Source organism: Cheilinus undulatus, linkage group 2 (genome assembly GCF_018320785.1).
Source record: "Cheilinus undulatus linkage group 2, ASM1832078v1, whole genome shotgun sequence".
Taxonomy (NCBI): domain Eukaryota; kingdom Metazoa; phylum Chordata; class Actinopteri; order Labriformes; family Labridae; genus Cheilinus; species Cheilinus undulatus.
This window is the reverse complement of record NC_054866.1, coordinates 2,496,363-2,731,413: the sequence shown is the minus strand read 5'-3', so window position 1 is coordinate 2,731,413 and position 235,051 is coordinate 2,496,363. Positions and strand designations below refer to the sequence as shown.

At 40.6% G+C, this 235,051-nt stretch overlaps 2 protein-coding genes across 2 annotated transcripts; one reads left to right on the top strand and one right to left on the bottom strand.

Annotated features, from left to right (window-relative positions):
* The first annotated feature begins 40,045 nt into the window (after window positions 1–40,045).
* On the top strand, window positions 40,046–217,221 carry veph1 (ventricular zone expressed PH domain-containing 1). The gene is made up of 14 exons (XM_041812953.1): window positions 40,046–40,183; window positions 40,943–41,161; window positions 49,572–49,746; window positions 118,614–118,777; window positions 119,908–120,117; window positions 145,294–145,514; window positions 147,873–148,070; window positions 148,713–149,089; window positions 159,123–159,262; window positions 161,459–161,593; window positions 179,079–179,196; window positions 206,435–206,571; window positions 216,738–216,791; window positions 217,039–217,221. Exons 1-14 carry the CDS (start codon window positions 40,046–40,048, stop codon window positions 217,219–217,221), a joined length of 2,469 nt encoding a protein of 822 aa, XP_041668887.1.
* Window positions 66,845–90,222, bottom strand: ptx3a (pentraxin 3, long a). The gene is made up of 4 exons (XM_041812966.1): window positions 89,910–90,222; window positions 80,787–80,946; window positions 80,116–80,570; window positions 66,845–70,003 (listed from the first exon to the last, which is right to left on the bottom strand). Exons 1-4 carry the CDS (start codon window positions 90,046–90,048, stop codon window positions 69,339–69,341), a joined length of 1,419 nt encoding a protein of 472 aa, XP_041668900.1. The 5' UTR covers window positions 90,049–90,222; the 3' UTR covers window positions 66,845–69,338.
* Window positions 217,222–235,051: the final 17,830 nt, after the last annotated feature.

Genomic DNA, 235,051 nt, shown 5'->3' with positions numbered 1-235,051 from the left:
CAGAGGGTTTGTGGCTTTGCGTTAACTTATTCGACATCCTCACACTTTACTGTATATTTACTCCCATCAAAGGAAAAAATACTGATTAGCTTGCTCTTTCTGTTGACGTCCATCGCCGGTGGTCCCACTGTCAAGTCAGCCTCAATGATATGACAACATCCTGGGGACTTTCAAAATAAAAGCCCGAGAGACTACTTTAGTATTAATAGAAAATGTACTGGCATCAGGACTATGTCCCGTAATAGAGGTCGATTCAATTTACTGAATTTATATTTAGAACTCACACATAGGCTTTAATGACACCCTCCATCCAGACAAATAATGAGGATTTTAGAAAACACCTTTTTTTTCTTTTTTAAGACAAGCTAGTTTGTATTTCCGGTGTATTGCCCTGCTGTTGAGTAATACTTAGAAATCAATCCCACTGTAATCAACAGATGCATAATTGTGACTGGACGGGAATAATGTTGTTTTTTTATTGTTGTTGTTTATTGTTTTTATACCACTTCCTTTCTTTCAATTTGGCAAAATATCTAATACAGAACTGTAAGATGTACATATTGCTTATTAAATATTAATTTGATTATAATTTTAGCCAATATTAAATGCACGGATTGAATGGCTCAACAATTACCTGCCTTTCAAATTTTTAAAACTTCAGATTTAAGAGCATATTTATCCTTATAAATCATATAACAAAGAAAAATCTCTTTATTAAGAGATTTTCAAATGTATCTTCCAAATTAGAGACCCAGTGTTTTTTTTTTTCTTCTCTTGTTCCCTCCTCTTTTTGTCATTTTATCCTTTATTATTTAAGTAATTTTCCCGTTTTTTTTTTTTTTTATTATTATTATCCCTTGCATGTAGTTGCCACATACTTCGTATACTTGAACCTGATCCCTCTGAATAGCCTGCACACTGTATCAGGTGTTGCAAAGCATGGGAACATTTCCCCAGAAATGTCCCCACCTAGGCCTACTGGTCATGGGATCATCTATGATCATAACCAGTACAGCTACAGCCCCTGTAGAGACAGCAGAGGCTGCTCATGTTACACAAAACACCTGTTTTAATGTAACCCACCACAACCAGTATTCACACAGTCTTAATAATGGCAAGTTATGGCAGAGATGGTTTGGGTGGATGAGACCCTACAATTTTGTTTAATTCAGATGGTGCTAAAAGGCTTTAATATGAAGAAAATGGTCAGCCCTGTGTTATTAAACCTCTCTGTATGATCTGTATACTCCAACCTCTTCATATGTGCAGATCTGTGTCGTGAACATCTGCATGTGTAAATATTTATGATATGGTAAATTTGTGTTAAGATGCTCATTTAAGAGCTGGTTAACTGATGGGTATTTTGATATTTAAATTCCAGATTGTTTAAAAAATGCTTTTAGCTGAATGGGGGCAACTCATTGGTATTTGCCAGGGGCCTACTTTACTAAAATCATCCCTGTTCATAACAGCCTTAATCTACAATAACCTGATCCAGACACTCCAATGTACCAGAAAATAAGAGGTTTTGGCCCGCTCTACGTAAAAATGGGCACAACTGAGGTTTGTCTGAGTCTATATCCCCTTAAAGCCTGATGTATCATATTTGATACATACGTTTATGATACCTCTATCTAATCAGTATGATCGATAAATTACAAAAAAAAAAAGTTCTGAATACAATCTGATAAATGATAAAAATGCCCTCAAGTGGATTATCAGTTACCAAAAACACCTAATGAATCAAATCAGATACAAAAAATATATATGTTAAATTTTATGGAAATTTAAAATTTGGGGGGGATTTCAGTAGAAAGTGAAATAAACATTTCAGTTCCAAATATTGAGAATTTTCTGAATATAATTTGTATTTTCAGGCTTTAAAGGGAGATTTTATAGTTTTACATTGTGCAGTTGCTCTCTGGAGCGTTTTGTTTTCCCGTCATCTAAACTTTTTTGTCCATCTTTGCATCTAGTTTTTTTTTTTTTTTTTTTTTTTTATCAACAAGTGATTTTAAGCTAATGGCTACCTGTTTCCATCTTCATCTTTTAGCTTTGTTTGCTGAAGTTCACATTGCTCAAGTTAACTTTGCTACCTTTAGTGATAGTAATTACATAGCTAGTTTAGCCATATTAGCTTTATTAGCTGAATGATGTAGCTAATATGGCTAACATGGCTAATATTGGTGCTAAATGACAATTAGGGAGGGCCCTAGGGGAGGGTCTCTGTGATTTTCAGGGGTCCGGCCAGTCCTGTTGTCAGGCCTGTCTCCTTGTGTCCTGCTGCATTCTAGATAACAGGGGTAGATCTCACTGGTAATGACTCAAAATGTCCTGTAGTTTCAAGGAAAATACAAATACTACTGCAATAATAGGCCAAAATGTTCATTTCATTTTTGTGTATTTGAAAATCCGGCCCCCAGAATTTCTCCTGAGACTAAATCTGGCCTCTGTGCAAATGTACTTGATGAGCCCTGCTTCACAGCCTAGACTAGAGCAGGTGCAGCATCCAGGCAGCAGCGCCTCTGCTGAGGAGCCTGATGCTGCTCTGACACCTGTTCCTGCTGATACTCTCCCCGAACAAGATACCAACAAGATTTCACAACAATAAGGTTATTCTAAATAAATGACCAGACTGTCAGTTAAAGGATCATTGACAGTATTTTTGCTTAAAGAACAACGGATTAGGGAGAGCATCTGTACTTTTTCTCCACTTAAAGCAGGGATGTCAAACTCAATCACAGCAGGGGCCAAATTCTGAATGTGGGTCTAACCTGAGGGCCTAACTGGGTCAACATTTCCCATAAACTCAATTACCCAATTATAGGGGAAAAACGTAACATTGATGATAAATCATTTTGAGATAAAAAAAAAAGTCAAAAATTAAAACCACAATTTTTAACAATTAAAAGTACTAAATGAAATTCAAAATCATGAGTTAAAAGGTTAAAATATGAGATGAAATTCAAAATCGAGAGTTAAAAAGGTTAGAATATGAGATGAAATTCAAAATCACGAGTTATAAAAGCAAAATATGAGTTAAAATTTAAAAAAACTTAAATTTTTAAATCATAAAGGTCAATAATTGGGAATAAAAGTTATATTTCAGAGTTGAGAGGTCAAGATTTATGAAAAAAATTCTAATTCAAGAGTATTGGAGGTGAAATAAGAGATAAAATACAAAATTATGAGTTTTGAAGGAAAAATGTAAGATACAGTTCTAAATCATAAAATTTTAAATACGAGATAACGTCAAAAATATTGAGTTATAAAGGTCCAAAGATGAGATAAAAAATTAAGATTTTAAATAGAAAAGGTTAATATTTGGCATTAAAATCCAAATTCATAAATTTAAAATTTCAAAATATTACTTAAAAATTTGAATTTTAAATCCAAATGTTCAAAATATCATATACAAAGTCTAAACCATAACTTAAAGTCATAATTGTGAGATGCAAATTAGAAAACAGGAAATGAAAACACAAATGTATTTTCCCACTTTCAATAAAATTATTGTAACTCTTTACTCTGTCGAATTCTTATGACTGAACAAGGATCCTTTTAATCATCAAGGTTTAGTTTACTTTGTTATACTGGAGGAAATCTGCAGACCTCAGACTGGTGGGCCAGTAATAACAAAAATATGATCTGATCTGGTGGGCCGGGTTTAACTGCACCACAGGCCAGATTTGGCCCCTGGGCCTTGAGTTTGACACCCCTGATTTAAAGCACTGGAAAAATAAATAAATAAATAAATAAATAAATAAATAAATACACCTTTTCATGAACTACTCAGCACTGAATATAAAATGAAATAAAAATTAGTCCGTTAAATAACAATAAACTAGAGTTTTATATGGGGAATGATAAAATATCACGTTTTTCTATCTGTGCGTGCATTCACGCTCACGCTCACGCGCACGTCATTTGTTGTCATGGAAACGGCCCAGCCGGGTATATATAGTGCGCTGAACCTTCTAGTCTCCCTTTTGCATTTGAACTTTTTTGAGAGAGTTGACCTGCAAACACGAGCTGAGCGAACTTTTCAAAGCGAACAAGAAAGCTTCAGGAAAACTTGGATCCGACCTCTTCAAGCCTTCAGGGTCTTTTATTTTCAGTGGAAAGACGAGTCTGTAAAATGGTCATGGACAGACACCTGCTGCGGCTGCTAGCAGAGGAGCAAGGTAAGACAACATTAAAATGAGCTTCATTTATCTAGACTAGACTAGAATAACCTAGTCTGTCTGCTTTCATTCTTACCCGCTTTATAGACTTTATCAGTAGGTCTACAGGAATAAATCAAACTTAGACTGTGAGCTAGCTTCATTGGGACTGTTTGGAGAAAATAGCCCACCGACTTGTAAATATCCGTTTTTCACTGGACGATTTTTTCCATTTAATTTTGTTATTTTCAAAGATTTGTATTTTTTCTATATCCCGGGAAAAAGTGGAGGGAAATAACAGTTACTATTGTGATTTGAGAGCATTTTTAATTTGGTTTGGGTTAAATTTTTTCAAATATGTTCAGTGAGAGCTAGCTTAAAAGCGACTGCCTCTGATGACGTCAGCCCTGACAGGGAATCCCCGGGACGCTGGGGGAAATCCCCGCCCACTACGCAGGCGCTGCTGCTTCGCGTTTCCGTAGCAACCATTGCTCCAATATTGGGGAAGGTTTGTCATTATACCGTGGGCGACGCCATTTTGAACTGTTTGTGATCCTGCATGCTTTCAGTGAGTCAGCATCAGGCCAGAATCCGTCCATGCGTGGGCGGGTGGGCGACAGGTGATGCGTACAGCAGGGGTGTCAAACTCACTCACAGCAGGGGCCAGATTCTGGATTTAGGTCTAACCTGAGGGCCTAACTGGGTCAACATTTAACCATAACGGTCAACCTCATTTTCACCAGTAATAAAATATGAAAACAGCACTGATGATAAATCATTTGGAAATTCAAAAAAGTAAAAATGATGAGTTTAAAGGCTCAAATCTGAGATAAAAAAAATCCAATTTATTAGTTCAAAACATCAGAGGACAATATTAAAAATAGAAAAATAATGTTTTTAAAAAGTAAATATACAAGGAGAAAGTTGAAATCATTTGTTTGAAAAGTCTAAATATGAGATCAAATTTGAAATAATGTGTTTAAAAGTCAAAATATGACTTAAAATTTTTAAATTGTGTGTCTTATTTCAAAATGTGGGATTAAAAAGCCAGAATACATATATTATTCTTGCACATACTTCTCTCAAATACATGCATTCTTCTCTGTCGTACATTTATTTGAGAGAAGAATGTATGGATGTGAAAGGTCCAGAATGAATGATGTCTTGCACAGCCCCTCATAAGAATCAAGTTCATGAGCCAGAGAGTGAAACAATATTAATTTCCTATGACTGTTCTTTTATGTTCAACCTGTTCACAAAGGGCCCAGTAAATGTAGAATATATAGGTGAGTGCTTAACAAATGTATTAGACCACCTGTCATATTTGTCTCAGAGACCATCCAGCATCATGAAGTGCTTTAATGCGGACTCTTTCATTTTCAGTCAGCTCTCTACATTTTACCATTTTGAACAGGAATGAGGAATTTCAAACTGAATTCACCTTTTTATACCCAAATTTGAGCTGGCTCACTGGGCTTCTCTGAGAAGTCAGAAATTAATCAAGCATAACATTCAAGCACTAAAACTCATTTTTCTTTTCAGGAATGCAAATGAATAACTATAATTTGACATATTAATCAAGAAATAATAATGTGCTTTACTATTTTTTCAGTTTTTTTTAAATCAGTAAATTTGAAAATTCATGGATTTTTTTTGGATATTTTAGCATTAAAAATATCATTTGGGTTAAAGAGCTTTTACATATTGGTGTATTAACAATTGCAGAAACATAAAAAATGATTTTGGTAATGCTGTTAATTTAGGGCAGCTGTGGAATAAACCTTACTTTGGGTGGTGGGCTAATAAATTTGTTCAGCACTGTATGTTCTCATTTTTTCCAAAATAAAAGAAATGCACAATATCTGAAACCAGCTTAACTGTTTGTATGGATCAGTAGTGTAATACAGCGATAGAAAATGTAATTTTCACTTTTATTATTGTTTATTTACTTGGAATCATTAAATGTTTGAATTAAGAGTTAGTCTTCATATTTTCAAACACTTTGGCTTGGCCTCTTTCAGATGATGCACATGTCTTTCTGGAACTTCCTCCTGGAGATGGCGCCCCGGGGGTTATCGTCATCCCCGATGATGATGGCGCCCTGGAGGTCATCATCATCCCCGATGATGATGACGCCCCGGAAGTCATCATCATCCCTGATGAAGACATAGGTGAGTATGAAGGTGAGTATAATGTTCCTTTTCCAGGGTTTCCTCCGATCTCCGACGATGAGTCTGACGATGAGATCCAGAACGTCGTGAACTTTGATGGTGAGGAGGATGAGGAGGAAGAAGATGTCCAATGGCCGTGGCTGTGGCAGGAGGATGAAGACGACGAATCGACCGACAACAGCAGTGACTGGAGTGATTTGGTTGTGCCAGAGGAAGCAGACTCTGGGTATGAGTCGATGTCTGAGGATGAGGAGGAGGACGAAGAGGGAGAAGATGAAGAGGATGACGCCCGAGCTCTCTCTCCTCTAGAGCAGCACTTCCCACCAGAGAATTTCTGGCAGGGCTGGCACCAACTGTCTCCTCTTGTCCCTGCTGGACCTCCTGCTGGACTTTCTGTCTCCTCTGGACCTTCTGTCCCTGAGGAGACTGCTCCATCCACGTCAGGCCAGGGCGTGAAGAGGACCAGGGAGGAGAGCACTGATGCAGAAGAGAGTGCAAAGAGGCAGAGGATGGATGGAGACATGGACGACGAGCAGCCTTCCACCTCTGGAGTCACCTCTTCTGTACAGAGCAGGCACTGGCACTGGAAGCCTGCATGTGACGACAGTGACTCGGATTAAAACCGACGACCTGTCTGATGGGACAGTTTGGTTAAGTCCAAAGACTTTATGTCCAGCAGGCACCAGGGGTCACCTTTACCTTCTATTATTTATTATGTAATGATTATGTGTTTATTTATTATTTATTTATTATGTAAATATTTATTTATTTATTATCAATTTATTATTTATTTATTATCTATTATTTCCAATTAATTTCTTATTTGTCAATGAATTTATTTATCATTTATTTATTCATTTAGCCATTCATATATTCTAGTTTTATACCATTTATGTCCAGTAAGTGTTACTGACGACAACGGTAAGTCGGTCAAAAGAGGTAAGGCTATGACTACTAAAACTTTAAGAATCAAATGAAAACATAATTTGCCCTAAGAAAATTCAATTTTTACTCATTTAAGATATTTGAAATGAAATTTTAATTCTCATTTTGTCGTATTTGGTTTATTTTTAACAGAGTAGATGTTTGACCAAGGAATTTAAAACAATTGAAATTAAATTCACTTGCCTTAAATTTGATTTAATAATTCAGCTGTTGGAATGTCTTACTTACTATGTTGTATCTTTTTGTTTTTTACATGCAGACACGAGAAGAAAGGTGTTTACCCTGGACCAGAAGGATGGATGACTACAGGACCAGCTGGAGAGTGGTTGTCGCCTTTTTTCCCCAGATGTCCCAGTAAGTAATCCCCTCAGTCAGTGTTCAGTAAAAGTTACATAAAATAAGCAAAAGCTGTTGTAAATATTTGGATTTTGTTTTGTTATAACATTCCTAGAAGGAAGATTTAACATCAAATCTCTCAACTCTAAGGTGTATACATTTTGTTCAAACTTGTCTTTCTGTCTTACAGTGCTGGAGCCTTCTGTGTTTTTGGTGTTTGCGGAGCAGCTGACTGTAAACATGAACCAACAGACTGAGCCTCCATCATCACCTCCAGCGCCACCCTCTTCAGCCAGCAGCCCAGTGACGAGGAGTGATGTTCAGTTTGGGATGCTCTTCAGACACCATCAAGGAATCTTTGATGTCAGCCATTCACAGAAGAGACAGAGAGCTCAGAAACTAGCTCCGAAGATCCAGAAGTATCTAGTTCGCATCTGGAATTTGTGTCAATGCTGGAAAGGCCGTCCAACTGTGGGCCGTTTTTGACAATTACAGGCCTGTCTCTGGACCGTTTGGATCTTCATTCTTTCCCTATACCTGTAAAATATGTGGCCTTTTTATTAAATGATTTAACTTAAACATGTGTCACATAGTTTTCCAAATGCATGCTTTCCTGTCTTGGGAGCAACAGGCCTGGTTGGGGTCAAGTCATGCTAGTGGGTCGGCTTGGGAGTAGGATGTGGGAATACCGGCCGACGGCCTGTATAGGTCCGGTATACGGCGTTCTTGTGCTTCTACTCACTGGGCTTTGAATTCCCTACTGACTGTAAATACAAGCAGGGAGAGTAGATTCTCTTTAAAAGAAGAAAAAATATAAAGAGTAGCCCATGCCCACAGGTGGAGAAATATTCACAGTCACTTACCCAAAGAAATGGACGAGAGAGAAGAGAAGATGAAGGGATCCAACTCACAGGAAAGCAAGAAAGACAGAAGAGGGGAGATAAAACAAACTGAAAGCTGAGGCAGCAGGCTTTGGAGAAGTTAGCCTGCTAGAACTGCTAAAAAGGAACTGGGGGACGTAGGCAACTTCATGGTAGAACGTTAATCAATGGAGCACTGAAAATAGTTTGCAAATCATCAGGAGCCAAGAGCACCAAGTGTAGCATAGAACAGTTATAGCTACACCTGATGAGGTGAGTGCTGCCAAGTAACACTCACGCTGTAACTTCTACCAAACTATTGTCAGAAGAATGAAATAACACAAACAGAAAGATTAGAAGTCATTGTTTCTTTATTGAGCCAAAAAGACATACCTCAAATAAAATGGAATGATGCTGTCAGATAAACAATAAGGTGTTTCTCTGAGGGGTTAACTTGCCCCTCATGCCTGCCCTGCTCTGCTGTCTTAAATTATGGAGTCTTTTCAATCAAATAAGCAACCCACACTTTTACTTCCTGAATATTATATCATGCAACTGACCTTTAATGTATAGGCCGGTGTTCCCTAGTGTATTCAAACAGAAGATTATGAGCCTACTGAGGAAGAAAAGTTCCTGCAACCCTCTGAAAGAATCCACACCTGCAGGGAGGAAGCAAAGTTTTTCTACCTGACATCTCGTTTTTAGAGGATATTGTGTTTTATTTACTCAAACAGAGCTTGTCTGCTAATTTTTTTTACCATCAGACTGTCTAATCCAGGTTTAGAGTCTGATCATAGATGGTTCTGTCTTTCTTCCTCATGCCTTTATTGATAAATCTGTTGAAGCGTGCTGCCATTACGCTTCTTACTTTATTTATTTTTTTTAACCATTGTTGTGCGGTCTCTGTTCACAAGACCTTAAGTCAGTCTGACTTCTTAAATTTTGACCTGCTCCATTATATGTGTAACATTTACAACCAGGCATCACTCAAACAGGGCTCAAGTCCAGCTGGTGCACTCGGTCCATGAACAGCAAGTTAAAACCTTCAAAATAAAGAACCTTCTGGGAATGGCGGTTGAGGGGTGTGCTCCAATAGGAAAGACTGGAGCCAAAGGAGTAAGTTATAATGAGCCCAAAGAGATGTCAGAGCAAGGGGGCAGGAGTGTGGCTAGAATAGGAAGCACTCAGAACAAGAGAAGAAGCATACCAGTACCACTGGGGTTTAAAAGAATTGGAACCGCCAAATAAGGTGTCATCAGGGTATATGATGTTTTCAGTGAGAGCGTGGATGAGGGCCTCTTTGCAGTATTTCAAATGCCAAAAATAATGGTCAGCATACAGAGTTTTGCCAAGCCTTTAAAATGCTCCAATTGCAAAGAGGATCACCCTGTTTCGTTCAGAGCGTTTCCACAGTCTACTGAAGGAGAGCAGGTTCAGAAAGTAAAACAGGATCATAAAATAACAAATGCAAAAGATCAGATTATAAACTCCCCTCAGAGAGATCAGCAAGGGCGGTAACAGTGTGACTGTGGAATCATCAAGTGAGCCAGATACTCCAGGAATACCACGTCCATGGGGAAATACTACACTGAGGATGTTCAGTCAACAAAGTCACAGTCAACCGGCTGCAAGGTGGCACAGGGGTTAGCACTGTTTCCACACAAGAAGGTTCCTGGTTTAAGGAAGCAAATGAAGATTTTGACTCAGAGCTGTTAATAGATACTGTCACAGCGGCAGAAGAAGAGGATGAGGACAGTGCATACAGATGTAGGACTGGGACCATCACTGGAGCACAAACAAGCATTTTATCTACTTCAAAAAGCTCAACCAAACCACTGATAAAAGACAAACACAAGCAATGTGGTTATGGGGGAAGACAGATCAACCAAGCAGAAATTTTACCCTGTGGACTGCAATGGCCCACCCATCCTAGGCAACAAGGCATGAAAAACCCTGGGACTTATCAAAGGGATGTATGCAGTGACAGCCTCCAGCAAGGAAGTTCGTACACCTCACCCAGCCAACAGACATATTGGGTGAATACTCTGATGTTTTCAAAGGCACTAGTAAATTCCAGGGGCCATGCAGCTTCAGAATAGACCCCAGCATAACAGCAGTAGTTGACCCACCAAGGAGAGTACCATTTGCTCTCAGGGATCGTCTGAAGGCAGAATTAGACATCATGGAAAAGGACGGTATAATGCGCAGAGTCCCAGAGCAAACCCAGTGCACACATAATATTTGAAAAGTCAAAGACAAACAAGCTGCATGTATGCTTGGACCTATAGCCACTGAAGAAAGCAACAATGAGGCTATATCAGCCCTTTCCCACACTTGATGATGGAACACACAAACTGGCAGGAGCCAAATACTTCAGCATATTGGATGCAAGACCTGGCTATTGAGCCATCCTCTAAAAGGGCGAGACACAAGCTCAGAAAAGATATACTACAGTGTATACATGCTGGACACTTTGGGGTGGAGAAGAGCAAACACAGGGCAAGAGACATAATGTTTTGGCCAGATATGAGCCAACAGATAGAAAAGGTAGTTGCAAAGTGTGACACATGCCAAACACACCCAAGCTCTAACCAAAAGGAGCCCATGCTCTTGCAGGCAGTTCCAGGGAACCCGTGGGACTTTGTAGCAACATACTTAATCTCCTGGAACTCAGAACTACATTGTTATCTGTGACTAACCAGCAGGTACTTTGAAATTGAATGTCTGGACAACATCACTGCAGCTACTGTGGTCAATAAAATGAAAGGTATTCTAAAGAAGGTCACAAGTGACAACAAGCCATGCTACATCACTTCAAGGCCACTCCTGTTGACGGACTAAATTCACCAGCCCAGATCCTTATGAGCCGCATAAGGATCTGGGCTGCCCACAGCCCACAACAACACAAGCTGGGACTTGATCCCCCCAGCTGGGTCACCTGGGCGAGGGGGTATGATGTTGAAAGACCTGAAACCCCTGATGATCCCAGGAACATCACTGAAGATGAATCCCAGCACATCATAGCGATGTACAGTGCTTAACACATTTATTAGACCACCCTAATCCTAACCAAAGTAAGGTTTATGCCACAGCTGCCCTAAATTAACAGCATTGGTAATTACCAAAATCATTTTTTATGTTTCTGCAATTGTCAATACACCAATATGTAGAAGCTTTTTTAATGATATTTTTAATGCTAAAATAGAATTATTATTGTTATCCATGAATTTTCAAATTTACTGATTTACAATAAAACTGAAAAAATAGTAAAGCACATTACTATTTCTTGATTAATATGTCAAATTATAGTTATTTACTTGCATTCCTAAAGAGAGAAATGAGTTTTAGTGGTTGAGTGTTATGCTTGATTCATTTCTGACTTCTCAGAGAAGCCCAGTGAGCCGGCTCAAATTTGGGTGAATTCAGGTTGAAATCCCTCACTTCTGTTCAAAATGGTAAAACGTGGTGAGCTGACTGAAAATGAAAGAGTCCGCATTAAAGCACTTCATGATGAAGGATGGTCTTTGAGACAAATATGACAGGTGGTCTAATAAATTTGTTAAGCACTGTATCTTAAAACCTTTCTTCTGGAGCAGCCAGTGACGTCTGGGAAAGGCCAGATGACAACCAAGAATAGTTTGGTGAGTACTGGTGAGTCAGTTGACAGCACGGAAAGACAGCCCCCGGTTCAAGTTGGGCTAGCACCCAAGCTTGTATCCCTGCAAGGGAGAAACCATAACAGGCTACAAGTGACTTCTCTGAAATAAACCCCCAGGGTATCCCGAGAGGGGCAAGAACGAGATCTCCAAGCGGATGGACCCAGGGGTTAAAACCCATGCAAATGGTCAGACAGTCCTTGACATGGATTAGCTAGGTCTCCAGAGGCTTTTTGCTGCTGGGATGCAAGCTGGGACTTGATCACCCTGGCTGGGTCACCTGGGCGAGGGAGTATGATGTTGAAAGACCCAAAACCCCCCTTGACCCCAGGAACATCACTGAAGATGCATCCCAGCGCATCATAGCGATGTATCTTGAAACCAAGATGCTGACATCTCAACGTCGTGGGGGGCCTTGCTTTGAGCTTTGTTTTCTTCTCTCTCTCTGCACATCAGTCCAGTGTTTGCATGATAAATACAATCAAGGTAATGTATAGACAATGTTGACCAAACAAAAACTTTACATGGTCGTCGCATTGGTAAATCAACCCTCAAGATATCTATTTTTGGAAGTCAATGCCATCTGTGATCAATGAAGTGCATGCAGTGTGCGCTAGCTCTCCCTTTCTGTCTCTCCTGGCACTTGCAGCCAATACCTGCAGAAACTCCAATCATGTCTGTCCTGTATATCCACCCCTTATTCTGCAACCTCTCTTGTCAAAAGTCAGCTTCTACTGTCCTTTAGTTTGTGAATTTATGGTAAAACTCGGTAAAGCTCCTGCGCTGGTTCTGACTAGAATCATGAAACACAGGATGCGATGTTAAACTGTCTGTTGTGCCAATAGGTGGTATGCACTTACCTAAGGGTTTCCTTGATGTTAAGAGTGACTGGGAGTCTCTCTGGTGGTTCCTCCTGGTGGTTCCCGGATGTTAAGAGCATCACTGGAGGTGCATCTCAGATAAGGACGGATGTAAATTAGTGGCCTTTTAAACACTAGACACCCTCGTCAAAGGCGGCCAGCTACAGGGTGATCAAACCTGAGCTTGTGGCCCATGCCTAATCATGAGATGCACAGATGTTGTTCGTGGGGGGTTCTGCTCTGGGTTCTCAAGTGAGGAAGGGGGTGGTGGTGTTAGTGAGTGGGTCCTCTTGCTGTTGTTGGAGCCCAGCACCGGTCCTTCCGCTTGAGCCATATCCACTGGCTACTCCTTTCGGCTGCTTCACACAGATCCAATGATCTGCCGCAGAGCCTGTCCATAGCTTCCCAGGTCCTTCAGCAGCCTGATGGTGGAAGTAGCGATGAATCCTCTGCATCCCACTTTGACTGGATAGACTTCTGTCTTCCATCCTCATTGTTCTGCGTTGGCTGCTAGTTCTGTGTACCGCAGTTTTTTTTCTCTCATAGGCCTCTTCCACTGAGTCCTCCCATGGTACTGTGAGTTCTATGATGCACTCAGACTTGAGTGAAGGGGACCAGAAGACCATGTCTGGCCTAAGGGTGGTGGATGCAATCTCAGGTGGAAAGACTGACTGTTGGCCAATGTCCACAAGCATCCTCCAGTCACGGGCCATGGTTAGTTTTCCAGTTTCTGGCTTGGTGGCTTGGTGTTTGGGCTTTTCCTGTCCCTCCCTGACAAAAGCTGGCACCTTGACGGTATTGTTTGCTCTCAGGGGTAGGGAGTTGGCTGTACTCCTCCTGATCTCAAGTGCTGCTGCCAGGCTCTTGAGGACCTGGTTGTGCCTCCAGATGTAGCGGCCTTGTGTGAGGCTGGTCTTGCAACCAGTCATGATGTGCTTGAGAGATGCTGGACTTGGGCAGAGAGCGCAGGTTGGATCTTCACCACACCACTGGTGGAGGTTCTTTGGTGATGGGTGGCTCTGACGATAAAGCTGATGTTGACTGCCTCAATTTCCCAAAGCTCCCTCCAGCTGAGGTTCCTCTTCTGCAGGCCTTGCCACTGCATCCACTGCTCCTGCTTAGCAAGCGGGACAGCCTTTGCACTTCTTGCAGTTTCCTCTTGCCGGTGTACTTCCTCCACCACCAGCTTCCTCCTCTCTGATGCTGAGGCCTTATGCTAAGTTGGTTTGCTCACCGCCAGGCCAAAGCCTCCTCTTCCCAGCTGTACATGCCCCACGATGTCTTTGTGCTTCAGGGCTGCTGTAGCTTGCTGCACTGTGTTGAATGGTGTCCATTTCTGCCCTGTTACCAGGGGCGGTGCAGCATTACTGATGGTCTGATCTCTGGAGTCCTTTAATGTCATCTGGAGTCTGACTTTGGAGCACTTGTGCTCTTCAGTTAGGCTTGCGAGAGGTAGTTCAAGGACTCCTCTGCTGTAAAGGCTGATGTTGGAAAGACATCGTGGGACTCCGAGCAATTTCTTCATGTATGAAGTCATGGTTCGCTCCATCTTCTCCACTGTTGTTATTGGGACCTCGTAGATGGTGAGTGGCCACATTATCTGGGGGAGGAATCACCAGAGCTTGAGTTTCCCAGGCAGGAGGGTCTTGTTGATCAGATCGCAGGTGAAAACAAGTAGCCTAAAGACAATGTATATTTTAAGGTGATATAATAAAATAAAATAAAGCCTACTGATGATAACACAAAAAGAAACATAGTGAGATAAAGAAACAATGGATGAGCTGCTGTCTGTGAGGGAATGTGAGGGGTGCAGGGGTGTGTTTGTGGGGGGATGAGGGGGCAAGACCACTGGTTTATGCTAGTTTAATTCTGAGGTAAAAACCCCAATAAAACAGAGCTAAAAATGTGGGATTAATGTTATGATAAAAATAACTCTTAAAAAGTCAAATAGACATTAAAAATATTATCTTTACTATTGCCACAAGGAATATGATCACTGAAAGCAATGATCATTTTTATGAGTTTTTTCAGATATTTTTTGCTGAAAGACAGTCCTGTGGTAGTTTTTGGTTGCTATCCTTGATGATGACTGAATTACAACTAAGAATGGCCTCTTTTATATTCAACTAACTCAGGCTAAATTGCATTTGCACAGACTCTGTATGTGTTATTGTAATACTAAGGTGGTGGGTTTGTGCGTGTGTGTGTGTGTGTGGGGGTGGGGGGGGTATTTGGGGGCCTCATATCAGGGTCTGCTTAGGGCCTCACTTTGGCCAGGGGCAGCCCTGGCTACGTGGCTTATGCTGGACTCTTAGAGTCCTAAAGGCCATGGAAATTCATTGTATAGCCTAGTCAATTTCATCCCTATAGTAGCCTATAGACCACATTTTTTAATGAAAATGTTTGGGCCTGTAATTTTGTACCCTGGGCATGCCCATAATGGGAGGAAAAAGAGTGAAAAAAAGATGTTCAATTCAAAACAATTCAAATGTATACGACACATCTGACAATTAAAAGCAAAAAAAAAAAATATTGTGTTGGATGTACACATTTAAAGTGTTACATTTAATTTAAAAATGTAGTTAATTGGTAATTAAATTTGCTTTTTTTAGAATCACTTTTTTACCTGCTTTGTTGCCTTTTCACTGCTTTGCCATTGGCTATTTTTGCATCATTTTGCCACTTTTTACCCATTTTTGATATTTTTTGCACTTTTTTGCCTCTTTAACACAATTTTTTGCCAATCTTTAACTCCTTTAAACCACTGTTCTTGCCTGTCTTAACCCTCCTTTATCCACCTTTGCCTCTTTTTGTCTATTTTTGCCACTTTTAACCCATTTTTGATATACTTTTTGCCCCTTTACTCCTTTTATACTACTGTTTTGCCACATGTTAACCCCTTTACATCTATTTTCCTGCAAGTTTTTGTCCCTTTGTGCCACTCCACAACCCCATTGGATGCTTTTCGCCTGTTTTTGCCACTCTAAATCCCTTTTCACCACTTTATCTGGCCATTTTTGCCAGTTTTAAAACATTTTTAAATATCTACTAATAAAGGCTGACAAGTGAATGTCAAGTGAAGTTATTCTAAAACTATTTGAATATTAATTGCTTTTGGGGTGGATTTAAGAGCTGCAAACATTTCAAGCCAAAAGATACTCTTATTTATATCTTTTGTTTTACCACTTAAACACTTTTTTGTTAATACACCTTGAGTCAATTAAACTTACCCTTAATTGTTAGATTACTGAGTGACCAACAATCTTCCTCCAGTCAGTGTCATTACTGGGTAGAACTAAAAGTGACTATGCAAATGGTGGGTAACAAAAGTGGGTAGGTAAGGTGGGCAGCTATGAGAGTTGTATCTATTTATGACATGGATGGCAGTATTATTTTATTTTTTTAATTATTATTACTTTTTTCAACCTTACCATATGACATTGTAATTATTTTTATTCATTTTTTGTTAATGTGACACAAAAAGATGGCAAACTGTATGTATTCTTTGTTGACCCTTTAAAAATCAATAAAATTCTGGTAAAAAAAAAAAAAATATATATATATATATATATGTATATATATATATATATATATATATATATATATATATATATACACTATTATGACCACATTGTCTTTTCCTGCTTTTCTTATGGTCTTCTGGGGCCAGACAGGAAGATTTGGGGGGCCTGATTTGGCCCCCGGGCCAACAGTTGATGATCAGTGCTCTAATGTTTCAGATGTAGTTATGTCATGAGTTCCAGACTTTGTGAATAAAGTTGAATAATAATAATAAAAAAATCTGAAGTACTGGCAAATTAAGGCACTTATGTTCTGAAATAGACAGCATCCCGTTATATGATCTAAAAACTACAGAACTGTTGAATCTGACTAAATTTAAAATAGCTGCCCAAATGAAAACCCATATAGACAAAATATTCAGGTACAGGTTTATGTAGTTCAAACCCATATAGAAACTGCCTTGTGACATGGAGCAGATTAATCTGACCCCAGAGGTCAAAATAAAGTCGTAGTAATTACTCCTTTATTGCATGGTCATTGAAGGCAGCTCTTTTTGTGCACCTGTTGCGTCGCGTGACAATGGCCGCACGATGGCGCGCTCTCCATAGGTGTCTGTGGATGAATAAGGCTTTCTCTGGAGGGGAACTTGAAGCTGTTCAGGGGTAATATGTGTTGCTATGTACCGCTTCTTGACCGCCGTTTGGAGGTACTGAACGAAGCTCCGTGTTCGACGTCCGGACGTCCTCGTCCTGCACAGAGCAGGTAAGCTGTTCGACGCTGTGGTGCTGTCAGGAATGAATCAGCCTCTTTTCTTCTTGTTGCATGGTTTGTCTGTTATTGGAGACAGGAACGCGTTGCGCGGGCTCGGTGCATGCTTGCCACTCACATTCCGTGATGTCGGGAAAGTTGACCGGATGATGGGAAAGCTTTGCTCAGAGCACCAAGGTTCCTCTGCCTTTCCCAAACGTGCGTCAGAAACGTTTTCATTTAAGGATGTTGATGAGAACTCTCCGGAGGGCTGGCAGGTGCGCTGTGGAGATGTAAAGGTGGGGTATCGGTGCTGTTAACCACGGGGTTAAACTGCACACTTGTAGTGCATTAGCAGACTGAACAGTTCGATTTAAAGCATGAATGAGTTAACCTGCAGAGGGAGGATTCAGCAGAGTCACATGATACATGTTAGGGGTTAATTATGAAGTTTAGTTGGAAACAAATGCACTTACACCTGAGTTACCCTAAAGACCCCCGCCCCCACCTCCTCTCTGTCGGTGTGTCGCTGCAAATACAGTGGAATGTGCTCTCAGAGCTTGAAAGGCAAGTTCAGTGGCATTACTCACACGTAGCCTTCTCATTTCTCCTCTCAGTCCTCTAAGTTCAATCGACTGTTGCTTCCCCCCTTTATTTGTGTGTGAATCAGAGAGGGAGGGGCCTGAGGGCGACACTCCTCAAGGTCACAGACAGACAGATGCTCATGCCCCACGGAGGAAGGATGATATAATCCTGATTGGACATGAACTTAAACCCTTATTATTAAATAAATCCTCCACAGTGTGAAAGAAATGTGTTTGGCGTGTACAGACGTGTTGTCATCTTTAAGAAGCCGACTAAATCCCTCATGTCCTTTATTTTTCCATTTGTCATCTCCCCTGTAAGATCTGACATTTTCTCAGTTGAAGCTGACAGCTGATTGCAGTAGAGGCCAACAGATTATTAGCTTGGACGATTATTTAGGCCAGTATCAGAGATTTGGTCCATTATCTAAACTAGAATGCATTAAAAGAATAAAAAGAGAGAACACTCCAAAAACTCAAAATGGTACTAGAGACTCCACAAAAAACTTGGCATGCACTGTGCATACTGACTTTGGCATATATATATATATATATATATATATATATATATATATATATATATATACTCACTATGGTCTTGGTGAATACTTGATTCTGATTGGCTCTGGAAATTCCGTTGGAGTAAATGAACTTCTGATATACGGACACCTTTTGAACTTCTCAAGTAGTCCTGGTCAGAAAATCTTGTCACTGTTCCAAATTAATGCGCAGCAGCCGTTAGCCGTTACTCCGTTAGGAGTGACCATAGCAACCTGAAACAGTCATATTTTCTGAGCAGGGAGTACAGTGCTGCCAGTCTAAGAAGCCTGTGGACCGGCATCAACCATCACTTTACTGACATAAATACAATGACAGACTCCAGGTTTAAGACCTGTAACCTAAGACGGTCTTATCTTTTCTATCCAACGTTGTTGACATAAACAGGAATATGTATGTATGCTCTCAGTTGTAATGAGAGGTTCTGTTCTGCGTTTACTCATGTAAAAGAGCAGCGACAGTAGCCGCTGATGTGCGCTGGATATATGTGACAAAATGCGCATTTGCTGTGTGTCTATTGACGTGTGTCAATAAAGTTTTCTCCCTCTCAGAGAGAGGGCGCGAGATCCAGTTAGAGCGGAGCTGAAACCGGCATGATAATATCTGATAAATATTGACGTGTCTGACGGAGAATCAGCACCTGCAGGGCGTGGACAGCTCTGTTCACGTCTGTGACCTCGTAGTGCTGAAGGAGGAATTATTCTGTGTATTCAAACAGCTGGTCTGCTAAAACTAAGATTTTTATCAGATGACTGTCCATGTTAACGTACAGGTTTATAGTCTGATCATTCATTGATAAATCCGTTCAGAAAGTGGCTGAGTGGACTATTTTTTTTGTTCCATTGTGACTTGGTATCTATGGCCCGCCTATTTACTGGAGTAGTGAATAACGTTACATTTCCTAAGAACGTTATGGGATAGGAACGACTATTCCAGTTATTAGTCCAGCCCTCAGGCGTTGCCAGGGGAATGAAATTGTTGATTTAGTAAAACTTTACGTTTTGATCACAAAACATATAAAATTGTAAATTAGTAGTTTTAATAATTGTTTTCGTTGGCAAGTGACCATGGTGTAAGCGGGTTAATGCCCTTCGAGGTGTCCAGTTATCAGGGATTAATGGACTTTGCGGAGGCAGTAGAATGAGCTGACTACTTTTGCTTGTATTGCAAATGTGATATCATTTGCTTTGTTTATGGGCATTATCATTTTTATGTCACTCATTTTGATTAAGAAAAACATACATAAAATACAAGAAGGAGGATTTTTGTCAACCATTATAACACAATTAACACTTGAATGTGTGCATAATGTGCATAAAATCTCTGCTGCTTCAAAAAGTTGATTTATTAAACTGATATTTTGACACATTACAAGTTAAAGAAATATTGCAACTTCTGCGATTTGAAAATTGGAGCTGGCCATGTTGCGATTTAATCTAATTTGTGATTATGCTTAATTACCCAGCCCTACTCTACAGTCTGACCTAATGTCCTGCCTACATCGCTATGACTGACTTGATGTCACACAGCTACCAGCCAATCAGCTCTGAGGGCTGAGTGTCACTGACACAGGGAGGGTGCGGCATGTTTGAAAGCACATGGAACATTACTTCACTTTCCCACATCCAAAATGACAAGAGTTGATTTTATTTCACATAGTAACCTCTGGGAGGAAGTGAGGGAGGTAAAGAGAGCGCCAATAGCTGCGTTTACATGGACACTTCTAATCGGGTGAAACCCTCAACCTGATTAGAAATGCTGCATGTAAACACCTAAATCAACCTGATCAAGCCCCATCCGATTAAAAATCTAATTGGTTGCAGAGGGGTGGTCTACTCCTTTCCATGACCCGATCAGAGGGAAAATTCTTCCATGTAATCACCTTCATCCGGTTGATCTGACATGTTCTTTCTGCGCATGCTCTTTGTCTTGACTTAACTGCGTTGTGACGTGTTGTCGGGAGCCGTTCTCGCCAGCAGAAACGGGTCACTAGACTCAAACGCCAGTAGTGGAGAAGCCAAGACTCAGGGGATGTCGGCCTCAGCAACCATAAAGCAACCATAAATCATGTGACACACAGGTCACATGGTTTCTGGTTGCTAGTGGTGACCGTTGACTCAGTGGCCGCTATTCCGATTAAAAACGGGCACATATAAACACCCGATCGGATAGATCACACACAATGTAAACGCTTGACCCAAAACATTTAATCGGGTTGATTTCAATCAGATTGGAATAAAAGTGTCCATGTAAACATGGCTAATGTGTTCTACATGGGGAGGAAAAAGAGAGAAACTTGATTTGATCCTCTGTTCTAATTTAGCTCATTTATCTTAAGAGTAAAAAATAAATGCTTCAACTATAAATCACTTCACTCTTGCACATGTCGCCTCATAAACATTGTGGTTTTTGGACTCTTAGCATTTTGTTAAAGGTATGAAGGAAACACTGGTAGAGGTGCGTGCTCTGCTCGCTGCGACTGCGCCTGCAAGCGCTTAAGTAATGTGTGGGTTTTTTTTTTTTTTTTAAGATATATTTTTTTGCTTTTGTTGATAGAGGAGGACAGTGGATAGAATCGGAAACGGGGATGAGAGAGCGGGGTGAGACATGTGGGAAAGGGCCACAGGCTGGATTCGAACCCGGGCCGCCCACGTACATGGAGCAAACCTTAAACCACTAGGCCACCTACACCCCAAGTATTGTGTTTTTTTATGTAAGCAACGTATCCACGCTCTCTATGTAGCTACATTAGCTTTAGGTATGTTTGCTAAAGCTCACATTGTTAAAGCTAATCTGAGCTACACTGGCTTATGTAGTAATGTTAATTATGTAGCCAGCATTGCTATGCTAGCTTTAGCTAAATCTAACAAAGATAAAGCAAGCCACAAAATGGATCTGTACGTAATTTAAATCCAGATTAGACACCAGGCCTTCTTCTCATTCATTTTTAAAATGTTTAGTGTGTAATCTTTGCAGTGATGTTATTTCATTAATGTAAATGCAAATCTAAAATATTGTACCAGCAAATCAGGGCACTTCCTTTGTGAAAGAGACGGTGTCTCAGATGAGTGTCTGTCAAAGATTTAAAGTCTGCAGCCAGACTGTCTTGAGTGTTTGTTCTTTTGCAATGCGATCTAAGGGCTGACTGATTTTTTAAGGCTGTCACCAAGACTGGTTATTAGTGGTTCAAACATGTCTAATATTGGTGAAAATCCATTATTGTTCATCCCTCAGTTTAAGGTAACTGTTTTCCATGGCTTCATTTCCTCATACTGAAGGCACTAATATGATTTTCATCAGCACATTCTTGTCAACAACTTCATATTTGGACATCTTTCATGATATATGCACATAGCAGGAGAAGGCGTGAATTAATCGTACTATTAATCTCCTTCTTCAGCCCATTTACTCTCCAGGAAGCAGGAAATCGTGATAACCTGAAGGATGCTGGATATGAGAAGATTTCTAAACTTAGTAACAAATTAAACATGGAGTGAATCTTTGAGAGCGTCTCACTATTAAGAAGATTTTATGCACAGATTTTTCCCCTTTAATCCTCCACTCTTGGGTCAGACCTGCTGAATCCAGAAGACTTCAGGGAGAGGGTCGGAGTTTGGGCTGCAGAGGCAGCGGGGAGCGATGAATAATGAATGGTTTAGAAAATGTGTGTGAATGCTGGTTGGTGGAGAGTGGGGGTATAATGCACTACTCCGAGCAGCACTTCTCTCTGCTGTGGAAATCCTCTCAGCAGTAAGAAGTCTGGCGGCTCAGGAGAGCCAAACTTTGTAGCTTTGGGTCTGATTTGCTGCCATTTGACACAGTTATGCCTGCAGAGACTCATTCACACACATACATCCTCACGTATGAAGTCAAACACACAGTAAAGTCAATTTGAATCAGTCTGGAGAACTTCCACTCAAAGGGGATTTTCTTTTGGTGATATTTTTGCCCGTCTGGGACTCAAATTAGTTTCATTCCAATGAATCCAGCATGCAGGTCCCAAAGGATGTTTTGTGTGACCGGTCTGGATTAAAGCTGAGTGTCTGAATGGTGTACAGCAGCAGAAGAACTGCTGCATTTTACTGCTTAATGTATGGCTGCTACCCATCACAAATCAGCTACAGAAGTAGAAAATAAAAGGCCTGATTCCTGGTCACTTTATTAGGTATACCCACATTAAAATCTAGCATGTGGAGCAGTCAGCCTGTGTGGAAAAGTAGCCCCCTCTCTATTATGAAACAAAAGTAGAATGAGCACGTCTTGGGGTCATCCCCATTCAGGGTTTGGCCCTGATGAACCTCAGCTTCCTGCTAGAGGGGAGGGCCTCAGAATGTCCAGGGTGAGAGGAGTCAGCTGCATTTCAAACTCAGCGTCCTGGAGGTGTACAGGTCACGGAGAGGTAGACAATTACAGCCAGTCACCCTCTCTGCAGAGCAAATGATACAGCAGCCTGTTTCTGTCCTTGGCCGTGGCTGCAGTGTAACAGATAATGTGCTGAAGTCACATGTTCTATCTGTTTTCAAGGTTATCAAAATCCCTGCAGAACTTTCAGGACAATATCCAAAATAGTAAGCATAAATATGAAAAACCGCCCTTTTAAAGCAATATTTGGTACACCTCAGAAACACAGTCTGTGGTGATCAGTTGACTAAGTAGTATTTACATCTCTATTAGCATGACCAAGAGAGTCCCCTCTACTTCTCAGTGGCTTCAGGATGGAATATTTTAGAAAAGATAAGAGAGGAGCTGACAGGCAAGTCAGAGATAATTTATTTTAATACACACTGCATGGACAGAAGTACCTGGCCACACCTGTTAATTACTGATTTCAGTTGTTTCAATCAGACCCATTACAACAGGTGTCTAAAATCAAGCACCTCACCATGCAGTCTCCTTTTACAAACATCTGTGATCCTAAATGGGTCGTTCTGAAGAGCTCAGTGACCTTTAAGTGTGGTACTGTGGTGGATGCCACCTTTGCAATAAGACAGTTGTTGGAATTTCATCCCTGCTTGATATTCAACAGTCATCTGTGATATTAGAAAGTGGAAGCATTTAGGAACGACAGCATCCAAGCCATGAAGCAGAAAACCACATAAAATCACAGAGCAGAGTCAACGGCTGCTAGATTCATAGTGCGTAAAAGTCTCAAATGCTCCAGGTTATACCCTACTACCTTGCCCTAACCCTAACCACGTAGTGGCTTACAAAATGTGGCGTTATTACATAATGAATTGAAACTTTATTACATTATTAAATAATGTGGCGTTATTACATAATGTGGCTCTACAGGCTGTTTTTCAGGGTTAGGGCTAGGCCCCGTATCTCCAGTGAAGGCTGGTCGTAATGCTCCAGCAGACCAAGACATTCTGGACAATGCTATGTGTCCAACTGTGTGGCAACAGTTTGGGGAAAGTCCTTTTCTATTCCCTGATGGTGTAATGGTACTTTGTCCTATGTGTACTTCAACTCCTCGTGGATTTTATAAACAGACTGAGCAAATATTATGACTTTTTTCTAGCAGCTTTTCCTCCATTCATTCATTCGACCTTTATTTAATCTCGAGATGCAATTGAGAGCATGCTCAAGAGTACATTAAAACAATATATGCAAGACAATAAATAAGCAAAGAGAAAGAAACTCAGATGCAGATAGACAGATATTTGAGAATAAGTGGAGCACAGTTTAAAAACAGTGACAAACATGCACATAGTAGTTCCTTATCATGTTTTAAAAACTGTCTTATGTTAATAACTGAACTTAGTTTTAGTGTTTGCTGTACAGTATTCCAGCTGTGGGCTGCACAAAAGCTGAAAGATATTTCTTCAATTTTAGTGTTTACTCTTGGAACTTCAAGCATTATCCAGTCACTTGTAGAGTTTGATGATGGCTAGTGGACACGTTCAGTAAAGAGGTGAGGTGTAACGGCAGATGTCCAGACAGAGCTTTATAAATAAACAGTAACCAACGCCTGTCTCTCTAACTGATAATGAGGCCCAGCCCTCTCTGTCACAGAGGATATGTAGTGGTGAGCTGAGTAACTGTCACCAGTAATGAATCTTAGGGCAGAATGATACACTGAGTCTAGTGGTTTCAGCGAGCTAGCTGTAGCATGCCTGTAGATCACATCTCCATATTCTTAAACTGACTAGAAAGTGGCTTCAATAACTTTTCAACAGGAAACAGGAAAATCAGTTCTGTGTCTGTATAAATATCCTAATTTCTGTCTTAATTTTGTAACAAGTGAACTGATGTGAGATTTGAATGAGAATTGTTGATCCTGCCAGATACCGAGATATTTACACTGAGTCTTCCTATATTGTGACCTTCCAGAGTTGTAATGTGTTAAGTACTGTCAGCAGGATCTCTGGATCGAGTGAAAAGCATGCATTTAGTTTTATCTGGGTTCAAAATTAATTTCAGATTGAAGAGTGCAGTTTGCAGTTCATGGAGCTCTTGTTGCAGTGTGTCAGTGGCCAGTTGTGCAGTGTTAGCGAAGCAGTAAAGAACTGTGTCATCAGTGTGAAGGTGACTATTACAGTGATAAAACAGATGTAATGTCATTGATATAGAGAGTACAGGGCCCAAGACTGAACCTTGAGGGACCCCTTTGATAGAAGTGAATATGGAGAGCAAACATTTCTCATACTCACACACTGTTGCCTGTTTGACAGGTAGTCATGAAACCATTTTAAAGACATGTCGTGTTTTTTACTTCATTTATATTTGTACTCTTTTTATTTTGATATGTAAGTCTTGCTTCTCCATACTTCATGGGAAGGGAGATTGGCAGGGAAAATAATCATGATAAAGTTAATAACGAGAGGGAGTACTGATAGATATTTCTTCCTGTGTGATGACTGATAAATATATCACAAAGTCAAGTAGAAAAAATGTAAACAGTTAATGTTTTAAAACTTTCACTCTTTAATAAAAATATAGGATTAAGTGATTTACATACAAACAAATACAATAAGGAATGCCTGATTCCTCACCCAACAATCCATGCACAAGGTTAAAAAATATGTCATAAATAAACGACTAGTAAAGAAACAGACACTGCCCAACACAGGAAACGCTATCATGAATCCATAATCAGGACGCTATCTTCTATTTTGATGAGTCTTGAATTTTGCTGCCACATTTGAATTGGAGGGACAGAATTTGGTGGAAACAACATAAAAGTCAGCCAGACCACCAGAAACCACTGTTCAAAGTAGGGCTGAACGATTTGGGAAAATCGAATCAAGATTTTTTCCACCAATAATGCAATTGCGATTTGTTATGCATTTATTTGTTTAGTTCCTCATCTTGTGTATTTTCCGAAACACACAAGCAATGAATCATTCTGTATTATAACCAACACAATATAGAGTAAGCAATGGCTGAACATTTGTGAAAAATGATCTAATTGTGATAATTTGACTTGTATTGCAAATTGAAGATGAATTTTAGTGTTGAAGGGAGGGAGACGATTTTTATTTAATTCTCATGTTTAATAAGAAAAATGTTCAAAAATGAATTAAGTAGGATTTTTTTAGTAGACTATTCTAAAAAATGACACATGAATGATTGCATGATATGTAATTCATAACATCTCTTAAACTGACACTTTTTCAAAAAATTTCATGTAAAAGAAGTATTGCAACTTTTGTGATTTGAAAATTGCAGCAGACTATATTGCGATTTAATGTGATTTGTGATTAATTGCCCAGCCCTATTAGAAAATATGTCATAAGTAAAGGACTTGTAAAGAAACAAACACTGCCCAACACAAGAAACACAATCATGAATCCATAATCAGGAAACTGAGGAGCTGAGGTTATTGAAGGCTGAAGAGATCTTCTATTTTGATGAGTCTTCATTTTTGATGCCATATTCGGTAAGAATTTGGTGCAAACAACATAAAAGTCTGCCAGACCATCAGCAACCCCCATTAATGGTCAGTTAAATCTCCTTTTTTCCCCGTCCTGATGCTTCACTTAAAACCATAGTACATCATCTCCACCATGCCTAAATGCACTGGCTGCTGCCATGTGATTGGCTGATTAGATATTTGCATTAATGAGCAGTTTAGAGATCACTGTGTGAGTTTCTTTGCTTGTTCTGTGTTGTTCTATCTGTAAACAAGTCTGCATGTTTCCAGCTCTGTCTGTCTTTATCATTAGTGACTTCAGTGTCTTTACTCCTGCTTTTTACTCCACTTCCTGTCTTACTGTAACTCCCAATCGGTGCAGCACAGCTGCATAACTGCAGGGCATAAATAATGAAGAGGTTCCCCTTTATTCCCTCACACACAAACATATATGAAACAGTTCACTCCTTCAGTACGCTGATAAGTTAAACCTTGGGGGTCTATCCTTCAAAACGTCTTCACTGAGCTCTCTGCAGCAGCGTGGACCTATTTCTAAAGTCTGCAGGGATTCTCTTCTCTGTGACTTATTCGTCTTACTTATTCATGAAATTCATGGCATCTCTTACATAACCAATTGGCCCAGTTATAGAAAATATTATTAACTTATCCAGCTTTTTATCAAGGCATTAGTACAGACAACAGATTTCTACCAGGGCTATCACAGATCATTAGAACCAAAGCATGCTGGGAATATGAAGACTGTGTGATGTAGAGAAGCTTGGCAGGTTTTATTTAAAGTGTGAGAACGACTGATGAAACTATCATTAGGACTAGCTTTTTTTCTGAATGGATTTCTAGGGCTGTTAAAAAGTCATGGGCATATTGTTTAAGCTCATGTTGACCCTTTTTATCAGATTTGTAGATGAAGTTAATCAATACTTGTTGTTTTTGGGTGGTGTGTTAGTCTAACTTTTTGTAAGCTTCCTGCTGGGTGAACTGGTGGCTGGATGGAGCACATTATGCTGCACAGTACAATAATTAATTTCATTTTTAGCATGTCGATATCTGTTTAAAAGCACATGGAAATCTACTTCACAGCCCTAGACCCTGTCTGATAGTAGTTATGTTTTATTATTTCTCACATCACATCTTGGAGGAATGTAGGGAAGAAGGAGAAAAAGAGGGTGCATATGCACTGTTGTGCACAGAAGGAGAGGAAAAACAGAAAGAAAACTTAATTTGATCTTCAGTGCTAATGCATAAAGACGTATTAAAGCCACCGTGAAGAAACAACATAAGGAGGATGTTAGTTTTCCATTAAAAAAGCTTGAGTTTATAAAGTTAAACCTCACCCACTGCATGGAATGAAATCATATTAGATAAAAACTTTTTCCTGCCATTGAGAGTCTAATAAGATTGACCTTTTTAAAGATATTAAGCAGTAAAGAAGTTGTAGAGACTTAGCCAATGACTTGAGTTAAGGCTGCCCATAAGGGGAGATAAAGGGGAGAGCTATCTGAGGCCCAGCCAAACTAGGGGTCCATGGAGGTCAGCAAAATCATGATCCATTGTCAAGTTAAGTTGTGATAACCATATCTTATTTTTAACCTGACTAATAACCACTTCTATTGAAGCAAAAAATAAATAAATAAAAAAAATAATGATAAAAAATTATATATATATGTACAGTGCTTAACAAATTTATCAGACCACCTGTCATATTTGTCTCAGAGACCATCCAGCATCATGAAGTGCTTTAATGCGGACTCTTTCATTTTCAGTCAGCTCTCCACCTTTTACCATTTTGAACAGGAATGAGGAATTTCAAACTGAATTTACCTAAATTTGAGCCGGCTCACTGGGCTTCTCTGAGAAGTCAGAAATGAATCAAGCATAACATTCAACTACTAAAACTCATTTATCTGTTCAGGAATGCAAGTAAATAACTATAATTTGACATATTAATCAAGAAATATTAATGTGCTTTACTATTTTTTCAGTTTTTTTGTAAATCAGTAAATTTGAAAATTCATGGATAAGAATAATAATTCTATTTTAGCATTAAAAATATCATTTGGGTTAAGGAGCACTATATATATATATATATATATATATATATATATATATATATATATATATATATATATATAAAATTTCATTTATTTATGCTAACAGACTTCATAGATAAGCCATACGGTACACATGGTGAAATATGGGAAAAAGGGGTGTAAAGGGGGGAAAAAATTGGCAAAAATAAGTGGTGAAAAGTGGTTAAAGAGTGGCAAAAAATTACTTTAAAGTGGAAAAAGATGTTTAAGGAGGCAACAAAACAGAATAAGCAGCAATTTTGGGCTAAGAAAGAAAAAAGTGGCAAAAATGGGTGGTAAAAGTGGTGACAGGCAGTTAAAAGTGGAAAAATTGGTTTTAAAGTGGCAAAAAGGCCGTTAAAATGGAGAAAAGCGGTTGAATGTGGCTTAAAGTTAAAAAATGGGCAGTTATAAGGGTGGAAAGCAGTTAAAAAGTGGCAAAAAATGGGCGGTTAAAATGGTGAAATGTTGTTAAAAACATGGCAAAAATGTGTTAAGAGTGGCAATATAGGGTTTAATGTAGAACAAATGTGGCAAAACGGTGATGAATAGGGGTTTAAAGAGACCAGAATAAATCATTTAAACATCAGAAGCTAATGATAGCTTCACACAGTTTCATAATGAGGCAACTGTTAGCCTGGACGCTAGCACCAAATGCTACTGATCCAAAGCACATGTATTCACACTGTTAATAAATCACCACTGGGGAGGCCCTTTTATTGTTTTTTGTTTAGTTTTGATTTTTTAAGAGCAACTCCAAAAGCTTTTCATGACAGAAAAGATGTTTTCATTCTTTTCCCAGTCTTCCCAGCATGGGTTTGGGATCGTTGCAGGTGAGGTTTTACCGGTGTAATGGCAGTAGCTGTTAGCTTGGATGTAGCTGTAGAAAAGCAGCAGTTCAATCGAAACTGGACCACATTTCTCTTTACAACAAGAGCATAGAACCTCACCAAAAGCTTGTCATGGCAGAGAAGATGTTTATGCACGTCTCCTGACCGCCGTAGGCATCAGTTTTATTCACGAGAAGCTCCGCCATTAACAATCTACAGCAGCGGTAGCCAGCTCAAGAAGAGCACGTGCACAACATCATTTTATGTTGTCGCTCTGATTGGCCCATCATGAATGTGACAGACAAAACATTCCTCCAATCACCTTCCAAGAATTTTTGAAAAAGTCCTGCCCTTCCCAAACCTTTTCTGTTGGAGTTTTCCCAGAATGTGAAATATATTCATGCAATCTAGACACAAAACGGTCCGTCTGGTGTGTCAGGTTAATGCTCTGTCTAAAGCGCTGTGGCTATCTTGTTTGGGGAAGTGGGCGGAGCTACTCCGCTCCCCTGTCCAGCATTACAACAGGCATCCCATTTCGTTGTGGTCAGCCATAAACTAGGTTGTAACCTAGTCTGGTTCATTTTTACGTGTTACAGCAGGAAACAGACGTCTCTAAATGGAACTACTCAGTTTAAAATGAAAGTTTGGGAGGGTCTAACAATATCAAACAAATGAAAATCGCCCAATCCTAGTGTGACACACATGGATTTAAGACCTTAGTGTCCCACTCATTAGACAATCGGATTCACACAAGCCGATCAATGCTGAGACCTGGGTGCCACTGACACAGGAAGTGCATACCATCACTTCCTGTTTTCCAGCTGCACCTATCTGTCCCCAATACCAACTCTTAGTCTGAGTTTCAGCGGTCTGAACCTGTTTACATGCATTTTAAAGCTCTACCAAAGAAAATATTTCATCTTCATAACGTAGTTTGAACATCAAAGGATGAAAACTCATCCGGTACCAAACCCTGCAGCTCCAGCAGTCCTGAACTGTCACCAGCTGGGGAGATTTATCTTTGTCCTAATGGTGTGAGATGAAGAAACTTCAAACACTTTTTTGAATAGCAGCTTTCCAAATGAGTGGAGCCTGCCACTACTCCAACCCCCCTCCTCCTCCTCCTTTTTGCCCTGCTCTCAAATCCACATAATAATTATGTGCATAAATAAAGACTGAAAGAGAGAGGACGCAAGAAACCGACTGGGAACTTCTGTTGAGAGCAGCAAAAAGAGAGAAAGAAGAATAAGAGGAGGAATATTTCATTCATGTCTGTCTCTGTGTGTGAGACTCAGAGCAGACCTTTTCCTGTAGTCCCTTTCCTTGTCTTCCTTTCAGCCTCTGTAAAGTATTTGTGTGGTGTCTTGGAGGCTGAGCAGGTGCACATTACAGAGAAGGATAGGGCCGAGTGAGCAGGGGGGGGGTGGTCTGTCTTATAGGTCATACAAAAGAGCCAGTGTTTCCTCTCTCTCTCAGAGCGCTGAGTGAAGACAGTAATAGCAGTGGTGGAGGAAAAAGAGTGAGGCCCTTCGGTCACATTGTCCTCACATAGCCCCCCCCCCCAGCAGCGTGCACACCCCTGTCACCCCTCACCCAGTGGCCCACTCACACAGATCTCCTGCAGCATGTGGGTGCCTGCTGGAGCTTAACATGCAGCTGATTGTCACACAAATATTAATGTCAAAATAGAAGTATGAAGAAAATATCAACATGAAAAAGAAAGTATGTGCGTGTTAGGGCTGGGCAATATACTCGGTTTTTAAGATGCACCAGTTTATTTTATAAAACTGGCCAGAAGATAGAGGAGGCAACCACTCACACCATCAACCAGTAACATTTGTCCGTGCTCTATGCAGACGATGGAGTCCATCCTGCTACCATGGATGCAACCCCTGTTCCAAAAAAATTGGGATTTGCAAATCTCTTAATCCATATTTTATTCACAATAGAACTGAAACAACATATCAGATGTTGAAACTGAAACATTTCACTATGTCATGAAAAATATGAACTCATTTGAATTTGATGGCAGCAGCACATCTCAAAAAAGTAGGGACAGGGCCATGTTTACCATTGTTTAGCATCCCTGCTTCTTTTAACAACAGTCTGTAAACGTCTGGGAGGTGAGAACACCAATTGCTGGAGTTTTAGAAGGGGAATGTTGTCCCATTCTTGTCTGCTGTAGGATTCTAGTTTCTGGGTCTTCTTTGCTGGAGTTTACTCCTTAGATGCACCAAATCTTTTCTGTTGGTGAAAGGTCTAGATGCAGGCAGACCATTTCAGGGCCCGACTCTTCTCCTGTGAAGCCATGCTGTTGTGATGGATGTGGTGTGGTTTAGCATCGTTTTGCTGAAATGATGATGACAGTCCCTTTACTGATGTGTATGCTGCCCATAGACACTAATGCAACCCCATACCATCAGAGATACAGGCTTTAGAACTGAGCCAGGAGAACAAGCTGGATGCTCTTTCTTCTCTTCAGTCCACAGGACACAGTATCTATAGTTTCCTAAAAAGATTTCAAATTTTGATTCATCTGACCACAGAACAGTTATCCTTGTAGCTTCAGTCCATTTTAAATGAGCTTTGGCTCTAAGAAGACAGCGACGTCTGAGTCCTGTTCTCATATGGCTTCTTCTTTCCATGATCCGTTCTTTCCATGACTTCAGCCGTTTATTCGGCGGGAACAGCTCTTCCTCTTCCATGCTGTAGCTTGTTTGGGACAGTGACACACCTCCGCCTGCAACTGCACGTAGCAACACGAGGCAGTGACGCGGATGTTGTGTAACTTGTTTTCGTTCAGGGCGAGTTGCGCTGTCGTACCAATATGGTTCCCGGCATAATCTTTTCTGGAAATTGACAGTATTTAGGAAATGTTACGATTAACTAATCGTAAAATTTAATACCGCAATTAATCGTGAAAACGGGTAATCGTGCCATCCCTAGTTGAAATATTTCTTTTGAGTGTTTTAAATATGGATGTCTTCAAAGAGGGTAAGAAATAGTTTGAGTTCAATAATGCAGCTCTTTTTAATTCAGTCTGTTGTAAACAGTGCTTAAAGTACTTTTAAAATAATCTAAATGCTTTTATTATATATAATTAAATATTAAATATGATTATTGTAATTGTAGCGATGAGAGCATAGTGTAGTAAAATAAAAATGTGGTAGACTGTTAAAATGAAAGGTTTGATTTGAAGAGCATTAAAATGTACAGTTTGAGTCAGAGTTAGACAAGACATACTCTTTGGAAGCATTGATAGCCTTTTAAATACTTGGTTCAGACGTTTTTGACTAGACCTGAATGCGTTGCAGTTATGGCTTTCAGTTTTTTAAAGGACATATTATCCACCCATGTATTGTTTTTTTCCAAAATTTAAAAAAGTGTCAAATCCCATCTCATCTCGTGTCTTGTGGGCCCAAATCTTGTCTCGTCTCATGAGATACGTGTCTCATCACACTCCTGCCAAGCACCTTTCCACATGCAGCTATTGCCAACATGCCTTCTTTCCACATTTTCAGCTTCAGATTTTTTGTCTCTTTCCAGAACCCTAGTATTAACTGTACAACTGTTTAACTCTGAGGAGACATAACTGTGGTGATCTGGGTAAATAACATTCTCAACAATGCTCCATAAGAGCCAAAACACAATTCCAAAATGGGAAACCATTCGGCATTTCCACAAAGCATGGATATAGGAGCCACATTCTGTTTTACACTTTCAACACAAACCTTCTTTGAGCAATCCCATGCTATTTAATCTTACAGGAGTGTAATAATACATGTTAAATGTCAGATATTGAATGAATTTGGCCCTGGATTCTCTTGTGAATATCCCAGGATATTCAAAGTCTTAACAGTTTCACACTGAGGAACAGTTTTCTGAAATTGACCCATTTTAGACACACTTTTTAGTAGGGCTGAACAATTTACAAAAATAATCTAATTGTGATTATTTTTTTTACGAAATATTGTGATTTTGATTTAATATGGGATTATTTTTGGACTAATCCATCAATAAGACCATGTGTATTGAAAACAATGAAAGTATTTCCAAAGCATTTAATCCATAGTAGCATGAATCTGAATATGAGGGTACAACAAGCTTTAAGCTATAAGGGAGGTGGCTGGGGTGGGGGAGGTGAGGCTAGCTACCAGCTGATCGCAGCTGAGGTATGACTTTCCTTAAGTAATGCTAGGCTTCAGTAGTTTTAGATAGAATGAACTCACTATTTTTGCTTGTATTGCAAATGTGATGCCATTTGCTTTGTTTAGGGGCATTATCGTTTTTATGTCACTCATTTTAACTAAGAAAAACATACATAAAACAATAAAAGGAGGATTTTTGTCAACAATTGTAAAAAAAATTGACACTTGAATGTTTCTATAATGTGCATAAAATCTCTGCCGCTGCAAAAAATTGATTTAACAAAGTTGTATTTTAAAGAAATATTGCAACTTCTGTGATTTGAAAATTGCAGCATGCCATGTTGCGATTTAATCTAGCTAATCTTCAATCAATTGCCCAGCCCTACTTTTTTAGCAGATTGGTGAACCTGCTCATCTGCACTCCTGCACTTTGCCTCGCTAAAATTATCTTTTATACTCGATCATGCTTCCAGCATGCTGCCTATTTAACCTAATTAGTTGCAAAATGCTCTTTTTCCATTGTTGCCATTTACTTTTCCAGCCTTCTATTGCCCCGTCCCTGCTTTTTTAAGATGTGTTGTTGTCATAAAATTCAAAATGAGCTATTGTTTTTCATGAAATGGTAAAATGTGTAAGTTTTAACATCTCATGTGTTGTTTATGTTCTATTGTGAATACAGTTTGGGTTTATAAGATGTGACAATGATCTGTTTCTTTTATATTTACATTTTGCACCGTGCCCCAACTTTTTTGGAAAAGTTGTATGGTTGTATGTAAAAAAAAAATAGTTTAGGTCCTGATTTTAACAATTGGTTCATGTCCATTTAAAAAATGACAAAAGATCATTTAGATTCAGTACTAAGTTTATAATTCTGGTCAGTGTGCCAACCATGTGCTTTTTCTTTAGAATAGACTTTTTGCCCAGCCCTAGTGTGAGTCTGTGTTTAAAGGCCACATTCCTGAGCTTGCTGAGCCGTAGCTGGGTGATTAATAGTAACTAGCTGATTGTTTAAGAAGTGACATTCCTCAGGCCCGTTTTTCGCTCTGCTCTTACACGCAGACGGAGGCTCAGTGACACAGTCAGAGCAGTAAACGAACATCAGCTCGTCAGTAAAGAGAGAAGAGGAGATGTGTGTGTCACTGCATGCTCAGGTGTGTTACTGTGCGAAGCGTTCAGGCAGAATAAAGGCAGCTCAGTATGAGAGTTGTCTGCAGGTTTCACAGGGAATTCAGGACAGAGAAACATGATCCACCTCAGCTTCTCAGAGTCTGTCAGCCCGTCTGACTCTCTCTCTCTCTCTCTCTCCGAGTGTGAATGCGTCCAACTGTCACTCCTCTCCTCCTCCTGATCATTCTTTTTCTCTCTGTTGTCTGTCTTTGTTTCTTTACATCCCTTTATCTACCCTCTGAGTGTCTGCAGCTCTCTGACTGCCTCTACATGGACTCCAGGATCTTTGATCATATCCGTGATCTGGTGTTCACATCGCACAGAGAAACACGCTTATTCAAGATAAATGCCACAGATGAATCATATCGGAAAAACAGACATTAAACTTGGTTTTTGTTCCTTGATTTAAATTGAAATCTTTTTCAGTAAAAATAAATTATTCCAGCTTTTCGACGGTGACTCTTACAAGGATGAGGAAAACAGGAGAGAGAAAGGAGGAGCGACACATTTCTATAAAACTTTATCTATAAATTTGTTTCTTGTTTCTGTGTTATTCAAACGTCATCATTCGTCAGTCAGTCAGTCTACATGACCAGCCCAGTGAGTTTAACCCTCTGAGGTCTGAGGGTATGTCCTTGATTTTTACATCATATTTTAATTCACCTTTATAAGGCTGAGGAACGCGGCATAGCTGGTGTATGTGGAACTTACCGGTAATTGATTGGAAGTTCTCTGTCTTCAGCTGTGACTGGCTCTCAAATGGCAGCACGCACCTGCAGCTAAAGTAACCAATCAGAAGCATGTCTATGCTGTAATGAGCACAGGGATGAGGTGCTGTTGATGGCAGGAATACACTTGCTTAGGATGTGCCTCTTGTAATGGAGGCAGCATGTCATGGCAGCAGCATCATCTGCAGCCTGAACATGCAAGTAAAGTCCTCAGTTCTGTGATTACTGATGATCTGACAGACTGCTGTGAATTAATCTTAGAAACCTGGAAACGTACAGTTTGGGTTTGCAATAAACACAGAAGTGGCAGCACGGCATGCTTCAGGTCACATGACTAGCACTGCATGCCATGTGTTGTGACTTTTACAAAAGTACAATAGTGATTGCGAAATAGTACATACTCAGCCCACAAGTTGCTCAGCCTACCTCATCTGGTCACTTGTCGGTTGGACTGCTGAGTCTTTAGAACCAGTCTGACACTCTAAAAGCTTTATTTACCACTGAATCTTGTGTGCGTGAGGCATTATTTTTATCTAAAAAGTTGGCTGCATCCATCATATGAATCGGTGGTTCTCAACCTTGAGGTCGGATCCCCTTTGAGGTTGTGAGACACTGAAAGGGGGTCTCCAGATGCCCGTAATAAAACTAAGAACATTTTTTACATTACACTGTCACCACTTAACACCAATTTTGCCACATTTTTTACTCCCTTCATCATTTATTCCCACCAATTTTAAAACATTTTTGCCATTTAACACCTATTTTGGTCAGTTTTGAACTCTTCCACCACTTTTTTCTGCCTGTTTTGCCACTTTTAGACCAATTCTTGCCACTGAAGCTTGATGTTGCCTCTGTTTACCAATTATTGCCTCTATTAAACCCTTTTTACGCCCATTTTTTCCCATTTTAACCACATTTCACCATTTGAAATGCCCAATTTTCTCAGTTAGCCCTTTTTCTGCAAGTTTATTTAAATTTTCCATCCCATTTCACCAAATTTCCACCCATTTTTGCCAATTTATAGCACTTAACTCATTTTTACCAACATTTATGCCCATTTTTGCAATTTTAATCAGTTTTTGCCATTTTTATCTATTTTTTGCCATTTCTAACCCATTTCTGCTACTTTTGAAATCCGACTTCACCACCCTTTCCTCCATTTTTTGCTATTATTAACCCATTTAGCTATTCTTAAACCATTTTCTTTTTTTTTTTTTTTTTTTTTGACAAAAAGGAATTACAATTTTCCAAAAGCTTTTTACACACAAGCTAAAAAGCTATTAGTTTATTTTCTGAGCAGTAATTTTTCAGGTAAAATATAAAATATGGGTATCACAGCTTAACTTTAAGATGGACCACGGTTCTGCTGACCTCCATGGTCTCCCATTATGGACAGCCTTGTCTGCACATGACTGTTCTGAATTGTGCGTGGCTGTTCAACTACCTTCAGGTACAGTGGGGGTCCCTGTCTCTTGCACCTTTATTTTGGGGGTCACGGGCTGAATAAGTTGAGAACCACTGATATAAATTGATGCAATGAATGCACAACATAAAGCACCAACACCGACTTGCAGTTAAAAAACAACTAAACACCCCTCTTAATTAATTGCAACCAACTGCTATGCTGCTCAGTACAGGCTGAACCAAATAACATTACAAACCAAACCAGCAGGGGATAGTGCCATTTTTAGCTGCTTTTCTCCCTCATTTGGTCACAACCCTAAATTCAAAGATCATGATGACATACCATTTAGCAGGTAGACCTTCTGCAGGGCTGGTTTGGCTGTAAACATTCCTGGTGTGGTGCTCTATCGTCAATCACAATGTAGATCCAGCCCCACGTTATCAAGTACTTTTGAAACATCTTATTTACAAACTCTGTAACTTTTAATAGAGGGAGATTTACTGCACAGCAGTTGGATTAGCCTACATTACATTGGCAAGGTGTGCTGAATAAAAGACTATGGTTATGTAATATTGGTGACTGATCGCCCTCCAGCAATGCATATAAATATCTCTGATTGTTGCGTCATTCGACCAGGATAAACGGTGTTTGTGTCTGAGAGATTGATTGCCTCTCTCTGTGTTTATAGTTTTGTTTTTTGGTCCCAACAGCCTGGCTCAGACCAATAAGAATTCCTGATGTGGTATCCCGGCAATGGGCGTGTTTCCATGGCAGTCACCGGCTTGGCAGGAAAGATAACGGTCTCCCAAGTGCTCCGCTTTGAGCCGTACTTTGGTCTAGCTTGGGCCGGCTCCAGAGTGGCTTCAGAGGAGCGCTGCGAGGACGAGTTGACGTCTGATTGTAGAGAGAAAAGAGCAGACAATGACACAGATACATACGCTTAGCCATTCATCCTCTAAAGGAGGCGGCAGACGAGCTGGCGGCTGCTGTGGGGAGTGTCACAGGCACAGGAACGTGCACATGTGGATTTTAATTTAAAAACAGACAGTTTGAAGGTAGTGGGGACAGTTCTACATAGATATAACTGGTGCCCCTCATAGAGTCTCTGCTTTAATGTTTGATTGAGCTTCACAGAAACATCAATAATGATTAACATGGGCGTTTGTATTCCCACAACTCAGACTCCATTCATAACACTTACTGTCACTCTCATTGAACCACAGGATTAACTGCAGCTATTAGGAGCCATTAACTCTACTGTTATTTATACTTTATTTAGACACTTTCTGGATCCAGTCCAAAAACTACAGGATTGTTCAAGTAAATATTGCCTTTGACTTTTAAAAGGCACAGGTCACAAGTTAAATTTGAACCCATTTGGATGTAGAAAACACACTGGCTGAGTGATCAGTGTCACTGAGGCTGCACAGATTAAGCAAACACTGCAGACTAGAGCCACATTCCCATGCATGCATGTGGGAGTGGGCGGCTGTTTGTTTGTAGGTCTGTACGTTTGTTAGAGATGTGTCATTCATTACCAAAATGTTGTGTAGTTCACATCAGCACATATTAACCAAGTCTCACTGGTACTGTAGAGAGGTAAACAGTAGAGGAGAAAGTGTAGAAATATTTACGAGGATGAGGACAGAGACGGAGAAGTGGGAACAGAGTCAGAAATTCAACTTCATTCACTATTGATAAGAAAACAAATGTGAATATGTTAAATGTGCTCAAAATTAATGACAAATGTTGAAATGTTATGGAAGTTTGACAGGCCACTTCTCCTTGTCAGTGTTTGTCCAAATTTTCACATTTAGTTTCAAAACTGTTTTTCATAAGTACCATGCCATACATAGCTAAAGCCAACTCAGCAGCTATTATCTATACATCTGGCCTGAGGCCTAGCTGACCTGTGGGGGTGTGCTGAGAGAGTGACTTTGGAGCGAAGGAACGCATCTCTCACAGCAGAGAGCTCGCTCCCCCGCCCATTCAGAAAACGCTCCTCTGCACATGCGCGTTTTTGTATCAGGAGGTAAACACTAAGGGTAAACAGAGCAGCGTGGCAAGTTAACGGCTAGTTATCTGCGTTCACAGACGGACTACGAGAGACAGTGCTGGGTCTGTCATCTTGCAGGGTTCAGCTTTAAAAAGGAAGAGGTCGAACTCACACAGTATTCGTTAAAATATGCCACAGGATGACTTCGAGATAACGGCAGCAGTGACACAACACGCCGCTAAAGACATGAGCCCAGTGTTGCTGAAAAGCCAGGATTTAAAACTTTCATAAAGACACTTAACCCAGAATACGTGATCTACCTGGGCGCAAGCATTTTGCTGAAAACTCCCTGCCAGAGTCGTACATGCCAGAGAGAAGACGGCCCAGCAGCGGACAAACATGATCCACTTCTCCACAACTACGGAGGCTTATCTCTGTCTAACAGCTCAAAACACCGACAACGCGGAGTTAAAATGTTCCTGCCTCCAAACGAGCTTTACCCCCCCCGTCACACAGGATAGTTTCTAAAATGATCTCTGACAACGCTCCCATGAACTTGTCAGAAAATGGTCCAGCGTTCATCAGCACAGATAACAGGACTAATATAATCACAGGTCTGAGTGCCCAGTCCTCAGCTTGGACTCTGATAAATGTATTTGCACTACTGTCTCTACTGGTCATGTTACTAACCAACGCTGAATAATGGTCACTCCTCTGATTAGTTTGACTTACATTTACTTTTTCCTGTAGCTTTTTTTTTTGTGTGTGTCAGAGTTTCATGAATTTGTCTTAAGGCCATTATAAACCCCTTTGATAAACCTCATGAGTCTATTTCTGGCTCATGATGGATTTCCTCCGTCTCTACAGCTCTGTTATGTTTTAAAAGTGTGATTTTGTCTACTAAATAATGATGCCAGGTATTCTCTCCAGGTGATCTAATTCTCTCTCTGTCTATCTCTCCGTTAGGACTCCACCGTAGAAAGTCTGCCTTCTCCAGAATATGCCTTGTCTCCATGGTAACAGGCCACCGGCAGACCCAGAAAAGCTGTGGGCCAAACTCGTCCTCAGTCGTCCAACTAAGCTGATCCTGGACTGTACAGAAGAGGATTGGGACCATTATTAAAACAATTCATGTTTCTTAACAAATATGGTCTTTCCTCTGCTTCTACTAGTGGATATTTTAACTTTTATTAGAGTTCAAAGGACCAAAGATACCTTAAATAATGCCTGAAAGGTGATTTAATATGGGTTACCTTTTTAGTCAACAGTTACAACACAGAGGACTCTGAAAAATCTCTAAATGGTCCCCTAACAAGAGGTTTTCAGAAAGTTTGTTTTCATAGTTCCTGATGTCAGGGATGAATTTATGTTCCGATAAGGGATCTCAAACCAGTCTGGTCTGAAGGGAGTCCCAAACCAGGACAAGGATGCACCAACTGTTCAGCCGAGTGCTGGGCCAGAGGGATCTGTCCAGGGCAGGGGATCTGTTTTCTCTGGAGGACACCGAGATCAAAGACTGCCTGTCCCAGGCTCTGGACCAGATCAAGACCATCTCCTGCTCACCGGTAGGTAGACGTGTCTAGACTGGAAGAATCAGCACACATCGGCCATGTTTAGGTTTTAGACTAACAATGCATTTTGTGTATTTGATTACCAAGTGACCACAAATTATGTTGTCATTAACATGCTTTTAAAGGACATGGCGGTTCATCTAGCCATCCTTTTTCTATATTTCTTATTCCAATGGGGTTGGGGGGGGGGCAGGATGAGTTGTTGACACCACAACTCTAACTTTTTTTTCATTTGTGGATAATGGCTCTCACCATGGTTGGCTGGAGTCCCAATGCCAAAGAAATGTCTTTTTAACCCTGACTTTGTTCATCGTCTGTTCTTGACAGACCTGGGTGTGGCTAGTGAAACTGAACTCAGCTTAAAAAATGTGGTCAGTCACAGTCATTTCACAATTTATCAAGGAGGGCCAATGCCTTTTCACACACATTTAGGGAGTACTGGTTGGCTTTTCCACCTTAATACTTAAAAACATCATTTTAAAAACTGCATTTCATATTTACTTGTTATCTTTGTCTAATATTTGAAAATGTTTGATGATCTGAAACATTTCAGTATGCTAAATATGCAAAAAAAAAAAAAATAGGACATAAGTCACTCTAAATGCATTGTACAAATGTAGTAATATATTCTGTTTATCCAAATGTGACAGTGCTGCTTAATTATTCATCTTTATTTGCATAATGTATGTATTTGTCCTTGGTATGTCATTGTTAGCATAATTTTGCATCCTCTTACTGTCCACTCTCTGACAGGACTATCTGACCAATGACAATGACCAGGCAGTGGTGGAAATTTGCATCACGCGGATCACCACGGCCATAAGGGAGACAGGCTCCATCGAGCAGCACAGCAGGGCGCTGGTGGGGCTGTGGGAGTCGTGTCTGGAGCATAACCTTACACCTCAGGGTGAAAACACAGAGGACACGCCGCACGCCAAGATCGCCTCAGACATCACCAGCTGTATCCTGCAGGTACATGCACACTCACACCCTGTTATGTTCTGTATTTATATCCATTTAGACATTCAGATGCCAAGTTAACTACACTATAATATGCATATTCACACTGTGCATTTAGAATACATCTTCAGTGACGACCTGCAGTCAGAGCTCTTATTGAAGCCAAAGGTAAATGGCCTTGAACTTATTTAGCACTCCTGCCACTCTAAGTGCTTTTTCTAGGATTATTCCTATCCAATCTCTCCATATTCACTCACTGATGGTGGACGCTTTGTGAAGTGGCTGTTAGTAACTAATCCCAGTGAAACACATTTACACACCCAGAGCAGGGATGAGCCGGATGTCTGAGGTAAGAGGAGACCTTGTTGTTAAATGTGTCAATAGAATGAAGTCCCTTTAGTTTGGAAACAGCTCCAGCTGTGCGGAAAGCACATTTACACTCACATGGACATGTGTCAGACTGCCTGCTGCCTGTCTCCATCTTTTACCAGGCTGCATAATATAAGATTAAAGACTAAAATGATTAAGCACTGGCTAGAGACAAGCATTAGTATGAAAAAGAAAAATACGTTCTGACACATCTTTGTCAGCCTCAAAACTCTTCTACCACAGGTGAAAAGAAGGAAAAACATTTGGATTTTTCCGATGTGTGCTTGCTGGGAACAGGACTTTGGAAGATTTAACCATGGCCTGAAAACATTTTGGCTGCCCTTTTGCATGGCAAAATTACATTGTAGGTGTGAAAGCTTCCATTGACTCGCTACAGGCTTGAACAAAATATACATATGAATTAATAACATTTAAAAAAGATGGGAATGTAAAATATTATTGATACAATATTGGTAACAGCATGTTCTTAAAAAGGGAATTTTAAGTATCAGCATATACGAACATTTTTGCCTGTTTCCCATCAATTACCTAGACCACTGACTCCCAACTGGGGGGACGGGACCCAGAGTGGGTCCTGATGCCATTTTCAGTGGGTCGCTAAAGTGTGCCTGGAAAAAATATGAGGTAATAAACCTATGATGTGCTTTTATTTTGAAAGACAGTGTCTCAGCCGCTTTGTTCTCATTACATCTTTTATTCAATTCCTAATCCATGCTGCATCATTTCTCCTTAAAAAAACTTAAATATGTTTACAAAATGTAGGAACTTTGGGTTGTATTTTGCCATTAAAGGGTACATATTTTACCCATATTTTATTTTTTAGGATTTTTGTATGTCTAAAAACCCCTCTGTTTCAGCCCTGCTCAGAACGAGCTGTTTCTGTGTCTGTGGCTTTAAATGTTAATGAGCTGTCTGACTCCGCCCCTCTCAGGAAATGGATGTGGCTTCATGGATGTGGGTGGTAGAGGAGGGTGAAACTTTCTTCTAAGAGGGGAGGGAACACCAACAACTCCCCAGATGAGGTCATGAGGGGAAAATCAGAGAACAGCTTGTTTCAGCACACATTTTCTGAAAGGTGGAGAAAGAGAGAGGGGGAGGAAATGGATTTTTCTGATTCTTGGGGGGATTGTGGACAGGCCAGGGGCACATATTTTTGTTTTTAAAAAAAGCCTGAAAGGGATTTTTGCATAATATGTCCCTTTTAAGGATGTGGTGGAGGGTCCTGGGCGCCAGACCGAACAACCAATGACCTAGACCAGGGGTCTCAAACTCAATCACAGCAGAGGCCAGATTCTGGATTCAGGACTATCCTGAGGGCCTAACAGGGTCTCCTTTTTAACCATAAACTGTCAACCCTGCTTCACCCAGTGATAAAATATGAAAAAAAAAATCTCAGCACTGATGATAAACAATTTTGACATTTAAAAAGTTATAAAGATCAGTTTAAAGGCTCACAATCTGAGAAAAGTAAATTTATCAGTTCAAAAAGGTCAAACATGAAATTTAAATTTAAAAATAATGTTTTTTTTTAATGGCAAATATATTAGAAAGAAGTTAAAATCGTGAGTTTGAAAGGTCAAAATATGACATAAAAATTTGTCATCATGAAATTAAAAGTCAAAGTATGATTCAAATTTTTAAATTGTGAGTCTAAAAGGTCAGACTATGGGATTATGAAGTCAAAGTTTGGAGTTGAAAATATGAGGTAAAATACAAAATAATTGGTTGAAAAGGTCAAAATATCACTTAAAAATTAGAATTACGAATCTTATACCTCAAAATATTATATAAGAAGTCAAAATTATAAGTTGAAATGCTCAAAGTTTGAAATTAAAATTCAAAATCCTAAGTTTGAGTCCTGATTGTGAAATGCCAAGTTGACAATATGAAATTAAAACACACATTAATTTATTTTCCCACATTTCTGACTTCTTATCTAAATATTTTTACTCCTTACTTTTTCAGATTACAGTTCACATTTTTATACTTGAGGAAATCTGCAGGCCTCAGACTGATGGGACAGTTACAACAGAAATATGAGATCATCTTGCGGGCCGGATTTAACTGTTCCATGGGCCAGATTTGGCCCCTGGGCCTCGAGTTTGACACCTGTGATTTAGACTATGGCACTCTGCCATAGACTGATTTGCCCCACCGTTACATTCTTACTGGACTGCTTGGCAGTGAACCCGTGCACCTATGCACATGTGCTGCACAGACAGCAAACAGCTCTGGAGTAGCCTCTGAGGCACTCTCTGCACTGTTTGAGTGTAAGCCTTATCGAGCCAAAGCTTTGGTAAAACAACACTTTTCCAGCACTTGTTCTTCTCCACCTTGTAGAGTCTGCATATCCATATGGAGTTGTGTGCTCCCACTGTGTCTCTCTCTGTGTTTTAAGGACTTAAGTTTCAGTTATGAGCTTCATTAGACATCAACATCGGCTAAAATCAATTCAGTCAGGAACACTCTAGTCACACATTTTACCATTTTATTGCAAAATGGATTCACAGTTTTACCTTCAAAAGCAATCCATAGTAGCATGAATCTGAATATGAGGGTGCAATAAAGGAGGAGGCTGGGGTGGAGGAGGTTAAACTCTGCCAGCAGCAGCAGCAGTGTGGTGCATCAGCATTTATGCACGTAGGGATTAGTGAGAAGTACATCATATTGAAATACATCACTGTGTTGAGAGAATGAGCTGTGATTGGCTGTGGGAGCTGGGAGGGAAAAAATTGGGATCAGCTGGCCGTCAGCTGATCACGTCTGGACATATGACCATCATGTCCTGCATTAACTAATGCTGAGCTTAATTTTCTAAAGACAGATATATTGGATATCCTGCATCCCTAGAAAAACAGCTTCTTGTCAGCAAACCCCTTGAGAATGAAAAATAAAATCCACTACAATAATACCAACGTACCTGTCAGCAGGTGCACTCTGCTCTTAAAGGGAATGGGGACTGGCTGTCTGGTTTGAGTGATGTTAGACTGAAAAACACACCTATGTATAATCGAGGCCCATAATCCATCCTCTCAGGTCTGGGTTTGTGCTTGGATTTGCACAGTCTAGCTTGTTAAATGTAGACGACACGCTCCAAATCACTTTCCACCATGCTCTCTGAACGGCACGCTTTACGCCGTCAAAATAGAGCTCAGTATGTTTTTCTAAGTATATCAGTTTAATTCAAAACTTAACACTGCAGAGAAAATGCAAATCATGAGCTGCAAATGTTCTGCTCTTTAAAATAGCAAACATCAGGTTGAAAGGTACTCTGGGTATTTTTAAATGAAAGTCAGAAAAACTGTGGATACAGAGGCATAAATCTACAATCCATCATATCCAAAGGTGGATTTATGCTTTTAAGAGCAAATATAGTTACATAATCAGAAGTGGAGGGTCTTTTAAATGTAAATTTAAATCTTGGCTTCTTCTCCCATCAGACCTCCAGTGCTAAAAGGCTTAAAAGCAGAGGGACTCTCTCTCTCTCTCTCTCTCTTTCCATTTCCTCTGGGAGCAGGAATGTGCTTAATACCAGCGTAATGAGACTGATTCTTGATGAAAGGCACACAGACGTAGAGGTGAGGCTAAAACTTCTGACAGCTCTGACGGCGGCTCCCAGCTCTGATGTCCTGACTCCCGCAGCACTTCTCTCTCTTCGCTCTGTCGCTGTTTCCTTCTCTGATCTGTTTCTCTCCTGATTTTATTCCACCTCTTTCCCCCTTCTCAAACGTTCTCTTACCTTGTCTTTACCCCCGACTATCTTTATCCCCTCTCTGATCTCGTCTGTTCTCTTTGTTTTGCTGTCATTTGGCATCTACGGCTGCACAGGCACTCTTTTTACCCTGTGACTGAAACTCCCACCGAGAGGACAGAAGTTAGCTACACACTGTAGGGAGAATTATTTTTATTTGCACACTTACACATGCGCCTGCAGATTTCTGGCTCATGACAGGATCTTCAGTGTTTTTAGGCGGCTGTTTGATCGAGCTGAGCCTCTTCTTGTCCCATGAAATGATCCATAAATCAATACGTCCTCATGAGGAACCTCACGAGGGTACAATTGATTAAAATAACGAGTCTAAATAGTTTGATGGATCATCCTGATTAGAAAATAATCCTACTGTTTGTAAAGATGTTGTCTGCGCTGCCATCATGTGGTTGAATGAAGGCGGGACGACAAAGAAGACAGGTCGCCTCTCTTATACTTTGATAGTGCATGTGTGATTGAAAGGCATTATGGGTAATCTGAAGAATAAATGCTTTCATTTACATAGCAGCTTTAGAGGCAAAAGTTTACAAAGGGCTTTGTCTTCATGCAAAAGTAACAAAAAAATCCTGATTTCTTATGTTTTTTGTGTGTTTGTCACACTTTAACTTTTCAGATCATTGAAGTTTTAATTGTAGAAGAAGGTAAATCTTGTAAATAAGAAAAAACAGTTTTTAAATGATGATTTTACTTATTCAGTATTCAGTATTCTAGTGCTCTTTAGCTTGAGGTCATGGACAGATGGCTGACATTGTCCTTCAGGATTTTCTGGTAGAGAGCAGAATTCCATCAATCACAGCTGGAGGTCTAGGTCGTAAAGCAGAAAAGCAGCATCACTCTGCCACCACCATGTTTGACTGTTGGCATGATGTTCTTTCTATCAAATGCTGTGTTAGTTTTACTCCAGATGGAACGGGGCACACAACTTCCAGAAAGTCACACTTTTCTCTGGTCAGTCCACAGAATATTTCTCCACAAGTCTTGGGGATCATCAGGATGTTTTCAGTCAAATGTGAGATGAGCCTTTGTGTTCCTTTTTTTGTCAGCAGTGGTTTTGGCCTCAGAACTCTCCCATGATGCTATTTTCACCCAGTCTCTCTCTTATTGAATCATGAACTCCGACCTTAGTGGTTCTGGGTTCTTCTGGGACCTCCTGAATGAGTCGTTGATGCACTCTTGGAGTCATTTTGGTAGGCTGTTCACTCCTGGGAAGGTTCACCACTGTTACAAGTTTTCTCAATTTGTGGCTAATGGCTCTCATTCTGGATGGCTGGAGTCCCAAAGCCTTAGGAATTTCTTTGTAACCCTTTCCAGACTGATAGATGTCAGTGACCTTGTTTCTCATCTGTTATTCTTTAGATGATGGCACCATGATATTTTTGAGATCTTTTAGCCTACTTCATTTTGTCAGACAGATTCTATTTATGGGATTTCTGGATTCAACAGGCGTGGCAGTAATCAGGTCTGGGTGATAAAGTCAGCTTTTTAAAAGCTGGTACAGCACTGTAATTAACCTAGCTATCAGATGATCTATCCGATGAACCACAGTAAGAACTGGAATGACATCAGAACACATCAGTATGAGCTGGGACCAGAGATGTAAAATAATGTTCCAAACAAAAGAGATGAAACAACAGAATGTGAACAAAAATCATAGCAATAGAGCAGATAGATGACCTCACTAACTATTATTAGTGCCCTGTTGCATGTGTCTTTAGGTTTACGCTTGTGCAGAGCGGTGATCATCAACTGGCGGTCCGGGGGCCACATCAGGCCCGCCACAGCTTCCCATCCAGTCCCCAGAAGATTTTTAAAATCAGTAAATGTGCAAAGGAAAAATATGTTGTGATAGGGTATGTTGTTACAAAAAATCCCAATAGGCTTTAATGTTAGCTTATAGTTTGATCCATTTTACAGAAATCCACCTGTCAGCCATTATTAGTGATGATGCATGATAAAGACATACTCATGAATTTGTTCTTGATTAATGCAGCTGTTTTTTAGACCTATGGTCTAGAGAAAAAAAAAAAAAACAGATTTTCCCTTTAATTGATTTTATACATCAAGGTTTATACATAAGGCTAAATGATTTTGAAAAAAAATGTAATTATAATTATTTTGACTCATTACAAATTCAGTTTGAAATGAAAAAGATATCATTTATGTCATTCTCATTTTAGATAAGATAAACATACAAAAACTAGGGAAAGAAGGATTTTTGCTAATTATTCTGGCAGAATTGACCCTTAAATGTTTGCATGATTGTAGAGAGAAGCATCTGCTGCAGGAAAAGAATGTTTTAAACAGTTTTTAAAAGAATATTTCCAGCCAAATTCATATTGCACCTTTTGCAATTTGAACATTGTTGTAGGGTATGTTGTGAATTATTCTATATAAACTGCCCAGTCTTATTTTAATACCCTGTGATTTAGAGATGGAGGGTGGTGCAACCCCAATCACAGACAGTCTGGTTCTGGAAGTGTAGATCTGAGTATTTCAAACATTCCCTAACTGGAATCTTCAGATTAAAAAGTCTAGAGACAACATGACTTTCTCTTTTCCCATGTATTGGAAGAACACCCCCCTGGGGACTGTTTTTTGGTGCTTACCACTCTTGGCTCTCTGTTTCCCCCATCTGTTTCACACTCTCCACCACATGTCCTCAGGTTCCAGCAGACCTGGTCCAGGCCTGTCCTCTTGAGGGTGCTAGTGCCATTCAAATCCTCCACTCCTCCTCCTCCCTCTCTGACATGTTCACAAGGACAAATGTTTGCATGGCCTAGTCACAAAACAACAAGCATCCGCTTTCCTTCAAACTTTAATCAACAAGATAATGTCAGCTCTTTGAAGGAACAGTCCGTTGAGTTTTTGCACTAAAATGTTTGATTCAAAAGGACTAAACCTGTGTTCTGTGTATACAGTATTACCTCAACTATTTCACAGTTTCCAAAACCAGAGAAATCCTTATGATTTTAGCTCTAACTCTTCAGTGTCTTCTCCTGGCAGTCAGTTATTGAGACAGAGCCTCAATGATCATTGTTCTCAGGTAACTCAAGGAAGCATGGACTGCTACAAGAAGCTTCTATGTTATTATATCTCACTGATGTTTAATACTATTAGTGTAGCCCTTAGACGTCCCTTTAAACGACTACACACATTTATACCTAGGGGACATTTTCTGCACCTGCTTTAAATGCTAAAATTCATGATTTATATTGTTTTTTTAAACATTTTTTTTCTGTTATCACTTCCAGCTCTGATCATGACATAGCAAATCTTTGGTCATTATCATGATTGTATGTGTTTTTAACACTTTAAATGCCAGTTTGTTCAGTTTTCAATTCAGCAGAATGAGATATTTCCCATATGAAATATGCGAAGTTTTTTTTAAAATTATTATCAAAGGTGGTCATCAGTCATCAGTTACCACCAACATCGAGTTTGGTGCATGATTATTTTTTGTGCAGTGTCCAGACATTAGTGGAAATTATGCAAAAGATGGACCCCAGGGAAACATTTTGACCCCTACTTTATATGGTTTTATTCATAATTAGGTTTTGTTTTTTTAATTGATTGATTTATATTTTGTATTCACCTCCAGTTCTAATCATGACCAAGTTTGAAATACATGTTTCTCTAGTTTTTTTTTTACTTCCTGTTTGCAAAAATTTTGGCATTAAATGGCTAAAGGCTGGTTAAATGGGTAAAAAGTGGCAAAAATGGGAAAAATGGAAATAAAATCAGGATGAAAGAGTCAAAAAATGGGAAAAAGGTGGCAAAAAGAAGTGACAAAAGTCGCCTTGAAGCAGTAAAAATTGATTGAAAATTTTTAAAAATTGAAAATTTGCAAAAAAAAAAAAAAAATGCAAATAAGGGCAATTGAAAAATACAGACAAATTTAAAAGTTGACAATTAAAGCCAACTATTTAAGCGCGGGAAACAAACTGATTAGTGTGACTAGAAATAAATAATTTCTAAGATCAAAGTTTTCCTTTTTTAAGGTTGTCTGGGGGAATAATATTTCAAATTAAGACATAAAAGAGCCACAAATCATTACAAAAGAGCCACACGCTGGGTATCACTGCATTAGACGGTATGTTAGTAAGCATAAGAGCAGGACAGTTCTTTGTCTTGATGTCAACTAATGGACTGTAGAGAGCTGTATCTCCATTAGACAGAACCCTGCTAAGTTTCTTTGACATTAACTTTGGTGTTTCCTTATTAAAAGTTACTCATTGAGCCTCCTCTCTTCCTCTGTCCCATCAGAACTACAGCTGTCCATCGGTCATGGTGCTGGCGGTCCCGGTAGCGGTGCGCTTCCTGCAGAGAGGAAACAGGGAGCTGAGCAGGAACATGTCCAGTTATCTCTCTCTGGCTACGATCGCAAAGGCTGACCTGCTGGCTGAACACACAGAGGCCATAACTCACAGCGTACTGGGAGGTATGACACACATCTAAACACAAAAATCAACAATGCTCTGCGTTCTGAGCTATTATTATAAAGCGTGTTTACATGGCCTTCAGCATCCTGGGTTTGATCAGGTTTTGTCGTAACCAATATTGTTGTGGCGCATTCAGATATAAATCAATTTTGGAAGCCAGAATGAGTCCTCATCCTGATTTTGAGAAGCTTGAAAACAGAGTGTAAAAAGGATACTGTGGCAGGTATACACCATACCTGGTTTTCTTTTTTCACATACTACCTGGACAGGTGTGACCTCAGCTAAAGACAAGCATGAGCTAAAATCAAGGGCGGTGGCAGCTAGGGATGAGTTTTCCAGTAAGGCGTGATGTAGCGGTCATTATTCAAGTGACATGTCTTTGCTCACATGTAGTTTCATGCTTCAGTATTTTAACTCAGCGTTGAATGAGTATGCAACTTTTCTGGATTTGTCTACCTGAACATACCTGGTAAGAAATATTAAGAACTTAAAGAAAACAAACGGTGCGATGAGGTTAAACCTCTGCAGCCACGGCTCTGGATTTATTAGCAACACGATTGATGTCAGCTACGGTAGCTCCTAAGAGAACAGACATTAGCCCTGAAAGCACCCGTTAGCATGGTCATTGAGATGACACCAGGGTAGAGAAGATTAGCTTAGCATGCTAATAACTAAACTGATGACTGGAGATATGCTGACAGTAAGAGAAAGGCTTGGGTTGTTGACAGATCTGCCAGATGTTTCTTGAGCTGTTTTTTCTCAGTGTGTTTGAGTTAACAGCGGTACCTGAATAAAATCTGGACTGTCTTGTTCATATTTTAGGAGCTCTGTGCTTTCTTTATATTTATTGGTTTAATAACCCTCAGACTAGCTCTGAACAATGTTGGAAAAAACTGACATTGCAGTAGTTTTTTAAATTTTGTTATATATAATGCAATTTTTATTAATAAGAAATTAAATTAGACCAGATAATTGAAGTACCTTTGATGCATGCTAGTTAAATTTTCTTGCATTTAAAATATTTCACACCGTGCAGCCCTACGACAGAAACTCTGACATGAATACATGTTGTGGAGGAGATAAAGAATAGGTGGAGGTGACTCATTTCTGCATAAATTTTGGAAAATATAAAAGAATTTATAACTATGTTTAGCTGGTGTGACCACTTAACAAAAGCTCAGTGTTCTCTCACACTCCAGTGCTCACTTTAAGCAGTTAAAAAAAAACTGGCGCTACATTGATTTCCACCCCTGGTGATTGCTCGACTCACCCCTCTCACCCTGTGGAGACAGGCACCCTTGAAGTGTTGTCATCACTGGAAGCAATCTGCTTGTGGGCAGGAACCCCCCCATAACAACTTTCTTCTTCTGCAGGTTCTTGAAGGTTGAACTTTGCCTCAAGTTTGCATGTGGACTCTGCAGAAACAGAGCTGTAAAGGGAGAAAACAACAGATAGGCCATGCAAAAAGTGACCAATATCCATGCTATGTGGAAGCAGTGTGAATCAGGAGAGCTCTTGTGCCATTTTGTTAAAGACAACACCATGTGACAGGTGTCCTACCTGTCCTCAGGGGAGATCTGCTACAGGAGGTAACCTGGGAACAGATTCAGCATGTAAAAGAGCAACACTGGATTACTGCTGTACAGCTGATTTAACAGTCATCATTATTGCCTTGGTTCTCAACCTTTTCAGCACGTGATCCACAAAATGGAGGTGCTAGAGACCATGGACCCCAAGTGTACCTTCATTTTTGTTTTTAACTTGCCTATGATAGTGAAGCACATTGTGTTGCCTTGTGTATGAAATGTGCTATAGAAATAAAGTTTGACTTGACTTGACTTGAAGGTGGTTGAATACAGCCATGCACATTCAAGAATAGTCATATGCAGACAAGGGGAGAAAAAGGGGAGAGCTTTCTGGGCCCTGGTCAAACTAGGGGCCCTTGGAGTCAGCAGAATCATGATCCACTGAAAAGTTAAGCTGTGATAACCATGTTTCATATTTAACCTGAATAATAACCGCTGATCAAATAAACAAGCATCTGTTCTATTCATTGTATGTAGTAAATGGCCTTCTTAAAAAAAGAAATAAATACATTTTAAAAATCCCTTTCCTTAAAAACAGATTAAAATGGGATAAAAATTGCTAAAATGGGTTGATAATGGCAAAAAATGGTGGAGAAGGTGGGAAAATAGGATTCAAAAAGAAGCAGAAATGGGTTAGAAGTGGCAAAAATTAACCAAAATATGAACTAAATATGGAAAAAAAAGGATAAAGTGGCAAAAAAGGGCATAATTAATGGTAAAAAAAAAAGTGGCTGAAATGGCCCTAAAGCAGCAAAAATGTGTGGAAATTTGGTGAAATACGATGAAAAATTGAAGTAAACTGGCATTAAGGGTCAACTGAGACAGAGGAAAAGGCAGAAATTTGCAGAAATGGGTTAATCTGGCAAAATGGGCATATCAGATAGTGAAGTGTGATGAAAATGGGCAAAAAGTGTCAAAATAATTAATAGTAGCAATAGTAGGTCAACAGAGGCAAGGTAGAAATTGGCAAGAATGGGGTTAGAAGTGGTAAAAACAGGCAGAAAAAAATTGGTGGAAAGGGTTTAAAATGGACAAAAGTTGGTTTTAATTGGCAAAAACGGGTTAAAATTTAATGTAAACTGGCAACGGTGTAATTTTAAAAATATTCATTCTTTTTCAGGGCATCTGAAGATCCCCTCTCACTGTCTCAGGAACCAAGACAAGGTGCTACTGGTAGTGATGCACGATAAGTATTTTTTAAAAACCGATACATTAACCGATAATTTCCTACTCCTGATGGCCGATAACCGATAATAACCAATATATTTTCAGTTTTTGATTTAACAGAAGAAGTTTATTTGATGTGTTTATGCACATCTAGGGGTAGGAAGGGGTTAATGTGTAGTGAGCAAAGATATTTATAACTAATTTTAACTAATATCACTCGTGTATTTCAAAAATCAAAGAACTATTCTGACTTTATAACTGTTATTATAGTTAACTTCTTTTAGTTAAACATTTGTGAACCAAGTACAGCAGACACAAAAGAAACAGGTTTCCCCCCATAAAACCAAATGATAACAGGCTGTTATGCTTAACAAAGAGAGATATTTGGGGTCGGTGTTTTTTTTTCTCTTTTTTGCTGCTTAAGCCAGAATTAAAGAAAGCTGATGTTTGACATAAAGATTAAAAATATGCACTGACATAAGTAATATCAGAGATAGGTTAAGAATGTAACGTTCACCATGGTCTGTGGCTAAACTTCTGTTCCTAACGTCGATCAGACTGAATGAAACCACGTCATACAGAGCAGGCAGGTATACGTCTATGAAAGTAGCGATGGATCAGGAGACTGTCAGACTGATTTTATTATAACGTTGCACCTTCTGGCTCTGACAAACGTTCTGCAGTTTTCAATGCCTGCTTACAATCAGCGCTCTGCCTGGTATTAGCCGTTGACTCTGTCCTAATGACCCTGGCTGAGGCTAGTGGCTGCTGCCGCTTCGTTTTAATGTCGTTAGGATGATGACTCTTAAGTGACTTATAAGATCAATCCAGGACTTCTTTCTACTCTTTGCGACCTTTGCAGGGCAGATTCTACACGCACGGTCGTGTTATCCTCCCCGTAAATACTGAATAACACCACCATGTTGTTAGCATTTTAGTACAGGGGCTGCTTCCTCTTCTTCTCTGGTGCTTAACAGCGGGTCATGTACTGCGGCGTCACCTGCTGTTTCGGAATGTGTAGTCTCGTGAGAAAGAAAAACACCAGCACTGCCGTGCTGACAAAAATATATATCTGTTAACGGGGCTAGTCATCATAATATCAGACTTATCAGAATGATGTAATAATTTCCTGTTATCGGCCCGATAATTATCGGGATGATAGTTATTGTGCACCCCTAGCTACTGGCAGCAGGAGTAAAGTCTTGTCAGATTGGCCTTGAGTAACTGAGCATCCACCTGGAGTGTCATGTCAGTTTTTCTGTGACAGCAGCAGCATCACCAGCAGACTGAACGTACATGCAGACTCCTCATGCAGGAGCAGACAAACTAATGCAGCATGCCCCTCGCTCAGTTCTGACTGCTGATGGCATCAGCGAGCATTTTTATGTCGTAAAAACATGAAAACTCAAAGTTGTGGTTTACATCCAGCCAAGACATGACCTTTACGTTTCTGCTCACCAGCCACTGTGGCAAGTGGTTTTGCTGAGTCAGTAGTCATTTAGCATTTCCACTATCCTCAGTGTTGTTGTTTGAAAATTAGTGTTAGTTGAGTCTGGTCCACCAGGAAATGGATCTGCCAGAAAATATACTGACCTCAGTCCACAATAAGCTGCAGTGGTCTCATGTTTTTTTTCTCACATTTCAAAATTGCAGCAGTTTGTGTTGTAAGATATAAATATCACAGGAGCCTGTCCAAATAAGCTGCAGCAATCAGAAGCTGGGAGACTTGCATTTTTATAGAGATATATCTCTATATCCATGTAAACACCATGTCCTAACTATTATGAAACCCCAGATAAGCCTAGTAACAGGGATATCTAAGCCCATACAAATGTGTCTGCATGCTTTCAGCTGTGAGCCTTAAATGATTCTCCTCTTTAAAACAGTTTGTGTTAGTAAAGTGTGTTTCTGGGACGTGGAAACTTTATAATTACCTCGGACTCTTAATGGATTCACTTTAAGCACTCAAGTTTGTTCTTTAAAGCTTCTCTCCTTTAAATCCAGAGCTGTGCGCTGCACTTCTCTGCCTTTGCGTTTCTGCTGCCCCACTTACTGTAGATACAGATCTTTTTACTCACCTGGGGAAATGTGCGTGTGTGGGCGTGTGACTCCCAGCTCTGTTTGAAAAAAGAGCATTTAAGGGTTTCTCTAACAAGGTCATATACGTGAGTATTTATTCAGGTGTTCATGGCCGGCTCATGGGTTTGGCTTAGAGAAAGTAGTGCGCTCTTACTGTGAGCAGACTGACAGGATGAGCTGGTTGATGAAAGTCTTATCCTGTCATGAGCTTCTGTCAATAATGATATTGTCTAAGGATATTAGTGGTGATAAATAAGAGTGCCCTGCAGCATGGAGAAGCAAACACTAAGGTGAGGAAAGGGCTCCTTCTCCATCCTGTCAACACATTTCTACTCCATGCTGCAGCTGATGTAACTTTTCTGCTTATGTCACAGAAATTTTGCTGACCACAGATTTCATGCAACCCTATGAGGAATTAAATGTAAGTTGTTTTCCCAAGGAAGTGCTCATATCCTCTGAAAGTAGAGCAGATGTGCTCTGGAGATCCTCCAGGAGGGAAACGCTGAACCGTCCTCAGGCTTTAATCTGATCAGGACTTTCAACAACTTCCTATCTGAACTGTTAACATCAAAATCAGGAACACGGCGGACCTCTGGTCGGAGGTTCAGACAGGTTCTTCCTGGAACATTTTCCTGCCTTTTAACCCTTTCTCCACATCACCGACTCTCTTTGACTCATCAGAGTCTGAAAGGTCAGAGTCAGCACTGACTGTCTGATGGAGATCTGTTCAGGCCTGAGGGTGGATTCAAATTAAGGGGGGTCACCCTGAAATCAAAGTTCTCTGTGGGAGATATGAACACTGCCATATCATATCACTGAAGAGTACTGGTCACCGAGAAAAGCTCTAAAGGCAGTTTCTCTTTAAATACTTATTCTATCCATGCAGAATGGTCTAATTTCATCCCCTTAGCAGCATAGAGGATGTGGAAGTAGGCCCAGCGTTGCTGGTGTCTAAAAACAATAAAAAAAACCAAACCCATCGGACTAATGCTGGCTGTACACCAGAGGACTTTGCTAAAACTCTTTAAAGACTCTAAAAAGACTGACATCTCAGACCCTCTCACATCTAAAGACAAAGATTTTGCAAAGACTGGTGGTCACAAACTACAAGACTAGAATGATTCCTTTTGGGATTATATCCCATCATGCATCTGTTGGAAATTCACAACAATTTATGAGCAGAGAACCAGATGTAGATAGAGATGAATATCCCATCTGAGTTAATACCTCTTATAATCAGATGTTTTAAATAATTTACATCGAGCAGAAACGGTAGGAAAGTTAAAGTCTGAAGCAACTTTGCATGTTACTGCAACAACTGAGGAACTATCCTGGAAACACGTCAGAATAAAAACACCATATGAAAACGGGAGTTGTCTCACCAAGGAAACAAACTGATTGTGCTTTTATTTTGAAAATCCCAGTGGCAGTTTACCGTACCTGTCTGACTGCAGCTCAGAAATGTTTTTCACTCTCTTTTCACATTCAGTGGCTCTAGATTGATCTATGCTCATGTTCATTGTTTGAAAAATGAAGTGAATTAATGTGCTTACGCACAACACCCGCTTCCATTGGTCGTGGATGATGGTCTTCGACTTTGAAATCGGAGGAAAAGTCATTAGGTGTAAGACCGCCTTAAGATGGACTCCATCGTCCACACAAAGCACAAATCTTAAACTGAGAGGTTGGTGTGGTTGCTTTTTCCTCGTTCTTCTTTCACATCACCATCTGCTGGCACGCAAAAATGTTATATGTCATAAAAATGATATGAATACTGGTTATCTCTGAGTCAGATGTTATTTCAGTACTCATAGTGAAGTTAAAGTTTATGAATAATGCTTCAAAAAGCATGTTTACTTTTTTTTTTTAGCAAATTAAACCAAAGTCCAGTTGATTGGTTGATCCATGGGTGTAATTAGAGTATATAGAGTTTTTCTTTGGTTACCTACAGGTCTAGTATCTACACGTGCAGGTCCACATCACACACAGATGCACACACACACTAACCACGTGGTGCTAATCACCTCTCTAGCAGTGAGGTACCCACCACAGAGCACATTTTCTGCTCAGCACATGAAACAGCTTAGCACTGTTGAAATATTTTACAGTTGAAGTTTAGCCAAGTGTGGGACTCAGTGGGTCAAACAGTTTGAAGACATTTTACACCTCTGGTTCATAAAACTGAGTGAATATGGAGATGGCATGTGAGTTAGGGTTAGTGGGGTCCCCACATGTTACTGAGGAGGCCATCAGTGATATTCTAATGAACGTTTCAGTGTTTTTCGGTGGTGGCCTAGTACTGACTGGAGGTGGGGATTTAGAAATGATAGCCTACCATGTCATATTTTAGACACTTCCATGTGAGAAATAGACAGTGTTGGGTAACATACTTTTAAAATTAGCTTGTTTGATTACTGCTTTACCTACTGAGAACACTAAAGAGTACCAAATATTTAAAAAATTTGCCTTACTGTCATTGTAAAGCCGAATTCACTGCCCACAATCTGTAAACTGGGCAGAGGAATATAGAATTACACAAACGCTGTTACTGGAACGGCTGCACTGCTGATTCAATGAAAACAATACATCAGGAGCTTTTGAAGTTATCTTTCACCATGATGCTGATCTTGTCCCTTTTGTCTGAAAATTTAATTCAAGGATAATTCTGGGCTGCACAGCAAGAAGGTCCCTGGTTCGCTTCCTGGTCAGGACCTTTCTGTGCAGAGTTTGCATGTTCTCCCTGTGCATGCGTGGGTTCTCTCCAGGTAATCCAGCTTCCTCCCACCACCAGAGACCTGCTTGTTGGGTTAACTGGTGACTCTAAATTGGCCGTAGGTGTGAATGTGAGCATCCCTGGTTGTCTGTCTCTACATGTCAGCCCAGCGATTGACTGGAAACTGGTCCAGGGTGTACCCTGCCTATTGCCCAATGACAGCTGGGATAGGCTTCAACCCTCCATGTTCCCCAACAGGATAAGCGGTGTAGAAAATAGATAGATGGATTAATTCTGATATGCCATTCCTCTTTGCCATTTCACTAGCTCAGTAAGTTAGCTACATGCATGCACTGGCACAGCTGGATTTATCTTTTGCTGGCATGCAGCTACATGTTGACTGGAAGGAGAGAAACAGAAACAGTGCAGACATTTCATGGAGCTTCTATTTCTTTTTCTCTTTTTTGTGCCCACAGAAGAGAAATAAATTAGGGGTTATTTCCTTAAGTAATGGATTATTTTTATGATAATGTAACTAATAACGGATTACTTGAATCATAAAACTGACGAATTACGTACTTGTTACAACAAAAAGTAATCTGAGTACTCGTGGAAATTTTTGTAACGTGTTACCTGTAACACTTGAAGTAGAGATGAATAGTGTTAACAGTAAGGGTAGATAAAGGATGATGTTTGGGATCCCAGTCATTCTGCCCTTGCTGTTAAACTTTAAACCTGTAGATACACTATACTGCCAAAAGTATTCACTCACCTGCCTTGACTCGCATATGAACTTAAGTGACATCCCATTCTTAATCCATAGGGTTTAATATGACGTCAGTCCACCCTTTGCAGCTATAACAGCTTCTACTCTTCTGGGAAGGCTTTCCACAAGGGTTAGGAGTGTGTTTATGGGAATTTTTGACCATTCTTCCAGAAGCACATTTGTGTGGTCACACACTGATGTTGGACGAGAAGGCCTGGCTCTCAGTCTCCACTTGAATTCATCCCAAAGGTGTTCTATGGGGTTGAGGTCAGGACTCTGTGCAGGCCAGTCAAGTTGATCCACACCAAACTCTCTCATCCATGTCTTTATGGACCTTGCTTTGTGCACTGGTGCACAGTCATGTTGGAACAGGAAGGGGCCATCCCCAAACTGTTCCCACAAAGTTGGGAGCATGGAATTGTCCAAAATCTCTTGGTATGCTGAAGCATTCAGAGTTCCTTTCACTGGAACTAAGGGGCCAAGCCCAGCTCCTGAAAAACAAGCCCACACCATAATCCCCCCTCCACCAAACTTCACACTTGGCACAATGCAGTCAGACAAGTACCGTTCTCCTGGCAACCGCCAAACCCAGACTCATCCATCAGATTGCCAAAAAGAGAAGCGTGATTCGTCACTCCAGAGAACGCGTCTCCACTGCTCTAGAGTCCAGTGGCGGCGTGATTTACACCACTGCATCCAACGCTTAGCATTGCACTTGGTGATGTATGGCTTAGCTGCAGCTGCTCGGCCATAGAAACCCATCCATGAAGCTCTCTATGCAATGTTGTTGAGCTAATCTGAAGGCCACATGAAGTTTGGAGGTCTGTAGCCATTGAGTCTGCAGAAAGTTGGCGACCTCTGCGCACTATGTGCCTCAGCATCCACTGACCCCGCTCCGTCATTTTACGTGGCCTACCACTTGGTGGCTGAGTTGCTGTCGTTCCCAATCACCTCCACTCCGTTATAATCCCACTGACAGTTGACTGTGGAATATTTAGGAGTGAGGAAATTTCACCACTGGACTTGTTGCACAGGTGGCATCCTATCACAGTACCACACTGGAATTCACTGAGCTCCTGAGAGCGAGCCATTCTTCCACAAATGTTTGTAGAAACAGTCTGCATGCCTAGGTGCTTGATTTTATACACCTGTGGTCATGGAAGTGATTGGAACACCTGATTTCAATTATTTGGATGAGTGAGTGAATACCTTTGGTAATAGAGTGTATGTCTTGTCACTTCGTTCACCATTGTTGTCAACTAAACCATGTTTGTAGCTACCTCCTCTTTCTCCTTAGATGATGCTGATTGGTTTGGTCCATTTCTGACCAGGAACAAGCATTTCAGCTTGAAGCTTTGCAGGATAAATACACATGATCACAGAGAGCTGGCTCCCCATCTGCTCTGCAAGGTGATAGCTTGTGTGCACCAATAACACATTAAAAGTTGCCCCCATCCTCTCTGTGCTCCATGCTGGCCTTTTATTGCTCTGATTGGGACATGATCCGTACACCTGACGCTGTCAAAACTGGGCCCTTAATGTGTTTTTCTGTCACACCGACACTTGAAAGACCACACACACACGGTCCGAATCAAAAATCTCCCTGATATTTGGTTTCAACAGTTTAACAACGCTCCCAAAATCAACAAGTAATACGAGACTGTGAGACCATGTTTTAGTCCAGAACACTATAAAATCCAGTGATGTCAGATCAAGTGTGAAAAAGGGAGAAGTGGAGAAAAGATTGGAGAGATAGAGCAGATAATGTACTCAAGTTTCCAGTGGCTGTGATCCAGCTAGACCGGGAGATGAACTGATGGTGTGTCTTATAACACAAACACATATTTATGAGAGAGGATGAAAGTGAAGAGGGCGTCCCTCAGGGCTTTATTTTAGCATCTTCAGGTTCATGTTTCCTGGGGTAATTTTTAGTGCAGCCTTGGCACTTTCAAATTTCTGCCCCCCGCTGTCAGCCACCGCTGAGGCTCATCTTCTGAACATTTGAACCTCTTGCTGCCTTTTTAACGAGCCTTCCCTCCCCTCAGAAACTTCAACATAAACACAACATAAACACACACACACATGAAACCTGCAATAACACATGAGCTCCCTTTTTTCCCAGCAGCCCCTCTGTTCAGGAAGTGAGCTGACGTAATGGGGTTTGGGGGTTGTTGACAGTGGGGGTGTGATGTTTTAGTTACACAAGCTATGGATGGACTGTGTTTGTGTTTATATTTCGGGCATGTTGCTCAAGCTTTTCATTGAAGAACATGTCTCCATGTGAACATATAGCATGGTTTTATTTCATTGTTTACCCATTTAATCATGTAATCTAGTAATTTTTCATTGATGCTGTTTTTTTGATGTATTATATTATAGTGGTCTTTAGTCATGACTTAAAGCCAGGAGACAGCTTCAAAGTTCTTATTCTGTCAAATGCATTGTTTGTTACCATTTTGCATTAGGAAATCTATGCAGGACTGCATGTACACAATGACTCCCTGAGTCCATTGTTTCCCAGTGGCAGCTTTTACACGCTTCAGGAGTTCAGGTTTAGCTGCTTTCTTTGTGTGAGGTACCCAGTTAAGGCTGAAGCTAGAGGATGCCAGAGGATGTTAAGAATAGGGATGGCACGATTACCTGTTTTCACGACTAACTGCGGTATTAAACTTTAAGATTAGTTAATCGTAACATTTCCTAAATACCGTCAATGTCCAGAAAAGTTTATGCCGGGAACCATATTGCTACACCAGTGCAACTCACCCAGAATGAAAACAAAGTTACACAACATCTATCTGCGTGTCACCGCCTTCTGTTGCTTCATGCAGTTGCAGGTGTAGGTGTGTCACTGTCCCAAACAAGCTACAGCATGGAAGAGGAAGAGCTGTTCCCTCATATAAACGGTTGAAGTCAGCCGTGTGGGATTTTTTTCCATACAAAAAAAATGACCAGGGTGTCATTGTAGAAGATGGCCAGCCTAAATGTAAAACATGCCACGAAAAAGTTGCTGTGAAATACTTCAGCACCTGCAGGATAACTCCCCGGTGTTGTACGCCAAAGTAAAGGTAAATAGAAACTGGGTTAAGTCATGTCAGTATTAGGGATGGGGATCGAAACCCGGGTCCATAAGGACCCAGTTCTGTGTTTATGAAAGACCCAAAATCAATATCATTTTAGCTTATCGATACTGCTGTTGAGTCTCCCAGGCTCTGTGACGTAACGTCATTTTAAGAGAAGACTGGTGTGAAAACATACATCAGTTCTTTCAAGGGGAACATAAACTAAGTGTCATGCATCACATTAAAATAAGAATGTACCTTAAACTGTCAGCTTGAGGAAAAAAGACGCTGCCTGTGAGTTGCGTGCCTGGGAGTAACAGGCTTACATCACTCTCTTCAGCTGCTTCAGGACAGTTTTCTTCTTCAGCTGCTCAGATAAATGCTGAAAAGTGCTCCAAAGCTTTGAGACTGTCCTGTTTGTTAACAATATTAATCCAGTGTAGAAATCTAAGGTGGAATCTGCAGAATTGAAGTTAATTAGCAAACTTTACGAGCTGAAGACGGAAAATATAATACGTTCAGGTAACCTCAGTAAATTAGACAATTGTATTATATATGTTACGATGTGTTCAAATGCCACATAAAAATGGGAAAATTTAGTTTTTGAGGAGAACCTTTAATAAATACAGTTGTGAGTATGAAGAATGTGTTTATATTTGAGGGATATAAAATAGATGTGACTGAATTATAGCTTTTTAACTCAAACACTACTCAGCTAAGACCACTGGAGTGGTCCATCCGAATGGGATTATTATCATTTACTTTACATTGTTGATATATAATTTTGTTATGAGAGCATCCTAGGATGGAAATACATTAAAATACAAGACCTTTGAGGGGTGTTCATGTGATTTTACTTATTCATGGTAGTGTAAAATCAATGAATGCAAAAATAATCGTGATAACTGTAAAATCGCAATTATTTCTCTGATGATAATCATACCAAGAAAATCTGTAATCGTGACATCCCTAGTTAAGAACTCGGTAGAATCAGCAGAGCGCTGGCGAGGGCCGAAGGATTTGCAAAATAATGTAACTGGGATTTCTTTAATACAATATTGCAATTGCGATTTAACATGCAATTATTTTTAGGTTCCTCATCGTATATATTGTTCAACAAACACAAGCAACAAACCATGTTATAATACCGAGCACAGTATTAGATGAATTAAACTAGGTGGAAATGGTTTTGAAAGAAATATCTAATAACGATTTTGGCTCATTTAGCAAATTTGAGATTAAAAATGTAGGATTTTTGTAAACAATATTAAAAAAAGACACTTGAATGTTTGCATTATGTGGAGAGCATAAAATCTCTGCTGCTGCTGCAAAAATCTATCAAACTTGTATTTTGACACATTTCAGGTCAGAAAAATATTGCACTGTCTGCGATTTGAAAATTGTAGCAGGTGATGACACTCTTATCTCACAAGACAAGATGAGATGAGATTTCACACATTTTGTTTACTTTCATAAATACATATGAATAGAAAAACTGTCTTTATTCAAGTGAAAGACATAAAATGTCCATTTTGAAATGCTATTACTATTACTATAATTACTATAAGTAATCCTCCTGCACTGAATACCACTGCAAATGTGTAGGCTACTGTAGTTTGCAGTGTAGTAGTCCTCGAGAACAGTGTTGGTCTTGAGACCAGTCTCAAGACCACATTTTGAATGTCTTGGTCTCAAGAGCATTTTTACTTTGCCTTGTCTCTGGATTTTCCATCAAGACCAGTTAAGAGCAGCACTGATCTGCTTTTCTTCGACTTCATTAATGTGATAATAAGGAGTAGCACTCGCTGAAACAACAAATAGCTACAACTGCAAAAACAGTTGACATCAGTCCATCTTATTTCTAGTTAGAAATACCCCTGAACTCTTACTTTAGGCCTCGTTTACCTGACAGATCTAAATAAACGTCTCATTTTCAGAGAATTAAAATAATCCCAGGCTTATCCATGGCTTTTAAATACATACAATGATTTATTGTTTACAAGAAGTTAGTCGAACAAATTTGTTAAGATTTGAGATTTTTGCTAACCTGGCAGGCCAAATGGATTTGTTTCAGACATCCATCTGGAAAACCTCTCATAGACAGCGTTTAGGAAAGGTTGGAGCCTTTGATAAAAAACTCGGAGTGTGATTGGATGAACGTTCTGTCTGTCACATCTTTATAGGCCAATCAGAGCAACAAAACATATGACGTAGCCGCTATCGAGCTATGCCCCTACAGAGGACTAAACTCCATAGAGAGCTGCATAATGCGCCCCATGGCGACTGTAGACATGTCAGTACTCAACTTTTGTCGTTTTTGAAAAGAAAACATTTCACTGCTGTTCTTCGTTCTTCTTTTAACAAAGTAATGTCGTCAAGTTCTGATAAAATTGCTGCTTTAGCAGCATCCACGCTAATGTCTTCTTCCACCATAATTGCACCGGCCTCTTGTTGCTGGTTGCTTATGTTGCAACTCTGCTGCACCTGAAAGTACCGCCCCTTGTTGCTGATTGGTCCTGTCACTTTCTAACTGGGCCCAAATGGTTCAGACGGGAGCTTTGTAAGATGGATTCTCCAGTGAGAAACACGGAAATGGGCGAATCCATCTGCTATGCAAGGTTAGATTTTTGCTTGTTATGCTTTGAAAGAGTTGCTGACTCTTGTTTTTATCTGTCAAATTTATTAACAAGAAAACTAGAATTAAAGAGACAATGCTCTTTAACTGTTCAACCTTGTCATGGTTTTTTTAAATTGATTTTTATGGTCTTGGTCTCGTTTCAGTCTCAGTCTTGACTCAGTCTCTACCCCCAGAAGTCTTGGTCTTGTCTTGGTCTTGGATAGTGTGGTCTTTAGTGCAACCCTTCTAGTTTGTGTTTTCTAGCCATGACTTAAACATGCATGCACTAGATATTAAATACTACATATGTTTTTAGTGTGTACCATCCTCATTACTTCACTAGCTATTGCTATAGTTCCAATGAAAATAATCGCAGATTAGATTAAATTGTAGACGGGAATTCTTGTGACTTCTTAGTCTTAAGAGATCTCGTGCCATGAAATCTCATGTACAATTTAATCTAGTTCAAGAGTCAAGGTTCAAGGTTCTTTATTAGTACCCAAAAGGGTAAATTTGTTATGCAGACAGGAGTACAGTGTCCAAAAGACAAAAAAAACCCCGACAACAACAATGGTTCACAATACAAGACACAATCCACAAAATACATTAAAAGCAGACATTAATATGCCAAAACAAACATTGAAGATTAAAACCAAGTCGTGATAAAGTGCTCTAGACGACATCCATTCTAAAATGATACTCTAAAAGTGCTCAAGTGCTTATGAAGGCTCTCTAAAATAATGCAAATTCCTTTCTAGTTAAAGTGCATCGTCTCGTGCTTACTTGGTTAAGAAGTGCCATAGCTGCTGGTACAAAAGTGTTCCTGTAGCATTTTGTTCTCCCTTTAGTAGCAACAAAGCGACAACCTGAGCGAAGAAGTTGGAACTCTGAATTTAAAGGGTGAGAGCAGTCATGGAGAACAGAGCTGGCTTTACGCTGCAGCTGTGAGGAATACAGATCTGATAGGTTCAGTTGTTGCTCACCTATTAGCTTGCTTGCCCACTTTACGATCTGGTTAAGAGCATTTTTCTTTTTAAAAGACAAGTTACCAAGTTTGCGATTAATTGCCCAGCCCTATGTTGTAGACTTTTACACAGCATGCACCTTAGCAGTCGTTGACCCTACTCTTTGATTTCACGTGGTCTTCCACTTCCAGGCTGAGTTGCTGTTGTTCCTAAACGCTTTCACTTTCTAGGGACATCACTTACAATTGACTGAGGAATATTTAACAGGAATGAAATTTAACAAACCATCTTATAACAAAGGTGGCATCCATCACAGTACCACGCTTGAAGTCACGGAGCTCTTCAGAACGACCCGTTCAGGAACACAAGTGTTTGTAAATAAAGACTGCATGGGTAGGAGCTTTATTTTATACACCTGTGGCAACAGGTCTGATTAAAACACCTGACTCCAGCTCCTGCCCGGCTACATTAACTTCACTGCTATATACAGTAAAGCATGCTATCTCAATCTCAATGCTGACAGACTCAGCCAAAACTAACAAAAACAGACCTAAACCGAAGCATTTTTACAAAGCACAAGCTAAACTAAAAAGTATCTGCATTAAAAATCATCAAAACTGTTTGGAAATTAAAAACAAAACAGAATTGAGCAGGCAGCAGGATTCAGAGGGGTTTTATAGCCTGCTACAGTTAGAACCAGCAGGACTCAGACATGATCAGATATCACACAGTGGTACCCGAACATTCAACATATGGCACTGCTTTGGCCCCATCGGGATTTCAGAGCCCAGACTTCCTCCTTCTTAAAGTAAAACCTGATCCTAAGTTAACAGTGAAGTCAGCAATGTGCCATCTGTCAACTTTTATGTCTTTCCTGGCTCCCCTGCTATGAAACATGTGTACCTACTGTACGCTGTTTTGTAACATTAAAAGTGAGAAAGCTCTTGGCCAGGTGTGGTGGATGGGAGCGAGCGTGGAAGGTGGCGTTTCCATTTCGTAACAGGTCATGGTTACAGACACAGCTGGAGACCGAGCAGTGGACGCTGAAGGAGGAATCTGTTCTGTGTCACTGACGGGGCCGTAGCAGGATGTGCTGCAGTAAACTGAAAGCATGTGTTAGCAGCAGCAACCTGAAGAGTGTTTGTCTGCAGTTTATTACGTGATTAAAGTGTCAAAGTGATGAGGAAGAAGCAGCATAGATGTCAGACTCCCAGCCTGCAGGAACACTCTTCCTTCAACTGAGCATGGGGCAATGAGGTTTTTATTTAAAAAAAATAATGGTTATCATTATGAAGTTTGTACAAAAAAAATTGAATTATGATGATGACTACAAAAATATTCTGTCATTTGCATTAATATTTCAGAAAATAAGAGAAAAATGTCATTTGCTTAATAATGTGGAAAGCGGTGTACAATGAACTAAGGCAAAATGGAAAACTGTTCTGTGGTCAGATTAATCAACATTTGAAATTCTTTTTGGGAACTATGGGCACCGTATCCTGTGGACTAAAGAGGAGAGGACCCATCCAGCTTGTTTTGGGCACACAGTTCAAAAACCAGCATCTCTGACGGTATGGGGTTGCATTAGTGCCTGTGGCGTGGGCAGCTCTAACATCTGGAAAGGAACTATCAATGCTGGAAAGTAGAGAGAGGTTTTAGAGCCACATACGCTCCCATCCAGACAAGACAATGCTAAACCACAAACCACATCCATCACAACAGCATGGCTTCACGGGAGAAGAGTCCAGGCCCTGAACTGGCCTGTCTGCAGTCCAGACTTTTCACCAATAGAAAACATTTGGCCCAACAGAAAACAAAAAATCTGTTGAGAAGTTCCAGGACTTTCAGGCAGCTAGAATCCTACATCAGACAAGAATGGGGCAACATTCCTCTCCCAAAGCTCCAGTAACTGGTCTCCCCACTTCCCAGATGTTTACAGACTGTTGTTAAGAGAAGAGGGGATGCTGCAGCATGATAGACATGGCCCTGTCCCACCTTTTTTGAGATATGTTGATGCCATCAAATTCAAAACGAGCTAATGTTTTACATGATATGGTAAAAACATCTCAGTTTGAACCTCTGATAATGTTGTTTATATTCTATAGTGAATAAACCACCAATCACAGACACAGACAATGCAACATCTGGAACTTGAAAATGTTTATTCATACCTCACTCTCCTTTCATCCACTCATGTTAAGCAAAATATATTTATATACAAAATACATTCACTTTCACTTTTTCACAAGAAAAAAATAATTGAATTTACAGTTATACAAGACAGCTTAGCTCATAAAAGATGAGATTATGTAAACATTATCCTCAGTTTCTTTCATCACAAACAACACAATTAAACCTCACGTTACAAATAAAACTGTTTTACTCTTATTACTCTATTTAGTATAAAAAGAAGACACATAATTACCCTACATTAAGAAACCTACAAACGAGAACTAACAAAGTAGTACAGGAATTACAGATGTAAACACTTTCATGAGTACAAGTTTGGAAAGATAACTGCTTTTAAAAGCTTTCACAAATTCAGGGAATTAAAATAAAGAAAAAAACATCATGTAGTGAGGAGATATTTCTGTACTTGAATGTTAATGTGACGATGAAAACAAGTCCAGCAAGTTAAGGGCACAAAGGTGTTTTATATGTTATGGAGAGCTGCAGGGGTGATGGTGGAAAGAACGCTGATGGTTCCATCAACAGAAAGACAACAGGCAAGTCTATGGCAACGTACTGGCTTTGTTCATGAAGATAATCTTCACAACTAAACACAACATCAGAACTTTTATGTGTGAATTTGATTGGTGGAAGGAGCTAATACTGGGTTATAGAGTAAGTACACCACAGTCGACTGACTCCAGCATCGCTAAACTCCAACTTTGACCTCTTCTTCAGAAGGAGTCTTGGGCAGTAAATTGATATGAAAACCTCACCTGCAATGCAATGAGCAGCACATGCATCATTTCCGTGGCTCTCTAACCTTCGATTCATGGATAGCACGGTCAAGTTGTCTTGATTTGAGTCGTGCAACTCAAAATTTGTGCATGAATCATCTGGAAATTGCATAGTGTAAGCCCAGCTTTACTTAGCTATGTTTTTAGCTAATGATGAGAGCGGGGGAAAGACATGCGGTAAAGGGCCCCAGGCCGGATTCGAACCTGGGGCGTCCACGTACGTGGAGCGCGTTAAACCACTAGGCCACCTGCACCCCATTACTAAGCTAATGTTTGCAACCACCTTCTGTAAGACATGAAAAAATCTGTGTTTACTTTTACTTTTTTCCAAGTATCTTGACAACTTCTCAAAGATTACATAGACCAGATGGATGGGTCAGTTTTTTCCTTGATGGATGCTTTAAGGTTAGGGTTAGGGTAAGCCTCTAAAAATGAGATCAGTCCATTTACCGTATCCAGCCACAAGGGGGCAATTGAGATATTTTTGCTGGGGACTGGGGCTGTTATGTTCTGCTAATGTGAAACATGTGTGTCCTGATTGGTGAGAAATAAACATGCAAGGTTTTTAGTATTGATTCTAGTATTGACATCTGAATTTGAAAGAAAAGCACAGTTTTAATCAAGAATGAACTCAAAAGTATGTGTAATTTGCCAGTAATGGCCAATCTGGGCATTTTCTTAATCTCAGTTTTTTTAGACATCCAAATATCTGTGTAGGATCTCAGTTATCCAGGTCATGGTTATCCAATGCAGATCAAGTGGCAACTGGACCGGTTACAACTATTTGAAGACGTTTCACCTTTCTCCGAAAGGCTTCTTCAGCTATGAAATGACTGGGTAAGGGTCAGAATAGCCTAGGCTTCCCATTGCCATGCAGAGGAGCTGTGTGGTCATCTGACAGCCATTGATCAGCGTTTTATACATCCAAATATTTTTTCCTCTTTATATTTCTGAATGCGATCATGTTCTGGGGGCTGGTTGGGAAGATGTGGGGGCCTGATGTGGCCTGCCAGGTGATGATTACTGCCATAGACTTTGAGGCGCTGGAACAGTAGGCACTAAAATGCAAATTCGTTTCTCGATTTTTGGACTCATTCCTGCAGCACTCTATTTTGATGGCAGATTATTTACTCATTAGCATGGTACCTTTGTTTTTAGTTGATCTTTGAGTCTATAAAGGTTTTAAGTAATTTTCAGAGAGCTGAATTGCAGGATTTTCTCATTTACCAGTCCTTGACCTCTCGTTTTCATCTCCTGCATGGCCATCTGATGATCCCACATCACGTTCATGTTCACAATAAACTCTTTGTCTTCCTCAGAGTCTAATTAAATCTTTGGTAAATGCTGCATGCAGCACATTTCCTCCTACAATACAAGGCACGTCATTGTGATGTGTGTTGTGTGTCCTCAGATTTTAAAGGGTATGCTACAGAAATAAACTCCCCTGTTCTTGCAGCTTTCGCATGTTTGAACATTTTCAGTCAAGTCCATTGCAGCATCATTGTTCGTGACTATATGGAAGATGGAAATTGAAAAGAACACAGAATATAACTACATGGACCAAGAGTGTGATGAGACTAGCAGTTTTCCATTCTGAGTATGGTTAAGATGTTGCTGTTATGACGATGATGATTCTGATGATGATGCTGACTATTTCCACCACAGCGAGCCTGCTAGTTGATAAACTGAGCTCCTCCATGTGGCACCATCTCCGTTACTCCCCACGCCACCACATTCCCTCTCTTTGCACAGCCCTGCCCCTCCTGCAGAGCCAGCTGGGAAATCTCCTCCTCCGACAGCACCCTGTCCCACATGTTCACCCCCGTCATCTTCCCTGCGAACGCCAGCTTGTGGTCGAACCCTCCCTCGAACCCTGGCATCCCACTCCCCATGTTTGAAGGCACGGGGCAGCAGCCGTTCCTCTCCTGACCAAGCTGCAGCGAGCCTCCGTCGGGTAAGACGTGTCCTTCTGCAACCCCAGGGGTGGACGCCACCTTTTTCCCGCCTGCCCACAGGGACGCCAGGCCCTGCTTGGAGGACCAAGCTCCACACAGGTGCATCCACTCCGATGAACCTTCTGGGTTCACCACACCCCGAGCCTCCACCAGGTGAGCCTCTCCTCCAATGGTGAAGAGCGCTGACGATTGTGCGAGCAGAAGCTGGATCTCATAAGGGTTGCGGCGGTTTCCGTAAGAGAAAAGTACGGTTTTGTTGGAGACGGCGGTTGGTTTCACCCACATGCAGGCGGTGAAGGAGGAGAGGGAGAGAGGGACCTCTGGTAGGACGGCTGTGTAGATTCGACGGGAACGCATGGGGAAGAGCAGAGCCGTCTCACAACCTAGAGAACAAGAAGATTGGATTTAACGTTAACGCCAGGTTTGGATCTGTGAAATAGACTTTATTTTTCATCATAGATATAAAATTAGGAGATTCCTCTAAAAATGTTAGACACAGAACCTTAAAGCTCCTGTGATTGGTTTTAAATGTAATGTTTCTTTAAGAGCAAGAAAACTAAAATAAAACATCATTTAGAAGACTATTTCTGTTGTGATTTATATACGCATTAAATGGATAAAAAGTATTTGTTCACACCTGATATTTATTAAATTCAGGTGTTTCCATCAGACCTGTTACCACAGTTGTATGAAATAAAGTCTCTATTTAGAAGCATCTGTGATCCTAAACGGGTCGTTCTGAAGAGCTCAGTTACTTCAAGCGATGTACTGTGATGGATGTCACCTTTGCAATAAGTCGGTTTGTTAAATTCTATCCCTGCTGGATATTCCACTGTCAACTGTAAGTGATACAATTAGAAAATAAAGAGTTTAGGAACAACAGCAACTCAGCCAGGAAGCAGACCATGTAAAATCCCAGAGCAGGGTCAATGACCGCTAAGGTCCTTTACCCTTTACCTACTGAGTCTAAAAAGGGCAATTTGGACATTTTTTTTTATTATGGCTGTAAAATAGTCAGGAAATGCCCTAAGTCTGAGAGCTTTGGTCCCTTTTCCCAGGAGTATAGTACGTGAACTTGACTTTTCAACATCTGGTTAATGATTATTGCACATTATATGAAATGTCAGCAGTTGAAAAGAAGAACAACACAAAACTAGATTTGTTTTTCATGGCTTTTATGGGAAGAAATGTTGTTATTGCTCATGAAGTTTTGATTTGACATTTGAAATGTGAACCTATACATGTTTAGAACAATCACCAGTCATTTTTTGAATCTAGGACTCTGGGTGTGGAAAACACAGTGCAAAAGATAACTATATACATAGGCCACAATTAGTGCAAATAAAGGTGGAAAAATGCATTCTTAACATTCTCAAGTTACATATTGTTATTGCACATGACAGACACGCACAAATGTCACTATCTAACGCTAAAAACACCACTCTCGCTCACTCTCCTTTTACTCTCCTCCGTCACTCTCCTTTTCTCACTCGTCTTCTGCCAAAGCTGCCGTTTTTGCGGTGCTGTTTGACATTACCCTAATATATATACTACACATCATATATTACTGGAAAGCACAGATTCTCAGCTCTCTGTCAGCGTTGGAATTTTTTAGATTGAGCAAACTTTCGAGGAGTTACAGTGTTGAGAATCCGTGTAGCGGTCTCACGATATTTCAGGTGTTTTGTTATGAATGCCTACGCTATATGCTTGCACCATAATGAACCATACATGTGTGCATGCCCACAGTTCTCAGCTTTCCAACTTTGTTGGAATTTTTCTGATCGGACGAACTTTGACAGAGTTACGGTAATAATACTCTGGACATACAAAACCCAGCGCCGGCGCTGGGTCAGTAGGTAAAGGGTTAAAAGTCCCTAACGCTCTGCTGACTCCACATCTGAAAAGTTCTGAACTTCCACTGGCAGTAATGTAAACACTAAAACTGTGCAGTGGAAGCTTCATGAATGGTTTTCCATGGCTGAGCAGCTGCATGCAAGCCTCACAACACCAAGTCCATTACTAAGCGTCAGATGGAGCGGTGTAAAGCACACTAACACTGGACGGTGGAGTGATGAATCCAAAGTCTGGGTTTGGCGGATGCCAGGAGAACGTTACCGGCTTGACTGCATTGTACCAACTGTGAAGTTTGGTGGAGGAGCGATAATGGTATGGGCTAGACCCCTTATCTCCAGTGAAGGTCAATCTTAACACTTAAGCATGTCAAGACTTTTTAGGACAATGCTATGCTTCCAACTGTGTAGCATCAGTTTGGGGAAGGCCCTTTTCTATTCCACCATGACTGTGCCCCAGTGCACAAAAGCAAGGACTATAAAGACATGGCATGAGTTTGGTGTGGAAGGACTTGACTGGCCTGCACAGACCCTTGACCTGAACTCATTCAAGCACCTTTGGGATGATCTGGAACAGAGATTGTGAGCCATGGCTTGTTTCTCGTCCGACATCAGTGCCTGACCTCGTAAATGCTCTACAGAGAGAAACACTCCAAAATCTTGTGGAAAGCCTTCCAAGAAGAGTGGAGGCTGTTATAGCTGCAAATCAGCTATCATCATATTAAATTACATGGATTTGAATGATTGTTAAGTCCCTGTTGGTGTAATGGGCAGGTGGCTGAATACTTTTGTCCATAGAGTGTTTTTCCTCAAGGCTCAAGGGGATGATGTATTGTATTGTACCTTACTATAATGCATTGTATTGCATTTGTGTTATCTCGTATCGTAACATACCATACCGTACTATACTATGCTTACTGTATCTTATCTTATGGTCGTTAATATCGTTGTGGTATAAAACAGGAAGTTAAAACAGAAAGGACCTTAAATGTAACCCTGTAAGACTCCATAGGCAATCAACAGAAATTTAAAGTCAGACAAATCCTCAGCCACTATATTCTTTAATGTCAGAGTCCATCAGGCATTACCATGTTGGAGAAATACTCATGGATGGGTAGGTTGGTCTCATGCTAGCAGAATTCATTCATACAGTTCATGTTGTTGGTTGCTAGTTGGTGGCAGTATTAGTAATGGACATCTAGTTGAAATAAACACAGTCAAGGTTCAGCGGTCGGTCAGGTGATGAGATCATAAATCTGAGGACGTTTTTTCCGGCCCCACCAACGTGCAAACATAACACCCTATCTGGGTCAAATGGTCCATTGGCTCGTTCTGCTTCATTTGAGTGTTTTCTCTCCTGTTCTCTGTTTTTAATCATTCAGATACGCTGAATCACTCCCTTTCAAACCATCCTGCATTATGTGATAATAAAACTATCTCATATGTGAGTCTTTATGCACCGTCCACTTCATTATGCACATTAATCACACAAACTCCATAAGGCCTTTCATGCCTCTTATTTGGAGGGTTGCACTTGGGTCTCTGGAACGAAGCATGGATGTCTGTGTTGTAATTCTGTCCAGTAGGTATCGGATGTGTCAGTGCTAACGGTGGGCAGTAAACTGGTAAACTTTCTGTGGTGTGTTTAAAATTTTGACTCACTTGTTTTAAGTCCATGTCAAGTCCAGGAGTGATGTATTGTTCATGAATGAGCTGATACAAAGAGCTGGCTCATTTATGAATGCATCTGCACTTACTGTATTTTCAGGATGCATGTATTTTGAAAAGTAATTTCATGCTTCCATTACTTAAAAAAACTGAGCATAATTGGAGTAAAGCACTACCACCAATATCAGTCATAGGTCATCACAGATCATTGCTAAATTTAGCAGGTCAAATGAAGCCAAACTGGTACCTAAATGAGGAAGCTAAAAGTGCAGAGTCTTCTTGGTGAGTTGAGCCAAATGACCCAGATCACTGAAAGGAGACAAAATTCCCATCGCTAGGCTGAGGTGTTAACAAAGTCAGGCATGCAACTGCAAACAAAGCAGCCGCTAAAAGTCTCTAATACCGCTTTTGAAGCTAGGTTAAATCAACGATAAACATGCTGATTCCATCAGTGCTTGTATTGTGAATATCCCCAACAGGAAATGCGGTATAGTCAATATTAGCTTGACACATCTCAGCATTACGGAGGTGAAACTTAAACTGCAGGAGCACTGACAAAAAAATGAACACAGAGACTTTTTGGATCATTTTTCTGGGATCATAAGCTCAGACATGAGTTTAGTGTAGCATCATTGGTTTGCCTTAGGTTGAGGAGGCGGTCTGTAGCACCTGAATATAAATGTGTTATCCATCTTTGTTTTGCAATATAATACCATTACCATAAGTAGCAGGAAAAACACCATTATATGATATGTAGGCCATTTGGCTCAGGCCTAGTCAGTACCAGAGTTTGATACTCACCCCTTCGCATCAGACAGGCAACTTTTTTCCAGTCTTCCACTGGCCAGTGTTTGAATTATCACCTCAGTTTTCTGCTCTTTCTAGTGGTGTAAAGGTAATCCAATATGGATTGGTTAACTGATCTTAACGTCAAAGGTCCGAATGCATCGGTCCGTAGAGACCTGGGTTGGTAAAAATGAGGTATGAATCAGCCTTTGGACCGGTTTCAACGTTAGAGATCCGTTCACTGAGGCTCTGCTGCTTGTTTTAATAGCCCGTTCTGCCACGCTTTGTTCCAATGTCTTTAATCTCGCACAACCTTTTACTCTAGTTTAACTTCAAATGAGTTACGTTAGCTGTAGGTGCTCACTATGTAGCTGGATGTGTTGCACCGGTCACTGCCAAAACGTCTCTCAGTTACAGTTCTGCACCTCAGGAATCAAGTCATGTAGACTTAATATGAAGGAAGGATAACTTTTGAAATGTCTGCCCGTCTGTACGCTTTGGAGAAAAGCGATTCATGGGGTTTACAACCACAACGTGTTTAACAGACTGACTGATTTGGTGACATAATCAACATGTCTGAGCCCACTGATTAATATCAAGCAGAGAGGACTTCACCAAGCAAGAGATCAGCTGATCTCCAGTTCATTAATGAACATGTACCAGTAAAAACTCATTTTATTATTTACCTCCCAAATGTCAAAGTAAGACACCTGGAAAAATGTGTGACAAAGACTTTCTTAAACATAATTTCAGAATGTTTGCACAGCAGGGATTTAGTCTCTTAGTCCCAAAATAAACTTAGATTATTACGAAATTATCTTGTTTTCCCTTTTTTTCTTATTTCTGTTAAAGCAAAAAGTTATTTTGATTCCATAATCAGTTTGCAGGAATTTGACCAAATCGAATCAGATCAGATCTGACCGAATCATCCTGTAATTTTATTAGGGCTGGGCAATTCATTGCAAATTAGATTAAATTTAATATGGCCTGCTGCAATTTTCAAATAGCTCAAGTTGCAATATTTCTTTAACTTGAAAAGTATATAATACCAGTTTCATACTGTTTTTATGCACATAATGCAAACATTCATGTTTTTTTTAGAAAAAACATTCCTCCTTTACTAATGTGTATGTTTTTCTTATTTAAAATGGAATTGGCATAAAAATGATTATCCCCTCAATATAGCAATTGGTACAAAATTTGCAATATGAGCCAAAATAATCCCACTTAGATATCTCTTTAAATAGTTTTCCCTGGTATGTTAAATCTAATATTGTGTACATTATAATTTAGAAATATTTATTGCTTGTATTTATTGAAAAATGTAGTTAATTTAGTTGAGGAAACTAAAGATAATTGCATATTAAATTGCAATCGCTATACTGGGGGAAAAAAATTGCAATTCGATTATTTTTTGCAAATCGTTCAGCTCTAATCCTAATGAATCGGCAGGGAATGGAATCATAGCCTGTGAATAGAGATTTAAATCGAATCGTCTGGAGAAGGAGAGATTCACACCTGCAGCTCCACTAGGATGAAACAAAATCATAACAAAGTTGTAAAGCTGCAACATTTGAATGGTTGGGTCTGAATTTGGCATTAAGAACATGAAGTCTGCCAGACTACATCAACGATAGCAGGGTCAGAGTCTAAAAGTCTGATACTCGATCAGAACTTCAGCACAGCGCCTTGACCATGTCTACATGCCTAAATGTATCGTTAGCTGCCGTGTGATTGGCTGATTAAATATTAGCATTAATGAGCAGCTAAAGAAGAATACCTAACAAGGTTTCCAGTAGGTAAAGGTGTTTCCTACAGAGCTTTGTTGGAGGTAGACAGCAGCTCATGTTTGTGTTTGGAGTCTTTTAATTCAAAATGAGGGAAGCATTGACTTATCTTCAAGCCTTGGACCCTTTTTTCTCCCTCTTTTCTCTCTCTTGGACTTAGTTACACCCCCGTCCCCTGTGCAGTCCTCTTGTTAGCCACTCCATCTTGACTAAAATCAGAAATCCCAAATATTGACGTTACATTTGTCTCAGGTTTCTGCCACTCAGAAAATCACGCTGAAAAAAAGAGCTGACTGTGTGTGCGTCTGTGTTTGCTCATGATGGTTTCCATGTGGTCCTGCTTTCCCAGGGTGCTTTGGTGTGGTTTTTGTGGTGGCCTGCTAATGATTAAACCTTCCTGAGCTCTTTATGTAGGCCACTTTACATTACTGTTCTGAGGAGGTGGGTATGCGCTGGATGAGTAATGTAACGTATCCTGTTTGTTAACCATCTTAATCTGAATGAGTTCCAGGAGATTAATTTGTCTTCCTGACACATGTGGGATTAAACTTTGTTGTTCTTTTACTCACTCGTAGTCACTTTATCTCCAGAGTTACATTATAATTAGTCACCGTTCAGTCCAAGGATGAAGAGTAACCCACATTAGTGGCTTCGTAAACTTATACCACATGCTGCTGAAACTGAGCACTGAAACTCTGTGTCTGGCTCTGTCTAATCTCAACTCTTACTGCATGCAGAGTGCTCTGTAAGAAAGGCCCCGTATGGGGGCTTGAAGTCCTTCAAAATGTTGGAATATTAATGGTGTCTTTACAAAGATGGTATCTTTAATAAGTTATAGATAACATGGACTGATATCAGGCAGTAACCAGTCATCATTTTTCACTCCTCATCATCTTCAGTGTTTATTTTGACTTTTTTTCCTTGAATAAACATCCATCTATAGACTGCTACTACCAAACTTACTTTTAATTGTTCATAGCATAATATCGATATAATATTTTAAATATATGCACATTTTTAAAAGCAGTTCTGTTTAAGTACAAAAACTTCAGCAGCTGTAAGGTACTGGAGGATTGATGACAAGTTGAACTGAAATGTGATGGGGCCACTCTGCAAAATGCTTTGCTAGCTCAGTCTTGTTCTTACTAAGATTTCAGCTGAGAATCATTAATTTATCGTGGACAAATTGAGCTCCTAAAGAATTGAATTTCTCATATTTTATCTCATATAGTTCCACATGTTCTGCTTACATGTGCAGCTGATTGAGGAGACAAGAGTGTGCAAAAGTTATTTAAAAAGAAATATGTAGTTATTTCAGAAATTCACAGCATAAATATCAATATTCTGCTTTGAACAAATATTTGTTGGCATTTAAAGACTTCCATTTTACATTTATCTGCTTGCATCATCCTGTAATTTAGCCGTCTGCGACTTGATGAGCTGAATCGCAGGCAGCATCGTTAGGCGGTTTGATGCCAGTCTCATTCAGACGGCTGTGACCATCGCAGTCTCGTTACAGATCTTAAGGTTGAGCTGGCTTTTCAAAAACGTGTATGACCCCTGCTTTTAAAGTCTAGACAAGCCTAAGGCAGTTTGACCAGGTAGGTGATCACCACCTCATGCTCAAGATACAGTCATGTGTGTAATGTTTAGCCTGGTAGCATTTAGCAGAGCAATCTAGGTAAATGGAACCTAATATTTGTAAGTATATCTCTCTAAATTAGTGTGTAATTACCTGAATATGCAAAAAAATACCTTTATTAAATTAGAATAAGCCTTTTATTCCCTCTTGGGGAGGGTCCGCTCCATGAACTCCGCCATCTTGGCTTTTTGCATCTTGTATGTTTCTACAATACTACAGGTGGGAGAAGGTAGATATCAAGTTTGTTCTGCTAAATGCTACACACTGTACCTTCTTTAAGGCAGTGGTTCCCAGTGTTTTTCTTTGAAGCCCTCCCTACATGAAAGGCTGAGCACCCCACCCCCCAAATAATCCAATAAATAAAACAGTGACACATCATTACTGATTTTGTTTCATTGCTAGAAACCCAAAGAAAAGAGGCCTTTACTTTTTCATACAAAAACCCCTCAGTTTACGTTGTTTCCCAAGTGTTTTTTTCAGAACTTTAGTTACTGTGTGCAAGATTTTTGGCACCCTCCCTGTAGGGGGCCCCGGATCCCAGACTAGGAATGATTTAAGCTGTCTAATAAATATGACATCCATAATTACTATAGCCAATTTAAAAGCACCATCTTATTTCCTATTAAGATAATCATTGTCAGGTAGATCCCTATAGAACGATTCTGTATTAGAACAATAAATGCATGTATTACTGAGTGGTAAAATGGGATGTGTGGAGACGTGTTAAAGTGTTATGATGTGCTGAGATTAAGGTGTGGAGTTCTTCTGTTGTAAGGTGTTCTGAGTTCAGATTAGGATTTTTCCTGGCGTTGTTATCGGCAAAGAAGTGCTTTAAATGTCTTATTCACTTGCTGTACTGTTATTTAAATGGGAAAAGACTTTATTTTAGTGTTTGCCTGGGGTCTCCAGATTACTCAAACCACCCCTGGTGGTGTTTAACTGCTGAGATTTTGACCTACATTTGTATTTGACTCACCAGAATGTGTTTGTAATAAATGCTGAACAAACAGGAATAATTGGATCAAGATGACCGTTACCGCGCTGACCCTGTGCCTGCTAACTTCTTCTTCTTCTCCATGTTTAACCGGACTGAGCCTCGGCTGAGATTAATGTTCGTAAATGCAGGAAAAGGATGTGCTGCTGCTTGTAGAGGACAAAACGCCCGGAGACAGACAGAGGAAGTGTTGAGAAGGAACGCTGGCAGAGAGATGAGCTGTAGAGAAGCTGACAGGGGGGGGGGTCTCATTTATTAAACTGAAGCTAGGACCACCCCAAACAAGTCTGTAAGATACATCAGTATGTTTTTAAACAAGATACTGGGTAAGAGGAGAGCATTTTTATCAGATATGTTATGGTATAATTTGTGATGATGTTGACTTGGGGAAAAATAGAAGATAAGAACTACTTACACTAATATGCTAATTGGTCACAAAGTAATCCTTTTACAGTGTTTAATTTAGAAGCATTTATACCAACTCAACCCTGCTCAACCAAGGGGCCAAATTGCTGAAAAATACCTTTGCAAAGGCCTCAATCTGAGCGGTAAAAAGTGGCAAAAACGGCTTGAGCAGCATAGAAATAAAATCAAGTTGAAGATGGCAATAATGGACAAAAAGCAGCAAAAGTGGGTGAAAAGGGGGACAACTGGGGAGAAAAAGTGGGAAAAGATGGATGAGGACAAAAAGAGTTACAGGTGGAAAAAAATGGTCCTAAAGTGGCAAAAACAAGACAAAAAATGAGTAAAAAGTGACTAAAATGAGTTAAAAGCAGTCAAGAGTGGCAAAAATGGGAAAAAATAGGAACCAAGTGGTATTTAATGGCAAAAGGGTGCTTAAATGGGCAAAAAAATGTGAAAAGTGCAAACATAGGATAAAAGTGGATAAAAGAAGTGGCAAAAATGGCCAAAAATAGGAAACTAGTAATATTTAATGGCAGAGTGCAGCTTAAATGTGAAAAAAGTGGCAACAAATGGTGAAAAGCTGCAAAAATTGGAAAAATTGGTAAAAAAAAAAAAAGTTGAAAAAGTGGCAAAAATTTGAAAAAAGTGGCATAAATGGGGAAAAAGTTGGAAAAAAGTGATATTCAATGACAAAAAATAACTTAAATTGGTGAAAAGTGGTAAAAAAATGGGGAAAAAGTGGTGTTTAATGGTAAAAAGGAGCTTTAATGGGTGAAAAATGGCAAGAAAATGGTAAAAAGGGGCAAAAAGTTTCACTTTTTCAAGGTTTTCTGGGGAAAAATATTTAAAATTAAGACATAAACAAGCCACAAATATTCACGAAAGAGCCACATGTTGAGTATCACTAATTTATGCTGTTAATATAAATGACAGTGAAATTTTTGGAAAATTGGGTGGGAACAGGTGACAAGAAAGTATAGTTGCTAATTTTGACAGTTTTCCAAATAAAAATCAAGAAATTTCCCTCCACTGGGTGCCCAGGTCTGCTGTTTTAGTTGAGGTGGGATCAGACAGGTTTTAGTGTGATTTCATTTTTACAAAGTTTATCATTCTGGTGACGATCCTAAGTTTTTTATTTCCAGACAGAAATATCCAGGCATGCATTAGGCTGAAGGATTTGATGTTAATTTTGGCCCCTACAGCCCAGCTCTACCAGCAGCCTGACCTGAATGTGTCAAAGTAAAAACAAATTGAAGGTTGAAGGTTGTTTGGGCGCCGCTGTAGAAAGGTGAAGACAAATACAGACAGGGACAGGTAAAGACAGACGCAGAGATCGCTCCTGATAAGATGGATTTCTCACCTGCGGGGAGGAATCTCTGCCTCGATGACCTCATCACCTCCTCCTGCTGCGCCTTGGTCTGCTGCAGCGCGGCCAGCACCGCGTCTAAAGTCACATCTCGTGACGTCACGTCTTGCTCTTGATTCCCAGCTGCTCCCACCTCTGGAAACAGGGAGCCGATCTTTGAATTGACGCCCGTCCCAGCTCCGGGGTGGCTGAAGCAGCCGATCTCCAGCTTGGCGAGTCGGGAGGCTTGGCTGCGTGTTGCGGTGAGGATTTGCTGGAGCGTCCCCTCAAGGTGGAAGGAATTCCCGACGGAATTCACCGCAGCAGCAGCAGCAGCAGCAGGGGAAGTGTGGTCTTTGATTCGGAGACGCTCCAAGGTTTCTTTGAGGCGGCCCTCCAGGTGCAAGGCCATCCGTCTCCCTGCTGACTCCACAGCAACCCCGCATGAGCCGCCGTACTGAGCTACAAACCTGAAGAGAGGAGCGATTAAGACCTGGTCTGATGCTCTTCAGCAACCACAGAGGAACATCATCCACTTCAAACTATTGTCTAAGGATGGGACAGGATCTTTACCAGCACTGTTTTTAACTCAGAGAATATTCTGGTAAAGCCTAAATGTTCCATCTCTGATGTAGCTATGCTGGGAAGCATGATTGCTTTGACCTCTGACCTTTTGCCAAACCAACCTGAGCATTTCATTGCGCAACGAGCCCATCTCCACCTTGATGATGTCGTCTGCGTACTGAAGCAGCATGTTCTCCCTCATCTGGCTGTTCTCCAGCATGGAGAACATTTTGTCCCATTTGGTCAGTTCTGGAGAGCTGCAGGGAGCCGAGGTTGGTGTGGCTGGAGAAGACGTGCAAGAGATTGGAGAAAAGAAAGAAAAATTAGGATTTTAAATTGAATTATAAGTAATTTCTGCTTCATGCATGAAGAGATCAGCATCCGTAAATAAGCCACTCTCTTTGTTGGCTGGCTGATCAGAGCAGATCTCTGCTCCTATACTGTCTGAAGCTCTGCAGTCATATAGAGCTTCTTCACTGCACTGACTCCTGAGCAGGTTTATGCAGCATTGCTCCTCATCCTGTGTCACATTCTCATACTTGACTCTGATAACCTGCTCGTCAGAGGACTAAGGATTAAAACGGTGAATTACTCCTTCAGTCTAGTTCTTTACCAGATGCTCGGGCTTCAGAGAGGGCGAGCAGGAAGCAGAGCAGAGGTGGAAATGCTCTGATCTCTCTGGTTTTATAGGAAACCTTAAGGCTGTTTTGGTGAAGAGAAAAGCAGAAAGAGTAAATTATGTCAGAGTCTGCAGAGAGAAAAGCCTGGGATGCTGTAAGAAGAGGAGGCCAAGTTGTAAGAGCAGAGGTAAGAGCATGAGAAGACAACCGAGCGTATTCCCACGGCGGCCATGTTCCTGAACCTAAATACTGTTATCATGTCTGACTGCTATATTTCAGGTTGTCATATGAATTTATTTTTTTATTTTATCACTCCCTGGATAGAAAACTTCCAAAGACAGCGGGCGCTGATAATCCAGAGAGAAGTTAGACCAGATTTCATGGTAAAAGATAAGTCTGATAACCTCTAAGTTACCAGCAGATGAAAGTTAATGTACTACTACTCTTCCTGGTAATAATTAGATATGAATTTTTGTCGTGAGCATATTTACCGAAATATCTCAGATTTCTTAGTGAGACTAGTGATGACTTCTTGAACTTCTGAATTGTTTATCCTGGATTCTGGGTGCTGTGTTCTCCTAAGATTCCTAATATCACCTAAGAGCTTTCATGCCCATATAAGGGCATGAGACTGCAGGGCAGTGTGCAAACACATTGAAGAGAAAAACAGGATGAGTAAAATACATCAGAAGGCACACAGGATGGAGAAAAGAAGTAAAGAAGTGTCAGTAGTGTCCAAATTCAGATAAAAACACACTGCAGTAGAATTAAGTAATTTAACTCCAGTAGTGTAAATGTTATACACACCACTGACAGATAAAGATATCAGACAGAGCTGTCCTCAGAAACAACACACCTCCTTCTGTGATAAGGAAATGGTGAATTAAAGGGCACATATGATGGAAAAATCACTTTTTCAGGCTTTTCTAACAAAAATATGTGCCTCTGGCCCGTCCACAATCCCCCCAAATAATCAGAACACCCCCCACCCCCACCTTTCAGAAATGTGTGCTGAAACAAGCCATTCTCAGATTTTCCCCTCATGATGTCATGTGGGAAGTTAGCCCCCAGATTTGGTTGGCCCTCCCTGCTTGGCCCTCTTCTCTCAACCCTCTCCTGATCTGATCAGGTGAGCCGTATCCATGTCCTGAGAGGGGCGGAGTCAGGGGTGGAGTCAGACAGGTCATAGACACAGAAAAAGTTTGTTCTGAGTAGGGCTGATACAGAGGGGGTTTTTAGACATGCAAAAATCCAGTACTGGAGATTTTTTTCAGCAACAAACTTCACAGGCATGTTTTAGGGACCTCTGAGAGCAATATAAACGTGTCCTAAAAGGGTAAAATCTGTGACCTTTAAGTAGTAGCAGCAGTTTTCAGAACTCTGTTTCATGAAGACGGCCTCTCATATTTAAAAATAAAAACTGACGTTTTATTTTCATAAATTTTCCATAATCAATGAGAAATGCTCTTTAAAGTACACCTTGCCATCCAAGCTGGAAGCGGTCCAAGAATGCACATGTGCTGTTGGATCCAGGGATGCTAATGAGGTTACTTCCAGCGTGAATGTGGAAGTGCACTTTTAAGTACATTTCTCCCTCATTACAAAAACAGAATGTTAGTTTTCTGTTTAGTAAATACGCATTATGAGGGGATGATTTTTATTGAACGATTTTAAACAAGAAGTAGTATTGAGAAGGACATCGCAATGGTGGGTGGAGCTAAGCAGTGCTGGGCTAAACTGGATGGAAATGCAGAGTTTGGAGGTTTCAATGAAACGGGGTTAAGATTGGGCGTTTAAACTCGCAACCTATGGCCGCCTCCATGACAGGAATGTCCCATTACGAATATTTTTAGTCTTTATAAACTTCAAGAATTATTTGGGCTATTGTGAAATAAACCACAGGAAAGGTTGCTTTTAAATAAATTAAGACATGTCAGTGCAAAAATTGTATCTTTACATGAAGGTACATCGTTCAGACACTGTGTGTGATGGTAGTTTTTTTTTTTTTATTATTCTGAAGTACTGTTTAGTACAAAAATGTCAAAAACATGCTATGTTTATTTAGATATTTATATATATTTACATTTTACATTCAGGTCAAACATTGCACTACCAGATTAAAAGTTGGCCATATTTTACTCCTGCATTTGTTCATAGTAATAATTTCAGAGTGCTAAATTGGTAAAAACTCTAGAAAATATATTTTTAAAATGAAGTTACTGTGTCACCCTTCATTTTTTTTAATTAAAAGTGAATATTACTGTCCATAAAGGTGCTTTTTAGTGTTTTTGGAGTTAAGAACAAATCACAGGGATGGAAACTTTGAAACCGGTTCTCTGATAAATGACCTGAAATATAACAATGATAATATTTAATAAATAATAACAGTAATAAAGTGTGTCATCACAGGAATGTGGCCAGCGTGGGAATTTAGTCCACTGGCTTAAAAACCATTTCACTTTTCCATCATCGGCAGCTTGAAGGAGGAGGAATAAAAAAGAACAGGAAATTTTCTTTTAGACTGAAAGGGAGGAAGAGGAAGAGCTGCAGAGAGATAAAGAGGGTCCAGAGAAACACAAAGACGTAGGAGTTTCAGACGCCCTGTCCTGACTAAGGCCTGAGCCTCTCAGAGTCTGTTTAGACCTGCACACGTCCTCTACAGGAGCATTAGCACAGAGCTGCACGGCTGTTTTGGCTGCCCAGGGTTCATGCACTCGGCTCAAACACACGTCTGCCACATGGATTCTGATGGATGTGGCGGTAAGAAGGGTGTAAGGCGACCTCTTACGGCATTAGTGTGGATTCTTGACCCTCTGTGGGAGTTACCTGAGGGGGCTTGTTACAGCAGCTCTGCTACTGCATGCATATTATGACGGGGTTTGCTGCTTGTTTTTGAGGATAAACAGCATGTATAATGTTCTGCAAATGTAAGAATTATGTCCTATCATTTTTAAAGGATATAAATAATTTATTTTGTAACTTTAAAGTACTGGGGCAGGACAATATATACAATTTTTAAGACATATGGCTATAGTTTCATATGGCCTGATGTGGTAAAAGGATATTGTTTATATTCATTTGTTGATGCTGATTTTAAAAAGTAGAGGCTAGAACTTAATGCTTGGGGAGCCCAGCCAGACTGGGGGCCAACAAAATCATGGTTGATTGTAAAGTTAAGCTGTGGTATTTTATATTTAACCTGAAGTAAACCACTCTTTTCAAAGGAAAAAATGTCATTAATTTGTGTAGTAAGCAGCCCCCTTAAAAATGTAAATCTTTTGTTATAGGCAGAATTAGAATATGTTAAAAACAGCTAAAATGGGTTAATAATGGCAAAAAATGATGGGAAGGTGGTGAAATTGGATTTTAAAAGTAGCAGAAATGGGGGGTTACTGATTACCTGGGCCCACAGTAGGGAGGGTCCTTGAGAAGCCTACAATGAAATGTGTGTCTTTTTCATTTTTTCTTAGTAATTATTGTCATTATTGAATCAAAAGCGACTAAATGAATTGGTCAACAGACTAAAGTGTAAATCAAATGGAGTAAAATACGATGCCCCTCCTTTAAAAATGTCCAAATGTGCTGCAAAATAATGCAAGTAAATTTAATTTTAACCGTATTAAAAGTATTGCTCATGGATGGGGAAATTATGAATCAAAAATACATTAAAATGCAAAAATATTCGTAAATATTTGTAAACATTTGTTGATTGGCTAGCCAGTTAAGGGGGGGTCCTGTGTAATATTCCTTCGAGTGGCCCTAAATCCCAAGCTACGCCCCTGGTAATGTGTAGGCACACATTGGCAAATCAGCAGGCCTAGGCACCCTGTTTGTGAAGCCCTGATTTAGGGGATGGTTGTACTTTTTAGTAAATAAGACTGCTGGTGGATTGAAGTGGCTCCTTAATTCAAGGCAGCAGGTGATTCAAATGAGGTTAAATATAAATAAGCCATGGAAATTATGTGTGGGCTGTTACCTGCATTAGAGGCAGACATGTGAGTTTCAGTTGCTGACTGAAGACATAATGCTATTGACATGGAAAGGGTTTCCTACGTGCAGTCAGCTTGGGCCCATTTCTAACATCTACCCCCTACCTCTTCATTCTGAGTGCTTCCATGCTGCTTAAAACCGAGTGACAAAGGCAGTGGTGAGATCTTCCCCTATAATTGGTACCTTTCTCGTTTCTTAAATGTCATCTCTAGCGTTTAAGGTAAACAGAAACAACAAAAACAGCAGACATATGAGTGATTTTTCAAAATGCTTGTTGGACTCAAAGGGACCATGATGTACTGGAAAAACCTGAAAGGATGACATAGATTGCTGTCATACATTTCAAGTCTTATTTATGAAGAAACTGACTTTTTACACTTGGTGAGCAGACATCTTGCCAGGGCACTTTCTGAGATTTCCCATAGCTGTCAGTTTGGAGTGCACCTCTGGAAAATCTCCATTTGAAGGGTCAAATAGTTAAAGCACTTCACTCTACCTCCATTCAACAAGAATCAGGAATGTCGTCCTAATGCTGGACGTTAATGCCAGGTATAAGCCACTCCTCTGACGTCAGGTTCCTTCCCTCCTTCCTCACACACCTGGAGACAAACTCAGAAAGAGTTTATGACTCTTCTCAAATGTCCAGCACAGTGATTTTAAACTTTACTGTTTTACCCTCTCCTTCATACTGCCACCTCTCTTCTCGTTGGCAGGCCCTAACAGCTTTTTTCTCCTTTTATAGCTGGAATTCATGTGCTGGTATTTTACAGTTCCTCGTTATTTGCTCAGGTTCTTACTTTCTGCCCTCAGTGTGTTTAAATCACTTCACTAACTGCCCAGAGCGAACCTGTTGGTGTTGTAATTACACCTCCTGCCAGCTTTGGAACAACAAACAAAAGCAGAGTGCTGCCACATGTGCTCACACTCCCTCTTTCATGTTCTTTCCAGAACAGCTGACGGAGACTTTAATGATGTGCGGTGATCGGTGGCCAGTCATTCATGCTGTAATACGCGTTGGTTCTGGTTGGCAGATGAAAAAGCCCTCTGATTTTCTGCCTCAGCATATTCTTTGATTCTGCTCGTCTCTTGCACGAACGCTGTGACTGCCAACAGTCTGTGTACTGTTTACACTGAGCTACTTGGAGCTCTTCTGCCTCTCTGTCATTCATGTAACCAGCCCTTTTGAACGCGTTAGATGTAAAAAAATGATCTAAAACATTAATCAAACATAGGTATTAGGGACCTCATAGCTAAGATTTTGTCACAGGAGCACAGGAGTGTTATGTTTCAGCTCTTTCCTCCTGAGCTGTCATGATCAGGGGAGGAAAAAGACTCACGCCAAAGTACAGTTACTCTGGTTAAAATTTACTTCAGTATAAGAACAAGTACAGGTCTATAAATGTACTCAAGTAAAAGTTTGGTTTTGTATTATTTATGCAAAAATGCATGTTGGCTCTTAACCCTTTAAAGCACAATAAAGACAACTATCTCTCCAGGACAACCTGGGCTATTATAATGTTTGCTGCAAGGACGTCAGATGATCACATCAACAGTTACATGACCACAACGACAAAATTAAAGAACAAAACGGAAATCTCATTGAACTTTTTGCAAATCACAACAAATCCACAACGAGTCTGAAGTACCACCTCCGGGCAAAACGCATCTTTGCTAATGTTAGCAAAGACGCTAACAACAACAACACGGGGTCAAGCCATGATAGCTAATGTTGCTAATGTTAACAAAGATGCTTACAACGATGCGGAATCGAGCCATAACGCTGAGCTGCACCGGCACAGTCCAGCAGACCTGGATTTGTCCCCAAAACGACAACATCTAAGCTAACTATTGCGGTCGCCAATGGGTCGCCAGAGACCGCAGACCATCGACATCATTGACGACAAGGGGCTTCAAGACATCATCCAGGTCTCCTCTGATGACCCGTACCACTGAACACCTACAAGAACTACAGTCACAAGAATCCCTGAACTGTATGACAGCTAAAAAGGCAGCTGAAGTGGAGCAGCTAGCCTGAGCTACATTTATTAGACTGAGGAGAGACCACTGGACATCAGTCAGCTACTTCAGCTACCTCGGGGTAACAGCACACCTGATCATTCACTTTACAGCACAAGTTATTTTCTACCTGATGTGTTTGTCTGCTGGGCTCTACTGCTGTTTATGAATATTATTGCTCAGTGAATTAAGACGTTCTGATTTACAAACCACAAATAAGTTGAACAACTCTAGTTTGTTTAATATTTCTTCATTTAAACACCATACTGCTACTAATTTATCTCAAACAAAAAATACAAGTAAATGGTAGTATTTAAATTCATTTATAGAAAATAATAATAACTAGAAAAGCACTCAGAGAGCACAGACCTCTGCTATAAGCCCTATCTCCCAATAGTAAAGAATCCTTAAAAAAATCCAGGATCCATCTCCATGTGCCCCCCACCACAGCATTTGCCGATTACTCCCTCCTTGGTGGAGTGGAAACAGGGTGAGGCAAACAGTGGCTTCGCTATGGGTGGACTGTCGTGGTGGAAGAATTGCCTGCTAGTGCCAACAGACGCACTGACAGTCACACCCATGGTCTCACCGGACGACTGGAAGTCATGTCAGAGGGTGAATATTCCTCTGTTCCTCCCAGCATTGTGAGTATTCTCGCTACAATTCGCTGTCTTTCTCTCTGTTACGCTCCGACTCGTCTCCTCGACCGGGGGTGCGTCTTTCAAACTCTGTAAACTCCAAAACTTTAAATAGAAACACACCCAAAAATGCTGCTGGGATTGAAGTTACTCATGTCCGCCATCTCCTGGTGTAAAGTGGTAACAGCGTAGACCTCTGCCATTAGCTCTATCTCCCAATAGTAAAGAATCCTTTAAAAAACTCCTGGATCCAGACAGTGATCCTGATCAGTCCCAAAATCTAATCAGTTCTTCCTTATGCCATTCCTGACATTTCCTGAAGATTTCCTGAAAATCCTTCCATAACTTTTTGAGTTATGTTGCTAACTAACAAACAAACTAACAAACCCACACGATCACATAACCTCCTTGTGTGAGGTAATGATACATTTTTTTAGTAAAAAGCACTTTTAAAGTGCTATACATAAAGTTAAAATAATGAAAATAAACACTTGATAATGAGAACATTTAAAAATCTAAAAATTACTGAAACTAGAGAAATGCTGTGATTGTGATGTGATTAACTTGATTGATTTTTTAAATCGATTGACAGCACTAGTTTATTTCTCATAAAACTAGTTTGAGGAGTGCCAATGATCAAATGGCCACATCTTCCAATATTTTCAGATTTCCACATGTTAGACATCTTTGGAAATCTTAGAAACCACACTTTCTACACTTTCAGTATTTGTAAAACACTCAAAACTCCCCTGGGGAGACTTGTTCCTGTTTTTCCATGGCTGGACACATATATGTCAAAACTTTAACAATCTCCTACGCAGCCTCTATTATTTATTATTTTTGATCAGAAAAGGAGCAGAAGAAGCTGCATGTGCTGTAAAAAAACAGAAGTACCACCTAAATACCCAAATACCTGTGGACCTCTGTGCTAAAATACTGTTGGTAATTTGCCTTGGAATTTGTACAAGACTAAAATACAGATGTCCTGTGTGATCATTAGAAATGACCAGAGGGCCCTAGGTAATACTAGTCCTGTGTGAATGAGGTGTTAGATTTCTCTAGTTTCCTGCCCTTGCTATGTATGTAATGGTAATGGAACAGCTAAAACTCAGATTTTCTTCAGGATCACTGAGGTACCTCCCTGCCTGCAGCTGTTCTAGGCGGATTTTTATCAGTCGTGAATATCAGCAGAAATGTTAAAATCTGCCAGTACAGGTAATTCCCTTTTTAAGCTAATTTCTGTTTTATACTGATGTGATGCTGATAATCTTGTGCATCCCTACTTGCTATGGATACTCAGTAAAAGTTCAGTTATTCTGGATTAAACTTAGGTAGAAGTAAAACAAAAAGTACAGGTGCGTAAAAAGTTTATCAGTTAACAATTGCAATTAACTGAGATAAAAGATAATGATTTATCACATGATTTATTGTCCCTTTTTCACACATTTTGATTAAGTTACAGCATCCTCCTGCAGCCACAGTGATGTAACTCCACCACTGCTCCTAAATGTCACATTTCACTTTAAAAAACACTCACAGGTATCTCAGTGGACAAGTCAGAAGTCATCTGAACCTTAATTTTTCAAACATTTACCTTTTTACTGTCCCCTTCCTTCCCTTTTAATCCATTACAAGTTATTTTTTTTACCATAGTCAACTTCATTTTACATTCGTCTAACACTGTATCCAAACAGGAAGTGACAGGAGAAAAATCCAAATTTAAATTTTGATTACAGCAGATGTGATTTTTCCTGATTAACCACAGAAATTTTCAGATTAACTGATATAAAAATTTTAATGCTTTAACAGCCCTACTTCCCACCCTTTGCTATTTTGTGATGACTCTTCCTCCCTAAAGCATGAAGACTTCGGGATGAATGAAAATGTCCTGAGCTCACCTCTTTCCTCTAATCCTACAAGAGCTCAGCCAAAGAATTGAATTAAACGAGAGAATCAGATAAATCACATGGTGAGCACTTACGTTCTGGCGTGTCGCTCTCTGTGATTTCATTGTAGAAGGGGTCAGCGTAGTTGACCTCGATATCATCCTCGTACGCCAGCAGCAGACACACGCACGCCGACAGCACGCACGCCGCCCGGGGGAGCCTCCAAAGAAACATGCTGCAGAGAGAGTGAGGACAGATGTCTGGTTCAGGTCTGCTGAGGTCTACCTGCTGGGCTCTGTGGGGCTGGAGTAGAGCAGAGAGCTGTGGTGATGAGTGTTTGGTCCTTCCTTGCTGCTGACTGTCTGTCTGTGTACAGGGCTGCAGGTCCACCACTCTCTTTTTCAAGCCCTCACTCTCCTTTACAGGATTGTCCCTCCTCCCTAATGACTACCCACCCCCCTCTCTCTCACTCTCCCTTCCTTCCCTCTCTCTTTCGCTCTTGTTAAATGCTGAGCAATCCTTTGGCAGGAAGCCCAGCAGAGTAGAGTAGTCCAGCCAGAGAGAGGGGCTGCTTGAGCTCAATTGAATTACCACACAGAACTTTCCATTGGTTTACTGTACTCATCCATAAACCTGCACATCACAGCTCTTAGCACAGGGTAAATCTGATTTATTAAAACTGTAGTGTTAGTTTTATACTTGTCACACATTTTTCTATAAGTTGTGATCACTCTCCACTCTAAAGGAGTTTTAGGAACTCTCATTATGCTAACATGCACAGTTATGTAGAGCTGTAGCTACAGCTGGACTGAAACATTCAGTTCTACTGCCTTTAGGGATGGAGAATAATCCATGTAACATTCGTTCATTTAATATTTAATTGATAAATAAATGAAAAATGCCTCATTGTTCACTTTTCTGTTTTAAAAACAGCTGTAAGCAGTCAATTTGATTAGTATCTAGTTTTCATTTCCTGGTGCAAAATCAAATAGACATCCTGAGAATCACATGCCCATCGCTGAGGGGTTCATGCTTCCTGTAATGATATACGGCAGGGGTTTTCAAACATTTATGTCTAATCTTTAAATCACTTTTTTCCATTTCTTCTCCATTTTACCCCATTCTTGCCTTATTTCAGCTTTTTGCCCATTTAAGCTTTCATCATTAAATATCCTTCTTTTCCCTCCAAGTTTTTTTGCTCATTTTTGTCATGTCTTTTTGCTACTTTTATCCCATTTTTGTCCTTTTTTTAACCATTTTTGCAACTTTTTGCCCATTTAAGCTACTTTTTTGCCATTAAATACCACTTGTTTCCTTTTTTCCCCAATTTTTGCCTCTTCTTTTTGCCATTTATTCTCATTTTGCCCTTTTCCACAATTTTTTATGCCACTTTTTGCCCATTTAAACTACCTTTTGCCATTACATACCACTTGTTTCCTCTTTTTTTGCCCATTTTTGCCACTCTTGACTGCTTTTTCTGATTTTAGTCACTTTCCTCTCATTTTTTGTCACTTCTCACCCATTTCTGCTACTTTCTGACCATTTTTCCACTTTTTTCTTTCCATTTTTGCCTCTTTTTACCCATTTTTAGCTGCTTCTTGACCATTTTTGCCACGTTTAACCTATTTTTATTGCTACTTCAAGCTGTTTTTGCCACTTTTCACCACTTAGATTGTGGCTTTTGCAATTTTGTTTTTCAACAATTTTGCTCTTTGGTTGACGGTTGAGTAACACTGCTCTATAGCATAGTCCCTATTGTAACTATAAGTTTATCTATTTTGCTCCATTCACAGCAGAGGTTAGCAAAGCAAATCACCCTTTTTCAGGTTTATGGTTCTGTGCCTCCCCTGAAGCTCTGTGGCGCCCCCCAGGGGAGGCCCGCCTCACACTTTGAAAACCACTGATATAGGGGGACACAGCCGGCGACACCGGGTTGGGGCGCACTCACACTAGGCAATCTGTACTGTGCCTGGGTGCGTTTGAGCCTAAAAGTCCAGTACATTTGGCCAGCATGCTTCCCTGGCTCCAGCAAGGACAAGGTGGACCAAAGCACGAATACAAATGAAGGAGCAGGAACGTGACTTAACTTGGTGCCGGTGTTTGTGTTCTGTATATCATTCCAGGAAGCGTGAACTCCTCAGCAATGGGCATCTGATTCACGGGATGCTTTTCTGAGCACGACACCGGCACCAGGTTACGCAATCAAAATTGAAATCATATTAACTGCTTACACCCGTTTTTTCATATTACATTATTATTATACATTAAATTATTCTCTAAACTCAACAGTAATAGCAAAAGTCAAAAAGACACATTGTTTGTTTATTTGATTTCGTTTCAGAAATGAAAACAAGAAAATGAAATGTTTATCATTTCTGAAACAAATCAATTATAAATCAAATATGAACCAAATGAACAAATGATCAAAAATGAACGAATGATATGTGGATTGAGAATCAATCAAGTTTAAATTTCAATGACAATCTTAGCCTCCCACAGTTATGAAAACAAGATAATTTAAGGTTAAAAAGTCTGTGTGTGTGTCATGCTGTGTTGCTGAGAGAGCTAAACAATGTATGAAAAAGGCCTATCAACATCAGTCCTTTTGAACCTGGTTTTCAGGAGTCCACCCAGGAGAGTTTATGACATGGTTGTGGCTAGGGCTGGGGGATATATTGAGTATTTTCGATCAGTATGTAATATAAGACATTCTCTATTACAACGGTTTAGTTAAAATAATACTATACATTTCTTTCATGTGGCCACCAGCTTGTCTTCTTCTCTTTTTTCTCGCTCATTCTCAACATCAGCAGTGCTATACAGCGAGGAAGACAATATGGATGCAGAGAAAGACGGGGGCCACTCAGGAGAGGTGGAGCGAGTCGGCTAAAATAAAAACTCTGGCTCAGTTATTTGGAGATGGCTCAGGTTCAAAGTTTCAGCCGTAGAGCAGCACAGTGTTTCGAACGCGACAAATCTCTTCCACCATTTACAACAAAGTGCAGAGTGAAGCTTGTTGAAACGCCATGCTGCAACCCAGAACCATCTGCATCGAGACAGCATCAGTAAGTGGTGCAGTGCCATATGATGAAAAAAAGCCTTGTCAAACTGCAAATGTGACTCACTTTGCACCGACACGTGGTCCAGCAGGACCTGTGAGCCATATATGAGTGTGACAGGTTATTTCATGGGAGCTAAAAAGTACTTGTTCCTAACCTACAAGTTTAAGAAAACCTTTTTTTACAGCGTTATTCAGTGTTGGTTTGGATGACACAGATTAGCCAGGTGAGCCTAGCTGTTATTGCTTCCTGCTAAGTAGCCTGGTGTTGTATGTCAATAAAGACTGGTGTTGCTGCGGTGTTTTACCTTCTTACACCATGTATGACTCACATCTAACCCCTCATCTTCTGCAATCAGAAAAAACCCAAAATAATCCAGTATTTCTGCTTTTAGCCTGCTGACTAGTGTTAATTTTGACAGCTATTTTTAACTTTAGTCTCAGTCTTAGTCTTTAGATTATGTCTGTTAGTTTTAGTCTTTTTAGTCATTTATAGTTTTAGTCGAGTTCTTGTCAATAAAAACTCAAAAACATTTTAGTCCAGTTTATTCCATAAAAAATCCTCAAATTTGAGTCTTTACTTTTAGCCCAAGCATTTATTCTCTTGCCTGAATCTGGTACCAGGTCATGGTAGTGTGTTTTTACAGCTGAGAGGCAGAATAGCTCCAGATATATTGTGTTTTGACAGATTTACCCACAGTGGAGAAATATCATGGATTTTGAGTGTTAGACAAAAAATAAATTACATTATAGTCTAGTCTCAGTCATCTTGATAAAAACTGAACTTACTTTTAGTCAGTTTTATTCATCACAGATCTGTCTTTGGCTACTCTTAGCCTTGTTTTTTAATGTAAAAAAAGCCTATCGACAGACATTTTTAGTCACAGTTTTAGTCAACAAAATCAACACTGCTGCTGGCAGTAGATAAACACGATGATCCATGTTCCCAGTCTGAGTACTAGCTTGTTTTGGTCTGAGGAGTGAGACATGCTCTAGGGCTGCATTTTGCAGTTTTACAACTGCTGCCACCTGCTGGCTTTTTTCCCAGCTGCACCATGGAGGACTTGTGTGAAGACCTGACCATTCAGCAGAGACCTGATCCTGAGGCCACCAAACCGGAAACCCTCAACGCCCTGGCTGCGACTAGAAATTCTGTCCATAAAAGTTATTAACAGAGCTGGTGATAAAGGGCAGCCCTGGCGGAGTCCAGCAACGAGTCCGACTTACTTCCGGCAATGCGGACCAAGCTCTGGCACCGGTTGTACAGGGACCGAAAAGCCCTTATCAGGGGGTCCAGCACCCCATACTCCCAGAGCACCTTCCACAGGATTCCTCGCGGGACACAGTCAAATGCCTTCTCCAGGTCCACAAAACACATATAGACTGGTTTGGCAAAATCCCATGCACCCTTCAGGACCCTACCGAGAGTGTAGAGCTGGTCCACTGTTCCACGACCAGGATGAAAACCACATTGCTTCTCCTGAATCTGAGGATCGACTATCTGATGGACCCTCCCCTCCAGGACCCCTGAATAGACCTTACCGGGGAGGCTGAGAAGTGTGATCCCCCTATAACTTGAACACACCCTTCGGTCCCCCTTCTTAAAGAGGGGAACCACCACCCCAGTCTGCCAGTCCAGGGGCACTGTCCACGCGATGTTGCAAGGGCGTGTCAGCCAAGACAACCCTACAACATCCAGAGCCTTGAGGAACTCCTGGTGGATCTCATCCGCCCCCGGGCCCTGCCACCGAGGAGCTTTTTGACCACCTCTGCGACCTCAGCCCCAGAGATAGAAGAGCCTACACCCGAGCCCCCAGACTCTGCTTCCTCATTGGAAGGCGTGTCGGTGGGATTAAGGAGGTCTTCGAAGTATTACTTCCACCGATCCACAATGTCCCGAGTCGAGGTCAACAGCACGCCATCCCCACCATACATGGTGTTGACAGCGCACTGCTTCCCCCTCCTGAGACGACGGATGGTGGTCCAGAATCTTTTTAAAGCCGTACGAAAGTGGTTCTCCATGGCCTCTCTGAACTCCTCCCACATCCAAGTTTTTTGCATTAGCAACCTCTGAAGCTGCAAACCACTTGGCCTGCTGGTACCTGTCTGCTGCCTCTGGAGTCCCACAGGCCAAGAAGGCCTGATAAGACTCCTTCTTCAGCTTGACCGCTGATGTCAACCAGCGGGTTGGGGGGTTACCGCCACAACAGGCACCGACCACCGCAGCTCCTATCAGCCACCTCGACAATAGAGGCATGGAACACGGCCCACTCGGAGTCGGTGTCCCCCGCCCCCTCCCTCCCCCTCCCCTGGGAGCAAGGAACCTGTCACAGGTAAAACTGATTCTGAGATAAAGGGAAGATTTTTTCTCTTTTTTTTTTCTGTTACCATGATGACCAATGGGTGTAACTTTGGTCGACTAAGTTTTTCTTTGGCTGACTACAGCTATAGTGTAAATACATTTTAGTAGTAATAAATGGACCTTTTCTAACTCCATGTAAACTTGCTGACACTGACAGTAAAGCCGAGCTACATCACTTCTATTCATGTTAAACTCAAAGCGGGCACACCCAGAATATTAAGTAACACAGAGCTGGTAAGTCACAAGTTCAAGCATGACATGTGTGCGCTGTGACATGTTTACAGTTTGTGTAATGATTTTATCTCATCCCTTTGTTTTCTCCCCTCTAAAATGGGCTCATTCCTGCTCTGTCTTGACTTTTTTCCTGTGATATTTTCCTCTTTTGTAAATAAGCTCAAGGCCTCAATATTAATATGACTTAGAAGAGATCATTCTCAGAGGACACCTTTAATGTACAGATGTAATGAAGCGGGATAATCCTTCTATATCCACACTAATCCTTTAAAGCCTAATGAAGGCTTAAGCTCTTATTAGAACCTTCACTTTACCCCCTAACAATAGAAGTTTTACATTAAAGCTCAGGGGGAATGTCACTCCGAGAAGTGAGGAAATGTTCAAAAAAATCTGTAAAATTTCCCTCCTTGTGAAAACATTTGGCTCTCACTAGAGTAGAAATGTAGAAGCCGTGTTTGAGGCGGTGAGTAATGCGTCGTTGGAGGTAGCCTGCATGTCGTAATCAGATATAACTGCAGCTCCTGCGACTCTCAGAGAGAGAGGAGAGGGGGAGGAGGAAGCAGGGAACATAAACTTTTCTGATTTCTGCCCCATACAGAGACAGTGGATGTGGGGGAAGTTTGAATGGAACCCAGACATCGGGGCTCTCTAAATGGCTTTATTGTTCTCTGTTTGTTTATTTGTTCGTCAGCCTCACCATGTGTGTTTGTGCGCGTCTGGCCTCTCTATGCCGTCAGTGTTTGCATGTATACGTTTGCGTGTTGTGTGATGGTATCTCTACGTGGGTGGAAATAATAGCTTCCTCATGAGATTTCAGGGTTTCCCCTCCCTCCATCTCTCCATCTGCCAGTGTCTCTCTTTCATTGTGTGTTTTCTCTCTCAAATACCTACTGAAACACACACTTGTTCTTTTGTTATCTGTGTCATTCAGACAGCTACAGACAGCTACAGAGAGAGAGAGAGAGAGAGAGAACAGGCTGTGGGAGAAGAAAGAGAAGTGCAGGATATTGCTCTACAGCAGCACAATTCAGTGCTGCAGCGATGAGTGCTAGAAATCAGGAAATGTATTTTCATTTAAACACTTCAGGTTTCATCGTCTCAATAAGGACAGGATTTATGAAGTTCCTTTAGTTTAAGGTTGCCAGATTTTTCCTTTTGCACTTTCAACTGCAATTGAATTTGAAATGCGCTAATTAAAGTTTAACTGGCTGATTTTCAGAGAACTGGTTGGTTTTAAGAAAAAAAGGAAAATTCTCAGATATTTGGATTTCCATTCAAAAAGAAACAAAGGAAAATTCAGGGAAATTTCATGGCAAATTTCCCATCAAATATCCCCGAATGTACAAATAAAGTCTCCAAAACCTACAGAAAATTTGTAAAAATTTCCAAACACACTATCCTGAACATCCACATAAATTTCTATGTAATTTTGGAACATTAAAAAAAAAAATGACAGCCAAAATTTCCAATCAAATATTCCAAAATATAGAAATTACTTTCCCCAATTCTACAGTAAATCCATGAAACATATGGAAAATTTCCAAACAAACCTCCACTTAGTTTCCATACAACCTCCCCTAAACATCCACATAAATAAACTAAGATTTCTATTAAAATCTGGGAAAATTTCAAGCAAATTACAGCCAAAATTTCCAATCAAATATTTGAAAATTTATACAAATGAATTTCCAAAAATCTGCAATAAATCTCCCCAAAATCCATGAAAATTCTGGAAAATGTCCAAAAACCTCCCACTTAACATCCATAAAAGTTTCCTGATATTTCTATAAAAATTCAGGTAAATTTCATGACAAATTATTTCCAACATTTGCAATCAGATATCCCAAAATATACAAATAAATTCCCAAAAATAGAAATATTATTTCTCCCCTAAATTCTTGGAAAATTGCGTAAAATTTCCAAACAACCTCCTCTAAACATCCACATTTATTAACTTATATTTCCATGAAAATTCAGGGAAATTTCATGGCAAACTACACCCAAAATTTCAAATCAAATAATTCAAAACTTGCAAGAATGATCCAAAAATCTACAAACAAACTTTCCACAAAATCCATAGAAATTATGGAAAATTTCCAAACAACCTCCCCTAAACATCCACATAAATAACCTTATATTTCTATGAAAATTTGGGAAAATTTCAAAGCAAATTACAGCCAAAATTTCCAATCAAATATTCCAAAATATACGAATGAATTTCCCAAAATCTGCAATAAATTTCCCCAGAATCCATGAAAATTACGGAAAGTTTCCAAACAAACTGCCCTAAACATCCTTACAATATGCTTACATTTCCATGACACTTCAAGAAAATTTCAAAGCAAATTACCCCTTAAATTTAAAAGACAATATCCTATAATTTACAAATAAATTTCCCAGATTTCCATGAAAGTACCAGTGCAACTTCAGATTTAACTCTCTAAAATATACAAACATATCACCAAAAATGTTCCTGAAAGTTTAAGAACATTTTCCATCAAATTCTCCCAACATTCTGAACAAATAACATAAACTTCCTAAGAAATTCTGGACAGCTATTACAAATAAGAAAGCAGAATTTGGCACTGTGCTGCAGGAAAGCCAACATGCAGTGTCTTCTTATGTGCACGCAGGGTTGTCACCATTTTGTTAGATAAGAGATAAATGACTACTCAGTAACAACATTTGAATTTCATACATGTACTGAAATCCAATCTCTATACTTAACGATAATCCTTACGGTACTTTTGGTACACTAGATTATTACCACATGAGAAAATCTATGAACAAAACCAGAGCAACATGGCATCATTTAATCTAGATTGCTTTGTTGTTGTGACCATGGGAAGCTAAAATTGTAACTAAAACTCAATTAATTACCCAGCATCCTCTTCATCCCCTCTAGTCATGACTAGATTCATACTTTATAAAAGCAGTATAACCACACAGCTTCTTTCTTCTCAGGCCACAGTTTAAATGTTCATAAAACATTAAAGAAAGGACACTGAAGGACACCCATGTGTCCCCTAATTTAAAACACAGACACAGGCAATAAAAGCCCATAAAAACATGAGTAACAGGACAGCCCAGAATCTTTCTATTGATAACACATTTGAGTCTGTTGATGAAAAAGCAGCTGAGCTGACATCCCTGGAATTTTGGCATACAAAAATGTATGTGAGAAATATTGCAGCACTCAAAGAAAAACAACTTTTATCAAATAAGATTGTAGTTTTATAGAATATGAGACATGCAATCATGTTTGACTTTGGTCTGCTTAACCTTGAATATGGGTCAGGGGAAATGGGGACGACGCATTTTTACTGGCCAAGAAAGACTCAACTGTACTAGTGCTTTCCAATAAGAGTTTTAAAAAAGTCATTAAAATAGAAAACTGTGCTGAGAACAGTGTTGCATAAGTAGGGTGCTAAAGATTCATCACAGGTCTGATGTGCCACAACCTGGGGCTGGAGAAGAGGGGGCGGCCTCTTGTCTGGTCAGATTTCTGTCATTAAAACGACTCGAAACTGTAGTTTAAAACTTTAATTGTAGCAGCCAACTTAAAACATGCCAGCTTTAAAATGAAACCTTTCCTGTGCACATGCTGTAAAGTAATGCTTTCACATTTGGCTCAGGTGGAGAACCATCAGACATGTTTCACTGCGACCCGCTGAAGAAATCCCTTCACCATGTCAGTCATACATGCCTGTGTTTTGGCTGGTGTGGATGCTTTCATTGGCTTATTCTGGTGAAATAATTTTCCGCATTGTTTCTTATATTTCCTTACACTCTGCAGTTTAAGAATCAGATGCACCGCTACCTTAAAGGGCTCCAGAACTTCACGTATTTAGGATTCATCAGAGACATTGAATGCCTCCACTGTCTGTTATACTAACATGAATCATTCTATCAGCTGGTTCTGCTTAAAGCTCAATACAGTGGATGGGTCATCGGCACAGCAGGAGGAACTTTACATTGCAACACTAAGTCCAAAAAGGACATGGGAAAGAAAACAGCAAAGGAAACTGATTGATCATCAGTGACATAAAGTAGGTTCATACGGTTGTGAAAGCTTAAACAATCATATACAGCATACTGTGGATCTTTGAAATCTTAACCAAATGTTTTAGACTGTGACATCAGAGAAATACTTCATTTAGAAGCCACAGTAAATGCTGTAAATAGCTTATTTTACCTTCACTTTGGTGACACCATGTCATATCCTCCTTTTAGGTACAATCTCAGGGGTAAAACTGTGAAGGAAGAAGTGAGGTCATGGTCTGGAGAAGAAAAACAGAACTTTTAAAAAAACTTAAAATAGATCCGTTCAGAAAGTGTGCTGAGCGGACTAGTTTTTGTTCCATTGTGACTTAATATCTATGGCCCGTCCTATTTACTGGAGTACTAAATAACGTTTACATTCCCTAAGAACGTTATGGGATTGGAATAACTTCTCCAGTTATTAAACAAGCCTTAAGGTGTTGCTAGGGAAAAGGAGTTCTGATCACAAACGTATGAAATGATAAATTAGTGGTTTTATTCATTCTATTATTTGGCAAGTGACCATGGTATAAGCAGGTTAACGCAAAACAAGGTGTCCAGTTATCAGGGATTAATGGACTTCTTGGAGGCAACCATCTCCTGCTGCACATCCAACAATTCAGGCCTCCACGTAATTAGGCCTGTGCTTAAAAAAATCAATATAGCAATATATCGTCACGCACATCTTACTTATACACGTATCAACAGAGGTTTTTAACAGACCCGAAACAGCTGTAATCCCTGTGATGGCAGTTTTCACATATACATCTCTTAAATATGGCAGCTGATGGCAGCAGTTGTAGAGCTGCACCATGCTGACTCAGCGCACGTCTCACTCAATCAAAACAAGTTGGCATTCAGACTGGGAACATGGATGGTATTTATCTACATCTGACAGACTTAAAGCAAAGAAACTTGACTATTTTAGGTTTCTTCAAACAGCAGAAAGTCAGGAACTGGATATGTCATGAAAGCTGTAACAAGGTAAAACACTGCAGCAATACCAGTCTTCATAGACACAAGACACGAGGCTAATTAGCAGTTAGCAACAACAGCTAGTCTCACCAGACTAACCTGGGACATGCAAACCATCACTGAATGTTGCTGTAAACTTTAAGTTTCCCTCAACTTCAGATCAAGAGATCAAACGCAGCACTTTGTGGTTTATTTGTTAAGACATGAGTCGAACAGCGGCGCTGAAACTGGCTGCAGTCAGTGTCAGTAATGTTTTATAAACCCCCATTCATTATTCGACAGAATTACCAATGCTGATAATGGCTTTGTTTTTTATGTGAAATAACTTAAAGTTATCTTAAATCTGTTGTAATTTTTTTGCACTAGGAGGCATTTTTTTCCAAATCAAAGCTATTTCAATTAAAACCATCTTTACAGATCCAACTCCATAAACACTGGAACCCTCCTTTGATATCACCTCAACAACTCTCTTAGCCATTGAACTTGTCAGTCCGTGTGTAGTTTCTGTCTGTACTTCCTTTGAGGATGCCAAAATTGCCTCCCGGAGCTGCTGATATGGGATAAACTGCTCTCTGCCCACCCTCATAGAGCCTCCTTTTAAAGATGCTCCAAAGGTTCTCAGTAGGTTTTAGGTCAGGGGAGGATGGTGGCCACACCATGATTTTTCCCTCCTTTATGCCTATTGTAGCCGAGGCCTCAGTGGAATTTTTTGCAGCATGGGATGTTGGATTGCCTTGCATGAAAATGATTTTAATCCAGAAGGCATGGTTCTTCTTTTTATACCATGGCAGGAAATGGGCAGTTAGGAACTCCACATATGTTGCTGAGGTAATTTTGACACCTTCAGGCACCTTAAAGGGGCCTACTAACTCACTTCCTATGATTTCAGTCCAAAACATCACTACACCACCTTCATGTTGATGTCTGCAACACCACATGGTGGCCATCCACAAACCATGCAGAGCTCCATCCATCTGGACCATCCAGTGTAGCACAGCGTTCACCAGTGAATACAGCTATTAGAAAATTTGTCTTCTTATATCTCTGGAGCTCACTGCAAAGGTTTCTGCATGTGAGAATTGGTTAGGGGTGGCTGAAATGCAGCTTTACGCACATCAGCAAGCCTCTGGAGGATCCTGCATCCAGGGGTTCTTGGGACTCCAGAGGCACCAGCAGCTTCAAATACCTGTTTGCTACTCACCAGTGGATTTTTCACATTGATGATGGTTTAGCTGCTCCAAGACTGCACTAAAGGCCCAGGTGTAAAATCCAGGCACACCCCTGCTGTTAGCATAGTCAATGGAGAAGTCCAGTAAATGAAAAGGAGGCACTTGCCAGCAAGCACGGTGGTGTCAATAAACCAGTTTCTCTTGCTGCTGGTGTACTGGGATCTAACTTAGTCCAGTTAGATACACCTATTGAACTCTGACCTTAGCTCAACATACAGTCATGGACGAAAATGTTGGCACCCCTGGAATTTTTCCAGAAAATACATCATTTCTCTCAGAAATTGTTGCAATCAACAAATGTTTTGGTATACATGTGTTTATTGCCTTTGTGTGCATTGGAACGACACAAAATTCCAAAGGAAAAAGACAACATTGACATAATTTTACACAAAACTCAAAAAATGGGCCAGACAAAATTGTTGGCACCCTCAACTAAATATTTGGTTGCACACCCTTGGGAAATAATAACTGAAACCAATCTCTTCCTATAACCATCAACAAGCTACTTACACCTCTCAACTGGATTTTTGGACCACTGTTCTTTTGCAAACTGCTCCAGGTCTCTCAGATTTAAAGGGTGCCTTCTTGCAACAGCAGTTTTGAGATCTCTCCATAGGTATTCAATGGGATTTAGATCCAGACTCATTGCTGGCCACTTCAGAACTCTCCAGCTTTGTCTCCAACCATTTCTTGGTGCTTTTTGAGGTATGTTTGGGGTCATTGTCCTGCTGGAACACCCATGACCTCTGACACAGACCCAACTTTCTGACACTAGGCCCTACAAAATCTTTTGATAGTCTCCAGATTTCATGATTCCTTGCACACAGTCAAGGCACCCAGTGCCAGAGGCAGCAAAACAACCCCAAAACATCCTTGAAGCTCCACCATGTTTGACTGTAGGTACTGTGTTCTTTTCTTTGTAGGCCTCATTCTGTTTTCTGTAAACAGTAGAATGACGTGCTTTTCCAAAAAGCTCTACCTTAGTCTCATCTGTCCACAAAATGTTCTCCCAGAAGGATTGAGGCTTACTCAGGTACATTTTTGCAAACTCCAGTCTTGGCTTTTTTTTTTCTTGATTATATTACACACAGTGGACAAAGGAATTTCTAGATCTCTGGAGATGGTCTTTAACCTTGAGATTGTTTGTATTTTTCCACAGTTTTGCTTCTCAAGTCCTCAGACAGTTCTTGGCTCTTCTTTCTCTTCTCCATGCTTGGTGTGACACACACAGACACACAACACAAAGGTTGAGTCAACTTTTAGACATTCTAACTGGCTTCAGGTGTGATTTCTAGATTGCCAGCACCTGTTACTGCCACAGGTGAGTTTAAATGAGCATCACATGCAGGAAATAAAATGATTTACCCACAGTTTTAAAAGGGTACCAACAATTTTGTCTGGCCCATTTTTTGAGTTTTGTGTGAAATTATGTCAATTTTGGCTTTTTTCTTCGAGTTTTTTCTATTGCTCTAATGCACATAAAGGCAATAAACATGTGTATACCAAAAACATTTATAACTGCAACAATTTCGGGGAGAAATGGTGTATTTTCTGGAAAAATTCCAGGGGTGCCAACATTTTCATCCATGACTATAGCTGTGCATGAGTTTAATCTATTAAATGCTTATGGAGAGGCTCAGATCTGGTATGGATTGTCTGAAATAAAATATTTGACTTCAGCAGAGTGCTGTTATTCTTTAATCTTTTTCATGTAACCACAAGGATGGCCTCCTCTAAACTGGAATAAATAGTTTCTGATGTTAAAACATTAACTAAACATAACAGCATGTATTAGAAAATGTTTGAGTTATTTTTGGATGGATCTAACTGAAGTCCTGCTTTCTGTTCAAGTGTGACTTATTATTTTGACTTTACACCAAGAGATATCACATGACAGCAGACATGCACATGTGTCTTTACGGCTCTGGCTGCTCCTCATATCTCAGCTGTTAGTGATAGAATGGCTGAGTAATTGTATGTTTGGGACTCATCATTGTCTGGATACGACTGGAGACAAAGAGGAGGTGGACATCACGTTTTTCACACATGAACAGTGAATGTGTAGGTCGGGTTACATATCTAGGTGAAAGGACAGACTGCTCTTATAGTTTAAACTCTGCAGGAGAGACTGTGTGATTCAGGCTATGTAAATGGAGCTGGAGCTATAAAGTTTTGTGGTGCACATATAGAATGCTAACGGTGGCCAGGCGGTGTCAAATAAATGCAGATACACGATGCTTTGCAAAAGAGAAAAATGCAATCCCATTAACAGGGAAGACGTATAGCTGAAATTATAGCTAGCTGTAAGTGCAAACTGTAATGACCCTGGGTCATATGTTTGTAGTGTTTGTTGTACATGCAGCTTTGCCTCCTCTCCTCAGAGTATGAGTTGTGGGTGTGGCTGTCAGTTGCTACTTTCACACTGCCTCTCTTTTCCGTGTCTCTTACGCCTTCGTTCTGCAATGCCGTTCTGTATGAAAGTGACCGTTCCCCAATGGAGGGTCGATCTCGCCCAACCTCTAATCCGGATCGAGAGGTAGTATAAGAGCCGTAACAGACTTTTCCACAAGTGTGAAAGGACATCATGGCATTCCGCAAGGGCGAGTGTGTGCTGCTGTCTCCATAAACATGAGATTTAAAAACCAGCGCGGTTTAATGGAGCGGTATTTCATTGGAGAAAACAACAGGGGGATAAAACAAAGAATAATGTGGATTAACTGGAGAGACTGCGAGGTTAGAGAGCTGATCACTCTGTACAGGAGAGGAGAGAGCAGACACATCGATGCTCACAGCAGCGTCTGAAAAGTTGCATGATGTGTTCAAGTGAGCTCGGTACTCTGAAGTTTCCGACCTCCGATGTAAATAGTGTGCGGTGACACTGCTTAAAGTCGGACCGTCAACTCAGAAACATGGAGGAAAAAAAGTCTATCGGATCTAATCAATTAAAATGAATGTTCATGTTATTTTCTTTGTATTTCATTTAGAAAATACTACGTTTTGAACCAAGAAATCCAGGGTTTCGAGTTTCATTGAAAGCAGCAGCTCGGGCAGCGGCTGCCATCTGATTATGGGATGCCGGGGTGTGTGTGTAATCTCGGACGTGCACGGCTCTGTTACACCTTTGTGTGAATTGCTCGTTGCGGAACAGAGATGGGCATTCCTTTTCGCCTTTATTGTGGAATCTCTGTGTAAAAACGGCTAGTGAGTGTGGCTGTCTCAGTGAATGTGTCTGTGTTAGATCTGAGTGAGTGAGTGTGATTAGGTCCTGGTGCTGAGGCTGATGGGCTGCTGCAGAGGTTGCTGCAGGTCCTGGTGCTGAGGCTGATGGGCTGCTGCAATCTCTGCATTGCTGCCACCTGAGAGACTTCAGCAAGTCTACAAATACCTGCTGCTGCAGCCTGCTCTTCCTCTCTACTCCAGCCACTGCCAACAAAGCAACTTGTGATTTGTAGCTTTCTGTATTGTGTACACTCGTGACCAGTTTATAAGTATCTAGGCAGTAGTAGCAAACTTTACTGTGTGACCTTTGAGTTTCTGGTACCCAGCCATAGCGATACTGGCTTTAAATGCTAAAGGAAGAGCTTTTTGTTTCATTCTGAGTTTTATACTTAAGGGTTTAGTTGCTTAAAATGGTGTAGCAGCCAGCTTTTGGTTAAACTTAAATTGTGTGCTGCTTAGAGTGTGTTAACCCTTTGCATCAACTGAGATTTGAAAACCCCAGTTTGGTAGTTAGGTTTGGGTAATTAGAAATTCTGTGTTATTGGGGAAAACCTTTTGCTGTATATTGTTGAGCTGTGTTAGCCAATAAACCTGTGTTTAACTTTTGAGAAATTCATGCTGGCTTTCTTGGGAGTGGATGGAGTCTGGGGCAACTTCATGTTGTGTCTAGGTTCCCCTAGACTGGGGACATAACAAAATACCAGTAACAATTTTGCAAAATGCCCTATAAATGGCATTTTTGTGGCAAATACCTGAAAAACTTCATCATGTCTCCGTATGAAATCAAGAATAAAAACAATAGTAAAGGCTTTTCATGATGGGAAAGATGTTTGGCTATTCTGCTGACCTGCTTCGGCATAGGTTTGCGATCGGTATGAGTGGGTTTGTCGTTGTATCCAATAATTGCTGCCACTGCAGCAGTAAGCTTGGATGTAGCTTTAGGGAAGTGTCAGTTTAATCAGAACTGGACCATATTTCTTATTAAAACAAGAGCATAGAGCCACACTGAAAACCACAGAGAAGAGGTTTTTGCAAGTCTACAGCAACCTACAGTCTGCAGCAGCAGTAGCCTGCAGGTCAGAAGAAGCACTTGTGCACAACATAATTTTGTCTTGTAGCTCTGATTGGATCCTCATGAATGTGACAGACAGAACGTTCCTCCAGTCACCTTCTGAGAATTTTCTGGAAAGTCCTGCCCTTCCCAAACCTTTTCTGTGGGAGCTTTCCCAGATGAATGTGAAATATATCCATGCAGCAGAGACATAAACAGTCTATCTGGCTTGTCAGGTTAAGAAATACCTGCAACAAAAATAATATCCCGAATATGAATGCAACTACATGCAAGATGAAAACAAAAAGACATTGCATGAATGCAAAAAGCCACATCATAACTGCAAATACCTGTACTGAAAATACAAATACCTGCATAATGAATGCAAAAAGGGCTGCATGGCAGCGCAGGGGTTAGCGTTGTTGCCTCATAGCAAGAAGGTTCCTGGTCTGCTTCCCGGTCAGGGCCTTTCTGTGCAGAGTTTGCATGTTCTCCTCGTGCATGTGTGGGTTCTCACCGGGTTCTCTGGCTTCCTGCACCACCAAAGACATGCTCGTTAGGTTGGTTGATCACTTCAGATTGGCTGTAGGTGTGAATGTGAGCGCGCCTGGTTGTCTGTCTCTATGTGTCAGCCCTGTGATTGACTGGCAACCAGTCCAGGGTGTACCCCTCCTCTCGCTCCATGATGGCTGGGATAGGCTCCAGGCTCCCCTGCGACTTCCAATGGGATAAGCGGAACAGAAAATGGATGAATAGACGGATGAATGCATAAAGTCAAAATAGGAAAGCAATGCAAAGCAAAGCAATATTAATCCAAAGACTCGCTTAAGGTATGCAAATAATTGCAAAACAAACAATATCCCCACAAGAGTGCAAATACCTGCAATACAAATATTCAAAACATGACACTAACTTCACACAACAGGAGAGCAAAAAGCCAGTAAGAGGAATGCAATTACCTACATCACAGATAGCATCCCCAGCACAAATGCAACTACAAGAAAGACAAAAAGCCATGACACAAATGCAGAAAACCATAACATGAATGCAGAAACCCCCAGAGACCAAAAAGCCACAACATGAATGCAAATACTGCACAAATTCATACACCCACAACCTGAAAGCAAATACCTGCAAAAATGCTGCAGAAGTTAGCTGCTAAGGAGGTTATTTGCAAAGTGTGTTGGATATGCTGCTGTCATGATGTTTGTTTTATAATTTAGATATAAAATGTTTGAATGCGTGAAACATTTTGAGCCATGTGTGACAAGAACCTCTGCTTTCTGTCTCTCCACTCTGACATCAGGAGAACATCCAGAAAGCTGAGCAGCCACCCGTCATACGGTCCTAAATACTTCGAATTATTTACACTGTGTTGAAGGGAGGCTGTGGGGGGTGGGGGTTGGCTAATGCAACAAAAATCTACAGAATCCCAGAGATATGGGCTCTCTGGGAGAGGTCTCGCTCCTGCCTGTCACATTTGGATTTCTCTCCGCCTTCGCCCACCTGAGGTTTTTCCAGCAGCTTGATATACGACTCAGCAGACACTCTGCACATGCACAGAGTGATGGCTGTAGAAAACACATTCAGGTCGTAAAGCTGTACAACATCCCTTTGGACACCATTTGTGCTGATCTCTGCATTTTTGTCCTGTACCATAAGCCCCCTTGCATAAGAGTTCTGTGTTTAGGAGTTTATTTTGGCAACTTGTGTCGGTCGTACATATGAATGGAATGTTCCTGTCTTGGTCCAAAATAGTTTAATTTATTTAAACATGGTTATAGGGAAAATTAAAATTATTCAGTCTGCAAAACTCCTCTGTAGATTTAAGCATTCATAGAGAATTGGAAATAGAGTTCATCTTAGCGTTGGTGTCTCTTCAAAGATGCTCTCTGGCTAGCCAGGCAGCCTGCCAAAGCTTTGAGGAAACACTGATAAACCCTAAAACAAGGATGAACCAAGTCTAAGGAGGAGGCTGGGATAGAGAGGGCATAGATTTTCAAATATTCAATCATTAATTTATTGAACATCATAGATATATAAATGTTATCTCATTCGTTGTGATTTTCCACTACTGCCAAACTGAGGCTGTAGGGCATCAGAAACTATTAACCGACTTTAAATAGCAGCAGAAGAAGAAAGCTGTGATATGCTGTGACACAGCTGAATAAAAAAGAAACTTACTTAAGAAATGATCCATGTTATGGATAATTTTTCATGTAAATACTCAGTTAACCGATCTCTTTAACTTGTTTTTTTAAGGGTGAGAGATCATTTCTTAAGTTAAATTTAAAACAAAGCAATGCTAAGTGTGTAAGCCTGTTTATAAGACTGTCAAATATTTGTTAGCATTAAGCTAAAAATACTTGGATAAACATCCTGGTCCATCTTGTAGAATAATTGATTTTTCAAATAACAGCAGGAGCTTTTAATGAGTTCATTTCCATGAAATGCACATCCTTAGTAACTTTGCGAAGCAGATGGATTCACCTGTTTCCGTGTTTCTCACTGGTGAATCCATCTTGCAAAGCTCCCATCTGAACCGTTTGGGCCCGGTCAGAACGTGACAGGACTGTGATGTACTATCAACTGAATAAACCTTGTGGGGCTGAGCTGTTCACAAACAAGCTTGTCGTATGAACAGCTCTTTTTTATGTGAGCCACGGTGGCTAGCTCCCATTTGAGAGCCAGTTTCCTTACCTTACCTCTATCCTTTGTAGTATTTTATTTACTTTTAAAAAGTCCAACTGATGCCAAATGGAGAGCCGTTGGGAGCCAATCAGCTTTACTGAGCTGAGCCAAATGATCTGAATCCCTGAACCGAGAGGCACTTCCTATCACAATGAGGAAGACTAGCTGGACTTTAGCTGAGGAAACACGGTGAGATTAGAGTTTAATGTGCTAAAGCCAAGTGTTGTGTGACACTCGTCCAGGTTGGAGACAGAAGCTTTTTAATTCTTGCCTGCTGCCAGTTCTCTGTGAGCTTTTTAAAGGTTTTTAAAATTTGTATGCCTGAATATTTCACAACCTCCAGGCCACTAAAGTCGCTCAAGTATTAAGAATGTTAACATCTTTGCACTTGTGATACTTGGCATAGTTGTAAACAACTTGAAACATGGCCTTTTTTGGTAGAGTTTCTCTTTGACATCACTTTAGATGGAAATGATCTGCCTTCCATTCTCTCTGCTGGTCTGGAGCTCCATTATTTTGGTACATATTCAGATATCTCAGCTTCTGCACAGCACTGGATGTGATTTGCTTTTTGTTTTATCATCTTGCAAAGAAATGTTTGTTACTTGTGTTTATGGCCAAATTCACCAAACTGTATTTGAATGACCCCTCTCTTGCAGGCTTTAGATTCGATTGTTGGCCAGTTTACTGAGATTTATGCCAAAGTGCTGGCTTCATTAAAATAAAATACACCACCAAATATCAGTGATAGTTAAGTAGATAATCAAAAGCCTTCACTAGGCCAGTGTTTGGGTGAAAAGCTTTTACGCTGATGACTGTGTAGTCAATTTTAAAAGTGTGACTTTGAATTGGAAGTCCTAGAGCACTGATCATCAACTGGTGGCCCGGGGGCCACATCAGGCCTCCCAAAGCTTCCTGTCCGGCCCCTGATGGAGCATTAAATTCAGAAAAGGAGGAAAAGAAGATTTTAAGAGTATCCTTCTGCTTTAAATTTCTGCAGCTGTTAAATCCATCCCACAAACAATTAACACTGAATTAGTTTTAGAATGACTAACTGATCTGTTTTTACGGAAATTTACTGTCAAAATTAGTCCATATTTTAAAAATGGTTAAGATTGGCAGAAGTGTTGCAATTGGCAGAAAAAAGTTGTGAAAAGAGGTTAAAATTTAAAAAAAAAAAAAAAAGGTAAGGAGGAACAAAAGGGGAAAAAGGTATCAAAAACTGGTTACAAATGACAAAAAATTGTGCAAGAAAGTAATGAAAAGGGGTTAAAAAGTGGCAACAATTGATAATAGAGTGGCATAAAGGGGATAAAACATGCAGAAAAAAGTGGTTTAAAGGGGGTTAAAATCTGGGTTAATTAGGCAAAAAGGGGCCAAAAGTATCAACAATTGGTTTAAACTGGGAAAAATGGTTTTAAAGTTGCAAAAACTGTGGAAAAAGATGTAAGAAAAAGGTTTAACAAGTGGCAAAAATAGAAGAAAAGTGGCAAAAATGGATAAAAGAGTGGCACAAAGGAGATAAATCATGCAGGAAAAGTGGTTTAAAAGGGGTTAAAATCATGCAAAAATTGGGTTAAAGGGGCAAAAAGTATAAAAAAGGGGTTAAAAGTGTCAAAATGAGTTAATATTGGTGCTAAATGACAATTAGGCAGGGCCCATTCTCTGTGATTTTCAGGGGTCTGGCCAGTCCTGTTGTCAGGCCTGTCTCCTTGTGTCCTTCTGCATTGTAGATAGTAGGGATAGATCTCACTGGTGATGAATACAAATCTTCTGTAGTTTAAAAGACAATACAAATACTACTGCAATAATATTTAAATCAGACCAATATGTTAATTTAATTTTTGTGTATTTGGAAATCTGGCCCCCAGAGTTTCTGCTGAGACTCAATCTGGCCCTTGTGCAGATGTCCTTGATGACCCCTGTCCTAGAGTGACTGTTTAGGGCCGCTCTTGTTGAAGCAGAGTAAGTGATACTTCTGTTTTATGGCTTTCTCTTTACTCTTAAGGCTTTTATAAGAGCAGTGCCTACAGCATACTCATGCTCTGAAAATCATTTTCCCCTGGACTCTCAGTATTATTGTCTGTTTTAGTGGCTTTAGGAGAAGTATTCACACAGACATTTTAATATAGAAGAGAAAAAATATTGTTAAACAATAAGAATTCTGGTAAGAATGGCTGTCACCAGTGTTTCTATGTTCATCATTTTGTTTAGTTTCTCGCCTTTGGATTCAAATGTGACATTTGGGACACAGCTCAGCGATAAACAGCCATCATGTTCTCTCGCCCTGCCTCTTCACAGAAAACTAACAATAGTTTGACAGATCAGTTCTCACATTCCTTGGAAAACAGAGAAACCTTTCAAAAATGTCGCCTTTGCAGACAAGAAAGACTAAAGGTCATCAAGGAAAATGTACGGAGATTTCTGATTCAGGATGACGTTGGTGGAAAGATGGCATTAAGATCACATCCTAGACATGCACGCGCATTCATCACGTGTTAGTGGATTCACAAGTATCAGTCAAAGTATAAACACAGGGATTCCTGTGGCCAATAAGAGCCTAGGCAGACTCTTAAATGAGGCCCTCTTCCTTGTATGAGGCCCACTTCTTAAGCAGAGAGAGCCAGGTTAAGCTGGCACTGTGTGCTTATTGATTGAATTCAAACATCGTCTCAAAAATAAATAAAGCATTAATTTATTGACGTGTGACCCCTATGAAAAGCTTATGTGTGGTAAAAACGGAGTGTTTACTTCTTTCAGAATATTTATCAGCCAAACATCAGGCTGTTTAGTGGGGGAAAAAGTCCCCAAAAGTGAGGCCTCCCCCAGATGACGAGGCCATGCGATCTGTGATCGGGCTTGTTAACAAATGATCCAAACCAGGCTCACAGCCAGCCCGGTATTCAGACCTTCGTGCAGTTCCTCCACTTACGTTTTGAAAAAATACTAAAATCAGGCTAAAATCAGATCGCTGTGTTGGTCAGGTTGAGCCCGGTTCAGCATTTTGATCAACCTCGGTCTGTACCGCTCCTAGCTGACACCTTCACAACGCACATGGCAGCTCCTGAAGGTCTGGTCCAAGCCACCAGGTCCTGGGGGCCCAGTTTGCTGTGATCAGGTCTTGGAAAGCGTGCCAGGTGCTGTAGAAATGTAGCTACTACTCCTGTATCCAGCAGCTGACCCTTCCCACCCCCCTTTTCCTGAGCACCTCAGCATTAGAGACACGGTCTTGCCAACACTACCCAAAGATGTGCCTAAGAGAAGTTCTCTCTGGCCATCCACAACATCTAGGTCTCTCCTGTAGGTTCTCAGCGTAAAGTTAGACCAGGAGGACTGAGGACCAGAAGACTATGACTTTTGTCTGCATGCTCAGATGAAGTAGGCACCACACTGCCTTGCTCAGCGAACCAATAGCCCTACGTGTGGGGCCAAGGCTGCTGTTAATTTCATCCTTGTGGTCAACGGATCGATGGATTATGCTGCCAAGCTAGGTGAACTGCTCTGCAACTTCCATGCTCCCACCATTCACAGTCACAGATTCAGCGGCACCATCCAAGGCATCCCCGGATGCCTGGATCCAGGCATCCCCGGATGCCTGGATCTTTGTTTTGGCCCAACATTTGAGCCTCCTCGCTCAGCAAGTAAAGAGTCCCAACGAGGACATCTACAGTCTCCTCAAGGATCACAACATCATCACCAGAGTCCAGATCAGTGATCTGTATTCCCCTGTTAATACCAGTATCTAGTTCATACAGGTGTTGTAATGGAGGGGCTAAGACACACCCCTGCCTCACCCCAAAATCAAATCAGACGTTGAGCCACCATACTTCACAGCACTCTCTGTACCAGAATCAGCTGGACCATCCAGTGTGGGATATCCTCCAGAGGACATCACTACTCATAGTCTAACACCCTCCATTGGTCAACATAGGCTGCTGTGTTGGGGGGCTGTAAATACCCCTCTGGGCCAGACCAGACCAGAAAATGGCTTTGGTAAAACCTGATAGACTGTGCCACTTATCCATAGCATGGGTCGAATTTAACATCCACTCGGACAACGACCCATAGATGGTGTTTGGAAAGGGAAGGAAGTTTGAAAACAACCGAGACAGTGATTGGACAAATGTTGTGTCCATCACACGTTTTATGGGACAGTCAGAAAAACAAAGAAGGTGTAGAGTTCCTTCCTTACCAGCAAGAAAAACCTTTCATTGCAGTTCTTACCACTATAGCTACATCCACGCTAATCTTGCCACTGGATACCATTGTTCCAACCAGATCCCGCCTCTTTCTCCTTAAATGACTCTGATTGGTCTGACAGTCTTCAGTGTTAGCTCTTGTTTGGCTCAGATTTCTATATTTTGTCAAACTGAGATTTTTTATTTAAATAGGGGACACATTGTTATTATGAAGAAGGGCTTTCATTTTGGACCTGTGGCAGTAATATGCATCAGGGGGTCTTTAAGACCATCCAAACCCCCCTGGCTACATGCTTGAAGGCAGTACATTCAGTCCAGCCAGGCTGTGCATGTTCTGCCTGTGCTTTAATGTGTGAATGTGCTGTAACAGGTTAGCTCTATAAATCCTAATCTATGTGTTTCGGTACCAACTCGTGGTCTTCTGCCTTTTAACATTCCTCTGAACAGATCAGTAAAAGTACAAGCTCAGCTTTATGGTCACTGCCGGCTCTTTCTCTCTGTGCTTGTGCTGAATCTGTCTCTTTTATGGTGATTTGTGTCGTTAAGTGTAGAGATGGGTGTGTTCCCGGGATGTTTTATAGTGTGATCTATGGGTAAAGGGAACAGAAGGGATGGAGCAGGAGCCACTGACTCTTCTTCTCCTCCTCTGCCCTTGCACTGAGCCGTTCTGTACATTCAGTTCCCGTGGTCGATCAGTTAAAGTTGTGTCACAGAATCAAGCCTGTGACTAAAGGGATGTATAGATGTGGATCACCTGTAGCTTCTTTTTAAAGTTTATACTGTAAGGTTTTATGAAATATCTTAACCCTCTAGTATGAAACATGGAGAAGATGTTCTAGAAAATGGCAGTGTAGCCACTCTACTAGACATGAATATTTAAATTTTGATTAAGGATAAAAAAGTGAAAGATTCATGCTGTTAGCTGGATGCTGATTGTTAGTGGAATGTCCCTTTAGACAGGAATGTTGGCAGTTTGATCTGTGATTGAATGCTTTGACCCAAACAAAATATATCAGCTTCATTCAACAGATTTTTTTTTTTTGCAACAACAGTTGGAATATTTCTTTAACTTGAATTGTGTCAAAATACCAGGTTTATATTTCTTTTGCAGCAGAGATTTTATGCACATTAAGCAAACATCAAAGTTTTTTTAGAATACAAAATCCTGCAATACTTAGGGATGTTTTTTTCTCAAACAAAATGAGATTAATCTAAAAATTATCAGTGTCTTCAATAAAGCAATTAAATTCCCCAGCCCACCCGCTTATCCTGTTTGGGGGGGCTGGAGCCCATCCCAGCTGTCATTGGGTGAGAGGCAGGGTACACCCTTGACTGGTCGCCAGTCAATCACAGGGCTGACATGTAGAAACAGACAACCAGGCATGCTCACACTCACACCTATGGCCAATCTGAGAGTGATCAGTTAACCTAACAACCACGTCTTTGGATGTGGAAGGAAGCCGGATACCCGGAGAGAACCCACGCATGCACGGGGAGAACATGCAAACTCCTCACAGTAAGGACCTGACCAGGAAGTGAACAAGTAGCCTTCCTGCTCTGAGGCAACAGCGCTAACCCCTGCACCGCCGTGCAGCCCTTAATGCAAAAATGCCCCCCCCAATTTTTGTTTCATGACAATATATTCAAATTTTCTAAGCAAAGTCCCCAAAATATCGTCCCAATAACTCAAGGAAGTTACTCAAACTTCAGTGGACACTCTGAAGCAGAATATTTACTCTGCTGTAGGAAAGCCTACATGTAACGTCAGCATATGCACATGCATGAGGAGGTTAAACAGTGTATTTCACAGAATACGCTCTTCAAAGCAGTCTCCTAGCTCCAAAGTCCTGGTTTCAGACCACGATGGTGTAGAAGCCCAGCACTCATTTAAAGGGGATATATTATGCAAAAATCACTTTTTCAGGCTTTTCTAACAGAAATATGTGCCCCTGGTCTGTCTACAATCCCCTCAAGTACCAGAACCCCCCTTCCTTTTTCCACTTTTTAGTAAATTTGTGCTGAAACAAGTCGTTCTCAGATTTTCTCCTCATGATGTCATGTGGGGAGTTAGCACCGCCTCCAGGTTCAGTTGGCCCTCCCCGCTTGGAAGAAAGCTCCGCCCTCCTCTCCTGATCTTCCTCTCTGCTGCCAGCTGAGAGGAGGATCAGGAGAGCTATACCCATTATGCCAGTATGGGTCAGGGGCGGAGTCAGACAGCTCATTAACATTTAAAGCCACAGACACAGAAACAGCTCATTCTGAGCAGGGCTGAAACAATACTGGAGTGTTTTTTTTTTTAGCAACAGACTTCCCAGGCATGTTTTGGGGACCACTGAGACCAAAATAAACTTGTCTTAAAAAGGTAAAATGTGTGGCCTTAAATTAATCAATCTAAAAGTCAGCATCATAAAATAGAGCTCTTCAACTGCTGGAGTTACTAATCGACACCATGGGAAAAACTGCTTCACATTGGCAATATGGACTTAACATTTATTTTCAAATGCAAAATAAAAAGAAAAGACAAAATAAATGTTGATATAGCCAATATATACAGTCTTTAAATTTATTGGACCACCTGTCATTAAAATGAGAAAACAAATATTTTAGAAATCTTTCAAAAACTTTTTTGAAACTAAAAATGTTATTATTATTTATTTGGCAAATAACAAACTGAAACAACTAAATATTCCTTTTTCACACATAATAACCAAAAAATGTCATATTTTGTATGGCCTCCTTTGGCCTTGATAACAGCTGTCATTCTTGCTGCCATTGTTTTTATGGACTTTTCCACACTCTCTTTTGTTATCGAGCTCCAGATAGTTTCTAGCTGTTGATGTTTGCAGGCCTCAATAATGGCTTCTTAGCAGCTATTCTTCCCTTTAAGCCTTGTTCCCTCAGTCGTCTGCTTATGGTGGAGACTTTCTCAGACTCTGATCTAGAAGCATTCATCTCTGCCTGAAGATCAGCAGTGCTCTTCCTTCTGTCTCTAGTACTTCAGATCTTGAGGTGTCTGACATCTGCTCCAGTTAACTTTGGTTTCCTGCCTCTTCCTTGGAGCATTTTGTAAGAACCAGTCTGGGCAACTGACTCCAAAGCAGACTTGACCACACTGTGAGAACACTTTAAGTCTTTCCATATTTGTCTCAGAGACCATCCAGCATCATGAAGGGCTTTAATGCAGACTCTTTCATTTTCAGTCAACTCTCCACGTTTTACCATTTTGAACAGGAATGAGGAATTTCAGACTAAATTCACCCAAGTTTGAGCCGGCTCACTGGGCTTCTCTGAGAAGTCAGAAATGAATCAAGCATAACATTCAAGCACTAAAACTCATTTTTCTGTTCAGGAATGACAGTAAATAACTATAATTTGACATATTAATCAAGAAATATTAATGTGCTTTACTGTTTTTTCAGTTTTTTGTAAATCAGTAAATGTGAAAATTCATGGATAACAATAATAATTATATTTTAGCATTAAAAATATCATTTGGGTTAAAGAGCTTCTACATATTGGTGTATTAACCATTGCAGAAACATAAAAATGATTTTGGTAATTACCAATGCTGTTAATGTAGGGCAGCTGTGATATATACCTTACTTTAGGTGGTGGTTTAATAAATGTATTAAGCACTGGATAAATATGCTTTATGTGCTCATAAGTGAATTAACAGATACAAGCTTTCCCCTCAGTAGTAAAAATGTTGACCAAAGTTTAAAATGTACTCTGGTTTCTGGTTCATCAAAGGACACATCAGTCAGTGTTTAAAATCCTGAAATGTCATCAGTAATGAAGCTAACATTTGAGAACAACAGCCTTTGTTCAGAAATATGAATATTGCTCAAAGATGTTCATACGTGAGTCAAAGGCTGTTGGGTAATACCATGGCTTCTGTCGTGCTGCGTGCTGATTTTCTGATACGTCTAGTCATGCTCCAGTAATGACTTTCTTTTTACGTGCTTCTGCATATTTGCTGGAATATGGACGACAAATGGAGGAAATTTGACTTCATGGACACAGATGTTGTGTCATGAGGGGGGATTTCTGAGGAACTGAACATCAAATATGCACCATCTTACCAAACACCACAAGCAACTTCAAAAGGAAATTCCAGATTCAAACAGCGTGTTTTGGTGCCAGAAAGTCTTTTTTAATGATAAGGGAGCTACTGAGAAACAGTGTTAACTAGAACACATACAGTACAGATGATCTGCTGCAGATGAACAGAAAAGCTTTCTGCTGGTTGGAACTGCTCTGATGTGTTCAGGATTTATTAGTCATCACTCACATTTTTCAGCCAGAACGATGTTTCTGTTTGTCAGACTGGGATTCTGTTAGCGTTCATGTTACTGAAAACCACAGGAGATCAACAGTGTGGTCTGATTCTGTGTTTTTGTGTTTGATATGTCCTGATTAGTGTAGCATTAAAAGAAAGATGGAGTGCATATTTAACCTTCACTCATGGTTGACTTAACTGTGGTTGACAACAAAGTAGAAACACATGTACAGTGCCGTGAAAAAGTATTTGCTCCCTTTCTGATTCCTGAGGTTTTTTTTTTGCATATTTATCACATTTAAATGTTTCAAATCATCAAACCAATTTTTATATTTCACAAAGACAACCCAAGTAAGTAGAAAATGCAGTTTCTGAATGATTATCTAATTTTTTAAGGGGGGAAAAATCCAAACCTGTCTGGCCCTGTGTGAAAAGTAATCGCCCCCTGAACCTAATAACTGGTTGTGCCTCCCTTAGCAGCAAAAACTGAAATCAAGCATTTGTGATAACTGGAGATGAGTCTTTCTCATCACTGTGGAGGAAATTTGGCCCACTCTTCTTTGCAGAATTGTTATAACTCAGCCATATTGGAGGGTTTTCTGCCTGTTTAAGGTCACACCACAAGCAACTCAAATGGATTTTGACGTGGCCACTTCAAAACATTCATTTTTGTTTTTCTTGAGCCATTCAGAGGAGGACTTGCTGGTATATTTCAGGTCATTGTCCTGCTGCATAACCCAAGAGCATTTGAGCTTGAGGGCATGAACTGATGAACTGACTGTCGGACATTCACCTTCAGGATTTTCTGGTAGACAGCAGAATTCATGGTTCCATCAATCACAGCAAGTGGTCCAGGTCCTGAAGCAGCAAAGCAGCCCCAGACCATCACACTGCCACCACCATGTTTGACTGTTGGAATGAAGTTCTTTTTATCAAATGCTGTGTTATTTTAACGCCAGATGTAACGGGCCGCACACCTTCCAGAAAGTTCAGCTTTTATCTGGTCAGTCCACAGAATATTTCTCCAAAAGTCTCGGGGATCATCAGGATGTTTCTTGGCAAATGTGAGACGAGCCTTTGTGCTCTTTTTTGTCAGCAGTGGTTTTGGCCTTGGAACTCTCCCATGATGCCATTGTTCCCCATGAGTCCCATGGTTGAGTCATGAACTCTGACCTAAACTGACACCAGTGAGGCCTGCAGGTCTTGGGATGTCATTCTGGGTTCTTTTGTGACTGCTAGGATGAGTTGTTGTTGCGCTGACCTCTCCTGGGAAGGTTCTTTAAAACATGTTAGGCTGTTTTTTCCAACAGTTTTGGTTAGTGAAATGGATTCACAATTTAGCAATGATTTAAGCTTTTTTTCCTGAAGATTAATTCTATAAGCATGATCATTAGTTTCTAAAATGTTGGTATTTTTTGTGACCCCAATGCTCAGAGACGTCTCCATCTCTTTATCCATCAGGTAACCACATGCTGTTACGAGTGTTGCCCTCCGTCTACCCCAGACAACCCGACATCATCCACTGTCATCTGGGCAGTCTGACTGCGATGATCCCACAGCTGGACTCCCCGGAGCAACAACACCTGATCAGACTCATTCAGATGGTGGCAGAGCAGCATCCACTCGTGAGTGTGCGGTTTTTCTAAAGCCAGTTCATCTCACTTTTACTACGGCACCTTTGCCAACAGCCTTTCTGCAAATAACATGCATCATACTTGTGAAAACTTTATGTTGGCTCTGGTTTTGTCAGCCTTGAATAACTGTCAATAAATCACAGGCTAGCATCACTTAACAGAAGTAGCCACCCGGCTGTTTTTATGTTATTATTTCACTTCCTAATGAAGTTGTGGTGCTGTTTTAGTTTGAGAGGTTTTATTAAAACAGCTTCATGTTTATAGCTCGAGCTTTATATTTAACTTGGCCTTGTTTTAAAGTGAAGTATGTGTGCTTGTACCATTGAGTCAGGATTAATAGGAACATTTACCATTCAACAGGGCCGTATCGTGTAATGAGCTCATTTGGAAATGTCAAAAATACCACTGGAACGTAGTTAGAAGTGAAGAAATAGAGCGGTGAATGTGGAGTAAACATTTCTCAGTAGGAATTCCCTTAATCCTTCATACTGTGGAGCTGAGCTCCTGATGTTTAACATGAGGGGAAAGTACCACATACCAGCAAACAGCACATGGTGCTGAAACATGGATCGTCTCACTCACATGTGAAGCTCTGGGGAGATGAAAGCAGCCATCTGGAGTTATTCTGATCTCAACCCCCCGCACCGATGCTCTAAATATTTCTATTGTGATTGTAGCTTCACTCATCGCAAAGCTTACCAAAGAACAGACTTCCAAAACTCGCTTACTGGAAGAGATGGAGGGCTGGAAAGACAGAGAATGTCTCAGATATGAGAGTCTGAAATTACATAACGTTAATTGATGAATGTGATTACTCAGACTCATTAAGGAGCAGCAGGAGGGATGGAGATGTTTGCCATCGATTGTCTGATCCAGTCTCGTGCAGTCCAGATAATGAGGAGGAACTGTTCATTCACTCAGTGTCCAGACGGTCCTACAGTTAAGCTTTTGTTTATTATTAGTCAGCAGCCCCTTCATCCCGCTCCAAGGTTGCTCCTCTCACCTCTAGCCTTCATTAAAGACACATCAAGCCTCCCAGAGTGCTGACAGGTTTACTGCTGTCATCAGCAATAATGAATAACACCTCCTTCTTCTCTCTGTGCTTCTTCTCACCTCTTAAGATGCTGAGCCCCCAGGTGCCTGTACTCGTCAGTTACCTAGGAGACCAATCCCTGACCGAGGCCCTGCTGGGCGCTCTCGTGGACGTGTCACAGGCCAGTCCTTCCTCCCTGGTCAGCTTTTTGCCAACGCTAAGGATTGTGGGACAGCAGTGCCCTGCTCTTTTGGGTCATGTGGCCAAAATCCATGGTGCCGTGGGTATCATCAGTGAGGTATGAATGCATGCACAGGTTCAGACTCATGGAGAGGTTGTAGAGTAACGGCTGCATGATGACCTCATTTTCTTTTCGGTGTGCATGTTTGCTGGTCAGAGCTTTTAGACTGTCTGCAGGTCCCACACCTGAAGATCCTGGCCTGTTTTTACCACAAGCTGCACACATCTCCAAAACAGAGAGGACAATGAAATTAGAGAGTCAAATTTGCCTTGTTTTAACAGATATTTGCTGCATAACATATTACATACCGGTGCATTAGTGAGTCATATTTAAAAGCCGCTTGTCATCACCATCCTAGGGTGGCAGTGCAGTTTCATAGCATATGAATTACTGTTACTGACAAATTTAGCTTCTGCAGCCTTGAATTTCAGCATATGGAGGAGACAGGAATGTTTACAGACTGAAGTTTCCATGTAAAAAGGAAAACAAAGGGAAGATGTCTAAATAAGCTTCCATTTCCCTTTTCACATTTATCTGCTTGCAACATCGTGCAGTCAGCTATCTGTGAATTGTCAAAATCAGAGGAATTATCATCAGACAGCTTGGTTCAGAGCTGCACTGTATTTCCAAAAGTATTCACTCAGCCATCCAAATAATTGAAATCAGGTGTTCCAATCACTTCCATGTCCACAGGTGTATAAAATCAAGCACCTAGGCATGCAGACTGTTTCTACAAACATTTGTGAAAGAATGGCTCGCTCTCAGGAGCTCAGTGAATTCCAGCGTGGTACTGTGATAGGATGACACCTGTGCAACAAGTCCAGTGGTGAAATTTCCTCACTCCTAAATATTCCACAGTCAACTGTCAGTGGTATTATAACAAAGTGGAAGTGACAGCAACTCAGCCACCAAGTGGTAGGACACGTAAAATGACAGAGCGGGGTCAGCGGATGCTGAGCCGCAGAGTGAGCAGAGGTCCCCAACTTTCTGCAGAGTCAATGGCTACAGACCTCCAAACTTCATGTGGCCTTCAGATTAGCTCAAGAACAGTGCGTAGAGAGCTTGATGGAATGGGTTTCTATGGCTGAGCAGCTGCATCCAAGCCATACATCACCAAGTGCAATGCAAAGCGTGGGATGCAGTGGTGTAAAGCACGCCGCCACTGGACTCTAGAGCAGTGGAGACGCGTTCTCTGGAGTGACGAATCGCACCTCTCCATCTGGCAATCTGATGGACCAGTCTGGGTTTGGAGGTTGCCAGGAGAACGGTACTTGTCTGACTGCATTGTGCCAAGTGTAAAGTTTGGTGGAGGGGAGATTATGGTGTGGGCTTGTTTTTCAGGAGCTGGGCTTGGGCCCTTAGTTCCAGTGAAAGGAACTCTGAATGCTTCAGCATACCAAGAGATTTTGGACAATTCCATGCTCCCAACTTTGTGGGAACAGTTTGGGGATGGCCCCTTCCTGTTCCAACATGACTGTGCACCAGTGCACAAAGCAAGGTCCATAAAGACATGGATGAGAGAGTTTGGTGTGGATCAACTTGACTGGCCTGCACAGAGTCCTGACCTCAACCCCATAGAACACCTTTGGGATGAATTCAAGTGGAGACTGAGAGCCAGGCCTTCTCGTTCAACATCAGTGTGTGACCTCACAAATACGCTTCTGGAAGAATGGTCAAAAATTCCCATAAACACACTTCCTGTGGAAAGCCTTCCCAGAAGAGTTGAAGCTGTTATAGCAGCAAAGGGTGGACCGACGTCATATTAAACCCTATGGATTAAGAATGGGATGTCACTTAAGTTCATATGTGAGTCAATGCAGGGCTTCAGGTGAAGGTGTCTGGGTTTCCAGAGGAAATATGGCATTGTTTGAGTTAGATGTTTGATTCTCCTCTCTGAATTTGGTGCAGCTTTTATCTATACACTGAAAAATGAGAGTAAAACTTGCCTTATAAGAATTAAACGAAAAGTTCTGATCCCAGCCAGGGAAGAAGAGTCTTAGTAATTTTTTTCTTCTATGGATTTAAAAAGATGTTTTTTTTAAATAGTCACATATGCTGTTTGTATTGTTGATGCCAAGCTAGCCAAAGCTTTAATTTAACGGTTCAGACACGAGGAAGGTTCGTTCTTATCGGGCGTGTTACCTTAAAAGGAAAACTATTTTTTGAAGGAAGTCAATTCAGTTCTTACAGCGTTCAAGTGAAGAAAATCTGAAGAGAGGAAAGAAAAACCTTTTAAACATGCAGAAAAAGACATTTAACAGTTAAGTAATATTGACAAAGAAGTAAAACATGCTTGTCAGAGCTTTATGTCTTTCTCTGTTAGGATCAGACACGCTAAACAAGGGATGAGAGATTATTTAACTAAGGGAGGGAATCAGCTGGACTCCAACTGGATTTTACCTGCCAGTGTTTAGACTCACACTTAAGTGAGCACAGGACAGGACGGGCCGATCCAGGGCCTTTTATTTGCCTTATTGTGTGCACTTAGAGTTGGTGGAGCAGGTATTCATTTCTTTAAGTTTCATTAAAAAGCACTACTCTACTCATTAGTGACAGATTTCCAGTGTAATTGTAACGTCAGGGCATGCTGAGTTTGTCCCCTGAGTCTCATCCTGGCAGACTCCTGGGTTAAACACTTGGCTGCCCTGCAGGATCGGCTGCTCATTAACCTCTGATGGATTTCTTAGACAGCGTTTTAGTCGTTAGCTGACTGTGATTGGAACTCTCAACAAAAGCACTTGAGCTGTTGATTGCAAGTTAGTTAGAGCGCCACTGGAGCGATTTTCAGAGAGTGTTTCTGCTGACTGATGGAGTGGAGAGGGAAGGGGGATGAAGGCAGGTGCACACAAATACAGACAGTTATTAACCCTTAGAGCTCACGCTCCGCAGGCATGCCCCTTTGTAAATTGCTGGGTAGCTTTTGAACCGTAAGTTGTAGGTACTGACTTGTTTTTTCCTATGTACACTCTCTGTTGTGCCTTTCTAATCAGGTCTTCATACATTCTTGGCTCTTACAGAGCATTTCCTACTGAGCCTGGAACTTGGTTGACTATCCCAGGTATCTGAGGATGGAGTATTCGTATACAACAAGAAGTGACAAGTTTATAAAAACACTGATAACTTTCGAACTATAAGTCATAGACACTTACTCTTTATTCCTCTAAAAGCTGGCCATTTTGCTGTTCGTTTGTTGCCATTGATGTCTCTGTAGCCCTAAAGGATGCTGTTGTAGCAAGGCCAGAACCTCAGTTAGTTTTTCAGGGTCTTTGGAGATTAAATCCACAGCGTTACATCCGATAATAAGCGTCTTTTCATCCATTTTTTATCCATTTTTGATCATGTTCTTTGGCTTTCTTCAGTGTGCAGTGCCATGTTTGTTGACACTGTGGGAGTTGTAGTCAACAGTTGTGTCTCTACTGCTTGGAGGAATGGCAAAAATGAATCTAACTGCAACAAAGCGCATGGACTTTTTCTATGTGTATATGAAGATATCTTGAAAACCTTTAGTCACAAAATGTTTATTTTTCACAGCTTTGTCCCCAAGAGATTAGAGAACAAGTCTCTGCAAAGATAAGGCTTAGTCACTATTTTTAACTTTGTGTCATCAATAAAAATCTTGAAAAAGAGATCTTTGAGATTTTTAATCTCAATGGGACTTACCTGGCTAAATAAAGGTTAAATAAAATAAATAAAATAAAAAATCTGAGTTTCAAGTTCCGATTTTTTTTTCTTTTGCCTTTTGAGTCCTATAACTTTTTTAAAATTCAAGTGACATTACTGTAGTAGATATATCCTTAAAGCCCAGGTTGTCCTGAAAAAAAAGGATGTATAGAGCTTGACTGTGCACCGCAGGGTTGATGTTTTATAAGCTTTCTAAGACAAAAAGTCCGGACGAGACATGATGGTGAAAAATAGCTGTGAGCTCTAATGGTTAAGGTCTGTCTCATCAGCAGCCTGATTCTCTCTGAGTTAGAATAAATGCACACATAATTTACAGATACACTGACATCATAGCTCCAGAAATAGTAAACCTGATGGTTTATTAAACGCATTGTTTCACACAGAAATATCTAAACACCTCCTAGACATGAAAGTTGGCATGGTCAGTTTTGCTGTACAGACATTGAAATGCCAGATTTGGGTGATTTTCCATCCAACCATCACCAACCTCTGCTGACTACTTTAATCTTCCTCAGGCATGACTGATGTAACTTTTTTTTTTTTTTTTAAAGATTTGTTTTTGGGCCTTTTCATGCCTTTATTAGATAGAGGAGGACAGTGGATAGACTTGGAAACAGGGACGGGAGTGGGGGAGAGACATGCGGCAAAGGGCCTCAGGCCGGATTCGAATCCGGGCTGCTCGCATACATGGAGCGCGCCTTAACCACTTGACTACCGGCGTGCCCCTTCCTACCATTTTGTTATAAAACTCATCAAATATGATTGTCTTTTTCACTACTTGTCATTATCGTAGTTTCTCTCATTGGTGAAAGGCAGCAGGGATTTGCCTGTTTGGCTGTTTTGTGTTGAGGTTTTGTGTGCCTCTTTACGGGGTTTATACCCATTGACTAGTGACCAAGAACTTAAAGAGCACCAGGACATCGTGGATGAAGGCGTATGAAAGTGTGAGATAATTGTATGGACTTGTATTGAGCAGACTTAGTAATGCACGATCGCCTACACATAACTGTGTAATGATGAAGTCACACTGAAGGTCATAGTGTGAGCTGAGTGACGAAGGTGACAGCAGGGCATGATGGGAGCTCCTATTTTCTTCTGGGACCATTTAAGGAGGTTTAACCACATTTAGGGGAATTAGGGAATGGGAAAAATATGGCATGACTGTCTTTAGATGATACATGCTTCAGGTGCACATCCACAAATACACACAGTCCATCCATACAGCCAGATGATGGAGATGGAAACCATAATAAAGCTTCTAACCGCTCCAGGGCAACCTTCCTGCCATAGGACCTGGCAACGCAGCGTCAGAGAAGACACAAATACACAGAAAGGCTCACACACGCAGCTGCTCAGACCTCAGCGTCCTGTCTTTCTTCACATTGGAATCATTTGGAAAATAACCCAAGTTTTTCTGGGAATTGCCTCCACAGAGGCCTCCTGGTGATGGCAGTGGAGAGTTCCTCCTGTGGGTCCGTGTTTGTGCCCTACACACTCATGATCTTTTGCACTTGATTGTAGGAGGATTGCACAACTCTCTCTCTCTCTCTCTCTCTCCGGCTTCTTTTACCTCTCAGAGGGACCGTCTTATATCATGTTCCTGGACTTATGGCATGTTCGGCCCGTATATATCATCAGATTAATCAGAGAACTCTGAGAGGAATGAACCCCTGCAAACTGTGATGAGGTCCAAATAAACAGTAATAAATCCTCGTTTTCAGAGAATGATACGTTGTATTTCATGTTAATGCTGTTTCAGGAAATCATTCTGACAGATACGAGTTTGTTTTGGTCTGACTCTTCTCTACTTTAGTCTTTTATTATTACCTTCATGCTTTTCTGTAGTAATTATTACAAAACATCAGTAATTTCTCTGATATCATGGTGTTGTAACAACAAATGATTCATCATTGGTTCAAAATCATTGGCACTTTTATCATAAGGCAATAAAAGCCAATTATCTGGGGTCTCATCCTCCAAAGGACCTGAAGTTATACTCATGTGTTCATCAAATACATCAACTACAGTTATAGAAATAGTTACAGCTGTTCAGATCTGGATTTTTAGTGTAAATAATGGACCAATAGTGATTAAAATAGTTCCAAAATAAAGTTTAATCACTCAAAAAGTTCCCAGGGAGAACCTTTGACCTCAGCTGAAGATCCAACCTTTCAGAAACCCCCAAATGTCTTCATCTCAAGTAAAGAACAGTTCTTTCTGAGTATTTCTCCTTTGTGCCAGCGCTGTGAGACCATGCGTGTTGTAAACTTGGTGTTTCATAATAAGTAGGGGTGGGAATCACTAGTGGCCTGACGATACAATATCATCATGGTACTTGAGTAACAATTTGATTTTATTGTGATTTTAAACATTTTGCAACACAGTGAGTATTGCGATACCATATATTGTGATATATCTTTACCTTTTTTTCAGCTGTTTAGTTGATTTAGCATTAGTCTTGCTTATGTTTGTTGTATTTCTGCAGTATTTTATTTTTATGTAGCACTTCTTGCAGACCTCTTGTGTCATGTCCACCTTATTCGTGCTCTGCTTGCATTCCTAATGTCCTTCCCCTGGTGCTGCCATGTTTGTTTTACTAACCTTCTCCTTATCAATGACCGTCACCTCTGCCGACCTTACTGGATAAACAATTGTCCAAACAATTTATTTTATTTTTCCATTATCATAGACTTCAGTAGGGCTGATGCCTAAGTCGATTGGTCGATTGATTGGTCCATGACCTCATTTTTCAACCAAAATCCAATTGGTCGAACAATCGCACGTGCTACTTTAATTGGAAGAATCCATTTTTTTTGCAGGGGTTAGAAGGGAGATGTCATGTGTTTTTATTCTTTCAGTTATCTAGTGTTACAAAATATAATTTACAAAAACAAAAAAACAACTATGAATATAACTATTCAAATATAATCTACTCATGCCTTTAAGGGTAATTAATCACAGGTTAAATGCCCAGAAAGGCAAAACAACGTCACTAGGACCCTCCCACCAAAGCCCATGAAGCACGTTGTTGAAAAAGTCAGCGTTGTGGCAACATTTTGTTAAAAAGGATTATTATTTAATTACAACATAAGGTGGTTATAACACAAAAATATTAAGATTTTCAAGTTCATTTTGGGTTCATTTTGAATTTTAATTACCACCTAAATGCAGTGACTACATTGTCAGTGATAAGTTTAATGTAGAAATAACATGGAGGTTTTTTTCTTTTTTGGTCCGTCCCATGACCAGTTGATTAATTGATGATCTGGTGCAGTTTTGGTCGAGCAAGTTTTTCTTTGGTTGACTACAGCCCTAGACTTCAGTTCATATTAGTAATTAATGTGAAAAAAATTTGATACTTGGTGGACAAGACAATACGATATATCACCAAACATCGCATAACCATGCTGTATCGATTTTTCTCCCCACCCCTGATGATTAGATGTTATGAAATATTTGTTCCCAGGCCAGTTTTTTTCTCTGAGAAAATAGGAGACAAAAAAAGTCCTTAAATGCCTGAGGCAGGGGTGTTAAACTCAACCACAGCAGGGGCCAAATTTTGAACTTGGGTCTACCCTGAGGGCCTAACAGGGTCAATATTTAACTATAAAATATCAACCTTATCTTCACCAGAAATGAATTAATCATGAGTTTCAAATATCAAAATATGAAATAAAATTAAAAATAATGCATTTTTAAGATAAAAATTAGATAAAAGTTAAAGTTTGAAGTTGAAAAAGGTCAAAACATGAGCTAAAAGTCAAAATCATGGCTTTAAAAGGTCTAAATAAGATTTAAATTTATTAATTTAAAAGGTAAAAATATGAGATAAAAAGTCAAACAGGAAGCTAATGAAGAGAGGCCAGCAGAGGCCAGCAGATTAACCAGTATTCCTTGCTACCATTACACCATGAAGACAAAAGAACACTCCGAGCCACTTAAAGAAAATGTTATTGAAACGTATAAATCAGGGGATGGATACAAAAACATTCTCACAAGTCTGAACATCCCCGAAGTTCAGTTAAATCCATCATGAAGAAATTAAGGAGTATGTCACATGTGTAAATCTGCCGTGATCAGACCGTCCTCACAAACTGAGTGGGCGTACAAGAAGGAGACTAGAGAGAGAGGCCACCAAGACACGTATGACTACTCTGAAGGAGTTCCAAGCTTCAGCAGCTGAGATGGTGAGACTCTGCAGACAACAACTGTTGGCCGGGTTCTTCACCAGTCAGAGCTTTATGGGAGAGTGGCAAAGAGAAAGACACTGTTGAAGAAAACTCAGATGACTCGGTGTGTGGGAGACGCCATGGCCAAGAGGAAGAGAGTTCTTTGGTCTGATGAGACAGATAAGGAGCCTTGTTGCCATCAGACAGGATGCCAACCACTGCACATCACCACTCTGAAGCGCGGTGGTGGCAGCATCATGCTGTGGGGATGCTTCACAGCAGCCTGTAAAGTCCTGGAGGACAATCATATCAAGTCTGCAAGAGAAGTATGGCTTGAGAGAATATTAACTTTCCAGCAAGACAATGAGCTGAAGCATACAGAGAAAGCTTCACAGAAATAGTTTAAAGACAGCAAGAGGAATGTTCTGGTGGCTCTACTAAATTCTGACATAAAGGGGGTGAATATGCAGTCATTTATTTGGCATTACATTTTTATGTAAATGAAATTACTTTGTATAAATCTGTTTACAGTTCAACCTTAAAGAGACTTTTTTTGTAAATTCGTCAAAAAAGCCAAATCATATTAACCATAACTGATTTACAGTTGCAAGAAAAAGTATGTGAACCCTTTGGGATTTCTTGGATTTCTGCATAAATTGGTCATCAAATGTGTTCTGATCTTCATCTAAGTCACAACAACAGACAAACACAGTCTGTTTAAACTAATACTGCACAAAAAATGATATGTTTTCATGTTTTTATTGAACAAAACATGTAAACGTTCACAGTGCAGGGTTGAAAAAGTATGTGAACCTTTGGATTTAATAACTGGTTGACCCTCCTATGGCAGCAATAACCTCAACCAAACGTTTCCTGTAGTTGCAGATCAGAATCAGGAGGAGTTTTGGACCATTCCTCTTTACAAACATGTTTCAGTTCAGCAATATTATTGGGATGTCTGGTGTGAATCGCTCTCTTGAGGTCATGCCACAGCATCTCAGTCGGGTTGAGGTCAGGACTCTGACTGGTCCACTCCAGAAGGCGTATTTTCTTCTGTTGAAGCCGTTCTGTTGTTGATTTACTTCTATGCTTTGGGTCGTTGTCCTGTTGCATCACCCATCCTCTGTTGAGCTTCAGATGGTGGACAGATGGTCTTAAGTTTTCCTGCAGAATATCTTGATAAACTTGGGAATTCATTTTTCCGTCAATGACAGCAATCCATCCAGGCCCTGAGGCAGCAAAGCAGCCCCAAACCATGATGGCCCCTCCACCATATTTCACAGTTGGGATGAGGTTTTGATGTTGGTGTGCTGTGCCTTTTTTTCTCCACACATAGCGTTGTGTGTTCCTTCCAAACAACTCAATTTTGGTTTCATCTGTCCACAGAATATTTTGCCAGTAGTGCTGTGGAACATCCAGGTGCTCTTTTGCAAACTTCAAACGTGCAGCAATGTGTTTTTTGGACAGCAGTGGCTTCCTCCGTGGTGTCCTCCCATGAACTCCATTCTTGTTTAATGTTTTACTTATTGTGGATTTGTCAACACAAATGTTGGCATGTGCCAGAGATTTCTGTAAGTCTTTAGCTGATACTCTAGGATTCTTCTTCACCTCATTGAGCATTCTGCACTGTGCTCTTGCAGTCATCTTTACAGGACGACCACGCCTAGGGAGAGTAGCAACAGTGCTGAACTTTCTCCATTTGTAGACAGTCTGTCTTACCGTGGACACATGAACATCAAGGCTTTTAGAGATACTTTTGTAACCCTTTCCAGCTTCATGCAAGTCAACAATTCTTGATCGTAGGTCTTCTGAGAGCTCTTTTGTGCCAGGCATGGTTCACATCAGGCAATGCTTCTTGAGAACAGCAAACTCAAAACTGGTGTGTGTTTTTTATAGGGCAGGGCGGCTTTAACCAACATATCCAATCTCATCACATTGATTGGACTCCAGGTTGGCTGACTCCTGGCTCCAATTAGCTCTTGGAGAAGTCATTAGCCAAGGGGTTCACATACTTTTTCCACCCTGCACTGTGAACGTTTACATGTTTTTTCCATAAAAACATGAAAACATATCATTTTTTTGTGCGGTATTAGTTTAAACAGACTGTGTTTGTCTATTGTTGTGACTTAGATGAAGATCAGAACACATTTATAACCAATTTATGGAGAAATCCAAGAAATCCCAAAGGGTTCACATACTTTTTCTTGCAACTGTAGAAAATCAATAAAAGGGTAAAACATTCAAAGAATACTTTCGATTACTTGAATACTTTTCAGTCACTTTTTTTTTTTTTTATCGTTCATTTTTGAGCACGTGTGCATCTTTTGAATGAGACTTTCACAGAAAGGAACACAGTGTTGTATAGGCACACTATTTCACTATCATATCAGTTAATTTGTCTCAGAAAATGTTCTGGAAAACTCCTGGAAATGATAGAAAAGTGAAAGGCTGCAGGGTTTCAAAGCTGTTAACATCGTGCATCATCCTCAAACTGTTCCTGAACGAGGGGGTCGGGCCTCCCTCAAGGGGTCACAGCAGATCATTATTTCGCAAAATACTGGATCGATTTTTCCCTCTTCAGGTCTACAAAGTCTTCAAAATAACACTTGGACGATTTCTCAAAGCTTATAAAACTAATAAAATTTAAAAAAGGTCCCAAAGTTAAATTTTCTATGTTTTAAAGCAGAACAAGCCAAAAAAGTTTAAACAGCTGGCATAGAGGCAGAACAGGATGTTCTAATGTGTGATATAAAAAGTATATGAGCCATGAATGAGGACCAACTGTTACACTTCATTTTATGTGACTGCTGTCTGTAGATTAGTAAATGTACAGGATGAGGTACATTTCTTTATGGATGGACAGAATCCTGGTAGAAACTACCAGTAGCAAGAGCAAGGAACTTCTTGCTCTAGTTTGACCATGTTGTGAATCTGTGTAATGTTATTCTGCTAATGCAGGGGTGTCAAACTCAATCACAGCAGGGGCCGGATTCTGGATTCAGGACTAACCTGAGGGCCTAACAGGGTCACATTTTTAACCATAAACTGTCAACCTCGTTTCACCAGCAATAAAATATGAAAAAAAAACTTAGCACTGATGATAAATGATTTTGACATTTAAAAAGTTCAAAGGCTCACAATCTGAGAAAAGTAAATTTATTAGTTCAAAAAGGTCAAAACATAAAATTGAAATTGAAAAATACTGTTTTTTAAAGGCAAATATATAAGAAAGAAAATCAAAATCATGAGTTTAAAAGGTCAATATGCAAAACAAAATTTGTAATCATGAAATTAAAAGTCAAAATATGATTCAAAATTTTAAATTGTGAGTCTAAAAGGTCAAACTATGGGATTATGAAGTCAGTGTGGAGTCGAAAATATGAGATAAAATACATAATAATTGGGTAAAAAGGTCAAAATATCACTTAAAAACTAGAATTATGAATCTTAAAGCTTAAAATATTATATGAGAAGTCAAAATTATGAGTTGAAATGCTCAAAGTATGAAATAAAAAGTCAGTCCTAAGTTTGAGTCCTGATTGTGAGATGCTAAATTGAAAATGTGAAATTAAAAAACACATTAATTTATTTTCCCACGTTCCTGACTTTTCATCTAAATATTTTTACTCCTTACATTTTCAGATTTTGTGATTTAACAAGGCTATCTTAAATCATCAGGATAAGTTCACATTTTTACTCTGGAGGAAATCTGCAGACGTCAGACTGATGGGCCAGTTAGAACAGAAATATGAGATCATCTTGCGGGCCGGATTTAACTGTTTCAAGGGTCAGATTTGGCCCCCGGGCCTTGAGTTCAACACCTGTGTGCTAATGTGTGTGTATGTGTAATAACTAGATCAGCGATCCTCAAATAGCGGCCTGCGGGCCACTTCCAGCCCACCAGCAGGTGTCATTAGGCCCGCGAGACATTTGGGGAAAAAGATGGAAATTAAAAAAAATTATTAATTTTTGATTTTTACCCTCTTAGGTGTTTAAAATACACATGTTCACTAATTTATCATGATCTTTCTATGACTATAGCAAGGAAAGGTCATAATACTATGCAATAAATGAGCTAGATATGGTATGTTGAACTCTTTTTAGAGCAGGGAGGAACATCGTAAAAAGACACATGGCAGACTGCTTCATCACCTCAACTCTGCAAATATGCTTTCCAAAAAGAGGCTGATACAGACTGCATGATTTTAAGACTGAAGGAAAAGGATTTATTGTCTAATCTAATACTGATTATTTTGTTAAAGATGAATTTAACCACTGTGCACAGCTGCAGACTCTCATTGAGCCCAGCCCTTCTCGCACCTCTGATAGGTTTTCTGCATCTCAAGCCTTATTAAATGTCAGAGGTTTTTGCCTTTTAAAACCAAACTTCTCTCCCTGTGTGGGATTAAAACAGCTGCTCTCAGGATAGCAAATACTTTCCCTGCGTAACAGTCCATCGGCCACAAACGCAGAGATCGTATCTCACTTTGGTGATTCAGTTCAATGTCAGCCTGATTTAATCACTAATTAAAAAAATGTGTAATGCTAAACTAACACCAACTAAATTTATCTACATATGATTTAATTTTGTGTCAACAAGAAATGCAGCTATGGTCTTGATCATTAACGTTTAAACGGGACATAGTTTATAAATCCTACGTGTGTTTAACTCCAGGTCTCGTCAAAAATGGTAAAAATTCCTCTCATAACAATAAAACAAATAGTTTATAACTGAAAATGTATTCCTAACCTGGACACACGCTGTCCTATGACATGAGAGATAAGCACTTGGTCTTGGTGCAGCGCTCACACACGTATTTACGTACGGAGCTGCACCACTTCATGGCGCGTGCAGAGATGTCTGGGGGACGCAGAGAGAATATATATATATATATTTATCATCATTTTGGCTGATAGGGTCTAATCAGATTATTCTAGCAGCTTAAAGAATTCATATTTGACAGTTAAAAGTGAGAAAAATTATTGATTATTGATACTGAAAGACCCAACATAAATTCAAAATGAGCTCAACACTAAACAACATTTAGCAAAGTTTCAGTGGCAAAGAAGAAGTTCTTTTAACAGGCAGAAAGCCTGGGCCGAACCAGACTCATGTTGAACTGCCATCTGCTGCAGCTGTGCCAGGGTAAGAAAGGAGAGAGTAATTAGCAAAGAGAAGGAAGACATAAATGGGGAAGAGAGAAAGGGGAAGTGCAGACAGGTAGAAGAGAAAGATGCAGAAAAGAAAAGCTATAAGAGGAAGGTGCAGAAAGAGAGAAGATGAAGGTGCAGAAAGAGAGAGGATGAAGGTGCAGAAAGAGAGAGGATGAAGGTGCAGAAAGAGAGAGGATGAAGGTGCAGAAAGAGAGAGGATGAAGGTGCAGAAAGAGAGAAGATGAAGGTGCAGAAAGAGAGAGGATGAAGGTGCAGAAAGAGAGAAGATGAAGGTGCAGAAAGAAAGAGGATGAAGGTGCAGAAAGAGAGAAGATGAAGGTGCAGAAAGAGAGAAGATGATGGTGCAAAAGAGAGAAGATGAAGGTGCAGAAAGAGAGAGGATGATGGTGCAGAAAGAGAGAAGATGAAGGTGCAGAAAGAGAGAAGATGAAGGTGCAGAAAGAGAGAAGATGATGGTGAAGAAAGAGAGAAGATGAAGGTGCAGAAAGAGAGAGGATGAAGGTGTAGAAAGAGAGAAGATGATGGTGCAGAAAGAGAGAGGATGAAGGTGCAGAAAGAGAGAAGATGAAGGTGCAGAAAGAGAGAGGATGATGGTGCAGAAAGAGAGAAGATGAAGGTGCAGAAAGAAAGAGGACGAAGGTGCAGAAAGAGAGAAGATGAAGGTGCAGAGAGAAAAAGGATGAAGGTGCAGAAAGAAAGTGGATGAAGGTGCAGAAAGAGAGAAGATGATGGTGCAAAAGAGAGAAGATGAAGGTGCAGAAAGAGAGAAGATGAAGGTGCAGAAAAAGAGAAATGAAGGTGCAGAAAGAGAGAAGATGAAGGTGCAGAAAGAAAGAGGATGAAGGTGCAGAAAGAGAGAAGATGAAGGTGCAGAAAGAAAGAGGATGAAGGTGCAGAAAGAGAGTGGATGAAGGTGCAGAAAGAGAAAGGATGAAGGTGCTGAAAGAGAGAAGATGAAGCTGTAGAAAGAGAGAAGATGAAGGTGCAGAAAGAGAGTGGATGAAGGTGCAGAAAGAGAGAAGATGAAGGTGCAGAAAGAAAGAAGATGAAGGTGCAGAAAGAGAGAATATGAAGGTGCAGAAAGAGAGAAGATGAAGGTGCAGAAAGAGAGAGGATTAAGGTGCAGAAAGAGAGAAGATGATGGTGCAGAAAGAGAGAAGATGAAGGTGCAGAAAGAGAGAGGATTAAGGTGCAGAAAGAGAGAAGATGAAGGTGCAGAAAGAAAGAAGATGAAGGTGCAGAAAGAGAGAAGATGAAGGTGCAGAAAGAGAGAGGATTAAGGTGCAGAAAGAGAGAAGATGAAGGTGAAGAAAGACAGAAGATGAAGGTGCAGAAAGAGAGAAGATGAAGGTGCAGAAAGAAAGAGGATGAAGGTGCAGAAAGAGAGAAGATGAAGGTGCAGAAAGAGAGAAGATGAAGGTGCAGAAAGAGAGAGGATGAAGGTGCAGAAAGAGAGAAGATGAAGGTGCAGAAAGAAAGAGGATGAAGGTGCAGAAAGAGAGAAGATGAAGGTGCAGAAAGAGAGAAGATGAAGGTGCAGAAAGAGAGAAGATGAAGGTGCAGAAAGAAAGAGGATGAAGGTGCAGAAAGAGAGAAGATGAAGGTGCAGAAAGAGAGAAGATGAAGGTGCAGAAAGAGAGAAGATGAAGGTGCAGAAAGAAAGAGGATGAAGGTGCAGAAAGAGAGAAGATGAAGGTGCAGAAAGAAAGAGGATGAAGGTGCAGAAAGAGAGAAGATGAAGGTGCAGAAAGAGAGAAGATGAAGGTGCAGAAAGAAAGAGGATGAAGGTGCAGAAAGAGAGAAGATGAAGGTGCAGAAAGAGAGAGGATGAAGGTGCAGAAAGAGAGAAGATGAAGGTGCAGAAAGAGAGAAGATGAAGGTGCAGAAAGAGAGAGGATGAAGGTGCAGAAAGAAAGAGGATGAAGGTGTAGAAAGAGAGAAGATGAAGGTGCAGAAAGAGAGAAGATGAAGGTGCAGAAAGAGAGAGGATGAAGGTGCAGAAAGAGAGAAGATGAAGGTGCAGAAAGAGAGAGGATGAAGGTGCAGAAAGAGAGAAGATGAAGGTGCAGAAAGAGAGAAGATGAAGGTGCAGAAAGAGAGATGATGAAGGTGCAGAAAGAGAGAAGATGAAGGTGCAGAAAGAGAGAGGATGAAGGTGCAGAAAGAGAGAAGATGAAGGTGCAGAAAGAGAGAAGATGAAGGTGCAGAAAGAGAGAGGATGAAGGTGCAGAAAGAAAGAGGATGAAGGTGCAGAAAGAGAGAAGATGAAGGTGCAGAAAGAGAGAAGATGAAGGTGCAGAAAGAGAGAAGATGAAGGTGCAGAAAGAAAGAGGATGAAGGTGCAGAAAGAGAGAAGATGAAGGTGCAGAAAGAGAGAAGATGAAGGTGCAGAAAGAGAGAAGATGATGGTGCAAAAGAGAGAAGATGAAGGTGCAGAAAGAGAGAGGATGATGGTGCAGAAAGAGAGAATATGAAGGTGCAGAAAGAGAGAAGATGAAGGTGCAGAAAGAGAGAAGATGATGGTGAAGAAAGAGAGAAGATGAAGGTGCAGAAAGAGAGAGGATGAAGGTGTAGAAAGACAGAAGATGATGGTGCAGAAAGAGAGAGGATGATGGTGCAGAAAGAGAGAAGATGAAGGTGCAGAAAGAAAGAGGACGAAGGTGCAGAAAGAGAGAAGATGAAGGTGCAGAGAGAAAAAGGATGAAGGTGCAGAAAGAAAGTGGATGAAGGTGCAGAAAGAGAGAAGATGATGGTGCAAAAGAGAGAAGATGAAGGTGCAGAAAGAGAGAAGATGAAGGTGCAGAAAAAGAGAAATGAAGGTGCAGAAAGAGAGAAGATGAAGGTGCAGAAAGAGAGAGGATGAAGGTGCAGAAAGAGAGAAGATGAAGGTGCAGAAAGAGAGAAGATGAAGGTGCAGAAAGAAAGAGGACGAAGGTGCAGAAAGAGAGAAGATGAAGGTGCAGAAAGAAAGAGGATGAAGGTGCAGAAAGAGAGTGGATGAAGGTGCAGAAAGAGAGAGGATGAAGGTGCAGAAAGAGAGAAGATGAAGCTGTAGAAAGAGAGAAGATGAAGGTGCAGAAAGAGAGTGGATGAAGGTGCAGAAAGAGAGAGGATGAAGGTGCTGAAAGAGAGAAGATGAAGCTGTAGAAAGAGAGAAGATGAAGGTGCAGAAAGAGAGAAGATGAAGGTGCAGAAAGAAAGAAGATGAAGGTGCAGAAAGAGAGAATATGAAGGTGCAGAAAGAGAGAAGATGAAGGTGCAGAAAGAGAGAGGATTAAGGTGCAGAAAGAGAGAAGATGATGGTGCAGAAAGAGAGAAGATGAAGGTGCAGAAAGAGAGAGGATTAAGGTGCAGAAAGAGAGAAGATGAAGGTGCAGAAAGAAAGAAGATGAAGGTGCAGAAAGAGAGAAGATGAAGGTGCAGAAAGAGAGAAGATGAAGGTGCAGAAAGAGAGAGGATTAAGGTGCAGAAAGAGAGAAGATGATGGTGCAGAAAGAGAGAAGATGATGGTGCAGAAAGAGAGAAGATGAAGGTGCAGAAAGAGAGAAGATGAAGGTGAAGAAAGACAGAAGATGAAGGTGCAGAAAGAGAGAAGATGAAGGTGCAGAAAGAGAGAAGATGAAGGTGCAGAAAGAGAGAGGATGAAGGTGCAGAAAGAGAGAAGATGAAGGTGCAGAAAGAGAGAAGATGAAGGTGAAGAAAGACAGAAGATGAAGGTGCAGAAAGAGAGAAGATGAAGGTGCAGAAAGAGAGAAGATGAAGGTGCAGAAAGAAAGTGGATGAAGGTGCAGAAAGAGAGAGGATGAAGGTGCAGAAAGAGAGAAGATGAAGCTGTAGAAAGAGAGAAGATGAAGGTGCAGAAAGAGAGAAGATGAAGGTGCAGAAAGAGAGAAGATGAAGGTGCAGAAAGCTACAGCCAACACATGTTGGAAACAGAGCTGTGCTTTCTCACTGTCAGCAATCGAGAGGCATTCACCAGTATGAACAATAAGCAGAAGCTTTTGCATCTGCTGGGTGAAGTGCTACAGTGTGCAGATGCTGCAGCACATTATGTGAGCTGATGTGACTAAAGAAGAGCCTAAAGCACCATTTCACCATGACCAGGACCCACTGCACATCTGTCGAATTACCACACCTTTCAATTAAAATAAAAACCCAGACATTTGACACCAATAATATTACTTTGTCCTGTTCTTATCGTTAAGGAAAGCCTTAGAGATTGGAGGAGTTTCACACAGATTCCCATAAGAATGAATGGATTGATGGTTGAATCGGCTGCATAACAATATTTGAAAGACTAACGCCATCCATGGTTTTACATACAGTTTTAAAGAAGAACAAATAATATGAAGCCAAGCTAGTTTTTGACGTCCTTTTTAAAGATGTCAGCACTTCCTGTCTTTGTTAACATGCATTTGTGACTTACAGGGTTTAAACCATCTCTCCCTTAAGTCATATTAAGATTAATACACACACACATATAGTTGTTGTCACACAAAATTAATACTCCCTATGAAAGAGCCCACACACGTTACAGTACACGGTGGTTTCTCCATGGGGCTTGTTAGGGAGCGAGCTGTGAGCCAGGCCGCTGCTCCAAAGGAAGATGAGATCAGAGATCTGATCTGCAATCAGGGGAAACTAAACGACTGAGGAACAAGAGAAGAAGAAAAACCAGCAGGTCAGAGAGGTGTTCTGGACTGTTACTGGAGCGAGGAGGTGTTTTCCTTTCTCCTTTTCTTTTATTTGTGAGTCATTCAATATTTAGTTGGAGTTTTTCAGCCGTTATCTCCTGAACACAAACATGTGCTACTGCCAGAGGAGGTTGGCTTCTACAGTTCCTGTCAGGAAGATAATCAAGCGCTGGCAATGAGGGAGCCAAGTTTGATGTTTGTGTACTGGAGGCACAAAGACTGGATCCCTTTCTCTGGATCCATATCTGACCTGTCAGAGATATGATCCATCATGAAAATGTATGATTTCAGACATATGGAGCCAGTCTCTTTTTTCTACAACTTTTACAAAGCCTCTTATTCTTGTCCTAATTTTCCTGTTTTTTTTCTGATGGGTTCAACAATTCAGGTCAAGGCCAAATTATTTTCTGCACAATTAAACATGTAAATGGTCTTCATATTAACACGCAGCCTTTTAACTTCAATATGTTGCATTCTAGCTTGATAACTGTAACAGCTGCAAATTCTCAGCCTATAATGTTTAAAGGTGTTGTCTCATGTCCAAAAGCAAAACAGTTTGAGCTTTAAAAAACACTTTTAGAACACATTTACTGAAGATCAAGGTCTTTTGTACCAGTGGTTCTCAACTGGTCCAGCCTCAGGACCCACCAGTCTGTCTTACGTCAGATCGTGACCCGACTTTCCAAAGGTTTTTCTACAAAGCATGTTTGGGTCATGATTGGACCAAACTGACACATGTTATTCCCTCTTTCTCCATCATTCTGTGTCAGAAAATGACATTATCATGGGAAAAGTAGCCAATTATTGCAAGAAGAGGAGATAGACCAGTTGAAATGTTGATCAAACATTTAAGTTCACCCAATTTCACAATAAAACAGGATAAAATAAAAGGTACCGATGCATGTCCATTAAGGACTTGAGGATTTTTGCCACCATCTTTTTATTCAGACACCTAGTCACGGCCCACTGAAAACTGCTCTGCGACCCCTTTTGGGTCCCGACCCACCAGTTGAGAACCACTGTTTTATACCATGTAATGTACATGAAAAAAGAATAAAACAGTCTAACAGATGATATGGTACAACCTCAATTCCAGAAAAGTTGGGTTGCTGTTTAAAGATGTAAATAGAAACAGAAGTCAGTGATTGTCAAATCTCATAACTCATATTTTATTCACAGTAGAACATTAACGTCATGTCAGATGTAGGAACTAAATTTGATGGCAGCAACACTTCTCAAACATAGGGACAGGCCATGTTTTCCGTCGTGTAGCATCTCGTCTTTAACAACAGTCTGTAAACGTCTGGGATGTGAGGAAACCTGTCGCTCTGTTCTGGTGGAGACATGTTGTCCCATTCAACAGGAAAACAGGAAATCTGTCACTGTTGAGAGATCCAGATCCCTTGGCTCAGCTCAGTGGAGCTGGTTGTTAAGCTCAGTGTTAATTTTGGCAGCTATTTTTCATTTTAGTCACATTTTAGTCAATTCTACTCTTTGTAGTTTTAGCCTAGCCTTAGTCCATAAAAATTTGTCACATTTTAGTCTTTATTTTAAGTTCAAGCAGTTATTCTCTTGCCTAAATCTGGTACCAAATCATGGTAGAGTGTTCTCTACACTACAGCTGAGAGGCAGAATAGCTACAGATGCATTATATTGTGACAGATTTACCCACAGTGGAGAAATACGGTGGACTTCGAATGTCTGGTGATAATTACATTACATTTTTGTCTAGTTTTAGTCATCTTGACGAAAACTAAACTTACTTTCAGTCAGTTTTAGTCACCAAAGATCTATTTTTGGCCAGTCTTAGTCTGGTCTTTCTCATGGCTGTCCATGAACATTTTTTGTCATAGTTTTAGCCGACAAAATTAACACTGATGTGGCTCCTAAACTGCTCTTCATTTGGTTCCAGTTTGGCTTTTAAAATGAAGATTAAATGATGACAAGAATGGAGGAAAGGAAACTGGCACTCAAACAGGAGCTAGCTACAATGGCTAACATAAAAGAGTCATTTCATACATCAGGCACCAGATTTCAGCAAGAGAATAAAAGCTTGGACTAAAAGTTAAGAACTGAACTAAAACTAGACTAAAATGTTCTTGAGTTTTCGTCAACTAAAACTAGACTAAAATAGAAAGCGTGACCAAAAGACTAAAATGAAAAATCGCTGTCAAAAGTAACACTGTCAGCCAGCCTCATAGCTCAGTTCTAGACTCTTGTCTAGTACCTTGTCTGGTTGGACGGCACTAGGAGGTCTGCAGGACTGAGTAAATTGTGATATTGATCGCCTCCACACCAAGTAGATCGACTGATATGTGGAAAATCACTGTTTTGTGTAATATAGGGATCAATGAATGTGGACATCTTCTGATGATTGCTGTGTATGGGTCCATTTAGAGCTGTAAAGTACTAACTTTCCTTTAAGTACAAATGTTTCTTTTCATACTCATTCTTAATGGCTGTCCCACTTCCTTTAGCTGCATCCACGCTGATCTCTTCATCAGCTGCCACTGTGCACAGGCTCGCAGTAAAACCAAATGACTCCCATAGCCATTGCCTCGTTCTGCTCAAATGATGCTGATTGGTCCAGCCATTCTCCGACGAGTGTTTCTAGCTTGAAGCTTTGCAAGATGGATCCACCAGAAGACTGACATGAATATCTTGATAATCTTTGCAAAGCTCGAAATCTAATCAGCTCATCCTTGGGATGATGTGTTCATGCAAAGTTTGTGCGTGTGCAAAATCCCTGAAATCCCTCAAAGCTCTCTGTTATATTCAGACAGACTAAGTACATACAGTCAGACTAATGGACAGACAACCCAGCAGCATCGTATTTCTCATCCTGTCTATCGCTGTTATGGTGATACTGGTTAACAGAGAGTTAAACCCCAAAAATGACACAAAATTCAAAATGCCTTCCACATTCCTCATAAAGAATAAGATTTACACTAAGGAGTTGAGGAAATCACCATGCTATTTTATATCCCATACAGCCATTGGATGTATTTCTAAACTATTTTTACAAAATTGTATTTAAAAACAGCTCATTTTTGGTGGCAGGACTCAGGCATGTCAACACTTACTCTCAGTATTGGACCTTAAAATCCTCTAAATACCTGTTTGACATGTGGTTACATTGCTGAGTCAGGACCTGTCTTTCCTGGTAGTTGTAGCCTCCTCATATAAATGAAACATTCACAGGCATGTTTGGAGGTGAAACATGCTCAAACTGTGCAGCAAATGCATTCTTCTGTCCAGGTTATGAGGCGGGCTGAGGCTCTGTAAGCACAGGGCAGTTCTGTAGGTCTTACTGTCCCATCAATCAGACTGTCTTTCAGTCAGAGGAGGATGTGAACATCTTCTCTGCGGTTATCAGTCCGTGCAGAAACAGGTTTGACAGGATAGAGGCTTTTAACAAAATTATCTTAATAAGCAAATGAATGTTCTTTGGCTATAGAGCAGAAGTCCATCAGGTGCCATTCCTGTCAGCTAAGAACAGAAAACTCTTTCTACGGTTCAACAAAATGAACCAATACAAGAGTGGAAAATGTTACCTGGTCTGATACGACTCAGTTTCTGCTGCCACATTCAAATATTAGGGTCAGAAATTGGGTTGAACAACATGACAGTCATTAACAACGCCCTGATGCATGTCTACAAGCTGAAATATACTGGTTAATTCCATGTGATTGGCTGATTAGATAGTTATGTTAGATAGGTAACAGTTGAACAGGTACACTATGTTGCCAAAAGTATTCCTTCACCTGCCTTGACTCACATATGAACTTAAAGTGGGGGTATTATGCCTTTTTTCAAGGCTTTACACCATCTCTCTGATACACACATAGTAGCTTCACATGGTTTACAGCTCAAAACACTCCTCATGTTTCTCACACTGGCGTTCTGAAAACCCGTCCTGAGTAAATTATGGTGAATGTTGATATGTGTTAGACCCAGAGTCTGACCCTAAAGGTTTGGAGAGAGAGGGGGAAGAAAACCAGCAGCAGAGCAGGACGTTATCTGTTTGGTAAGTGTTTAACTACTGTGTTGCTCAATGCTAAATGCTAAAAGGCCTTGTGGGGGCGGTCTGTTCCGCTTTGCCAGCAGCACGGGCGGACCACGAACCAGTCAGGAGATCCTATTGTGATGACCTCATTAGTTTGCTCCATCTCAGAGAGATTTTCAATGAACCGTTTCCATCAGTTTACACGCTAATTCTAAGATTACTGCCGCATATGTTTATCTTGCGGTTTGAAAATTTGCATACGTGAAATATGGACACCAAACATTGTGACTTTATATTTATGTTTTAAAAACTGGAAAAGTATAATACCCCCTCTTTAAGTGACATCCCATTCTTAATCCATAGGGTTTAATATGACGTCGGTCCACCCTTTGCAGCTATAACAGCTTCAACTCTTCTGGGAAGGCTTTCCACAAGGTTTAGGAGTGTGCTGATGGGAATTTTTGACCATCCTTCAGAAGCACATTTGTGAGGTCACACACTGATGTTGGACGAGAAGGCCTGTCTCTCAGTCTCCGCTCTAATTCCTCCCAAAGGTGTTCTATGGGGTTGAGGTCAGGACTCTGTGCAGGCCAGTCAAGTTGATCCACACCAAACTCTCTCATCCATGTCTTTATGGACCTTGCTTTGTGCACTGGTGCACAGTCATGTTGGAGCAGAAAGGGGCCATCCCCAAACTGTTCCCACAAAGTTGGGAGCATGGAATTGTCCACAATCTCTTGGTATGCTGAAGCATTCAGAGTTCCTTTGACTGGAACTAAGGGGCCAAGCCCAGCTCCTGAAAAACAAGCCCACACCATAATCCCCCCTCCACCAAACTTTACACTTGGCACAATGCAGTCAGACAAGTACTGTTCTCCTGGCAACCACCAAACCCAGACTGGTCCATCAGATTGCCAGATGGAGAAGAGTGATTCGTCACTCAAGAGAACACGTCTCCACTGCTCTAGAGTCCAGTGGTGGCGTGCTTTACACCACTGCATCCAACGCTTTGCATTGCACTTGGTGATGTATGGCTTGGATGCAGCTGCTCAGCCATGGAATCCCATCCATGAAGCTCTCTACCACTGTTCTTGAGCTAATCTGAAGGCCACATGAAGTTTGGAGGTCACTCTGCACCTCAGCTTCCGCTGACCCCACTCCATCATTTTACGTGGCCTACCACCTGGTGGCTGAGTTGCTGTTGTTCCCAATGGCTTCCACTTTGTTATAATACCACTGACAGTTGACTGTGGAATATTTAGGAGTGAGGAAATTTCACCACTGGACTTGTTGGACAGGTGGCATCCTATCACAGTACCACACTGGAATTCACTGAGCTCCTGAGAGCGAGCCATTCTTCCACAAATGTTTGTAGAAACAGTCTGCATGCCTAGGTACTTCGAGATGCTCCATAAGACAGAACTGGTGCTATTTTCAGCTATTTGGAGTACTCTCCTGAACAACCACAGCATCAGAAATACCAACATCAGATAGGAATTTATCCGTACAGTCAGTAAGTTTACTGCATTTAGAAAAAGTAGAGTCTTAATGAAACTAGACTAAAAAACATGCATGTAAACATGTTAGTCCCAGGGAAATTTTACTGACTTTTTCAGCCTATGCATTTATCATAAATCTAGGCTGGTTTCTACACCTTATATAATTAAAGACCATTGTTTCTCGCTGGAGAATCCATCTTGCAAAGCTCTCGTCTGAACCGTTTGGGGCCGGTTAGAAAGTGACAGGACCAATCAGTGTCGAGGGGCAGTACTTCTGGGCGCAGCGGAGTCGTGACATAAGCAAGCAGCAACAAGAGCTGGTGCAGTTATGGAGGAAGAGATTAGCATGGATGCTGCTAAAGCACCGGTTTATCAGAACTTGATGACATTTCTTTGTTAAAAAAGGAACAAAGAACAGCAGTGAGTTTTCTTTTCAAAAATGGCAAAAGTAGTGTACTGCTCCGTAGTGGCGCACCTTGATGACATCCCTGGTTTGTTGCTCTGGTTGGCCTGTAAAAATGTGACAGACAGTATGTTCATCCAATTGCCCTCCAAGTTTTTTTTTCAAAGGCTCTGCCCTTTCCCTAATGCTGTCTATGGAAGGTTTTCCAGATGGATGTGTGAAACAAATCCATCTGGCATGTCAGGTTACATTTAAGCTACATGATTTGCGGCGGGCATGCTAAGGTGGCTAACATTAGGAGCTAGCTCTGCCAGCCTTCATTCCTCTTAGCCAGGGACGTCAGACTCAATCACAGCAGGGGACAGGTTCTAGATTTAGGTCTAACCTGAGAACTTGCGTTTTCAACAGAAATAAAATATATCAAAATAAAAAACTTAGCACGATGATAAATCATTTTGAAAATAAATGCCTGAATGATACATTTTAAGTCTGAAAATCTGATTTAAAATATTCAAACTCATTAGTTTAAAAGGTCAAAACATGAAATTAAGATTGGAAGATATTTTTTAAAGGCAAATATATGAGAAATGAAGTCAAAATCATGATTTTCAAGTTTTGAAATATGAGAAAAAAAATTAAAATCATTAATTTAAAGGTAAAAATAAAAGCAAAATTTTAAATTGTGAGTCTAAAGTTCAAACTATGAGAACAAAAAAAGTTTGAATTGGAAAGGTCAAAACATGAGAAATATTGAAAATAATTAAAAAAGGTAAAAAATATTGTTTATAATTTTAAATTGTGAATCTAAAGTGTCAAATATATAATAAAGAAAGTCTAAATCATGAGTTTTAAATGTCAAAATATGAGATTGAAAAGAAAGGCTAGTAGTTAGAAAGTTCAAAAGAAGATAAAATTCAAAATAATATGGTAAGAGGTCAAAATAACTTAAAATGTAAGATTGTGAATCCAAAATGTCAAATTAATAGATAAAACAAAAACTATGAGCTGAAAAGGATGAAATAAAAAAGAAAAATCAAAATTTTGAGTCAATTTATTTCGATGCAAAACCTAAAATCTTTTTCTTTTCCAAAATTCCTGACTTTTTATCTTTTCAATTTGATGTTTTCCAATTTTTATGACTTAATGAGGATATAAGGTTCAGTTTAATTTTTTATACTGGAGGAAATCTGCAGACCTGATAGTGCTGGCCAAGTTATAATGACGGTATGATGTGAACTTGCAGGCCAGTTATAGCTGAGCCACCGGCTGGATTTGGGCCCAGGCCTTCAGTTTGACACCCTCACTCTGAGCAGATTAATCTGGTGCCTTTATGTGTTGATTCTTCACTGATGAGCGGTTATGCGAAGCATGCAATACAGGTCCACCTGGAACCTGCCAACTTTCCTCCATTCCCAATGATTCCAACCAATGTTCTTCACTTCCTGTCCTCCATCTGACCTTTGTGTGTCACTGGGATCAGATGATTGCAAACTTCACCTTGTCTGCATTTGTTTCATTATTTTTTTGTCTTATAGATAGACCAGCATGGACCAGATCCATCCCCTCTAGTCTCATCCTCTTCCTCATCTCTGCCTCTGTTCTCCAGGCTCGTGCTCACAGCTCCTTGGTCTACCTGGTGTCCCTCCTGGGCAGCATGGAGCACAGCTTCCACCACACTCTGCTGCTGGAGATCCGAGCTCTGACCGACCGATACCCGTCCGTGCTGGGAGGCTGCGGCAAAGACCTGTACAGGATGAGCAACTCGTTCACCGCTATCGCCAGACTGCTGGGGAGGAGACTGGAGGAGAGCGCAGAGACTCACTGCAGGTTTGAAGAGATGCATTTACACCGAGATAAACTTGAAAACTGGTGAAAACTGGTGAAATTACAGCTTCTTCAAATGTCTAGCTCTTATTTTCTAAACTTGTTGCTTAAAAAGACCAAGCCAGTCCTGCTTAAAATTCCCAAATCAGTATTTAACAGTTTTGGTATCAACTCTGGACTTATCCTTCCAATCAGATCCATCCAACCACACACAGCTGTGATTAAACCATTTCCTAAATGTTTTGAAATTCAGACTGCTGATGAAGTATCAGTTTCAGTTTAATAAAATATGTCAGCACTGATCCTGCTCCAAACAGGCTGTGAGCCTAAAAACCTGCTGATCTGATCTCTGTGTAACAGAGAGCAGCCAGGAGTTTTGAAACATGTTTCAGCTCACGCATTTAACTTACTTCTGATGCTAAAAGGTTTGTTATTTGGGTCCTTAACTACTTCATTCATACAGTACTGTGAAAAAGTGTTTGCCCTCTGTAGCGCCACATTATGTAATAACGCTGCATTATGTAATAATGTAATAAATTTTCAATTCACTATGTAATAACGCCACATTTTGTAAGCCGCTAAGCGGTAGGGTTAGGGCAAGGTAGTAAGGTATACCCTGGAGCCCACCTTAAGTCCTAGGGTTAAGGTCAGGTGTTTAGTCTAGAGCCCTGAAGGGGGGTTAGGTTTAGGCATAAGCCACTAAGCGGTTAGAGTTAGGGCAAGGTAGTTGGGTAGGGCATACCTTGGAGCCCACACTAAGGCCTATGGTTAGGGTTATTACATAATGTGGTTCTACACCCCCTCTTGATTTCTTACTTTGTTGCATATTTATCACACTTACATGTTTCAGACCATCAAACACATTTAGACAGAGCAGGATAGCCAGAGTAAATAAATGCTATTTTAAAATGATGATTTCATTTATCAAGGAAAAAAAACATCCCAACCTACCTGGCCCTATGTGAAAAGGTTATTACCTCCTTGTAAAATCATGACTTAACTGTGATTAACCACAAGTTTTGGAAAGCTGAGTTTAGTTTTATTAGCCACACCAAGACCTGATTACTACCAGACCGACTGAATCAAGAAATCGTGGCAAGAAAGTAGCAAGAAATGGGCAAACAGTGGTGAAAATTTGTTTGATATGAAAACAAATGTGGCATATGCCACGCCTGTTGTATAATAGGCAGCCATAGGGATAAAAAGGGGTTAAAAAGTGGCATGAATAAATAATCAGAACCAGATAATGGTTGACTCTTTTCAGCTCAGAATGAAGTAACTTATAGCCAGGATGGAGAGGGCCCATTCTCTGGGTTTGTCAGGGGCTCAGACTGGTCTGTGGGCATGCCTGATGATAAATGCATGAAAATTTTCAAGAAAAATTCCCCAAAACTTCAAAACAAAATTCCCAAATTGCTGTGAAACACCCCCAAATTTTCCCCAAATATCTGTGAGACTTCCAGAAATTTTTATTGCAAATCTCCCCAAAATTTCAAGCAAGTTACTTAAATTCAACTGAAATTCTGTACAATTATTCAAAAGATTATCGAGAAAGAAATAATCACTATGTTGTAAGAAAACCAAAATGTAATGTCCTCATATGTACATGCAGGGTTTAAGAGGTTAGCATGTTAAAAATGAATAAAAAAAGCAAGCCCAGGTTAATAGGCATGTGCCCGGCTCTGTTATTAGTGAATGGAAGCCATAGAAAGTGTTTCATAAAGCAGCACAGATTGTGAGTGTGTGAGTTTGGTTTGCCTTGGTGTGTTAATGTGAAAATATGACTTGGTTTCATCTGGCTTCAGCGTGGGCCGCTGACATGCTCAGCTCTCTCTGAAATAAGAACAGCATGTGCCGGATCAGAGGCTTCCGGACACTTTGCTTGGGGTCTAGTGGAGGAAAGATTGAGGGAACGAGGGATCCAGAGAGGCAGGGTGTTTTGTTAGTGCGAGAGAAAGGTGAGGAGAGAAGAAATGCTTTAACAGTCCAGTTTGAAGTTCTCTGTCAGCAACAAGTGGACTGTTTAATGAAGTTATAAAGGCCACTTAAGAAGAAATCAAGAAAAAGAGTGAGAGAGAGCACTGAAGGGAATAATTAGTCTGGGGGAGCGATCAAAAGAGAGGAACAGACAGAGGAAACAAAGCAGTAGAGAGAGGGGAGAAGGTGAACTGCGGCCAACAAACAGGGTTAAGAGGGGGCACATGGTGGAGAGAAGCAGAAACAGAGCCAGGCATTGTGGAGAAGTGAGAATTACCGGAAATCTAGCCAAAGAAAGAGGGAGGGAGTGAGGCCTCGGTCCAGCTTCATCTCACGTGCCCGTCACCTGTGACCCCACCCCCTGCCCCTCTCTGTGATTCACAGGCCAGACGAGGTGCCACCCTGTGCGGGAGGAGGGAGGTCAGAGCAGCACATGCAGGTGAAGATCCAGGCCTTTGATGGGAAACTGGGGGAGGGGGATGGGGGAGCGGAGGAGGTGGTGGGAGACTCTCCGCCACCTCAGAGGCGCTACAGCTTGAGCCAGGCCGTCAGAGAGGAGAGGCGAGAGATGAGATTCAACAGGTGGGTTTGTGTATAGTGGTGCTCAGGTACCTGAGTCCTCATTTCAGTCCTCAGTGTGATGCTACAACAGTCAGAGGCTGGATTGGATTTTACTTTGGCTTCACATTTGTCTCTTTGCCTCATCTTTATCAGAGCAAACTTCACCTTACTTCAGGAGTTCACTGCTGCTGCAGTGGGTCCTTTGGTTCTTCTTCGCTGCTCTAAAACGGTAGCTTGTGCATGCAGTGTTTTCCAGCAGCGAAGAAGAATTGATTTCTGGTTTACAGGGCAAATATTAAGCATGGCTAAACAAAGCAAAATATAAAGCTGAACCAGTTAAACCAAACAATATCAGACTGGTGCATAAACTCGTGTACTCGCTGATACCAATACCTGCATTTTAAGCAGTATCAGAAATATTTCTGATACCGGGATCAGAACAACTCGACCTGAAACACTCTAAAACCAGCTGTCTTGGACTTGCCAAATTAAATCACAAAGCAGCAGCATCAGGCGGCCTGATTTGAGCTGCGACAGCGCAGTTCAGTGACCTTCTAAACTAGTCGTTATGTTGCAAATCTTTGATCCGAACTTGGCTTCAGGAGAGGAGTCCTGAGGATCATTTTTGCACCACTTTGACTGTATTCTTCTTCTTTGGTCTAGGTCAAAGAGCCTCGCCCTCCACGCTGTGCGCTCCCGCTCCATTAACTCAGAGATAGGAGATGATGGGGAGGGTCTGGACCAAAACCCTGACACCATCTTCTCAAACACATTAGTGAATTTGCTGTCTGAAGACCAGGAAGCTGCACCCACACAGAGGAAACCGACAGATGATGGCTCCATGCCCGTCACCGCTGCTTTAGACCGTGGGGTCAAAGAGGCTGGTAGAGGCCAAAACAAAGACAAGAGCAGGGAGACGGAGGAGGCGGAGGAATCAGACAGACTTTTCACCCATTTAAGAGACAATATGGAGACCATCAGGGAGTTCTGCAAAGACATGGTGCAGCAGATCCCCATACCAGAGCACTGTGTGATAGAAGGTAAGAGAACATGATGAACAGCTTTGTTAGGAAATGTTTTCTTTGAGAAAATCACCCCAAACAACTGGTGGCAGTGTTATTTGTTCATGTAGTTTTTGGAGAATTAAAGGGAGGTACACAGAGACAGGAGGAGGGCTTTAATGAGTTTGTAATCTGACAAGGTGGCTGAGGCTGATTGATGATATGGTATGAATACATCTCCTTTTGCCCTCTCTCCTTTTATTTCCCCCATTATCCCACATACACACTCATTTACAGAGGTGTAGCTTTACTCAGCAGTCAGCAGGTATGATTTGTGTCCTATGAGCCTCAATGGGACAGAGACAAATGCCTCCATGGGGAATGATGACATTTTAATAATGCATGTACGGATCAGTGATTTTAATCCTGTTTAGAGGTCATATAAACAGGATTTTGTCTGCCATTGGTGCAAGATTTGGGCCTGGAGACAGTTCCATGCCCTCTAATGTTTTAATCCAGTCTGGACTGATTGCAGTTGTGTGTTTACCTTTGAGACTGCTTTTGTACTTCTTGAGGGCCTCGAGTACAGAAGACTATTAGGACTCCAGGCTGGCAATAATAATCCATCCCTTAGCATGCCCATCCAGGACAATCATGTCAATGCAATATCAAGGCGAGCTTTGAGGGATTTCCTTCGAACTGCAGAAATGTCCACTCTGACTCAAGGATGAACAGAAAAGATTTAACAAGTCATGTTAATCGGTTGCCTGCAAATCCAGTATCTTCATCATGGGCGTTTGGCTTAATCATAGTGATGGATGGGCTGCATGGCAGCGCAGGGGTTAGCGCTGTTGCCTCACAGCAAGGAGGTTCCTGGTTTGCTTCCCAGTCAGGACCTTTCTGTGTGGAGTTTGCATGTTCTCACCATGCATGCGTGGCCTCCCTCCTGGTACTCCAGCGACCTCCCACCAACAAAGACATGCTCGTTAGGTTAATTGGTGACTCTAAATTGGCAGTAGGTGTGAGTGTAAGAGTGCCTGGTTGTCTGTCTCTATGTGTCAGTGCTGTGATTGTCCAGTCCAGGGTGTACCCCACCTCTCACCCAATGACAGCTGGGATAGGCTGTAGGCCCTCGTGACCCCCAATGGGACAAGCGATATAGAAAATAAATGGATTTGAAGGATGTTTTTCATGGTGTTAGGCTTCATGTTCTTCCTATTATTGCAACCATGATACCTCAAGAATGCTTTGAGGAAATTCTCAAGCTCCTTGAGCCTCATGTTAATAACCCTTGCTTGTGAACAAGATGTATGTAGAGTATTTGTTGTAATTTTTCACGAACACTGGGTCTCATGTTATTCCTATGCTTGTGAATGTGATATCTCATGAACATTTTGAAGGATTATTTTAGTGTTAATGGGCCTCCTGTTCAAATTGAGCTCATAAATGTTATATCAAGCATGTCAGACTTTCTTTATGATCTCTGGCCCTGATGTTCATTCTTGCTTTTGAATGAGATAACTGTTGATTGAGGGATTTTCTTCACATTCTGCACAAATGTCCAATCTGACTCAAGGATGAGCTGATCAGATTATGTAAGTTAAAATCTCAGGTGTGCTCCCATTGTATGGGGGTGAATTTTTTTGTACCACAATGGTTTAGATTTCATTTAGGAAAAACCTCACTGTGGACTGATTGGCTGGTCTCACTTAATTGACAGATAGCAGACAGGCAGAAGCTACGTTTCTGTCAACCAGAATGCTAGCTAGCTAGCTGACAGGAAGTCGAGCTTGGTGAGCAGGCTGTTAGGTTGAGCCAAAGTTCAGTTGAGACCGCAATTTCTATATGGAAGTCGCTGCAGATTGGCTTCAAGAGCTGTTTGAGTCTGCCTATTGTAAGATGGCTGACGTCACACAGGGTTTGTCCAATTTTTTCTACAGTCTATTGGGGCTTTTCCTCTACGGCTGTGCTTAGCCAAACCAAGCCATGCTGATTTGCATTTCTGTCACTAGTTTTGGCCGCGCCGCGCTGTGCCGCGCCGTGCTCAAAGCAGGCCAGCCCCACCTTCTGCGCTGACGTCGAAGCACTTGACAGGGTCTGATTTCCTGCCTCTGCTCCAGCTGTCCATAACTCTGTTACAGTGGTGTCAGCATTCACTGTATGACTTACATATTTATCACACAAGACCAAACTCCAGATTTTTGTGCATACCATGGTCTGATAGTTGCACACAGCTGGAATTCCCACACTGACGAGTGTGATCAGGAAGGACCAGGCGCAGATCCAGGAATACATCTTTATCTGCACCTACTAATAACAAAAGTTTGACCCTTTCCCCCTCTTAAAGACAAATTAATTCTAGACTTAAAAAAAAGCTGGAGATGTTTGAAACATTTAGCCCATGACAGAGTCTGTCTTTAATTTATTCTGGCACTAGTAAAGCATGCCATTCTCATTGCCCAATCCAAAAATATGATTGTGTTCATTTTCTGCTCTTTAGCGACCCACAAATCAATAATCAGGAGACTGTTCTTTAACTAATATGCAGGAAAATTCTCTCCTTTCAATGATAAGCGTGAATAATTGTATGTTTACTGATCCCAGATAGAGAGAGAGAGAGAGAGGTAGAGAGAGAAAGTAAAAAGAGCCGCTTGCAGCGCTGTCAGTCTACAGTTTGATTTTTGCTTTAAAACGATGTAAAGTCAATCAGATCAGACGGCGTGTAGAGGAGGGTTCAAACAACTGCGTCATCAGCTGTAGACGCACCCTCAAACGGGTAGCTTGGTTGGGGTGGAAAAGCAAACCCCCTGCTGCGCTGGGCTGCTGTGCCAAGTCAAGCCGAGCCACGCCATGTAGTGGAAAAGCCCCATATGGTGCTATCCTTCTTGTTGAATTTGAGGTGGTTCAGGCATCTGATCAGGATGCCTCCTGGGCGCCTTCCTGTGGAGGTCTTCCAGGCACATCCTGCTGGGAAGAGACCCCAAGGCAGACCCAGAACTCGCTGGGGGAATTATATATCCCATCTGGTCTGGGAGCACCTTGGAATCCCCCATGAGGAGCTGGAAAATATTGGGGGGACAGGGATGTCTGGGTTGACATCGCCTGCTGCCATCGTGACTGGACTCCGGATAAGTAGAAGCAGAAGGATGGAAGTTCTATATCATCGGTCACAATCACTGACTATGTGTTCATCCCTTGATTTCTTAAGAAAGCGTTGAGGGAATTTCTGCATATGTGCCACAGATTTCCTCTCTGACTTAAGGTTGAGGTGAATAATGTTGGAGTTAAGAGGTCAAGGTAAAGAACCATAGAAGTCCTTTTTCTGCACCGCTGCATGTTCACTCACAAAAACACACTGATATAAAAAAGAAAATTAAAACTGGAGAGGATTATTCCTGCTAGGTTTGGCTTCATTTACCATCACCATGGTTTTTATTACACGCCTCTAAATCACAAATATATTTAGCCTGATGTTTGATCTTTGTGGTTGAAAACATAAAAGTGAACATCTCTTATCAGCTTGTTAGAACCATGTGGAAAACGTCAGACTGACTTTTGACTGATATTACCCATAAGCCATGAAAGATGTTCCCTATATAGTCAGCAGAGCTGTGGTTTGACTTACATTAAGCATGATCAATCGTTGGATTTTTGAAAATGGGATTCTGAGCATTACCAGACCGATCCTTTAAACACAGCTGTCGGCTCCAGTGAACCTTCTTTAATCCAGAGTGAAGGACTGTATTCGAGCCAAACTCCATGGGGCGGATGTCACGGCACTAATTTGTTATAATGGAAAGATTAATCAATGTAAAGAGAGGGAAAATTGTTTTGAGGTGGATAGGGTCGTTATATTCAGTTACATCAATACAACATGGTCGGTTTAAGCTGAACCAGATGAATGTTATGTGTACTTGTGCATTGTGCATGAAGTAAATATATATAATATACAACACTGATGTGAAGTTATGTGTGTGTGTGTGCATGCATTTATTTCTATAGGGACTGGAAACTGGGGGTAAAGCAGGTTATATGAAAAATATGATGAAATAGAAACCTCTTATTTCTTATTGAATCCACTTTCTAAACCATTTTTACAGTTTTTATCCTATACACACTCTCCAGTCACTTTATTAGGTACACCTGTTCAACTGTTCATTCATGCAGATATCTAACAAGCCAATCACATGACAGCAACCAATGCTTTAGGGATGCAGGCGTGGTCCAGATGATGTGCTGAAGTTCAAACCAAGTATCAAAATGGGGGAAAGGGGGTTTAAGGGACTTTGAATGTGTTATGGTTGCTAGTGCCAGACAGTATTTCACAAACTGCTGATCTACTGAGATTTTCACACCATCAGGACCGTCTCTGTGGTTTACAGACAATGGTGAGAAAAAGAGAAAACATCCAGTGAACAGAAGTTATTCCAGGGATTTAACTGTAAGAAAATCACACTGAAACACTGAAACGGGTGCCTGTAAAGTATTAGTGAAAGTCTTTTAAACAACACTGTAACTTTAGCTCCCATTTCTCTGATCTTTGCTGAGATGTTTCTACACCTTGACTAGAATCCACCTGTGGTAAATAAAATTGGTTGGGCATAATTTGTAAAGGCACACACCTCTCTGTAGAAGAACTCACAGCTGACAATGATACCGGAGCAAAAACCAAGCCATGAGGTCAAAGGAACTGCAGAGCTCAAAGACAGGATTACTGACAGGCACGGATCCGGGGAAGGATACAAAAACATGTCTGCTGCACTGAAGGTTCCCAAGAGCACAATGACCTGCATGGTTTGCAAATGGAAGAAATTTGGCTGAACCAGGACTCTTCAAGAGCCGTCAAAACTGAGTGATCAGGGAAGAAAGGCTGTAGTAAGAGAGGCGACCAAGAACCTGATGGTCACTCTGACTGAGCTCCAGAGATCCTGTGTGGAGATGGGACAAAGTTCCAGAAGGACACCCGTCACTGCAGCCCTCCACTGATCTGAGCTTTATGGAGGAGTGGCTATGGAAGCCTCAAGGGGAGTTTTAGGATGGACCAACAGACCTTCAAAAGCTGAAGTCTTTTTCTCTATTCATCATGATCACTCCTTACACTTTAATGGTTGAAGTTGTACTTCTGAACTACATTTAAGTATTGGTATCAGGTTCATTTGTAAGTAACGGCATACTGGATAACAGTAAAAACCATTATCATGCATCACACTGATTAGCTAACTCACAGAAGACACAGGATACAGCTGCGACTCTCAGTTAAATTTCTGTGTTCAGCTTTGATTATTTTTGTATTCATTTAGGCAACAGCAGAAAAACTGATCTGAAACAGGTAGGATGTTGTACAAGTGATGAGTGTTGTCAGGGCTCTCCTGCCTTGGAGTGGGCAATCATTTTCTACTCCAATCCACACTGTGGACATCTTTGACTTGAACTGTCCTGTATTGTTGATTCTGAGGTGGTTTTGCTGAGCCTTGCCATGCCAACGGCCCACTCTGGGAACCACTGCAGTAGACTAACATAGCACAGAAGACCACACCAGTTGCCACTGCTGTCAGCTAAAGACAGCCAACTGAAGCTACATTTCTTACAGACTCACCAAATAGAAGACTGGAAAAATGTTGATGACTCATTTTCTGCAGTCATGTTCAACCATCAGGGTCAGAAGTTAGTGTAAATGACATCCACACCTCTCCACCAGCAGCTATGGTCCATTCTGAGTAACTTTAATCACCTTATCCCCATTCTGATGCTCTATTTGAACTTCAGCACCTCTTGTCTACATATCTTAATGCACTGTTTGCTGTCCTGTGATTGGGTGATTAGAGATTTGCATTAGTGAGCAGATGAATTAGTGTGCCTATTGAAGTGGGCGTGTCTTATGTTTTTATTTTCTTCTTATTTCCTCCACTGTTATCAAGACTTCACTGTTGTTTTTATCAGATTCTGTCTTAATATTTCCTACATTGAATCAGATTAATTTGATTTAGTCTAATGTAAATCATGCAGCTGAACTGAGCTAGCGCAAACATAAAATATCCTGGAGGTCATATGAAAATGTTTCCTGCATATCTTCCAGATTTATAGATATAAAATGTGTTTGGTGGGGCAGCAAAATCAGTGGAAATGTACACACCTGCAACGTATGAGCAGAGCTTCACACGCAAAAATCCAACACATCATGTCACACTTAGAGACACACACACACCTACAGACAGAAATATGCTGTTAGTGGTCTGTATTCCTCTGCTAGGACCATCTGCAGCAGTGAGCTGCACCTTTGGGGACTGGGCTTCATTACTTTAACTTATAAAGAACAGACACACCACACCTACGCCTGCCTACACACACACACACACTCTCAGCCACACTTAGCACCGATCTCAGCATGAGGTGATGATATTTTGATCGACAGAGGAGGATGTTATCGCACCGCCTTTGGCCTTAATGTCATTTTAACTGAGAGGCAGCCAGGAGTCAAAGGCACGCACGTATGCACACGCTGAAACCAGGAAACAGGAAAGAAATAACAAACTCCTCCTTTGGTAAAAGGATCAAATCCAGGAATGACTGTAAATACACACTGGTCACACATGCCTCTTCCTCTAATTGGTGCTTTGTATTTTCTCTGTCTGTATTAAGTCTTTAATGAGAGTCAACCCCAAGGCACTTAGTCTATGATGTCACAGGTTGTCTCATCTGGATGATGTCATCAGGCCTTGGCCGGCCTAACCATCTGCTGCTGGCGTTCCCTCTCAGGGGACGGTGAGAATGAACAGTAGAGCGTGTTTACACATGTGACCGAGGAGGGGCGGGGCATCTGCTGAGCTGACGGTGAATGGATTGATCTCCAGCCCTCGCTTCTGGAGTCCACGGGCCACGTTACAGAGTCATCACACAGTCTGGGCCTCATTTTGCCAAGAAGAGACGTGTCTAAAAACCCTCCTACACAGTTTTAAGAAGATTCCAAGCTTTTATTTTCTGTTATTTGTTTTAGACTGGAAAAAATCTAAGAACACTCCAGAGCACAGACGGAGCAAAGGGGTGGCTTATGGGGCTTTAGCCCCAAATGTTTTCTTACAAGCTCTGAGTCTTTCAGTTTTCTTTGGAGTGCTGTGATAGATAAATCCAAAAAGGATTAAGAAATAAACATGGAAATCTGTCCATTCAAGCCAAGCTTAGTAAAAAATGTTTCCGTTCATTAAGAATTTGAGAATACTGTGGAATAAGAAATACTTTAACCCTCGCAGCGGTTTTGTTGTGTAAAAGAAGTGCCGCCAGTTATCAAAACTTAACCCATTAAAGCCTGAAAACACAAATTATAGTCAGGACATTCTAAATTTTTGGAACTGAAATGTTTATTTTTCTACTGAAATCAAAAAAAAAAAAAAAAAAATCAAAATTTCCATAAAATTCAACATATATATTTTTTGTATCTCATTTGATTCATTTGGTGTTTTTGGTAACTGATAATCCACTTGAGGGCATTTTTATCATTTATCAGTTTGTATTCAGAAGTTTTTTAGTAATTCATTGATCGTGTTGATTAGATAGAGGTATCATAAAAGTATGTATCAAGTATGATACAACAGGCTTTAAGGGGTTAAATAACTTTTGAACCATTAATTTTAGGCTTTTACTCTTCCTTCCTCCTGAAGCTAACTGTCGTGCCGTTCTAATGACGCTAGCCGTGCCTTTGAATCCCTTACAGAAGCTTTTCTAGCACCTCAGGAACTTGCATGACTTCAGGGAACATAAAGATCAAATTCACACTTGGGCTGAATGGTTTGGGGAAATAGTTGCATTTTTCTGTACTGCAATTGCAATTTTATTTTTTATTACCTCCGCCAAGGAGGTTATGTGATTGGGTGGGTTTGTTAGTTTGTTTGTTTGTTAGCAACATTACTCAAAAAGTCGTGGACAGATTTTGATGAAATTTTCAGGAAATGTCAGAAATGGCATAAGGAAGAACTGATTAGATTTTGGGACTGAGCCGGGTCACGGCCTGGATCCAGGATTTTTTTAAGGATTCTGTGCTATTGGGAGATAGGGCTAATGGCGGAGGTCTGTGCTGTTACCACTTTACACCAGGAGATGCCGGACATGAGTAACTTCAATCCCAGCAGCATTTTGGGTGTGTTTCTATTCAAAGTTTTGGAGTTTATAGAATTTGAAAGACGCACGCCCGGTCGAGGAGACGAGTCAGAACGTAACAGAGAGAAAGACAGGGAATTGTAGCGAGAATACTCACAATGCTGGGAGGAATAGAGGAATATTCACCTTCTGCCATGACTTTCAGTCATCCAGTGAGACCATGGGTGAGACTGTCAGTGCATCTGTTGGCACCAGCAGGAAATGCTTTTGCCTTGACAGTCCACCCATAGCGAAGCTAATGCTATGCCTCATCGTGTGTCTCCCCCCCTGGGGGGCACATGGAGACGGATCCAGGAATTTTTTTAAGGATTCTGTACTATTGGGAGATAAGTCTAATGGTGGAGGTCTGTGGTCTCCGAGTGCTTTTCTAGTTGTTTCGTGATTTTTTTTTTTGTGCTATTATTTATTAAGTTCCTCATCTTATGAAATTTTTAACAAACACAGGCAATAAATCATTCTTTATTATAAAAACAAAATAAAAATAGGTAGATGATACAGAGGCTAAGTGATTTTGAAAAAAATTAACTGATATTTTTATGCTATATTGCTAATTTGACATAAATTGTGTTGAAGAGAATGATCATTTTTATGCCATTCTCATTTTGATGAAGAAAAACATTTACAAAGTCAATGAAAGTAGAATTTTTGTAAACTCTTCTAAAGAGAATTGCACTTTAATGTTTGCTTAGAGCTAAATATCTCTGCAAAAAATATATATATATATATTAAAATGGGATTTGAACACATCGCAAGTTAAAGAAATATTGCATCTTCTGCAGTTTCAAAAACTGAGCCAATATTGAACGTCATTTTATCATTTTTTTTCTGCCTTTAGCTTTGAATGCTGACCACCTAATGTGGTTTTAATGTAAGACAATGAGGGATTTTTTACCTCAAAGATGTCCAGAGGGAGTATCCAACACTACATAAAAAATCCTTATGCAATCAAATCAGTTTTTGTTGCTAATCTTTGAACCATCCAAGACTAAATCACCACATAAGCCCCGTCTCTCTGCTATATATTGTGTTTTTGTTTTCGTATAACAAATGATGAAGAACTCAAGTAATTAAACTGGCATTTAAAGGGTTAAAATCCTGATTTAATGTATGGTAGTTTTGAGCAACTTCAAAGTTGTTAAAGAGATTTCTGAAAAAATAGCACAAAAAATACTGATGTATGATTGCAGTTTTTTGTGCGTGTACATTTTTGACTCGAAAGTGTCCAGAAGGAGCAAAATGCATCAGTACAGTATAAGTGACATGTAACAGTGAAACTCAGTAGACTTCAAAAAATTTTATTTGAAAGAAAAGTTCCAGCAAAAGTTTATGCCACAAGCTGTAACACGGCCAAAATGTTCACCAAAAAAAAAAAAAAAAAATGTTGAGAAAAATGTACAAAAGTGCCAGAGGGGGGCATAAGGGTTAAAGAGTTTGTGTGACAGAATTATTTTTTTTGTAAAATCTTGTTTATTCCTGTGAGGGAAAGGAAGAGGCCTCTAATACTGCACGCTAGTGCCTGAGTCAGATCAGAAACCGCTGTGCTCTAACTACATTAATTGTATATCGCTCTTCTAACTTGCCTGACATGATTTCTGTTTTACTTGAGAAACAGTTTGTACACTTTAAGGATGATTTTCATGAGAAGTAAAGAATTCTGCTGCTTTTTTCTTATTGGCTGAGAAGTGGTGGTTTTTGGGAAAGGCGGCATTTCTTTATGATTAGAGATTCAGTGTCCTCGAATGCTGTGAATCATTCTGTAAACAAGTTTTTAAGGTTACACAAGTCCATATGTGTGAGAATCAGAGACAACCAGAGAGAGAGAGAGAGCGTAAAGTGACTCAGATCCTGATTATGTTTGTGGTTTCTTCGGAGCATCTGTTAAGGAGACAGTAAACATTTCATGATTTTCTCTGTTTAACAGATTCAAACCGAGGCTGTGTGGCCAAGCTGTCCTTCTCCTGTCCTCTGAAAGGCCACTACTGTCTCTACACCAAGTCCTGCTTCAACCTGACGAGTCGACAGCCTCACCTCTGGATACACATCATGCTGCTGCATTTACAGGTGAAGCTCCTGAGTCTGAACAGTTATTTTAGCCTCCATCAGTGTTAAACCGGGTGTTTCACGTGGACTGTAAACTCCTATTTCTTCATCTAAAAGTGATAAAAATCAGGATACCAGTATTACTGATTGTATTGATTTGTTATTGATATTTGCCATCATAATGCACATTATGCAGGACTACATCTGGTCAAAGTGAGGCCTAAAGCAGACTCTGGTATGAGGCCCCTACACTGAGGGAGCTCTACAGAGTTTTATTATAAAAGTACACCGACAATAAAACATTCAATCAACACATTTTATGAAATTTCACTGGGTCCTGACTAATATTATTGTGAACAAATCTCTGCTGTCTCAAACACATATGGTAAAATTCACAAGAAGGTAACATTAAATGATAATCCTGTAATCTGAATTTGTTTTACTCTAACAATATGCTTACAGTTCAGGTAATCTGCTGCTGCATTGTTCAGCTCCTCACTGTCTCTGCTTCATCTCTTTCTCCATCAATGAGAACAACAGCACTTACAACACCAACAAACAGAAAAATGTGTTTTTCTAGAATTTAACCTTGAAGGAGACAGGGAATTATGACGATTCATACTCATATTGAATATTTTCTGGCCTACATGCCTCAAGAAGATCACTCTGATGCCTACCTGCATCCTGCATACCGTCTATCATCTGCAGCAGGTGACATCCTCGCCATCATGTCAGCAGTTGCTACTCATGCTCTGTGCACAGAGGGTCATGCATGATGTGAGGAACTGGCATTTAGCTCTAATTTATATTATGCCACAAAAAGTTGAGTCCAAAGCCTTTGAGAGGCAAACTGAAGTTTAGTTTAGCACGGCTTTTGTATGCCTGGCAAACACATACCTCTTTCTCTCCCTTTTTCTCATTGCACTGGTGCGTCAAGATGAAATAGCCTTGTAGAAAAAAACAGTTTTCCCATAGCATGTGTGACATATATGTCACACTGTTCAGCCTTGAATAATATATTTGGGTTCTTAGCCAGACAAAGTGAGGGATTCCCTGGTCTAGAGCAGTAAAAGCACACTGAAATCCTGTCTAAGTGTTTACATACAACCAAAAGTATATTTGTTGGAAAAAGACACTTAAAGACCATGCTTAAAGAGGAAATATTTCCACAGGAATACAGAAAGGTTCAGGGCCACTAAAACGGCACATTATGTAAGGTTGCTGTGACCTTTGAACTTAAATCTTACTAGTTCATCCTCAAATCCAAGTGTCATTTTTTAACAAAATCCCTAAACCTTTTCTTGAAATAATGTACTCAGAAAATTTACAGTCACCATGACCTTTGACCCTGAAAAAGGAAGTGATTTATCCTCATATCAGAGTCAACATATGTGCAAAGTTTGAGGAAAATCCCACACAGTCTCCTTAAGATATCACATTTAGGAGAAAGGCCCAGACGGGCGTACGGACATACAGATAGACAGGCTGATGAACATTTTACCTCTGGTTGGGACTTCTTCAGCATTGAGGCAAAAAACTAAAACTTCAGTGTTTTATCCCAACAGGGAGTGAGAATAAATAGGATTTCTTTTCCAAAGCTAATGATGTGAGCTTACTAAGAGTGGATGCTGAAATCCCACTCTAATATTTGAACTGTACTATTGAGGTAAATCCTGGAGAGAACAAGTGATTGGCTCTCTTCAGATGGGGCTGGGAATCAGTCAATCAGTCACTCAATCTTTATTTATATAGCACCAATTCATAACCAAAGTTATCTCAAGCCTCTTCACAGAGAGGGCAGGTCTACAGAGAGGGCAGGTCTAGACTGCACTCTTTGATGTGGCCTACTATAATAAAGACCAGCACTAATCACCATGAGCTCAGCTCTAGCAACACTTGGCCTTGTTTCAGTGGTGAGGAAAACCTTCGATGGGCAGGAACCTGGAGCAGAACCAGATTCATGACAGCCATCTGCAGATTCCTCTGACATCTCTCTGTTAGTGCTGGACCGTAGGATCCTGTTTGTGCATCTATTTCAGCCTATGTGTGTGCAGTATGTCTCAATAAAGAGGAACCAGACTGAATTTCTCCTCCAGGATTAACAAGGTATAGAAATGTAAGACAGAAAAGGAGGCCTTCTTTTTTCCTGTAATGCCATATCATTATCTGCTTTGTGTTGAAATTTATCCGTGCTGTTTTTTCTTCTTCTCTGCCCAGAGTAAGTCCAGTGTCCCCCTGAGATCCCGGGACGAGGGTGTCCAGAGACTCATCTCTCTCTGGGAGAAGACTCAGCTGAAAGGAGCTCACAGCTTCCCCATGGCTATGACTCAGCACACAACCCCGCACAGGAAGGTAGTCCACCACGCCGTGTTTGTGTGTGTTTGGGTTGGTGTGTGTGCTGCCTGTTCAAAGCTATCAGCCTCCAGCTCAGCGGATGATGTCATCGGTCATTAAAAACAACAGAAAGAAACTTCAGGAAGTGTCAGAGTTCAGCATACACGTTGTTTACCTCTGGAGTGTACTAAATGGACAGTTGAGTATACAGCCCCTCTGCTCACCCTGACTCTTCATCTCTATCATCTCTGTTTACGTGTGTGTTTGTGAGACGGAGCGGTTGACGGTTTCTGCGTTCCTGTTGGAGCCTGGATGTGGTTGGTGATCCCCCTGCACCCCCCCCCCCCATCATGTGACATGCTAAGTGGTCACTGGGAAACACTTAGACCCACAAAGAAAATACAGCTGTCGTTTGTCTTCCTCTACTTGTGTGTTGCAACAGCTATGAGATGGAGCAGCTATGGTTTCCATATGGAGCCTGCACATGCTCAAAGACGCACATTCATAAACACAAAAACACACGTGCACTCACAGATGTACTCAGGACTGGAGGGCTCATGGTGTGGGATTCCTTAGTGTTCATAAACAATTTGACCTTATGCTTTTTTATAGTCTTCCTTAAATCTATTAAATCTTTCATTTATCTGATCTGTCACCAGCTAAAAAACGTTCATACCTTTCTAAACTTCTCCAATTATAAAGGAGTAGTTCAATTTTTTTTAAAGATTTTTATGCCTTTATTAGAGAAATAGGACAGTGAGGAGCCTGAAAGAGGGATGAGAGAGTGGGGAATGACAGGAGGCAAAAGAGCCACAGGGGCACAACCTAACCACTGGGCCAGAGATCATCAGGCCCTCCACACCTTCACATCCCGCTCTGGAACATTGTCAAACTCAGAACATGTGCAGAGGAAAAAATGTGGTATTTCAGGTACCTTTTTTACTTCTTCTTTAAATAAACTCCCTACAGGTATTAAAAAAAAAAAAAAAAACAAAAAAAAAACAATTGAGACGGAAACAGTTTAATCAGAAATGACTTTATGTTTCATCTATTTTTCAGTAATCTACCTGTCAGCCATTATTAGAAAATATGATGCACGTTACACATATAATTCGCAGTCCATTCATGATTAGAAACTGCCAGTTCCTTTGTTAAGTGTTTGCTTAAGGTGTTCTGGGAATGCAATATTCCTGCTTTGGTTTTTCACATGTCACTGCATGGCAGATTAGCAGCAAACCCAGTGATGGAAACATGACAGCCACAGAAATGTTCAGCTAAAATATCTCAATCGCCCCCTTGTGGCTGGTTGTGATATAGGGACTGATCTCATCCTAAGAGCCTAAATATTACATCAGTTCAAAAGAAAATTTAATTGTTTAAACAGAAACATGTTAATTAGACAAATTTCTAAAATCCTTTAGTTTTATTCAAAGTGCCTGTGCAGGAAAAAGCTGGCCCTCAAACAAATGCAGTTGATGACCCCCGTTCTAGGCTATCTGTGCCAAGCAGATGTAACGGTATCAAAATCTCACAGTATGGTATTTTTTGTGGTCTAAAAAAAATCTCAGAACAACAGAAAAAGACTTGGAAAAAAATGACATTGGCATTTATTAAAGAGATAATGAACACTAACTTTTTTTCAACTGCACGCTGAGGTACCTGACTGAACTATGATAAAACACATCAGTGTTGGTGCTATAGCTGAAATTTGCGCCAAACTGATAAAAATCTGGATTTTATGGCTTTTAATTAGCTCAAACGGACATCTGCCTTGAAAAATCTTTTCTGGAAAGGTGGGGCTTATGTTACGTAGAAACCGACCATCTTTCTACGTCACAAACTCTATATAAAAGGTAGAGCGTTACCGCCTCTAACTGACCATTCAGAGACCACTCCCATCCTCTCCTGCCTGCACTGTCTCAGCTCTGAGAGCTCTGGCTATAGTAATGCCGCTGCTGGAGCCAATGGACCGAACAGGTAGTGGCCAGAACCACCACGGTCCACCATGACACTATAGCCTGCTCAGGGGACTCTAGAGGGGAAAACTCCACCCCTTTAAAAGATCGCTATGAGGCAGTAGTGCTGTGGGACTCTGTCTGTGTCTCTCTCTGACAAGGGCATATCACTGTCACTCCCGCCTCAACTGGAAAACCCCGTCCTTTTCCCCTCCCTGCTCTTGGAACTAAACTGTTCACTTTCTGTGCATTTTTTGAGGTGGGCGGAGTTAGCTCTGAGCCGGGGGTTCACCTACACTTTAAACAACAATTGCACTTTAGATACAACAATATGTGGAAAAAAGTGCCGTAAGGTCTAAAGTCTTAAAAAAACTGAACTTTTGAAAGATCTATTAACAATTACAGGATAAAGGAAATAGGATGGAGTATTGGATATGGAAGACCTTAAAGTTCTTTTTTATCAAATGCTGTTATTTTTACTCCAGATGTAACGGGCCACACACCTTCCAGAAAGTTCAACTTTTGTCTCGTCAGTCCACAGAATATTTCTCCAAAAGTCCTGGGGATCATCAGGATGTTTCTTAACAAATCTGACACAAGCTTTTGTGTTCTTTTTTTGTCAGCAGTGGTTTTGGCGTTGGAACTCTCCCATGACGCCATTTTTTCCCAGTGTCCTTCCTTATGGATGAGTCGTGAACTCTGACCTTAACTGAGGCCAGTGAGGCCTGCAGGTCTTTGGATGTGGTTCTGGGTTCTTTTGTGACCTCCTGGATGGTTGGCCGACCACTCCTTGGAAGGTTCACCACTGTTCCCAGTTTTCTCCATTTGTGGATAATGGCTCTGACCGTGGTTCGCTGGAGTCCCAGAGCCTTGGAAATGTCTTTGTAGCCTTTTCCAGACTGATAGATTTCAATCACTTTGTTTCTCATTTGTTCTTGAGTTTCTCTGGATCGTTACACGATGTGTTTCTTTCTGAGATCTTGTCGCCTACTTCACTTTATCTGACAGCTTCTATTTAAGGGATTTTTTGATTCAACAAATCTGGCGGTAATCAGGTGGTGGTGTGGCCAGTGATATTTAACTCAACTTTCCAAGAACTGTGGTTAATCACAGTTAACTCATGATTTAACAACGGGGGGCAATTACTTTTTCACACAGGGCCAGATAGGTTTGGATTTTCCCCCCTTATAAAATTAAATAATCATTCAGACACTGCATTTTCTGTTGTCTTTGTGGAATATAGAAATTGGTTTGATGATCCAAAACATGTAAGTGTGATAAATATGCAAAAACATCAGGAATCAGAAAGGGGGCAGATACTTTTTCACAGCTCTATAAATGTATGTTTTTATCAAATCATACTCCATTTGATTTCATCCAATTAATCTGTTTGTAGCATATATTTAACATCCACTTCTGGTGCTAAAAATAGAATTAAATCTTCATTTATTGGTGTCATTTAGAGCAGCAGTACATCTTCTTTAGAACTTGTGAAGAATTTCAAAGTATTGTAATTGTCTTACAGATTATTTTAATTTGGGCGTTACTGATTCCCTTTTCAAGTCTGTGCCTTCTGTGTTTGCAGACTGCCCTGCAGTCCCATGCCCTTATATGGGCGTAAAAGGGATGTTTCTTAATGCTAATTAGGATAAATCTACACATGAATCTAGCTTATGAGGACATGGCATTCATCAACTTTAAGATGACAGGCAATTTAAGAACCTGTCATGAATCCCACATAGATTTCTCTAAGAAACTTACACAACTTATTGTAACAACCTTGCTATTAAACTAAATACCTTGCATCAGCATCTCCCCTTCTCTTAATAGTAGCATTATTTAGTTTACATGCAGGTTCTCCACCATGGTGTCTGCAGAGGAAATTTATCTAAACTTGCAAGGAGATGCTCTGTGAGTCATTTGCAGCAATGCACAGGAAGGCTATAGCTGTGGTTTTGAATGAGAGCCTCCACACAGAAGAGTTTACATTCTGTGCATTAAATGTAGAATATTTGGTGTTATATAAAGGCTCAGTTTTAATATTCCCAACCCTAAATCTGAGCCAGCCAACCGGCCAAATTCACTTTCTGAATTATCAGCGTTTAACATCTCTACTGGCTTTTAAATGAGTTCAGGCTCCTTGTTTCATGGAGCACCATCAGCCACAGAGGAAGTTAACAGGAGAGAGAAAAGAGGTCAGCCTTTCTCCGTACATATAACTTCCTTCCTCCTCATTAGACCTACAGCTTCACTCCTGTCCCTGTCAGCCAATCAGAAACACGTGTATTACTGGACAGAGAGATCCTTAAAGGAGCTACGACGTATATGAGACAGTAGAGATTATCAATTATGTCTGCGCAGGAGATTTAACAGGAGGCTTACAGAACTTTATGAGGCTGCAGAGAGGTGAGGGGGATTCATGTAGAGCTTCTGACAACTCAGCTTAGTAGTTTAACGACAAAGAGGTAATAGAAAGCTGATGTGAGTGAGGAGAGGAGGGATGTAAAGAGCTTAAGAACTGAGCCAAGTGAGGGAATGAATAATATGGATGTCAGATTCTCTAGAGAGACGGCTGAGAGACGAAAAGCAGCAACAATGAGAGGCTAATGGGTTTAAAGCAGAGATTGTAACAAAAAAGAGTTTCAGGGAGGAGAAAATGAACAGATTATAATAATAATTTGCTCAGAGGATGTGCCATAAAAGTAGACAAGGAAGAGGAAAGACATGGCAGTGGATATGAATAGAAGCCTGAGAAAGGAGGTACCCAACAAGTCTTGTTGACCTTTCTGTCTTTCTTTATTAAAGGGGGAAAGGTTTTGTTTTTACAACTCTGGTGGGGATAAAGTTTGTGGATGGAAAGCTAAGGCTAAGATTAGATCAAGACTGAGGGTAGGAAAAGACAAAAAGACATGGGCAGAAGCGCAAACTGCTCCCTCCCGATATGCTTGTTTGGAGGACTTACGTTGTCATGGGGAAGTGGATTCAAGCCTGCGGGGTTGTTTATGCCTCGCATTCACATCTGTTCTGGGCATCTATAAGCAACAAGGGCGGCTTATGGGGCTTGTCCACTTTGGCTTTTGGTCGTGCCGATCCAAACCAAGCAGTGCTGATTTACTTTTCCATCAGCAGTTTGGCTGTGCCCAGAATGGTCCTCTTCTGGAGCAGCAAGCACTTCTACAGGAAAATTCTCTCTTTTTGATGATTAGCATGAATTATTGTTTGTTTATTGATTACTGAAAGAGAGAAAGAGTCAATGGGAGTCAGTCTGAGCCTAGAAACAGTTTGATTTTTGCTTTAAAGTGATGTAAAGACAGATCAGACAGTAACATTCAGCTTTAACTCCTGTCTTTCCTTCTTTGTCTTGTCAGTTTTTGTCATGTCATAAAGAAACGTCAATCCAGTACTGAAATTGCACCCGTGACTCTCAGCAGGTGCAGTGTTAGTGGCTGCGGATGAGACCTGTGAGGGCTCAAACTGCCATGTCATCAGCTTTAGATGCTCCCTCACATGGGTAGCTCGGTTGTGGTGCAAATCCCCTGCCTTGCTTGGCTACCATGTTGAGCCAAACCAAGTAGAGCCAAACTTTGCTAAGCAGATGGAAACGCCCATTTCCTTGTTTTTCACTGGCAAATCCATCCTTCAAAGCTCCCGTCTGAACCGTTTGGGCCCGGTTAGAAAGTGACAGGACCAATCAGCGTTGAGGGGCAGTACTTTCGGGTGCGGCGGAGTCGTGACGTAAACAAGCAGCAACAAGAGATCGGTGCAATTTTGGTGGAAGTGATTAACGTGGATGCTGCTAAAGCGCCAGTTTTATTAGAACTTGACGACATTTCTTTGTTTAAAGAAGAACAAAGAACAGCAGTGAGTTATTTTCTTTTCAAAAATGACAAAAGTCGTGTACTGACATGTCTACAGTCACCATGGTTCGCTTTATGCTGGTCTCTATGGAGTTTATTCCTCAGTAGTGGCTACGACGTCATGTGTTTTGTTGCTCTGATTGGCCCATAAAGATGTGACAGACAGAACGTTTACCCAATCACCCTCCAAGTTTTTTTTCAAAGGCTCTGCCTTATCCCAAGAGGTTTCTCAGATGGATGTGTGAAACACATCTTGTAAGTTTTGAAACACATCCATCTGGCGTGTCAGGTTAAGTAGAGCCAGGAAGCTCAATGTAATGGAAAAGTACCATTACTGATATCCTTTTAGAAATCCTGATCATTTGGCTCAGTCCTAAGAGTGATTAACCTTGCAATCTTCAATTCCATGTCTGTCATTCTAAAAAAAATTGTGCCCAGTCTAAGAATGGACCTGACCAATCAGTGTCCTCATATAGGTCATTTCCACCAAGCGGTCAGGTTCAGTTCAGTACGGCATGGTTCACATCTTTTTACATTTCCATATAGCAAAAGTTGGAAAGGGGTTCCCAAAAAATGACCCATACTGTCCTCCTTTTTGTCACCCCTCCGTAGGGGCACCAATCTTACCTATCTGTCCTGAAAAGGTGGAGCTACACACAACAATAGGGGACTGCACTGACGTCACGTCAGCGCACGACACGACTGCTTGGCTCTGGGCTGCAAAACACGGAAGACGTGGAAACGCTAACTATTTTGGTGTTCAGCGTACCGAACCATACCAAACTGTACTCATTCAAACTGGACCACCTGGTGGAAGTGTGGCTTTCGGGAATGAAGGCAGCTTCAGACGCTATAAGCTGATATGCAATGGCAACCAGTGTAGCATTTTTCATCAGAACTGGACCTCTTCTTTATTACAAGAAGAGTAAAAAACAGTACTTGACGCTCTTCTCCTGACCAGCTTTGGCAGGAGTTTGATTCACCTGCTGGCTCCAGTAGAACCTAGCAGTGATGGCTACTGTGGCGAGTTCCCTCCAGAGCTGGACATGCCCACTCGTGTGCACCCTGGTCGCCCTGCAATGATTGAGACAGGACTTTCGTCCAATCACTCTCTGATATATTTCCAAAGGTTCTGCCCTTCCAGATCACTTTCAGTGTTCTGCTGCTGTTTGGCTCATTGGCTCCCAAACAGCTTTTCATGCTCACTCACGTAGAGTGCAGTCACATCGGTATCTGGAAGCATAAAATGGATGTTGATGGAAGGTATCAGTGACCCTTTAGTCATGTTTACAGCCTTCATCCGTCTCTCCTCCACTCCCACTTCCAACACTCCCACTTATCCACCACTCACCTCTCGTGTGTCTTATCCTCCCCTCTCTGCTCCTCTGCCTGCCTCCACCTCCTTCTGTCTTTTTTTCTGTTTCTACTGAAGTCAGCTCTGGAGACATCCAAGAACTTATTTAGATTCTCACTCCTTTTACTGCTTTTTCATCATCCTATATACTTTCATTTTCACTCCAAAGACAATAAAAATGTAAGTATGAAAAAAATAAACTCTTTAAAGTTTAATCAGATCAGAGGCATTATACGATGATGATGCTATTGATGATGAAGATGATGATAAACTACAGTTAAACTAGAACTAACTCTGCCTGACTGACAGATCTAGCTAATGTGGTCTGATCTCTCTGGATTGTCAGTATTGGTTGTCTGTATTTGCGTCTCTAATTAGGATATAATGTATTAAAAACAGTGGTCAGGATCTTTGTATTTACAACCACAAGTCCAAAAAAGTTGGAACACTGTGTAAAATGTAAAAACCAGAAGTCAATGATTGTTAAATCTCTTGAACCATATTATATTCACAATAGAATATAAATAACATATTTATTAATTTTACCACTTAATGAAAAGTATGAGCTTGTTTTAAAGTTGATGGCAGCAACACATCTCATAAAAGTAGGGATGGGGTAACAAAAGGCTGGAAAAGTAAGTGGCACTAACATCTGGAGGAATATTTTGCACCTAATCAGGTTATTGGCAACAAGACAGTAACATGACTGGGTATGAAATAAGTATTTTAGAGAGGCAGAGTCTCTCAGAAGTAAACATGGGCAGATGTTCTCCAATCTGTGAAAACTGCATCAAAAAATTGTGGAATGATTTCAGAAAAAATGTTCCTTAGTGTAAAATTGTGAAGACTTTGAATATTCCTCCATCTAAAGTCCATAATATCATAAAAGATTCAGAGAATCTGCAGAAATCTCTTAACCTGACATGTCAGATGGATATATTTTACACATCCATCTGGGAAAGCTTCAGTAGGAAACGTTTGAGAAAAGGCAGAGGCTTTTAAAAAAAAACTTGGTGTGTAATTGGATGAACATTCTGTCTGTCACATCTTTATGGGCCAATCAGAGCAACAAAACACATGATGAAGCAGCTATCGAGCTGCGCGTGCGCAGGAGTAACGCGAAACATGTTGACTACAGACATTTAAGTACTCGACTTTTGTCATTTTTGAAAAGAAAACAACTCACTGCTGTTCTTTGTTCTTCTTTAAACAGAGAAATGTCAAGTTCTGATAAAACTTACGCTTTAGCAGCATCCACGCTAAGCTCTTCCGCCATAACCGCACCAGCTCTTGTTGCTGCTTGTTTACGTCACGACTCTGCCGTGCCTGAAAGTACTGCCCCTCATCGCTGACTGGTTCTGTCACTTTCTAACCAGGCCCAAATGGTTCAGATGGGATCTTTGAAAGATGGATTCAACAGTGAAAAACAAGGAAACGGACATATCCATCTGCTTTGCAAGGTTAGAAATCTCTGTGATCAAGGGACAAGGCTGAAGGGGCTCTCAGGGGCCACTGCAGTAAAAACAGGCTTGATTCTGTACTGAAATCACTGCATGGGCTCAGGAAAAACTTCCAGAAATCATCGTCCGTCAACACAGTTGGCCGTGCCATCCACAAATGCAAGTTAAGGCTGGAGCATGGAGAGAAGAAACCGTATGTGAACAGGATCCAGAAACCACCATCTTCTCTGGGCCAAAGTTCAAATTAAATAGACTGAGGCAAAATGGAAAATTGCTCTGTGGTCAGATAAATCAAAATTTGTAATTCTATTAGGAAACCACAGACCCCTTGTTCTCCTGGCTCAGTTCTAAAGCCTGTATCTCTGATGGTACGGGGTTGCATTAGTGCCCATGGCATGGGCAGCCTACACATCTGGAAAGGAACTATCAATGCTGGAAAGTAGACAGAGGCTTGTGAGAGACATATGCTCCCATCCAGACAATGTCTCTTTCAGAGAAGGCCTTGCTAACAATGCTAAACCACATACCACATCCATCACAACAGCATGGCTTCCCAGTAGAGGAGTCTGGGTCCTGAACTGGCCTGCCAGGAGTCCAGACCTTTCACCAGTAGGAAACATGTTGAGCATCATGGAAGGAAAAATCCAGCAAGAATCCTACTTCAGACAAGAATGGGACAACATTCCTCTTCCAAAACTCCAGCAAGAGGTCGCCTCACTTCCCAGATGTTTACAGACAGAAGAGGGGATGCTAGATAAGGGGAAAACATGGCCTTGTTCCTTTTTTGAGATGCCATTAAATACAAATGAGGTAATAGTTTTCATGAAATGGTAAAATTTCTGAGATTCTAAAGTACTGCATTATGTTTCAATTTACATTTTACACAGTGTCCCAACTTTTTTTGGAATGGGGTTGTATATGAGAAAAGACCTGGAGAGTAAAAGCAGGACATGATAAAAATATTTAACCTGCTACAGGAACACGGCGTTAGTGTGATCTCTTACTCTGGTCCTGTTTGAAACACTGATGGCTGAAAGTAAAATTCTACTGGTAGAGGGGCACTGCTGCATGATGATGACAGTTTTCATGTTTCTAAATTCAAAGGGAAATCTTTAAATAATTATTTATCAGGAAGTGTAGTCTGCCTGAAGTCAGCTGTTGTGCAAACACAAGTTTACATCAGATAACAGAGATAAGGGGAGGTAGAGGTGCAGACAGACAGAGGGGTCACACTGAAGGGGTAAAGGAGGTTAAATGAGGACAGCTGGATTTTATTCAGTCTTACATCCAGACATGGTTCCTTCATCCCTATACTGAATCCACCTCTGGTTCTGATAAAACTTTGGGTCATGTTTTTCCTACATTAGCTTGTTGCCTGGCAGCGTTTTGTCATTGTAAACACAACAACATCTATTAAAAGCTCAGTGAAATATATAGAAGTAGCTCGGTATTTGGGCCTGTCAGCTGTGTGTTAGAGAGTGTGGATTGAGGCAAAGATAGAGGCTAAACAACTCTACACATTAACGGCTGTTTGTTGGTAGTTTGTGCCTGCTGTGTTGGGTAGATCCTGAACTGGTTGGAATGAAAAGGATCATAATTTTAAATGGTGTAAGTGTTACGCACACTGAATTATGGCAATGTGGTTCCATAAAAAATGGTTTTCTTTGTTTAGGCTACATCCTTGGTAACTGCAAACATAACAGAACGACAGCCTTGTTTGGGAACCGGCATCTAGTGCTTTTATACAGACTGTCTAATACAACTGAGCTTCTTTCTGCTAAACCTAAGTTTACAGTTACGTGTAACTCCAGAAACAATATACCTTTGCTAAATGTCTCCAAACTGAACAAAGTGCAAATACCAGACATGAAATGTACAGCTTATTCTTGACAAAATACGTTTCTGTTAACCAGTAATGAATGTGACATCTTGCAAACATTGTACATATTAACAACCTTAACAGATACAGCGCTTAACAAATATATCAGACCACCTGTCATATCTGTCTCAGAGACCATCCAGCATCATGAAGTGCTTTAATGCGGACTCTTTCATTTTCAGTCAGCTCTCCACATTTTACGATGTTGAACAGGAATGAGGAATTTCAAACTGAATTCACCCAAATTCAAGCCGGCTCACTGGGCTTCTCTGAGAAATCAGAAATGAATCAAGCATAACATTCAACCACTAAAACTCATTTTTCTGTTCAGGAATGACAGTAAATAACTATAATCTGACATATTAATCAAGAAATAATAATGTGCTTTACTATTTTTCCAGTTTTTTTGTAAATCAGTAAATTTGAAAATTCATGGATAACAACAATAATTATATTTAAGCATTAAAAATATCATTTGGGTTAAAGAGCTTCTACATATTGGTGTATTAACCATTGCAGAAACATAAAAATGATTTTGGTAATTACCAATGCTGTTAATTTAGGGCAGCTGTGGCAGAAACCTTACTTTGGTTAGGGTTAGGGTGGCCTAATACATTTGTTAAGCTCTGTATGTCTGTTAACAGATGCTCAACACAGCTACACATACTAACATTAGCTTTGGATGCTAGTGCTAGTTGGCATCCTTGTTTTATGACAAAAACAACAGTCAAACTTACTTCCCACATGTAGATAAACTTAATATAAATGTCTACGGTGCTTGTGCACTTCTCTCTCACCTGCAAACATAACAGAAAGAGCGTCCTGTTTGAGAACCAGCATCTAGTGCTTCTTTGCAGACTGTCTAAAGCAGGGGTGTCAAACTCAATCACAGCAGGGGCCAGATTCTGGATTTAGGTCTAACCTGAGGGTCTAAGAGGGTCACCTTTCTAACCATAAACTGTCAACCTCATTTCACCACTGAGAAAATATGAAAAAAAACTTGAAATGAAATGACACTGAGAAATGAATTTGACATTTAAAAAGTTAAAAAGATCAGTTTAAAGGCTCATGATCTGAGAAAAGAAAATATGTTAGTTTAAAGAGGTCAAAACATGACATGGAAATTGAAAAATTATGATATGATAACAGGAACTGATGCATAACAATCCTGGGCATTGTCCTACTGATGTAAATAACCAGGGTGCTACATATGATATGACAGACCCATCAGGTGTGTAAAGAACCATAATAATGAGAAGATAAAAACACAGACAACCTTAGTTGGGGCTGTTAGACTTTTAACAGGTTTAACTTTAATCTTAACTTGAGTGTATGCAAGCCTTGAAATATTTAAAGTCGATCAATCAATTTAGCAAAGCACCTAGCCATGCAGTCAAATCTTTATGATCCTAAATGGGTCGTTCTGAAGAGCTTCAAGTGCTACTGTGACGGATGCCACCTTTGCAATAAGATAGTTGGTGAAATTTCATCCCTCAACTGCCATGTCTCAGCTATAAGTGTTAGTTTTAGAAAGTGGAAGAGTTTAGGAACAACAGCAGCTCAGCTACAAAGCAGAAGACCATGTAAAATCACAGCGCGAGTTAACGACTGCTAAGGTACGTGGTCTGGAAAGTCGGCAACATTGAAGAGTTCAGAACCTCCTGGAATTAATATAAACACTAAACTTTGCTCCAGGGAATATGTTTCCAAGGTTGAGCAGCTCAATCAAGTCCAGTGCCAAGCGTCAGATGGAGTGGTGTAAAGCACACTGACACTGGACCGTGGAGCGGTGGAAACATGTTCTGTGGAGTGACCAACCACAGTTCTCTGATTGGCAGTCAGATGGGTGAGTCTGGGTTTGGCGGAAAAACAGCTACCTGACTGCATTGTCCCTTATCTCCAGTGAAGGCCAATCTTAGTCCTTCAGCATACCAAGACATTTTAGACAATGCTTTACTTCCAACTGTGTGGCAACAGTTTGGGGAAGGCCTTTTTCTACTCCAACATGACTGTGCCCCAGTGGACAAAGCAAGGACTATGAAGACATAGTCAACACTGAGCCTCTTTGGGATGAACTGGAATGGAGATTGAGCACCAGGCCTTCTGGTCCAACATCAGTGCCTGCCCTCATAAAGACTCTGCAGAATGCACAGGCAGAGATGCTCAGAAACAATCCAACATCGAGTGGAAACTTCAAAGAAGAGTGGAGGCTATTATAGCTGCAAAAGGCGGACCAACTCCACATTAAAGTATGTGTATTTGAATGCAGTGTCACCATTACACCAACCCAGGTGGCTGAGTACTTTTGTCCATGTAGTGTACCTTTTCTTCCTTCTTTTTTCTGTATTTTAAGCCTCTGGTTCTCGTAACCTCTGTTTCTCCTTGTCCCAACATTTCCCCTGTTAGACCGCTTGGCCCCCTGAATCCATCAGAATATTAATGTTCATGTAAACCCACAGATGGTCCGACTTTCTCAGCCACACATGGTCCTGGTTTATCCGTATCCGCAGGCAAACCCCTTTGACCTCAATTATTGAAGTTCTAACAACACCAGTTAAACTCTGATGTATGGATGAGTCTAAATGCAGCTCTTTGATCGGTGTGTGCTTGGACATGGCTGGTACTGCGGGTGTGTCACACAAACACAGCCTTCACATGTCTATCCTCCTCCACTGACATCAAGAACCGGGGGGGGGGGGTGGGGGGGTGGCCAAAATGTCAAACACACTAGCAGCTCAACCATCACGGCTACCTGTTTTTCTTCTGCCTCATCAAACCGGCTCCCTCTGGGCGTTTCATGTGGGTCTAACTTAGAGAGAACTACATCTCCAGTTCTTAAATGGATCATCAGGAAATATGAAGGGAGTGCAGCGGGGTCAGAGGGCAGAGAAATGATGAAGCAGAGTTTTCTGCTCAGCTGGTGGTCGGGATATTTCAACTGTGAATTCATTATAGAGAGATTAGGTTAAACTGCATAAATACACACATGCACATACACTCAAAGAGGGGAAAACGCCGTCTTTGTCACGGAGACTGATGACAGTAATCCATCATCTCTTTACATGGGCCTTTTTTCCTCCAAACCAGATAAATATGTATTATCTCATGGGGGCTTATGTGTCACTGAAGTGTGTTTGTGTATATTAACAGTGAAGTATAACTCCAACCATGTGCAGGGGGTCGTCAAGGGTTTGGAAATGAGGGCCTTGGTATAGCCTGTGCTTAAAAACACACGGACTGCATCTACATGGACTTCAGTTTGATCACATTCTGGATAAAGAAGAGAAACCTGGTCATTCATGCGCTTGTAAAGTAGATCTGCAATGATTGCAAGAATTAGAGCTGATACAGATATGCAGAATCATCATTCAGCCAGTGTTTTTTAACAAATCTTTTGATTCAACTCTTCTAGTGTGAATAAAAAGTATTCACCCCCTTAGATGTTCTACCCTTTTATTGATTTTATGAATCAATCATGGTCAATATATTTTGGCCTTTTTGAAATAAAAAAATACAAAAAACTTTTTCATGTCTAAGTGAAAACAGATTTCTACAATGTCAATTAAATAAAATTATGTGATGTAAAATAAGTGCATAAATATTAACTCCCTTTAAAATAACTAACCTAGTTATACAGAGGTGCAGCTGATAGGTGCTAGTAGTCTCATAGTTAGTGAATGGAGATCACGTGAGTGCAGTGAATGTGTCTCAGTGATTGTAGTATAAAGACACCTGTGTCTAGAAGTCCCAGTCACTGGTTAAACAGTATTCCTGGCTACCATTACACCGTGAAGACAAAAGAACACTCCAAGGAACTCAGAGAAAAGGTCATTGAAAAGTAGAAGTCAAGGGATGGATACAAAAACATTTCCAAGTCTCTGAACATCCCCCAGAGTTCAGTTAAATCCATCATGAAGAAATGGAGGAATATGTCACATGTGTAAATCTGCCTAGATCAGACCGTCCTCACAAACTGAGTGAGCGAGCAAGAAGGAGACTAGTGAGAGAGGACACCAAGACACGTATGACTACTCTGAAGGAGCTCCAAGCTTCAGCAGCTGAGATGGAGAGACTCTGCAGACAACAACTGTTGGCCGGGTTCTTCACCAGTCAGAGCTTTATGGGAGAGTGGCAAAGAGGAAGACACTGTTGAAGAAAACTCAGATTCAGTCTGGACTAGAGTTCACCTAAAGGCATGTTGGAGACTCCATGGTAAAGAGGAAAAAAGTTCTTTGGTCTGCTGAGACCAGAACGGAGCTTTTTGGCTATTGGACAAGACTCCAAACACTTCACATCACCCCAAAATCACCATCCCCACTGTGAAGCATGGTGGTGGCAGCATCATGCTGTGGGGATGCTTCTCAGCAGCCTGGAAAATCATGGAGGACAATCTTATTCAGTCTGCAAGAGAACTACACTTGGGAGAAGATTTGTTTTTAGTAAGACAATGAGCCGAAGCATACAGAGAAAGCTTCACAGAAATGGTTTAAAGACAACGAGTCAAAGCCCAGACCTCATTCAAATAGAGAATTTGTGGCTGGACTTGAAGAGGGCTGTTCATGCCTGATCCCTGTACAACCTGACAGACCGGAAGTCTCAACCGGAAGTCCGCACATCTAAGTTTAAGGTTAGGCATTAAAACCCGAGTGGTTAGGTTCAGGGTAAGGCAGTGGGGAAGGTGATATATTTGAGATCCAGCACCAAGAGTTAGGCTTAGGCACGAAAAAGACTGACAAACGCTGGCAACTGAGTACAACACGAAGAAGAAACTTCCGCTTGGGACCTCTCAGTTCAAGCCTGACTGAGACCTATCCACACAGTGCTCTAAATACTGACTTGGAGGGGGTGAATATTTATGCAGTCACATATTTTGCTTTCACTTTGGATTAAAGAGTTTAAAAGGATGAATTATGCCGACCATGATTGATTTATAAAATCCGTTAAAGGGTAAAACATCCTAGAGGGGGAATTTTTTTTTTTTTTTTTAGCAGTGTATTTCAACATTTTCTCTCACATTTGATCATAAAACCAGATCAGAGTTTTTCCAGCAGTCACTTTTTCTACACTGTAAAAATTCACTTATTTGATTTACCAGCTACATATACCAGATACCAACATGAAATTGATTAGACACAACAAATAAACACTGATAACTGATATCTGTTCACGCCACATTCCAGTTTTCTGATTCATACTGCATCTTAGCTCAGAATCCTGTGATGCGTTCTGCAGGCTTTGCACTATTACATGCAAACATCATGTTGCAGATACCTTGTTTCCTTCTCATTTAAAAAAGAAGAGAGCTACAGCAAACACCAAAGCTACGGCTGCAGTGGGTGTCATCTGGGGATGCACCAATACCAAGCAGGAGTACATTTGGTTACTCACCAATACTGAGTAGAAGTATGAGTACTTTATAATACCATCACTGTGCTTCAGATTATTTAAGAAGTTTGTTTTATCCATCAGACGTTCACTTCTCCTGTGGATGATTTATTGGTGCATGGGTTTCATTGTCCTCTACCTCTGTCATCCTCATGTACAGTAAAATATTCATCTGTTTCAGTTTTGTTATGTTGCAGCCTGATGATACAGTTGTTGAAGTGCATTTTCTCTTGTGTATCTACAGTCAGTACCCCATCATGACAAAGTTAATAAAACCCTGAAATTTCACAATGACGTAAGTATTCAGACTCTTTATTCAGTTCTTAGTTGAAGCAACTTTGGCAGCAATTTCAGCCTCGAGTCTTTTTAAATATTACACAACAAGTTTTGCACCCCTGGATTTGGGGATTTTCCACCATTCTTCTTTGCAAATCCTCTCAAGCTCAGCCAGGTTGGATGGAGACCATCAGTGGACATCGAATTTCAGGCCTCTCCAGTTTGACAGGGTTCAAGTCAGGGATCCCTAGCACATTCACAGTGTCGTCCCTGAGCCTCTCCTGTGTTCCTCAGCTGTGGTCTTAGGGTCATTGTCATGTAGGAAGGTGAACCTTCGGCCCAGTCTGAGATTCTGAGTGCTGCAGAACAGGTTTTCATTGAGGATATCTCTGGACTTTGCTCCATTCAGCTTTCCCTCAACCCTGGTCAATCTTCCCAGTCCCTGCTGTGGAAAAACACCCCCACAGCATGATGCTGCCACCACCATGCTTCACCGTTGGGATGGTATCCAGCAATTTGTAAGCAGTACCTGGTTTTCTCCACACGTAACATAAAGAACTGAGGCCAGAAAGTTCAATCTTGTTTTCCTCAGACCAGAGAATCTTGTTTCTCACAGTCTGAGAGTCCTTCAGGTGCTTTTATCTAAACTCCCAGAAAGATTTCATGTGTTTTGCACTGAAGATAGTCTTCCGTCTTGCCACTCTGCTGTAAAGCACAGATCAGTGGAGGGCTGCAGTGATGGTTGTCCTTCTGGAACTCTGTTCCATCTCCAGGATCTCTGGAGCTCAGATATGGCCCCTGGTTGTGCAGAATTTAAGGGTCTGAGTGATTTCTGAATGTACTGGAACTTCAGCTTGGACAGTTGAAAGGACATGTTTCTTACTGGATACTGGTGCTAAATGAATCCTAACATCAGTAAATTCCTCGTGGTGAAGTGCGTAGGTGTCCTCGCGGGCTGCTACATAGTTGTCAGTGTTTTTGTCTTCGTCATAAGCTCCTCTGTGAGTGCAGAGTCACTGACATTCATGTTGAGCAGGCTATTTCTATTCAGTTACTTTCTGTTATTGTAATGTCTCCCAAATAAACTTAAAACCTAATCATCAAATAAAAAATATTCTGGCCAGATGTCATTACCAAAACCTCCACCACCCACTGCTATGATGGCATAGCAGTCACTTTTGGAAGTGGTGACCAACGCCATACGTGGGGTGGAGCCAAACTGCTAGGCCATCTGTGCTTGTAATTATTTATAAATAATAACTAGAAAATGCTAACTAGAAAGTTTCAGCATCACTGGACAGTTGATAAGTTTCTGCTGTCTTCCCTTCTGTCTTCAGGACCTGGACAGTCTCCAGGTTCAGCTGGAGGAGGTCCGTTTCTTTGACCTGTTTGGATACAGCGAAGAAGAAGGAAGTTGGCTCTGCTTCATGTGTAACAACCCTGAGAAAGCCACAGGTACACACACACACACACACACACACACATAAGCACAATCTCTGTCTCTCTAGAGCCAAAGCATACATTACAACAGAGCTCAGCTGTTGCTCCATTAGGCAGTGCAAATAAAGTGACGTCTGTGGGCGAGTTCAGGCTGACAACCTGAGCAGAGCTGGTTTCACCTCTGACATGCATCATCATCCAATCATCTGACAGACTTCCTCCATGTTTGTGGTCTGTTAAGCTGCAAAGGTTCTGGTCTCTTCCTCTGCTCTGCCTTCACAGCTCCATCCTGTATCAGCCCTGCGTTCATGCTGTCATCTCCACTAACACAGACTCAGATTAAGACACAGATTTACTAACAGGAGGTGTCTGTCAGAGCTCTTCTACTGTCCTGCCTATTTATCCATAGGAGCATGTCTGACTGCACTGAGATAAAATAATCAGGAGGGAAAGTAGTTTTAAATTCTTGTTGATGCTGAAACTTCATTATTCCCATGGTTCAAAGAAGAATGTTTTAAAGCAGGGGTGTCAAAGTCAAGGCCAAATCCGGCCCGTGGTACAGTTCTAGCTACCCGGCCCTCCAGTATAACAGTGTAAACTTAACCATAATGATTGAAAATATCCTTGCTAAGTCATAAGAATTAGAAAGAGTAAAGCGTTAGAATGTTTTGACCATTTAGATTCAACATTTTAATGTTTAAGTAATATTTTGGTGTTTTAAACTCATGAATTAGAATTTTATCTTACATTTTGACATTTTCAACTCCTAACTTTGAATTTTAATCCCAAATATAACCCTTTTTAATTTAAAATTGTACATTTTTATCTCACCCTTAGACCTATAACTCAGTATTTTTAATTGTATCTCATATATGACATTAAAAACTCTTAATTTTGAATTTTATCTAATATTTCACCTTTTAAACTTTTGCTTTATATTTATAACTTTAATCCCAAATATTGACCTTTTCGATTCAAATTGTTACGTTTATTTATCCCATATTTGACCTTTTAAAGAAATTTTTTTCTTAAATTTTATTTAGAATATTGACCTTTAAACTCAAGATTTTTTAAAAGTTTACCTCATATTCTGACCTTAATTCATGATTTTATAACTTTATATCATATTTTGACATTTAAAACTCATAATTGTGAATTTTATCTCATATTTTTGACCTTTGAAATCATGATTTTGAATTCTGTTTAGTGCTTTAACTGTTAAAAATCATGCTTTTAACTTGATTTTTTTTAATCACAAAATCATTTACCACCAATCTTACATTTTTCCCCTATAATTCTTCAGCGGTGAAGATAAAGTTGACAGTTTAAGGGAAATTTTGACCCAGTTAGGCCCTCAGGTTAGACCCAAACTCAGAATTCAGCCCCTGATGTGATTGAGTTTGACATCCCTGTTTTAAAGCATCCAAGTTTAGATTTTCTTTTTATTCAATAAGTTCTTATTCTTCTTTATTTCTTCTTATTTCTTATTTATTTATTTATTTATTTTACCAAATAACAGATTTTAAAGTCCCACAGACCATAGAAATTAGCGTGACAATGTGCTGTAGTCAAGACCGCCCATAAGGGGGATAAAGGGGAGAGTTTTCTGGGGCCCAGCCAAATGTGGCCCAGCCATTTTTCATTTTTTTAAGCTCTTTAAGACTTGAAAGAGCCACATGTGGCTCTAAAGCCACGGGTTGAGAACTACTGATATAAAGCATCATAACAGAGATCAGAAAAAGAAAAAGAACTTTGTCTTCCCTTGCACAGAGCCAGGCAGCTGCACTCTGATCAAAACCTTTTTTAAAATTTTTTTAATCTGAGTGTGCGTGGCTTTAGCTCATTTAACAGACACGCCCTCACCATCCTGGAGCAGATTTTACTGCCTCATTTTTCATGATTTTGAAGGTTAATTTAATAAACTTAGAGATGTTTTTCATTGGCCTGGTGGTTCATAACACAGTGGCCTGTGATACAACAAACCTAAACACAGATTTATCGTCATTTAACAGGGTCTTTGAGATCAGTTTTTAATAGTCCAGTTCAGGGCTGGATAATTAATCACAAATTCGATTAAATCTCAATATTGCCTGCTGCAACTTTCAAATCACAAAAGGTGCAATATTTCTTTAACCTGAAATTTGTGTCAAAATACCACTTTAAAACTTTTTTTTTTTTTGCAGCAGAGACATTATGCAATACATATGCAATCATTCTGGTGGCATATATTAGAATAGTGTACATAAAAACATCAGATTTTTGTTCATTTTTGTGTGTTTTTCTTATTAAATGTGAGAATTATATTAAAATCATCATTCCCTTTACACAACAGTTCATATCCAATTTTCAAAATGAGTCATCACAATCATGATTTACATCACAATGAGATTTCAAAATTTCCCAGCCCTAGTTTAAGCTAATATTGTGTTGGTTATAGTGTAGAATTAATTATTGCTTCTTTTTGTTGGAAAATACATGAAATGAGGAACTTAAGAAATGATCGCATATTAAATCACAATTGTAATATTGGGTAATAAAAAAAAAAAAAATCACAATTAGGTTATTTTCCCAAATCGTTCAGCCCTAGTCCAGTTTTAGTCAGTCTAAGACAGGGGTGTCAAACTCAGTCACAGCAGGGGCCAGATTCTGGATTCAGGTCTAACCTGAGAGCTTAACCATAACCATACCCATAACACCATTTAACCATAACTGTCAACCTCATTCTCAGCAGTAATAAAACATGAACAAAAACAGCACTGATGATAAATCATTTGGAATGCAAAAAGTACAAATAATAAGTTTAAAGGCTCAAATCTGAGATAAAACTTTCAACTTGATTGTTTACATGATCAGAACACACTATTAAAAATAGAAAAATAATGTTTTTAAAGAGCAAATATATGAGGAGAAAGTTGAAATCATACGTTTGAAAGGTCAAAATATGAGACCAAATTTGAAATCATGAGTTTAAAAGTCAAAATATGACTTAAGATTTTTAATTGTGAGTCAAAATATGGAATTAAAAGCCAAAATTAGGTGTTGAAAATGTCAACATATGAGCTAGAATTCAAAATGATGACTCAAATTTAGTCTAAAAGGTCAAAATATGATATAAAAAGTAAAAATCATTCATTTAAAATATGAAAATATGAGAAAAAAATGAAATCATGAGTTTAAAAGTCAAAATATGGGATTAAAAAGCCAAAGTTAGGAGTTGAGAAGGTCAAAATATGACTTAAAATTTAAAATCAGGAATCTAAAAGATAAAAATGTGACATATAAAGTCCAAATTATGAGCTGAAAAGGTCACAGTATGAAATAAAAAAAGTCAGAATCATAAGTTTAAGTCGTAATCTTGGGATGTAAAATTGAAAATATGAAATAAAAACAGAATAATTTCTTTCCCCACATTCTTGACTTTTTATGAAATCTTTCTTACTCGACTTACTTGATTTTTATGACTTAACAAAGATATTTTAAATAATTAAGTTGAAGTTAACATTATTATACTGGAGGAAATCTGCAGACCTCATACTGCTGGGCCAGTTATAATATAAATATGATATGATCTTGTGGGCCAGACTTAATCAATCCACGGGCCGGATTTGTCCCCGGACCTTGAGTTTGACACCCCTGGTCTAACACAATATTTGACCTTTTCTACCTGCATGTGAACCTTTACAGGTCTAGTTTTGATTTTTCTTTTTAAAGCAGCAGCTTTAATCATAAAAACTCCATCTTCTCTATTGAAAAACCTTCAGGATATTTCATAAATTATCAGAAAGGGCTAACGTAACATTTGTGGCCTAAAAGGAATGACAAATTTAATCATGGTGGAGTAAATTCACCAGGAAAGAAAATATGCTGCTTTTTAACAAACATCCAAGTCAACACTTGGCCCAACAGACCCCTCTGAGTCTTTCCCTGAACAGAGCGCTGAAAAACAAAAGTGTCATTTTTAAGATGTTTTTCACTTTTTCGGTCCTTTCAACAGCTTATCTTTGGCACCGCTGTGGTTCCCTGGGGTCTGATGGTACTACCAACGCAGAGCTGTGCAGCATGTTTCCACTCAGAAAGCCTTCAAGGGGAATAATCTTTCCCAGAACAGAGGAGTAAAACTGAGCAATGAGCCGCACTGATTTAAAAGCTGCCAGTCTGATTTTAGTGTGGTTATGAAGGGTCACTGAAACCAGTCAGTCTCTGCCCTGATGACTCAGGTCTGATTAGTTTACGTTGGACCAGAAACCTCTCTGTCCTGATGAAGTCAGACTTTGAATTTAGACCAAAACCTTTAGATCACGTTTAGATTAATGTGTGGGTGTGGTTTTTTTTCTGTCTTTCTACTCCACACACTGAGGACTTGAATGTGTTCAACATGTCAAATTAAAAAAGAGTTTAAACGTTTAAGAATAGTTGTAGGCCTATCAATATAAACGAAATAGTCACGCTGAGATTAAGGTCTTAAAGTAACTCTGTAAGATTATTTTGCACAATGATCAAGTTAAAAATATTCAAACATTTCTTTTTTTAAACCCTTCCTTTAGCTTTAATTATTCACTTCTCAATCTGAAGCATCTTTTCTGTTTCCTTTACTAAGACAACTTCCTGCACTTCCTTATTTTCTTTCAAAATAAAAGCAGGTTTTTTATCTGAACAGCTTATGACTGAACAAATAAATGCATAAAAAAATAAGTTTGTTTATATTTGTTTAAATTAGCTGGGTTGCTTAAACAGAGAAAACACCTAAACCTGAACTCCTGCTAAGTGTGAAAGCTGTCACATTAACGGGGAATCACTGAAAATCAGTGAGTCATTTTGTACATGCTCTCCTGATTTTGCACTGGCCAGACCCTCAACAGTATGCCCCTCTAAACCTGTCTATCCTGTGAGCTGATGGAGCTCCTTCTCCACCCACCTCTGTTGCCCTCTATGTTTTTGAACAGAGGAGTCTTTTCATTTACAAGACACGGTTAAAACCTACTATATGGCTGACCAGCATTATCTGGCCTGGCTGAATTGTGTGTTCTGACAGAGTGATTAGTTTTTGGAGTGTGTAATTGTGCTGACCCTAATGTCTATGGGTCGAAAATTAAAGGACCCTTAAAGTTTAAACCATAAAGCCCTGTCAGCAGGAAACCAGTAATCTGACACACCACATCGACTGAATATTTCAGTCATCTGGGAAAGCTCCCATAGAAAGCGTTTGGGAGAGGCAGGACTTTTTAGAAAATATTCAGAAAGGGATTGGAGATACGTTCTGCCCGTCACATTCATGACGGGCCATCAGGGTGGCAAATGACGTAGTGTGCCTGCACTACTCTTTGTAGGCCACCGCTGTCTTAGATTGCTAATGGCGGAGCTTCATGTGAAAATGGTCATGGTCATTCGGGAGACTTGCAAAAACAACTTCTGTACCAAGATAAGACAAGCAAAAAAAAACATCTTTTCTTTCACAGAAAGCTTTCAGTGTCACTCTCTGCCCTTGTTTTAATAAAGAGATGTTGTCCAGTTCTCATCAAACTGCCGCTGTGGCTAAGTCTGAGCTAATCACTCCACTAGCAGCCATTGTACACAAGCATTCACACATAGTAACTATTCATGCTGAAGCAGGTCGGCAGAAGAGTGAAAACTCCTTTTACAACAGGAAATGATTTATGGTTGTTTATTTCTTTATTTCATACAGAATCAGGTCCAGCTCTAGTAAAGTGGGCGCAGTGCTAAAGCTACATCAGAGGTATTTACTAGAGCCCACCTGATTGATCGGCAGGCCGATTATTCGGGTGGATTATAGCGTATCACAGATTAATCAACATCTGCCAATATGTAGCAGATATATTATTTTTTTGCTGTCTAGCAACTCTTTTTCAAAAAAGGGACTAGTGGCAAATCAAGCAACTTTTTCTGGTGTTATTGGAGAGTTTTGGAGACTCTGACGTGAAAGCACGTATCGTGCCGCGTGTGTCAGCTCCGGTTCCTGATGGTGCGGCTTTCCCACAGGGAGCGAATTTTCAGCGTGTCAGCCACATCTACCTGCTCTCAAAGCCCTGTCCTTCTTCATAAGTTTTACCTCAATAAACCCCCCCTAAAAGCAACTTGATTCAGTGTACAGAGGAAGTGTGTAGGGTACTTTTCAAAATAAAAGCATTCAAAACATCGTCTAAGTTGCATCTTTGTGAAATAAACAAAGATAAATGCAACTGTTAATTCACATGTTCACATTTGTGTTCATGTACAGTATATATCCTGTGTATATCAATGTTTCTATTTCATATATCGGCCAAAACATCGGATATCGGCCAATATATTGGATTTCGGCTTTTTTTAGCCCCAAATATCGGTATCGGCCCCAAAAATCCCATATCGGTCGGGCTCTAGTATTTACAGCAGTGGAGGCAGCCATTTCTGATGGCTTTCAGTACAACGAAACCCCACCCATAGCGCAACTCTGAAAGTGGAGTCAGTCAGTCAGTCAGTCACTCAGACAGTCAGTCAGTCAGTCACTCAGACAGTCAGTCAGTCAGTCACTCAGTCAGTCACTCAGACAGTCAGTCAGTCAGTCACTCAGACAGTCAGTCAGTCAGTCACTCAGACAGTCAGTCAGTCAGTCACTCAGTCAGTCACTCAGACAGTCAGTCAGTCAGTCACTCAGACAGTCAGTCAGTCAGTCACTCAGTCAGTCACTCAGACAGTCAGTCAGTCAGTCACTCAGACAGTCAGTCAGTCAGTCACTCAGTCAGTCACTCAGACAGTCAGTCAGTCAGACACTCAGTCAGTCACTCAGTCAGTGACTCAGTCAGTCACTCAGACAGTCAGTCAGTCAGTCACTCAGTCAGTCACTCAGACAGTCAGTCAGTCAGACACTCAGTCAGTCACTCAGTCAGTGACTCAGTCAGTCACTCAGACAGTCAGTCAGTCAGTCACTCAGTCAGTCACTCAGTCAGTCAGTCACTCAGTCAGTCACTCAGTCAGTGACTCAGTCAGTCACTCAGACAGTCAGTCAGTCAGACACTCAGTCAGTCACTCAGTCAGTGACTCAGTCAGTCACTCAGACAGTCAGTCAGTCAGTCACTCAGTCAGTCAGTCAGACAGCCAGTCAGTCAGTCAGTCAGTCAGTCACATACAAACCCATGTGAAGAGCTGGCCTTCCAAAATAAATAGAATGAAAAATGAAATCAAATTCTGTAAATAATAATCTCCAATAATCTATCTTGCACCGTTGTAGCTACAGTTGAAAGGACATGTATTATACATGGTATTTTTGCGCTACTTCTGTCAGCATCACTAGCCACGCTTCATAACAATGCAGTGCATTGTAGGTAGTCTGTTGCCAGGCTACTTGGAGTGTTACATTCATGGTCTGAAATACTGTGGGAATTTATGAAAACTTGTGAAACAGGTTGCCCTCCGCATCTCTGGTGTGACCTCAGGCTGGGCCACTTGGGGGTTGGTTCTGGGCCGCATGTAGCCCCCGGGCCGCTAGCTGAATAGGCCTGCCTTAATGTGTAGGTTCAAAACAGTACTTAAGTACTACAAGCTTTCATTTTTACCTAGTAAAGGAGAAATTATGTTATAAAGTGCAGCCTTCAGGCCTCGTGCTGGAGTCCCCAGACTGCTTTGGATGTGGCTTCCGTCTGCTGGAACCTCGCGCTGGAGTATGTCGGCCCTTTGAAACAGGTTTTCTCTCCTCACTTTGCTCTGACAAAGAAAAAAAGCCCCAAAGAGGACAGAGAGAGCCTGAGTGATGATGCTGTAACTTTAAAGACTCTTTAAATTGATGAGTGACAGTTTAGCCTCAGGAGAGTGTCGATGACTGAGGCTGGGAAACAACAGACTGTAAATCTGCCTTTATCTCTCTGTCAGTCTCACATGGAGGCAGTTATTAGTTATACAAGAGGAGTAAGGAGAGGCCGGTCTGTGGCAGATGTTGTGTTTATGATGAAATATGGAGGGGAAAAGGTAAAAACGTGAGGGACTGGCTCCTGAGCCTGTGCTTTGAAACCTGAGGAGTGTTGTGTCACTAATAAGCAGCTGTAAACATCTGTCTCATTCGGCACGCTGTGTTCAGGCTCTGCTGTGTTCAGGCTCTGCTGTTTGATGGCGGCGTGCGAGGAGCCAGCAGGTATTTCCCTGAGAGTTAGAGAGCGGGGCAGGAAGTTGTTTCCTGGGTGAAGGAAACAGGCAGACGGGCGGCCGTTAAAGTTTAGTGTGTGCATGTGTGACCGTGTTTATTTATGTTTCAGTGTTTTGGAGGGAGAAAAGTTCACATTAGGGACAGTGACCTCATGAGTATCCATCAGGTTTGGTTTAATCCTGACGAGAATCAAAAGAAGCTGAAGAAACCAAACATTTTTGATATTAAAACATCACTGTCAATGCACATTTGTTTTTTGAAAATTTTGATGGTATTCCTGACTGTAAAGATGACTCTGGGATAGGGTTGGGTTCAATTTCTGATGCCAGTGATTTATCGAATAAATAATCCAACACTTCATTTTTACCCCCCCCAAAACTGCAATTATGATTTGATATTAGATTATTCTTTTAAGCTCCTCATCCTGTTTTTTTTTCTCAACAAACTTAAGCAAGAATCATCATATTATAACCAACACAGTATTAGGTAATAGGACTGAGGCTGATCGATTTTGAAAATATTTGATTCTGACTTAAATGGCAAATCTGATTTTGTCTCATTGAAGGAAAAGATCATTTTATGTCATTCTCGTTTTTGATAATAAGAACAAAAATAAAAGGAAAGTGGGATTTTTTTGCAAACTATTCTAGAAAAACTTGACACTTGAATGTTTGCCTCATACCCCTGCTGCAAAAAAATGCATTAAAGTGGTATTTAGACACATTGTATGTTACAGAAAAAGTGCATCTGCAGTTTGAAAATTGCATAAGAATCTAAAACAATTGAGTCTAAATTTCAATTAAATACCCAGCCCTACAGCTGTTACTGTAGGGCTTCTACTTTAGGTTAAGTCACACCCTATAATTAACAGCCTGTTATAGCACATTAAAGAAAGATCAAATAACACTGCATAAGCCAAAAGTAGCTACTCAGTACTCAGGACTTTGAGTAACCTGTAAATCACTTTCTTTTTACACGATTCATAGACCAGCAGCCTGTTGCACAGCTATGTGTAAGTTCTTTTTTAAGTTATGGTGTAAAGTCCACACTAAACCCTACTCTGAAGCTACTTAAGTTCTAACTTAAGCTGTGTCATTGTTCAGAGACGTAAGGTTGATCTTAACTAGTAGAGATTTACGTCCAAACTAACTAAAATATTGTCGCAGATATGACGTATTCTCTTACTTTAACCAATCACTGCAAAGCATTTTTTAACCCCGTGTTTGCTACGGATGCTAATGGCTAAAAATAATGTTTGCTAACTGCCGTTAATCATCAAACAGCATCCAGTGTGGATGAAAAATATGACAAGGCATTTTGCCTATGTGAGTACTGTGACGCCTACAGCCTAAACCTAGAGCCAGTATAAAATAACACTGATATCGAGCGGTGAAATCGCTAATGACATGAGATAACATAACAGTGGATGGCGGAAATGATCTCCGCTCATGGAAAACAAAAGTTACTGATCATGGAAAACGCAGTGCTGACTCCAAATTTCCAACAAAATCTTCAACTCCTCGTCACCCTTCGGGTTATCACATCTTTTGGAGCTATCACTATGAATGTATTCTACGGAGGACTTTACACCTGGTAGGGGGTAAGTGTAAGATTTAAGTTATAACTTAAGCCTACTTTGATACTATCACAGCTGGTGCAGCACCTTAAATGTTAGGAGAGCATAAACTCCACCGTAAGTAAGAACTTACATTCAAACTAGGCTACATTTAATTTTTGTAACCTTTTTGCTCATTTTTGTGTCTTTTAACCCATTTTGCCACTGCATATACCTTTACCACCACTGTTTTGCCGTTTATTTGCCACTTTCAACCCAATTTTTAGCAGTTTTCAACCCTTTTTGTCTCTTTTTGGAATTATTTTATTGTTTTTCCCTCAAAGTAATTTCAGTTTCTTCCTTTTTATTTTCTAGCATCCTGATGTTTGTGCACACCATGGCTGAGCTCTTGGGTCTAACATTACTTTCTTAAAAATCCTGTTTGATAAAAAGGGACTCACATTTTGAAAAAAAAAAATGCAATGTTAACTCATTGAGTGCCATTGATGTATTTATACGTCAGAGTGTTTTTTCAGTGGCTAGCACAGGGGGGCGCTCTCACACTCCCTGTGAGTAATTTTGGGGCTTCTGGGATACGTAGTCTGAATACGGAAGATGGTAGATCAAAGCCACAGAGATCAGAGCAGGAAGTGGAGACGCCGGGACGGAGGTAATCTAAGCTAAAAGTTGTAAAATATTCAGTATCGGCACAAAACCCCCCCCCCAAAAAACTGAGGGAACAAGTGGCCAGTTTTCAGCGGGCACTGGAAGAAACTTTAAACTTTTGTGTGAAAAGTCGGTAACTCACTGAAACCAACAGCAAATCCAGGGATCAGTGCGTTCATTCATCTGCCTCGGCCGGCCAAGAAGCTAAAGAATGCCGCCAGGTCTCCCGCGTGTGTCGGAGAGAAAAGCCATCTGCTTGCCAGCTTGATAGATACAGCGACGACGCTTCAGAGACGGGCTTTTCTGACCCAGACTCTGAGGTAGGGCTACCGAGTGAGCGGAGCAGATCTTGTTCTCCGTCACAGAGCGATTAAGGTAAGTTAACGTTAGGAACCCACTGATTATTCACACAAATTTATGGAAAGAAACCATCACTCATGCTCCTGTGATTTCAGAAGCAGACTTGAGAGAAGAGCAAGCCCCATGCAGCTCTGCAACACCGTCTGTTGGCAGAAAAAGAGGTAAGAACAAAAAAGTCTATATTATAGATCATATGTAATCTATATAACATAATATATAGTACTTTTATAATTTACAGGCAGTGCAAGGGGACATGCAAGCAGGAGAGGATGTGGGCGTATCGGGGGTCCCGTGGAGGCCGTCCAGTTGTATTGTGCTGTATTTTGTATTTATTTTATTTATTTTACAATAAAATAACATTTGTAATACAATTCTCAGATGTCTTTAATGTCATTGAAGGCAAAATTCTAACATTCAAATCACTGTTTTGCTTGACACTCTCTTTCACAAAAATGCAGTTTTGTCTCAGCTTTCTAGAAAAAGTGGTCTTTTTGGTGAGACTAGCCTCTATTCAACTTCAGATAAATCAAGAACAGAACAAGCTGCAAACAAACATTTTATCCATGATGAAATAGAGAGTTTCTTCTTTCATTTGAGCTGTTCTGTGTTTTCAGAGTCATAGTACAAAACATGCTGTGGGTCTTGAAAGATGACTCAAATGGCCAAAAACACTTGCACAAGCCACTTTCCATTTTATAAAAGGGCTGGCACTCAATGAGTTAAACACAAAAATAAATAAAATTCATCTATGTTGTTTTGGTAAGAGTGGTTATTATTCAACTAAAAAAAGTGTCGCTTAACTTTACTATGGACCATGATTTTGCTGATCCCCCATGGGCCCTCAACTTGGCTGGACCCCAGAAAGCTCTCCCCTTTATCCCCCCTTATGGACAGCCTTGATTGGTTGCCACAAGACTGGAATCATGCCACACCCCTACAGTTGTTGGTGGAGGAAAAATTGGGCCTAAAATCAGACTTAAAAATCCTCTGGTGTGCTGTCAGCTCAGGAAAATAATCTGGGTGGCCAAAATGGTTCCTTTCCCTACAGTACTAGAGTGCATGGAAGGGTCAGGTATCCAGTGTTTGACAAGAGGATTTAGTCCCTATGGTTGCTGGAAGCTGAGCAAGAAGTGGATGTGATCTATGTTAGAGACGTTTAAAGCAGAATCCCATAAACATAAAAATACATGAGATATGTAGAATGACCAAAGGCATCTATGCACATAGCAAATATAAACCAGGCTGAGTTTATAGGAAATGTAAAGCCTGTCTATACTTGTGATCTCCTGGGATAAAGTGTTCCAAATATTTCATTTTAACTTGAATATTATTTTGCAGTTTAATGAATAATCCTCGTCCATTCAAGTGGATTTGATCTTCATTTGGCCTGTCTGTGCTGAAGCTGTCATTAAACTGTGTTCACAGCTTTTCTCTTTCTAATTCTCCCATGTTGTTGTCTTGTCATCACTCATTTCATCAAACATACAAACACTCACGTGCACAGAAGTAGACACACACAAACACAGCAGGCTGGCTGATTCACCGAGTACAAAAGGCGAATGGAGCCATTCTTCCAGCTCTGCTGCTCCGAACAAACCGGTAATCAGCAGCTGAATGAACGGATGATTACATCTCAGATCCATGCCAACCTTTGACAACACAGGATCATCTCTAAAAGGATCAGAACAACTTTCCACTCGGGTTGTAAATGTTTTCTAAAACGTACACGTCCTTATGGCCTCGGCTGGTTGAACAGCTCGTCTGACACCTTCCTCTCTCAGGAGTCAAACAGACTTTTAGATCTGAGATCTCTGCCTCCTCTTTACATCAGTCGAAAATGTTGTACACTCAGTGTCCACTTCATTAGGTACACTGCTCCAACTCCTCACTGATGTAGAAAATCTAATCAGCTGATCACATTTAGCATTTAGGCGTGCAGGCATGGGCAAGACGATGTGCTGAAGTTCAAACCGAGGGACTTTGAACGTGCCATGATTGCTGGTGCCAGACAGGCTGGGCTGAATACTTCACAGACTGCTGATCCACTGGGATTTTCACACCATCACAACCATCTAAAGGGTTTACAGAGAATGGAGAGAAGAAGAGGAAACATCCAGAGAGAGGCAGTTCTCTAGGCTGTAAGGCCAAAGCAGAGAAGGTCAGAGGAGAGTGACCAGACGGCTTTGAGCCGACAGAAAGGCATCAATAACGCAAATTTCCACCTGTTACAGCAGAGTTATGCAGGAGAGCGTCTCTGAATGCCAACTGTGAGAAAATCACATTGAAGTAACCACTGTAAATGAATGCGAGTTCAGCAGCCAACTTATATTCTGTTGATCTGAAACATGAAGGTGAGCAGCACCACTCCATGATCAGAACATCATGAGCTTGATTTCATTTCTCAGTGTGCAAAGGCCTTGAAGAAAGCCTTTTACCTGTTTACTACGCTAAATTACAGCACAAGGGGGTGACGTTCACTTAGTCACCCTGCTGGTCTTAATGTGACTATGCAAGAGCAAAACCATAGACTGTAGAAAGAATTGGACAACGCCTGTGTGAGCTCAGCCATCTGCTTACAATAGGCGGACTCAAACAGCTTTTGAAGCCAATCGGCAGTGGTTTGGCTTCAAACAGCCCACTCACTAAGCTCGACTTCCTGTCAGCTAGCTAGATAGCATTTTGGTTGACAGAAATGAAGCTTCTGCCTGTCGAGCTATCTGTCAATCAAATGAGATGTGTCAATCAGTGCGCAGCGAGGTTTTTCCTAAATATAATCTAAACAAGGGGTCATCAAGTACATCTGCACAAGGGCCAGAATTATTCTTGACAGAGTTTCTGGGGGCCAGACTTCCAAATAAAGAAAAATTAAATCTATATTTTTTTCTGATTATCATATTATTTTATTAGTATTTGTATTTTGTTTCAAATCACAGGACATTTTTAGGCATTACCAGTGAGATATACATCCCAATATATAATGTTGTAGACCACAAGGAGACAGGCATGCCCACAGAGTTGACTGGGCTCCTGAAAATCACAGAGAATTGGCCCGCAGCAGTTATGAATTAGCACCAATATAAACTCATGTTTAACACTTTTCACTACTTCACTGCTTTATTCTGCCATTTCTGCAACATTTTGTGTCACTTTTAACCCATTTTTGCTATTTTATCACTCTTTAACCCACTTTTCTGCAGTCTCACTACTCTGCCATTGGCTAATTTTTACCGTTTTGTCACTTTTAACCAATTTTTGGCACTTTTTGCGATTTTATCACCCTTTAACCCACTTTCCTGCCTTTTTACTACTTTGCCATTGGCTATTTTTGCACCATTTTGCCACTTTTAACCCATTTTTGATACTTTTGACCATTTTTATCTCTATAACCCAACTTTTTGCCATTCTTTAACTCCTTTAAACTACTTTTCTTTCCTGTCTTATCCCTCCTTTATCAATTTTTGCCCCTTTTTGTCTATATTTGCCACTTTTCATTACTTTTGTCACCATCTTTGCCACTTTCACCCATTTTTGATTTACTTTTTATCCTTTAATACTAATGGTTTACCACATTTTAACCTCTTCTCACCACTTTTCCTGCAAGTTTTTGTCCTTTTGTGCACAACCCACAACCCATTGGAGATCGTCGCCCATTTTTGCCACTCTCTAACCCCTTTTCACCACTTTATCTGGCCATTTTTGCCAGTTTTAACACATTTTTTTGATATTTACTAATAATGGCTGACAAGTGAATTTCAGTAAAAACAGATCAAATGTGAAGTCATTCTAGATATTTCAATACTAATTGCTTTTGGGGTGGATTTCACAGCTGCAGTTATTTAAAGCCAAAAGATACTCTTAAAACCACAACATCTTCTTTTCCTGCTTTTCTGAATCTAATGGTCTTCTTGGGGCCAGTCAGGAAGCTTTCAGGGGCCTGATTTGGCCCTCGGGCCGGCAGTTGATGATCAGTGATCTAAACGATTGTGGTACAAAAAATTTTCACCCCTGAGGCGCGTTTGATTTTTTTGAACCAGGCTGTAAACCAGTTTATTTCTACTGTAAAAACAGCTTTTGAACATGTGTTGAGTACAGGACTTCTGGTGTTCCTGCAGCCAGCCTCAAGCGGACACTCACAGTATTGTATTTTTTTTTGCACTTATGCATCGGCTTCATTTTTGAGGACTGGAGGTTGCAGCTTGAGCAAAACATGCTGAAGACTCAGACTGAGCTGTTGTCCGGCATAAATCACTCCGTGGCTGTGGTTACACCTCACATGTATGCTTAAACACAGCAATTAAACCTGTGATGACAGTCACTCCATGGCAGAAATTTTAACGGTGACAGTACTGATACTGGTTTACCACCTAACACTATTTGTGACAGGAAATTCTCCAAATATGGACGTACAATTCATCTTCCCGAACAGCCATTATACAGTCATCAGTGTTGGAGACATGACCCTCCTTTAACCTTCACACCAGAGAGCTGACATATTTGTGTCGGCCTTGAACCTCCTGAACCTTCGCTATCACTGCTGGTCATCAGTCAGCTGTCAGCGATCAGCTGCATAAGTCACAGGAGAAGAGCGCTCACTGCAGAACCTTTATACAGTACAGATACTGTATGTCCACATGGTTGATCTTATCCTGGGTGCATATATTTTAGACTCAGAATCACATCTAAACTCTTACAGATTCAAGGCTGCAGCAATCAAGGTCTTACACTGAAATGTCACTAAAGAGACATAATAATGTTTTTTTTTTTACCTGACAGTGTAAAAACTTCAGAAAAAAGGAAAAAAAATCTTATGCAACGTGAACAAATTTACAGGAAATTAGCCCTTCAAGTCTGCATGTTCCCACCAAACAATGACACAAACTCTGCAGGTTCAAATGGCTCGTGTAGATGAAATGTTTTATGACTCAAACGGTTTGCAAAGATGTGAAACACATGAAAACATCTTTCACCAAACTGAAAATGTGCATAAAACAAGCCAACTATATCTGGTCAGAGCCAGAAAACAAACAACTTCATCTCCTGGAAACCTCCTTAGATGTCCAACTGAAAGCTCTCCAGCTCATTCAGGATTTTCAGCCAGATCATAGTAAGTGATTTCTGTGATTCACCTCCTCTCTGAATTATATAAAACAACTGGACTTTAGACCCAGAGCCATTTGGAGCTGTTGGTTTTTAGGTGACCCACTTTTTGTTTTCATCATGAATGCAGCACATCAGACTTCACATATTTGTTCTGTGCATGCATGCTGTTCGCATTACCAGCTGCAACCAGCCAACTTTTTTTTCTTTTTAATGTGTTATATTGTGTTACCATAATAAAAACTTGCTGACTTGGCCTAAGAGCGGTGCTGTGATTACTTCAGAGGTTACACACACACACACTAGCACGTAGCTGCTCGTGTTTTTATACTGAAGGAGAAATAGAGGAAGGTGAAGGCTTTTCCATTGTGAAGGCCAAAGTGGAGTTACTGCAGCTCCATGATGCTTTATGATATACTGCTGCCTTTAACTACTGGAATGTCTTTGAAGGAGGAGTAATGAACGGAGTTGTGTTGGTGCTCTGTGTGTGAACATGCAGGTTCAACTCTGAGCTTTCTTCCTGGAGGTTTCTGGCTTTGTTCAGTTTTAACTTGAATGCACTGAACACTCCTTTGGCTCTATTTTGACTACTAGTTAGACACAATCCAGGCACAAAGCCAGGCACAGAGAGGTTGGCCTGATTATACATTAGGGATACATGACAGTGTTGGTATGGAATCAGTGTCTGCAGAAAACAGCTTCAAATGTAAATCATGAGGCAGATATTAACATTTCTGCCCATATTTACACCCTATATACTCTTTATATACATCAGCCATACACTTCAGCAGTAAGGATGTGCATTTCAAAGAAAACAAAGGTCCCCAAGCAGCACTGAAGGGCCCTAGCATCCTTAGGGTATGTTGCATGATGAACAGAGTGTTACAGAGATATTTCAGGGGTTTTGAAGTTGGGTTGTATGAGGTACTTGGTTATAGTAGTGGCATTAGCCTCCAGTGATTTCTGTGAAATTTGCTCCTATGGTTATACCTACACTACCAGGTAAAATGAAATCGCTCATATTATCTTTTTTACAACTTGGTGTGGTGTTACTATCCCTGTAGAAGCCTGCAGACCCACACAGCTGATCAGAGGATCAGTGCACAGAGGTGGAAGGAGACAAAATGACAAAAGCTGCATCACAAATTAGTGCCTGACACAGAGGGGTTTTTCTGGGAGAAATGAAATGCTTTATATGTTTTCAACACAGTGTACAGGCAAGCCAACATATTTTCTGGACCCGTTTTTACATAAAACTTGTTAAACTATGCTAATAAAATGATCCCATCTACAGCCATTATGCCCCGGATCTCTCTGAGCTCGTAATAACCACAGGAGCAACTTTCACTGAAGTCACTGGAGGCTAATGCCACTGCTATAACCAAGTATCTCATACCACCCAACTTCAAAAGTCCTGAAATATCACTTTAATAATGACTGATTAGTTTTCTCTAGAATGTAATTTTAAATTTAGCCTCTTAATTTTGCTCTAAAACTGCACACGATTGTTGCATTTAACTTCCAAATGTCACTGTTTTTATCCTGTAAGCCTATTTTAATTGAGCTGGTTCATTCAAAGTTGTCTGAAATTAATGCATGCTGCTCCAATTATTGATCTAAAGCTGTAAAATATACAATTACATCTCAAAACCACCACTGCTCCTCTGATACTTCAGCTTACTTTAAAAAAACACACACAATTCAGTCAAGAACACTCGTCATACATTTAACCATTTTATTGTAAAATGGATATACCGTTTTACTTGGCAGAGAAAGCTCTGCTCTTGAGACGCTCTCTGGGTTAGTCAGCCAGAATGCTTTGACTTTCCAGGGAGTCCGTGGCTAGATGCATTTATGACAGTGTGCATTAAACAGTAAAATTAGTTCAAAAGCATCAATCCATAGTAGCATGAATCTGAATATGAGGTAGCAACAAGCTTTATGCTATAAAGGAGGAGGCTGGGATGGAGGAGGTTATGCTCTGCCGGCAGCAGTGATGTGGTGCATCTGCATTAATGCAAGCAGGGACTAGTGAGAAGTAGGTCATACTTAAATACACCGCTGTGTTGAGAGGAAGAGCTGTGATTGGCTGTTGGAGATGGGATCAGCTGGGCATCAGCTGATCATGGCTGTGTGTATGACTGCCCTAGCTAGGCTTCATTTATGAATTTATTTCTGACTGGGGATGAGAGGCAGACATGGCTCAACTATGGGCGCTCTGATGACTGCTGACATTCCACGCCGAGTCCGCTCCGCTCACAGTACGCTGGAGTATTTTCAGGCCTTAAGACGTACCTGGTGAATAACATACTTCATTTATTTAATCATGTTCTGTTTAGTGCTGTTAATTAAGTAAAAAAATTAATCAAGTTAATCACATCACAGCATTCCTTTAGTTTTAGTAATTTTTAGATTTTAAACGTTCTTGTTATTAAATGTTCATTGTCATTATTGTAACTTTATGTGCAGCACTTTGAAAGTAAAAAAAAAAGTTTTTATTATTAGTATTATCTATAACTTAACATTTAAAATACTATCATTTACTTGTATTTTTGTTTGAGATAAATTAGTACCAGTTTGGTGTTTAAATAACGAAATATTAAACAAACTAGAGTTGTTAAACTTATTTATGGTTTGTAAATTAAAGTGTGTTAATTCACTGATCAATAATATTTATAAACTGCAGTAGAGTCCAGCAGACAAACACATCAGGTAGAAAATAAGTTGTGCTGTAAAGTGAATGATCAGGTGTGCCGTTACCCCGAGGTAGCTGAAGTAGCTGACTGATGTCCAGTGGTCTCTCCTCAGTCTAATGAATGTTGTTAGTGTCTTTGCTAACATTAGCAACATTAGCTATCATGGCTTGATCCTGTGTCGTTGTTAGCGTCATTGTTAACATTAGCAACATTAGCTACCATGGCTTGATCCTGTGTTGTTGTTAGCGTCTTAGCTAACATTAGCAACATTAGCTATCAAAGCTTGATCCCGTGTTGTTTTTAGCATCTTTGTTAACATTAGCAACATTAGCTGTCAAAGCTTGATCCCGTGTTGTTGTTAGCGTCTTAGCTAACATTAGCAACATTAGCTATCATAGCTTGATCGTGTGTTCTTGTTAGCATCTTTGCTATCATTAGCAACATTAGCTATCATGGCTTGATCCTGTGTTGTTGTTAGCGTCATTGTTAACATTAGCAACATTAGCTGTCTAAGCTTGATCCTGTGTTGTTGTTAGCGTCTTTGCTAACATTAGCAACATTAGCTATCTAAGCTTGATCCTGTGTTGTTGTTAGCGTCTTTGTTAACATTAGCAACATTAGCTATCTAAGCTTGATCCTGTGTTGTTGTTAGCGTCTTTGCTAACATTAGCAACATTAGCTATCATAGCTTGATCCTGTGTTAATGTTAGCGTCTTTGCTAACATTAGCAACATTAGCTATCATAGCTTGATCCTGTGTTAATGTTAGCGTCTTTGCTAACATTAGCAACATTAGCTATCATAGCTTGATCCTGTGTTCTTGTTAGCGTCTTTGCTAACATTAGCAACATTAGCTATCATAGCTTGATCCTGTGTTCTTGTTAGTGTCTTTGTTAACATTAGCAACATTAGCTATCATAGCTTGATCCTGTGTCGTTGTTAGTGTCTTTGCTAACATTAGCAACATTAGCTATCATAGCTTGATCCTGTGTTCTTGTTAGCGTCTTTGCTAACATTAGCAACATTAGCTATCATAGCTTGATCCTGTGTTCTTGTTAGCGTCTTTGTTAACATTAGCAACATTAGCTATCATAGCTTGATCCTGTGTTCTTGTTAGCGTCTTTGCTAACATTAGCAACATTAGCTATCATGGCTTGATCCTGTGTTGTTGTTAGCATCTTTGCTATCATTAGCAACATTAGCTATCATAGCTTGATCCTGTGTTCTTGTTAGCGTCTTTGCTAACATTAGCAACATTAGCTATCATAGCTTGATCCTGTGTTCTTGTTAGCGTCTTTGCTAACATTAGCAACATTAGCTATCATAGCTTGATCCTGTGTTCTTGTTAGCGTCTTTGCTAACATTAGCAACATTAGCTATCATAGCTTGATCCTGTGTTCTTGTTAGCGTCTTTGCTAACATTAGCAAAGATGCGTTTTGCGCTGAGGTGGTACTTCAGACTCGTGCTTGGGTGTAAAGACAGTCATCACCACAGTATGTACACACAACTTTCATCCAGACTTCCATCAGGCAGCTTTTCAAGTCTAAATTTGCTGTGAAGCAGACCTGGGTCTATCTCCTCACTCATCACTGCTGGCTGTGCTTGACCCGCCTTTAACCTTTTCACCCCAATGACGTAAACATCCGTGCTGGAGGACTACGGGAGGAAGTTGTGGTCAAACTTAGTCATATGATAAAATTGTGTTATAATTTTTCTAAAGGTTAAGCTTTCCAGATTAATCATAAGTGTTAACACATTGATATTAACAGGCCTAGTTTTGTTCTAAAGTGACTCATGCCAGGCTCCTGCCGGTTCCAAAAACATCATTGTTAATAAAAATACCCATCTGAGAGGAGGAGGATCTTAGGATACACAGGAACAACTAAGAGGGAGAGAGCAGGGGAGGAAATTGGCTGGTCCTTATTTTAGTGTTAAATTGCATCACTTTACTGCCTGTTGCACTAGTGCTGGCCTTTGGCAGTTACTATTTGTCATGTGGCTGATGTGTATGAGCAATTCTGCACCAAATTTTAATTATTTCTTTAATTACATGCATGCAGATGGGACAGGGTTTAAATTTTGTGTGCAGTTAGCCTCTTTGCATGTGCTCTGTGGATTAGATGCTATCCTTTTAGCATTTGCACTAAAGACGTGCATAAAGCTGTGCTATTGCATTGCATTATATATCATTGCATTAAAATGTTAATCATAGATAATTATCATAATAATAGTGGCTTTTGACTGGCTTTTTCTTAGTTGTTTTTGTAATGGCAGTTAATAAACAGATGTGCCTCTGCAGCTGTCCGGTGACATTACTGTATTAAATGTGAAGTGTGTAAAAATAGAAAATATTAGCGACATCTAACAGTCAGATTCTAGATTGAATGCTTACATTTGGTGGTAATTGTGGATTTTTTTTTTTAAAGCATAATTTGTTTTTTGGCCCCCCTGTGGTACAGTAGAAACATGCAAGATGCAAAAATCGAATCCATCGATGCACTGGTGCATCACTATTTAATACACATACTGCATACAGTGTGTGTTGTAGTGGCAAACAGGACAAGGACAACCTTCCAATGAAATGGAAAGACAGCAAGATGCAGTAAGATTTAATTCTTAACCATGAGTAAGTACTTTTAAGAAGCAGGGCTGCATTGTAGGGGTTCAATAGATGAGGCTAAGTTAACTGTAGGTCAATCAGGAGAGACTAAATACGAGTTTAATGATCATTTATTTTACAGATTTAAAGAAAGAGCAGTGTGCAAAGACTTTGGCGATTAGCCTCCATCGTGATGACTTCAGGGGTAGCGAGGTAAACGGCAGGAAAAGGATACCTCCCTATGGAGTCTGGACACTGGTGGTGGTGTTTATGAGGGATGCAGGATCAGATGAGGAATAGGATTCTGAAATGCTGGACCAGGACCAATGAGGTGGCTTGGAGGAGGAGACTGAGGAATGCAGATGAAATGAGCAGGAGACCTGTGAGGATCTGGACTAGATGCTGAGTAACTGAATGGAGGTGGCTGGGGTGGAGGAGGGTTGCACTGAATGACGGGTGACTTTGAAAGTGAGAATGACAGATTTAACATTTCACAGGTGCATGATGGTTGGTCAGATGAGGTTGTGGCAGAACCTGATTAGCTAAGGACTTCAGAGAGTGAACGCCCTTGATCAGCTGATCACCAGAGGGGGAAGAGAGAAAGAATGGAGAAGGGAGAGATATGAGAAACAGAGTAGAAACCACTCCTCCTGCTTAAGCTCCATATAAACATTAGACTGAGCAAGCTTAAAGCATGGGCAGTAAACCTTTCTACAAATAGAGAGCTTATGAAGATGCTCCATTTTTCTAATTCTGATTAATGTTTTTTCAGCGCTGGGCATGTTAGAAGAAGCAGATTCTGTCTCAGACATTTCTGCTTCAGACATTCCTTCACTCAAATAGAGAAAAGAACAGCTGACATATAACAGAGAGGTTGGGTAACTTGTTTACTACCACATGTTTTCCTTAACAAGGATGACTGAGTGGACTGTCAGTGCTGTTTTAAAGCTATAATTTGCTGTCAGGATACATTTCACTGTTCTCACAAACTACATACATCAGAGCAGACACATTTGTACACAAATACACTCAGGTTCATAAAAATCAAACAAACAGATGGATGAAAACACAGAGCTTCTTATGGTTGAACAGGAGGGACAGCTTCCTTTGATTGGACTTTTCTCAGTATTAAGATCCCCTCACTGGATGTTTGACATATCTTTGGATGGACTGGCCATAAGTTAAGTTTCAAGCTAAAAAGCCTTAGCAGCAGAGTTTCTGATCTACTCCTGAATGACTTTATCAGGAGTTTAAGTTCCTAACTGGCTCCACTGATGGTGAACAATGATAACAGCTGCCTGTCAAGCTAATATGTAGTTCATGTCCTGGGGCTGGGCATGCCTACTGCACCATTTTATTTAGACTGGCCTGTAATATCTCTATCATCCATCCATTTTCCACACCCTGTAACATATGTGACTGACAAAACCTTTTGTCCAACCTACCTAAGTTAAAACAGAAGGCAATGATTGTCAGATCTCATAAAACCATATTTTACTCACAGTAAAATGAGTGAATAAAATAACGGGTTTATGAGATCTGACAATCACTGCTTTTTTGTTTTATTTATATTTTACTCAGCTTCCCAAGTTTTTTGGAAATGGGGTTGTATTTTTAAAGTCTTTGCCCACATGTGAGACTGCAGCCCACTTCTGGGTTCCAAGTCCTGACCCCCTAGATCAGTGGTTCTTAACCTTGGCACTAAGACACCAAGAGGGGTCTCCAGATTCCCTAAAAAAACTAAGAATACTTTTTTAATTCCATTGTTGCCACTCTACACCAATTTTGCCAAATTTTAACCAGTTTTCATTATTTTTTTCCCACAAATTTTAACACATTTTTGCCATTTAAGATCTATTTTTGCCATTTTAAACCATTTCCACCATTTTTTTCTGCCTGTTTTTGCCTCTTCTAAACCAGTTCTTGCCACATAAGCCAAACGTTGCCTCTGTTGACCCATTTTTGCCACTATTAACCCGATTTTACCACTTTTATGCCCATTTTTTCCCATTTTAACCACATTTCACAGTCTGATATGCCCAGTTTTGCCACTTTGTTCAATTTCAGCCAATGTCTGCCTAATTTTTTCTTTCTCAGTCAGCACTATTTTGCCAGTTTACAAAGATTGTTTTCCCATTTCACCAGATTTACACCCATTTTTGCCATTTTTAAGGCTCTTCAGCCTCTTTTTAATTTTACCACTATTTATGCCCATTTTTACCATTGTAACCCATTTTTGCCTTTTTCGGTTATTTTTTGCCATTCTTATATAATTTATACCATTTCTAACCCATTTCTGTTCCTTCAAAATAAGATTTCACCCCCTTTTCACAATTTTGCCATTATTTACAAATTTTTAACGCATTTTAAGTCTTTTTTTTTTACAAAATAGATTCACATTTTTAGGAAGGCTATAGACTACACAAATGATTTGCAAAAGAGATTTGTTTCCTTGATAAGAGTTGCTATTTTTTAAAGTTAAGTATAAAATGTGGCCATCATGGTATCCATATTTTATGATATGAATGGTTTAAAGCAGCAGTGCTGGACAGTTATCACTGTCAGCTCTATCAGGCAGCAATTGAACATCAAATTTCACAATCCTTAAATGCCCATCAGATGTTCCAAAATCAGAGTATCTTTGTCCTCCTGCTACTAAAATGTAATTTTCTTTACCATAGTCAAACAGGCGATCATCTCCTGTGGCGTTCTAATGACCTTTACGTTTGTCCTGCTTGGCGTCAGCCTCCTCCGTGAATCATCCTCTCTGCGTGCCCACACATCCACACACTCTCTGATCAGTCTGCACTAATCTCCTCCCTGCTTTACTCATCGTCACTAGTACAAAGAGCGTCTCTGTTCCAGCTCCTGATGTTCTGGTAAACTGGCACCAGATCGGACCCAGGAGAACTCCGAGAGAACACCGTCACACTTCTTTCACAATCGGTGATTGAAAATTCATCTGGGAACGCTCAGATCTATTTTCATGGTGCCGGTCAGAACAAAACAGGGGAAATATCAAATACACCACTTTATACAGAACTAATGTTCTTCATGCTTGATAGAGACACACTCATATTAACCTGGTACCTGATTTCATCCTGTCTGGGACGCTGATGTGTGTGAGACTCAGCACTGTAGGAGTTCTTTATCTGATCGTACACCTATGAGTAACACTAATGACCTGTTTAGATTTGACCTTACTCATTATGATGAAAGCACTGGTGCTGACTGGAAGTGGAAACTTTAGGTTGGTTTATGCTTGTCTACTGTGACCTAGCATTAAAACAGCTTTAGGCAGGCCTGTATGGGAACTTTTTTCCAATCGCACTGAAGCTGCAGAGGTTAAAAGTCTTGTAGCAAAGGACAAGAAGCCTTTAGTTAACATAAAATGTCTGTTAGAGCTCTAAAATCAACTGATAATTGAACAATCGGCTGCAAAGAGAGGACTGATCATTGTTAGAGGCTGTCCCAGGAAGCTGCAGAAAAACAGCAGCTGCAACATGACGGCTGTAAAGTTGCATAAAAGACCTTGAAAAGTGAAAATAAATCTGTATTTAGATTTTTCTACGACAGACCTGTGTTATGAACCCCTAAATCAAAATTTAGTCAAATAAAACATCTCTTAGTTTATAAAATTCAGCTTCAAAATCATGAAAAAGAAGCAGATGGTGTGGGCCTGTCTGCTGACTGAGCTGAAGCCACGCCCACTCAGGAGAAATACAATCCTCTCAATTTAAAACAATGCTCCAGTCTGATTTGAGGAAAGCACTGACGCCATTATCCTGCCTCTTGACCTTATGTTGACCTTATGTTGACCTTAGAAGAAGAGACAAAGTCCGTTTCTGGCTCAAATCTCTATTTATGATGCTTTAAATGATTCATAGACCACTGTGGCTGATAGATGTGGTAAATTTACCTCACAGCGAACAGAAAAACAGCATTTAACTGACTGTTAACTTTCAATAAAGGCTGCTCTGTGATTTTAGATTGTTAGAGGGGCGGGGTCATTCCCTACTGTGGGCTAGTGACATCATGAGCCCACATATTGGCCCCGCCCACATTAAACCCAGCCAGGAAAGAGGTGAAAAACTTTCTAACAGTCTAAATCCAGAATTCAGTCACATGTAGATTTCAGAGTTTTCACATGTTTACAGCAACCAGATTCCAACATTTCTAGAGTGTTAAGACACAAATTATGGATTTGACTTTACAGGGTCTTTAAGAGGTCTCCATTAATATTCTCAGCTCTCTCCCTCATGCCTGCATCTCCTCCCCCTTCTCTCTATGATCCAGTATATCCTATTCAGGCTGATATCTAGCACCACAGCTTGTCACATTTCAGAGAAAAAAGCTATCTGCTATTTAAATATCAGCATTTTAGTGCATTATCTAAAAACATTATAGAACAATTAATAAACACAGTATTGAACATTGGAACTAAAAAATATGACGATTCATCTGAAAATCTCTAAAGAGCTCTGCAGGGAGAGAGTGGGAAAGGAAGTTAGTGTGCTCCAGTGAGTGCTACCAAGGTTGCAACACTTTTAAAAGTCTTTCTGAGCAACATTGTCAGGTTAATCCTCTTATTTTGACTTTATGCAAAGTTATCTTTAGATCATAGGTTCCCAACCTGGGGTCCAGGACCCCTCAGGAGGGGCAGCAACGATCCTAGGGGGGTGTGAGGCTTTGTCTTCTTTGTCTGCAAATATTGACTAAAACCATGATAAAGCAGTTATTAAGTAGTTTATACAAAGGTTTTTATTATTAGAAAAGCATGCGTAGGCCTTTTTAGGGTTTTATCGGTAAAACAAGTAAAATCTGTGTTGATTTTTGGCAGCAATGAGCCACTTTTTCTTTTCTCTTGGGTCCTGGGGGGGTTCTTAGGTACGTGGGGGGGACTGCTTTAGATAGTCTTTATTTTTCAGGTGTTGAAGCAGTAATCAGAATTATCTGTTTGATTTATCTCTAACTACAAAGTTTGAAAAATGTTTAAAAATCACAAATTCAAGCAGAACTGAAATCTTCTATTTTTTTTTTTTAATTAACAGTGAATAATTTTGTTAACCTTGCAAAGCAGATGTATTCGCCTGTTTCTGTGTTTGTCACTGGCAAATACATCTGGGCCTGATTAGAAAGTGACAGGACCAATCAGCGACGAGGGGCAGTACTTTCAGGTGCGGCGGAGTCGTGACGTAAACAAGCAGCGACTAGAGGCTGGTGCAGTTATGGCAGAGGAGATTAGCGTGGAAGCTGCTAAAGCGCGGTGTCAAACTCAAGGCCCGGAGGTCAAATCCAGCCCATGGTACAGTTGTGTCCGGCCTGCAAGATCTTAAGATCTTTCTATTATAACTGGCCCACCAGATCAGATTATATTTTCATTATAACTGGCCCACTAGAATAAGGTCTGCAGATTTCCTCCAGTATATAAAAGGAAACTTGAAATTTGTTTTCATTTGACATTTTCAATTTTGCATCTCACAATTATGACTTTAAGTTGTGGAAATCACTTTTTATTTCATATTTTAATCTTTTAAGCGTTTTGGATTCACAATTTTAAATTCCAAATCATATTTTGACCTTTTAAACTCCTGATTTTAAAATTTAAGTCACATTTTGACCTTTCAAATTTATGACTGATATTTATCTCATATTTTGACCATTAAAAATCATGTTATCAACTTCTATCTCATATATTTGCCTTTTAAAAACATCATTTTGACTTTTAATTTCATGTTTTGAACCTCATACATATAAATTTTTCAATCTCAGAATCATTTATCTTATTATCTTATTTACCTTATGATTCATTTCTGGTGAAAATGAGGTTCACATTATGGTTAAACTCTGACCCTGTTAGGCCCTCAGGTTAGACCCACATTCAGAATCCGGCCCCTGCTGCGATTGAGTCTGACTCCCCTGCTATAGGTCACATGACTAACTAACATTGGCTTACATCCATTTTCATGGCGTCTTAAACAGCTAGGTTAGGGTTGTTTTTAGTGGATAGTTGCTGTTAAACATTTGGAGATGAATATATTTGGTATCACTGTGAAACACAGTTTTCTCTCTCTTTCTAACAGGGATGAAGAGTTTTATTTTTCATTCTAATCCCCCGTTTGTCTCTCTGTGATTGTATGTCTGTCCAGTTGTAAACCAGGAGGGACAGCCTCTGATCGAGGGGAAGCTGAAGGAGAAGCAGGTCCGCTGGAAGTTCATCAAGCGCTGGAAAACCCGTTACTTCACCCTGGCAGGGAACCAGCTGCTCTTCCGCAGAGGCAAATCAGTACGTGGTTAATGAAGATGAAGCCTCCTCACCCACAGTCATACTCACTCTGTCCCAGGCTTCTCCTTTAGAAGATCCTCATTAATACTCTTTGTTCCCACTCATTTAAATCATGACGCAACTGCATGAAACAGTGGAAATCTCATCTAGCGATAAGAGAAACTCCCCCTCAGGAGTGTCCCGGTGATTTATGTGAGGGAAACCGCGGCCCTGGTAAGGACACTTGTGGGACCCCCGGGGCCAAAGCATGATGCTGCAACCACATGAGTCACTTTGACACACTCAAACTCAAAGCAGACAGCATTAAGCACAAGTAGCACACACACGAGAGGAGATGCTGTCTCTAACAGTTTGTGTTAGTAAAGACAGAGTTCTCCTGTGGTTGTAACAACACAGATTTTCCTCTAACATACCCAAGTTAAGCAATGATTTCCTGTAAGGTTGAACAAAATCAGACAATAAGTCAGCACAGAAAAGTTTATTTGATTGAGAACACAAATAAGTCATTTCCACAGAGCGGCCCAGTTCAGTTCATTACGGCATGAATTCTCAAAGAAAGCAAGCGAACAACACAGATTACATCGCCAAATATCTCCAGCTTTGTAAATGTACTCAATGTTGAATTTTTAGGGAAAACATAGATACGCATTTATATAATTATTATAATATAATAATAAGTTATTATATTATTATAAGGTAGAAATATGCAAGGATTTATGCATATTTACATGAGGTAGATAAGAGGTGAGGCTTTAAAGGGGATATATTTCCCTTTTTAAGACAAGCTTATATTGTTCTCAGAGGTCCTCAAAACATGCCTGTGAAGTCTGATGCTAAAAAACTCCAGTATTGGATTTTTTGCATGCCTAAAAACCCCTCTGTTTCAGCCCTGCTCAGAATGAGCTGGTTCTGTATATGTGGCTTTAAATGTTACTGAGCTGTCTGACTCCGCCCCTGACCACGCCCCTCACAGGAAAAGGGTGTGGCTTAATGAATGTGGTTCTCCTGACCTTAGTTCAGGAGAGGAGGGCGAAGTTTTCTTCCAAGTGGGTAGGGCCAACCAAACCTGGGGGTGGGGCTAACTCCCCACATGACATCATGAGGGGAAACTCTGAGAAAGGCTCGTTTCAGCACACATTTTTTGAAAGCTGGAGGAAGGGGGCTGGGGGTGGGGGTGTTTTTTGGTACTTGAGGGGATTGTGGACAGGTCAGGGGCACATGTTTTTGTTAGAAAACCCTGAAAAAGTAATTCTTGCAAAATATGTCCCCTTTAATATTAACCTGACACACCAGATGGATGTGTTTCACACATCCATCTGGGAAAGCTTCAATAGGAAATGTTTGAGAAAAGGCAGAGGCTTTGAATGTTCTGTCTGTCACATCTTTACGGCCAATCAGAGCAACAAAACACGTGACATAGCCGCTATCAAGCTGTGCATGCGCAGCTACTGAGGAATAACGGGAAACATGGCGACTATAGTCATGTAAGTACTCCACTTTTGTCGTGTTTGAAAAGAAAACCACTCACTGCTGTTCTTTGTTCTTCTTTTAACAAAGAAATGTCGTCAAGTTCTGATAAAACTGGCGCTTTAGCAGCATCCACGCTAATGTCTTCTTCCATAACTGCACCAGCTCTTGCTGCTGCTTGTTTACGTCAGGACTCTGCCACGCCTGAAAGTACTGCCCCTCGTCGATGATTGGTCCTGTCACTTTCTAACTGGGCCCAAACAGTTCAGATGGGAGCTTTGCAAGATGGATTCACCAGTGGAAAACAAGGAATCGGGCGTATCCATGTGCTTTGCAAGGTTACTTTAATATACAGTGAGCTTTCTTACAGTATTTGAGATACAGTAAAGCAGTAAGAGAGAGTAAGTGCCTGGTGTTTTACATGAAGCAGCGCTAAGTTGCTTGTTAAAAGAAAGTTCTATTTTTCACACTTTGTGACTGTTGAGTGGTCATTTTATATTTCGCAGTACAAAATCAAAAGCCAAACGTTGTAATATCAGACACCTTTAGATAAATCGACTAGTAGAAAAAGTTTACAGACAGGCTTACCTCTTTATGATGAACATGAGAGAAGTTTATCCATATGTGAAGGCATTTTTCATTATTAATCACTGGTTTAGGAGATGGGATGAAAAATGCTCCTGGGTCATGGTGTGGAAGTCTTGAGCACGTCATTTAACCACGATAAAGCAGTTAAATTAAGGTCACAAGTTCACCTCCACACACTGAAAAGATTTAACGTGGCTGAAAGTTTGTCCAACCAGAAGTAGCCCAGCAGCGGAGCAGGCTCTCTGATTGGTGGGTCAGCAGCTGCTCAGAGAGCCAACAAAGGGTCAATAGCTTAGAACAGGTCCAGTTTAATTTTCCAGCCCATGAAGAAAAAGACCTTCAGATGATGGGGATTAGATTTACTTTATAGACATGTCACCACATCTGATTGTGTCTGTGCTTATTTCCATCTACAAGAGTGGAATAATTAATGATAATTAGGGGAACCTTCACAGCCAGCAGTAGATTACCCTCTGGATCTTTGGACTGGGTCAGGTTTATACAATCAGCTCAGGGAGAGTATGGAAACAGTGTCGATGTAGAGCCGAGCTCTCATGTTTTTCCTTTCCTCCAAACAATAGTCTTTGTGTTTGTATCCAGATGGTAATGGATCCCTCTTTTTTTTACCTCACCACAAACTGGAAAGGTTGTGCGTCTTTGTTCTCGGAGCTCAGTCTGTCTCTGCCAGCATGTTTTGGAGGTCGTCGGTGTGTTGTGAAAGAACGTTTCCCAAATGGAGAGGGAGATTTAGAACCTTTAGAAGCGTGGTTTCCTCCACACTGAATGATAGAGCAGCTTTGACTCTCTGAGGGTTGGAAAGATGCCCTAAATCCACACAAAGCTCAGCCTTGTACTTCTCTACCAGCTCTCAGGTTGTTGCATTCATGTCCAGGAAAACAGATCAAGTATTTTTATTAGAAGCTTGTGTATTTGCTCTACTTGGGAGGGTATTGTTAGAGTTTGGCTCTTTTAATCAAAAATGTAAAGACCTTATCTGTAACATTACGGTTGAATCTATTCTGATGGTCCACTCCTGGGCTGTCTGTGTTTTCTCCTCACCAGTTTCATGCCATGCATCAGTGGAAAGTTAGTATTCCTGTTATTTTGACCTGAAGGACTGCACAGCAGCAGCTAATATTATGTATCTGCATGCTACAGGACACTTTGTGAGGGTTTTTTGTTTGTTTGTTTTCTCCCCAAGGCAGGCCTATTGCAGGTTTTATTTTTAATTCAAATACTACTACTGACATAGAGAAGAGGCAAAATCTATCTTGTGCTGTTTGTACCTAACCGTGCCTCTGCTTTGACAGATTATACACACAGAATTATCCTTTTCTGACCAAAATATTCCAACAGAAATGTTCCTCTGAGTCACCACCATCAAAATCCAGTCAAAGATTAACTCAGAACACACTACTTATGTAAAAATCCATGGACTGATTTCAATCTTAAAATCAGAGAAACTTGTAGACTCACTCCAGCAGAGCTCTGGAAGTATCTAACTTCCTGTAGACTAGTGATACTCAACGTGTAGCTCTCGAGCCATATGTGGTTCTTTTGTGATTATCTGTGGCTCTTTCTGTCTTATTTTTAAATATGATTCCCCCAGGACACCATAAAGAATATTTTTGTCTGTATATGTCCATGTCTGTCTTTGCAATTTTATGCCAATTTTTCCCCTTTTGTTGCCACTTTCAATCAATTTTACTGCTTCAAGCCCACTTTTGCCACTTTCATTTTGTTTTTGCTATTTTTCACTGGTTTTTGCCTCTTGCTTTTCGCAATTTTTCCTCTTTTTTGTGATTTTTTGCCACTTTTCATCCATATTTAAGCTTCCTTTTGCTATTAAATGCCACTTTTCCCCCATGTTTGCCACTCTTTGCCGCTTTTTTGCCATTTGGCCCAACTTTTTTGCTGCTTTTGCCTGTTTGAGTCACTTTTCATTCATTTTTTTGCCCTGTTTTGGCTGTTTTTTGACCATTTTTGCCACCTGTAACTTATTTTTATTTTCCACCACTCAGGGTGCACTCACACTAGGCCATCTGAACCATATTCTAACCATGCTGCAGCCCATTTCACCCCCTCCCCTGTCTCCCCTTTGGCCTGCACTCACACTGCTCAACGCATCCAGGCCTGAGCACGGATACGTCACGCGCCGACGTCATCACACGAAGCGTCCACCGTTGATGAATTTGTACGTGTTGATGACTCAGTATACATAAATGTTGTCTTTTAGGCTGTAAAATATCAACAGATTTATACGCTATCTGATCTGACACCTGGGTTATTTCAGCTGACCTGAGGTCAGCAGCTACGTTAACTATACAGAGCACAGTGAGGAGAGAGAGAGAGAGAGAAAAAGCGGTTCATAGTGGAGAATTATTGCTCACGGTGTACAATCTGGAGCCTGATCAGAGTTCCAAGCGCTCCTGCTGAATGAAACCCAGACTTTTTAACTCATATGAGCCCCTACAGCTGCTCTTGCTCTTTCCTCTGGATTTCCTTTACAAGCCATGAACTGAGCCTTTTCTCTGCGTTTGGATGCCTTTCAGTGCTGCACCAAACAAGCTCTCGTGTCACAGGACAGCCTGTGTCCAGAGCAGGATTAAATGTTCAGGTAAAAGATTTTTTTAATGGTGATGAGAGCAATTTTAACCATCTGATGAGAGCTGGAGGGGAATGCGCCTCAGGATTAATCCATCCAATGTTCCATCCAAACGTCAGCGATCAAGATCCCAATTTAACTTCTTGTTGACATGAAATAGAATTAGAGGTAAGTTAGTTCAGTGGATGATAGTTTGGCATTATAATTTTATAATAAGAGAGGGTAAATCAGCCGTGTGATTAACCCCGACACACACTTGTCCTCGTAACTGGCACTCTCCTTTATGCACGGAGGATGAAAGGTGTGTGTTATCCTGTAAGCTGCTGTTTCTGACTTTATTAAGGAAAGAAGCTTTATTTCACAGACCAAAAATCCTCTCACAGTGGTTAAAGCCTGGATTGCTCGAAACTGGTCAGAAATGTGGACTGGACTGGGATCCGTTAGAGCGAGGTCATAGTAAAGCTGTGTGAAGTTAAATTCTTCAGCTCTGATAAACTCCTTGTAACTTGTTGAAATTCAGTGAGACAAAATAGAATTTCTCTCTGCCTTTCTAGAAAACATCCTGCTGTCTCTAGCATGCAGCTGCTGTGCTCTCTGTGCTCTGAAGCGGGTCCCGCTGTTGTTACTTCATGTTACGTCACATTCCTGCACTTGTGCCCCTTCATTTGCCTCTGTGCCGTGCCTAGGCCCATCTCATCCTTCCGTGCCGGGGCTGTGAAGCGCGCCATGCCGAAGCACGGAACGACTGCACTCATACCGGCCAAACGTACCAGACTTTAGGCTGAAACGGGCCCAGGCACGGTAGGGATGGCCTAGTGTGAGTGCACCCTTAGATTGCGGCTCTTGCAAAGGTATTTTTCAACAGTTTGGCTCATTTTTTGTTAAAAGCACTCAGGGAGTTTTAGCTGGTTGTTCTTTGAGAGGGACATCAAAGATGCTTAATTGAATAGAAGTTGAATGTTTCCTTAATAACTTTGCAGATTAACATCCAGCTTAAAAATATTTTTTTAAAACTCACCACTGATTAATGAGTAACAGATGAATGTTCAGCTCTGATTATTCCTCTAAATGCTTTATTTTCTTCTAAGAAACAGGCCAAAAGTGATGCTGGATTAAAGGCGTTTTATCTTGGTATCAGGTCATCAGAATCAAAGCAGAAATACAAGAGAAGAATAAGAAGATGAAAAATGAATCTCACTGTTTGTTCAAACTGCACCTATGGAGGTGAAGCTATCCATTAATATTGTTCTGCTCCCCTGAACGACGCCCTGTTTTCTGTTATATTATGTAAAGGCAGTTTTATTTGTTTACTGTTTCGCTGATCAGATCTTCTGAATGATCTTTTCCTCCCTCCAAGGCAGCCGTTAGTTTCCATTGTTTCACTCTTGAAATCCTTGAAATGGGAGTCTCTTAGGTAATTCTGTATGTGTGTTTGGATTTTTTCAATACAGTTTGTATTCAGCCAACTAACCCACCAACTGACTGCGGGGTCTGAGCCCCACTAGTGACACGCTAAAGGTGAAAAATACAGTTTTTTTACACAATTTTATTATGTTGCAGCCTGATGCTACAGCTGTTTAAGTTCCTTTTTCCCCTTATCAGTATCCCATAATGCAAGAGTAAAAACAGAATTTAAGAAAACTTTGCAAATCTTTTTAAAATTAAAAAACGAAAATATCACATTGACATAAGTATTCAGATCCTTTGCACACACTATAAATTTAGCCAGGTTCCTCCAATATCTGGACCATTGCTGCAATTTTTCAACACCTTGATTGGAGTCCACCTGTGGTTAATTTAACTGATTGGACATGCACCAATCAGTTTAAGGCATGCATCTCTCTACAGAAGGCCTCACAGCTGACAATGATATCAGAGCACAAACCATGAGGTCAAAGGAACTGCCTGCAGAGTTCAGAGTCAGGGTTGTTATCAGGCACAGATCTGGGGAAGGCTATGGAAAATGCTGCACTGAAGGTTCACAAGAGCACAGTGGCATCCATGATTCTCAAATGGAAGAAGGTTGGCTCAACCAGGACAACTCCAAGAGCTGGTCGCCAAGCCAAACTGAACAATAGGGTGGAGATGGCCATTCTGCCATAAAGCCCTCCACTGATCTGGGCTTTATGACAGAATGGCTGGACAGAAGCCTCTCCTCAGTGTAAATCACAGGACAGCACCTGAAGGGCTCTCAGATTGTGGGAAACAGGATTCTCTGTTCTGATGAAACCAAGATTGAACTGTTTGACCACAATTCTAAACGTTATGTCTGGAAGAAAACCAGGCACCGCTCATTGCCTGCCAAACACCACCCCAACTGTGAAGCATGGTGGTGGCAGCATCATGCTGTGGGAGTGTTTTTCAGCAGCAGGGACAGGGGAACTGGTCAGGGTTTGAGTGGAGCACAAAGAATCCTGTAGTACAGAGATATCCTAAGTGAAAACCTGTTCAGCAGGACCTCAGGCTGGGCTGAAGGGTCAACTTCAAACATGGCAATGACCCTAAGCACACAGCAGAGACAACACAGGAGTGGATTAGGAATGACTGTGGGAATTTCCTAGAGTGGCCCAGCCAGAATCCTGACTAAAACATCTCTGGAGAGACCATAAATTAGCTGTACACTGGCAGTCCCAATCTAATCTGGCTGAGTTTGACAGGATTTGCAAAGAAGAATGGCAGAAAATCCCCCAATCCAGGTGTGCAAAGCTTGTTGTGTCATATTCAAAAAGACTCAAGGCTGAAATTGCTGCCAAAGGTGCTTCAACTAAGTCCTGAGTAAAGGGTCAGAATCATTTTTTACTAAACGGCTAGAATCAGCCACATGTCCAGCCGAATCAGAGTAGAAATTTCTGACTCAGCAGAGCAATGTGGGGGGTGAATCTTTAAAATGTCTTCTGTGATTGGACACTTTCAGCAAACACTCTTACGAACCACAGACAGGATGTGGACGCCAGTCAGGAGTCCTGCAGCTAGCGCTGGTTTTGTGGCTTTGACCACGTTGCTAACTACAGGCTAAAAAGACATGGCTGTGGATCAATTCCCACACAACCCCACAGTCCTGACCATACAAACACACACTGTGAAAGTTACACTTTTTGGGATAAAACATGGACATGTTGCAGCAGGAGGATTTCATTTCCTGAGCCAGAGAAGCAACAGAACAATAAAGAGTAATTGTTCATACTGTAAATGGGCTGTTGTTGATGTCCTGGAAACAACTCCATGACGCAGTACGGGGATGCTAAAATTAGCTGGCCACATCTTGTACTAATACATTTAAATGGTAAACACATTTTAAAGATGGTTTCGTGCTTTATTGATGAGACTAAACAAAGTAAAACCACGCTGTAGCAATCAAATGTAGGAAGGTTGCTGCAGGTATCAACTCCTTCAATCAGCGCTGACCTCGTCCTTCTTTTACTGTAAATGAAGTGTCCAGACCATAATCAGTGTCAGTTGTGGACTAAGTACAGTCAGACAACAGCTACTTTTGAGTAGCAAATGTAGTGGGTGTGCACCACCGCCAAGGATTACTACAACCCCAATTCCAAAAAAGCTGGGGCACTGTATAAAATGTAAATTAATACAGAGTGGTGTGATTTGCAAATGTCTTGTTTTATTCACAATAGAATATTAACAACATACCAGATGTTGAGACTGAAATATTTTACCATTTCATGAAAAATATTAGCTTACTATGAATTTGATGGCAGCAACACATCTCAAAAAAGCAGGGACAGAGCCATGTTTACCATTGTGTAACATCTCCTCTTCTTTTAACAGTCTGTAAATGTCTGGGAAGTGAGGAGACCAGCTGCTGGAGTTTAGGGAGAGGAATGTTGTCCCATTCTTGTCTGATGTAGGATTCTAGCTGCTCAACAGTCCTGGGTCTTCTTTGTTGGATGGTTCCTTTTCTGATGCTCCAAATGTTTTCTGTTGGTGAAAGGTCTAGATTTCAGGCAGACCAGTTCAGCACCTGGACTCTTCTCTTGTGAAGCCATGCTGTTGTGATGGATGTGGTATGTGGTTTAGCATGGTCTTGTCTGGATGGGAGCATATGTTGCTCTAAAACCTCTCTCTACTTTTCAGCATTGATGGTTCCTTTCCAGATGATAGAGCTGACCACGCCATAGGCACTAATGCAAGCCCATACCATCAGAGATGCAGGCTTTAGAACTGAGCCAGGATAAGAAGTCGCATGGCCCCTCTCCTCTTCAGTCTGCAGGACATTGTGTCCATGGTTTCCTAATAGAATTTAAAATTTTGATTTATCTGACCACAGAACAGTTTTCCATTTTACCTCAGTTTATTTTAAAGGAGCCTTCTGGATCCTGTTCACATATGGCTTCTCCTCTCCACGATCCAGTTTTAACTGTGATTTGTGGATGGCACGGCCAACTGTGTTGACAGCTCACTTCCTGGGCCCATGCAGTGATTTCCAGTACAGAATCATGCCTGATCCCTGAGGGCCCAAAGACCACAGGCATCAAATATTGATCTCCAGCCTTGTCCCTTGCTCACAGAGATTTCTCCAGAGTCTCTGAATGTTTTGATGATGTTATGGACTGTAGATGGTGGGTTATTCAAAGTCTTTGCAATTTTATATTCAGGAACATTTGATTAACCCCTTCCCATTTTAACTTCTGAGAACCTCTGCCTCTCTAAATGCTCCTTTTTATACTCAGCCATGTAAGTGACTTGTTGCCAATTAATCTGATTAGTTGTATATGCTTCTCCACTTCTCCAGCTGTTTTTCAGTAGTAGCACTTGCTTTTCCAGCATTTTGTTGTCCTGTCCCTGCTTTTTTTTAGATGTGCAGCTGCCATCAAATTCAAAATGAGCTAATTTTTTCATAAAATGGTAAAATGTCTGAGGTTCAACAGCACTTTTCCATGGTATAATGGTAGTATTATCCATCCATATTCTAAACCGCTTATCCCATTGGGGTTGAGGAGGGCTAGAGCCTATCCCAGCTGTCAATGGGCGAGAAGCAGGGTACACCCTGTCAATCACAGAGCTGACAGAGACAAACAACCAAGCATTCTCACCTACTTCAGCCAATTAAGAGTCACCAATTCACCTAACAAGCTTGTCTTTGGTGGTGGGAGGAAGCCGGAGTACCCGGAGAATACCTCCTTAGTACCCAAAAGTTTGCACTTCTTTTGTGTTTGACTGGTTTCTTCACTTCTCTTGGTGTGGCTGTGGATCAGTGGATGTTGGTCATCTCTCAACAATAAGGCCAGGGCATTGATCTCCAGCTCTTGTGGTCACATTTTAAGTGTTCCTAGTCAAGACACTGAACCCCAAACAGTTCCCACTGCATTTGAATGTGTTTGAATAGGCTTAGTTAACACTGATGTAATTTATACATAGATGCCTCCACTATAAGTGTATGAATGTCTTGTGAAAGGGTAAATGTGACCTGGAGTGTTAAAAGCACCTTTAGTTGTCAGGAAATGACAAAAGCTCCAGTCCACTTACCGTTGTCTTGTGTTCTGTCCTGCAGAAAGATGAGCTGGATGACATTCCTATCGAGCTCAGCAAGGTGCAAAGTGTCAAGGTAAGGACTTAAGATTTCACAGTCCCTCCTAGGTCATAGTGGTCATTATTTAAGAGTTCACATCTCTGAGTACTGCGAGTCAGCTTACATTACGGCTGTATGTTAGGAAAGAACAGGCCTGTATAAAGGCAAACCCCATAAATCTGAAAATGATAGCAGCATCCCTCCCCTTGGACGGATGTTTAAGTCTGATTTGTTTTCATGTTCTCATCCTCTCCTTTATGACCCTCTTGTCTTTTTTCCATAGGTGGTAGCCAAGAAGCGGCGTGATCGGGGCTTGCCGCGGGCCTTTGAAATCTTCACTGACAGTAAGACGTATGTGCTGAAAGCTCAGGATGAGAAACATGCTGAGGAGTGGCTGCAGTGCATCAACGTGGCCGTGGCTCAGGCCAGAGAGAGGGAGAACAGAGAGGCTACCACCTACCTGTGAGAACAAGAACACGGCTGCACATCTGTTGACGATACCTGTCAAACACTAATGCAAACTCAAATATAGACAGATGTACAGAGTGTAGCTGCATCCAAAAACAGTGATCTCCACTGCCAGTGGCAGAACATGATGTCTAATCTGTGGGAAACATCGTCAGTCCTCTAGAGAAAAAACTATATATGCAGTATTTTTTAAAGACTTCGAATAAACCAGCAATAACACTCTCACTATAATGTGTTTATAATGAGTAGGGAATAATTACTGTTTCCATAACTGCCTGTTCTTTCTGTTACAATCACTGGTGCATCACACTTTGACCCCATTTACACCATGCACTGACGTCCATTTTGGGCATTCAGATATAAAAGGTAGCCAGGATGAATGTCAAAGCCTTCTGGAGAGGATTTGATCCCTGATAGCTCACATGGAGTTGGTCTCAGATGTGTTTATTCAGACTGGTTTAGTAGTGGGAATGCTTTGCATACTGGCATAAAGTAAAGACCCCCTACAATAGTCTGCTAGTCAACAAAAAACATGGCTCATTTATTTAATTCAAGCTTCAGTTATAGTGATGAGAACGGAGTGGTGCAGTAATGAGTCCTACAGCTTGGAAGCCTGTTAGAATTTTGGCATTGTATTGCATTTTCTTGCTCATCTTAAACTGGTTGGTACACTATATTGCCAAAAGTATTCACTCACCTGCCTTGACTCACATATGAACTTAAGTGACATCCCATTCTTAATCCATAGGGTTTAATATGACATCGGTCCACCCTTTGCAGCTATAAAAACTTCAGCTCTTCTGGGAAGGCTTTCTACAAGGTATAGGAGTGTGTTGATGGGAATTTTTGACCATTCTTCCAGAAGCGCATTTGTGAGGTCACACACTGATGTTGGACGAGAAGGCCTGGCTCTCAGTCTCTGCTCTAATTCATCCCAAAGGGGTTCTGTGGGGTTGAGGTCAGGATTCTCTACAGGCCAGTCAAGTTGATCCACACCAAACTCTCTCATCCATGTCTTTATGGGCCTTGCTTTGTGCACTGGTGCACAGTCATGTTGGAACAGGAAGGGGCCATCCCCAAACTGTTCCCACAAAGTTGGGAGCATGGAATTGTCCAAAATCTCTTGGTATGCTGAAGCATTCAGAGTTCCTTTCACTGGAACTAAGGGGCCAAGCCCAGCTCCTGAAAAACAAGCCCACACCATAATCCCCCCTCCACCAAACTTTACACTTGGCACAATGCAGTCAGACAAGTACTGTTCTCCTGGCAACCACCAAACCCAGACTGGTCCATCAGATTGCCAGATGGAGAAGAGCGATTCATCACTCCAGAGAACGTGTCTCCACTGCTCTAGAGTCCATTGACGGCGTGCTTTACACCACTGTATTTGACGCTTTGCATTACACTTGGTGATGTATGGCTTGGATGCAGCTGCTTGGCCATAGAAACCCATTCCATGAAGCTCTCTACCACTGTTGTTGAGCTAATCTGAAGGCCACATGAAGTTTGGAGGTCTGCATTTACTCTACAGAAAGTTGGCGTCCTCTGCACACTATGCGCTGACCCCGCTCCGTCATTTTACGTGGCCTACCACTTGGTGGCTGAGTTGCTGTCATTCCCAATGGCTTCCACTTTGTTATAATACTGACAGTTGACTGTGGAATATTTAGGAGTCTCCTGAGAGCAACCCATTCTTCCACAAATGTTTGTAGAAACAGTCTGCATGCCTAGGTGATGATTTTATACACCTGTGGACATGGAAGTGATTGGAACACCTGATTTCAATTATTTGAATGGCTGAGTGAATACTTTTGGCAATATATACTGTATTTCTGAATAAGTTCCAGTTTCAGTGCCTATAAAAGTTATTTACACATTAAGATGTTTTACCCGTTTAATTAATCAATCATGGTCAATATAATTTAGCTTTCGGAAAAAAAAATATCTGTTTAGTGCAGTCACTGGTTGATAACTATTCCTGGCTAACATTGCACCACGAAGACAAAAGAACACTCCAAGCATCTCCGAGAAAAGGTTATTGAAAGCTGTAAGTAAGGCCACACCCAGGATGGTCCTGCTCTTGAGCAGGGCCCGAGAACCAGCCACAAAAGCCAGCCCCACCTTCAGGCACGCCACGCTGATGATTTCAGTCTTCTTCTGATACACCCCCCCTCTGCTTGGACAGACTGCAGTGGTCTAATCTCAGTATTTCACCTTGAGACTGAAACTTTTCTGACACACGACCAAAACTTGAGATTTATGTGCTCATACTACACTCTTAATAGTTGTGCACGGCCTGAGTTCTCACATTAACGAGTGAAATCAAGACCAGGCGCAGATTACAACTTTTTCTGCAGCCTATTAATATAAAAAGTTTAACCTTTTCCCTCTCTTACTGACAAATAAATTCTAGACTTTTTCAAAATAAAATGCTGGAGGTGTTTGAAATATTGAGACAGACTTTCCAAACTAACAAGTCATATTGATTTATTAACTGGCGCTAGTAAGGCACACAGTTCTGATTGCCCAATCCAAAAATAGTTTTGTGTTCCCATAAATCAAACATCACAGGACTTTTCTTTGACTTCTGTGAGAAGAATTCTCTCTTTTTTTTGATAGGATTATTGTTTGTTTATTAATCACATAAGAGATGAAGAGAAGAGCGGCGTGCAGTCCTGTCAGTTGCAGCCTAGTAACGGTTTGATTTTTGCTTTTAAACAATGTAAAGACAGATCAGACAGGGACATTTGGCTCTAACTCCTGTCTTTCCCTTTTTTCTTTTTGTCACTTTTTGTTATGGCATAAAGGAACATGAGTCCAATAGAGAAATCGCATGTAACTCAGCAGATGGAGTATGAGTAACTCAAAACGAGGGCTCAAACGCTGTGTCATCAGCTGTCACGCCCTCAAATGGGCAGCTCGGTTGTGGTGGAAAAGCAAAGCCACTGGCACGCTGGACTGTCATGCTGAGTCAAACCAAGTAGGCCGTGATGGAAAAGCCCCACATGTTTGGTAGACATCTAACAATGCACATCTCCACAAACACATAATACCTACTGTGAGGCACAGTGATGGCAGCATCATGCTGTGGGGATGCTTCTCAGCAGCCGGCCCTGGAAGGCTTGCAAAGCTATTGATTATGAAAGGCTAAAGCACCCAAGGGGGTGAATACCTTTCATAGACACTGTGTATTTATGTGTTTAACCCTCAGGCGTCACTTTAATTTACTACCATTTAAAGCCATTAAGGACAAAAATGTGTATTTTTCAAACATGAAACCATAACATTACAGAATCTATGACTGTATCATGCAATGGCTGTGAGATCAAAAAATATGGTTTGAATGGGAGTCAACGGGCAGTTTTTGTCCACAAGTGACTCGAAAGAGTAGTCAATTTTAAAACAGATGCTACACAAAAACTAATCATGCAACAAAGTCAATATTTTGGCTAATGTGTGACATACCCAGGACTGATTTAAAAAAACACCCCAACATTAGTTATTTGAAAATAATTACTGTTTTGTGTGTTTTTTAGAGAAAATATGACCATCCTGTAATCAAACTGGCATTTAAAGGGTTAAAATCCTGAAAATTATTCAATAATAGATTGATTTGATTAGAACTGAAGTTGATCAAAAGATTTGATCAAAAAAGCAGGAGAAAAAAATATTAATGTATACTATTTTAATGCTGTTTTTGGAAGTGGAAGTTTTTGCCCTTAATGACTTGACAGGATAGTAAATTTTAAATCAGATGCTACACAAAAAATAATAACGCATCAAAGTCAATATTTTGGGTAATAATTTACAAGCTTGATTTAGAAATAACGCCCCAGCCATCCAACATTTGGTTTGAGGAAGATATCACACTTTTTCACTTTTTTTTTTTCTTTTTTTTTCAAAAAAAGACAACATTGACTTTAAGTAATCAAACTGGCATTTAAAGGGTTAAAATCCTCAAAATAATTGAATGTTTGGTAGTTTTGAGCACAGCTGAAGTTGTTTAAGAGATTTATGCAAAAAAAAGCAGAAGAAAATATGAATCTGTTAAGTTTTATAGCAGTTTTTTAGAAGTTTTTGTCCCTAATGGCTTTAAAGGGTAGTAAATGTGTTTCACAGTGTTCCCCTGACCTATTAGAGCAATTAAAAAAAGGAACTTTTTAACAGAGAAAAGTTTCAGCAATAAACCCAAAACCCATTAAAATCCATTTGGTACCATTGGTTTCAAGGAAACCAAGCTTGCCCCCGTTGTTCACGTCACTTCTTCTTAGCCACTTCTGATCTTGAAGTGAGTTGTCTTTTAACAGTGGCCTTCAAAAGCATTTTTAATGACAAATGAGGGAGAAAAGCTGCTAAAAAAGCCCTTTTACCCCATTCATTTGTATTGCAAATGGCTTTACTGGACTTGCTGGGATACACAGCTAGAATCAAGACAGATGTGAATAAAGAAGCATGAGAGACAGGTAGTGTTGACACGCATACTAAAGTGGTGTCAACTTTGTATGTGAATGCCTAAAATGCATGTTTGATGCACATGTAAACAGGTTCTGTTCTAAATGAATGTTAACGTGCATAAGTGTTACAGATTATAGTGTTATCAACCAAACCATGCAGTATGAAGAGCTCTATTTCCTCTCCTAGAATCCAGACCCCACTGTAGACGTCAAGATTTAAAACCAGCATCTCATGATTTTCTGACTTTAATGATGCATAATAATGGAAAGTGTTTGAGTCCAGATGATTTAGCAATGAGCACAGACCTCATATGGACTTGCAGCAATAATGAGACTGAACAGACTCTTCTAAAAGCAGGAAGTATGAAGAAGAGGAGCCTAATGGACAGCACATGTAGGAGCACCCAGTTTCAGAAGTGTGTCTCTGAGTGTTTGTGTGTCTTATCTGTGTGATAGAGAGAGGGGGAAGAAAGCAAGGGAGACCAGCTCAATATAAGAGCAAGATTTCAAACATCTTGTTTGCTTTTCTGCCAAGAGTTTGATGAAAAGGTCCTACTGCTCCACAGCCAGAGGTTAGCTTAGCTTAGCTTAGCATACAGTGTTGAAATAAGGTAATAAGAAATACGTCATGAACCCACGGGGAGGAATTTTGGTGCAGAGGAAGAAATGATAGGGAAATGAACAGGACAGTAACAGGCTGCATTCATGGTTGGCCAGGTTGAAACTCTACTGAGTAAACAGTCACTCTTTGACTTTTGCAAAGCTAACACTGCTCTTAATATACACTAAAGGGACAAAAGTATTCAGCCGCCTGACCATAACACCAACAGGGACTGTGATGATTCAAATACATTTACCTTAAGTTTCTGTGGGATTTATGCCCATACATTCTGTAGAGCATTTATGAGGTCAGGCACTGATGTTGGACTAGAAGGCCTGGCTCACAAGCTACATTCCAGTTTTTCCCAAAGGTGCTCCATGGGGTTGTTGTCAGGATTCTGTGTGGACCAGACTAGTTCTCTATAGTCCTTGCTTTGTGCTCTGGGTCACGGTCATGTTGGAATAGAAAAGGGCCTTCCTCAAACTGTTGCTACAAACTTGGAAGTATAGCATTGTCCAAAATGTTTTGTTACGCTGAAGCATGAAGATCGGCCTTCACTGGAGATAATGGCCCCATAACATTATCCCTCCTCCACCAAACTTCACAGTTGGCACCATGCACACAGACAGGTAATGTTCTCCCAGCATCCCCGAAACCCAGACTCACCAATGATTCTTCACTCCACAGAGCATGTTTTCACTGCTCCACAGTCCAGTGTCGGCGTGCTTTACAAAACTCCATCCGACGCTTGGCAGAATCAGCAGAATGTTGAAGATTTTTATGCGCCATGCTCCTTAGCGGTCATTGACCCCACTCTTGGATTTTATGTGGTGGTCCGCTTCATGTTGCTGTTGTTCCTAAACTCTTCCACTTTCTAATAATATGACCTACAGCTGAGTGTGGAATATCCAGCAGGGATGAAAGTTCACAAACCTCCTTTTTGCAAAGGTGGCATCCCTCCCAGTACCACACTTGAAGCCACTGAGCTCTCCAGAGCGACCCATTCAGGATCACAGATGTTTGTGAATGGAGGCTTCATGGCTAATAATGGTTTTATACACCTGCAACAGGTCTGACTGATACACCTGAATTAAATAATTAATGTGTGTGGCCAAAAACTTTTGTCCAAATGGTGTATCGTTTCAGAGATGTGCCAATCTAAAACATGCCCATTCCTGTGGGAACCTCCTTAAAATTTCATGTGCCTGCAAAAATCCTCCCCTCCGCAGTCTGAAAGTGCCTCAAGTACAAAAGTAGCTTTTCAATTACACATTCACAAGGGCCAGATGCTAAAATCATAACATGTGCAAGGGCCAGACATTTTAAAAAGCATTTAAAGTCATTGTTCTTAGCTTTGGCTTAAGAAAAAATTAAATACATGTGGATAAAATTACAGAAATATTAATATTTCCTTTAGTTTCTCATAAACTGTTGGTTTTGTGCTTGTTAGCAGTTAAATAAATACTTGACTGTCCAGGCAGGGGTGACTGACACATTTTTTCTTCATTTTATTTTAGTTTGAACAGCTCATGAAAAACTAGTCTGCTAAGAATGGTTCCAGTGTTACGAGCCTGACTACTTCTAGCCTACACACAAATGAGTAATGTGCAAGTCTCGACAAAGATAGGTTTAAAGGAAGATGGCTCACTCTCAAGGTATTTTCATTCACATTATGAATGCTGTTTGACTTTTATTTCATAGATTGGATTGATTTATGCTGGTGGGTTGGAGCCACTTGAAGTTAGCTTGTGGGTTTGGATCTGACCCAGGGGCCTCTGAAAGGTTTTCACAATGAAGAACTCTAGATGGGGGGCAGGAGGGGATTTCTGCAAAAATCACTGCAAAAATGCCAACGTTCTGTGCACTTTATGACTGTGCTGACCATTCAAATTGGAGCTACTTTTGAGTCCCGAAAGCAGTGACACATTCAGGCAAAAATTCATGAACTGGTCTGTCTCAGTCCAGTGCAGTTTGCCAAAGTTTAGCACATTTTAATCCTGTGTTTTCACAGCCAATGTTGCTCCCTGTGACAGAATATTTGTCTCATTTTAGACATCTGGATCTTTTGACTGTGTACAGTAGTAAGACCTGGTGGGTCATGGGTCATTTGGTCACAGTTTGGCTTTTTAAATGTGGATTTAGACTCCTCCAGCTGGATAGACGTGTTGTAGGAGGTCTGTAGATCTAAGTAATGTGTGATGTCGATCAGCTTCTCTCCAGGTAAATCAGGTAACCTGTGGGAAAAATCACGTTTGTTTGTAAAGTATAGAGGTCGTACTCAATAGCTGGGTTTCCATTACACTTGGAAATGTGCAAAATCAAAATATAATAAACAATAAAAAACTGGTAATGGAAACACCTGAATTTTTAAAAAAACCCTAAAGTATTGCTAAAAAGTTTTTACGCTTTCATGAGGAGGTTTTTCAGGCATTTCGATATAGAAATATAGAAATATATTTATCTTGCGAAAAACTGTAACAGAAACCCAGCTACTGTATAAAGAAATTTCCTGACTATAGTTGCTACATGCATTGGACACTAGGAGGCGTCATACTTACGGATGTCTAGACACCAGTCACAGATGTAGATCCATCAAGGTGTACAGGTTTCTACCTGGCTGCAGTATTTAGGCTAGGCTAAGCTAACCAGCTGCTGGCTGTAGGTTGATATTAACAGTGCTACTGTAATTGAACCAATTATTGATATAAAAAGTTATTTATGGAGAATGAATGTACATATTCAATCCAATGTCTAAATGCATTTATGTTTTGTTGGTTTTTTTGGGGGGGGGTTGTATTATTTACTGTGACTAATACTTTTTATTCTAACAGGCGTGTAAAATAGCTGAAGTGCAGTTATTTCATCCATTCTAGAAGGTTTGCCCATTTCTACTGTGAACTGTGAGCATCTTTTGGCCAAAATAGACAGGAAGTTGATAAAAAGAGAGCCATATGTATCTTGTTTCAGCAGATATTCATATCCGTATTAGCGGAATATGTTACAGAGACGATTAACAGTAAGATACACTTCGGTTTTTAAAGTAAAAACAAGCCTGGTTTGGCATGTCTGTGGATAAACCAATCTTCATTTGTAGAAATTTTTTCATCTGAATTCTTATACCAAGATTTATTGACGTAGCATTTATAAAGAATGACAAGGCTGTGACAGCAGGGATGAAGCTAACACTCAGCTAGAAAGCACCTGATGCAAAAGCTGTGACAGCATGTGCTGAAGGCGACATGCAGTCGCAGTCACTGGTTTAATTTTGGCCGTCCCAAACCAGAATCGTCTGCAATGGTTTAGAGCGCATTCAGGAAGTATTCAGACCCACTTCACTTGATTCAATTTTGTGATGTTGCAGCCTGATGCTAACCTTTCAAAGCAGATGGATACGCCTATTTCCATGTTTCTCACTGGTGAATCCATCTTGCAAAGCTCCCATCTGAACCGTTTAGGCCCGGTTAGAAAGTGACAGGACCAATCAGCGACGAGGGGCAGTACTTTCGGGCGTGGTGGAGTCATGACGTAAACAAGCAGCAACAAGAGGCTGGTGCAATTATGGTGGAAGACATTAGCATGGATGCTGCTAAAGCGCCAGTTTTATCAGAACTTGACGACATTTCTTCGTTTAAAGAAGAACAAAGAACAGCAGTGAGTTGCCATGTTTCGTGTTATTCCTCAGTAGTTGCGCACCCGCAGCATGATAGCGGCTACGTCACGTGTTTTGTTGCTCTTTGGCGCGTAGAGATGTGACAGACAGAACGTTCATCCAATCACATTCCGAGTTTTTTCAAAGCCTCTGCTTTTTCTCAAACATTTCCCGTTAGAGATGTGTGAAACACATCCATCTGGCATGTCAGGTTACCCTGATGCTACAGTCATTAAAATCATTTCTCACTAATCTACACTCAGTATCCCATCATGACAAAGTGGAAACAGAATTTTAGAATTTCTTGCTAGTTTATTATACATGAAAAACCTGAAATATCACATTGACAGAAGTATTCAGACCCTTTACTCAGTACTTAGTAGAAGCACCTTTTCTTAGTCTTTTTGAATACAGTTTAATGAAACAATCTTCGCACACCTGGAGTGGGGGATTTATTTATTTATTTAAAAGGGAAAGTGTACATTAATGTACAAATGTACGAGGTACATATTGTAAATGTGCCAGAGTTAGCAAAAAATGCTAATTTGTGTCTGTTGTCCCTTGGCAGGTCAGAAAATTAAACAAGCATTAAATTCATAAGACTAAACAAACATAAATTCATAAAGCCTAAAATTCATGAATACCATACAAGCACAAAGTGCTAGAGTTTGAATGCTGCCATTCTTCATCACAAATGCTTTCAAGCTCAGTCAGGTTGGATGGGGACTGTCAGTGGACATTTTCAGGTCTCTCCAGAGATGTAATTGGGTCCAGGGCTCTAGATGGGCCTCCCTAAGGCTGAATCCCAATTCTCCCCTTGACCCCAATCTTATCCTCAAGCTCAACCCTCAGTCTTAACTTGCCCCCTCAAAACAAAGTGTAAGGGCCGTCTCATGACTTAGAAACGGGACGCCCCTTAATGGCAGTTATGATTTCAGACTGTAGAGGGCAGTAATGTGCCAAAACTGTGAGTTTGTTGATTCAGAGGAAGTAGAACAAGAAGAAGAAGGAGAACGTGTTAATATTCAACCAAATAACATGTATAAACACCACAACCACAGACATATTCAGCTGAATGTCACCATATAACACGCCATTTGGCCATTAGCTAACGCCAAACACCAGTTCTAACTCGTAGGCTTATCCACGACGGCACAGTTACCGGCTTACGACTGTAAAAATAAAAGTAAATGTTACGCTACAAAAAGGCAAATAATCCATAAGATAACATTAAGCTAAGACACTGGAGTGGTTTTCGTTATTTTAGATCTCTATTAACAAAGACATTTACATCTGTAGCTCGATTTCTTCCCCACATTCGCTGCCATCTTTTTTTGAGTGATAACCCTCAATACCAAGGGAGCTCCAGGAACGTCTTAGAATTGAGGGAGATAAAGCCCTCAAACTCGCCCCTCAACTCAACTCTCAGGAGAATTGGGACAACCCTCGCACTTCATGGGAACACGCATTTTGAGTCTGAGGGTTAAGATTGAGGGTTACGGGGAGAATTGGGATTCAGCTTAGGACATTCCCACAGTCATCCATTAGCCACTCCTGTGTGTTGTCTTGGCTGTAGTCATTGTCACATCTGAAGGTGAACCTTCGTCCCAGTTTGAGGTCCTGTGGAACAGGTTTTCATTAAGGATATTTCTGTACTTTGCTCCACTCAAACCCCGACCAGTCTGCCAGTTCCTGCTGCTGAGAAACACCCCCACAGCAGGATGCTGCCACCACCATGCTCCACTGTTGGGATGGTGTTGGCCAGGTGATGAGTGTTGCCTGGTTTTCTCCAAACATAACCTTTAGACCTGAGGCAAAACAGTTCAATCTTGGTTTCATCAGACCAGAGAATCTTGTCTTGGGGTCTGAGAGCTAACTGTAAGTTGGCTTATGTCTGAATACTCTCTGAATGTACTGTATGTCCTGTTAGACAAGAAGCAGATCTATATCAGCTGTTGAACCAAGAGTTTGGACAGCAGATTTGTAAGAAAATACTGAATTAAAGACTGGTTTGTTCTTCAGCAGTTCAGTGATAAGGTCTGTTTAAACAGATGGAGAGATAATTTGATACGCAGTTCTTTCTTGTTTTAAAAGGAGCCTTTAGAGGAGGCCCCAGGACTACAGGATTGTGTGGTTCTTCTTCTGTTTTTAAACTGATTGAATGAAGTAAAAGCCAACAAGGTTCAGAAAACTGTCAGCCAGTGGTAAACATACTGAATGTGGAGCACATGATGACAAACACGTCTTGATCCAGTTAAAGCGCTGAACTGTCTGCTCCAGACAATTTCACAGCCGACTGTGACAAATTGATTATGGTGCAAGTCTGATTCTGATCTTTATCTGGATCCACTTCTGAGGTGCCTGTCTGCCCACAGGTGAGCATGTCGCTCTGCTAATGCTTTTGGTTTTTGGTTTGAGACATAAAATGCTATGAATAATTTCAAAATGCCCAAAGTCTTTTTCATTTTAACCTGTGTGACAGGGTTTTTAACTGTCCTAAAGTCTAAATCCTGTTAGCTTTGTACGCGCACTCATAACACTGGATTTCCCTGCAGGTCAGGTTACAGGGCAGTCTTTCTGCACAGTAGAGCCTACCTACATCTGCTTACATAGGAATATTTAATATTTAAGGGGTGGGCAGAGTTTATAATCTGTTAGATTACAGTTAACCCAGTAATTTCAGTGTGTTTTCTCCTCAATGTCAGGATTATTTAAAAGCTGCTGTATGGAATTATTGTGCCTCACACTGCTAGAGAGTTATGAGAAATTGTGAAAATGAGGGCCATTATTAATGTTTAATGTAACAGTTATGCTAATACTGATGTACACTCCTAGTGCGTCAACATTTTAACATTGTCTCTCACATTTGGCCATGGAATCTGATCTGTTGGTCCAGCAGCTCTCTTTTTCTGTAGTGTAAAAAAAATCTCTGGATTTACTAACCTTACACCGGAAAACCTTTGATAGACAGCATTTGGGAGAGCCTTTAAAGAAAAACTCGGAGGGTGACTGGATGAATGTTCTGTCCGTCACAACTTTACATACCAATCAGAGCAATAAAACACGTGACGCTGTTGCTGCTACCAAGGTGCGCATGCCCCGTTACCGAAGGAGTAAACTTAATATAGAACACCATGGGGTGCGCTGGTAGTTGAGTGTTTAAGGCGCACACCATGTACGCAGGCGACCCGGGTTCGAATCCGGCCCGTGGCACTATCTCCTGCATGTCTCTTCCCTGTTTCCGACTCTATCCACTGTCGTCTCTCTAATAAAGGCACGAAAAAGCCCCATAAAAATAATTTTTTAATATGGAACACCATAACTTGAACCAAGGCAACTGTAGACATGTCAGTACACAACTTTTGTCGACTTTTTGATGATAAACTTTTTTCTTCTTTTAACGACGAAATGCCGTCAAGTTCTGATAAAACTGAAGCTTTAGTAGCACCGGCCTCTTGTTGCTGCTCACGACTCTTCCTGAAAGTACTGACCCTCGTCGCTGATTGGTCCTGTCACTTTTTAACCGGGCCCAAACGGTTCAGATGGGAGCTAAACTTAAGCTTAAAATTGATCAGGCATATCAGGTGAACACTGATAACTGATGTCTGTTCATGCCACATCATTCAGCTCAAGTACAAAACATCCTCAGAAGCTTCCGGGAATCTGACTCTAACATCAACGTCTAACTCTAAAGTCTGAAGTAGTTTTAAAAACATGGGACACCACAGTCATAAGAAAAGTCTCAAACAATTTTACCATTGTAATACTCCCAACATGCCCACACTAGACCAGTGGTTCTCAGCTAAAAGGTTTGGACCAAAAAGTGGGTTGCTGATCCCTTTTCAGGGGGTCCAGAATTTGTGCCTGGAAAAACTGTGTGCCATGAACACTAAGAATCTCTTTTCAAACATTCTTGCTTTTTGCTGTCCCTTTGCTTTGTCATACAGCCATGGACGAAAATGTTGGCACCCCTGGAATTTTTCCAGAAAATACACCATTTCTCCCAAAAATTGTTGCAGTTACAAATGTTTTTGGCATACACATGTTTACTGCCTTTATGTGCATTAGAGCAATAGAAAAAATTTGAAGAAAAAAGCCAAAATTGACATAATTTTACACAAAACTCAAAAAATGGGCTGGACAAAATTCTTGTCCCCCTTTTAAAACTGTGGGTAAATCATTTTATTTCCAGCATGTGATGCTCATTTAAACTCACCTGTGGTGGTAACAGGTGCTGGCAATCTAGAAATCACACCTGAAGCCAGTTAGAATGTCTAAAAGTTGACTCAACCTTTGTGTTGTGTGCCTGTGTGTGTCATACCAAGCATGGAGAAGAGAAAGAAGAGCCCAGAATTTTCTGAGGACTTAAGAAGCAAAATTGTGGAAAAATATGAACAATCTCAAGGTTAAAGACCATCTCCAGAGATCTTGAAATTCCTTTGTCCACTGTGTGTAATATAATCAAGAAGTTTATAACCCATGGAGCTGTGGCTAATTTACCTGGACGTGGACGAAAGAGAAAAAATGACAAAAGAATGCAACGCAGGATAGTTGGAATGGTGGATAAACATCCTCAGTCAACTTCCACACAAATTCAGGCTGTCCTGCAGACTCAGGGTGCAAAAGTGTCAGCTGGGACCATACGTGGTCATCTGAATGAGATGAAGCGCTATGGCAGGAGACCGAGGAGAACCCCACTGCTGACAAAGAGACATAAAAAAGCCAGACTGGAGTTTGGAAAAATGTACCTGAGTAAGCCTCAATCCTTCTGGGAGAACATTTTGTGGACAGTTGAGACTAAGGTAGAGCTTTTTGGAAAAGCATGTCATTCTACTGTTTACAGAAAACAGAATGAGGCCTACAAAGAAAAGAACACAGTACCTACAGTCAAACATGGTGGAGGTTCAAGGATGTTTTGGGGTTGTTTTGCTGCCTCTGGCGCTGGGTGCCTTGACTGTGTGCAAGGAATCATGAAATCTGGAGACTATCTGGAGAGTTCTGAAGTGGCTAGCAATGAGTCCAGATCTAAATCCCATTGAACTCCTATGGAGAGATCTCAAAACTACTGTTGCAAGAAGCACCCTTCAAATCTGAGAGACCTGGAGCAGTTTGCAAAAGAAGAGTGGTCCAAAATTCCAGTTGAGAGGTGTAAGAAGCTTGTTGATGGTTACAGGAAGTGATTGGTTTCAGTTATTATTTTCCAAGGATGTGCAACCAAATATTAAGTTGAGGGTGCCAACAATTTTGTCCGGCCCATTTTTTGAGTTTTGTGTAAAATTATGTCATTGTTGTCTTTTTCCTTCTGATTTTTTGTGTTCTTCCAATGCACATAAAGGCAATAGACACATGTATACCAAAAACATTTGTTGATTGCAACAATTTCTGGGAGAAATTATGTTTTTTTTTGGAAAAATTCCAGGGGTGCCAACATTTTCGTCCATGACTGTACGTTTTGCATTGTCTGAGGTCCAAACTGTATTATTTCTTTCTAAATCAATCAAACACTTGAGCATTTTGGTCACAGTTTCTCACTGAGAAGTTGACGGTGAGTCCTGAGACTGGACCAGTTAAGAACCACAGTACTAGACAATTCAGCCAGACTGCTAGACCACACCTGCTGTTTGTAAGAGATTTTACAGTGGAGATTTCACAGACATTACATCTCTCAGAAACTTGCGTGATCAAAAGGGACTTAAGACAAAAAAAAAAGGAGGTGGACTGTTCAGTATCCTCAGCTTGCTGTGCATTCTGCTTTGCAGCAAACAAAGGCGAGAAAATTCTGGCTGAGAACTGTTTTTGTTTAGGCTGTGAGATAATGTAGGCCTGATTGGTGACATTACCACATCTGCTCCCTCTCTTTGGTTATTGTGGGTTTTCCCTTATGGGTTTGGAATCAAAAACATTAAAGGGATATTTCAGTGTTTTTACAGTTGGGTTGTATGAAGTACATCGTGGTAGTAGTTAGTGTTGTAGTGCTCCAGAATGGTCTTGGTGGTCTTTGAGATCAGTCTCAAGACTACATTTTGAATGTCTTGGTCTTGTTTTGGACTGGCTTGGGATTTTCCATCAAGACTGGTTGAGACCAGTGTTAATTTTGGCAACTATTTTTAATTTTAGTCTTAGTTTTACTCTTTAAATGAAATGCATTTTAGTTTTAGTTATATTTTAGTCATTTCTACCCTTTTTAGTTTTAGTCGATGAAAACTTATAACATTTTAGTCTAGTTAAGTCCATAAAAAGTCCTCACTAGTGATGGGTTATGAGCAAACCGATGCTTTGTAGTGAATCAGAAGAGCCGGCTCACATAGAGTGAGAGCCGGCTCCCTTTTTTTTTCCTTTCACTGCTTAGCTCTCATAGTGCTCAGCCCCAGCTTTGGTCAGAACTTTGCATGGCAGCCATGCAGCCAATCACATGGGAGAACAAAGGATTATACTATTATGTGAAAACAGAGAGGGGGGTGGCGCTACTTGATCTGTCCCAGAAACCTGATTTGTACTGCGCATGTGCAAAAGCGTCTGCATCCACTCAGCATTAATGCTAACCCTAACCAGTGGAATTTAAATGTTAAACCTAAGAATGGTTTTGTAACAAAATAAATAAACAAAATTAGGCAATTATTGCTTCTCATAAAAACACTGAATGCAAAAAAGGTTTCAACACACTAACCATTATTTTTTGCGAAATTAAGGTAAAATATAGGGCTACAAAAGATCCTAAATAAAGAGCTGTTCAGGAGTTGAAAGAGCAGGCTATTCTTTAGGAGCCAAGCCAAAAGAGTCAGCTCTCTGAAAAGAGCTGAACTTCCCATCACTAGTCCTCACATTTTAATCTTTTCTTTTAGTCCAAGCATTTATTCTCTTGTCTAAATAAATCATGGTAGTGTGTTCTATGCTAAACCTAGGGGTCCCTGCTTTCTACAGCTGAGAGGTGGAATAGCTACAGATGCATTGTTTTTTGACAGATTTATCCACAGTGGAAAAATAACATGGATTTTGAATGTCTGACAAAAACTACATTACTTCTTAGTCTAGTTTTAATCATCTTGACAAAAACTAAACTTGCTTTTTGTCAGCTTTCGTCATCATAGGTCTATTTTTGTTAGTCTTAGTCTAGTTTTTGTCATGGAAAAAAGGCTGTTGACGAACATTTTTAGTCAGTCTTAGTCAGTGAAATTATTACTGTCCGAGACCAGCACTGATCTGCTATTCTTCAGCTTCATTAATGTGAAAATAAGGTAAAGCACCTGCTAAAACAAAAAGCTACACCTGCAAAAGCTCAGACATCTGTCCATCTTATTTCTAGTCAGAAATACCACTAAACACTTACTTTAGGCCTCATTCACCTGACAAATCTAGATAAACATCTCATTTTCAGATATTTAAAGTAATTACGGATTTGTCAGTGGCTTTTGAATACGTACAAGGATTTATTTTTTACAAGAATTTAGTTGAACAAATTTGTTCAGACTTGAGATTTTTGCATGTTGTGCATTGAAAGAGTTGCAGACACCTCGTTTTTATCTGTCAGATTTATTGAAAGAATCTAACATTAAAGAGAGAATGCTCTTTAACTGTTCAACCTTGTCATGGTTTTTTAAAATTGATTTTTATGGCCTCAGTCTTGTCTTTGTCTCGGCTTGTCTCGGGCTTGACTCGATCTCGACTCCCCAAACTCAGTTGGTGGCTCAACTGCGTGCTTTATCAAATATTTTTGAAAAGTTTTATTTTCACCTAGAAAGCCTTTGTGTTTGGAACTATTTTACAATGCAAGCTTTGGTGACCGCCTACTGTGCTCCTCCACCTCAGTGTATCTGAACAGCTGGCTTTGTCAGAAACAAAAACAGATGATTTAAACCCAATTATTTCAGTGCAGTTTTTCACTTCAACATCCGACACATTTTCTGAAGGTAAATGTATCGTACCAACTCTAGCTTGTCTAATTATCAGCCATTAGAAGGATAAAGCCACCGCCATAAACCTACCTGGGTAACACATTTCCACACCAGCGCTGATTAAGGCAGGGAACTCTGGATAGGGAGTGATGCAGGCTACAGGCGTCAGTGAGCCACTGTCCCTGACCAGAAGTGAGGTGAAGTCATAGTAAAAACAACAGCGGCTCACAGTTTCCACACCTACACCACCAGGTAAGATAACCACTCTAAGTTTCCCTTCCTCTCTTTCTTCCTGCTGAGTCTCCGTCTGTAGAAGTCCCTCTTTGCACTCTAGCTGGTAAAAGTATCCCCTTGTATCCACAGTAAACAGCACGTCACTGTCAGTCAAGACAAAATCACTAATTTAAGTGTTGCTTTAGCTTAGTTAATTCTCTGCAGACCAAAACAGCTGTTCAGATACGCTGAGCCGGAGGAGCACGTAGCCAGGAACCGAAGCTCGCATTGCAAAATAGAGCCAAACGCAGACGTTTTCAGAGTGAAAAATAAAATGCTTCAGAAATTTTAGAGAAAGAGTACAACTGAGCCAACATTTTTTGTGCCCATTTTTACTCCAAACTGTAAATCATGCTGAGCAGCTGAACCCGTCTGTGGCGTCATGTAGCCTCGCTTCCCCAAGCATGTCCTGGTAAAAGGGTCAGTGCTCAATGACATCTATGGAGACCAATGGCACTACTATCGCCAAGTCTCTCATACAACCCAACTTAAAAAATAGCAGAATATTCCTTTAATGTCCCTGAAGACTGTTTGCATTGACATAATACTTCAGGTCCCATTTTTACCCACACCGATGAAATTGGCAGGGGGTTATGTAAAGGGTTCTGTATCTTTGTTGTTCATTTGTTTGTTTCTTTGTTTGTAGTTGTACAAGATAACTCGAGAACGGAAAGTCAGATCTTCACCAAACTTTCAGGGACTATTGGGATAGTGACAGGGAAGAATCCATTAGATTTTGGTGATGATCCACGCACCCATTCGGTTTTTCTCGCACTTCGAATTTTGAACACCATAGTAATCAAAGGGAGTGTGAGTTCCTCGGTGGCGCTGCTCAGGCGTGGGTCTGCCGCCTCAGACGGCCATTCTAGTTACGGCTGTAGGAGGGTTTTTTTTCCTGAATGCTGATTATTCTAGAGTTTGAGAAAGGTTGTTGTAGTGTGGAGCCAGCCTAAGTCTAC

What these genes read in the sequence shown, in the direction of transcription:
- veph1 (XM_041812953.1), top strand. Translation starts at nt 40,046, where the DNA reads ATGCACCAACTGTTCAGCCGAGTGCTGGGCCAGAGGGATCTGTCCAGG. An exon ending in CGAGAGATGAGATTCAACAG is followed by an intron (nt 148,071 to 148,712) that starts GTGGGTTTGTGT and finishes TCTTTGGTCTAG; the next exon opens with GTCAAAGAGCCTCGCCCTCC. An exon ending in AGAGCACTGTGTGATAGAAG is followed by an intron (nt 149,090 to 159,122) that starts GTAAGAGAACAT and finishes TCTGTTTAACAG; the next exon opens with ATTCAAACCGAGGCTGTGTG.
- ptx3a (XM_041812966.1), bottom strand. Translation starts at nt 90,048, where the DNA reads ATGTTTCTTTGGAGGCTCCCCCGGGCGGCGTGCGTGCTGTCGGCGTGC. An exon ending in TTGCGCAATGAAATGCTCAG is followed by an intron (nt 80,571 to 80,786) that starts GTTGGTTTGGCA and finishes TCCTCTCTTCAG; the next exon opens with GTTTGTAGCTCAGTACGGCG. An exon ending in GCAGAGATTCCTCCCCGCAG is followed by an intron (nt 70,004 to 80,115) that starts GTGAGAAATCCA and finishes CTTGTTCTCTAG; the next exon opens with GTTGTGAGACGGCTCTGCTC.